The sequence below is a fragment of the Aphis gossypii genome, chromosome 1 (genome assembly GCF_020184175.1).
Source record: "Aphis gossypii isolate Hap1 chromosome 1, ASM2018417v2, whole genome shotgun sequence".
Classification (NCBI taxonomy): domain Eukaryota; kingdom Metazoa; phylum Arthropoda; class Insecta; order Hemiptera; family Aphididae; genus Aphis; species Aphis gossypii.
This window is the reverse complement of record NC_065530.1, coordinates 48,873,874-49,105,401: the sequence shown is the minus strand read 5'-3', so window position 1 is coordinate 49,105,401 and position 231,528 is coordinate 48,873,874. Positions and strand designations below refer to the sequence as shown.

At 24.7% G+C, this 231,528-nt stretch overlaps 4 protein-coding genes and 1 long non-coding RNA gene across 7 annotated transcripts; 2 read left to right on the top strand and 3 right to left on the bottom strand.

Moving 5' to 3' along the window:
- Window positions 1-4,628: 4,628 nt before the first annotated feature.
- LOC114126830 (uncharacterized) lies at window positions 4,629-9,293 on the bottom strand. The gene is made up of 2 exons (XM_027990858.2): window positions 9,104-9,293; window positions 4,629-7,021 (listed from the first exon to the last, which is right to left on the bottom strand). The coding sequence occupies exons 1-2, from the start codon at window positions 9,186-9,188 to the stop codon at window positions 5,037-5,039; spliced, it is 2,070 nt and encodes a 689-aa protein (XP_027846659.2). The 5' UTR covers window positions 9,189-9,293; the 3' UTR covers window positions 4,629-5,036.
- A 2,593-nt stretch (window positions 9,294-11,886) lies between these two features.
- On the top strand, window positions 11,887-14,597 carry LOC114126824 (elongation factor G, mitochondrial). The gene is made up of 2 exons (XM_027990851.2): window positions 11,887-12,067; window positions 12,144-14,597. Exon 2 carries the CDS (start codon window positions 12,170-12,172, stop codon window positions 14,405-14,407), a length of 2,238 nt encoding a protein of 745 aa, XP_027846652.2. The 5' UTR covers window positions 11,887-12,067; window positions 12,144-12,169; the 3' UTR covers window positions 14,408-14,597.
- LOC114126821 (protein lifeguard 4-like) lies at window positions 14,504-19,341 on the bottom strand. 2 transcript variants are annotated; one of them, XM_027990843.2, is made up of 9 exons: window positions 19,076-19,341; window positions 18,220-18,322; window positions 18,021-18,131; window positions 15,728-15,817; window positions 15,547-15,655; window positions 15,355-15,460; window positions 15,058-15,212; window positions 14,821-14,953; window positions 14,504-14,737 (listed from the first exon to the last, which is right to left on the bottom strand). In XM_027990843.2, exons 3-9 carry the CDS (start codon window positions 18,040-18,042, stop codon window positions 14,621-14,623), a joined length of 732 nt encoding a protein of 243 aa, XP_027846644.1. In that variant the 5' UTR covers window positions 18,043-18,131; window positions 18,220-18,322; window positions 19,076-19,341; the 3' UTR covers window positions 14,504-14,620. The 2 variants fall into 2 exon arrangements, with proteins under 2 accessions (XP_027846644.1, XP_027846643.1); XM_027990842.2 differs by lacking the exon at window positions 18,220-18,322.
- Window positions 19,342-19,745: 404 nt separating this feature from the next.
- On the top strand, window positions 19,746-23,777 carry LOC126555724 (uncharacterized). The gene is made up of 3 exons (XR_007606933.1): window positions 19,746-22,188; window positions 23,125-23,324; window positions 23,446-23,777. It is a non-coding gene; the product is annotated as an uncharacterized LOC126555724 (long non-coding RNA).
- Window positions 23,778-30,446: 6,669 nt separating this feature from the next.
- LOC114126804 (uncharacterized) lies at window positions 30,447-228,954 on the bottom strand. Of its 2 annotated transcripts, XM_050199229.1 has the most exons (24): window positions 228,533-228,954; window positions 183,256-183,326; window positions 162,389-163,260; window positions 143,903-144,010; window positions 135,332-135,420; window positions 125,830-125,946; window positions 100,194-100,291; window positions 51,769-51,836; window positions 50,908-51,076; window positions 50,700-50,839; window positions 49,624-49,825; window positions 49,394-49,552; window positions 48,723-49,004; window positions 45,853-46,104; window positions 44,792-44,967; window positions 44,543-44,695; window positions 43,371-43,671; window positions 41,458-41,658; window positions 41,208-41,358; window positions 40,364-40,592; window positions 37,381-37,510; window positions 37,009-37,144; window positions 36,176-36,379; window positions 30,447-31,982 (listed from the first exon to the last, which is right to left on the bottom strand). In XM_050199229.1, exons 3-24 carry the CDS (start codon window positions 163,036-163,038, stop codon window positions 31,402-31,404), a joined length of 4,596 nt encoding a protein of 1,531 aa, XP_050055186.1. In that variant the 5' UTR covers window positions 163,039-163,260; window positions 183,256-183,326; window positions 228,533-228,954; the 3' UTR covers window positions 30,447-31,401. The 2 variants fall into 2 exon arrangements, with proteins under 2 accessions (XP_050055186.1, XP_027846622.2); XM_027990821.2 differs by lacking the exon at window positions 183,256-183,326.
- Window positions 228,955-231,528: the final 2,574 nt, after the last annotated feature.

Here is a 231,528-nt window from a genome sequence, read left to right as displayed (position 1 = left end):
CGTCGGCGAACTCAAAGGAAACGTAATCTGGTCGTGCCAATGGCGTCTTACGAACGCCGTACGAACTATTTAAAATATATACATAATTGATCAAATAACTATATATTCGGTACAAAATAGGAAACTGCGCTGCACGTGTATAACGAGTCCTATTGTGCCACGAGATCGGTGGTCTGTAAACATTACGAAAACCTATAAATTTGAGTACATTAATGAAGTAACAATAGAGAAAGAGATTATGCAGATATTTAGTGAAACATCAAAAGGATGTAATCCTTCTAAAATGCGCGTGTGTTTCTGCAGCAGCGCCGTGTTTTGTAAAGGTACGCGTCCGTCTTTAACATGTATACACTATTCATACATAATATTATATTGCCTACCTATATATTATATTTTAGCGTACACGCGCGTATATTAATGTTATATAGTGATATAATGGCAAAATAATTATCAACTACCATTATGATATAGGTAGGTAGGTATCATATTTAATAATTACGATATCGGTGTAATCTCATATGTAATTTATAGCGTGTGTTCAAATTTTAATTAACTATTTAAAATTAATGATGATTAATTCTAGATGATTATTATTATTATTATTAGAGATATGGCTGTACGTTTGCACGTAATAGGACAATAGTCATATTTTTATGCCGAACAACTTGTATATTATAATAAGTAATTAACGTAAATATTAAACTAAAAAATATAATATATGTACTATCGATAATGTTTTCAAGGATCACCAATTCCTCGTTTTAAAATTGAATATTATATATTTATCATGGCAGAAAATAATACATATTATGGATAAATTGTATAATGTATTAACTATAGGTATTAACTATAATATAAATTTTAAACTTAAATCAACTTCATAATGTTTTAATAATTTTATCAACATCTTAATTCTTAAGTAAATATATTTACTTACTAGATATCTATGCACACATAATAAGTCTGCTCCAAAACATAATAATATACCTTCTTCATTTTACCTTTACATTTATATCCCCGATCAAAAACAACTTTTAGTATTGTTAGTTTTATTATAACCAAATATTGAACATTAATCTTTTGTCTTGAGTAGGACTTTCTTCAAAGTTCAAACAAATGGTTTTAGGCTAAATACGTTTTCGACAACTTTGTGTTTGTAGGTATTTACTTAAGCAATTGAACAGTAACTTATAAACAAGCTATTAAGTCATATCAAAATGCTTATGATTTGATAATACTGTAATAATTTATTTTTGATAAAACTATAACAAATATTAGTATCTGAAAATCGAGAATCACTAGTTTTAGCATAAGTTACTACCAAAATTACCGTGATGTATATTAGGTGTCGATCGTGTACCCATCGTTATTGATTTAGTAAATATTATGTGTGTTAAATTTAAATTCGATAATAAATCATTGCATAAAAAAAATGAGATTCTGATTACAGATCACCTGTCGGCTTATATTTCATAAGATATTGCATCATAAATTAATATTGTCATTAATTATTTATATTTATATTAGCAATACGGCAAGTTCAACCAATTTTGTTAAAAATAAATCGCATATTATATTATTATAATATTAGTTCATATACAATATTACATTATTATTATAATTAATTCACAAATTAATACAGATATAGGTACCGTATAGACCGGTGTAAATATTATAGGTTCATGGTTTAAAACGTTTAAATGGCTTAAAATTTCTCTCAATATTTTGAAAATTTTGTTGTACTTATATATGATAAAAAATGATGATTTAATTAATAGTAAAATGTTTCTTAAAGACGATTAATATATTTTATTGAATGCTATTAAAATATTAACTTTATTTACGCCGTATTTAATATATTATCATTTTTTTCCAGGGTGAATAATTCGGAATTTGGATACAACTAGTATAGGTACACAAATATCAATAGTAAAACAATACTTTGGTCAACATTATATTAGTTATTTATCTTGACCGTAATGCCGTGGTGACAATAATATTGAAGCCTGTATGTAATGTAAAACTAAAACTCTGATATTAATATTCACAAAATTACACCATAACTGAAATATCAAACGTACACAATATATTGTATAAATATGATATAATTAAGTGTGTGTGATGATATCGACATACCACAAGGTTTTTTTTTTTTAAATAATTTAACTATTAGCAATTTTCGATTATTAAGAGTATAAAAATATTGAAAATCAAGGTAATATTTTATATTTTTACTCAATTGCATACATTACTCACAACTCACAAATAACCAATTAAATACAGTATGGTATATCATTTAAATACAATAATTAAATTCAAATTGTCCCGACAATATTTTATACCATCGAAATTACTACATTTTAATGATGATTCAAATTTGCATAGTCTAATAATATTATACATATTAGGTACCTACATTGTTTCATAAATAACTTGTATATTTTAGTTTATAATTAATGAACGATAATGCATAGATATAGTATTTTTTGTTTTACAAATTATATAATAATAATTAATCCATTTTCTATTTTGTTGGTGTGTTTTGTCGTGACAATGATATTATAATAAAAAAATCATTTTTTTTTTTTTTTTATCGAAAAAGGTGTAGTGTGCTTTATGAAATTTAAAGTTTTATAGTGATGGATATTGGATGATAATTCTCTTAAACGAAATACATATTAATATATACAACCACTACTATATAACTAAATTTGACAATTCCTTAACAATAAATTCACGAGTAAACCTGCAAATGTTCTTCATTCGTTCTTCGCATTTTTTATGGTTAATGTAAAATGTAAATATAAAAACTGAAAATTCGTAGTGTAATAAATTCGGAGTTGTTCGCATAATATACAATGGTGTAGCACAATCCAAAAAAAAGGATGCAATATGTAAAGACGAAATCTGTTTGATTCAAAGATTTAATTTTATAGATTTCAACAATATCAAAATAATGATACAAATAACTATGTTTTAGGCTTGACATATATTTTCGGAAAACGTTAAAACAATCGTTGATTCTAAGTTAAATGCCGATGTTAGATATTATGTTTTCTGATAAAATCTAAAGCCAAACCAAACGTTTCTAATATGTCAAATAGGTGTATCTATATTAAAAAAAAATCAAGAATCGCTATGGAATTTTACGTGCCTAGTAGTAGGTATCTAATTCGAATAAATGATTGTCTGAGAAATTTTTAATAATATTTTTCATTTTGATAGCATTTAAAACTCTTCTAATAGTTTTCAATTAAATAAAGAATTCATTTATATTAATCCGTATATTTTTGCTACACAACAATTTAAAATTTCTACTTTTAATAGGTCCGAAAATTCTATTCAATATTTACTAATAATTATAATACTAGGTCCGTTCATGCACAATTGTATACGTATATTATTCTCGAGAATTTTTAATCCGATTTGTGGCTTCTGCTGCGACATTAATAATTTATATAATTTTAATAGCATCGAAGGTTTTAATCAGTATATTTTTCATGCTAAAATAATGTTCAATAAAATCTTTGATGAATTAATTATTCGGTTTAGTATTTCCTTAATTTTTTTCCAATACTACCTATATATAAATTTTAATATTATGTTTAAATTTTACATGTGTTTTAGTAAAGTTTGTTCCACTCAATGTGATCATATAGGTTCAGGTCATTTTGACTCTATTAAACGGTTGATTCCATAAAACACATTATTTTTTTTTTAATGATTTTATATTTATAATATGTTTTAAAAAAAAATTAAGATAAATTGAAGAAACTATAAATTTTCGATTGTACCTACATGATAATCTACTAATTTTATTTTCATAATATTAGCCAGGAATTAAAATCCATATTATTCATATAATATACATAATATAATTTTTAATTATTTAAAATTAAACACATAATGATTTATGTACATTGCATAATAACTTACTATAATCAGTTTTAAATATTATAAACATGATGAGAATGTTTATAAAAGTAATTCGATTATTCGATATTTAAAGATTTTAATAAAAGGTCACCTAATTTAACATTTCTAACCTAAGATATATGGCTTGAGATTTTCATTTTTGATTTTAATAAGCTTTTGAATATATAAATTAGCGATAACACATTAAGTGGAGCTTACTGTATTTAATTTTTTATTATTGTTTATTTCTATAGTGGTTTTTATTAAGCAGAAGTAAAAGCTAATAGGTACTTATTGTTCTACGCCTTGGAATTTGTTAATCAATTAAAATGTATTCGTACGAATCATCCCGTTCGTATAGAGACATTTATACACGCAGTGCGGTACATAATAATATACGAGTATTACGTATATATACTCACGTCATCTCTATTCTTTTTATAAAATAAAATAATAATATTTTATATTGTTAATATTACCTTATGCAATATATTTAAATAGTGTATAAAATATGTTGTATTTAAAATGGTCCGCTTCAATTGTTCGTTCGTTTTTCTTTTCTTCTAATATACTGCTGAACGTTTTCTGCTCGAATTTATCTGTGATAGCGAGATACTGGAGTTTACTATATCCCACCACTGCCCCCAAAAATATTACGGATTATTCAAAGACGTCCATACAGGTTAGGTTAGGTTAATAATTTCAACAAACACTTTATAACTAAATACTTTCTATATCTAAAATTTAAAAATAAAATTTACAATACATTTTAATAGTTATAATAATATTCGAAAAAGTCTAACACTATTAATGTTCTTTGTGTTACTTAGGACAAACGCAATCCCATCGTAAATATACGGCCCATTCAGGCAAATAATTTTAACACCATTTAAATAATTGATTTTATATAAATTCCAGCATAAGAATATTATTTATTGATCGGTATCTATAATAATACCATTTACAAATAATTATGAATTAGTTTTATCAAGTTAATTTTACATAATTTTGCATATTTTGAGCTAATGAAGTGAATTCGTACTTCATATATACGTTTTTCGATGCATTAAACTCTATATACGTTCTACACTTATAATATTATAGTAATATATTATAGGCAACTACCCATTGACATCGACGGAAATGCTTTCCGAACAGCAGTGGAACAGATCACCGTTGGGACATGGGTGCAAACCCATTTGAACAGTGTTCGACGGACAACCACGACCACTCATCTCCTTCGGTTGACATCTCGACCATAAACAGTTATCTTCAAAAAAGCCACCACGGACATCGATATTATCAATTTCACGACGAGCACAACATTCATACTTAAGCCCTCCCAACTCGCACGCTGTCCGCTCCCTTTCGGTTCTATTGTAGCTGTCACAGACCCTGACCTCCCAGCTGTTCAGTTGACACTCTGTCCACCAACAGTCATCTTCAGGCTGCATCACGTTCTCGTTCACTTTATCGTTCACGTTCACGTTCAAGTTCTCGTTCACTTTATCGTTCACGTTCACGTTCAAGTTCTCTTGGCCCGTCGTGCAACAGTAATATTCTGAACCTCCATTACAATCTTTAACGTTTTTCTGCGTTCGGTTGTATTGGCTGCATCCAACCACTAACCACGTATTGGGCTGGCACCCTGTCCACCAACAGTCATTGGCAGGCTGTGTTACGATCTCGTTCACTTTCTCGTTCACGTTCACGTTCAAGTTCTCTTGGCCCGTCGTACAACAGTAATACTCCGAACCACCGTCACAATTTTTGATGTTTTGTTGCGTTCGGTTGTACTGACTGCATCCAACCACTAACCACGTGTTGGGCTGGCACCCTGTCCACCAACAGTCATTAGCAGGCTGCATCACGTTCTCATTCACTTTCTCGTTCACGTTCACGTTCAAGTTCTCTTGGCCCGTCGTGCAACAGTAATACTCTGAACCACCATAACAATCTTTAACGTTTTTCTGCGTTCGGTTGTATTGACTGCATCCAACCACTAACCACGTATTGGGCTGGCACCCTGTCCACCAACAGTCATTGGCAGGCTGCATCACGTTCTCGTTCACTTTATCGTTCACGTTCACGTTCAAGTTCTCTTGGCCCGTCGTACAACAGTAATACTCCGAACCACCGTCACAATTTTTGATGTTTTGCTGCGTTCGGTTGTATTGACTACATCCAACCACTAACCACGTGTAGGGCTGGCACCCTGTCCACCAACAGTCATTAGCAGGCTGCATCACGTTCTCATTCACTTTCTCGTTCACGTTCACGTTCAAGTTCTCTTGGCCTGTCGTACAACAGTAATACTCCGAACCACCGTCACAATTTTTGATGTTTTGCTGCGTTCGGTTGTATTGACTGCATCCAACCACTAACCACGTGTTGGGCTGGCACCCTGTCCACCAACAGTCATTAGCAGGCTGCATCACGTTCTCATTCACTTTATTGTTGACGTTCACGTTCATGTTCAAGTTCTCTTGTCCCGCCGTACAACAGTAATACTCCGAACCGCCGTTACAATTTTTGACGTTTTTCTGTATTCGGTTGTACTGATCACATCCGACCACGGGCCACGTGCTCAGCTGGCACCCTGTCCACCAACAATCATTGGCAGGCTGTGTCACAATCTCATTCACTTTATCGTTCACGTTCTCATGGCCTGTCGTACAACAGTAATACTCCGAACCACCGTTGCAATTTTTGATGTTTTGCTGCGTTCGGTTGTATTGATCGCAACCGACCACTTTCCAAGTGTTCAACTGGCATCCTGTCCACCAACATTCATTGGCAGGCTGCTTCATGTTCTCTTGGCCCGCCGTACAACAGTAATACTCCGAACCGCCATAACAATTTTTAACGTTTTTCTGTATTCGGTTATACTGATTGCATCCGACCACTTTCCAAGTGTTCAACTGGCATCCTGTCCACCAACAGTTATCGACTGGCGGCGTCACCTTGTCACGGTCAGACGTACAACAGTAATACTCCGAACCACCATCACAATATTTGATGTTTTGCTGCGTTCGATTGTACTGATCGCATCCGACCACTTTCCAAGTGTTCAACTGGCATCCTGTCCACCAACAATCTACTTTAACTGAAACATGGAAAACGAAAAATTTTCAAAATTAAAGATCTCACAACATCACAATAACTTTGGAAACATATTTTTAATGTTTATTTTTTTTATCAGCAAAAATGTTAACATCTTTTATTAATAATTGTGTTTATTCGGGTTTATTTTACCTTAATCTTAATGATATTAAAACTATTTGTAGACCTACATCAGAGTATTGTTAAACTTTGATTTATTTGACGTAATCATATCGTATATTAAATGCCTGGTAGGTAATTATCGGTAATAAACGACAAATGCATTTTACTTTAAAATTCCAAATATTAGTTTAAGTATTATTATATCATAAGTCAATTGTTAAATTAAATAAGTAAATAATAATGAAAATAAATCTTAAATGTCGAAAATTATATGTTATTGCTATTAAAAATTATTTTTTTTAATATATACCTAAGTAGATATGTATAAAAATTCAAAAGTATGCTTGTTGAAATAAACTTTATATTAATATTAATTTTTGCACTTTAAGTTTTGATTTATTGATGTTAATGCCTGAATTAAATAAGTAATAATATGTAAGATGTATTAAGTATTTGTCAATACCGTGGATACCTGTAATAAACCAAATTTTATCGTTAAAAATGTAATCGTAAGACGTTTCCCGGTTTCGTCTGTACGTACCTAACCTAACTATACGTAGTTTTGATGAGCGAAGTCACGATAATAATAATAATACTAATAATAATAGAATACAGATATCTCTCTTTGTACGTAAAAACCTATTACCTACTTATTTTAAGTATAATAAAAGTTTAATTTACGACTATGGATGTTATGAAAAGATTATGGAGAAAAACTATAGGTTCCATATAATTTGTGTAAAACGTTAAGCGTCAGTTACATCTTGATCTCGATTTCGATACATTACAGTACATCATTATATTACAGTTAATAATTTTTAATTTGATAAATATATTAAATATGGAATTTATTAGATCAAGCAAAGGGGAGTTCAAAATGTATTGGGAGCGATATTCTTATATAATGAAACATGAAGGACGCAAGCGATTAACGTGGAGGTGTACAAAAAAATGTTCATTGAAATACCACAGAACAATGTACATGGACTTAGAGAAATGTAACCCTCAGATTAGGTTAAAAAAATCGCGGAAAAAAGTTTAGTGAAAAATTTACCGAAATACTTTTTCTTGTATAGTTAGTTCTACAGTTGTATTTTGTATTTGTTTTAGAATTTTATTTTTTTTCACAGTTCACAAGTTGGCACAAAAAAAATGATTTATTCTTATTATTATTTACTCATTAAATTTAAGAATTGTCTTATAAATTATAAATTACTTTAATTAATATTTGGAATTTTAAAGTAAAATGACGTATTTGACGTTTTTATACTTTGACGTTTTTTTTTCTATTTTTTCTAGATTCGAAATACCTATATAATATATATATCTATAGCTATTAATTTATTGTATGATAATTAATTGTCTTATATGCCCATTGGTAATTGCAAACAAATATTGTATGTATTGTAAATAGTGTAAATCGTAAACAATAATTAATTAATAAATATTAAATAATAAATAATAATACCTAATATAGTATAATAAATGTAAAACTTTATAGAATAATGAATATGGAAATTTGAATTATTACTTATAAGGATTATAAATGAATACGAAATGAAAAAACAAAATATATTCGGAAAAATATTTACGAATAGGTACTATGTGTTTTTCTTTACCTACTCGTAAATTACTATACACAATACATACTTGATATTATTAATATATTATTGTTATTTGTTGCACATTCACGCTGTAACAGCAGTAAGTTTTATTGGATAAAATGGTTTACAGAAGTCACTCAAGTATAGTCAAGTGACAAGTAAGTATAAGTATAGTTCCAATTTATTATAATACATAATTATACATACAATCAATCGATAGTTTCAATCGCGTGCGTGTACACTGTTATAATAATATGTAAACAACTAATAAGTATAATATTGTGTTTATTTAACTATTAATAATATTATTAAATTATATCCTATGTTTTAACAATAATAATATATTATTTTATACTCACTCGGGGCGACTGCGGCATATGTTAGTGACGCGATGATGTTCAGTAAAACGAAACATTGGAAATGTTTATAAGACGTGAAAAACATGATAATTAATTTTAACAATTGAATATTAATTGTGTGATTATTTTATATTAATACATCGTTTTACCGTTGCTTTGAACCTATCTACAGAATATAATATGGATAAAAATTTACCTGCAGTGTACTGGAAATACGACCTTGGGCGCGCCAACAAATCTTCTCATTCCACTGAATTCTTCAAGTAACATATCAGCTGGGTATTTTGCAAAATGGAAATCGTCTATCGTTTGATACGATAATATTCTAATCGTGTTGTGTCATAGGTATACTATATAGGTAGGAATCCGGTTATGGACACCGCGTGTGATGAGTCATCATTGACCTTAGACTTCATAATACGAAAGCGAAATATAATAATAATTGTTGTTATTTTAGTATAGAGGTTAGCCAAGTAGGTAAAATAATATTATTGTAATACGTACTATCAATCTGCTGTTGTTCGTTTAAATATCATCGTTAGTCGTAACGACTACACCAAGATTCAAGAGGCCTTCACTCCGAAATTCGTATCACATATTAAAAAGGAGTAAAGGACACACGACTAATGACTATAATTATTATTTTTTTTTTAATTATAAATAGAAAAAAAGTTATGATCGAAAAACTCAAAAACCACTACTGACTATTGTATTATATTACAGGCGTGAATGTAATTATAATATTATTGCGAAGAAATTCTAAAATACCTATACTAAAATATTCTTATACATTAATCCTTTATGTATAATAACTAAGAGATAAGATATAATAAATGAACGAAAATGATTTCGTATAAGCAGTGGCGGATCAAGGATTTTTTTATGAGGTTTAAGTATCGTATTCTGTATACTCCATAGTCCATCAAGTCCATCTTGAAGGCAAGAATCTTTTTAGTACTCAAAATCAATGTGTTTTAGTGCTTAATGTTCAAAAGGATAAGCACGAGTAGAAACATTAAAAACACATCTAAAACAAATTCTTTTATTGGAAAAAATTAAATTTCATCACGTACTATTTATAATATTATAATTTTATCATTCATATTAACAGAAGCAGTTTCATTTTTACAAATTTATATAGAATAATAAAAACAAAAGTACTAGGTAGCATAAGAAAAAATACTCAACTGTGTAACAATTAAATACTATATAAATTATATTGATGTATATAATCAGTTAATTAATTTATACGATAGAATTAAAATACAATATAAGTTAATATTACTGATGCAGAAATATCTGCATGTAGACCTTTTATGTTCTGATTTTAAAACAATTGCGAGTGTTTTGTTTTTGAATGGTTTAACATTTTCCTGATTGAAAATTGTTATAAAGTGTTAATCGTTAATGTAACAATAAATAAATAAATTATAATTAATTTATAATTTATGACATCAGTGATCACACATTTAATATTTCATAATAGTGTTACAATTAATTTTAGAATCAATTTTCTTTACGATTTCATCTGGTTATCAATTATTAAGAAAATAATACTTCTCAATTTTTTTTTTTTTTTTTGTTAGAGTGCTATAGCACTCCTCTCTGAATTCGCGTCTACGTATAAAGTATAAATATGTTTTTTTCTTAATTAATATCAGTAAATATATTAGCTACATTTGTACGCTTCGTGAACATGTTATAGGTGAACATAAAGGGATAAGGAAAAGAGGAAAAGTAAATAGTTAGAAATTCTATGATGCGTTTGCAATTTATCACTTAGTTTAATATTTTGATCTCTGAGTAATTTCAGCCTATACGAATTGTTATATAGCTACAGTTTTACCATTTACAATCAACCCGGATTGAAGATAATGTTGAAAAAAAATAAGAAAACTATTAATACATTTAATCAAAACAACAATTAATTATAATTATGTTATTATACAATGTTAGATTGTGAGGCATAATAATACAAAATATATAGGTAATTAAGTGACTAGTGTAGTGGCCAGTGGATTATGTTTATGTTATTAGTAAGAGTCCGATTTATAATATTATTTTTAAATCCTTTAAACGTGATGTTTTTATGTTATTAAAAATGGCATTGTATTCTCTAAGTATTCTTTTAAAATAACCAAATTTATAATGATTTATGTCTTTGAGTATACACTATAATAAAAATTAATTATGATCGCTGACATGTGACTCACATAAATAAAGATATAATTTACTATTATAGTTACTATTTTGTTAATATCAGACATTATTGATAGGTAGATAGTTATAAGAATCGGAGAGCTAAATAATTTAAATAATTCGTAAAAACCCAATCAACAATGTAAATTCAGTTTTTGACAAGGTAAGTGGGAACATTTTAAACTTACCTCTATACCTTACAACCTTTTGCTTATTGAAAAGAAGCAAAATTCATTTTTTTAGCTATCATTACATCATAAAATATATTCTTAAACAAATAATACCGTTGAGGTTACTGGTTTATATTATTATATAGTATATAATTTACCACCCGGTATTCTGGCCATTGAATTAACACCAAATCACTAAAAAGTCGAGACTCAGGAGTTAGAATATAGTTACGCTCTCTTCATGATTTATGCCATTTTATGGGTTGCAATAAAACACATTTTTATATGACTAGATAGCACCACATGAATGGTATTTGATAGTAAATTGCTAAATTCTAATGGTGATAAAAAATATGGCTGTTATCTCGAGGCCGAACTGTACCCATCCCGACTGCAGATGACCATGATTCTACCATGCGGTACTTACATTGTAAGAGCAATGATGAATAATCTGTGATAACAAGAAACCGAAAAATAATGATAACAGCACTTTAAAATTTCTCAATATTGCATTAAATATTAATTACTATTGCAATTTGCAAATTACATTAATCAAAACCTCCTGGCTCGATTCCGGGCAACATAGTCTGGAAAAGTAAGTATTATGTTCAATTATGTTAATAATAACAGATTGATGTCTAATATATGTATATTATTATTAATGTTTATAGGTTAAACGCTAACAAAAAAAAATATAATGTATTTTGGACTTAATTTTGGTAGACAAGCTATTTTAAAAAAAGCAAATGTGTGGATACGATGCATGTGCAATGTTGCAAAAAACAATGATATCAAACAATTGGAATACATCCGAAACATTGGCATTTCAGCACATATAGATTCTGGAAAAACTACTTTGACTGAAAGGATTTTGTATTATACAGGTAAAATAGCTAAAATGCACGAAGTTAAAGGTAAAGACAATGTAGGAGCAACTATGGATTCAATGGAATTAGAAAGGCAGAGAGGCATAACAATACAATCTGCAGCTACTTATACAATTTGGAAAAATTACAATATTAACATAATCGATACACCAGGTCATGTTGATTTTACTGTTGAAGTAGAAAGAGCACTGAGAGTTTTAGATGGTGCAGTTTTAGTGCTATGTGCAGTAGGGGGTGTACAAAGTCAAACGTTAACAGTTAATAGACAAATGAAACGATATAATGTTCCTTGTATAGCATTTATTAACAAATTAGATAGACTTGGTGCTAATCCATACAAAGTTTTAGCTAATTTAAAAAGTAAGCTTGGACACAACGCTGCATTTTTACAGCTACCAATTGAACACGAAAACAACATTAAAGGAATTATCGACTTGATTCATATGAGGTCAATTTATTTTAATGGTGATTTTGGAGATGACATAGAATATGGTGATATTCCAGAAGATATGAAAAAAGTAGCCAAAGAAAAACGTCAGGAATTGATAGAACATGTGTCCAATGTGGATGAACAATTAGGAGAAATGTTTCTTGAAGAAAAAACTCCTACTGAACAAGAATTAATTGATGCGATTCGGCGTTGCTGTATTAAGAGAACATTTACACCTGTTCTCCTCGGAACAGCGTTGAAAAACAAAGGTGTTCAACCCCTGTTGGATGCTGTTTTATCTTATTTACCAAATCCCGGAGAAGTAGAAAATGTGGCATTACGACAGACTGATGATATTAATAACCCTGAAAAAGTAATATTAGATCCTAGAAGAGATGGAACTCATCCATTCATTGCCTTAGCATTTAAATTAGAAGCTGGAAGATTTGGTCAGTTGACGTACATGAGATGTTACCAAGGTAAATTATCTAAAGGAGATACCATTTACAATTTTAGAACATCTAAAAAAGTACGGTTATCAAGATTGGTACGTTTGCACGCAGATCAAATGGAAGAAGTCAATGAAGTATATGCTGGTGATATTTTTGCTCTATTTGGTGTAGATTGTGCTAGTGGTGATACTTTTATTGTTGATAAAAAACTCAACATTTCATTGGAATCTATTTTTGTACCAGATCCAGTTGTGTCTATGGCTATTTCACCAGTCAATACAAAAGATAGGGACAATTTCAGTAAAGCTGTAGCTCGATTTACTAAAGAAGATCCAACTTTTAAGTTTCAGTATGATGCAGATAACAAAGAAACTATAGTTTCTGGTATGGGCGAATTGCATTTAGAAATTTATGGTCAAAGAATGCTAAAAGAGTACAACTGTCCAGTAACGTTAGGTAAACCAAAAGTTGCATTCCGAGAAACTTTGGTATCTCCTTTTGAATTTGATTATTTCCATAAGAAGCAACACGGTGGTCAAGGACAATATGCCAGAGTAATAGGTATTTTAGAGCCATTACCACCAAATGAAAACACAAATTTAGATTTTATTGATGAAACATCTGGACCTAACGTACCTAAGCAGTTCATTCCTGGAATAATAAAAGGTTTTAAAATGATGGCTGAGAAAGGATTATACTCAGGTCATAGAATATCAGGAGTACGCATGAGGTTATTAGATGGAGCTCATCATACTGTGGATTCCAGTGAGTTGGCATTTATACTAGCTACACAAGGTGCTATTAAACAAGCATACGAGGAAGCAGCTTGGCAAGTGTTAGAACCGATTATGGAAGTTGAAGCAGTTGTACCTATAGAATTTCAAGGATCTGTAATGGGCCAATTTAATAAACGCAATGGTATCATTAGTGGAAGTGAAGGAACTTCTGATTGGGTTACAATTTATGCAGAGGTTCCATTAAACTGCATGTTTGGATTCGCAGGAGAATTAAGATCATTAACTCAAGGTAAAGGAGAATTCAGTATGGAATATGTTAGATACTCGCCAACAACACCTGAAACTCAAGAAAAAGTAGTAATGAATTATTTAGAAAGTACAGGCCAACTACAAGCTTTCCTCAATTCAAAAAAGAATACCAAGTCATAAGAAAAAAATACCATTAATTAGCTACATTGACTGAATTTTTTTTTTCTAGTACACCATCTTGTTAACATTTGTAATATATTTGTTTCAAAATAATAATTTTATTTATAAATTATTATTTTATTTATATGCATTATAAATTAAAATATATGTATTATTATGTAAAAAATAATTATATAACAATATAAAAATATATGTCTTTTAATTTTAAATATTTTATAGCCTGAAGTTGTAAACTTTATGAAGTGCATAAGGAACTAAATTGATTATATCAAAATATATACTGATGGTACCAAAAACATAATCTTCAGGATGTAATTTCCACATCAATTTCTGCAAACAAATGTTAAATACATTAACTTAACTTAACTTCATTAATATATTTTTATAAAAAGTTTTTTGTAATATATTTTTACCTGAGCATCATGCACAAGGAACATTGAAAATAATAATGAACTGATACTAGACAATATGAGTTCATATGTAGTACTGCCTAGTATTATTTGTACTAATACACCGGACGAAAATATAGTGATAATTAGCAAAACACTAAAAATACAAAACCAAATTATTAAATAAATAAATGTAAGGGCTTTGATTTAATGTTAAAACATCGTTGTAATAACATTTGCTAACAAGCTTAAAAGACTCACCAATATTCAGTCAAAGATAATCCCACTCTCTTAGTCTTACTTAAATATAATGTTGTTGCTATTATTGAAACTAAGGTGAGTAACAATGTTTGAAGCAGTATAAATAAATCAAATGACGTGACTACAATTCCTACGGTACAAGCTTCTATAACAGTCTAGATGTAAGGTTTTAAAGTTAATGGAATTCTAAAATTACAGTGTATATAATATTACAGTATAACTTTATTTCTATCATACTCAATAATAATATTAAAGATTAGCTCTAAGGGGTTTATTTTTTATTGCTTGTATACTTACAAAAATTATTAAAATTATAAGATTAGCAGGATAATGCTTGCGTTTCATATGTAAAAAAATAAGTACAGCCACATTAAAAATTAATGTAATAGATAACATGTATTCACTGAAACATACAAATTTAATATTGTTGATTATGGATTAACAAGCATACATTAAGGCATTTAATTATATTTTTATCTTTTTTCTTACAAGTTATAAATGAAAAACCGTATTTTTGGTGTAAATAAACAGAAAAATCCCATAAAGTTGAATGCAAACAATTGAAGTATCAGAAGTGTATATACTTTTCTTAAAAATACTAAAACAAAAATTATAGCATGAATACAATTTTATTGAAATAGGTTGAGAATGTAAATATTGAATTACCTACCTTGGCATACTTTTACATGTTGTTTCTCTGTATTTTCTATACTTAATAAATGATATGAAGTATTTATTTTGTCTTCATTGTTGTTTGTACCTACAAAAAAAAAAAAGATACAAATAATCAAGTAATTTCAACAAAAATAAATAAAGTAAGAAAACACTTATAATAAGTACATTGAATACTATGTACTCGAATCTGGTAGTTAATTTTAAAATATTTTAACTATTATTAAGTATCAATTCAATAAATATTTGGATTACCTACTGAAGACACAATTAGTTGACTTCAAAGATAGTATTTAGATATATTAATTATTAGCGTTTGTTATTTCCCTTATTATACAAATTTAAATTAAAGGTTAAATTCTATTATTATTCATATTATTCATTAATAATTGTAATTGCTAGGGGCTACCCTTAAAACCATACAAATATGCTATAAAAATAGCCAAAAATGTCTTTGGAAAATGCATTTTACCACAAAAATGAAAAATACCATAATATTATATTATACTTTTTTTATACGATCTAAACGAAAACAACTTTAATATCATGAAAACAATTTATCTTTAGATAGTATTTTCAATAGGCCAAATTTGTATTGTACATTGAACAAATATGTATTAAAACTAACAAAATGACTTAATAATGCTAAAAAAGGTAAAAAGGTTGAAAAATGCAAATAAATGTAAAAATGAGTTTCAGCTTTGAAGTATCTGTTACATGAAACAAATTGTGTGCATGGAAATTGTCTAAGATCAACCAAAAAAATGATGCACTTTACATTGAAATCCGACCCCAGAAATTACCAATCAGCACTTTTTAATTAAGAAATTACATAGTAATAGTACAGTAAATTAAAAAATAAAATGTATACAATTATCTATCATACATTTTACTAATACTAATGTTATTTTTATGAAAAAACCACACAACAGAATTTATGATTATGTCTTATTTAAACAAAATAATTACTGAAATGATTTATTTTTAATAAATTAGAAGGCAACATTTTTTCAGATAACATAACAATTAGTTGTTCAATATACCCAACTTGGGGTTTGTAATAAACTAATAAATTTTCAAAATTAGCTTTTTAAGCAAGTTATTGTATGATAAATTATACATATTGTTCAGTGGCAGGCCGAAAGGCTCAATTTTGACACAGCAGAGTCAATTTTTTAAAAAGATGATGGCAGTGGCACCAAAGTCTATGCTAAGGTTTGGCCATATTTTACTTACATCATAACTTTGTTATAAATAAATAATGGGTACCTAGTAGAATATATTGTGGGATGAAGGTGGTGGTAAAGAATTAAATATGAAATTGTGTCATTTAAAAATTAAGTTCACTACTTCACAATAGATATTGTTTAAATCATTTAACCAATAACAAGATGTTATACAGTGTTCCATGTAGATTTACCCATTACTATAATTCCTTAAATAATGTAGATATCATAATTCAGTATATTTATTTATTTATTTTTTTTTTTTCATAAGACTCAAAGAGACAAGGATTATATTAAGTATTTTATATTTTAATTTAATTTAATTTTTTAGTAAAAAAATTGAAAATAGCTTTTTTATAGTTTATTTTTCTGAAACTGTTGATATATCAACATTTTATTTTCATTAACATCGATATATTTTCTATATTTTTTAAGTACATTAAAAGTATTTGTTGGTCACACAAACTTGAGGCTACTAATTTTTTACTAGGTTCTTGTTAATATGGTACTAAATATTTCACTATTTTTCTCAAAACTAGAAAAATTATTAAAAATCATGAAATAGATGACAATAAAATGTTGAAATGTCAACATTTTTATAAAAATTAACTCTATAAATGGTTTAACTTTTAATTTTTTTACTAAAACATTAAATTAGGTAAATTAAAATATGAAATATGTGTAGTCATTATCCCCATGAGTCTTACAAAAAAACAGAATTATGATATGTCCATTATTTCAGGAATTATTTCAAAATGGGCAAATACGCATGTGACAATTTATTAAGACACCGCATCCATGTATGTTGTTTCCATTTTACAAATATACATGGCAAATTTGTATTTAATAGATCAAATTTTGTGTAATAATGTTTAATAATAAAGTGAATAAATACCTATTATTAAATTTAAAAATAAGAATATTATCTGTATATTTTTAATATAGGCTTGTTTATTGAAACTGTTGAAAACATATCTGCTATGTTGTAAGTTTGTAAGACAGAAACAACATGGGTATGATTTCATCTTACTTCTAGGATGTAACTTAGTTATCAATAATAATTACCCAAATAATTAACATCATCCATAATCACAGTTGTATGTACACACCACAATGTATGGAAATATGATATTATAATTGAATACTGTCTAGGAAATTCATTTGTCAAATATTCATCTTGAAAATTAGATAAAAAAAAAAATTACAATTTAGTATAGGTACATGTTATAATGACTAACGGATCAAGTATTTACAACTACTTTACCTTTGTTAACAATAAGATAAAATCATTACAAGTTGTATCAAAATTGAAAAAATTATGTGTATTCATGATTATCTTGTATTTTTTACTTAAATAAGTTAATGGTCTAAAAATCAAGTTTTACGTATTTAGAAGATATATGTACAATAACACTGACCTCAGAACATTATAATATTAAATAACAGCATAAAAACTAAAACATTCTAATATTCATGATGATAAGCTAGCTATTACCTAGCAATATATTTCCAATGAGGATCAAGATATTCAAGATAAGTAGTTAATTGATGACATAATATAACTATAATGTTGTGTAATGGAATTAAAACAAACATTATAATGACATTTTAAATTAAAATTATAAATAATAAATAAAAAAAAAAAATTGAAAATCATGGAAAAGATTTATATTAAAAAAAATAGATAAAGGTACAGTTTCTGTAATGACCAAATTTACTGAAACCACAGTAGAACCTCAATTATCTGGAGTAATTATGGGGAGGGGACACATGGATAAATGAAAACTACAGTTAATTTATTCACTCATTAATTATTTATTTAACAATATTATAAATGTGTACATTGTCATGTTATATAGTTATATCAAGACTTAAAATATAATGTAATTAATCTTTGTTTTTTGCTGTTTATTATTTACTATTTATAATTATATATTATGTATTTATTTTTGCTTACTTAATTTATTATTTTTAAATACATGACATCAGTGAAGTTAACATTTTCCTAAGTGTCTATTTCTTTACTTTCGGCACATACAAAGTTTCAGATGAGAGAGTACAAATAATCGAGATTCTACTGTATTTAAAATTTCTGATGATGGGTATTAATTACCACTTACCAGTTAGAGAAAATCGTACACTACTTTAATTTATATTAAATAGTAAATAAAAAGGCTTATATGGCATCATAACTATAAAATCATTGGAAAATATATACTAAACAACTCAAACAGTAACGGCTACATATACGACGTATGATATATGTGATGAATGATAATGTTTATTGAATAATGATCTATAAAACTAATTAATTATTGGTAACTATAAGTACTAAATAAATAATTTTAAGACTGTATTAAAGCAGTAAAGGCAGTAAAGTATGAATTATATTGTTATTATTTATATAGATAACACAAAATAGATTAAATGATAATACTATCTTTAATCGTGGTAAATCCGTAAATAAACATATCACTAATGGATCATCATCGTGGTGGTGTAGGTCGAGTGATCGAGAATTCAATGTTATTTCTCCTTATTACCACTCCACTATCTTATAAAAGTTCGAATGATTAAAACGCCATCTAGTAGTAATATTTTTATTACAGGATATTAGTATATTAATAACTTTATTATATTATTATAACTATATAATAATATATAATTGGAATTTAGTATAATAACTAGGTACTTGGAAATACTTGGAAGTACTTGGAAGTACTTGGAAGTCCGTGGAAGTACGTGGAAGTACGTGGAAGTACACGGAAGTCTATAGAAATACTCGAGATTCCATGGAAGTATACCACTTCGAACAATCATATCCGTTGTTATTATTTTAGTGAATTTTGTAGTGATATTTAACTAGAATATTTTGTTATTTCAGATTATTTGTTATAATTTCACTTATTAGAACTTTATGATACCCTCCATCACTTTTTATTACAGTTATAAACCTATGACTGCAACCATTGTGTTTATTTATATTTACAGGAGTGGAGAACATTTTCAATTATTAATTTCATACCTGATATTGAAAATGTAACAGAAAAAAAGAATCGGTTTTATGTAAGTATCCTTTGTATACTGTAGAATTTCACACGAGGACAGATTGGACAGATAGTAAGAAATAAAAATGATGTAACTTTAAATCATTGTTTTAACGTAAAAGTAAGTAACCACTTATTCATGAAAAAGTTAAAATTATTTTATACATAGTTATTATCTGGCATTGATTAATATTTTTTATAGTATACAAACTTTTGCTTTTACTTTTTAATACTTTCAAACATTATACAAATACCTAATATAACTTCAATATTTCGTTAGTAATGCAAGCGCCTTTGTCGAGTATGATGATGCCAATGTTCACATTTAACCATTTTATTTAGAGGGTAACACATAGAACAAACTATATTTAGAAAATCTAATAAAAAGCGAAAAACTGTAAACAGTTACTTAAATATGTTTAACATTAAAACCACTGTAAGCTACCATTTTTAAGGAGTTGTAGTTAGGCAAATTTTTGAAATTTAATTTAAAAAGTATAGAAATGTTTGAATGAATTAACAAGTTTACTTTGCACATTTCAATTTCAAAAAATTTCAAAATTTCAAACTTTTCAATTTTAGCATGTCCTTGATGAAAATAAAAATTTAACATTTTATGAATTTGTCAATTTTTAATATTAAATATAATACAGATATTAGAAATATTAAATAATATTTAGGTACTTCGACCTATGCAAATTAATAAAATTGTATACCAATTCAAATATCATTATTATATTTAAAATTTTTTAAAACTGTTTAGCTTTTATCAGTTGCTTTCGTTGTTTTCATCAAAACTTAATAAGGTTCACATGATTTATAGGATTTGCTTTTTATTAACCAATTGCAGATAATTGGTAACCAATTATCAAGTATTTACAGTGATTGGTTTTGAAGTTACAAAAATAAAAAAAAATAATTTTGTTGAAAATTGGTTTTACGTGAAAATTCCGGTTTTCCCGTTACTTTTTTTGTGGTTTTTCCCGATTTTTTCGAAAACTACTGAAAAATTCTTACTTTTAACCTCTATAATTTATCAAGAACATTAAATTTTTCATCGGAAACCATCCCTAAAGCACTATTTCGACAAGTTATCGTGTCCACAAAAAAAGTCTTAGATAGGACAATTATTTATTGCTTGTAGAAAAAAAAATCAAAATTTCGTTATTTGAACACACAATTTTAGTTTTTTTAAAAATATTTCAAGATTGAGTATTATATAATAAAATTCGTGTTTAATAATACAAAGATAAATATTTTAAGTTGTACCAAATTATTCGTTATCGGAATCTTCTACCAAATGACATCGTCATTTGATGCAGGATCAGAGCTTGGTTGAGAAACTAATACTTCTTTTTTCTCGTGTTCAATATTTTTTTTTCTAAAAATAAAATATATTTATTATTTTATAAATATCACATAAATTCTATTTTATACTAACTTTAATAGGAAAATAAGACATTCTTTTACTATTAACTATTACAGTTTACACGACTCAACATTTTTTATATGTTTTGTTTTACTGTTTTTATTAAATTCAGTCAATAACAAACGCTAATGTCTAATAGCTTAAAGTAACTCTATCAACCTAAACAAATAAATAAAAATTAAAAATGGTAAATGAAATATACTTCAATAATAAAAAAAAGTAATCTAATTGTGTACCCATTTTAATTTATCTCCATCTTCAATTTTTACATACTTGCTTCCAATTCCATGTTTCTTAACATGCCATGCCATTTTCTTAAGAGAATCGGATATTTCAAAATATTTCAAGCATTTCCATCTACAAATATTACAAAATTATACTTCAAATTTTTTGCTAAAAATAAAAAGAATTGCTTACGTTTTATAATTGACTTCTTTGTATAAGTGTTCACGAAAAAGTTCTATATTAATAGTTTTAAAATCATCGCATTTAGGACATACAAAGGGTAGACCATTTAAAGATATTGCTCCTAGTTTATCATTCTTATTAAAAAATCTATTAACGTTTTCTGTTTATGAGGTTGAATTGAAGAGCTTTTAGTCGCTAATTTTGGACTCTTATTGATGTACCACGAGATTTATTATTCATTTTCAATGGTGTTGATTCAATAAGAATTACTCGACAAGTAGGAGACACGAGTGTAGCGTCAATACTTTCTAAAGCTTGCGGTTCTAGAAGTTATCTGCACCTTTTTAAGGTTTGTGCAATTCTTCTTTATCAGTAATCAAATAAATAAAAAATTTAAAATTTAACTCATTATTAATGGTTATTAATTATTATAACTTAAAAATATAAGCATGTAGCTTAAAAATTTTTAATTTGGTTTAAGAATAAATATTTTTTAGTAGTAAAATTAATCTGAAGTGTATACAAAACATTTCAAAAACTCTTGAGCACTGTACTGCTACTGGAGGATATTCCAATATATAATGTTCTATAAATATACCTACTAGCATTATCGTCCTTGTTTTCAAATTGATACATAGGACATTTAAACATATTTGATATTTTATGGGCCATTAAAATATGTGATGTTATCTCTTTTTCTGTATATCTCAAACCAGTAGAGCATATATATTGCATACCCATTGAGGCACATTAGATGGATCTATAATGTACAAGTTAATTGACAAATATATATTTTTTCTTTTTAATTAAGTTAATTTTAGGCTAGTAATACACATTAATAATATACCTTTGCTTCTACCTCTGTCAATACTATTATCTACTGACATCGTTTGTCTGTTAATAATTATATTGGATTGTACTGAATTGGATATTTCTGATAGATGGGCATTTTTCATGTGTGTTTTCATATTAACTCGATTAAAGTCAATATTATTACAGTACTGGCATTTATATAAATTTTCACTATGGTGCATTAAATGTAATTCTATTTGATTTCGTTCTATAATTTCGTATGTAATATATAGTGGTAAACAATATAAACATCTATAAATATAAAAGGATATTGAATATGCAATAATTTGTTATTTTAAGAACAGTCATAATATTTAAAAGTATAATTCTTTTCAACATTTATAGGTAATATGAACATTTTGAATACATGCTTTTCTAGAGGTTTATAACATTTAAAAATTAACTATAAATTAATTACATGTGACATTTGTAGGTAGAATGAAAAACTGATGTATGTTTCTTTAACCTTTCCTCTGTCAAACCTGTATAAGTTCAAAGAAGTATTGAGCATTTATATCGCATATTTTTTGGTATGCACTGTGGAAATATCTCGGTAATAAAATTGTCATCTGGGCCTACTATACAACGATTTTCTTATTAAGTTTATCTCTTTTTATCTGTGCAATAATATAGGTAATTCAAAATTGTTGATTCATGAAAAATATAGAATTACATTATAATACATCTAAAAATTAAATTTCTTAGTTTAGATTCTAAAAAAAAATATTATTTTAAAAATGTATTTTAATTTTAGGTGACTAAGTTCTGGAGTAGAGTGTCCAAAATGTAAAATATATAACCTATAGACATTGGAAGTTTAATTCAGTTAATCGTATTAGTACATATACCAACTAGTACAAAATCTCTGAAACAAACAAAAAAGGCTATACCAATAAAGGGTGGAAGAAAAATATTTTGACTTGGAATAAACAATAAATCAAATTATCAATGGCACTTGAATTTAATTATTATATTTTATTAAAATTTTTATTTTTCGTTTAATATTGTAATATACTCATTATATTATATGACTCATCATAGATAGATTAATTTATGCAACTTACTAGGAAAAAGACATTATATAAAATGGACAATGCTTAATTAAACATATTTAATATGAATAAAACTAAAAGTTATATGTTATATAATTTTAATCATTTATATATATTCTGCAAACATATATATATATATATATTATTTTCTAAGAAGTGGTGTATTTAAACAAAATGAAATTTAAAAAAAAATTTTAATTATTCATATGGTTTGAAAAAAATGTATTTCCATTACAAAAACTATGGACATCTATTGTTTGCAATTGTCAACTGAATAGTTTTGAAATAAATATAATACTTTTGGAATCAATTTTTACAGTCTTAATTCAGTCTTAAGCATTAGTATTACAAAAAATGAACGTGTCTCGGGACACGCATTTGGAACGAAGTCCCTTTCGCACGCAGGTTTGGCATATCATCAATCATTAACATATCAGGCTCTCATTGGTGATAAGTTTTTTTAAAAAGAAGGAGGTTTCATCATACATCTTGTATAATAATAATAATAATAATTATGTATAGTAAGGTTATTTTGTACCTACATTGAAAACCACTGTTCATAGAATAATAGTTTCAAAGCATAAAAATAGTATAATATATTGTAAAAGAATAGTAGTGACAACATTTTTATTCAAAATTTGAACTTCAATAGGTACTGTTAAAATATTTTATACTTATCGATTTGACACAACCAGGTTTGCATTTGAAAACAGTGTTTAAATCCATTTTGGTCTAAAAAACGGTATAGAAAATTACATACTATATACCTATGTCAGCTTGATGAGTAGAGGTTACATTATTTCAACGATTAAAGCACATATTAAAAAAATTACTTCATTTATTACAATATTATATTTTTTTTAAAGGTCAAGTACAAATGCCATTAGATTTTTTTATTCTTTATCTTATTTAAATGTTGTAGTCAAATATTAAGTTAATCATTACGCTAATAATCAAAACTAGTTATATTTTAAATTAAATATTAATTTATTCACCGTAGTAATTTTATATATTCTAAATCTTTTAGGTTTCTAAATTGTTACGTTTATAAAAATATTGGGATTATATATTTTTGATTTTTTTAGTTTATTCGTAAAAAACTCGATATTTTATAGAAGGAATAAGTACATCTGAAACAATGAAAATTAATTCTTTTCATAATATAATTAGTTTTATTGGTTTATATATAACAATATGATAGGTATATTTAAAGTCAGCCATCTAATCGTTTTATATATTTGTGTATGCACTATAATAAGCAAAATAATTGATAAAATACATAATATTGTATAACAATTATTAATTAATAGTTTGTATTGCATAAAAAAAACTGAAAAGTGTATTTTTTTTTTATTAAAATGTTGTTCTTTTTTGCTTATCATCGCGGACAAACGTCACAACTTAATACTCCGACTCCCAATCATCAATTGTAGTTTTGAGTTTGTGAGTAGACCGTACCAAATGTAAGTAGATGTTTCAATTGCGATTTTCATTGGGTGGTATTCATCAACAATCTTATAGAGGCGTGGCAGTAGCATAACATTGTGGACGACATGTTTTGTGTCGTGGCATGCAGCGAGTTAAGATGTTTTTTTTTTAAGAGAAGGGTACCTATACATTTTTTCTATGTCCAGTCTTCATTTAATTCATTTAACAAATAAAAATATATAATATTGCATTTACCTGCGTGCATTTCTAGTTATATTATTAGTTACATATTAAATGATTATATTATCCTCACCACTGATAACATTAAATAATAATATAAAATAATATTATGTGTTTTTATATGACAAATTTAATTATAGTTATCATTTATTACAATAATAATAAAAAACAATATTATGTTTCAATTGAATTGAATTAGAAACAGTCACTAAAAATATTGATACCAATGATACCACCTACACATTTATAGTGTAATTTTTTCTGTGTATAATATATCTCAATGTTTTGAAAATTGCATTGTGTATACAAAACATAGTAATATACCTGTAGATATGTAAAAGTATTGAATCTCCATTAAAAATGTTATTGGATTATAGCAAAATAATTAAAATTGAAATACTTCCAAATTTAGATTTAAAATATTTATAAAAAAAGTATAGTTAGTAAGATAATGCATGTCATCGATGGGGTGTTTTAGATTGGGGTTTGAAACAGAGTGACGTTTGGTATGGTGAGTGGTGACAGTAAAAAATGTTGGAGCTGGTTTTTCGGAGTTTACATCGATTGGTCGTTTGGTAAATTGGTCGAAGTATATTTTCGTCACGAAACGAGAATATATTAAATCTATTCAATGAGTGCGGTTTTAACCTATCAAAAGTTTGACTAGTTTAAGGTTTTGTCCCGTATTTTATCGTAAAAATATATAGGTACAAATTGACAATACTCGTTATTATACATTTTGCGATAATAAGTTGAATAACAGCGTGTACAAATTTACACTCGGCATTTTTATGCAGTATGACGTATATAATACCATTATATTAGGTATATTACAATAGTAAATATTATCGGAATCCGATAATAAGATGTCATTTATTTGGAAAAATAATATTTCCTATATAGTCTGTACTGTGTGTACGAGAGCACTGTCTTTCAGTCAACTTTGATAGACGGCGTAGTTTAGTGCTAATTATACAGTTAATATAAAAATAATAACTAACACGACTAGATTTTATCAAAATGAAAAAGAAAAAAATATGCTAGTGCATGATGGTTTTTGTATCGTTTTGAAAGTTAAAATAATGAAAAAACTACGAGTGTATGGAAATGTGTTGAAAATGTAAAATAAAAATGTAAAGTCAGAATACATTCAGATGAATATTTCATTTTAAGAGATTTAACCGAAATATCACATGTTAATTGGCTGGGAAATCTTAACCGTATCAAGGGTTGGGGGTAATACGATACTTAAAGCTGAATACATATACTATATACTATATACTATATAACTAGTATTTTTCTCAAGTCACAATGTAAAAAAATTGTATATAATAAGTTCAAGCGGGGTATTTACCCTATTAACCCTACCGCCACTACTGATTCGCCACTGACCTGACGATCAATTTTACCACGACTAAATTCATACGGCCAATAATTGACTGTACAGCGGTTGTTCAATTAAACAGAAAAAACGAATTATTGGTCTATGTACGCGATGGTTGCTAAAAATGTTTTTATAAATTAAATTACTACAGTCAAACATTTTTAAGAGAGAGACTGTCTAGTGATAAAATATAACTTCATTTAAACCTTTTCTTGTTATACTATTTATAGCGCAAATAAATGGAAACAAAAACGATATTATATATTTTTAAAGATCAACGCTTTTAATAATTCATGAATAATATTTTTCTTGACTGATGCGGTGCTTTTAAAAAGTTTGATGTTTTGTTTATTTTTTTTTTATCACTGTCAAACGTATATATAATCGTAATAACTTATTCATATTTTTAAAATGACTTTTTATATATTAATGATTTTACGTGACTTTTATATTTTACAGTATCTGACCTCACTTTAAATAATAATTTACTGTTTAATAAAGTTAGGTAATATAATTTATTAATAATTTTTATCTATTTATTTAAGTTTAATAATCAGCTGAATTGTTATTATTATTTGATATGAATTTGTTTAATTATTTTAAATAATGGTGTACATGGTTTGGGAACCTTATTTTAATTTTAGTTATTTAGGGAAGGATTTATATTCATTATCGATAGGTATGTTTTTCCATAGTTGGGAGTTTGAGCATAAGAAAGTTTTGGACAATGTCTTGTTAAGTATTTTTAAAGACATATTTGGCTATTATAAGTCTAGAATACAAATTAATACTTTTTGTTTTTTATATTATAGGACATCGAAAGATGTCTATCAATAATATTATATATTATTTTAATCTTTCTCGTGTTTATGTTGACTGTTGAACTGAAAAATGATTTGTATTATTTGCATATTATATTTTTTGTAGTTAAGTAAGTATGGATAACAGTTTATTTAATTTTAAATGAATATATTTCTAATACAAAATAAATAAAGATTTTCAATTTTTTTTACTGCAGTAAGAAAATCTTTAAGAAACCTTATATTAAATTTTCAAGTTCTCAAGATTTTAAACCAAAATTGTTTTATCGAAATTTCAAAAAAGAAATACTTAGAAAAATTTCTTTTGTCTATAAATAGCTCAAAAAAACTAGATTATTTTAAAAATGTAATCGTGTATAGATAGCGTTAGTATAAACATTTGGTGATAATTTAAGTATTTACAGTGATTCATTTTTGTGTTACAAAAATATAAATTTTGATTTTGTCGAAAACTGGTGTTGAGTAAAAATTACTGTTTTCTGTCATTATTTTATGGGTTTTCCCGACGCTTTTGAAAACCGAAGGAAACTTCTTACTTTTGACTTTTATAATGCACCAAGGATAGGTATTTAATTTACCACTGGAAACCACATCCAAAACTTTAAATTAAAGCATATTATTTTGACAAATCATGGTGTACCTACAGTGTCTTACACAGATAAAATTAACACAAATAAAAATTATTATTGAATTATTTATATGCATGAGAAATGTATGATTTTTTTTTTAAATGTTGAAAAAAATATTTAATGAGCCATATTTTTAAAAATGTATTACATGATCTCATGTAAGATGTTATTATATCTATATAAATTTATTAAAAATACATATATTAAGTATATTTATAAGTAGGTATTTAAACTTCAAATTTTTACAATATATGTCAAGAACACAAAAATTAGAAACTATATAAGTATTTTTTTGTAACAGTTTAAAAATCTTTATTTTCCTTATCAATAGTTCAAGTATAATTAAAAAATCTAATAAATATACGAACACAATAATTTACGAAGAAGTTCAAATTTGAACAACATTACGTAAAGAAGAATAAAGATGTTAATTATTTTGATGTAAATCAAAAACATTAATTTTGAGAACTTAAGAAAACTTTTACATATAATAAATAATTAATAATTTTATTATACGCAATGATATTTTTGATACTTATGAACAGTTTGAATCTATTTTTACTGTTTTATTGTATTTACAAAAATATGTTATTTAACATTTGGTTAATAAGTTTAATATGGCATGAATACATATTATAACAATTATTAATCATATACTTATAGTATAATAAATGCAATATTTTGGAAAAATTTTATCAACCTATTGTCATACTAAAATGTAAATAAATGACCAATAGCTTTATCAAAAATATATTATGAAATATACTTAGTGAAATAGGTTGATTGTTCTGCTCAGAACCGTTTATCGTATACAACGTTACATAATTGAATTCAAATTTATCTCATCAATAATAGTGGTGCACTCTACAACTAATCTATGTACCTGGTACACAATAGTACAATAGTACAGCCGAGTGGTTATCCATTTGTCTATTTTTTAACCTTATTAATACATTTATTTTTTATAAATATTGATGGTAAAATATGTATAAAAATTATGCATTTATGTTTTATTTCTACTAATTCAATTTCTATTAATGATTTCTTTACCATATTTATATCATTGAGACCTAATATCGGTTTCCAATGTAATATTCATTTGAATAAATGTTATTATTATTGATAACCGTTATACTAGCTTCTTAATTTAGTGAATAATTATGCACTTTAAAATGTAAATTTAACTGCATACAATTTTTAAGTTAAGTTAAATTGATAAAAAATATATTTTTAGAAATAAAATGTACGATTTTAAATGGCTTCAAAACCATATTTTTATTTATATGTAAAAAATAACTATGTTCATTTATTTAGTATAGAAATATATATTATACATTTAATAGAATCTTATATTATTAATAATTTGACATATAATTCCAAGGCTTTTTTGGTTTCTTCACCAATTATGTAAAGTGATCATGTAATTTTTATAAAATAAGTTTTTCAATTTTTCAGTGGGTTGATTTTATAATATGTACTTAGTATACAATTTATATAATATATTATACAAAATTTAACAAATGTTGTACTGTGACTAGTCAATTATAATTATTATATTGAATACCATTTGGTTGGTCAGTTATCATAGATTTGTTTATTTTATTAATATTTAAATATTTAACACATTTTATAAATTGTTTTTGTTTGGTTAATATTACAATTTATTATTTATATTGTTTTTATAATTATAATATATTTATTATAATGTTATTCATATTTATCAGCGCATATCATTTAGCCGTTAAATCACCAAAAACCATTTTTGGTACTTAAGGTGTTAACACATGTTTCAAATGCATAATGTTTTATCCAAAATGAATGGTACCTATAAAAGAATCATTTTTTAATAATATTTTCTATGTTAGTCAAACTAATTCTATTACCTTATTTATTCAAATGTCATTTGGATAAAATTAACTGCTTTGGGATTATAACATTATTATATTCATATTTTAATATGGATACTGAATAGGTATTAAACTGAAAAAAATTGTTTCGCTATTTTCCCATAACAATATGTTTCGGTTTCAGATTTTAGCAAAGTAAATTATTGTAATCGTGTATAGTTGCAGCTTTGTTCTTTTTTATATTTGCAACAGAATAATATCGACTAAACACATTATTTTCTGACACTTCACTTGAGTATTCAAATTATACATAAACATTTTTTCATTGTTTCTTAAAAAAAATGGTACACAAAATAAATATGTTTTGTTTGTTTATTAAATACAATTGAATTTGTACAAATATGGTATTATTATTATTATTTTTTTCATATTTATACGTATTACAAATACAGGTGATTTAAAAATTTATTGTCTTTTTGAAAAAATAATTGAAAATTGAGTTCACCAATAATAACGTTCAATATCTCACATTAGTGTTGTCCATTTTATAAGTATTTTTATTTTGGTTCCTGTTGTGGAATAATAAAATTGTGGTACATTTAAGTAATTACGGTTGAAGTATGGGTGCACAAAAAATACACTTCTGTTTAAAAACTATGAAAAGTCCACAAACAATTGTGTTTCATAATATACGACCCATGGTGTAATAATAATAATAATAATAATAATAATAATAGTAATACATAAATCACAATAATATTATATATGTACGTGTATTATACTGCAGCTTGTAAATGGTATATTACAAAGTACGAATGGCAATATTAAATTTTATAACATTTTGTTTCGAAAAATCATCGTATTTATGGCATTACGATGATTCTTATTAAAAATAAAAAAAAGAATACACATAATAATAATATCTTTACCTGTACACAAAACATTACAATCTTATGATAATCAAAATAATAGTAATAGTAATAATGTATTCAAACAATGAACGTATTAATAATGTAATGATAATATAATATTGTGTACAAATATTATTTAAATTAATATATAATTTGTAACATGAAAAAAAAAAATATAAATAATTACTATTTAATGTATAACTAATAATCATATGTAAATAAATGTATAAATTCGTGGTAAACGGTAACCAAAAACGTGTTCACCGTTCAGCGTGAGTGTGATTTGGTGGGGGGGGGGGGTATGTTCGGATATAGTTTGAATTGGCGTTTAAAGTTTCTTCAATGCCTTTGAACACAGTCTTGTGGACTTAGAGTTAGGCCAGGTCTTTGGTTTTCTTTTAATGGTTGTGATCAGCATCACCATTGCCATCCGAATCGACCAAATTCGAGTTTGTAACGTTATTCCGGTTCAGCAGATAGTCCAAGTCTTGCGATATTCGGTCCAGAACGTCATCGTCGTTACTATCACCACCAGAGACATCGGGAAGCTCGGGCGTAGTCGACGACGATTTATCAGTCACCCCGGACATGAACAGCATATGGGGCTGCCGACAAGGTTCCACATCCACACTGCACACGACGATTGTCGGCGACTCATCTGCGGCGGTGGCGTGCTGTTTAACCAGGCCGACTTCAACGCACACGTGCGTGGCCAACATGTCGGGCGGTGGTTGTACAACGCACCTTATAGAAGTGTCGCTGCCGGCCGGTAGTGGTGCTATCGAAGTCGGCTGTGAGGCATCCACGATGTCCACAGGTTGCCAATCGTCTACCATGACTGCAGAATCGGTAACCGTCGTCTCCAATAATGGTGATCTGCTGTTGTTCCGGTATGAACAACAACTCTTGTCTCCACTGCCACAGTAACCACCACAACCACTGTCGGTGTCGTGACCATCGGATGACTTTTCATGGCACCCTGCATTGTAAAACGTAAAATATGATCGATGCAGTCAAATACAAATGTATATATAGGTAAAGTGTAAATTAATATGAGTTAATGTTTTAATAATGTATACCGCCGTTAAGTATACCTTAATACAATTTTGTTTATTTAATCATATTATTATATTAAATTAACCAGAAAATTGCAAGAAAATAGAACATAAAAAGACTTAAAATTGATATCTGAAATTATAATTGGTTTCCAAAACTTGTGAAATATATATTATGTGAATGATCTAAAATAATATTTTTTACAAATTTGTGTATTGATCATATAAACATTTTAACGGATTTTCAGCAGTATCCTATATCTACTCAGATTAAGTTGAACTCCAAATAATTAAGAAAAACAAAAATCCTGGTGGAGATAAATGAAAAATACGCTTTATAATATGAACTATTATGTTTAATATACGAGAAAAGAACATAGAAAAAATTGATCCTAAAAGTCTAAAGTAAGGCAATGTTAGATTTACATACCCTATATATTGTTCAATTTATAAATTTAACAAGTGATTAAAAGTATTACATTTTATTTAAACCTAATAGTTATATACATATAAGTAATATCCTTATTATACCAATGTTTCTAGTTTCTGATAATTTAATTATTTTCATTCCCCCCAAAAAATACTTACAACAAGCAATTGTAAATTAAATGAAAAGAAGACTCAAACCAAGGTACATTGCTCATTTTCTAAATAGTTTAGGGCATGGTAGTCACTAGAAAGAGCTCGAAAAAAGAAAAACAGAAAGGTACCTAGTTTAAATAAATCATTTTTTAATAGTTAAATTTGTTATAATATACACATTTTTGGATTGGCAGAAAAAAAATCGATCCATGAATGAAATTTTAATATAACCATTTAAAAATAAGTTACATTAATCATTATTTGAATTGCAATGGATGACATAAGAATAAATACTAGAGCTCTAAATATTTTTTTATTGAAAGTATTTAGAATTATTTAATAAAATAATATAATAATAATAAAAGACATAAAAACTGATGAAAAAAATATTTCAAAAAAATTATTTTGTTCTTGTAAAGAGGAATATGGAAACAAATTGTACAAAGAAGTATTAAATTATATTATCTAAAGACTGTAGTAAAGGCATATACAGAACCAACAAATCAGCGCATAAACGGTATAGCTCCATCATAACTTTAAGCATCAATATGATTTAGTGGCACAATGACTATCAATATTTTGTTATCTTTCAAAGTTATAAACTTATATATATATATATGCATAAGTGTTAGATGATATAACTTGTATTTAATATAGTATACTATATAGAATAAATACGTTTTCCACAAAAAAATAATATGTGATATTTCTCAAAGATTACGTTAACAAAATATATTGTAATATAAAACATTTTAATATTCTCTCTATGTTAAAAACCTAAATAAGTTTGAAATTTTAAAAAATATTTTATGATAAATTATTAAATCAAATTAAATACATATAAGAAAATTATGGCTTCAGGTATATAAGTTTATCTTTATTGTTAAGACATTTTCATTCACTAAATATGTTTCATGCATTAAATATTATACAACGAGATAAAGTTCCTGTTATTTTATTATTCACGATTATACATTTTTTATAATATTATATAGGTACCTATACTAATAATAATAATATAATAATAACAAGTATAATTTTATTTTAACATTAAAAATGATTGAAAGTCAAAACAAAACAGACTTAAAAAGGCCTTTTATTTTTGTTTTAAATATTAACACCACAATAATATAGCTGAGGATAGTTTATTTTACTTAATTTAAAAAATAATTTTATAAGAAATTTTATAGTATTTTTTTTAACTATATTCATATTATTATTATGTACCAGATTATTTGAATACAATTATATTATGAATAATTTAAAAAATTTTAAGTTTGTATTTAATTTAATTTATCATATTGTATAATATATTATAATATATTATACTATAGAAAATGTTTGGGATAATGTATGTACTATGCAGTTCATTCGTCAAATTATGATATATTTCGAATAACATTTTACAGTAGATACTACCATCTATAGTTGAATAGTTTTTAAATTAAAAAAAATAATAACTTAATAGTGATTCATTAGAGTAAATAATTTTTGATCTTATTTGATTCGTTGCAGTAATTTAAAAGACATCGAAAAAAATTTAATAATAATTTTAATTACTCAACATTTTTTAAAAAATGTATTAATTAGGTAAGCTTGGAGAGTAAAAATATACCTATAATATTAATTAACACTATTATATAAAATATTTAAAATTATAAATATAATATAAAAATAATGAATTTATCATTGTTATTTAAATAAAATATTACGTATTATAATTAAGATTATTTTATGTATAGAAATTATTTTAATTCATCATATTAATCATTTTGTTTTGTTTTAAAAACATTAAATAATATTATTTTTTTTTTAAAAAGCTACATTCAAACCAAGATCCAGAAATAAATATAATAATATGTATTTTGCATAAAATCAAATGTTTGAAATATTTCATTTAATTTATTGTAGTTTGTTTTTACTTCTACTATTATTTTGGATTTCAGCATTAGAGTATCTATAATGTAAAAAGATAAATGAAGAAAACTAACCAGACAAATCGAATTAATTCAAACAATAATTCAATTTTTGGAACTTATTTTTTTTCACATGGTATGAGAAGATGATTTTGAATATGATTTATTACATAACGAAAAAATATACTCTAAACTACTATTTGTCAGTACCGCGCGATCAGCCGTACATAACGTATACGTTTTGTCGCTCCGTATAATTCTGAAATATTTTGTTAACTGAGTACAAATTAATTTAATTTGATATGTAATATTATAAAAGCCAGTATTAAAATGATGGTTGTTTTAAAATAAACCTAATAATATTTTTGGTTTAAACTGTCTTTTACAGGAGAACTCAGATAGTACTAATAAATGGTCACTACAAAAATGACCGGTTACAATAGATTTTAAAAAGAAATATCTCAGGTTTCATACACTATAGTTGTTTTTTAGCTATCACCAAAAATAAAAAAAAAAATTATTTTTATTTTGTAATTGTTTTGAAGTTTAATCGTAAATGGAGCCATTTAATAACGCCAGTCGACTACATTGGACAGTACTCTTAAAATATCAAATAACTCTGAAATACATTTCCAACCAAAAAAAAAAAAAAAATCACTAAATTATCTTTTTTATAATAGTCTAAAAAGTAAAAGATTTTGTAAGTATACGATTAAATTTCATAAGTTACAGATCTTGTAGAAACTAAAACCTTTTAATTTAAGTCAATCATAAAAATTTTAAAATTCAAACAAAATATCCAGAAGTCTTCAGATTAATTATTTATTATTTAAAAAATGGGGATGGCCAATTTTAGACGTATCAAATGTAAGAAGACAAATTCTACTACATTGTTAAAATAGAAAGAAAGTAGGTAAGAAACTTCAACCCAACAGCTGATACAACTTAAATCTAAGCAGCTTTAGAAGGAATCGGGTTTTAGTTGAGTCAAATTACAAAAATCTTACATAAATCTATTAAAATATAGGAACCTACATAATATACCTAAATATACCCTTAAAATATTCTTTGTTGCTTTAAAACAGTCAGAATTTAAATTTCTTCAGTTAAATTAGGTTTAATGCTTTAACCTCTAAACCATTACTAATTCTTCTTTAGAATACCAACATCTTTCATAATCATATAACTGATCTCTTACTTACATAAAATGAATAACTAAAATAAAAATAAACCACAATAATACTTATAAATTCACAACGAATTACTATTACTGAATGGTTCTTCCCTCATTTCTACAAGCCACTGATACATAATTATTATCTTTTGTGCTAGTTTTTTTGTATATAAAAATATTTTTTAATTATTTATAAATGAAAAAATAACAATAAAAGTAAAATTTACTGCTTACGTTTGATTTAATTTTGTTTTGTTTTTTTTTTTACTTAGGAGCTGATATAAAACGTTAAATGTAATTACGTCAATAAGATTTTATATTTTTAATTTAAAACAGTATTTGAGACATTTAAGGTAATTATATTCAATTTATTATTTCTTCGTATTGGCAGATAGTAAATATAATTATTTATAATCTTTTATACATGTTGCATTGATTATTTTACCTGTTATTAAGTCATGACGAAATGTCACAGACTTTTTTGGCTCAGTATTATTATCAAGTTTTTTTAACGAGCTAGTAAGGTTGCTGACAATCGATACTGGTTTTTCTTGTGTGATAAAATACTCTTGCGGATTATCTGTTATTTCCAGTATATCACTCTTTATTGATTGTTTTATCTCATAATCTATAGTGTTCTTAGAAAAATCTGAAATTTAAAAATATTTATTATACGAAAAAATCCAATATTAGTGTTATTAATTATTTATTATAGTAGAAATTAATGTTACAATGAGCTGTTTATTTAATTGCTTACATTTTATTTTTATCGTGTTATCTATGAAATTTATTAGATTTATTTAGATTTATTAAATGAATGGCGTTTGTTTGTTTTTTTTTTATTTATTAATCGCAGTAACTTGTTTGCACCATAGTTGATATTTTATGTAATAACAATATACATTAATTTGAATCTATCGTTTGTGTCGTTTAACAATATTATATTTGAATTTATTACAATACACGATATAATGAGGTGATTTTAAAGTTATAATATTATGCACATTGAAAGTTTTTGATCTATTTTATTCAAAGATATTTTATTAAAATTGTCAAGTATTAAATGGAAAACGGTTTAATATAAACATTCATGCTCTCTGTAATAAAACAATTCATGAAGTATTTATACAAATTGACCATAAGTTTTCACGCCACGAGTTGAACTATCAATAGATTATTTAATGAATCATGTATCGGTAAATAAGTCTTATTGCTAGTAGTTTAAATAACGCTTATTTTTCTCTCTAATCTGTATTGGTAATCACTATTTGTACTTACGATTTAATGGACTTCCGGCAGAATCCGAATGGTTATCATCGAATGATTGTTGTTGTGATGATTTTGATCTGTAAACGGTCCTCAAATCAAATGGATCTTCCGAGTGCAACACGTAGCAATACAATACAACGAACCCCTATATTACGGAACACACGGGTAATTTAGAATTGATTATAAAATGAATATATATTAAGTATAATAAATAATTTTTTTTAATGCTTAATTTCACTTTATTCATTGGTTAAAGAAAAACAAATAATTCATATTAAATTTAAATATTTTGCAATACAAGACAAACAGACAACGCTATTTGCCTCTGAATGTAAGCAGGCTTATACAGAACGATTAATTTCTTAGTTGGAGTTCACTTACTTGTATGGCACATGATGAACTGAAAAAATATTTGGTGAAATCTCCCATGTAGATTATGTGTAGGATACTGGAAACGGTCGTTACGATTACGGTTAACAGGATAGCTACTGATCTGATTATAAGTCCCATTCTAAGTGTAAAAAAATATTACGCGTTATATTGTTAAATAGACGTGCTTCAAAGTGAAATGTATTTTGTAAAAATAAGGGATTTCTCAGTCTATATACTCTAAACGTGATTAAATATGTTTTGAAAGGCTATAGAAGAATATATTAAAAACTTCCTTCTTTGAGAATAACATGGTGATATTATGCAGCGTGTGTCTCATGTTACATTCATAAAGTTTTGTTTAAAATTTTTTCTAAGAATCTATGAAGGAAAAGCTCGTCTGTATCACTGACATTTAAGCATCAAACGATTTTTTTTATACATATATCTAAGTAAAATAGTTTGTATAAAACCAATTTTATGACTAAATGTTTCAAATATTAACTTGAATTTTATGAGATTAGAATATAATACGTTTATGTAAATTAATTCGAAATATTTCAACTTTAAGATATTATTTATAAGTTATAAAATACATAAACAATTATTGCTAGTATTTTAAATCATATTATAGATATGCTTGGGTAGGAAGACATTTTTTTTGTAACTAGTTGTAACTCATTATAGCTGTAGATTATAGTCATAATATTAAATTAAGATACATTACACAAATTTTAAGTATATATAATTATTAAATACCTGACCTCGATGTTTTTATTTAAATTATTAATTTAATGTTATTTTAGTAGTGAAAATTCAACAGCATTGGTATTTTACCATGACTGGCGAACTTCCGGTTCTCGTTATACTCAGATACGACTTGCGTTTTGTTTATAAAATCAAAATTTTTTTATTGTTATAATGAATTTTAATTTTTTTGCTATACAATTATAAAAATTAATCAAATTAAATAAAATGTATTTATAAATATTTTGGCTCTTGGTATCATAGTATTTATCTACGTGGCTCCAAAACATATTTGTGTTGGCCATCTTTGTATTAATTGAATTTTCAAAGAAGGTATTTTTAATTGTATTGTTATTTTACATTTTTTGCGTAGGTGATATTTAATAACTTAACTCTTACATTTTCATTTTTACGTTTTCTTTGAACTTTTATTTTCATATTATATTTTCTTAAAAACTGGATTCAAAATTGCTTTATTGTGGATATTTTAAATTAATAAAAAGTTGTAAGGATTTTATAAATTTATCGTACAAAAATCTCAGAATATTTTTCAAAAAACTTAAAGTATGATCAATAAATTACTTTTGTCAAAAATATACTATGTGTTTTTTTTAAATGCCATTGAAAATGAAAATATTATAAAATCAATAATAGTACTAAATTAATCTAAATTATTTTTTGTTAGTACCTATATACAGTTATATTATTATTTCTTTTTTATTAGTCAATCTTCATAAAAAATCCAAAAAAATCAAGAATACTAATTTTTAAATTTATTATTTTGTTATTGCAACGAAATATTTAAATATATCTATTTATTTTTATAACATAGATAAAATAAAATATAAACGAAAGAGTATAATATGGGTTTTAAATTATTATTAAATAATTTAATAATAAAATATAACACTGAAAGGATTAAGTTTAGTGTCTTTAAAGAAAAAAAAACATTAGTATAGTTTTATTATTTTATTGTTTTAATGATTCTATTAATTTTATTATGTACCTATCAACGAATTTTATAATTATTTTTAATTGTTTTTTAAATATTTAACTAATGCAATTAAATTAATACTTAAGTTTACACAACTCTCTTGAGAAAATTGTAATTATATAGCCGTAATTGTTGTTATATAATTCGTATTGAATATATTGTACTATTTGTTTTGAAATACCATAAATGATGTACTTAGATGACAAAGTTACTGAAGCGTAATATCTTGGAGCAGTATATCTCTGTATAAATATACAGGCATTGCTTCAATAAATTCGTTAATTATAAAATGAATTATTTTAACAATAATTTAAATGTTAATAAGAAAATGTTAAGAATGTTAAATTAACATTATGTACTTAATAAAAAGTTAAAAACGTAAATAGTCACTTCGATAATATATTTTTTTTAAAATTATATCAAATTTCTATATTAACATACTTTAAATGTTATAAAAAAAAATGTTTCTTTTTAAATCAATAATAATATAATTTATGGTGAAAGTGTGTACATTGTTTTTAATAAAATATCATCGTATATATTTTAGATATTTTTTTATATTTTTAATTTTAAGTTTTAAAATTTTCTAAAACGTACGCTTTGTTACCACAAATGCAGATTAATCTTTAATGTATAGACTTTTTCAAATTTAAGTTAGAAATTTTTGTTAGTTTATCTATCTAAATTTTAAGAAAATAATGATTTATTTACTTAATATGTTAGAGATATTAACACGCAATAATAATTATATTTTTTATTGAATTTAATGTCTGATAATTGAGCAAGTTGTGTAAGTAATTTTTTTTTTAGTTTAAAACAGTTATTAATATAAAATATAATAAAACAAATTAAATACAAAATTGTTATTATTCACAGTATGATATACGTACAAACATATTTTTACTGTTATTATAATTATTTTTAATTATTTAATTTATAAATTTTTACATTGTTTTAATGTATTTATTTTTTTGCTTTTATTAATATTTTTTTTTACCTTCTAATTTTGAGTGGAATTAACAATTACCTATTATAAGTTATCGAATACAAATAATTTTGAAATGACTCATCAGTATTTGTAGGTATGTTAAGATTAATGGTTACAATAATGCGTACCATACTTATTAAATCTGACTTGTGATAATCTTGACTTTAGTCGTTAAGTGAAAGAAAATGTGTTACGCAGAAAAGGGAAACTTGATAAATAAAATTACTGACAAATGTGCAAGAAAGTACTAGGTAGGAAGGTCTCACCTTTTTTTCATGCTGGTTGGTGTGTTCCGTTGAAGTTTCTGCTTTATAAATTTCAACTTGGGTACGGTGATTGTTAATACTGATAAGTACATAATCATGAGCAGTACGAAGATTATTAAATAAATGTAGATAAATGCAGAGTTTTCCCATGACCACCATGGCCGAATAGGCTTAGCGCCAATAATATTCAGACTTAACATAATACTGAGCACAAATAATACGGGTGCAGCTGAAAAACATTAAAAAGAACATCATAAGTGTATAAGTCGAAGATTGATGATTTTAAAATAAGTATTTGAAGAATAAACCTTCACGAATAATGTTTACTTATTTTATCAAACAATACAATGATAATAGTATGTACCTAACATATAGATGACTAAAACTCAAATTTTATTTGAAAATTAAAATAATATAATTCGTTATACTATCTCCACGGAGAGGAATTTAAAATCAAAATAAACTAAATTTCACCTATACCTTCTTACCTGTAATCATTTTGTAATATATTTTAATTATATTTTATAGAAATATGTATATATTTCTTAAGTAAAATAATTTATTTCTATAAATGTAGGACATAATATTGTATACCTATATAAAAAATAGAAAACTTACAAAATTGTTAAAGGGTCAACCAATTTAAATTTATTTATTTTTCGTTTCAGAGAAAACATAAATAACGAAAAAAAATTATGAAACATGATGACGGTTATTGATAAAACGTCAGCTGAATGGATAACGCAGTATTTTAATTATTTAAGATTATAGGATTTATCACCGAATGGATAACATGAAAAATAAAAAACATCTCGCGTGTTACTGATAGATAAATTATCCTTACTTGTCGCTACACCAATAATTGGAAGTTTAATATTGGAAAACTGCGGGAAGCTAATTATCTCTGTGTAGACGATGAGCAACTGACTCAAGTGCGACGTTATCTCTACTAGGGTCACTATTTGCAAGTACAGCGAAAAAAATCCATAGTCGTTCTGAAAATGGTAAGTTGTTGTCATTAAATATGTTTTAAATAGAACGTCTTGAAAATAAAAACAATAATTATAATTGTAATTATAACGACGATCATTTACATTTTTCGTTGCGTACAGAAACATGCACATCTGGATTATAATTGCGAAACACAGCTGTATCTTTAAGTACACAATGCACGTCGGGTGTTTAACCCATTGAGTGACCAGCAGCATTAGAGACATCGCTGATTGCACCAGGCAACAAGCACACCCGAACACAATAATCACATCTTGTTTTGAAGTACTTTGACCTCCTTCGTCCTAAGTATGAGAACAAATAAATAAAAAACAACAAACATTATTCAATTAAATTCTAAACCATTTTGAATTAAACTTCGATGCACGGATGTTTGTTTTGACAGGACTATAGGTATAGTGTAATATATGTTATGTTTAAAATTGTAAAAGTTGTACATAATATTATTTTTAATATAATGTTACATTGATCGCGAATTTATCGAGAAATAATTTTTAATAATATCCTAGCTATAGGTGCTCGCTTAATTTTATTGTTGTAATATTCTAATATAATTAGACCTATGCATTTGTGCATTTTAAAAACAAAAAACACTTATTAATTAAGTAAATTAAGAGAAAAAATAATAAAAATAATTTCTTCCACCAATGTTTTACGTTTTAGGTTTTAAGTGTTGTGAAGTGTAACAATAGCAGTAAAGTAAGTTGGTATGGTAAAATAATTATTTTTGCACTTTATTTTTATTTAAACAGAATTATTAAATTTGTCTGTATATTTTTTCCGTAACAAAAGTACGAGAGTTCAAGAGAATTTTTATGTATTTTGCATAAATACATAAATAACTATTCATAAATATTTGTTTATTGTTTTATAAGGTTTGATTTAAAGAATATAGTGTAATAGCACATTATTTTGTATTTGATGCATTTAATCTATAGATTTAAGAAAGTATAATTTTAATTTGACTAGAAAATAACGTGCCATATAACAGGTATCTTGTAAACGGAAATAGTAAAATTGTATCGTGTTTTTTCTATTTTGTGATTAAAAATGTACGATTATTTTTAAAATATAATTACAGAAATTTAAGTTAATATTAATATAACAGCATTATTGTAACTTTATAAATAAAATAAATGTAAAAATAATTAATAAATTACAATAATATTTGATTAAATTTTCAAAAAAATAAATAAAATAAAATAATTAAGAGTTGGTAGATGCTTAACTGTACTATACATATTTGTATTCCAAATAATTAACTGCATATAATTAAAAACTCAATAATTATTCGGTAGGCGATCCCTGTCTAGTCCAGCGTTAGTGCTATTTTACGACTTCAGTGTTTTGAGGCAATTTTATATGAAATCCGATGACTGTTGTCGTAGTTTATATTTTCTAATGGTATTATAAATTCTTTTTATTTATAAAATAATTTACGCCCACGGAGGAGCATGAATACAATAACTATAGTGTAACTTAAAACGAATAATACACATAATGTGAGATAAAAACATAAGATAAATGTTAGTTATTAAAACCTTAATATAATTAGAAAACATTGTATAATTTTCACTTTTTAAAATATTATTGTCTATAAATAAATCAACAAATCCTTACAAGTGTTAACGATTTAATATTTTAGGACTACCCAAAAAAATGATTTTATTTGAGGTTCGATATAGAAACAACAGAAATTACCAGTATTGACTAGTTGTATAATATGTAAAAATAATAATAATACACTTTGAAATAAATTTGTATTATCAATGCAGCTATTCAAAAAACTATACACGCAGAAAATATAACAATGAAATTGAATTTTGATTTCAGGGTTTAAATTAACTGATTGGAATTTAAGGCCGTGTGTTGGTCACCTGTGATTAAGTATTAATATTATATTATATTTATTATTAAGTATTAATTGTTCACATTTATTTATAGAACTAATAAATAATTATATTAGTTTAATGATAACCAATAACCATATACTGACCAGGGGCACCACTCTAGCGAGTACGGTGAACAGACCGGCTGATGGGCAGTGGCAACGGGTAACGTTAGACGATGGTGACCCGACTACCCGACAGGACGACATGTCCCACTGGTGATCGGTTAGTCTGGCTGTGGTCACGCATGTTACATTCCAAGTGCCGTTTATCAACCACGGTAACGTAAGGTCAAACTCCAACTCGGTTACAATAGTCGGTAAGTGTTTGCGTATCCGTTGTCCGTCTTGCGCCACGGTAACCGACACCAGTGGCGTCATAACGTTGTACTCGATCTCTCCATCTTTGCTAAAAACCAATACACACATTTCATAACATATTTGAATTTTATATTATATGGTATGTGGTTTTTAGTACGCCATAACGTACTTATAATCATCTAAATCGAGTATTTTTTTTCCTATACCCACTATATTTTTTATTATCGACCTTTCATGTAGGAATATACTGTAATACAGTTGGATACACAACATGTAGATCGTCGAAATAATAAATTCTAAATTTCATGTACCTGTTTATTATCACCACAGAATAAAAAATGTTAAAACTTAACAGCTAGAGACTGTGATTTTAAGTCTCTTTCAACAAACTGTTGAGTTGACTATTCGTTGATTTATTATTTTTGTTCATTCTGCAGTTTAAAATGCAATAAACAGAAACGGTTTTATTTTTCAACTCGTATCACAAATGCTAATCATCGAACGTGACTTATGGTGGGTACGAAATCAAAGTATTATTATAGATGACATATACATTATACATATAATATATAAGTCAAAGGTACAAAAACAGTTAACGTCGATATAGATTTTTTGATTCTGGGTTTTTTTTTTTTTAAATAATTTAATAATATAATAATATTAAGTTAAAAGCAAGAACACAGTACTACGAATTTAGTTTCAAAAAAAAAAAAATAAATAAATAAATAAAATGATATATACGAAAAATGAATTGAATTATGCGTACTCTGCATAAATGTAATACATTTGAAAATAAAGTGAAAACTTCCAAAGGAAAGGTTTTTTAAGTCACTACGTTTTAAGTCACGTAACATCTGCACACAACATTTAAAAATATACTAATTTCATTAGTTTGGTTTGAAAAATATTATACGTAGTTATTGTACTAAAACGCAGAAAATAATATAATTTTCGTTTACCTCTTGCTAATGTAATATTTTCTCGGAAAAAACTCAGATAAATTTTTGAATGTCGTGACTCCTACATTGAACGATTTGTTAATCCATTTGTCAATTTGAACGTCGCACATGGAAACGATTACTTTTGGTTGTTGTGAGGACCTAATGATTTGTCTGCAAAATACATAAATCGTACTTGGAATAAAGAGGCTGTGTCAAATGATTTTTTTTTTAAAAAAAAAATAATAAAATAAAATTAGCCTTATGTACTTGTCATAAAATCTGTGCGTTATATTTCTACTATGATTTTTCACTACTTCCGAGGCCGACGCCACATATATATTTTCGATCTGGTTGGTGTACTGTTTAGTTTCTTTGTTGCTGAACAAGTAAAACGCTTTCAACAACGTCCACGTTTCGATCATGTCCAGAAGTTGAACAATTTTCTGCCAAATAATAAAAAAATAAAAATACATTATTTAATATATGAATTCCAACTATATATAAGTACTTAATATAAGAAAAATCATTGCTACTACTTTATATTTTGTTCAGTGTAAGGAAAAACGTCGAATCATATAATATGCTTTTAAAATTAAGATTAAAAAAAAAAATGAATGAATGATGATATTCCACATAGTTGTATTAATCGTCACTAATGACACATTAGTTGCTAGAGGTAACCACATGAAAAATCTTATTATGAAAAATAAAAAATTATATACATACTTTGCGTATCTGATTTTTTATTGGTTGTTATGGCTATGTAATTATATTGTTAAAGGAGTTGGAGCAGTTGAAAAAATATATAAAATAATAAAACAACAAAAGTATGAAGCTTGTGTTTGACGGATTTTAATTTAAAAAACAGATTTTTATTTTTATTTTAGTCTTCAAGGTTTCGATCGAGGCAATTTTTGATAATAGAAAAATTTACCTGAGTCTTCAAATAAAGGAAATTTGTGTTTTTTTAATTACTATCATTTTAATGATTTATTTGATTATATAGTTTCTATGATTAGACACTGTAATACGAAATTGACTGGGTAATATAATAGTATTATGTATAATTTCTTAGCTAAACACTATTCATTTTTGTATTTGTTAATATTTTATTGCAATGGCCAGTAAAACGTAACATTTTTCAGAAAAAAAATATATATCTGTCTCAAAAACATATTATATACCTATATTAATATTAGGTTCAAAAAAAAAAAAAAATAAATAAATATATTAGTAGTAATATCGTGTACGATTTAAAATATAATAAAATAATATGTTCAGTATAATGATCCACAGAAATCAGAGAGCTAAAATACGCAAACACTTACCTTTTCATTAACCACCGAATCGTTTTCCAGCAGCATCCTTAGTATATTGTCAAAGCTATCAGAAGTTTGGTCTAGGTCAGCCAAATCGAAGGATTTTTGTAGGTACGACGTGACAGACACAAGGAAATCGATGACAGGCTCACCTTCGCCCGGATACCATTTAGCGGTGGTGTGAAGTTCGCTGTACAGCGAACTCAAAGTTTTCGCGGCCGTTACGTTGACCTTATCATAACCCAATGTTTTCTTACGAAACTGAAAATTAATCGTGCACAACTCCGTTTGAAATTTGCATAATATTTTATGTACATATTGTAAATAGCGCATAGTAGTGCAGTATATCGTAGGCGTTTATACAATATATTTCTGAATATAATATTGACAGTGTGCATTTTCAATATAGTGTATATGTATTGTGATTGAACAGAAAAAATAATACATAACGTGTGTTGTTGAAAGGTTTCCCGGAAATGTGGTATGCAACGTCTGTGGCGTCGTGAGTATCGCGCGAGCGTCTAGCGCACGTTTTTATTTATTTGTTTGTTTTTGTTTTTATTTTTATTTTTTTTTTTTTTGGTCAGTTTTACTATAAAAAACAGAGGTGATGTAAAACGTATAATGTTCATCTATCGAAAAGTTTTTTAATTAAACCGAAAATCCCAGAAACTTGGTCTTTGCTGAGCAACCGTTATATACATCTACCTACATAATGCTATATTTGTACGCAAATCCACATATGAGATACAATTCAACGCCATCTTACGACTAAATATGTTAGTGTCTTATTATATGGAGATTAGAAAATTAGATAGTGGGTGTTTTCGAATGGATTTTAATATATATGATATTTTTTTTTGAATGAATAGTGATAATACAAAAGCCCCTATTTTAATTAGATAATTCTAACCAGGGTCTTCATCTGAAGAGGAGAAAAGTATGGAAAATGCTCCACTCTAATAAATTTAAAAAAGTTGTAATTCTTTGTTCGATGATCAAAAAATAAAATAGGTTAATTTGTATTTTGTACTAAAAAGTCAGAAATCAGATAATATTATCTTTTAGATACATTTACGGTTAATTAAAATGTTGAAAAATACTGGTTCTTTGGCTGAAGACAATCGTTATTACGTGAAACATTTCCGTGGTATACCTGGAAAAATTCTAAAAATAAATTTACATAGATTTAATAATTCAAAAATTTATTAGTGTTGATAAAATCGAACAATGATTGCCAACTACCATTATGAAATCGTTGGGAAACATTTATTTGTATTTATTTTACGTATCATTGTTACTATAAACTACTATTATTATGGTATTATAAAATTAGAATGATAAAATAGATTATTTGTTCAATTGATGATAAGCAACAATTGGTTCATTTTTGAATCTTGTTTTACTACTTTTAATGTTATTAATTGATTGGAAAAACTAAAACGTTTCATCTCCTAAGTTTGTCATCATTACTAATTTTGGTCACTTGTACATGTTTTGTTCAAAAAAATATTTTATTGATAATCTATCATCCATAAATATATAGGTTACGATAGTTTTTTGAATATTATGAAGTCGGCAATTGTTGACATGTATAATATGTTATATGGCTGGGGGTCATTCTGTTACATTTGTGTGACACGGAGAATGTTACCAGTTGAGACCATGCTCAGCTTTTTCTAATGGGTGGGGGGGGGGTGAGGAGATGAACTATATTTTGTTTTGTTGATTGGACATAGACATGAAATGTTTAAATGCATAAGTAAAAAGTTCATGGGGGGGATATGACACCCTCATCTCCTCCGTGAGCACGCCCCTGGTTGAGACGGTGATTGTTATTATAGCAACCGATTGCTATAACAAGACATATACATATATCGATGTATCTAAATGTAGTGTAGATATTCTTTGATTTTTTCAGTTGCTTCACGCATTCAAAAGCTGAAATGATGAGATTTTTTTCACGAAATTCAATAATGAAATGACTGGTAGACACGGCGTTATGAATAGGCAAAGTAGGTACACCATTTTCCAAAGGTTAATAATATTATTATTATTATATTGCATTAGGTTATTGTTATTAGAATATTTTTAGGTTAGTAGTACATTATGTGAATATCTCCTTACAAAACGTTAATATAAATATATTAATATCCTTCGACGTTGCATACAAATTTTAGGTAACAAAAGAATTGCACTCGTCGGCAAAATGACAAAATAGCTCAGCCGCTTTAGCCAGTGATAACATAAATTGATACATTTTAATGGTATTTAAAGGCCAATTTTGTTTTTGCAAATATAATGAATTATACTTATAAACTTAACGGTAGGCTTAAGTTACCACCTATATACATGCTCACATACTGCGATCTTCTATCACTACAATAACATTTATTTTATAGTGATAGCATATGAGGAACATAATATCACATATAATATTCATGTTATCATTATTATGACATTGTAGGTTATGTAAATATTATAAATATTATACAACACTCATGCGTTCCGCGCTAGCAATATCTACTTTGTTAGTTACACGCATAATAAAATACACAGACACTTATTTAATATACCATATTTGGATGGTTATTTTATCGTACCTATTAGGCATAATTAGGTACAATTATTATTATTAATTATTATTATTATTATTATTTTATTATTATTATTATTATTATTAGGTACAATTGGTGAGCCATCATAAAATTCAAGAAAATATATTAACCTTTTGAATGTACTGTTTTAACAATTCTCTACAAAAATTTTTATCACAAAATTTAAATTAAAAACTTTCTTGTATTTTCTAAGAGATTGTCTGGTTCTCGGTAGACCGTTTAATAACATACCATTGGCACGGATTGTATTTAAATACTTACGATCATTGTGATTTTGCTTAGGTCATCTGGCGCGCACCCCGAATAGTCGGCTTTCTGCCATTCGGTTCGGTTGGCGGCGGTTAGCACGCACGTACGTGACGCGTAACTGGTTGACCTATTTTTCGGACATTCCGATGACGCCGATTTCCCGGCACCGGTCAACGGCCACACTCCATCCGCATCGCAATGTGCCATCACGTTCGTGTTAAGGACGTCTACGTACACAGTGGCGTTACGGCTGCCAGCCCGGTTAGAAGCTTCGCATCTGTACTCGGCTGACGACTGTAAAATGTGCACACGTACGCGATATTAGACAATTGTATAATAATAATATCTTATATAGTCTTTTGGGTTTGACAAGAATTAGTTTGTGTTTATGAATGAAAAGATTGAAGAGGTGTGCATAGTGTATTTGACCGCGAATTTCAATATTTGTTATACGTAGAGAGGAATCTAGAATTTCAACATAATATCGTTGTGGACATATATTGATATACTCGCGTTTATGTATATAAATGGAATGTGTATACAGAACTAAAGAATAATTTTTATTAGAACGTCTCAAGATACAAATTTTACTATAGATCTGAACAGAATTATTTGGATAGACCGTCCCATGACAAGATGCTTACGAATATGAATATTAGTGTTTTTTAATCATATACTCTTACCGTTATGTTCTTCACGTACAGCACGCTACCTCCACGATGTAAGTCTTCCCAGTATACGTTCTTGTCGATTTTTACCAAACGCATATCACTATCTAGCCACGTATTCCCAAATTTCGTAAATTCGTTTTTTAAAAAACACATAATCGTCACGTTGTCACCCTGTGGGTAACGATCAGTTGGTATTAAAATTTAATTTATAGAACTAAATATCAAAGTATGTATTAAATTACCGGCTTAACCGTTACGGACGGTTTCATTATGACTTCTGGTAGAGGGATTACGGTTAGTGCGACTGATTGACATTGTTGGTAAGAATGGTCTGACACCTGGCATGTAAATTTCCCAGAGTCCAAGATGTCAGCGTGTTCGATTACTAACATTGAAGACTTATAATCGGGTTTATCCATCTTTTTGACTTTTGTCCAAATGTTTCTTATATACAAAAAAAAAATCGTATTTATTCAAAGTAATATTTGGTTAAGTTGATCGTTAATATTTTTGGGTTAATTAAAATCTTTTTACAGTGTTAAGTTAATTCCAAATTGTTTTATTTTTCTTTAAGATTTGAGATAAATATATTTAAGAATCAATAATTTTTTTTTTGATAGAATTTTATTAAATTCTTTTAATTTTTATTATTTTGGTAACTGAAATTTCTAAACAAACTATACTGAAGCTGATATTTTATTAATTATTAATTTATTTGTATTGTAGTAGATCTCGAAACACTACACTTTTTTGGATTGAATTAAAGTCATGTTTTAAATTTACTTTCATTATTTAGTATAATATATTATAAAAACAATTCAAATAATTTTAAATACTTAACCCAGTAACGAAATAATAAAAAAAGCTGCAAAGTAAAAAGTAATTTAAACCATGAGTACCTAATTTTTTTTTTTTTTTTACACAGAAATACTCAACTAATCTACTAAACCTTTATATATTTAGGTGTAGTAACACTACGTAAATATCAAATTATTTTACAATTAATTTTCATGTTCATTATGAAGGTATTTTTAACTAACAAATACAATGTATTTTTTATATCTTTTTCTAAGCAAAATATGTTAAGTCAATTTTATTATTTATATTAGAGGAATTTTGGTTTATTTTGGTATCTATTATTTATTTTAAATAAGCCATTATATTATAAATTTATAAATTATATGAACTATGGAGCTATCTTAAATTAATGTTCCTGTAATTAATTTAAATCTAATCGGTTTTATATGATTAAATATTTTTCTTAAATTATATAATATGAAAAAAAAAAAAAAATTAAAAATCCAATTATAAATTATACCTGGTTGATATTAACGTATTAATTGGGATTCCATCTTTAAACCATTTGAACTGCATATCTGACGGTCCTTGAGCTATGCATGATATAATGAAAGGTTCTCCTTCGGGTATGGAATCTCGATTTTTATTCACGTCCATTTTCTACAATAGTCAATGAGAGTACAACTCATAAATTAATTGAAAAAAAAATATAATAATTGTTCACATACATTTAACCACAACGATGGTTCTTGCTGAAATGATAGCGCCGTTTTTACCAATGGTATAGTCCCAGATCCGAGAGAACCATTTGATATCATATGGTTTAGTAAGTCTTGTACAATTTTCTGATCCGATTTACGTGAATAAAATTCAAAATGTACATCTCCAGTTTTGGGTCTATATATATATTCCACGGTAATATAATATAATATAATATTAGTTATTTGATTTAGTGCCATAATAATTCTAAATTTGGTGATAGTACTTGGTACTATATATGCATAAAAGGTGACATAATAGGTGTCGTGAAAAAAATGTTATTTAATTTAAGTACATAGTTTTCACTTTAAAAAAAGTTAAGAATCTAAAAAATCAGATTAAGTTAAACAACAACAGTTTGAACATTATATAAAATACATCCAATGTGTTGTAATAGTAAGAATACAAAAGTCTTGAATTACAATTGAGTTATTATATTTGTATTTTGTATAAATAAACATAAAAAAAAACATTTATGATTTAATTAGGTAATACACTATGTTTTATTATATTTAATTTTATCTATTATAGGAGTTTAAAACATTCAAAACATATATTATGTATGAAACTATGAACTGACATTATGATATTATTAAATAAATATTTATATACTGCATAGTCACGATAACTGAATATTGAATAAAATTAAGAATGAGAATACATAACAAAAATAGAAAAATTGAATTAATATTAATATATTATTTAAAATATATTTTATAGAACTTATTAGTTTATTTAAATTATTCAGAAATTCAAGTTATCATGCCTCAATTGCATGATTTTACCGTACAATGTTTGTTAAGTATTATAATATAATTTTTTATACGTACAAAATCGATGTAATTCTTAAATCGTATGGTTCATGTGAGTTCGCTGGTAATTTCAAGTGTTTTCTGAACTATAAATAAAAAAAAAATATATCATGAAAAATATAAAAATGAATAAACAATTTCAAAATTATTTGTTAATGATTATTTAATTTTCTTATTTTGAGTCTATGTAGGTGTACTCTGATCCTAACTTATGTACGGTATTTGGATAGATTAATAACGTGTTCTCCGGCTGGAATGAGATGTATATTTACATCTTATTTGTAATTGGTTGCATGTGTTCCTGAGAATGGTGACAATAATTACGCGCATTCTGTTTACTATTGAAAGGGGCAGGTGAAATTCTCATCTCTGTCAATTTGTCCACAAATCAAGTAACACTGACACTGACTTGCCCGTAAACAGAGATACAGTCAAACTAAAATTCACAAAGGGGTGTGTTTTAGATTTGTTTGTTTATTTCTAGGCGAAGTCGGGTGATTTAAATAGTATTATATAAGTACGTGTCGTAGATTAAACTATTGAGATTATTACGGTGTCTCACAGCAGCTTAAAAAATTATTTATGTATTAGGACATCGCGCTGAAAAAAATAATGTTGTGTTCGCCTTTCTTAAAAATCTCAGACACCCGAATTACATTTTGCAGAGACGATTTATGTAAATACTCTGAATGTTTAATTTTATAATCTGTATTAAAACAATAATGAAAATATAAGTGGGACGCTGTTAAAAAGGAGGTTTAACGTAAAAGGCGGGAAAATCCGTTAAATGTACATCGTATTATATATCTATAGTATTGCACACTGCACAGCTTGTATACATAATAATCATAATATTCAAAAATAAAATCTAAGCTATATATCGACTGCAAGAGATTAACATACTTGGAATTAGGGAGCCATATGATGATATCTATCGGACACATATAATACAGAACGATATTAAAGCGATAATCGTTTGTTTTAACCTATTTAACGATGTATCATCGGATGTAACTATTTTTCACAAACTTCTACTGTATAAATCATTCTTTTGTTATGAAACACGTTTGGTCATAAATTTGAAGTATAGAAAAAGAAAGCGTTATTATTGTTATTATATTTTTTTTCTGAAAACTATTCAAAACGAACAATATATTATACATTATATTTTATTCTTATTTTGTTGGTTCGGAAATAAAACATTTAACTGTTTATGGTCTTTTTTTTAGTATATTATATACATATGTTTTGTTTATTTTGTTTTATTTTTGTCTTATTGTTTGTTTAACCTTAACAATTTTAGCTTAGAATGTTGGTTTTCAGTAAAAAAGACTATAGATTTTTTGTTGTAACTGACGAATATTAATGTTGTTTTTTATATGTAAACAAAAATTTGCATTTTTTGAAAAACATAATATTATATAAATCTATTTTTGAACATGGATTTTACATAATTAAATTGGTTAAATTTATGTTTACAAACGTACAAGTGAGATATAACTAAGAGTGGTAAAATTCACTTTTTCAAATTATTTTTATTGTTAAATAATAAAATGAAAAAAAAAATGATTTTCTTTCTTGTAAATTAATCGCAATATAGAATGTATAAATTAGAGGGAAAATATTATCTGGACCCTGAACGAAGTCCGTATTGTGTAAATGTGGATTAAATTAGATTTTGGTTCAACCCATTTCTTCAACATATCTGACTAGATTACACAGAAAGTATCCACTATCCCAGTAACACTTTTTATAAAATCACTGATCCGTCGACAATAAGTGCTTACGACTGCTAGAAATTTCGAATCAAATGCCTGAATCGCTTAAATGCCATATCGTATCATCCTTTTACTACCTTTCTATTTCCTTTAAATTATCCATTTCCTGTTTCCTTTAAATAGGTTATACATGATAATATATATCCCAATATCAACTGGTTTTTTTTCCTTTCCGTTATCTTAAAGACAATTTTGTTTTTTTTTTTTTACAAGAGGCTATCCTTTTTTCGTTCGAGAGTTTTATAAAATAAAAATCATGGCATTATGTAAGCTTTAGAATTAGAAAACTTAAAACTATATAGGACATTCTATACAACAAATAAACCAATAATTTAGAGAGGTGGTAAATTATTAAAGTTCGTCGGCTATGTGGTCACTGAGTCAATTGATTTTTGTCAGGAGTTTTTCATACTGAAGAGATACTTTCATACTTAAGTACCGGTAAACCGTTACCATTTATGTAATACTGATGCGAAGGACAGGTTATACGGAGTATTGATATTGTACGTCATATCGATATAAAATAATACTCTATTAATAATTATCTGGAATAAATGATATATTTTTGTATCTGCGCAGACTATCAAATTATAAAATAATTATAATAATTTGGCAAATTTCTTGATAGCTGAATCAGTTGATCAAACGAAAAATATAATGTCAAACGATTCTGGTTTAATGGATTAAATTAACAATATAGTATATCATTATATGATAAGTCTTTAAATCGGTATTAAATAAAATTATGATAGTTTATTGAATACAGTCAATATAACAGTAAAGTTTAAAGTATAACAGTTATTTTCACGAAAAATATCGTAATGAGATGTGTGTCAAGTTTATTTTGTCCTTTATAGAATAATATTTCAGGATAAAATTGATGTTTGCAAAATGAAATAATAATTATATTATAATTATTATTAATTAATTAATTATTATGATATTTAATTGTTGAGCAGGAAAAGAGTAAAATGTACATAAAATGTTTTTTTTTTTCAATTTATAGGTGGATATTGTACGTTATGAAGGTATTAATAAGAAATAATATAAATATGAAGTTTAATCTTAAATCTTAAACAAACAATAATTGAATTTCGTATAATAAATACTAATAAAATACTAACACAATAATATATTTTATTATAAATTTATAACATACGATGAATACGCTTTTAAATTCGTGGAAAAAGTATATATATAATTCTCGATTAACCACGGAACGTATCAATACATATGTTCAAAATTTAATAATTACTCCAACAAATAAAATCATAAAATAATATTTTTTTTTTAGGATCTAGCCGTAACGTAAAATTGGTTTCGTTACTATAATTTTCCAATTACTTTTTTAAATATGATATGATATTAATAACTATAAAAATAATATTTTAATGAATCTATTTAATATTTTCGAACGTATAATTTATTAGATTATGAAGACATAATGGACATCTTTATACTATTCATTGATTTTTCTTATAGTATTTAAATATTAAAATAAGATTACAACTATTCTTTTTAGTTATTATTTACTCGTATATATGATTAATAATTCAATTTAATAGTTAGAAATTTCTTTTTACTGAAGTTGGTAGTTTTGGTTATTATAATATATTATTACATAATCGTGTTTACACGTATAAAAAGTTTTGTTCATGCATCGTCACTAGGGATTGAGGATAAGTTAGAAACAACAATAACACATTTAGGAGTCTAAGTCTTATTTACAAGTAAGTATTTTATTAACATAATAACGTCACCATTATTCTATTATATGTATTTTTTTATGTCTGTTTAAAAAATTTATTTATTCTCCAATAATTGTGAAACGAATGGTATAAGTATTTATTTCTATATCAGTCTTAGAACTAAGGAATATTTATTTGGATAAAAATCAGTTTATTTCAAAATTACGTTTATATTTATTATATATTCCCTATATATATTTATTCAAATTTTTATAAATGCGTTTATGTGTAGTATTTGCAGAGAACTAAAAATATAGTACAAAATAAATAAAATAAAATAAGTACACGTAATAAATATATTATATATAAAATAATTGAAAGAACTTGAAAATAAAATCTAATAAATAGGCTAAAGGCAATAGTTTAGAAAAATAACACGTTCCATACATAAAAAAAAAAACTAAATAAACATTAAAACAACATTGAAAATCGTGTTACAAAAAAATATTTTAACGATTTATTTTTCTAAATAAGATAAAAAGATAAATATTTTTATTTCAATTATTTATTTATTAATAAATGCAGAACACTGACATTAACTTATCACGATGTAGTAAAAAAAAAAACTTCAACTTCCTGCTTGACAATTCACAATAAAAAGGTTGCTTCTCAATTGAAAAATAAGGTTTGCATCACCCCAGGACACTTTTTATATGATAAAATAAATCAAAATATTTACAAATAGAGTGATAAAGTATAGTTGAAAATTCTAAAAACCAAAATCTGAATACATTCATCACCCTGCATAAGTATAAAAACTTATAATAATAATTTTTATTGCAACTATGATATTATTATTTTATACAGTGTTGTTTATTTTATAATATGTTCAGCGCAAATGGCTGGTTTGTGTCGTACATTATAATTGTATACGCCTGCGGATTGAGTAAATGTTCTTAATTCATATTATATAATATGTAGAATATTACGTATGTACCTACAGGCAGCTTAATGTATAACCACTATACCCCCTACCAACGTTTTCAATGAAATTTCCACGCGGTTTAGATTTTATACAAATATAATAGTGCCTATAATAATAATATAATACGCGGTTACAACAAGGGTGCCATCTAGTCATTATTATTTATAGAGTTATGCTTGGCGACGCACACACGCACGGCTGTACCGAAATTGCCTACTTGGAACGCCGGCTAATTGACTGCTCATGTCATTACGGTCAACTCGTCAATGTGCATAAACTTAATGGTACCTGGGTTATAACTTATTACAAGACATGTAATGATCATTATCATTTTACAATGTGAAACAGTACGCGATATATGTAGTTAACACGAAACAGGCTATAATGCGTACGGTACTTACAACATTATTAGTATGTTATAATAATAATATTATACAACAACATTATGCGCCACAAAAGGTTTTAATTTTGAGAGGAAAATACATATCGTGATGTACTTGGTCATAAATGATGATATATTCATTATTTTTTCAAATTTTTCTGGAAAATAATATATTATGTAGGTAAATTACTCCAAAATCTATACATTATTAATAATCATACTGACTACATAGGTTCTATTTTCGTAGAATATATTGGAAATATCGGTACAGTCGTTAATTATAAATATAATCAATACAGCAGTAAATTCATATTAAATTATTAAAACGATAATAACAGTGCACTTGTATTTACATAATATTCATTCAAGAAAAAAATTACAGTACCTATTGTTAAATAAAAATTCAATGTGCAATGATTTGATTTGATTTTTTTTTGCCTTTTTTAATTCCCCAGGACGCCGCCAGATATGAAGCAAATTTAATTTTTAATTGTTCATGTTAAAATTTTTCAAGTTTTATCAAATCTAAAATCTAAATATATTGTCCAGATTTGTCCCTTTTAAGATTGGTACTTTCATATTGCTACGAAAGTTTTGCCCGGAGAACACAGAGAATAATTATGGAGTATAATTAAATTATCGATGGAAATTATAAAAGCATTTTCAAATGTTGATAGTAGATGTCCCACGGGTTTTGAAGTTTTAATTTCTTGGTCTAAAATCCAGTCATTTTGAGTTGTTTTACAAGAAAATCGCCGAGTAACAAAACTTAAGTACTATTTACATTATTCCAAATTAGATTTGATATTTAAGAACATAGTATTTTAATAATAATATGTTCACAATTAGTGAAAATAAATTAATATTTCATAATACACAGTTAATTGTACGTGTATTGCGTATACTGTTTGAGTACTAATGAATGCTGCTTGCTTTATACATAATATAATATATAAATATATACATTCAAACATGCATACTTACATACCTAAAATGTTTATACATAAATATAATTAATGTATTTTAACATTTAGAAATAATAAACGTTACCGTTAAGGAAAGTACGACTAGATTTAAAAGAAGTTCTTATACAATCCTTATATTTTACTTAACGATTTATTATTAGTACTTCATATAATCATACATTTTCTTGAAAAATAGTGATGATATTATTTTACATAAAATATGAAGTTGTAAAATATGATGCATGACAAACACAATTTTCCTAACAATCACGAAATTAAAACTATGTTCTATCATAATATTGTCCATACAACGCTTATATTTTTTACACATTAACATGATATTATTCTCTAAATTATTTAGAATAATTATATATTTTAATGTATATAAATATAATATATATATATAATTATATTTATAAATTATCTTAACTTCACCGAAAAAAGTTTTTGTAGAAGTGTACATAAAGTAATAATAACAATCATGACATATTATTTTGTGTCTTGGCGAATTTTCTCTCGGTTTGGTAACATGACGGCGTACCACATAAATATGGTCGTGCAAAATAAATTGTACATGACTCGTTTGTCGTTATAAAAAGAATGGAAAGACAGAAGCATTAACAAACAACGCGCCATTTGGTCGAAATAATTGAATTGACAGGTGCGGACACAGAAAGAAGAAAACGAAGAATACTATTAACAATAATACACTTTAAACGCATTATTCCAGACCAATTTAAATATTCAACATGCCTGAAAATATAATATAGGTATAGCGGGAAGACTAATTCACAAAAATTTGCGGGGAGATAATAAATAAAACGGACTTACGGTAATCTACAGTGACATATATTAAGTAGCAATTCTCAATCACACAATGTACCTATTATAATACGTACTCAGTATCGACGTCTATGTATTATTATGTTTTACGTAACAACAATATAATTACGGTTTGATATAGGCTACACGTATACACATTATAATATTATATACGAGTATATTACACATAGATAGCCGTGGAGACCAATAAATTAATGAATACGAACGCGATATTTCATAATAGTTATAGGTAACCACACACAGTTGAACGACAATTTGTAGAAGTTGACATTATTATAATAATAATATATATTATATAAAGCAACAGCATTCATTATTGACATTCCTACGGTCGCATAATTGTCGCTGAGAAAATTAATCTATGTTGAAACAATATACACAAACATATACACACGCGCGCATATATAATATACATATATATATATATAAAAACGAAAATTTCGCCTGGTAATAATTATACTATAGATTGCGTGAATGCCATTTTAATAATAATACCTTATGCATATGGCGTTGCGCGTCTCAGATACGACAATAGACGGAGCACACCCGAGTATAGTAGAATTAAATCCATTGCGTTTGACGAGTGAAATTTTAAAGTAACGTCACGTAGTTTACAGTAATTACCCCATAGGCTCTCGGTGAGGCCATTGCAAGGGAACTCACTTAATGTCACATTATCACAGTATTTTGTCAGCAGAACAGACAAGCCATCATAATATTCTATCCACTTAAAATAAGTTTTACAGTTAACAATAGGTATATTATTTTAAATTATTAAACGAGCCGGTACGCTGATTTTTCTGTAATGTCCGGTTGGCGGCGTGGTATTTTTAATGACATAATAACATTGGAATTATAAATCTGAAAATCAAAACAATTATCGTCCTCATCGTCTTGACGAATAAATAATTATTGATCTGGTACGGTATTTAAAGTCTCCCTAAAAAATAAATCAAATATTTATTATACTTATGATAATGCAGTTATGAAGTGCACGTGCGTCGTGCACATATTAATGTCACAAAAATTTAACGATTCTAGTTGTCATTCATTTTATATTCTGAATTGAGCGATGAAAGTATTAACTCTACAATAATGTGATTTTTTGAGTATATGTACATCATAAGACTATAAAAACTTATCAAAATAGGTTAAATAATGTTTCTATTTAAAACATCAGGGTTGGTTTTCAGTGACAAATTGAATATCATTGGTGCAAAAGTAAGAAGTTTTAAAAAAAATTGGGAAAAACCACAAAAAATAGACGAAAAAGCAGGAATTTTCACGCAAAACCAGTTTTCGACATAATCTTTTTTTTTTTTTTATATATAGTTGTAACTCAAAAACGAATTACATACTATAAATACTTAAAATTTTCACAAACATAAAAAACATAGCGTTATCTATTTATGGTTAAATTTTCAAAATATTCTGGATTCTTTGGGCTATTTATAGAAAACCAAAATTTGGGTGCCCAAAAGATCTTGAAAATTTAATACAAGGTTTCTTATAAGTTATTCTTTTTTTAGTTAAAAACAAATGAAAAATCGTTATTCACAATTTTTTTTATAAGGGTTTAAAGTTAAAATTTTTATGAAATATATCAAAATCGCGAAAATTTGCATGTAATTTTGTAGTTGAAAATTCATACAGTATTTACATTTAAAGTAACATAAAATGTCCATTAGCTGTAATTACAATTTTTTATTAATACTACATGCCAGTCTGTGAATTACAAATTAATTTCAGTTTGATGAATCAAAAATTTGAGAATAATTTATTTTTTTTATATCATTTCAACTGTTGCAATATAATGTATACATTATACTATATTATACTACCTATATACATAATTTTTTAATTTACTTAAACTTGGATCATATTTATAAGATAAAGTAGTATTGTATAAAGATCCATTTAGGAGCTAGTTCACTAAGAAACGGTCGGAAACAATCTTTGAACCAATTTTCATTTAGAATATGTTAGAATCTCATTTAAATAAAAAAAATATTCATTCCACAAACCATTAAATGTTAGTTGGTAACCCGAGGATTAACATATTTTTAGTCCACGTTAATTCAATACACATTTTTATGAAAGCCATAAATATATTAAATTTGTATTCCGACCTTAATTTTTCCGTAAAAAGCAAGTGACCAAATGTATACAAAAATATTGGTTTATATATTTTATTTATTATTAAATTGTGGGTGTTATCATTGTTTTTTTTCAATGGTGATAACATGAAAAATAATATTAAAAATTATAATATTATTTTTATTATTATATTATTACTAATAATATTTGTACTTGATAATTTATGATAAGCAAAATTGAGCCAAGAATTATCAAAATAGTATCTATTCCGCTTAAAACATACATTTGTTGTTTGAATTGGCGTTTTCTGTACATAATTTAATTTTGGGGGTATTCATAGGCTGACAAATCGTTTCTGTTCAGAATCGTTTTTCGTATACAACGACACACCCATTATATTGACCTACTCTATATCCGAGGTCTACTGTACAGTTGATCGTTACCCACATTTTTAAATTTAAATTTCCATATTGTTATATCGTTTTTTAACATCGGCCATCATCGATATATATTATATATTTTTCTTAATTATTATTATGCTTTTAAGTTTTATAACGAAAATGTAATAGGTACCGAAAAGAAAATTAAAGTTTTCACGGAAAGGTCTAGGTTATGTGATAGTATCGTACTTTGAGATTTTTCAAAATTTATTGATCTATAAATGTTTTGCATGGTTTTAAATATATATTTTTTATCGTTTCAAATCATATATTCAGAGATATTATTATATTATCGTAAAAGTGAGTTGAGTTTTTGTACACATAGTAGCAATATGTATTCCTCTATATATTTATGTATAAGTACGTGCGAATACTTAAAGAAACGGACGGACGTGAGAGATCGAAAAGCGTCCAGCGGAAAAGACCATAACACGGGTGCGTCATAAATCGAGGATGTAGGATTTTATTTTCCTGGCACGCGTTGACAACATTTTAGTAGAGGCATAAAGCGCTGAAGAGTGCGGCTATGTACGTAGAAAGAAATTAGAATCGACGAAAGGATCGAATATTGTTATTATTATTGGTGATGTTAAAATCAAAAGCCGGTCTGGAGTGGTCGCTGCCATTTTAGTTTACGATAATGTTCAACGGGTCCATATTAACATAATAATATAATATGTATATTCAGTGTGATGTACACATAAAAATTATATTATTTAAAGGGCAACACGTTTGTTTAATCTCTAGATTTTTTAGTATAATTTTTTAGAAACTAAATTAAAATTTTTATCGTAACCATTTACACCAAATACCTTATATTTTTCAAAATACAAAACAAGTTCATGATAACCCTACAACTATTATTTTATGTTCCAAAATAGAATAGATGCTCCATTACTATAATTAGTGAATAAAATAAAATTAAATGATACATCATCGTACACGAAAAACGATTTTGATCGGAGACTGTTCGTTTACTATAATAGTATAATAGGCCTATATTTCTATTGATATTTTGATATAATATATATTTTAAACTGTTATCAGTAGTTTATTTTTAATATTTTTATACGGTAGGTTATACTAATTTTTACAAAAAATAAACCATATATAGTATATAATAATAATTATACTATTATTTTACAAGATATATCGTTAATATCTAGTTTCTTGAAATAAATAGCTTAAAAATAAATATATATACATATCCAATTTCATCAAACATTGTAATTATATTGTTTATATTATAAATGTCTATTTAAAAAAATTAATAATTATATATATATAAAAAAAAACAGTGATTAAAAATGTAATATTAAGTTCGTCACTAAACGAAGACCTATCCATTATTATAGTGATATACTCGTAATGACAAAATATACTAAAAACTTACTATATAGAACTACAGAAGAGTGAGTTACCTGGTATGTTAATTACAAATTCGTATTACAATATAATGAAAAAAAAAAAAAATACAGATAATCTTACAATTACAGAAATGTTAGTCGTGCAATGGAATAATAATTATAATACATCGTTGGCCATATTTTATAAATTCCTTCCGAAGACCACTAAAACGATATCTATTTATTTATGCGGACCGATAGGATTCCGCACGCTGCGCTACGTCGTGGCTGTTTTTAAACATTAATTTTCTGCTCACGTCCAAAAAACGTACAACGACCGTAGTGGTAAATATTATATTATTATAATATTTGCTATACATATATTTATAAGCATTATAACATATTATATGGACCTGCGACGGCAGCACATTTTCTCGCCACCGTTGAAATTATTAACGACGTTGGACAAAAGAGAATCCGGCGGCGGGCGTAGGTACGAGCGAGTTTGTTTGTTTCATTACGTAAGCATTGTCGACGACGACAATATTTTGCCAAGACGATATAATTAAAAATAAATACGTTGTAAACATTAAAACGCGACGGACGTTGTTTATTCGGGAACACGCGGTGGTTCGCGATGGTCGCTAATTTTCCCGACGAGTGGAAGCATAAATAACCGCAACAAAATCGGATGCGCACGTAAACGTAGCAAAACATGTTTGTTCAAAGACGATACAGACAGACGCTGTATAATAATATGTTCATTATAACAGTAAATAGAACGTTAATAGCATATTATATTATTTATAAATAAATAACAAACCGAAAGTTCAATGCAATATTGAAAACTAAACGCTACGAATGCGTACGATGTAGTTGTACAGGTACCATGTTTTTGGTTAATATTATACTGCCTACACGACAGTCGTGTCGGTTCAGTAATTCTCCAACGTGATATTGTATACTTGTTTACTTATCTCTAATTAATGGATAATATTAGAAAAACCTAAGGAATTATAAGAAAAACCTCGTGATTTTTATAGGTAGATATAGGATCTCGCAAAGACAAACCTATTGTATTCAACGTGGTTTTAAGACAAGTGTTTTAAATATTCCTATATTTTATAATTATATAGTTGCCATTACACAAACTAAACTTGTACATTATTATGGATACATTTGATATTGGTTTTGGGTATTTATAAAATTTAAATTAGCGACCATAGTTTGTACTTTTGAAATCAACACATATTAATATTAATCATTTCACATCAACGTGTAAAAAATGTTAATTACTGTTTATATCACAAGCACCGCAATGCATAAAAATTAAATTTTTTCTTAGCCCTCGTTGAATTCTATATATTTTACATTCATGCAAAATTATGTCTTTAAAACACCGATTATTGTTTATAAAGACTTCTAAAGTTTCCGAAAATTAATATACTTATTACTGCATACTATGAATGTGTAATTTAAAACTACCCATGCACGTTCAAAAAGTTAACCGAAATTGAAATAATTTATTACGTCAATAGTTTTAACTCATTGGGCTCAATTTGAAGTATACATTTCAAAACAACGAACATAATCGTAATTTTCTACTCTTAATACAAGGTGTTTAACTTTCTTCGGTGATTTTATTCTATATAGTAGCGGAACACTTTAAAGAAAACAATATAAACAACAAATGCACTGTGTATAGTCCATATTTAAGTAAAATTATCTTCAAATGGACACGAATTTTATTTTAATAAATTTACTTTACATTTTTTATATCAATACTTAAATTAATAAGTACAACATTTCACATAAACCATAACATTAACAATAATACATTGATTTATGCAATTAAAAATATAAAATACTATTATTGATTATAATAGTGCATAGTTATTTCAATCCCTATATATATTCTTATTTTTATAGTTTTGAACTATCGGCACTGTATAATTTTTAAATTACTTTAATTTATCATCAAAATAAACAAATAAGATATTTTATATAAATTTAAAACAGCGCCAATTAATGAATACGTAGGTACATTTTAATAAACTTTAAAAATCATTTAAACATTAAAAATTAAAATTACATAAAAAAAACATTTAAAATATTAAAGCACGCATACAATTGGTTTAAAATAAAATAAAAACTTAGGTACTGAAAATTAAGATATTTCATATTATATTATGTACATTAGTTCATTTTATTATTGCAATGTAATTGCTATTCGCTGTACCAAAAGCATCATATAATTCTAAGTTATTTATTTTTATTTATTGCAAAATCGATTTAATAATAATAACAGTTTAACCAAACCTACGTCTGAAGTTAGTGAGAATCAAATAGACTTATTATTTGCTAACAATTTGATAAAATTGAAATGTATAGGTTAGGTTAGGTTTTCAATAAATTTATATTCAAAGTATCCTTTGTATGTGCGAGATATATTTTTAAAATATAAATCTAATATTGACGAACGAACGCATTATTATGTACTCATATTATGTAAATTATATAATGCATTATATATTTATATATATATATATATAAGTTACTTGTAAATATTTGCAATTGATTGTTAAATAATAATTATTTAGTAGGTGCTTACTACTTTGTTTGTATGAAAATGGCACTAAACACAATTAAATAATTTTTTTTAATTAATTAATGAATTCAAATTCCTATCAAAATTTTTTGTTGTAATAGAAAGATGTATTACAAGACGCTGCTTTTGAATTTCCATAGCTACGTAGGTATTTATTAAGGACATTACAAATTAATCTTTTTTAATCAGTTTATTCATCGTTCTGTAATTAAATTTACCATTTTTTCTTCATGTTTCGGCTCAAAAAACGATTATAATTTATAATTGTAGATAAGAATATTTATTATAATTATTTGAATCATCCAAGCGAAAAAAACAAATGCAATGTACGATATAATAACAGCTGGTGTGTTATTTAAATAATACTCGAAGGAATATGAAATGTCTAAAAGCTATTATAATACACATTGTGTAATATCTATAAATGTGTATAAATATTAAATATATTATAATGATATTATATAATCCTAAAGCTAGGGTAGTGTATAAGAAAACCACCACATTTTGGGTAGTTTTATCGGTTTTGCGGACATTAACTCATAACCGTACTCGTTTGGCTCCCGGTACTTTATTTTGTATATTCATATGCACCTACATTTTATATATGTAGGTCCTTATAATGGCACATGTATACCTTTTCAATATAATAATAATACACATGTACGTATAAATAATACAGTAAGTTGATTCGTCCCCCATCTCATAGTCAAGACCGATTAATACCAATTATTGCACATGAAACAATATACAATATTATATGTTCACAAAATGACAGCTACGCTGATAAACCATTTTTTATCATTATTTTTAAATTGTAAATTTAGAGTTTGGTATGGATATAAAAATGGAAATTACAAACTAAATATTGTATTATTATTAATTAGTCAATCAGTCAAATAAGTCACAGTACCTACTAGCGATAATTGTTGTAAAAACTTTATTTTGTATTTTTTTCTCGCTAATCTCTTGGGGTTGTTTGTATATTAACACATTCAAGTACGACAGTATACAATTTTATTTATAATATTTTGGTTGAGGAAATAACTAATATAATATTGTGATCTCGTTATCAATTCTTGTTTTAGTACTTTTGTCAAAACCCTAACGCTAGTAATACGATTGAACCTTAGGGTTTTACTAGTTTTCACTATCATAGAAATGTAATACGTAAAGCTAACCATAATCGGATACACACGTCATGTCTGCTGTTTATTTTTATGTCAATTAAATAACCACTAAGACCCTCTGAAATCGATTACAGCCACTTATCCGGGGCGCATCTCATGTACCATCAACTTATAAAACATAAAAGCAACTTTTGCTGTGCATTACCGAGGGGTACCGTATTTTTATCTTTCCATACTATAATGTATTAAACCTAAAATAGTATTTTATTTTTTTTTCAAAATATTGATAACAGTCCGACAGAGTAGTTTATTATTGTTTGATTATAGTCATTGGTCGTACCATCACCGACCAACCATTTATGTGCACGTCGTATGTATGAACGATTTCTTTAGGTTTTTGATAACTTCAAAATGGTCTTATTGAATATTTGTTTTTTTATTTAACACTTAATTATTAATTTTTAGTTTTTTTAAAACAACGTTCAGTGTCATTAAGAAAAATATTCTACCAAAACATTTGATACAAAAAAAAAAAAAAAAATGAATTCTAATAATATTTTACTTAAAACTTTATAAACACTTATAACACTTGTAATAAGAAACTGTTAAACATTCTTATTTTAGCACAGAGAAATTATAAATATATGATGTGATTTGAAATTTTTTTAAATAAATCCATAAAATCATATTTTTCTTTAAAAATGTTGGTGTTAATAGAAGTATTTTGTACATTTAGTTCTTCTCCGTCGGCTTCTTTATATTTGTATATTGTATATAAAGTGAAACAAATAAAATTCATTAATTCAGAATCTATTATTAAAAAAAAAAAAACATTTTCCAAAACGTAAAATAGATTTTGAAATAATAAGTTTTGTTTGATAAATGAATCATTCAATATATATAATATATATATACATATATATATATATTGATGTATGGTAATAGGTATGGAGAGAATTCGATTAACTCAGCGAAATGTTCATTTGGAGCTATTGAGTGTAGCCCGTGACCACATGATCATATTATCTCCAAGTAGTTTTTGGCAGCGCACGCACGACCGACTCGTTCAAAACCCGCTAAATATAAACGGGTGGTTTGATGCCACCGCATTATTTGGCGATATTTCCGTGTCGGTAAATGAATCGAAACGAGCTTTAATACAATGTACAATAATAATATATAACCTAACTAACTGGCAGATGACATCAATGTTAATCGGTCATGTTGATCGAATCCGAAATCATCAAGTGTGTAACATAGGTAGCTTATACCATAATATATATATAGGTATTTTATTTGTTATGATTAGCTGTCTTTTCATTAAATCTTCTCAGTGACAAAATATCACAAATTTTAGTGTTTATATCGATTATCGGATAATTTCAATGGGGAGCGAAATCCATTATTTTAAAATAGTTTATGAGGTTAATAAAATACATAATATGCTTATGCAATAAAACGTGTAGTTTATTTTTGTAGGTACTTCAGTTTTTCTACGAAAATCATATTTTTCTCACATTATAAAACTTTTGAGGTAGGTTCTTCTGCTATTATACTTCAGAATAGAGTTCTTAGAAATTACACTTTTGATCGTATTTGAATTTTATTTTACAGTACGTGTGTTACAGCCGACCGATACACACGTGTATTATCGTCTGTCGCTTATCGCATTTATTAGCTCCCGATAGCAGTAACCAGAACTTCATCACAATCAATGAGGTATGTTGTATAACTACGGTCCCCCCTTCGGTAGTTTTTAATAACACCCTCGTTGGATCCTCGTCCATCATGATAGTCGATACTGTCAACAACCCACCCCACACTACATCCCACACCCATCAACCAAATACAAATAAAACCTTTGCAGAAACCACAGCAAACTCATATTTTCCAAAAAAAGATCAAGCAATAGTCTTCAACACGATTCAAGATGTGCCACAAATTGAGTATATCAAAGCATTCAGCCAACTAACCCCCCCTAATAATATAAAATTCGCATCACGCATTTCAAACAATAGGTTCTGCATATACTTCGCAAGCAAAAACATAGTCGACCAAATAATCACAAAACAACCGTATATCACAATAAACAACACTGAAATATCTTATCGCCGTCTCATTAACCCAGCTAAACGCATAATTATATCTAATGTCCAACCGGTCATACCACACGACATAATCGCAAAAGCAATTAACAATCTCTCAATTAAAATGGTAACACCAATTACATTTATGAAGGCCGGATTCGCTAATGACGAGTTCGGTCATATAGGAAGCTTCAGGCGTCAAATGTATATACACCCTGAGCACAGTGACAAAATTCCGGGCTCCATTCTATTACAATTTGACCAAACTGAATATCGCATATTCCTTTCTGACGACACCGTGACCTGCTATTCATGCAAACAAACAGGCCACACTTCGAATTATTGCAAAAATATAATGGAAAATAAAGCTGACTTAGTACACTTTAATAACACAAACACCACTCCAATTAAAAACGACACGGACCCCAATAAACTGATAGCACAAAATGCCGTTGGCGACAACACTGAAACAGATATAAGCATCGGAAAAAATCCCAAGGATACAAATACCATCACACACACCACACAAGACCATACCGTTCAAGAAAAAAGACCCGCACCATCAACCTCGAATAGTAGCTACCTTGAGAACACCCCTACTTCAACCCCAAATGACCCCACACCATCATCAATAGAAACTACAAATATACGGATAAACACTGGTACACTCGCAAACAAATTAAAAGAATCTGTCAAAACCCCCCAACCTCAGCCCAAAAAACCAAAGCGTTCAAATTCAATCGAACAAATATTAATCAAACTGGATGAAGCATTACTACCAGCAAAACCCGCTTTTGAGAAAATACCACACCTTAAAATCGACTTCAACCAACTAAAACATATTATTGAAAACACACTCACTGTGCAAAACCCCACCAATATTTTAACGCCATTCAATTTATCAGCCATGGAGATGATCGAAATCTTGGAGACAGTCCGCCCCAAAATCAAAAGCCTATGCATTAAGAACAGACTCACAAGACTAGCCAACTTATTGCTCGAGTCGACTTCCCTTACCGAATCCACCTAACTCCTCCCAACACAACAATAATAATTTACAATTTTTTTTTTTTTTTTTTCTTTTTATACATTGCATTTTAAATAAAGTATCCTATTATGAAGAACCTGAATATAATACAATGGAATATAAATAGTTTCATTAAAAAACGCCCCGATCTACAATTAATAATACAAAAATATTCACCCATGTGTATCAGCCTCCAAGAAACTAATCTTAAAAACAATTTCATACCCAATATCAAAAACTACAATATATTTTACACCAATCGACAAAACTGTATTCGGGCTAGCGGTGGAGTCGCCTCTCTAATACACATTGACTATCCCTGCGAACAGATTCCAATCCATTCTAATCTAGAAGTCATCGCGGTCCAGATAACACTAGAATCAAAAATCTCAATATGTAACATATACATCCCAAACCAAACATCTTTTAACACATCTGATATAGACAACATCATCAAGCAACTCCCCAAACCATTTATTCTACTAGGAGACTTTAACAGCCATAGCGAATACTGGGGCTCAGATATAACAGACGCCCGAGGCAAATCAATTGAAAAAATCCTAGATAATGACTCGATTACATTACTCAACAACGGCGAACCTACCAGACTTAATCCGTCAAACGGTCATTTTTCTAATATTGACCTATCCTTCTCAAGTGTGTCGCTAGCCCAAAGAATATCTTGGTCAATTCTACATGAAATATATGACAGTGACCACTTACCTATTCTAATGACACTCCTGTCCACCAAAACACTGCCACCCCCTTCCTCGTACAGATGGAAGTTAAAAAATCCGGACTGGTTTTTTTTTAATACCCTAGTTGATTCCTTTATGCAAGAAAATCCTCAATCCGACACCAGCACAGTAGAGGACGATATCACTTTCATCTCAGAGTCCATTATCAGAGCTGCGGAAATCGCCATAGGAAAAACATCCAACTCAATTAAAAGAAACCTAGTCCCATGGTGGAATGACCAAATAAGAGAGTCAATAAAACAAAAAAACAAGGCACTCAAAACTTTCCAAAGCTCAAAAAACATGTCTGACCTCATAAAACTTAAAAAACTCAGAGCGAAAACTCGATACCTAGTCAAAAGAAGTAAGACCGACACTTGGAAAACTTTCACTTCCAGTCTAGGAACTAAAGCTGACCCAGCTCTGATATGGCTTAGAGTTAGATCACTCCGTGGCTTCTCCAAGAACCACAACATTCACATCATGAAAGACACAAAATTGTGCACCGATCCCGACGAAATATCTAATCTCTTAGGAGACTCCTTCTACCATAATAGTTCGGATGAAAACTACAATACAACTTTCTTTGAAAATAACGTACATATGAGGAACCAAAATTTTATCTCTAACATCAACCCACACCTTAATGAACAGACAAAACTCAACTCCCCAATTCAGTTAGCTGATATGTACAGAGCCTTATCAAAATGTAATAGTCGAGCCCCAGGACCAGATGGGATACCTTATAAATTTATCCTCAACCTCCCTATGACCGCCTTAAATTCAATTGTTCAAGTGTACAACAAAATATGGTCATCTGGTCATATATCACAAAACTGGAAGCACTCCATAATTATTCCAATTCTCAAACCAGAAAAAAACAAATTTGAAACTAAATCATACAGACCTATATCTCTCTTGAATACCATGGCAAAGATATTGGAAAAAATTATAGATTCCAGACTTAGATGGTTTCTTGAAAAAAACAATTTCTTGGATCCTCGCCAGAACGGTTTCCGAAGACATAGAAGTGCCACTAACACATTACATGACATTCAAGAGGAAATACATTCAACACTCGAAGCAAAACAAATGATGGGCCTCATATCCCTTGACATATCCAAAGCGTACGATACTACATGGCGCCCTCGTATCGTAAAAATATTGTCAAACATTATCTGTAAAGGTAATTTATTTAACTTTATTCAAAATTTTCTTACCGACAGAACATTCCAGGTGAAGTGCAACGAAAAACTGTCGAAAATATACGTCCAAAACAATGGCGTACCTCAAGGATCTACACTATCGGTATCGCTATTCCTATTAGCGATTAATGATATACCATTAGTTATACAACCTCCTGTTAAGTGCACACTATTTGCCGACGACTTCAATATATTCTGCAGAGGCATCAATACAAATAGAACTATAAAATACCTACAGAATGCTATAACTGCACTTCAAGACTGGTCACTTGTTTCAGGTTTCTCTTTTTCAGCCGAAAAATCACAATGTACCGTCTTTACTAATAAAAGAAATATTGGTAACACTACCATATATATGAACAATATCCCCTTACCAATAAAAAACTCCATAAAAATATTAGGCATACTGTTCGATTCAAGAAACACGTGGATACCGCATCTCAAGATTATCCGAAAGGACACACTTCTAAGAATGAATATACTAAAATGCCTCGCCCACAAGTCATGGGGAAGTCACTCATCTAGTCTATTACAAATATATAAAGCACTTATTCTATCCAAACTCGAATATAACTCTTATCTGTTCATAAAAGCTAAGGCAACAGCACTTAAAATGATTGATACCATACACAACACAGGGTTAAGACTAGTTACTGGGGCCTTTCGCTCCAGCCCGATTCCCAGCGTGCTTAATACAGCCGGAGTAGCCCCACTTGATATCAGGAGAGTCCACAGCTCCATATTACTGGCAACCAGACGCACCCAAAATAACCTTAACGTAATGAATCAAATCAATGACACCCTTAAAGACATCCCATTCTCCCACCTGGACGTAATCAAGAACGAAACCATACAGACGCCCCCTTGGTTATTTAACAACCCCATCAACAGAGAACTAAGTGAATATTCGAAGAACGACACCGCGCCTATAATTTACAAACAACATCTACATTCAATTATCTCCGAGTTTCACGATTTTACCAAAATATACACGGATGGCTCCAAAATGGAAAACGGTGTCGGAGCAGCTGTAGTAGTTCAAGACCACGTTTCCATGCTGAGACTACCTAATTTTTGCTCAATATACACAGCCGAAGCAATGGCAATTTCATTTGCCTTAGACCTCATAAAAACAAATTGCATACATAAAGCAGTCATTTTTAGCGATTCACTTAGTACCCTGAAGAGTATTGAAAACACCTCCAATCCAAATGAGATCTCCAGAAAAATCCAGAACCAGATATACAACCTCACACACGCCGGCTACTATATCACCTTAATATGGATACCCAGCCACAATCAAATTCCGGGAAATGAAAGAGCTGACGAAAAAGCACGCCAAGCAATAACCTCCACTGATGCCATTAGACTTAATTGCTTTACCCTAAACGACGCCAAATCCATAACCAGAATAATATCAAATAACATATGGCAACGGGCATGGAAACAAGGTACCTCAAAACTAAATGAAATTAAAAATACCATCCACACATGGCCCTCTCCACCAGACTTCTCAAGGAAAATAGAAACATCAATTAACAGAATTCGTATAGGACATACATCGCTAACTCACCAATATCTGATGAAGAAGGAAGACCCACCTATGTGTATCAGCTGCGGTTCACCTCTCACAATTAAACACATCATAACCGAATGCCTTTCATACGAAACGGATAGACGCGAAGCAGGCATTTCAAACATCCTGTCAGAAGCCCTCCACCCAGACAACATAAGAAACATCATACAATTTATCACTAAGTCCAACCTTATTAATAGTATTTAATGTATAACTTATTAACATGTAAATAATTTATTTTTGTTGTCAATGGCCATAGTTGCCGAGGCTTAATTCAATAAAAAAAAAAAAAAAAAAAAAAAAAAAAATTTTATTTTAAAAACAAGTTTTTTTACGTACAAAAGCATTATTCATTATTCTAAAAGCCTTTTTAAATAATAATAATAAAAAAAAAAAAAATGCATTAAAAACTATTATTGTTTATAATTATAAATTATTAACATTCAGTTCAGTGCTTTAATATGTATAAATCTTGTTTTTAAAATAATATTTAAATACGAATATACGATCTGCAAAAGTATAATTTCCAAGAACGCCAATAATATTATATAGTTAGCAATACAGGTCGCATAATATTAGTTACGCTTCTGCTGGGAAGGTCAGAACGGACCAAATCCCATTTTATGTTTGGGTAAAATTTTGTCACATTTATAATTGATTAAAGTAGGTATGATACGCATTATGTTAATGCATTTAAACTATTCAAACTAGGTACTATATAAATATTATTTTTCATTGTGTAACATATTCTTCATTTATGAAATCCAAATGTCGAATCTCAAAATATTATGGTGACTAAAATAGTAAAATATAAGATTTATAATATATTATTCTCTATGGTTAAATAATATCATTCAGTATAACTATAGGTATAAGGGTGTGTATTGAACATCAGAATAATTATTTATAAAATGCGAAAACGGATCAATTTGAAAAAAAAAATGTTTTTCAATACTATTGACAATTTGATTGTCTAATTGTAGTTTATACATATTTATAATAAATCATACATGATCTTAGATCTCTATAAAAATACCAAAATAGTTTTAGTTTTTAAAACTATATACTGACTGTATCAAATTTTTTGATTTTTTGAGTATTTATATTTACTAAACACAGAGATGCAAATAAATAAATACAATATTTAAAATATAAAATAACTACATATTTAACAGTTTAAAGATAAATAAAACAGGACCCAATTAATTTTTTTAGTAAATTTTTATTTAATTTTCTATTATGTTTTATTACGGTGCACTACTCAGCACAGTGTTTAGGGATAAGATTTAATCAGGTTTTCACAACTACAAAATTAATTTTAATTCAATCAGATTTATCAGAAACTATTTTAATGTCTGTATATATTCAAAAAACAATACCATGCTACTTTGTATTATATTTTTATTAATAATATTCGTTACATTTAACTGTTTTTTTTAAACAAATCAAAATAACCATCCTCCTGTTTGGCTTGTTCGATAAGAAATTTAAAAGGATTCAATTTAAAAAGTCCAGTAGAAAATTAGTTACATTTTCTATTTATAAAACATTCGCATATTGGAAATAATGCCGTTACGGTGCAACCAAAAGATTCATCGCTAAATCCATGTCTATTATTACTCATGCCGTCTTTTTAAATGGCAATCTTACCTACTTCAATGTCAAAAATAGTGTTACAAGTAGCTGTATATACATCACGTTTTCACAACGCTAGTAAATCGAATTGGAATTTTATGTTTACAGTGAAAATAGTAACAAAAATGTTCTCAACCAATAAATAAATAAGTAATAAGAATAGTACCGTTTTTTGTCAGTGTTGTTGTATTTTGTTTTTTTTTTTTTTTTTAAAAAAGTAATTTAGTTAGTAAGTATAGTTATTTATGTCGCGTGGTAAGTATGTTTTAAAAATATATTTGTTAAAATCATAATACCGTAATAATGGTATTAAAAGATTAAAAAAAATAATAATAACAATAGTAATACAAACGTTAATTCTATAGGATGTTAATTTTTTCACAAAACATTTTGTCAAACGCGGTAATTTCTGTATTTTAAATTAATACATTCATCGAAAGTATGAAGTTAATATTTTTCAAAGAGAAAAGAAAAATGTTAAATTATACAAATAAGTTTATTATATCGGTAAATTTCAGAGTAACTAACTAATAGAACCATAGGAATGGAACAATAAGCTGAACAATGCAGGAAGAATAGCAGGCAACGCCTTCGTCTTAAACCAATTTAAGATTCAATTACAATGACATGCTCACTACAATACCCTATCCTGCCGCTTTTATTATTGCTTATTATTGTTGTATGATATCATTGTCTCCAATATTTAGAATAAATAAAATGTATACACAACTTATTACAACATATTACACAGGTATGGACGCAGCTACGTAAAAAAGTACGGTCTATCGGTGCTATGTTGAAAGTGTATAAGATAATATATATGGAAATTGTGTATGCACTGCAGTGATATCATATAAAATTAATAGATATGTGATTCTCTGCAAGAATTTTAATCGTTAGAATTATATAAATAAAATACACTACATAATACTCGTTGCGTGTAATGTTTAAAATTGAAATGTTTAAATGGTAAATACCAATAATTTTACACGAAAACATTTTATAATTTGAATAATCATAAACATTATTTGAAGTTTTAATCATATAATAATAAGAAGTTAGCTCGGCCTGGCTTTAAAACATTTAGTTTTTAATTTTTAACTGGTGAAAAAAAATAAATTACAAATCAGTTATTTAACTTAATGTTTAAACGAAAAAAAAAAAATAAAAATATTGTACGTCTCAAAAAAAATTTTAATGAGATTTTTGATAGTTTCAAGTAAAATATAAACTTAAATCTGAAATAAAATAATAATATAATAAGGTCACTGACTATTTATCAATTTTTTTTATAGTTAAATGAATCCACATCATTTGTCTACTGTTTTTATTGACAGGTTCAATGAATGCTTTAATTAAACAATATGTTAAAATGCTAATCAAAAAAATTATATTATATGAACTAATAATCAATACTTTAAAAATTATAAAATTTGTTTTATAACTAATAAATAATTGTCAAATAAAATTGGGGAACTTTATCTGCTGTATAGTTTTCGTTGAGTGTAATTTATCATTGAGTTCACTGTAGATGTTAAATTTGAATCAAATGATATAAAATTAAATACAAAAACAATGCTAAGCAAAGAACAAATTTCATCCTCTAATATGGTTAAGTATTTATTATTATAAACGCATTTATATTTATCTATATTTGTTTATTTTACTATTAGTAATAATTACTTAACATTGAGTTAACTTTTTATATAACATTGCGTTTATTATATTACTAATTATTTTAATAGCCTATTATATTTATATTAAATATATTATTGTTGTTTATTTTTAAATTAACATTAATTGACTAAAGTAACAGAGTAAATAGTTTGCAAACAGAGTATGCAATAATTTAAAAATAAGTTAAATATTTTGAATATATTATTGTAAATAACCAATTTTTTTGTAATTTGAACTTGTAATGTCTTAAAAAAAATGAATTGATTATTAAACAAATAAAAGTGTTTAAAGTAAATAATAACATATTTAGTGGAGTAAAGTTTCAAGTCATAATTTTATTTATAAATAAGAAATATTAAATACCAACTAATTATATATAAGTATTTTATTAGAATTTACTATACATACATAATTTTCTATAAGTGATTTAATTGACTCAAGAGTCATCGAGGATATTTTCATCCATTTTATCTCAAGTCTTTAAATGTATTTAATCTATGACAAATTATTCAGTTTAAAACTAATTGACTATGTCAATATGAAATACATTCTATTAAAGTCTACTTTAGCTCGTTAGTAGTAGGTATTATAATTTATACATACATACATAATACATAATATATATATTATAATATAGAATTCAATTATCTGATAAGTATCTTATAAATTTAATTTCTTAGTATTAAACTATTTGTGATTCCACAATAATTAAAATAAAGATAAATTTATATATTACATACAGTTGTTCTGTATCTTGTATACAGTACCTAATTATATAAATAAAGATATTAAAAAAATTATAATACATTTAACAAATAAAGTCAACAATAATAATAATATTATTATTATTTTATATATACATTTATCAAAGATAAAGATATAATCAACGAAGTTTATAAAACTTACAAAAAAAATAATATTTTTAGTTTTATCACCAATAGGAATAACAATCATTTGGTAGTTTCAAGATAAAATTCTACTTATAATTGACCATGCAAAAACACTGCTTGTCCAACATCTTTTAATGTTTAACCATAGGTTATGTTTAGGCTGATTGCATTTTGATACATTTTTGACGAACTTGATCAGCATTAATAATTGATTTTAAATTTCCTAACTTATTAATCGATCTAAATTCAACATTATTTTTTAAATACATATATATGATGATTATATATGTAAAAATTATTTTGATGATAATAATAATTGTTTTACAATTTTCTATCAGCGCGTTTTGTAGTAATTCATTGATTCCTCATTTTAAATTTAGAATCATACTTGGAGAATTTTCGATAAATATATATATTTAGCTATGTTACTAACAACAATCATTACCATCTTTTATTTATAAATATACCTAAATACTTGTATAAAGGAGCTGTTAGAAGAGATATCAATGGATAACATTGATTATTAAACTTCAGAAGATTTCAGTATTTTCCCCGAATAGCTGAATAGTTCAAACAAAATACAAATTCCTTATAACTTTGTATTATAATAAACTATTGAATAATAAAAATAATTTTCATAATTATACACAAATTAATGGATATATTTTATGATAATAATTTTAATATTACGACAATATTTATATCAAAAACAGTTGACTCATCAAATTGTTCTAGTTTGAATAAAGTAGCTCATTATTTAATAAAATAAATACTTACACCATTTTATTGTTTTATATTACATTATACATACACATATATATATATATATTTATATGTATATAAATACTTTTTTAGATGTTCTGTAAATGGTAATGTATGACCTCCATTAAAATGTTTTTTTGGTGTAATTTATAAATCATATAATAAAGCAAAAAAGTGGGTAATAAATGGGTTGGCTAAAACACTCTTACGATTTTTAGAAATAACAAATAAATACAAATTGTACAAATACTACGATATTTACTAAAAGTAAGCTGTTTTATAGAAATATATTCTTATAGAAAACTAATCCTATAATGCAAGTCATTAAAATTAAGTCACAAACTACCAAATTTCAAAAAAAAAAAAATTAATACTCGTATCTATGTATTAGAAAACATAATTAAAACTATTAGTATGAATAAAAAAAATATTTCACCAAATTAATATGTTTTTTTTAAATAATTTTCAAGCATTATAGTTGCTCGTGTAATATAAAAGTATTAATTAATATTATGAAATTTGTTTTTTCGTTTAATTTAATAACGTTTTATCAATTAATACTTACAAATATTATAACTAATTCACAGTTAAACATTTACAAAAAGATGCCAAATCAGCTGGGTAAATAGCTGATGGGTCACATATGAACTTTTATCTTTTCGTAAGGGAACTCAACACATATCTGAGGTACGCTGACCATAATTCATGGTGGTTTTTAAAACAAAGTAGTAAATAACAAACTGAATAGTGAGATAGACAAAACGTTATATTATCATTTACTTGTGCGTGTGTATATGTAATATATAATAATCTACCTAACATTTTTATGTTTTACCTGTTACAAGAATTGTATCTAGGAATTCGGATCTCAAAAAACAATCAAACGAATTGTCGGTTTAAAAATAAAATGTATCTTACATATCTGTAAAATGTAATCAAATTTGATGATATTGACTGATGTTTTTATTGGAATTGTCATTTATAAGTAACAACGTAATTTATTATTCTATTAAAATGTGATATCGTGGTATCATAATATAAAAAATATAGTTATGTACAATTAAATATAAAAAAAACATGATATATAATATATATTATAATATATTAGCATATCTATACTATACAGTGGTTAACACTAAAGTTATTGGTACATTCTGTAGACCATTTTCGCCTAGAGATATTGTTATCCCTTCGAGTGAATGACAGTGAAATGAATGACAGACTTTCATTGTAACTCAGTCGAAGTTTTTCAAGATATTTGGCATTTTATTCACAACGTCATAGGATCAATCATATATCGAAAACAGACGTCCAGATATAGGCATTGTTCGCAACTATCGGTGCGGCATAGTCATCAAGAAAACTATTCTAAATAAAATCTTACTTTTTTTTCTGTCTCATGACGAAACTGTTCCAATTGTCATTGATCAATAATTGGTAGCGTGTGTGAACTATCTATTATATAACATATTTGACTCCAAACGTTTTGAACTTCATCTAAAGGAAATACACTGTGATTTGAAAAAATTTTCCAGAATATTATGAAATTATAAAATGACACGAGCACGGTGGATTTATTTTTATTTTTTTGTCTAAAATTTAAAATAGCATAAAGATATAACATTATTCTTAAGTTCTAACTTCACATACACTTTTAGAAATATTATATTATTTTTAAACTTAATCAAAAAACTAGTTCAACTACCTAGTCAATTCGTTATTTGTGTTTTTTTTTTTTTTTGTTTACGAACACTGTAAAAACTATTCAGGACATTATAAAGTGGCATAGAACAGTCATCGATAAGTTTGAATACACACGCAGTATAGTATTTAATGGCACGGTGGTGTACTGGTGGGTAGACGATTGATTAATCATGCCTTTTGATATGAGGGAAAAACATAAATTATTATTATAGTATGTAAATAATAATACAATTAATAATGAAATAAAACATAAAAATATTTTTTTTAAATTTAGCACTGCGTATTTTACTCGTAAACTTACACTTAATTAAAAAAAAAAAAAATTGAAAATTAATGTCGTGTTCAACGAATGGCGACGAATGGTATTTGACGGTGACACGATGGTCGGAAACGAATGACGGTTTTGGGTTAGCGAGTGGACGATGATGAGGGTGGTAGTGAGATTGGGCGCATAGCTTTAGGTTTACGGACGTGTAATTCACTCGGGTTCAAACGCGTGTGTTGGAAAGACTACTGATTTATTCATCGAAATCGCGGACTCGGGTGCGATACCAAAAACGGCAGTAAAACAAACACTTGGTGGTGGCGTAAAGTCCACTTTTACAGTCGGATATCTCACTCGTATATGTGTATAACGTGTATGAGTATGAGTAAAATAATATCACTAGCAGAAATCTTTTTAAATATTACAAACAGTCCGTTCAGGATGCCCTAGTCGTATCTTCTCAGATTTTTGTAAGCCGTGAATGATACATTTGGCGTTGCTTGTGCAGTAAAAAAGCACAAACAGTAAAATACCCATCTGGTAGCGTCAGTGGATGAAACAATAACATTCCGTTAAAGTATATGCACGCACATAAACAACCATGGTAATTGGTATAGGGACCAATTTAAAATACAAATATTTATGGGTACTATACGTGAGTTTCATTTGTAGGTACGCTTTCTGGTTGTAAAAAAAAAATGTATTGTAAGTGCATACCGGAAATTCTTTTCTAATGTTACAGTTAAATCCACCACTAGCCCATGTATTTTGTTCCACTAAGCTGCCCATCGTATTATTCACTAAACTTCTCATTCTCTATTGTAAATTACAATTTGCACTATATACTTAAAATACATTCTAATAACGTATGAAAAAATCGACAGTGCCCATTTTTTAAATTTAAATTATTATTATTATTTTTTTTTTTTTAAAGGTTCATCATAGACGTATAACAGTATTTGAATAAGCTCCGTAACACATTTTATTACGTTAATGGAGAATGCGATAATGTTTAAATTTGATCAGTACGTGTATTATATCATCATTACAGTGAGTTCCGTTTAATGTGATCACTGGTTAATAGTTATAGAATCAACCGTTTATTCGATTTAAAAAAAAAAGGCCCAAACCAATCTTATGTTACTAAAGTTAAATTGACCTTTTATAAGAATCAATAAGTAACGAATAATTGAATCACTTTTATGAATGGTTCTTTTTATCGATTATTATTATTATGTTATTTTATTTTATTTTAATTTTTATTTGGTCTTTTAAACTAGGTATTTTAAGCTATAAAATCAATTTTAAATTTTAACTAATCTGTGTATCGTTAAATTATTAATGTACATCTAGTCATTCAGTTTGTTTTAATTCTCGTGTTCAAATTGTTTTTTAAATGTCGGAAAAACGAAAAGATATATTATAAAGAAAAGAAAAAAATTACTTATACATTTTGTAATCAGCAAAAAGTAGGTAAAAAGAAGCTGCATAAAGTCTATACATTTGTAGTCTACTTGAAATAGTTTAAACAACATTTAAAAAAAAATCATAAGCAAACTGTTAAAAGTGAAGAACAAAATTTTTATAAAATATTATGCATATGGAATTTAATTTTAAACTTATATGAATATCAAATTAAAAGACACTCAAGTTTAATCTGAAATTGATAGTTTCTTTTTCCTATTTTAAATGTAAATTGTTGTTATTTTAATTTTATTTTAAGTATAAAAAGTGGTACATATTATATAATATTTAAAGATAAAAATAGTTTGTGGAGTCAACCTATCAATATAATTAAAATTATCTAACAATGTGTATTATATGTTACGTTAAGCGGAACTCACTGTACAGCGTATAAATATCACTTACTGTGATTATAAAATATGTCTCACAATAAATGGACGCGGTTGATTTTGAAGAGTCATTTATGAAGTTATTATTTATTTTGTGAATATGACACGTGTCTCATTATTCATAATCGAGTTTTTTATTTTATAAAAAACTTTCTGGTTATCAAATCAATGTCGTTTTTTCAGATTTTTCAATAGCTTTTGATAAAGTTGATCATAATATACTTATTTCTTAACTTTATGCCATTGGCATTTGAGATGCTTTTCTGTCATGTATTTTTGTCAGGCATAATAGGAAGCAAATTGTTGAGTATAAAGATTTTTAAATCAATAAATTCCTTTTGGGGTATTTCAAGGTTTTTACTTTATTTTTATTGTTAATAAATGATTTAAATTTCTTAAACTCAAAAATTGATGTTTTTTTGACGATATGACATTTTTTGGACTAATTAAAAACTCTAATATGATACATATCAATTTAATAGGTAATCTTAATCAAAAATTAATTTTTAATCATTTTAGTTGATTGCCATTAAATTAATAAATTATCATTAAATAACAAAAATTGCAAAATGTTGACATCTCAAAACTCAATACACAATAAAGTGCAATGTTAATAATATAATTTGAACGATAATTTTGATCTGGTTGATGTATCGATTTTTTCTTTTAACAGACATTTCTTATAAAATACTTTATTATACACATAGAATCGATATTATTTTATTACTATTTCACTATTTTTATTTTATTACACTAAATCGTTATAGTATCAAAATATACATTGAGGATTTTTTTTTTTTTGGAAATAGTTATTACGATAATCTGTATTTATTTATAAACTTTATATTGAACTTTAAGCCTAGTAATAATTTTAAAAAATTCATAAATAGCCAGAATTAAATTATGGCCATTTATTTTATATTATAATATTATTATAAGTAATAGATAAGCTATACTTATTTTTAATTATATTCCACCAAAAGGTTTGTAAAAAACTTTATTTTATACATTTGGATTATTATCTATTTTATAGTTCATCCATAGTTTGGTTAACTTCTTATTGCAATCTTTTCATTAATAAAAATCATATTTTGTTACAGAAATGAAAATTTAATATTTAAATAATAAAAATTTTAAAAAATATCTACCTATAAGTATATAAATGGATAAAATCATTTGATAGTGACTAAAGCAGTATAAATAATTTAAATTTTAGTATTAATTTAACTTAACAAGAAGTTAATTCACATAGGTTAATGAAATGTTCAACTTTTAAATTAATAATATGTATTTACACGTAAGTATATCAAAAATAAATCAAATTCAAATAATATTAGTTTATTAGTCATATTGTATACTTTTTAAATACAATTAAAGTATATAAATTTAACAAACGTAAATTGGTGAATTTCACTACGATCATTAATTCAACCGTCCAAAAAGACAAACAAAAATAAATAGAGAAATGTATGAGTAATCAAATTATACATAATATTACAAAATAGCTAGTAGTATGGACTCTGTATAATATGGAAAAAATATAAGAGGAAATTATAATTCCAAAAAAGTTTTTCTTACACAATAGTTCAGTTCTTATACATTTGTAGGTACATTTGAAACGACTGTGTTCAAAAATTGACACAAAACGGTTGAAAAGTAAAAATTGTTCAAGTGAAAAATATTATTTTCAATTTTATATGTGGTTTTTGATCATAAATAATACCATAATTTATAAAATATACCAGAAACCTTCTTTATACGCATATTATGTATAGTACGTAGTATTACATTATGGTATACACTGTGAACGTAATTTATAGGACCAATGTAAAAAGAACTTTAGCCATGTCACATTTTTTCTCCTTTTACGTTTATCAATTTAAATAATTTAACTGCACACATGTCTTCAAAAAAAAAAAAAAAAATACGTTGAAAAAACCACTTGGATACGACAGATTTAAACAATGGTATTATTTCATATAGATTTTAGTTTTTGAATGGAACGGTGAATGTATTGTAAGATGATAGTTGATTTTTTTTAAAAAATTTTCTTTATATTTTCATTAATGATTACTAGAAGTTATATAAGTCACAATAAATTTGTCTATATACTTTCTCACGTTTAATAATTAATATCAGTATTCAGTTATTCATTTATTTTCAATTTTCAAAAATGTTATAAAATATTAATTAATAAATTTATAATTTTTATTAAATGGCTAAAAAAAATTGCATAATTAATTACATTCTTTGCACATTCATCATTTTTCTGGGTGTATTTGATCTATTCCCGGTATTATAACCTCCGACTTTTAGCACATTATTTTGAAACAATACAAAGGTTTCTTCGAATTTACTAATAGTTTCTTGTAGCAATTAATACAATCTAGTTGTCTGAAGGGAGTGATAGACATTAAAGGTGAAAATTAATTCCAAATAAATTTTAAACTAATCAGAAAAATTAAAAATAAATAAGTAAATAAAATATGGAAAATGAGAATATGAGTGCATATTCAGTTTATGTATTTAATTTAAAAATAAATGACCTAAGATACTTAAAATGTTTAGTAAATATTTAAATTCGATTTTTTTGACATTATATAATTTTAAAATATATTGGCTGTTTTCTCTAGCTATTTATAGATTATTGAAATTATACTCATTTTTTTCATTTTTTTTTTCAATAATTCAAATGTATAAATGAAAATATTTAAGATTAAATGTTGACAAAATCATAAAAAGTGTTAATTATTTTTTAAATGCTGAATATTTACGACATCGTTGAAAAGTCACATAAATCATAAAGCATTTATATTTTTTAACGGTTTCGACATAGTATAAAAAAAACTAAGTTTTTTTATTAAACACCTATTTTGTCAGAAATAATGATATTCATTGGTACCTTTTAATGGCTCCACCAAACATCAAAATGACTACTTGAAACAAAAATTCGTTTGTTTTTTTTGAAAAAATGTGTTTTTCAACGACAACACCAGACGACACATAGTAAATTAATGATTTTGGCGGGATACTCACTAGTTCATTCTCCACCATAGTTGGTGTCACTACCATACCTATATAGTTTACAAAGTGATAATTTTAAAGTCAAACACTTATTTTTTCAAAAAGTATGGACGATTTTTGGTGGATTTTTTCCTTACATAATTTAAATTAATTACAAGACAACATAATATAATATATAATTATATAATGGATGAAAAATTGATTATATACATTTTTCTGAAATGCTTATAAATAGTAGAAGGTAATCAGGATGGTCGCATATAATTCTAAATAACATTGTTATTATCTAACTTATGGGAAATACTATATAGTATATTATTACATATTCGGTAGGTATCTATAAAATAGTATTATAAACTATAAGTCCAACTGTAGATAAAACTATTAACTTTCAAACTGATACAGACAATGAGTGTGTTACATTTATTTAAATAATATTCGATTTATAAGGGTCTAGGTTGGTGAAAAAAAAACAAAAATTCATCTTACAAACATTTAGTATTATTTATTCTAATGTTGAATGTTTTAATTATTATCCATTATAGAGAGAAATGCAGATAAAATAAAACTTAAATAAACTGACACTTTGGTAAAATATAAATTTGTTTAATGCATTTCATTGGATTGTGGCCTAACGACTCTACACTGTCAAATAGTAGCAATTTATGCTAGAAACGGAGAAAAAAATACCAAAGAGACATATAACTTTTTTTCCCCTCCTTGAATAATTTTCGTACTGACGTCAGAGCTTATTTAAAGTTTTATCCATCTAACTCACACCACAAGCATATTTATTTGAATGGTACTATTATGTCGAATATGCTCGTATTTCGAGACTTTAAACAAATAAAATAAAAATAAAGTTTTTATTAACTCTATTCCTGCAATGAGGATCTGTCATTAAGCTACCTTGAAAATGGACCCTTTTGAAAACAAATGTCCAATAACATTTAAATGGGAACAAAAATGTATGCTGACTGATATTAAATGGAAAATAGAAGCAGCCTTTCAGTGGGTAGGCAGAAAAAAAAACAAAATCGACTATTCCGTTACAGTGGTTAATATGAATAAAGCTCGCAGGATGAATAACAAAAATTATTTTTTTATATGTATATAAAATGTGTATAAATGATCTTGTTTTTGAAAGGATATCATAAATGTCAATAACGAGTTGACCAAAAACAAATTGTATAAGCAGTATGCATATATATATTTACATATTTTATTTCATATAGAATAGAGAATGAATCAAATCGAAATGTTATATACAAATCTTTAAATATCTCCACTCACAAATAGTAATTCATTTAATTGAATATTTTTTATGCTGTTTGTATTGTATATTTAACATTTTTTGTTTCTCATACATTTTTACATAAAATATCAAATTATTCAAAGTAAGAAGGTAAAAATAAAATGAATATTTTCTGTACCTAATTGAATATGAAATATATTTTCAATTAACAGAATATTTTATATTTAAAAACATTAAATTTAAATTCGAACAAATAGTTGATTATAAATATTATAAATATATATTCATATAATTATTTAAAGTTTATATGAGTGGTAGGTAGTTACTCGTATTATAAATACACTTTCAAACTTTAAATTATCTGTAAAAATATTATATAATAATACATGTTATAATTTCATAAAATAAATAAATATTATTGGTAATTAACTTAATTCACTTAGAAGTCTCTTTTAGAGAGAGTGAGAGAGAGAGAGTTAGAGGGAGATTTATAGCAGTTTTTAAATAAAAAAAATTAAAATAGAATAGCCTTGCTTGTGAAATATAAGAGTGGTGAGTGTGTGTGGTTCGGCGCACTTTCAGTTTATCCTGTACTTAACTCATAAATAACAATGGTGTATTACCTACTCGAGTTGTGAAAAATTTCAAGTTTTAAGTGATGTAATGATTGGAGTAGTTTTATTATAATGATAGCAATTTTTATTTTTGTTTATCAGGATTTTATGTAACACATATTAGCAACTTAAAATAGATTCAACTTAATAATAAATTGCACTATTTTATTTAGTGTACATAGTTTTATTGCTCTTGTAAATTATTTAAACGTGCCTTAAGTAAGTAAAAAAAAAAATATATACTAAGATTTTTAAAATGTTTAAGATTTATTAAAAATATTTAAACTTTTAAGATGTACAATAAATAAAATACAATGTCTGAATAATTAAGTATAACCTTTTTACTTTGAAGTGCATTTAGTATACCAAAAATTATATATCAACAAACAAATGTGAGAATTTAAAATGATATAATAATAACATACTTATGTATAGTAAAAAAACATTTCATGGTCGAAACAAAATAAATCATTTAATAAAATGGTGGACTCTTTAAACATATTTTATTTATTTGGTAGAGATTTTAGCAAATAATTTTATATACACAATAAAAGGATATATTTCTAATGTTAATAAAAAGCTCCAGGTAATCTGTTTAACCTTTTGAAACGTTTTCAGTGCACTCGAGTGGTTTACGTTTCATTTTTAGCCTAAAGCAAATAGACTATCATATGTATGACTGTACGTCCTAATATCAACTGTGTATGTTCTAATTAAATTAAAGTAATACATTAAATTAATGTATACATTTGTATGCCATTTTTAAATCATCAAAAAAACATTTTATTTACGGAATTCTATTCAAATGCCGAGTTCTTACTTTAAGTTTCAATATTATTTTATTTAGCGTACACGTATATACTTATTATATAGCACAAATAATGTTAAATGTATTGTGTAGTTAGATAATAAATAATAACTTAACCCTTCTCATAATATTTTATTCACCACTCAAAAAGATTTATACGTACAAATGTATTCAAGCAGACCTGATAAACACATAGGAACTATAGTCAGCAAACTAGCATTTTGACTATAATTACTATAATATTTTATACATATCAATGTAATACGAATATATGACTAATCATTGTTCTATGATAATACAATAATCGGTCATAATATTATAATTTATAGGATATTTTTGCCATATTATATGATAAGAAATAATTATCAATGTATTTTTTTTAACGATGTGTATGTTCAATATATTATTTTTAAGATGCGTATAAAATAAATCCCTGGATACACTTTGGCTTAATATTTCTTATAAATTGCGCTTAGTTTTTCAATATCAATACAATTTTTTTAATACGTAAACCAGTTGATGTTATTTTGTACACATGTTTCAAGAAAAATACCAATAAAGTTTATTTTAACTGAAATAGCTGACATATTATGTATATTTTTTTAGAAACATTCAAAATAAATCGGTTAAACTATTTTGTTCTCTGCTCTTGACGTAAGGTATTTTAAATTTGATATTATATATTTTTTTTTATAGTATTTAAAACATGATGCTGTTAAATGTGTCCTTATTACTATATTACCAAATGATTTTATTACACAGTTTTCTTATACACAAATACATAAACAATTATCATTGCTATGCATCTTTATAATAATATAAAAATGATATATATTATATAACTAAATATTTATCAATCAACCACAGTCTTATAGAAAAGTATAGACATTTTAAAACTAACAACAAACTTTTTGATAGTATATTAAGAAAGTAATTCAACTTTAAATGTTTATTTAAATTTATCCCTGTATATAATCTAACACTATAGTTTAAATGAATCCAAAAACAATTTTAACAATGAAAGTCTTTACAAAGTTTAAAATTTATTTTTGTTAAAATAAAATGTAATCAAATATTATTCAACAATATGATAGCAATACAATAGTAGATTTGCACTTGAATATTTAATTTTATTAAGGTACCTAAATAGAAAAAAAACGATATTGTTGTAATATTGTAAAATTCAATTTTTTTTCTTGACAAAAACAGCAATGTTCTTTAAAATATTCACCATCAAAGTCTGTATTTATAGTACTTATAATTTAAGTTAGTACATAGTAATATATTTTTTTTTTATTTTTTACTTATATTATACTGTATTAATATAGTCGTTATTAATTTTATTTAATAGTTATATCATTAAAATCATTGATAACTTATTGATATATTGTATTTCTCAGTTTTGTAAACTATTCAATTTAAGTATTCAAATAAAAAATTTTAAAATCTAATTTTAAACTTTTTTATGATTTGTTAATTATATTATTTTTCTAAGCTAAAAAATTAGCATAACATTTCTGACAAAACAATTTTTTTTAATCAGTTTATTTATATTATTGTTACAATCTCATTAATTTCTAATCATTCTAAAAGTTTTCTTAATTCTAATTTTTGGAAAAAAATTCATGTTTTAAAATTATTTAAGAATGTATTTTACATTTTATTTCTTTGAAAGTATTCAAATGCGTATTCTAAATAAATGTCCACCTATGTAAATATTTGAATACAAATTAAAATTATTTCGTTCAAGACTGGTAATAGTGTAATTAATAATTTAAACAGTTAAAAATCCAAAGTTGTCGTGAATAACATTTAATCGATTGTCAATTATAAGAGTCAAATATCCTGCGAAGTAATGTAATATTTTTCAATAATTCGTTTACGGGAACGGAAGTATTTGCAAATACACACAGCAGATGTCAAGTGTATTTTAAGCTATTTCTGTAGTATTATTTTTCATGACATTAAAGTATGGAAAAAGGCGTTTACTATGTTATATTCACAATTAATTAGTCGTCGGTGGAAGAGACGAAGGTAGCAGTTTTAATATGGTGTTAAGTGACCTAGTGGTCATTGTAGGTCCTTCAAGTGCACATGCCAAGAAAAGTTATTCTGGCCAGACTCTGGTGTTTGTCTGTAATAAATCATTCCAGTTGTTGTGAAGTTGATTGTGTACAAAAGAAATTGCGACAAAAGCACTTGGTGGAAATTATTATTGTTCAACATTGTCCTTTTAGTTATATGCGGGATTTTTTTAACACTTTTCTTCAATTCACAATGAAAGTGAATCTAAATATTTTATTACTATACTGTATTATTAGAATGCGGAAAGAGAAAAAAACTAATTCATCTTGGAAACTAAAGTAATAATGAGCTAAGCGATGGACAATCATTTTACTTTGCTTAAGTCAACATAAGACAGAGTTTGATTTTTTATCAATTGAAAATAATATGTAATAATTAATAAAATAATATAAACTCGATTCTCATATTATATTATTTTAATATAATATGAATAATATGGCGGTGACACAAACAAATTTCATCATAATTTTACTATCAGTAAATTTTTAGAATTTTAAGAACTTTAATACACACTACACTCGAAATAAAGATAAGATTTATAACTTTATAAGTAGTTATGTTAAGGTCTTGTCAAAAATTAAATTTTCAATGAAAAAAAGGTAATATTAATAGAAAAAATGAATATATAATATATATTTTTTAATAAAACATACAATATAATTTAATGTTTTTTTTATGATTTTTTCCCCTTGACGTATACTACAATGAATATTATGAAATAAAATATTTATGTATTTTGTATGACGTATAAATTATAAATTAATTAGAACGTTGAATAATATCATGGTTATTTTCCATAAAACGAAATAAACTTTGATATAAAAATATGAGGATTATTACTAATAAAACTGTTATAGATTTGTTGTGATTTGATGCTATGTTCAAAACTATATTTCAGTGATACTTTATGTCATATTTCATTCATTATACATTTTTATTTTTATTATTTTTCAAAATAGAAGTATACAATATAATATAAAACCATTATACAAGTATTCGACACTATTGTATACAATAATTTTCAATGAATTCAAACATTAAGCTTGTCAAATTTCAATTTGACAAAAATCTCAAATTACAACTACATTTAAGAACATTTTGTCTTTTTTTTTTTATAATATACAGCATTGCTTATTAGGATGAGATAAAATAATTTTAACAGTGTCAATTCCAGCTCTTCCAATAAAATTGTCGACCCTATCACAAAATCCTAAGGTTATAATTGCCACATGACACTTATGTACGTCATAAGATTACAAATAAGTATAACTATGATAAACTATTTTCTGTAAAATTATAATATTGAAGTAAATTTGTATATTTCAATAAATTATTTTATAATATCAATACTATAAATACTTGAGTTAAAAATATATTTAAATTTTGATTCCTACAATATAATTTCAAAACTATACACGAATATAATTAATTATTGACTATGTTAATTACTATAGAACTTTCTTACGTCGTAAAAATTACACATTACTTAGGCATTTTGTGTTAATACCTATAGCTAATAATCCGATAATAAACAAATAATTTTGAACTAGGTGTAAGAAGTATCTATTTAATGTTGTTTTATGGATATCGAATAAAATTAAATATACTTACAAATTATAATTTTTGTAATGTCTTTTAAAAAGTAAATTAGCTGGTAGTTAAAATGATAAATTATGCATATAGTTGTTTGGTCATTAATTTTATTGATTTACCAATTTTTAAGTAAAATAAATAAGTATTGATGTTGTAGTTAGTAAAATTATTATAATTAGTGATATATATTGTTTTATACAATATTTTGTGAAAATTTTTCGTTTGAAACGTAAAAAAAAACGTTTCTTCTTAACTCAAGGTATCAAGGCGTAATTGGCCTTAGAAGTTTAATCCAAAACAGATTAAATAATTCTATTTATTTAATTTGGTAGATTTTTTAATAAATGCATTATTCTGTTAAGTGTATTGACATGGGATTATAATCATTTATACAAATCTTAATTGCATTTTTTTTACTTCATTTTAATGTAAAGCTTTCTAAAGTATTTCCATGGAATGTATTTTTAATGAGATCTATTATTTAATATAATTTCAAATTTTCAACATATTTTTATTCTAACATTATGCTTCCCATATAAGACGAAGTTATAACAATGTACAGTAATCTCATTTATTGTACTTAGTATTGTATAAATAACCCTTTTGTTTTTCCCATACAGCTAACCAAAACGATTTTATACATTTAACAATAACGATGTTAAGCGCATTTCGTGTATGCATTTTTGTTTAGTTTTTCAAATAATCCTTGTATTAAATTAATAATATTATAATTAAAATGTTGAGTGATAAGAAAACTGCCTTGAATGCATACATATTACATATTTATCACTAATTCCCATTAATTTATTATTATACCATTAATTTTTAAATTATTTAACAATTATATTTTATTAGCTAATTCAATATATTTTTCTTTATATGACAGTTAAAAATGCATATAAATATATATATATTGACGTTTAAAAATCATTATTAAGAAAACATACAAATATATATTATACTGCAGTACGACTAAAACGTTAGGTATTTATTTTAGTTATGTTTTCAAGATTCCAATCTTAAGACAATATTCTCAGTATTTATCTGCAAACGCTATTGTCAGGAAACACGGTATCACACCTATCGAATATGTTGTGGGTACTATGGAGAGGCGTAAAGATGGTAATAAACTAATAACAAACAACTGTTAGGAAAGTAGGAAGAATAGATAATGGGTTTTTTTCCCGGGTCTAACTTCGGGTCTTCTACGGCAAATGCATCTACAATCGATCCCGACATGACGCATAAACACCATACGTGCTTATTTTTATAAAACATCGGGTCACATCACTGTTTTTGGAAAATTCAGAAGAATTAAGACAACTTGAATACACAAGGATGTTAAACAACTTTTTTTGATAGAAAAAAAACAAAGAGCTTATAATTATTGTTCTGTATCACTGTGTCAAATACACAATATACAATAATACTGATGCTAATTTAACAGGTAAACAGAGAAAGACTTACTTTAGTTTTTTTTTTTACAGTGGTCGTGTTGATAAAATTTTCACTGCCAAATAGTTGAAAATTTAATACAAAAATCCTCAAATGTTGTCCTTTTAAAATATCGAAAATATTTTATATTCATGATCTTTTTTTTTTAATAAGTGTTGTTAAAAATACCTTCAAAATTACGAAAAATGAATTATTATATTAAAGTTGAAAAATAGTTTTTAATCTTTAGAAATTCTTACCCAAAGCTTTGAAAAATAACACAAGTTTTGTTACATTTTTGTGAAACTAGAAAAAAAACTAACATTTATATTTTATTAGCGTTTTAGCTTAAATTTTGATGAAATTATATATTAAAAAGTAAAATAACAATATTTATCTTTAAATGATTATTTTGTTATATTTTTAAAATATTTATATTGAGCAATAGAAAATATGGACAATGTGAATAGAATAATTAACTGAATACATTAACAATTTTAAAATACTTACACTTGTTTTATTCCATACATACGATAAATCCATCTTACATTGTATAAATATTATGTGAGAAGTTTTCGACAAAAGTTAGTTAAAACATTTATTATACAATAAATATTAAAACAATAACCTAAGAATTTAATAAAAAAATACTAGTTATATTTTAAATGCAATATAATATTATAAGATGTTCTTAGAAATATAAGCTGATTCGCCTGTTTCTTTAGTTATTTTTTCATTTACAGACATTTAACATTGAAATTGTATTTCATATAATATCATCCATTAAGTATAGTGATTATAATAAACTCAATGTCAAAGAACACTTGAAACCTGCTACCAAAAGAGCGACCTTTTTTTTTTGTACAAATATTTACTGTATTTATCTTCTATTCTATAAAATACGAAAATGTAGGCACAGAAATTATGGTAGCAGAACGATTAAAACTGTCAACGTACCACGAAGAAAAAGGTTGGGTTGTTCGTAGGAAAATGTTTCACTTGCCTTTTAATTATTTTATCTTGTAATGTACTCATATTTCAAATGATACACATTCATATACTCGCTTTATTATAATACGTTACTTCGAGGTAATATTAAAATAAACCTATTCAATTTACATTATATTGTATTAAAATGCATTTAAAGATAAATATGCAGCGAAATTAAAACAAAAAAAAACAAAGTTAATGCTATAAACAATAATGTTGTTTAATTTGTTAATTTATTAATACTTATAAGATACAAAAAATATTCAAGCTTTATAATCGTACAATGTTTTTTTTCATGTTCCGTATAATGAGTGGATAAACTAGTGTATCTGTTTGAGAATGTGTGTGTTTACGTACGTGTGTGTACATTCAAGTTAAAAATGGTATTCAGAAAAGAATAATCTTAACCCATTTATGTAGTTAATTACGATAAATACCCTTACTTAAATAGTATTCAATGTCTATTATACAAAATGGATAATCACAATATGAGTTTATTATACATTATTTATAATGCGTATTACATTTATTTTTCCTTCATTTCATATTTTATAATTTTTGGATTATTATTCAGTAAATATAACTGTAAGTAGAATAGAGTGGCTAATTAACTTTAAATTAAGTATTTATACTATATATTATTATATTCGTTTTACGAATATACTAATATATGAATAATATTAAAATCAAATTCTATATTAATATTATTAAAAGAAATGGGTATAAGAATACAATAATAACATATTATTCACCTTAACATCATTCCACTAAATGAAGAAGATTAATTTACTATTTTTATTTGCTATATCAATATTCCATTTTTTTTTTTTTTGTTTGTGTTAATTTAATTAAAAAACATAATATTTTAGTAAAAGAAAACTACATTTCTATTATTTTGTGGTAGGTATATACACTGTATACTTAATCATAGTATCAATCATAATAATATTACAGTTTAATTTTTTTTTTGCATATTTTTGGTGACATCCTTTTTTATATGAAAAAACAAATACTACTAAATAATCTTGTCATTTAAATTAAAAAATCCGTTTTTAAATCTAAAGATACACACATTTTTAATTTATTTTAATGTTTTTATTTTGTAAGAAATAACATTAAAAAAAAAAAAAGATTGAAAATAATTATTTAAATTCATCATTCGTCAATATAATTTCTGTTAAATAAAAATCACTTCTGAATAAAAAAATATGGTTAAGGTACTGTATAAAAAACGATTCAATCATTACAAAAATATAAGTGTTTTAGAAATCAGTAGCAAATTTAAGCGGATAATAAAATCTATAAAGTATGATGTTACACATTTCAAGAACATATTTATTAATATAGTTAAATATTGTTGTACTCGAGCATAGTTACAGTGGATATGGTAGAATTAGCCAAAGATCGATCAGAGGTTACAAAAATTTTTAGACCCATTAAGATATCTATTGGATCTAAATAACTTCGCCAACGTATATTGATTCAGAGTTAATATTGGTACAATATACAGTATTAGTTGCAAATCCCGGAAGACAAGACAACAGTTTAGCAACATTAATGTGGTTTAACTTGTTTTGAATCTTAAGTGTGAAAGATTCATTTTAGGTCATCAACAACAATAGATAGACTACGTGAAGTATTGACATAATAGTCTAATGGAGGAGCATTATGAAAATCAGATTTGTCATTATTAATATCAATCATTAATTCATTACAGAGCTTTGTTCCTATAAGTTTAAATCAAGTAAAATTAATATAGTAATTTCAATAAGTATATTTTTGTGAAATTTCATAAGCTCATTAGCCAGAAATCCTTTACAAAAACGATTATAACTGCAATAATAAATACAAATATGAAATAATAATATTTTTAATCACTTGACATGTGCTATATAAACGCTGTGAATTTAACGATGGCACGTTCAAAAAGCTGATGATATAACTATATTAGTAGCCGATTAACTTGTAATTAAAATTTAGTAAAAGGCAGATGTTGTCGATATTGATAACAATTATAACTTATGTAAAAATAGCAAAAGTTTGATGGACTATAAGACTGAATGAATGAATAAATAACTTAAATATCTAAAATTAAAGGTCGAGGTCCATTATTTAACATAATATTAAATACAAAAAAATAAAATAAAACTATAGTACGTCAAATTTGGTATTAATAAACACAAATAGTTACAATAATTTATTCAACATTTATCAATAGTTTATAAAGTTATTTAAAATATTCCACACAGTTTAGTACAAATATAAATAATAAAAACATACCTAACCTATTAAATGTTAACCTCAAATTTCAAAGCATAAAAAGACAAACAAATAATAATGTATTATTGGTTCATCCGCCTTAAACAAAAAATAATATGACGTGGAGTACTGATAATTTGAAACTTTTGTAGATTATTTCACTTTCATTGCTTTTAAGATAATTCAACCCATTCTATGTACAATGATACCCCCGGAGACATAATACGAGATATGGATTCGAAATGCCGGTTTATTGATATCGAAAACTAATTGGATAGAAATGCGCGATGGTTACCCAAGAGGTTTTTGCAATAATTCAACGAAACAGACAGGTATTGGACAAATTACCCCCTTCCCTAAAAGAAACCATTTCATTTGTCAGCTATAATTCAATTTTAACTTTCTTTTTAAATTCATTTTTTGTCAATGATATTTTTCAAGTTATATATGTTTCTGATACCGAAACCACTATAGAGCAATGCTTCAATAAAGCAATTTCATCGGTGTAGCAGTAATGATATACATACATAACCGAGCATTGACATGATAAATTACACATGTTTAGTTTAAAATAATATGATGTATTATTGTATTAATATCAAATAATACACACATATACCCAATATTAATATTAAATTAGAATTTTTTAAAGGATAATCGATCCAGGAGCATATTTTAGTAATAGTTTATTTTAGGGTCAATAAACTTTAATGATAATATAATTAACCAATGTTAAAGAAATATATGTATTATTCTAACTTTATCAAACTTTTATAAATCTTAATTTGTATTTTGAATTATTTTGTGGTAGCAGTTAAAAATTAATTTTTGTTTAGTTGACTAAATTGTCATTAGTACATTTATAAAAAAATATGTATATTTTAATTTAAAGACAAAATACAATGCAAACCAAGTGTTTTCTAATTAAAAATAAATGTATACTAAGATAGCACACTATAGTTTATTTTTAAAAGTAGGTTATTATAATAATATTAAGCTAGTAGAGTTAAAAATGGTAATATAAACCTGAGTGAATAAACAATAACTGTTTGCATTTATGATTAAATTTAATTTTACAAAATATGGTTATTACTTATAAGCTTTTATAATATACCGAGTACTAAATGTTTTATTTAAAGAAAATTAAAAAAAAATAAAATAATGTACAAAGTTATTCATAATGAGATTAAATAATAACTTACAATAATTAGTCATTAATTCCTTCATACATACTATTTAAAAATAGTAAATTATCACATGTTAAAACAAAACTTTTTCAACATTATTATTAAAGGTATATCGGCTCTCTTGTTTTTATATTATTACAAACAAATTTCCCAAAAAAGGGTTAGTTGGTTTATAAAATCATATTAATTATTTAAGAATTAGAATTGAAAACGAACCATGAGCTTTTGCCGAACAATCGATACTTGAAGAATAGGCTACTGTTAAGAAGGTTATAATTCAAGATCCGAAATAAATAGTGACTGGCTTAGAACAAACTGAGATTTTAAATAAATATGTTGGTATTCAGACCATTATTCTATCTATTAAGGTTTATGGAAAATGGAAATATCTTCAAACATATAAGCAATATATTTTGTATAAATAAACTAGGTATGTACACAAAAGACTTGACTGTTTTGTTTTGTATGGGTCAAGGATAATTTTAATACTATACTCCAAATTTTAAGTCTACTCGACCTTTTCGATATATCAGATAAATTATAAAAATGATGATTTTGCGGAAATGATGAAATAAATTGGTTCAATATTGTTTAGAACATTTTTTTATAACCGTACAACTTTAATTTTGAATTTTTTAGTTAATTGAAAAATTAAAGGTTTTATATTGATATTTAGAATAATGGGCAGTAATATCAATAAAAGCATATAATATATTACATTTAAATGAATATATCATGAATACATATTTTTCTCGAATTACTTAATTATTCCTTTCAACTTGTTTTTGTAAAACTATGCCAATCCACAAAAGCGCTGAATTTAATTGTTAAACTCTTACAATCCTAATTTTGACAGAAGTGTTACCACATTTTAAACTACTATATAACATTTAACGTATTATATCGTATTTTTATTTTTTATGCTATTAATAAAAAAAAAAAATTAAGCATTTTTGTGCATATAAATATTATATCATATCTACTTATTACCTACCTATTACTTATGAAATATAATAATATTAGATTTACATTACTAAAGTGATAACTGTATATATTCTAACTTGTATTTACGTATTAAAATTTAATTTTGTATCACTATACCTATCACCTATATAAAATAATATTATTTTATTTAGTTAATCTATAAAATAACGTAAACGAGAAATAAAAACAACATTTTAACTGTCCACGTTTTTCTAAAATACTACAGTCGTTTTGTTCCTAACAAAATGAAACGAATTTAAAGCTTACACCATCGCCACGAAGATGAATGGTTAGCAAACATAGTTTCCTAAAAGGTGTGCAGTTAATAATAAACAGGGTTTAATATGGTAGATTTATTGTGCACATACGTGGATTATTTTTGAGCATTATTGTATGAATCCATCAATACTTACGTCGTTTGAAATTAATTGGTTTTAAGAAAATAATTTTTTCTATGTAGAATTTTAAATCCTAAAATGTTATTTATATAATGTTATATGTAAATTATAATAGCAAATATAATTTAAGTACATTTAAAAATAGTTTAATCGGAAATTTAATTAACACGAAAGTAAGATTTTTTTTTTGAAATAAATCATTTTGAACATTTTAAAAATAATAAATGAAACGATTTGTCTATAAATGAAATTCAGATTGTTTTCATACCAATATTAAAGCACAGAAATCAAAAAATAAAATTAATTATGAAGTAAAAAGTAAAAAAAAACTCAAATAAACAGTAATAATAATATAGGAATATTGACAAATTGAAAAAATAATACTGGATTAAGATTATGTAAAAATCGATAGACAAAACGCATAATACATATTTTAAAACATATTATAAATTATAAATTATTATCACCATAATGAAAAACAATATTTGTGATAAGCACTGTAAGATCTCCGTCTAATAAATTGTCGATCATTAATCACGAAACTACAGCTAATGTATAACTATTATGTTTTGGCTGTAATGATAAGTGGTATGTATATTATAAATGAAATATAATTTACGTGATTTTTTTCAAGGCACTTAAAGACTTTATCGCAATTTTTTTGAAATATTTTCTGACAAGATGAATTTTATATTTAGTTTAAACGAATCTGATATGGACTTTCAATCGTTTTTTTATTATTATTTTTATACCCATCATGACTGCCTAAGGCTTGTCGGAGTAAAATGTCATCGGGTCAATCGAACCACCTAAAAAAAAAATATCTGTGACAATTCTCAGCAGTCAACATCGATACCCTTTATCATTTGCTATCATAAGCATTTTTATGGAAAAAAAAAACAAAATATAAAGTAAAAAAATACATTTATATTAAAAATAAATTGCTACCAAACATTAATTAACTAAGTCACTAAGTTGAATAAGTAGAATAATTAATTAATATATGTAATAAGACTTTGCTACGCTTGAAATTAAATTGTTTGATGTTTATATTATTATATTACAATTAATTACCTAAATAACTTAATTTTATCTTAATTTCATTGTTGAGTTGTAATATTAATATTAAGGATTCGTTTCTGTTTATTTGCTCAAACAATTACTAAGTAGATACATTGTAACACTCTTCCCTAAATAAAATTGATCATTACTAATAATAATGTGAAAGTAACATTTATTTTTCTATATTATAAGAATACCTACCTACTTATATAAATTATTCAATAAATATAATTTAGTTTAAAAAAATGTAGAGTAATGTTGAAACTGATATCTACAATTAATTAGGTAAGTATAATAGATAGTTATAACTTTTCGTGAAAAATTATTTCAAGTATTTAATAAATCAAAATAATTTTATTTAATAATATTTTTCACCATGAAAATAATCATTGTTTTCATTGACTGTCTTAGGAATAAATTTGACCTACTTGATAATGATATATTTTTAAGATTTTTCTATTCAAATTTAAATAAATTCTATTTTATATTCAATTTTAGTAAATATAACATTGTCGAAGGCAACAAAAACGACGGTATGCTTTCCAAATAACCAGCGTTGGTAATTAAGGAACGGCGTTCGCTTCAAGGCGTCCTCTCGCTTTTTCCGATTTAATTACATTTTGGTTCACAGCTTTAAAACAGATCCAAATTTCAAATGCTTAATGAACTTCTCTTTTGTTTTATAGAATCCTTAAGATTTACCGTCCTTTTTGCTCTTATTTTTTTTCTATATTATTGTTCATTGTACATAATGTACAATGTGCTGTGTGAGTAAAAACTGCAAATAAAGACCAAAATGCGTTTAATTTTTCACAGGAGCATGTTAGGTAGCCACAAAACATATTATTAACGATGTATTCGACTAAATGATTTCGGTTGAACTGAATTAAATTATTTGAACAATCATTATCGCTTAAGATTGTATGAAGTATTTATGAGTTAAATTAAAGTCTAGCCATATCTCGATTTTCTAGTAACACATTAATTTATTCTATTAATTTGCATATATTTAACAAATTAAATACCAAATTATCAATTTAATAGTATAAATACGTAATAAAAAAAGTACTTACATATTTTAGAATTTTTAGTTGTAAATATTCATTGATGTTTTCATCTAAAATAGCTGATATGTTCACTAATTTAATAGCAGCATGATATCTTACTGAATCTGAAATATTTATAAAAAAAAAAAAAACTATACATTATTAATATTATAATAGATAAATATTTAGAATATTACATTAAAAATTCAACAATACAGTAGAACGCCGGTTCATAGTGATAAAACCATTATAAGAAAAATTACTGAAATGGATATGTTAATTTTTAATTCAACAATAAATCATTTTATAATTAAAACGATTCTAAGTTGAGACACTAGCGATGGACCGAAAGACCACTATATTTCTAAAAATATTTTATTATTTATTTATATTGCTATTATTAATATTTCTTTACTCATAATATGGAGGGTTGAAATTATTTTAATTAAACATAAATCACGTAGTTTAGTTAATAAATATATATAAGTTATTAAAATAGTATTTTACATAATACAAATAACTGTTATTTTTAAAAGTCAATTCCCCCGGCGTGATAGCTCCTTGATATACATGTATATATGTAAATTAATGTAAATACTTTAAAAATTTGTTTATACCTATTTAGTTAATAATAATATATGAAATGAAAAGTTTTAAATTTCTACAAATATTTTTTTTTGAACTAAACAAAATAATTATAATTGTTATTTTTCGTTTAAATATTAATATTTAGTTTCGTAAAAATGTCATTTTTTAAGTATAAAGATCTATCATAATTTATAATATTGCTAAAACAAACTTAATTTAAGTAAAAATACTGTTCAAACCACCAACAAATGAAACTTATTTAGCAATAAAATATATTTTACTAGGTATGTATTTAATATTTTCTTATGAATTACTTATAATAGCCTCTGAAAATAATATATTAAAATAAAAAATAACATGAAAAAATTAAAATATTACGACATTCTGTATTTCTGGGTTTGTGTATTCAACTATTTTAAATGAAATCATTATATAAATTATAAAATAAGTAAAATTAAAAAATCAAAATATATTTAAGGTTGAATCTCATTTAAAATATATAAAAGCTAAACAGAGTAGAAAAATATTACTGATATTTTTTAGTCCATAGATTCTTGAAAATCCTCAAATAAATACCTACCTAATGCTGCTATACTTTGTCGTGCATTCAAGAGGTTTAAAATGTATTATAAAATAAAATATGCTAATACTGTTTTACCCAATCTTGTCTTATTAGTTAAGAAGTTTGACCAAATTGTAATTCATTTTGATGTTCAAAGCTGTCAATCGCTCACAATGCAATTGGAATCTATACATTTTGTTCAAATCTAAAATATACCTCATCTTGGGAAATCCTCAATATTTAAAATTGTTTTTTACTCTGTAATTTACTCATTGGTTTAACTTAATTTAAAAAAAACAACGTATTAGATAAATATTAGTTAGTAACATTATAAACATAGAACATTCTTATATTAATTATTTTGAAAATATTGCTGGGATAATACAAAATATATGGTGTATCACATAGTACATAGGTATTTAAATGTAATTTTAATATACAATTTTCATATCTCCGCGATAAACTATATATATATATATATATGTATTTTTTTTTTTTAAATAAGATAAGACAATTATGTTTATAAACTTTGAACTTAAGTGTTCTATAAAAATATGTATGATATTTTACTAATATTGTATTCAAAGAAGTATAATATTGTAATATACTTGTAGCCTGTATAAGAACAAAACATTTATTTATCAAGATATTTAGTTTATATTTTATAAAAAAACTGAATACATTTTTAATAAATGGTTTTTAAGATTTTATATTTTTTATCTGGTTGAAATAATATAGAAAATTTAATTTAAGAAAATACATATAAAACATGGTTAAGTACTTTAGGTCATAAGAACTATATAATAAGTCAGTTACAGAATAATTTTTAAATAAAAGGATATAGCTATAAAGTTAGAACAACTTCAAAGAAAGATTATATAAGTCCCTAGTCGATCAACTTCTCAGCAATATTAAAATACTTACAAACACAGATAACTTTAAACGTTTAATAAGAATTTTTTATAGTAAATCCTATCAATTAATATAAAGTACAGCTCAAAAATTATTGTTTTACAAAACATTCTTTCATTTATGCAACAATGTAGACATATAATATATATTATACAAAATAAGCTTTAAAATAAAACGTCATAATATATGTTCTATAAAACTGAATCACTATTTGATAATAGCTGTTTTTCCAGATACGTATATGCGTTGATAGTATTAATTAAATTAAAGAGGATTAAAAAAACATCTAACAACTTAGTAATACTACTTTAACAGTTAAATTACTTGGTTATTTTTCAAATTTTGATCTGATCCTTTTTAAATGTTCTTATTAAATACCTTATATATTTTAATTAAATTTATATTATGTATATTTTCTTCACATAATAATTATAAATGATACGCGTATTATGTTTGTTATATTATACACAGTGCTATTCATACTGAGGTACACCTACTTATAATTTGTATATTACACATAATTATTCAATTCGTTTACTACGAAAAGTTACCTATGTCTACCTTTATCGTTATGTACACTTCACGGTAGTTCGTTATAGGATGTGAGAGATTCTGGTATACCCGACAGTTATCTCGGGAAAATAAACAGCTATATAACGTCATACTCATTGTTTTTAGATGATAAACACGTATGCTTTTGGTGTACATATCTCTAAATATTCTCTAGTTGGTATATTCCACGGTATCACATAAAATGTAATTAAAACTAATGGAGAAACTTTCATGAACCTCTTAGCCATCTATGTCATGGCGATTATACAACGAGTGTACTGAAATCATCCTTAGTGGTACGACAGTGTATTATAATATTATGCTAAGAAAATAGCGATAAAAACTATACGCAAACTCACTAATTACAATAATGATGATCATACAATAAATCACTAGTTGAGTATTTTACTTAAATGGTTATCAATAATATTATTTATTTTACATGTTTTATTCCAACGCCAAAAATCAAACAAAAATGGAATATAAATTAACTATAGTTAAATGCTTAATATTACAATTTCTGAGTCTCATGTCGAATATTTTTTAAATAAGCTGAAAAGAATTATGTTTCTTAAAATTTTAGTTACTAAATAATATATTTAAGAAGGTACTTAACAGTTAAATGATATTGTATTGTTCATATTGTATGATATTTGTTAATTATTGCTTACATAGTAGCTATTGAGACTTGCATCGATAACAACAATAAATTAATGAGAACATAAGAAATATAATGGATTCTTTATATATAAATTAATATATAAGTGTTTCAAAAGTTATTATTAATAGCGGTATTTTCTTATACAATTGTCTTTTTTGTCTAGTACTAACCCATCATCCTTCTTAAGATTTGAGTTTATAGTTTGTAGTTAATGATTTTTTTTTATATTGGTTGTTGAATATAGTCATGTATATGATAGATCGATTAATTAGTCATAATCAATCATTTTAATTATTAGTGTTGACTTTTACCAAGATTCAGCAAAAAAAAAAAAAAGAAAGTTATTGAAGAAACTTATTTAGCAGTAATATTTTATTGTTGTTATTACATAGTTATAAATTTTATAATACAAACAATTGGAAAAAAAAAATCACAAACATAAATAAATAAATAAAGTTTTGTACTATCATTCCATTATAATACATACATTAAGTTGAACAAACTTTTTGTTTGTTCGATAGTTATTGACTTATATTGGTTAATTTATAATATGATAGGTAAGTAAAAACATTGGATATTACATAAAAATATTTATTTTATAATATTGTGGATTATATAGTAAATTAATCAAACTCCTAAAACGCCTATATGTATCACGATTTTCAACCTATTACAGAGTTTTTAATATTTCTGGATCGTTATCATTATTACGATATAAATTATTTATTATTATTATTATTATTATTTATGATAATATATCCTTTTTTTTTTTTAACTGTCTTGATAAAAATCATTGGTTTCGAAATTATATTTTTTGAAATGTACTGTTTTTTCAATTTTTATAGTTTTTTGAAATACATTTAATGTACATTTTAACAGCTTCTAATTGTATAGGAATTATTTTGATTAGAACTTAGAATTAGTAAATATCTCATTTATTGGAAATGGGTATTCGTGGAAAAGGGCAAGATAGGTACACATTTAGTGGAAACTTGGCAAGATAGGTACACTTTTAGTGGAAACTTGTATCGCCTCTTTGTTTAGTTACTGATTAATTATAATTTTAGGATCGATAAAATGAGTTATACGCGTGTTTTGCAGTGTTTGATGTACTTGTACACACCCTATACCCGTGAACTTTAATTGTCAAACACCTATATACGTATCTAAAACGACCACTATAAGCTTCAGAACTATGAACTATAATACAATTTTAAACGAACGGATTTGTTATTTTAAACTGGTTAATAATAAAATATTTATTGAAAGTAATAAACTCTCCTATCATTTTTTTTTCAAATTAGAATTAATCAGCCTCAAATCGAACTTGACTATAATATTTTCAGTTTATTATGTTTCTGTATTTTATTATTAGTGTACTTATTGCTTTGTGTAATTCATTTATCAATACTAATTATAAATTAACTACTGCACTGAACCATTTGATGTAGATTTAAATAAATTAATAAATTAATAGTAATATTATGTTATATTAATATACATGTGTATGTAATATGTATATTATAATATTGTTCCCATACTTCATAGAATCTTCTACATACAAGCCAATAACTCTAGATTTTTTGATAAAACCGTGAGCTTACTGATTATACTTTCGAGTAATTTGTGAATTAAAAAATAGTTTATGAACCAAAAAAGGTCTCGACGTCCCGTCGCTATTTTCGACTTAATTAATGCAAAAATAAAATCTCTTAAATGTGGTCTGACTTTGAAAGTAATACAACAAATCAGCTTTCTTCTTTGAAAATTACTTAATTAAATTTTTAATTAATCGATTTTTTACTGTTTTGGTAATAATAAGTATTGTGGAAGAGTACAATTAACTTATAAACATGATAAAAAAGGATCATCATCTTCGATATTGGATTCAATTTTAAATAACATTTAGTACGCTTTTAAAATATTTCTATTACTATTAATTAAATATATTTATTAATAATAAATTTACAATATGCAGATATTAAATAGTATGTATAACAAGTAGATTTGATAAATAAGTACACGCGTAAAAATGTATATATGAAAAAAGTTAGCCAACGTGGAAACATTCAGCTTATAAAATTTAAACAAATAAATAGTTTATTGATTTTTATTTAAACATATTTTCAATATTCCCGATGGAGACAAATAAAACTCTAATTTTTTTTTTTAACTTTTTGGACACTTATACATTACTGAAACTCACTGTATGTTATAAGGCTTAATGGACAAGAACTTTAAGGTTCCACGGTGGTCTCGTTCCACAAGTGCATATAGGCGATGCATTAATACTATTGTGACATACAACAAAGACGTATGCGTTGAATAAAAAATGTTTAACGAAATATATCAGACACAGAAATTATATTGAGTTTCATTCAGTTTTATACGATACAACATTCCATTCAAACATTCTAAATTATATCAATAAACATCTAATAATAATACTTTTGGAGAAGATTAATTCAAGTATTCATGTAATCATGTCATTAGAGAAGTCTTGCACTTTTCATGTTACTTTTTATTTAACCTTGGGTAAATTCGATACTCAGAAGCTACTATTTCTACATAATATTTACTTATATATAATTATACGATTTATATTACTTACATTTAGCCGTTACGAAAAGACTGATTATAGTTGTTGAACTTAAGAAACTACATTAATATCAAAATAAAAATTTATCCTTTATAAGAGGCATTTGAACATATTTTTAACGCTTATCTTTCAGTTCACGCTATTCAAATAAGTACTTACAATTTAAAATCATTATTCATATGTTTTTAATTTCTATCTAGCTTTGTAAAATTTTAAATATTGCTAGTATTACTATTATACCTATATATTTTCTACAAAAAAAAAAAAAAAAAAACAAAATAATCGAAAATTATGGTCTTAAAAAATGAGTCCATTATTAATAATTTATTATATCAAAACTATCGAAAAAATTATCAAAGTTTATCAGTTATCACATTTCATTTATGTTATCAGTAAAATTAATTTTACCCAAATCGTAATAAAATTCCGAGGAGGTGGAGTTAGAATGTGTTTAGGTGGATTGAATGTTAAAACTTTTGGCTGCAACACGATTGCGCACTTTTTCCTTTTTTGACCCAACTAATTACAGCACGATTGCGCACTAAATTTGTAACACGATCGCGCCCCGATAATTTTTTACCTGATAAAAACACAACACGATTGCGCACTAAATAATATGGATATAAACTTTATTATATAATTGATATACAACATTATAATGTAATGTACTAATATTATTATACAATAATATATTATATTGTTCTAGAATTTTCATTCACGCATTCAATAACTAATTATCAGATGAAATGAAAAGTTGTTTTCCCAATTACGAGGTCATAACTGACAACAATTTATGATCGTTTACTTATTTAAACATATTCTGTTTATTCTTTAAAATGTTGTGTTGAATTAATAATAGTTTATAAAATAAATATTATTATAGGCAATAAAATACTATTTATCTATACATATAATTTGGTGCTCAATATTGTGCTGTGATTTTATCAGGTAAAAACGGATCAGATCATAATTGTGTCATAACTAGTCAAAACAAAAAAAAAATAGTATGCAATTGTCTTATACCAAAAACTTTTACCTAATCCCAATACTAACGGATCACTGGTGTTTTGATCATTACTCGAACCTTTTGTCTAATTTAAAGTGTAATAAAATATGTCATATTCGGGTATGGCCATTTGTAGAGACTAAAGGCAGAGAAAATCCGCTAAGTGAAGTATTTGGCAACAGCTAAACCCAGATTCCATTCCAGAATAAAATAATAAAATAATTGTACATAAAAACAAACAAATATCAAGTACCGTATTCATGCATTATATACGAATAATCAATAGCAAAATTATTATTAATGCGTATATATTTTTATGTATTGTAATGTTTGTATAAATAAATCTTATGAAACTGAAAAATAAAACGAGCAAAATGAAATAAAAGTATATTAATAAAATAATAACGTTTGGGAAAAATCTGTAGAGAGGGTCAAGGGTGACAGGTAGAAAACATCTGGTGGTGGGTATAAGTCATCGACGGATAACTATTTGTAACTCAGGAAGGCTACATGTGAAGTCAATAGGTAGTTGTTGGTGATGACTAGTAGTGTTTATAATTATGATCAGGGTTTGGAACGTATAGCACTAAAAAGCACTAAAATATGCGCTTATATATGACACGATAAACCTAAAAATATGCACTAAAAATGAAAAAATATGCTCTAAAAATGAAAAAAAAAATACTTAAAAAGTCATTAAAAAAAGGATTCATTTCATATAAATACAAAAAACATTGTAATTTATTTATAATTATTAATTAATAAAATAAATTAAAATAATAAAGATAAAATCTTTACAAAATATAACTATACATCATAGTTTTTGATTTATTGAGTATAGAGTGTATTATTAAACTCAAAACAAATTTTTGTAATTAATCGTTCAACATTTTAATTATTACATTTTGAATAATAATATTATCCATCAATCGTTAAAAATCGTTAAATAAGCGTTAAATATACAAAAACCTCTAAAATATGCAAAAACCCCAAAATATGCAAAAAAATGCAAAATAAAATTTCATATTTGAATTCTCCGTACTGTAAAACGTATTTGTATATCACTCTGCTATGTTTTACATCACCTATGATGGATATGCAAATGCTATTAAGTCCCGAACCCTGATTATGGTCGTAGAAATATTATGTTATTTTGACGTTGGTTCTATTTCTCTTGACCATCCACATTTTATATATATATACCTACCTATACAAACAATAAATATAATTTATGAATATAAATGAAAACTATTTGTTTAAAAATCAAAATATTAAATTAATATTATAATAATTTTTTATTTATATTTAATTATATTAATTAACTGATTTTATGTAGAGTTTCAATAACATTATAATTATTTATCGTAATGATAGGTAGGTATATAGAAAATATTTTAAACAATACCTTAAAATTAAAAATTAAATTAAATCACAAACAATTGATGGGTATCTTGAAAATTTGCTTAACTCTTATTGAATTAATTTTAATGAATTTACCTATATAATTCCTTTAACTACGTTTTTGATAAGCAATGAAACACAAACATGATTGATTTTTCAAATTTCACAAAATAAGAATACACAAGTGTAAACATTTTCTAAGAACACTTTATCTAAACTATTTGTATATAATTATGCTTATTGCAAATCTGTATAAATCTATTTAAAACACTATTTCTAGATATAAGTGCAAAAATTAAACTCTGTGAACATGCTAAGTGTTAGTTTTCTGTAAGTACGAAATGTATCAAACTTAAATAATATATGTATTAGATGTTCTTAATTACAATTATATTGTGCACACTCATTTGGTATTCAAATGCACATGCGTTGCAGTTAAATGCAAGAACATCTGGGCATATTATATAATTTAACATAAGCTATTTGCGTATTATATTTAGTTCATATAAATGTATTATATTGAGTAAGTACTAACGTAATATAGGTAATGTAATAATATTAATATCAGCCTGACGATTTAAATAATTGTTTGTTTATAAAACCAAATATAAAAAACAATTATATAGTTTTACGACTAAGGCTTAAAAAAACATAAAACTACTATATATTGTGTTATTTATAAATATCTAAATTTAAAGAAAAATACTTGAAAGAAAAATGAGTATAGACATTGGAAATAATATATGATTTTTTATGTATAGTATAAAAAACTGAATCCTTTCTATGTTCATAAAAACAAGACATTTCTATTATAATATAAATGTAATAGTTTTCATTCACTAGCTAAAGAATTAATTTCTACTATGATCTTATTTGTTGTAAGTTTTAAAAAGTATCATATTTTAGATTTGTAGATTTGCTTAAGTAAAACTTACTCACTTACTCATTCCTCAAGAAAAGCATACTACCATTAATGCAATTAAATTTAAGTATTGTATAAAAACAATAAATACAGTAATTTTAATTATTATTTTTTTCAAATTATAATTCTCCCCCACTAATTTTAAAATTATAAATTAATAATAATTATAAACTAAAATTTATAAAAAAAATACGATATGTGTCTAGTATATTAGTATATAGATATTGGGACGTAAATATTATAAGATAATAATATACATAGACGTGTGCAGACTCAAGTCGCAGGGTATGTAGTTGATATAATATGATCTCCTAAAAATATAAATGACTCTGAATAAATGCCTACTTATTTATTTTCTTAAAAATATTTATTATTATCATTACTATTGTTACCGATTTTAGAACCTAAGTTTAAAATTAGAGATTTTACCATATTTTTTTTTTTTTGTTGAATACTAAAAACATATTATATTATTGTATGATATAATTTTATAATATATATTAATAATTTATAATTCATGTTAGGTTATTGAAAATCGTATAATTTTACCACATTACTTAATTGAACCACAATAAGAAATCATACATACAAAATAAATGTTAATATTTTTTCTTCTTGAAAACTGTTATTTTGGGATTTTGTTCATATTATTATGGCCTACACAGAGAATTCAAGCCCTAAGCACACGTCTATGATAACATAATAATATATACTATACTGGCTAAATAATCATCGAACAATTACTATAAACATCACTAAATAAAATTTTCAAAAGATTATTATTGTAAGCTTTTTATTTCACGTACTTAATTATACTCGTATACGATATATCTCATACTACTACAGTGTTTTAATGTACCTACAAGTTTTATTATATATCAACTTGTGTAATTCATCATACATTAGTTTTATATTATCGTGGATTCCCACCACACAGTTTTACAATTATTTTTGATTACTTTAAGAAATATACAATAATAACCTGCTACATATACGTATGGCAAAATTACACCAAAAAATTGTATTGCTACTAGGCCACGTCTGTAAAATAATATGAGTTATATTAATATTGTATTTTAAAATATTTTCATTTGTACTCGGTATGACTTTGTATCTTATCTGATATTGTTCACATAAAACTCCATTCAAATATCCTATTTGCTATTGATTTGTCACTAATATCCTTTACCAGAGATGAAAAAAATTGTATAGCTATTATCACTATGTGATATTAGTATTGATTTTTAATGTTAATTTAAATTGTCTAATAACAACATTATATTATTATGAAACACTATTATACTTATTGATAAAAATACAACACTTATTTAATGATTTTATCAAATTAAAGTTTAAGTTCAACATAATGATATTACCTATACAACTTAATTTGAAATAAAAACTGATATACCGTCTCAGCTCAAAATAATTTTAATATACAATGATTCATCTCTAAGTTTTAGTTTAATACATCCCTTACAGTAATCTATCAGAGCATCCAATATTGACTCATTTTCACATTTTATTTTCATATTCACCGTCAATATAATTTTGAATAGAGCCGAGGCACCTCGAGTATTATACGCTTTTGACCCATCCCCTCGTGACTATTCACACCCAGACGAATACATCTCATGACTATCTTCTACCGTAACCCTTATCTGTTATATACCTACCTACCACAATACACAGTACATTTTCGTAACACCTGATTTTTTCTTGTCGCCGTTTTTATACCTATACACTTCCCAGTTATAAATTATAATACATAATGTTATGTAGTCTCTCCAACCTTATCATATATACAGTACTACAACCCTATATTATTCATTTTTTTGTCAACTATGAATAATTTATAACACTGAGAAAATCCAAAAATAACTCAATTCGATATTCACCCACTCTTGATATGCTTTCTATAAAACTACCAAAAACGGACAAGACTGTAATTCTGTGGGTCTTTGAATTCGGTTCAATTTAATGCCCACTTATTTTCTACCAGATTTATTGTGTAAACGATATTTTATATTTTATTTTTATTTGAACATAATATATGTAGCAACCAGTATATATAAAAACAGTATTACACATTATTATGAAATTAAATTTACAAATTTACAATTGTTAGAAAATCTAAATTAACTTAGGTGTTGCAACCGTGTTTTTGGTCAAACTAGTCAGAGAATAGATTGCTATATTTTGATCTTTTTAAATAATCAATACATAAATAACGTTTTTGGTAAATTAACTTTACACTCCAAACAAGTTCCATTGCTTTTATACTAGATAAGCTTCTGTCGGGGTTTGAAAATTCAATTGGTTCATCATATTATACACATCTCTTCAGTTCTTGGGATCATACTTTCAATACGATAACAGAAATTCTAAATTTATGTACCAGCACAATTTTGTTTTCCACGAATACCATATTTGAGGAACATAATTTCGTGTACATAATATATTCTATATACTATATGTACTATAATAATAGCTATTGCTTTTTATTTAACCAAGACTCACAAGTTTTTTAGTTTATGTTTATATTTTTCATAATTATACCAAAAAAATAGATCTAAGAACATTTTTGTCAAATAGTTTTCCTTATTATAAATAAAAAAAAACAAATTATAAACTCTCATAGTAGAGTTTAATTCTGTTCTTTACAAATAAGTTATATTTTAAGTACCATAAAGGAAGTAAAATTTGTATTTACTTTTAAGGCACTAACAAAATATAATCTATAACCTTTCTATTTAAATATATTATATTCGTCAATAGACGTACCTATTCAATGCATAGCAAAAAAAAACAAAATCTAAAGAAATTTTTTTTTTTTTGTATGAAACGAGAATACTTATCAAAATAATTAGCGTTTAATTTTAAAAGAATTACTCCGTGTATACATAAATACACAAATTTATCTGAGCTTGACATAAGTTTAATTGATATAATTCGTGTTTTACTTACAATAATTAATGCATTATTATTTATCTTTATTGAAATGGTATGTCTCTATTGAGTATACGTACGTTAATTTAAATTTAACCAACCAGTTGAAGTATCTATTTCTTTAATTTAACAAAACTGGGAAAATCTTTAATTAAAATGATACTGTGGAAAAACTTGTTAATGAGTAGACTATAACTTTATATGTAATTTAATATAGTTTTCGTGCTGTATGTGGTACCAGCTGGGTCACGTCACATCCTCAATATTTTAAAATGTAAATTTAATGTTTAAATTAAATATTTTTCACAGGATTTGACTATAATAGATATGAAACGTAGTTGAACAATGTTTGCCATATTTATTGATTTTTTATGTTTAAGTAGTCAAACAATAAATTAAAGTCTTGTTAATTACGTAAATATGGTATAATATCTAATATTCTTGTAGCATATGGAGGTATACTTAAAATATTCGGTAATTAGAAGGATTAAGTCTTACGTTATTAACGAATACTGCAAGTTACACCCTATTAACAATCAAGTATACCTAAACAAGATAATACTGAATATAACTACATAGGTTAACAAAATGTGTTCATGAAACTAATAATTAAGGACTATAGTGATTTGAACGCCTAATAATGTATTGATTTAACACACGCCTCCCCTCTACGGCTGAACGTACAGTATTTCAGCACAATACTATTGAAGTATCGTGTTATTTAATATAATAATACATAATACGAGTATACTTTAAACCCTGAAGAAGGTTACTAATTTTAATATTGATTTTAAATACTATTATTTAACAAAAAATAATAGTTATACATATATTCATGCACTCCTCTAGATATGCATAACATTTTGTTAGGCGTATTTCGTTTCCTGTTATAGCATATATATATATATATATATATATATATTTAATATCCTGGGAATTTTATTGTAATAAAATTAATAGTATATTTGTGTTCTGTTATAATTATTTATGTTCGTTAAAATATTAAAACAATATGAATTTAATTAATTTGGGATTATCGTTATAAGATAGCACTATTTTAGAATTCTTTAAATTCTGAATTCTTAAAGTATTATAATGTAATCCAACATCACAAAGATTATTAATATAAATACAATATACTATTATATAACATCTATATATAGTTTCAGATCTTTAGTAAATTATAAATTTAAAGAACTATGTAGAATCTACCAAAGAAAATAAAACTTTAATATTTTTAAAAGAAAAACATATTTTTTTTTAATCCTATGATGTATCTGGTAGTATTCAATGAATAGTCAGTGATGACAATTTTGCAGATTTGTTTTTAAATTATTTAATAATCAATTAGAATTGTATAGTTTTAGAAAGTTGTGAAGATAAATTTATATTTTAACTTCAAAACGCATTTACAAATTATACTTATAATTAATCAAAACGAAACTATAAACTTCGTACGATAACCGACTATTCATGTACGTAATAAGTATATATTTACTATTATTAAATTTGTAAACAAATACTTAAAAAGTTGCAAATCAACACGAATTTTGCCATTATCAACAAGATTTTATTATTTAATACTACTATAGGTATATAGAGTTTAAAAAAAGGTAGAAAAATGGGTACTACTCTGAGTAGATTAAGTGTCTAATGGGTTACTATTATGAGTATTTGAATTCAATTATATATATATAATTGTATAAGAAAAACTATTTTGATTGGACACGTCAGCCTATATCAACAATTTTATTTTAAGATATGTTTTTTTTTTTTTTAATTAATTAGTAAAAAGTTACAAGTACACTGATAATAATATATATTATGTCAAGTGTGACACGTGAAGGCGCCGATGACTCGAGGGAGTTATGGTACATTTAAAAAAGTTGTAGTACGAAATTCCTCATACATGGAACTATGACAGTCTCATTCCTCTTCCCCGGAATTATTTCTTTACATTATAAACTATTATTAAACAAAAATTGATTGTTTCTTAGTGCAAACTAGCTCCTAAGTGTACCTTTACACAATATTACTTTATCATATAAATATGATCCACGTTTAAGTAAATTGAAAAATTATGTATAAAGGAAGTATAATTATTATTTATTATACGTTGATGATGCGACTGTTGATATGATAAGAAAAACAATTATTTTAAAATAATAAGATTCATCAAATTGAAATTAATTTGTAATTCACAGCCTGGTAAGTATTTCTTAATAGAAAATAATCACAGCTGATAGACATTTTAAGTTACGGTTCTTAGAATAATTATCATGAACTAAAAGTCTTTTACTCTGGTTATGTAAATATTATTAAATAAAATTGTGTTTTACTAAATTATCCGAAAAAAAAGATAATGCATACTTTAAACATATTATATTTAGATATGTCTAATAAGGTAAGTTTTAAAATTAAATAGGCATATAAAATAATATGTTGTGTTAGGTTTATAGTAAAGATATTTTTATTTCAAGTCTTACATATTATTATATTAATATGAATATTATCAGATAATTTGGAGGGGGGGGGGAGCAAACAAAACAATTTGTAAAATTATTTGGAGTTATTTATAATCAATTTATAAATTTGTGAAATATTGGGACAATTTTTTAATAGATCTGACAAAGTCAAGTGATCAACTTCATAGACATTCAGAAATCATTTCCATTTTTGACAATTAAAGGAATTGTATTACCTTCAATGGTGATGCTAGATAGAAAAAACACACATCGTTATAAAATAAAAATAATACATTTATTATTCCCTTTAGATTACCCCTTAAATTAGGTATCAAGATTGGTAGTAAATATTAATACTATGTATTCAACCTACCAACATTATAATAAAAAAAAAATAAACACTCTATATATATTATTATATTTTCGAATATAAGATTTTGCATATCAAAGAAAACGATACATACTATTTAAATTACGAGTAAAAAAGATGCCGGTAAAGTAAATTCCATTATGCCAAATGAAATTCTTAGTAGATTTTTGCAATCGTTATATTTATTGGAATTTCAGACGTGTGTTCCGTAGACAGACAGAAAATACACAAATTGAATTTTAATAATAAACCGTTGTGTAGTCCTGCATGGCTGCATTGTATATATTCCTACAGTGAAATAACTAAAATCTAAAACGAACTAACTTAAAAGTCATAAAAAAACTGCATTTAATTTGAAAATGTAATTTCAGTAGTAAACACCAAAATATATAATTATATAAATTCGGATAGTTTGATAAAATACGTTTTTTTTCTGATTGTTTACTACTGATTTATACAGATTCAATAATATACATTTCTATTTGTTGTAGAATAAATAAAATAATATTTTTATTATTATGTTGACAATTATAATGTTATGCATTCAGCTATGCGTCTCATTGGTGTGGCTTCGAGAACATCGCGTTATCGATTGCACGCGTGGTGGAATGTTCTTGATTACCCTGTGGTAAGTACATAATTTAGAGTCCTTTGATAGAGATGTGTGGTAATATGAACAGATAAGATAATGTAACAAGTTCAACATCTATTAATTTTCAAATACACATTTCAGTATAAACGAGTAGGTAATACCTAAGTAAGATTTTTAATTGTTTTTAATTTTTTTTTCAAATAACCATTCTATGAGCTGAATAATAAAATGTTTATAATAATATAGATCAGAGAATATTTATTTATTACTTAATCTGGTTTCTATGCTTATTTTATAATTATAATCGTATATTTTCGTAAATTGTATTTATATAACCCGAATAAAATAAAATTACAGAGCGTAAAAAATCCAGGTAAACGAGACTGTGTTTTTAGCTTCAATTATAATTATGATTGGTTAATCTACATTCTATAGATTAATTTGATAAAACCATTAACATTTATTTCATTTTGTACATTATAATAAATGATTAAGTTAAAATAGTTGGACATAATTGTAGTATGAACAATGATCATTTATACAAATACATAACAAAATCATATCCCATACCTACGTTTCATTATAGAATTATTTAATACTATTAGATGTTGGTTGTACTATATTTTCAGCACTAGGTACCTATAAACTAATAAAGTATAAAATAAAATTCAAGTAAAGTATATACATAATATAAATCAATAATTATACGGTGTAATCGATAAATTCCTTTCAATCTTAGGGCTATAATCATAAACTATGAACTTTTTCACATCGTAAAAGTTATAAATGGCCGTTAGTCGTCTTTATGTGTTAATCTAATAATAAAAAAAAAAATCGATCGATGTATACTTTTGTGGTCTATCAGCAAATTGTCAGGTTTTGTGATTAGAAAATAAAGCCAATTTTAAAAACGATGCCGTTATCGGAATGCTGTTAAACACGCTTATTATCCATGATAGTAAGAAAATGCCATATTAGTTATACAGTAATTATTTAATAAGAGGTTTAGAGGTCTTATTCATAGAATATTTCATAAAGTATTAGTTTTTAATTCATACAATTCATTGGCGGATTATTATAAAATAATAAAATGGGTGTATGAAATCACAGATAAAGTTATATCCATATTTATGTGAATGATTTATAGTACCACATTGGCTACTATATAGATAGTGCACCAGGTGTGTTGGTTTCAATTTTTCAATTGTTTGCACTATATTATTAGTATTGTTTCCGGTGGTAATAATAAGAGTAAAGTGAACCAGCCAGATTAAGATTTATTTTTATCAATATCGCGTCTTATTAATTGTAACTAATAAGTTGCAGTGTACTGCAATATGTCGTTGTTTATTTAATTAAGTCTGTAAATAAAACTTGTCGAAATCAAATTTTAACAATGTTATTAATCTACAAGTGCACAATGGAAAATTGTAAACAGAGAATTTTGGTTCAGATGCATATATTTGTTATAATTAAATTGAGGTCAGTTGAGGTTTTTGTGCAACCGTGTATGAATATTCAAAAAGATAAACAGTGAATAGATTTAAATATGAAAATGCTAAGTAGGACTTGGGTGTTATAATATGTATACGTATTACGTGTATTATATACAACTAGGTTATACTTGCATTTACACTATTTAAATCCACGCAATATATTCTATTATCAATAATAAAAAAAAATTACTATGTAACAAATGGTTAAACTTTATTTATGAAGTGTCCACACGCATATGAGAAAAACACGAATTATTTATTCGAACTGTGATACCATATTTATTGCAGACTCGCGTGAACATACGAGGGGGTAAATGACAGTGATTACGATGACCGTATATAAAATATGAATTATTAATTAATATTCGATAATAACGATATATTATAAATACCATTAAATGCAGCACGTGCTTTGTACAAAGTCGAACAGAATACCTATGCAATTGAATTGCCATCGAGGTTTACCAGTGAAGTATTTGTTTCAAGACTCTCGACTACGCAATGTGGCAAGTCAGATGTTTTGATATTTCCCGGAAAATAACAAAGTAAGTTTTTATATAACGTTAAATGAAAATACTTACGTTTATTAGTTTTAAACAACGAGACGTTGTTAAAAAATACTATTAACGTTGCTTTTTCTTACAGTAGGTACCTATTTTGATGTGTCGCAGAAAATGATACAATTGTTGTTTTCTTTATTATTATTATTATATTATTATTATTATTATTATTATCACCATTATTGTCGCAAAATTTAATAAGTAATACAACAACTATAGTTGGTCAAAATTAAATTAAATCATAATATGTTGATATTTTAACGATACACTCGAATACATTAAAAACCCAATGATAAAAAATATTGTATACTATTACAATTTAATATAAGCCTATAACAAATCAGTAATCAGTAATTCATTCAACTGTTACTGGTTAAAATCTATGTGTCAGTCAAAATATATATCAAAGACACTCATATTATAGTACACAGACTGTAATGTAATGGCATTACGGATAGTTATTACTTTTTTTTTACATTGACTATCATATTAGGTATAGAGTTTGTTATATTAAACGTATCAATTTAACTTAAGTGCCATTTTTGTACACATATGGCGATTATTGGGTAAGTGATATGGGGGATCATCTTCTGACCAATAATAACTAGTGTTTTGTTTAATTTAGTGACTGCAGATAACTGATAATAATCATATTTCTATACAGGTAATAGAGCATTGTATAAACATATTGTAGTCTACCTAAGTGAAATTTTTTCTTATTTGTTGGGTCTAATATCTTATTAGTTATACATGGAAACATTTTTACGATATTGCATAATCGGCGTAGCTGCAGAGTTTAAAAGTTAAAATTAAGTTATTTATTTAACAAAGTTACGGAAGAAGTTACTTTTTTTAAAAAGAAACTACTAACTGGACGAATTTAATTTTCGTCTATTGTATTATGTAATTACTTTAATCAGGTAGTTCATTTTATAGTTACGCTGAGTTGAGTTAGTTTGTTCTTATATATTGTATAATATTATAAAAATATTTAAAAAATAAATGTTGTAAAATTTATGATTTGTATACAGATATATATAAAAAAAAAAAACAATCGATAATATAGATATTATTTATGATGTTATAACATTGTGTATTTTTCATAATTTATGCTTGCGGTAATTAATGAGTCATACCGATGCATAGACGACATAATAATTATCTTACGAATAACATAACGAAAATAAATACAGAGACTTGACACATATTATGTAAATCCAAATGACGTCTATTTACCATGTCCACCCGAAAAGGGTAAAAGACTTGGTATACGCACGTCCTAATATATATTATTGTTTATATATATATATATATACGTACATCGTAACGAATGGATAAAGTTTCGGATTGTTTGGACACCAACGAGATACCAACAGCGCTATAGGTTATGGGAACGCGGAATTAAGGGTGACGCGCAAGGAGCAATTGATGGTGATAGGTTGGCAGGAAAGGAGTAATACGTTATATATATTTATGTGTGTGTTGAACAGGAGACCGTTTCATTAAGAAAAGCCCATGGCCTGATGCTGAGACTACTGGTCCGTTATGTCGGCGATTGTCCGGGAGGTTAAACACCGTGGCTAGCAATAGGAGTGTGGTAGGGACAGTGTGTTGTGGGAGGCAGAGGGATTGCCAAAACTTTTCGTATATTTGTAGTGCGTGCATACACGCGATTGTATGTCTCGTGTAATATGTGTTTGCAAACATGACAAATCCCCGTCTCTCGCCTATTCGACGTCGTTTCCTGCTCGGAGAAGCAAGTCCTAAACAAACGGATGTCTAATATAATGCTTATACACATATACATGTATAATATGTATACGGTGCCCTTACATTATTTATAAATGATTAACGGCGCAATTAATCGTTCACTAAAAGTTCTGAGCGATTGTGGCGGTAGGAATTATGTGATAATTATTGCAGTTGCCGGCGTATTATGAGATTATATACAGGGTGATTAACAAAGCTGGTTCATCTCTATTTTAAATTCTTAGTGATGTATTAGCTATACAGTGATGAGTGCTTGCGTGATTTATTTTTTATTTTCACCGAAAATATATTTTTAGCCGAAAAATAACTTCTACAATCGTCATTGTTGGTAATGATTACTCTGATACACAATTAGTTAGTACGTTAATAGAATTAAATGTAAACGTTCTCAAAAATGTTGTTAAAAATATTGTAAAATACCAAAAAAAAAAAAAAAATGAATTACTTAACAACTGGTATAGAATAATTCGCAACACCAGTTTTTATTGTAATCTATATAGAATAGTATGTAAGCATCAGTTATTTAATATTTTTAATAATATATTAAAATAAGTTACAGATTTTTAAAAGTATTTCATAAATTTTGGAAAAAAAAATATCATATCACTTTTTATTTAATAATTTAAACAAAAGTTTGTAAGTACCTAATTTGATTTAGGGCGAATTTCAAATTCTAAATTAAACCATGTTCAAAACTACAAATTATGCAATAATTACCTTTTAAATAATTAAATCAAAGATACGCAGATAATTTAAGAATATACTAATTGTATGTCTAGCTCAAAAATGAAATATGTAAAAGAATTAATAGTTCTCTATTTTTTGTTTAGGGAAGTCTTTAAAAAATAAATAAAAATAAAACTGTATATGAAAACACGCTTACATAAGAACTGATAAAATCACGAACTAAGATATACTTATATCTTAGTTTGTGGATAAAATAGTACAACAAATATTGCGTTCATTCGCAGTTGAATTTGATTTAACTTCCACTAATAGCGATTGACAACTAAACTACAACAAAGCCAGATAGTTACCGGACATTATATCAGTGAATATATCATCTTTGTGCCATGTTTTACCTATTATGGTTATTAGAATGGTCAACATGCACTATATCATTTTGAGCAGTGGTTAAACTTAATTAATCTGAGTGCAGTTTTTATTTATCTTCATTTTTTTATTATATTAAATAAAATTGATTTATCTAAAAAAAATAAAAATAAATAAATAATATTCACCAGAAAAAAAAAATAAAACATAATGGTTGAAAAAATTAAGTTTGAATAACACGGGCATATTATACTAATTTATTGACCTTAAAAGGAAGTAAATATTCAAAAAAAAAAAAAAATGCATATTATAATATTATTTATCAAAAACAAAATAAATAAATATCGTTAAAATGTTTAATGTTCAAATTATATATTTTTTGTAATAATAACCAACTATTTGTTTTAATAAATTAGCATGCAGATTAAATTGTACTTTATTTATTAATTTATTATATTTATTCTGTAATCGGTATTATAATAGTGTATATAATATAATAATAATATATTAATAGCAAATGGTCATTACTCGGATTACACTAGAGCTTGGGTAACTCTTAAGACTCAAATTAATATTGTATGAGTACTTTGTATCAAAAAAATGTTAATAATGTTTTTTTCAGATTCAAATAACACGGATAAAAAATTAAAATATAGTTAAAATATACCTACTGACTATGTAAACACTGGTTTCCTGTTATTTTTTGTATATAAAACAACATGAAGGTATTGAATGGTTGTAATTTAGAAATATTTAGACTATACTATTTTAATGAAGTTGAATCTGACGTCAAAAAGATGTTTACAAGAAATGCTTATAATAATTATACAATGAATAGATTTTCTTAAAATTCAACGCTCATTATCTCAAAGTATAATGTGCATATAATTTGATATCATTGCATCGTTATTTCATGTTATTTTGTGATAAATTCAAATTATCTAAATTTAAAAAAAAAATTTAACAATTATACCTATAGTTATAATGATTATTTAATATTAAAAATAATTGCCCTTTTAAATTGTTAATAATAATGGAATAGAATATAATATATCATTTATGAAATCAAAAATAACCGTTATAAATCGTATGATTTTATCGAAATTACCATATACCAAACCACAAACAATGGTTGTTATTTTTTGTGGGACTTGTAAATTGTATCAGCTTTTTCAATCAATATGCCGCATTATAATATTATCAATTTAGTCTATTAATTTTTACATTGCAAAAAACGGCTAAGTACTATATAAACAAGAAAAACTCTTAGAACGAAAAGGGATATATTATTATAAAATTAATGGTCATCGAGTAAAAAATAGAAGACAAATTATAGCCGAATGATTACTTTTTGATTATTTTAATTAATAAATACTGAACATATATAAGTAATAAGGTATTTTTAATTGAATATATTTAAATTAAATTACCATTATTTAAAATTAATTGAATTTTGGTTTACATTTTTATTTTTTTATTTTTTACTTTTAATTTGTTGTTATCTTAGTCTTTTTATAAATTATGTTTTAAATTCTTAGAAATTTAGCATTAAAAATTAATTATTATACTCAATTATTAACTTCAAAATTAAAATTAATAAATAATATTATTATGGTACTTTTGAAGTTTATAAATTAATTGTAATTTTTTGTGATATTATTTGTATGTATTTACGATCGAAATGGAAATACTATAAAGTATTATTTAACAATACCTTATTAATGGTCAATAAAAAACTGAACACTGTTAAGAAGCAAAGTAAAACAAAATAGAATTAAACAGCTATATACGCAAAATAAAATCGGAAAATAAACAAGTCAGTTCTGTAAAAAAAGTTGAACAAAAATATATTATGTAAAAAAATTATGAAACGCATTCATTTTCTGTATACAAAATTGTCTACTCAATGTTTTCATCGAGGTTAAGTACCTATAACTAATAACAAACACTATTTATCTAGTATCGTATACCAATCCCTTTATTGAGTAGAAGAAAATCAGGAAACAGACATTTTTATTACATATATAATATGTGTATGTGTGTTTACATGTGTACACAATAAAATATAACAATTGGACAAAAAAAAAAAAAAATGATATTATTGTTATACATTAAACATGACATAACGGAAAAATTGATAAAATCACTGGTTAGGTGTAACTTGTGATTCTTCGGTTGTATTTCAAAATTCAAATGTTGAAAGATATTATAAACAATATAACATAGTATATTTGTAGGTTATGCACAGTTGAATATACGAGTATTACGTAACATAAGTACAGAAACAATTTTAAAATTAATCTATTCAGTATTTTCTGAATACTTGACAAAATAATAAAAACAAACTTGTAACTTAATCTATACTATAAAAGTAAGTCCCAATTTTTTCTTACGCATATAAATCAACACCATTCAACGTATCATCACCAAATTGTTTACTGTTCAAAACAGACACTACTGACAGTTTGCTGGAGATTTTAGTACCTCTAAAACAAACATATCCCATATTTTGACATTTTCAGATTTTTACAGAAGTATATTATTTGCATCTGAACACGCTATTTGGTGTGAAAACGAAACTTATCTACGTGTTCATATTATAGTAACAGTATGTGTATCTTTATTTAATTTATTGCTTAAAGGGAACATAATAAGTTACACAAAATAAGTTTTTTGATTCTCATGTAAACATTGAATTTTGACTTACATGTATTATATACGAGTGTTATAATATATTAAAATTATTGTTCAAAACTTATAGCTAAGCAATTACCCACGAATTACCTCAGAATGTGTAGATAAAATCGACGATGAATCAATTATTATTGTGGACGTATGTGAGATGTGACAACGATTTGGTGCTTTGAACGGTCTTGCAGGGTTTGAAGTATAGATTAGTGCGTTCTAACTACGACTGACGTACTTAAACTTGATAGTCGAGTAGTTAAGATAGGTTGAAACGTATCCAATAATAATAATAATAACTAATAGAAAAGTAGTATAGTAAGCTAGTATAACGCGTTGATTGGTTGTACGATACGAAAACCCATAGAATGCCATGTCCAATGTTATCGTTTAATAATAATAATTATTTTTATTCATATAACGACCTCAAAATATTTTTATATAATATATTTCCTGAGTGTAAGAATAATGATATTAATGTGAAAAAAAATGTTTTTATTATCTATAAGTGTATTTATGAGAATTTATAAACACCTTATATTATTATTATTTTTCGTAGGTGTAAGGTATGTAAACTTTATAGCATTTTATGATCGAAATAACTACGACAAAAAACAGCCCAGCAATTTGCAAACAACTATCCACGGGGACGAAGCACGAGGGTGACAGCTCGTAGATAAATATATTCAAACTTTTCAATTTAAAGATTAACAAAAAAAAGTTTAGCACACACCATGTAATACAATTTACCAACTATATTTTATTGAGCATAAAGTTTGTCGAATAGTAAAGTCTAGGACATAGGTCTTACGAGTACTCTTCCCTCTAAGAGTGACCCTGAACATTTATATGGAATCAACTAGTAATGAATACAATAGATTTTGATAACGAGTGAACTCAACTTAAACGCACACTCTGTAAATGTTGTATCGTTATTTTTTTATGAAGTGTTCAGATGAAATAAAATTTCTGACAATAAACTCGATTTTGACCAAACTATATACCTATAATATACCCAAAATTAAAAGCAGTTGAGTTAGTTGGGTCTGTTTAGTTTTCTTGAAATTAAGTTGATAATAAATCCCTTTCACTAATTACTGAAATATTTTTAGTCACGTCTTACATTGTTATACAAAAAATACTAACCAACTAAATTTTATAAGTTTTAAAAATAAATTCGATATAACCGATATACTTAGATTAAAAGAAAAATTAGAAATTGGACTTTAAACTATTTTTAACGGTTATCAGATAATAGATACCACAAACATCTTTAAAAAGGTGCTATAGATAAATGGGTGAACCACATTTCGCCATAATAATATTAAATAATTATAAATTTAGGATAAGTAAATAAATACTTGTATTTTTTATAGACACAAAATTTGATAGTCTATTATATGTTTACTTAGAAAAAAATGTTTGATATTTTAAAAAATATTATTAGAACGCTTTCAACCCAAATATTGAAAGAACAGTGCTGCCTTTTTTGTCAAAAGTATCCAGCCAGCAAAAATGTAGAGGATGTATATTTTCTGGAAGTATAACACAATAAATAGGAATTGTCTCTGCTATAATTCGAAGTGTACTTTTTCACTAAATATGTCTTACTATAATAGATGTGTTAAATTTGAAAAAATTGTTACCTACACACGATTAATGATTTTGAGAGTTTATTATTAAACATTATTATATTATATTATTACTATTTATTATTATTAATTTTTTAGTTTATATATATTTTGGTTTCTACATTACATGAACTACTACATTACAAATAAATTGTAATTTACTCCTATAAATCCTATAAATCATCCTCAAAGTTGAAAATTTAAATTTTTCAAATAATATTATTTGACAACTGACGAATTATTTGTTTGAATTTTTAAAAGTATTTGATTTTTAAATACAAATATGTTCAAGACAGTATTTAAATACATTTACTCAAATACTTAAAAATACTTATAATTTATAAAATAATAAAAATAATAATAATATGTGGCACATTAAAATCTAGGAGGTTAAAAATTCAATGACTATTTTTAACGTAATATTTTAAACTCTACAGTCTAAGATTTGTTAAATTATTAACGAAATCAATTTTGTTTTCCAATAGTTCTATACCAAAAAAACTTTTGAAAATCTCAACAAATTATTATTATGGTGAATGCCAGCAATATAAAACGATAAATTAAATTAAAATATTTTTAAATTAATAAATTATTAGTTTGAATTAAATTAAAATCAATAACAATTTTTCTCCAATCAGATAACAGTTCTAATAACAACCAATACGAAGTATTGATCTTTTTTCATCTAATTTACATTTTCTAACTATAAAGTATATTTTTACAAGAAAAAGGTTTGACACATACTTATAATTATCTATTATATATAAGATATATGACACAATATTTTTATGATGATATTTTTTAGACATGAATTATTAAAAAATGTTAACTATGAAATAAAATATTTCAACAGATTAAATAAATTATTTATAACAATGTGATAACTTACCTATGGGCGTTGAGTGATTTTTGTATAGATTACAAGAACATGGACCATCAGTAGTTGTATCAATAATATCTCTGTTAATATTGCATTGCTGAATACAAATGCTAGATGAACCACATTCTATAAAAATAAATAAACAAAAATTATAATTATGATAAAAATATTGATAAGACAAATCATTTATTATATATTTATATACATCATATTATATAACATCAATGTACAATTTTATAAAAATGTATAATTAAAATGTGGCTTTAACTAATTTTATTACTTACATATATAAATAAATGCAAATAACTAAAAAATATGTGAAAATATCACTTGTAAAGTATTTGTGATTTGAAGAATAAACTTTATTTTAATTATACTTAGATAAGAGAAGGTTTTTATTTATGCATATCTCTAAAAAACATTTATTAGTTGAAGATGAGTTGGTTAATAATATTAAAATAGTTTTGTAATTAAAGAATCTATGGTAACATACTTAATATCATTAAAACACAGTTAATTATAGATTTTATAGAACTGTATTTAATATACAGTAACTTCCCGTTACAACGAATACCGATACAACGAAAAATCCCGTTTTAATGAAAGTTATAGAGATCCCCTACCGAAAAGCTACATACAAATGCTATTTTGTACAAAACAAAATGTTCGTTATAACGAAAACAAATTCGGTCCCTTGGAGTTCGTTGTAACGGGAACTTATTGTAATATCATTACGTATATTATTATGTATAGGTACAAATTATAAGGCCATCATTTTTACTAGTTTTTATTTAACGCCAAATTGATAAGTTTTATTTAGAATATGACCACTGCTGAATCAAAAATAGTTATTCTAAAGTAAACTAATTCAACACCGACTAAGTATATATTATATTCTACTGATAAACCAAAGTTTTAGATTTAATAATTAGTAGGGTATTAAATAGTAACTCTATGATTAAATTTCTAATATTAAACTGTAAGTATATAAATAATTATAATAATTAACAATGTATTTATTTAATGTAAAAATTACATACAAAAAAAGTTGAAACCCAAGTAAAAAAACGATGAAAAATAAAATTAATTGGGGTTAAAAAATATTAATACTTATATATTTTTTTGGAATGTAAATAAAGTGAAAAAAAGTTTATTAGTTTTTATAGTGAATCATAAAGGAGGTCATGGAAATGAATTCCTGGTACGGTAAACGTAAAAAAAAAACTATGAAATTCGTGGTATAGGTACCTATTTTCAACAAAATCACGATCATTTTTCAATAAATTGAATTGCGTTAGAAATGGGTTTCTGATCATTACTTTTTAAATTTAAAATACTTATCAATAATAATATAAAATAGTGACATTGATCAAAATTAATTATTAACAAAGCTAGAAAAGTATACAATTCAAAATATAACATGTTTATTTGGTCATGTAGACTTTTTAACATATCATATTATTTTATTGAACAATATAATATTAAGTAAAAATTTTAATAACTTTATACACTTTTAAATATAACTTTAATTTGTATCATAATATAATCCTTACTAGACATACTAATATCATAAATACAAAAATAACTCTGTTACTTTTTAGCGATTAAACCACTGAACCAATTTTGATGATAATGTATGTGAAGATTACTTGCACCCCCTGAATAAATATAGATAAATAAAAGTTACATTTGTTAAAAAAAAAAAAACACCAATTTCTAAATTGATGAAACTAAATAACTATACTGTAGTGTTGTTGAAAATTACTGTGAGGATAGAAATTTAAAATTTGGATATAATTAGCGCTATTATGAATAGTTTTTTTTTTATTGTGGAACACAAGTTAGTAGTTATGATGAGCTGACATAAATTAATTGTTAGTTCTTGAATGGTAAAGGTAAACTAAGGATTTAATTTCGAATAAGAAATCATGTTAAGTGATATACTATTTATTGAATATTTATTTATTTTTTTTAAAGTTTTATATTAGTGAATACTGTATAATATTAACTGTGATTATATCTTTTAGAGTAGTTGTAATACAATTTAAAATCAAAAAAATAATAGTGATAAATCTGTGTAATAATTAATATGGTTAAGAAGAGTATCTATCTAATAGTTAAAACAGGTTAATTCTTTTATAGAATAATAATAATTATATTATTATATTTTATATAATTTTATTTCAAAATCTATTTTTTTTTTTTAAATACAAATTAAAATAATACATTTTAAAATGAAAATTCTCAGAAAATATTCGGATTTGAAACATCAAATTAAAAATTTGAAAAAATATTTATACATTTTAAAGTAATAAGTATAAAATAATAGAAAAATCAATCTATAAATACAAATATTGTTTACGGTTTCAAGATTATTTCTGCAAATGAATTGGCAAATAAAATATAAATTATATTGTTATGATAAAATAAATGGCACTTAAAATTAAAATGAATGCAAATATGCATTTACACAACTACGTATATAGATATACTAATACATACAGCGTTTAACATGTATTATTATACGATTTGTCAGGAAAAAAAAATGATTATTGATGGATTATAAAATCAAAGAATAAAAAATTAAATTTCATACTAAACAACATTTTTGGTGAAACCAACGTTGATAAATCATCATTATATATCAATGACTTTGGGTACAAAAATAAGGTGGATAAAACTATATATTATGAGTTTTATTTAGAAGGATTTTGATTATAAACAATCTGGTATTTTCTAAACAAAAAAAATTAAATTAATTAATCTTACACTTCAAACCAAAAAAATAAAATTTTAATTATATATTAAGCTAACAAAAACCATGTAATTGTAGTAATACATTGGTATTATTTGTATTTTTAAGTTTTGATATTTCTATTCGTGCAAAGAATCACTAAATAAACTGTAGCTGTAATCAAATATATTTTTTTTATTTAATAATAAATAGTTATAGAGTAAGAATTTATATAAAATATATGTAATAAGTACTCAAAATACAGTAGAACACCCAAACTTGTAACTGTTAAACATATATTTAGTGTCTTCTTTGGTAAACACGTGTTTCTCGATAGTGACGCTACAGTGGTGTTTATAAAATAAATGAAATATATTATTAATAATACAGTACACTGTACACACATGTCATATTTGTATTTACTAATAATAGATAATCAATCTCCAAATATAATTTTTTATATTCCTTTATAGCATTATCACATATCTGTAAATCATAACACTATCAAGTTTCATTCAATATATTGTATTCATTTTAATTAAAATTTAGGAAAAATAGCCTAATGGTAAACAATAAAAATAATATTACAAATCAAATGTATCTTAAATTAACACCAATAAATAAATAAAAAAAATATTAAAAATATTAAGTAAGAACACTATTAAAAATAGCAAAACGATGATTTTACGTCACCAATTTCTTTTATTTTTTCTAATACACTATAGATATAAGCTTATTAACAGCGTAGTCAGTAATTTATTTATTGTAAAGGAGGAATAGGGAATATATTAAATTAACTGTTGGTAACTTGCTTAGAAAATTCAGATTGGCTTGAAATGATCTGTCAATTTACAAGGGTAATTTCGAAGATAACGAGAACATGAAAATAATTAAGAAGTAGATATAAGTAACCAATTTTTAATATACATTACAAATACCCGAAAAAATACAATCATTTATACTGTACAAACGGTAAATATGATTATCAAGATGTGAATCCCACAATACAAATACATAATATCTACTATAGAACGCTCTAAGGTATAGTACAAAGACTTAATAGGTGCTAATAATAATATATCCTGAGCACTAACTCGTCAAACAAAACAAAAACCTTTTAGTGACTTTCAATATATTACTTACGAATGAGTGGGTATTTATATTTTAATAAAAGATATTTCTTGAGTCAATAACCGTATATTGTATAATTACCTAAATACTAAACATTTAACTTAACCTATAATGAAAATATGTAAGCAGTTCTCAATATCATGGAAATCAGTTATATATTATAATATTACTTATATTTATAATATTATTATAAAAGGTTTTAGAATTACAAGCTTGTCTATTTAGCTAAATATCTATTTATCTGCATATAGATGAAAATATGCCAATATTTAACAATTTTTTATTAAATCAAATCATTTTTACATTTATTTAACTAGATTGAATTTTCGTCTGGAAATGCATATAATTCTTTAGTATTTAGTATCTTCGTTTTATGGATTTGCAAATTATCGAGTTTATGCAATTAAATAATCTTTCATGAGTATTAACAAAAACGATGAATACTAATTATTCAGTTATACACTTTTACGCCATAACATATAAAATATGAACATAAAGTGGCAATTAATTGGAATTTCATGAGTAGAGCCGCCTTACAACTTGAGTAACGCAATGTAGTGATACATAAATGTGTATATTGTATATCAAACTGATAATGATATTTAAATTAAAAATCTTTTGACATGGAAAATTAAGTTTTATCTTAAGGTCATTCAGACATGATAAATGTTCTTGAAGTTGTTGAATTAATTTCATTATTTTAAACAAAACTAATTTCATTTGTGCGAATATCTTAACAACTTAAATATAAACGCATAGTTGTTAAATATATCATACATATAGATTTAATATGTACACTTATATATTGTAGGTACATGTATACAAAATAAATTAAAACTAAGCAAAATTGCCTTTAAGCAATTTATCTTTTAAATACATTATTCATATTTTAAAACGTGTAGCCAAGTAAATTTATGTATTATGAGACAAAAAAATTGATATTTCATGGTGTTACATTTTTATATTCTTTGTACAATACATTTGGAAAGGAGATAACACATATTATTATTATATAAATATGTGAAACAAAATAAAAAAACATCTCGATTTAACCTGTTAAACTATGAATATGAATTTGAGACACATGATTTTGTGAACAAAAAACAAACTATCCAATTTCCAAGAGTTAACCCATAACAAATTACAATTATTATACGCATTTTATTGTTCCTAATCCGAGTCGTGTACATATATATACTTGTAACAGTGAATTGATAAATAGTTTGGATCTTAAAATCTGTTAGGAAAATTTGAAAAAAATAATTCAAACAATAATGAGTATGAATGGTTTTTAAAAAAATCCTAAACTTATGGAACACTTTTTCAGTATATTTTAAAGAATATAATCTACACCTGTGTGATCAATTGAGGTTTTACGTACGGGATCTAAATGATAATTTTTTTCTTTAAAACAAAAAGAAAAAGACATTTTAACAATATAAGTGTGTTGTTGATCTTTAAAACGATGTATTATAATATAAATTAAACACAATGAATAAACGATATTATGTCGATATATATATTGTGTATGTATTTAAATCAAAAACTTAACAGAAACTGAAGTAGAGACTATTTAAAAAACCAAAACTAACAATAAACAATGAAGTACTATATAAGTATTAATGGAAAATTTCTTCACCGTGGAAAGTGTAAATATTTGTATAATGTAACATATACCTACCATCAATTTCGATTGCCTGTATATAGATTACAAACCACTTTTGAAAAAAATATTATTAATGATTATTAATGAATTAATGATTTTATGGAATTGTTTTATTTTTACAATCTAAATAAAAAAAAAAAAAAAACATACTTTCTGTTAAAATAATTTAATAAAAATATTCATTTTTATAAAATAAATATGTATTTTATTATTTTCTGAGAGACAATTATTTTTAAATTAAATGTGTTTTACAATATTTCGAAATACATAATATACCATTATATAAATAAAGTATAAAAGTATAATTACATCATTTTTTAAATACAATTTTAAATTAAATTTTCTATTAACTACTTTAGTTTCATGTAAATCAATACTAAATGTTTTTTAGTATCCCCAGTATAAAAAACAATCCCTTAACATTTTCTGAAATTATTTCTACAGTATAATATATACATATTGTACCTACATAGAAGTTCTACGCCGTGTTTTTATGAAAAAAAAAACAAGTTTTGAGAAATTATACTGAGAATTCTACGTAGTTCTGGATAGATTTCTACTAAATTTAAAAACTTTGTCACACTCAAAATTACATAACCTTTAAGAAACTAAAACTAGACATAAAATTCAAACATATGAGACTTATTTGACATTATATGATATTGTATTAACTTCCAACTCCTACAATTTTCTCTGCAGTTCACTAATCCATACTTTTTACATAGATAGTTATTAAAATAAATCATATTATGTATTTAATTAACATTAACACATACAGTTTAAAATACAAACAGTAAAATTAACTTGCAATAACGTGCTATGATAATAAGCTTGAAATGCTAAAAAAAATAACCGATTAAAAATAAAAAAATAAAGAAATTCCTATAGTTTGTTTTTTTAAAAATTAAACGTATACTTTTAATAAGAGTTAAATATAAATTAGTTTCATGTATGTAATTATAACAAAAAAAAAAAATTAGTATTATCCAGTATAGCGATATTTAAAATAATTTTATCTATTTGACACAAACTTCTAAGAAAAATTATACTTAGATAATAACATTGTGTATCTTAATTATTTTTGTTTTGTTAAAAGTATACCACAGTATGTGAATGCACATGCTATATTTTATTAACTATCTTGAAGTTTGAATAATAATAATAAATTAGTAGATCATATTACTTAAAATAAAAAAAAAAATTAATATTTATAAAAACTTATATTGCACACATAAAGTATATTGTATTATATGTTTTTAATGTATAAAAAGTACTACAATTAATTGTAAGTAAAGGATTTATAAAGAAAATAAGGTATCATGAATTCAATTTAATACTTCCAAACTCTGGATGAAACTGACGGAAATACATCAAATATAGGAATTTAATTTATTAAAGTAAAACAGATTAAATATGTTTATTTAAAAAACTATTGTACCTACATTTTTTTTCTTAAATTGTAATTATTACGAAATCATATACTCAAAAATAAATAGGTCGTAAAATATTATGCATTTTAAATCACACAGGATTGCATACATTAACTATTTAAAAACGTCTCAAATATATGATATAATATTTGGAGTGTTATACAAAATGTAAAATTAGATTCCATTTTTTATTATATTAAAAATGAACTGTTATTTATGCAGTGCCAAAAAAAAAAAAATCATATTAAAACTAACTTATTTTTTTCGTATATTTTAAAATTAAAAATTACATATATTTTGACATTCTACATCACCATTCCCACCACATTTAACCCATCTCAACACAAACTAATATAATTAAGAATATATCAGAATAAAGGAAATTAACTACGCATAGTATGTTGTTATATATTTTGTATATCATACAACATATAAATAACCTTCGTTAGTATTTGGTTTTTTACGTGACATAAATAATATAATCTTACTCAAAAATTTTTGTACCCAGATAATAATCACAATACTTGGATTTATAAAAACTAAAATAAAATTTAAAAAAAATAGATATAGATTTAGATTTTATATATAGATTTTAAAATAATTAGATAAGCGCTTAATTATATCTACTACACTAATAACTTTCAAAATTTTTTTAGAAAAAAAGTAAAATTTTAATACCCACTCGAATACACAAACTATAATCTAACTATCTTAATTAAAACAAAATAATAATAAAAAATACTAATAAAATTAAATTATAAATATCTATTAATCGATGTTTTTATAAAAATTGAAAGTAAAATAATTGTAGTTTAACGAAAAAAATATTCACTTATAAATGTTATTATTACAATAAAGGTTTCGGGAAAGTTATATATGTGTCATTCAATGCACTTCTAGTGCATTTCGGTAGCTCTCTGTTATGACCTTAATTAACCTGGTTTTCAGAATATAGGGGCTTATCGTGGGTCTAACAACTACACATTGTAAAACAACAATGTTAAGAAACTAATACAAAAGTCTCAAGCAACAGACAAAATAGGATTAATGAATTGAATCAGAAACAGATTATGGGATTTTAAGATCGAAGTATGGAACATACTCTGTCTCTTCTGAACAGGCGAATGCCAAAATCTTGTATATATATTGGCAAACTATAACTTAACAATAGCAGCAGTGCTCCGGGAAATGACATGAACCGGAATTGAACGAGTTATTTTTGTTGGCTTAACCTTTTTCTATCATAAATTTAAAAAAAAAGTTAGAACAGGTTTTGCAGTACTTACTAAAAATGTCGTAAAAAACGTAATTAAATTCAATTCCATACCGGAACATATAAAAGTACAATAAAACTAAAAATGATACCTATTAATGTACAAAAAGTGAAAAGTATAAATACTTTGAAGTGAATTTAAACCAAAGTATAGATTGTAACATAAAAATTATGAATAGGATACAGAATACGGAAAGCAGAAAAAACATATTGTTTTAAGATAATTTAAATCGGAGTTATTTTCGAAGCGAATAAAAATAAAACTTTATACATAATAACCAAATTTAACCTTGATATAATATAGTGTAGAATAAAGAAGAAGCTGGAACACATATTTATATGTTTTGAAAATAAGAATTTGTGTATAAACGAAATATGTAGTTATATTTTTAAAATAGACAAAAACGAAGAATAAGAAATAATAATAACTAGCTATAAGAAAAAACATGAATTTCAAACGAATATAATTTTGTAGATTTTTTGTTACAACTATGAAGACTCTTGATGAGCTATAATATAAAATAATAAGAAAAAAATAACTTATTTAATAATACTAGAACATTTGGTACAACATAACAATATAACATCAGCAACAACAACAACAACAACAACAATGTTTGTATAAATATATAAATAATCTTAAAATAATACATTTAATTTTAATATTTATAATTTCAATTATATAGTTAATAGTGTTAATACATTTAGAAACTAATATTATGACAAAATAAATTAAGTTGCAATGTTATATTATGTCTATAAGTTTCCTAATTATTTTGCAATAGTAAATATTTAGCTTTAATGTTTTATACTTCGCTTAAAATGTTTCATATTTTGGCCTATATATTCTGTATTCTATTGTTCAAAAAAATCATGTATAATGAGAATGGAAAAAAACATAGTTTTTTAAAATCAGTATACAAAGTTTACTAAGTACATAAATTTTATTTTGCATTGGCTAAATCCATTTGGAAAAATGCAGTTATATTATTTTTGCTTAGGATAGCAAAAATATATATATATTATATTATTATAGCAATAATATTATCATAGTATTATATTGTTACCACTTTAACAAAAACAAAAAAAAATATGCAAACGCACACGAATTCTAAGCAGATGTCGTAACTATTATTTATAGTGCGTCACAACGTTCACGACGTTTTGAACATCTACGCATTATGCTTTTGCGTACAACATAACATTTATAATATTAAACAACATAATGATTGTGTAATATATATATTATATTTAATAGAATAATTCGTTTAACTTACCAGCAGTGACGTTGACCACGGGTACTTCACATTTTCCGCCCGTGAATCCGGCAGGACAATTGCATATCGCGATCGACCGACCGACATGTCTGAAAGAACACACACGTTATAAACGTTTTAGAGAATCCCATTAATTAAACTTCACGACTATTTGTTTAACAGCATAGGCCCTGTCAACGGTTTACGCAACTCGTTTATCACTATTATACATATACATACATTATATTTAAAGTGTGTGTGAGCATCAAAGCTTTTGCTTCCACAGAAAATACAATTCGTGAATTTTTTGAGAATTTTATTATTATAGTTATTAAATTATACATTTCAATCCTAAATTGTTAAATGTTTACCTTTCGAATCAGTCATTGCTTTTCACAACCGAAATATACAATTAAGTGAATTATGTATACAATTATTACATCATATAAAGCGATCAACTATAAATGTTGACATTATATTTATTTAATGAGTAATTTTGAAAATGAAAAAATTAAATGATTTTAAAAAAATATTACCAAAAATTTCATACTTTCTAAGAATATGCGTGTTTACTTGTAAAAATATCATATACTTTGTAAACTATAAAATAATATAGGTACTTCGATGATTGTAGACTCCGGATTCTAAGAATATTCACCATTTGTGATCACTCCACTGGGTATCGTCTGGCATTGCCGTTGAAAAACACTTAAAAAAAGATTTTTATATCAAGTGGCCGTGTCGGCGTTTGATGGCGCCATCAAAAAAGTATAGATGAATATTATTATTACCAATGAAATGGTTAGAACTATATAAAGCATACTTTTTTTTATCCATCAAAACCGTTAAAATAATAAATAACAACATTTAAACGCTCAATGATTTATGTGACTTGTCAACAGCGTCGTAAATACTAAGCTAAGCATTTAAAAAAGCCAAAGTTTTGGATAATTCCCCTCAACGACCGAATTCTGCTTCACTGAATGCTCAGAGCTCTGATTTCAGTCCACTATCGCAAATCACATTGTCCAAAAACATTTTAAACCATAAAATGTGGTTTAAATCCATCGTGCGCGTAGACCCTATTTAAAGTACGTTAAAAATTAAAAAAAAAAAAAAAACAACAACACACTACACTACCCACATGAATGTGTAACTACGGTTCGTATTTAATCGTTGGATTATAATTTACTATACCAATATAGTATTAAATTAATATGGATCAATAATGGGACGATATTATTGAACGATTAATTGTTATTTTAAATTTATTACTAAATTCGTATAATCAGTTCAATTTTAAACGACCAATCATATATACATTTTCATCAACCATTTAATATATTACATGCACTCATTATTGTACATAATATGTTTTTCATTATTAACTGTTTTGACAAAGATTTTAATATATTTTTTTCATTATAATTAAAATACCATAGGTACGTTTATCAATTGAAAAAATATTAAATCAAATAATAATAGCACGATATTTTATTGAACTCTCAGGATATTATACATTAACTGAAATTGGTTATGATATTCATAAAAAAAAACATAAATATAATAATATATATATTTCACTAGTGGTATACATACATATAATGGCCTATTGTATAGGATAAAAACAATTTATTTAAGTCTAATTATTGTCTAATGTCTATAGGAATAACATGATTTATAATATAATATATAATACATTTAACTAAACATGTTTTAATCGTTTTTTTGACAGTTTCCATCGTTAAATTTAAGCATGGAGACTTAAGATTTAAAAATTTAAAAATAAATTTACTAAAATGTTACCAATACCATATTTTACACGAGTTAAATTTTTTTTAATTAAATCAAATGTTTCAATCTCACTAATGAGGTTTGACTTTTCTAAAAACCGGAAAACTTTAAAAAACTTTTCTTATTAAGTAATATATATATATATTCATTTATAAATAGCAAATGTTAAACATTTTTACTGTTCAAAAATATGATTCCAGACACAAAATTCTCAGATAACACAAACTAATACAAAACCAATATAATCAACAGTCTGGGATTGAAAAAAAAATGTTTATTCATTTAAAACATTTTTTTTAATTTTAACGATTTCTAGTTTCAATATGTAAAGTATATACATAGGTACAATATAAAGTGACATTCTTATATTATCTTTACCGTGACTGTATATATTGTGATCTATAAAAATAAAATATATATTTCATAGAAAAAATTGCGATACAATTTTTTTGTGTTTGTTTTTTTTTTAACGTTTTTATACATTTCAAACCTTTTTATCACTCCATTTAGAATCTAAGACATTTTTAAATTGAATAATTTTATACTAAACTCAAATCGGAATCTAAAATATTGTAACCCAAATAAATAATAAATAAGAATTCATTAATTTACATTTGTTTTTAAAATATTTGTATATTAAAATTTATAATATAATGTGTATGTTATTATAAAATTGTATACATTATTTTTCTTTGTACCTATTCTAATATCAACGTATATTATACAATTCGATCGAATCCCATATTCGGCTATTACTTAATGCACTGACATATTGAACATATATTATAAATTGTGGCGCAACAATCAATTTTAACCATCAATGTTTTTAACTCTCACAAGTAAAATTATTAATTAATTTAGTTTTTTTTCATATGCCACTAGACACTGATATCGGTGCAGAAGTATAGAATTGATAATGTAGAGTTTTCAATTCCTATATCAATGCAACTATATCAATTAACTTATTCATCTAATTTTATTTATTTAATTATGCTATTTGTATTATTCATATTATATATAACTTTTAAAAATATCATGAACATATTAGTTATAATAATTTAATTCAATGAAACAAATACGGACAAAAGTGAAATCATAAAAAAACGGTTTAAAAAAGAAGTTTTTACTTCACATTTTATATTATAGGAAATTCATGTGAAAAAATGTCATTTCTATCTTATATAATATAGGTATAATGTATATATTTGTTTTGATACGTTATATTATAAGCAAACTAATTTGACTTTTTTATTATTCGTATTATTGTGCTCTATTCGAGAATAGATATCTAATGTTTTTTGTATGTGTGTGTGTGTGTGTGCACTTATTTTTATTTTCTGATACTGAAAAATGTTCTAAGTCTTTGATGCATAACCTTATATGAGATAAAATTAATCTAACGTAACCGATAGTATTTACTGTCGATAGTTTCACATATATTCTACCTTCTTTAAAAACTGATATTACATTTTTTGAATATTTTATTTTTTATAAAAATGCATCTTTTGAACCATATTCATGAATTATAATTTAAAATCGATAAAAAAAAAATAACAAAAATATATAAATTAATTAAAAACGATTAGGTAACAAAATGAACCAATGTCCGTGATTTTTTTTTAGAAATAATCGTCTTTATACATAATTGATTAAGTTAAAGTTAATATTTTAAGTAGGGCCCTTCACGTCATAAGTCATTTATTTAAGTTTCAGATTTTGGTCACGGATTGTATTCGAGTATTAAACTAACAACAAAATAAAAAATTTGAACAAACATTTGGGTAATAATAACTGTTATTATACAAATTAACGCGGAGGTTAAATATTTCATTTAAAAATTTCATTTATAATATTTTATATTTATGCGGATAGAGGGTCTATTCTATAAAATATATACTCATAAATTATATAACAAAATAGTTACACTAATCAAAAATTGATAGTTGCAAACAATTATAATATACGATTACACTAATAAAATATTAATAGCTTGATGAAACAATTCATAACGTAAAATACAATTTTTAACTTGCCAAGTAGATGGATTTAAGTTGATTTTATTGTTTAAAAAAGTTAGAGGTATATAATAATGAATAAATTATTATTTCGTGATTTTTGGAAAACGGGAAAATATTTAATATACCCTAAATCCGAAAAATATGGAAATGTTCTGAAAATTAATTGTATATAATTGCAAGTCAGTTTTTGAAATTTATATATAAATTATTTTATTACAGAGAACTTGTATTATTCATAACAGTAAAATACAAATTTAAAACCATTAAAACCAATTCGAAATCATTTTAAATTTATTTATAAAATATAGGAACATGGAATATTTTTTTAAATAGATTGGACAAAACTAGTAAGGTAACTTTGGTAAGGTTTTTAGCTTAAAATAATTAAATTACTTAAAATCAATTTAAAATTAATTTTCAAAATAAAAATCATAGTGTTATTATTTATTATCATATTATGAATAGATAAAATTGATGCTAGCATATTATTTTATTTTATGTATTGTATATTTAATAAACGTATATAATATCATGCTTAAAATCATCATAATTTTAATTTGTAATAATATAATTAATACATTACATTAATTTTAATATACTATGTTATACATAATTATATTTTAGTGCTCAAGGCTAATAAAATAGTAGCTAAATCAAATGATCAAAATTCCAGGACTAATTGTATTGTTATATATATATTAAAATAGGTAATATAATACAATTATCATAAATTCTTTGAAAAAAATATACGTTTTAAACATGAAAAGTATAACAAAATAATTCTAGGGTTAATGTTTAAAGTTAACGATTATTTTTTTGTAATATTATATAAAATTAACTGATTGAAAACATTATCTGCTTATCTACTAGTGAATAGTCGGTCCTAGCAACTATGTGATTAGTTTTTGTTACGTCTCACAAATTGTTGTGGAAATTAATCTCGAGATATGATTTACATGTGTCGCCTAGTGGTCGTACAAAAGCCGAAGGGAATAAGGTCGAAACGGGACAAAACCAGCTAGAAGAGAACAAACATAAATGCTTGCTCAGGTGAATATTTCCACCATCCTTCGTCATCATCATTTCCAGGTTATTGTAGGAAAAACGATAGGCAAGCACGATTATCGTAGAACCCAGTGGAAGGAAAACAAGATGATGTTATAAATGAGCGTTCATTTATAAAGCCGTCCATCGCGTTATGTCTGTCGTCATATTATATAAGGTAACCATAGTAGTATTAATCTGATAGGAAAATTTAAATTGTATTTTTCCAAATGTTTTCTATACCACTTGGTATACACAGGTAGACAAGGTGATTTCTGTATGTTATTCACATTGGTTTTGACACACCAGTAAAATTATATTAATATTATATTATTATGAACTAACAAATTATATTTGATGTTATTCAGGAACCAAAGACTTCTTATACGTATTACCAGTATATAAAAACAAAGAATTTCAGAAGTTAAATTCCGTTAAATAGGTGTTCGATAATTGAACACCAAACAAACAAAACAAATATAAAACTTTTTGGCATAAACAAGGATATAAATATTTTCAAACTTTTCCAAGCCACTTTAAGATTGAGTGTGGAAGAGGCAGGAATTATATATTTTTAACAACAATATGTGTGTTTTTAAGTTTTGTTGGAAACATATTTTGGACTATTGAAATTACTAAAAGTATTGTGTATTCAATCGATCAGAAAATTGGAATATTTGGAAATTTAGTTTGGTAAGAGTTATTAAGTTATAAATTATATCAAATGTATTAAATTTCATATTTTATAGAATCCAACAAAATATCATTTAAAAATAATATATTTTTTTCACATTTGTTGTTTGAGCAAATGTGTATACGGTCTTAAATAGATCATAGACGTACACATGTGCGTACTCTTATAGTTTCTACAGAGTCCGCATACCAATGTACATTACGAGACTGTGCTACAGCCAATTTAAAAAAATAAATATTGGTTCATGTATAACTTATCATATTAATAATGGTTAGTATTAGTATTGTATCCGTCTAAATTACTTTATTTTCCTTGTAGATATATGCGTGTCATAGTATTAGTATATTATTTATCACTATACATTTTTTATAATATTATGTATTATTTTTATGAATTATAGTATGAGTATTAAAAATTATTATATGAGCTTAACTTCAAATAGTATATCGATGTATTAGACGATGAATTATTATGTTATTATTGAAATAAGAATCATATTATGTGTATATAATCAATAATAATGTAAAATATTATCAATAAATATAAAGTATATACACGAAAATAAGTTCGCTCAATAATATATTTGAATTAAACAATCAAATTTCTTATTTTATCGATTTATTAAAAATATTAATTTCTTTTTCGGTGTTACTTTTATTTAATACGTAATGCGTACTGTATTTAAAAAAAAAATAAAATATATATTTGGAAAATGTCATATTAACGAATTAACGTATATTAATTTATTATAATAAAACATTCGTTATATTTTATATAATTTTCCTATAGTATATAATACCATGTTATAGTCAAAATATAAATTTCTAGTAAATTAAATAAGGAACTAAGAAAATATTACATGAACACAGGAAATGATATTAATTTTATGCTTATTCATGTCGAATATTAAAGATCATCTTAATCTTTTAGTTTTGAACCACCAGAATTCTTGATATAGTTTTAAAGAAAAAAAAAATAAACCCGTTGTATCTATATATAATTTAATCAAGATTAGTGCATTTTAAGAGACATCGTTTTAAAATAATTCGTGTTGTGGTCTACAATCATTTTATTATTTTTATTTTTACAAATTATAAACAGAATATTCAAATTAAAAATATCATCCTTACAAAATAAATATTTAAAATCTCTAAAAATATTGAACATGCAATTTTCACATAAAAAAAAAAGTTAACAAAAGATTAAATATACAAAATAAAATTATTTGACAGTCCGTAAATTTTGGTTTTTCTGATTTATCATTGTATATATAAAATATACTTCAAGAAAAATATATCTCGTTTTTATGAGAATCACTGGAAAATATTTTTTTTAAATTATAATTATGTCAAATCAATGTTATTCAACCGTGAAAACAATTTTTGTGCTATTAAATAATGTAGTAAAAGTGTTCATGAGTAAAAAAGCGATAACAAATATGAAAATGTATTAATAAAACAGCTTTATATTATTATTTTTTGACACTCATAAAATTATGCATTTTATAGTTTTGAATTACAATAAATATTTGAAATGAAATTTACAATTCAATGAACAAGCCACTCCAATACTTCCAATAAGTTGTTACGACTCTTCAGGATCAATAGCAATTAAAACTATAAGTTCATTATGAAGCAGTAAAAATAGCATACAACTATTGGAATTTATGGTAGCGAAAAGCTCAGTTATTATGTGTTATTGATGTGTTTTTGTAATTTATTTTCACTTTACTTTTTTTTGCATCAAATTTTAAATATTATACAAATATTTAAAACTTTTAGAAATTATGCGTATATGATTAAACACTGACAACTGTGTTTGTTTTTTTTTTTTTTTTTAATATAAAACAGCTTGATTTTTTTAACCATTTTTTTTTTCAATTTTGATAAAAATTATTTAATTAATTTGTAACACCTAGCTACATAAATCAAACAAAAGTAGTTCTTTTAATTAATCAAACTTAAGTGTTTGCTGCTAATAGAAAAAAAAAACTATTGAAAATATTAACAGTTGACAAGAATAAAAATAAAACAAAAATGAAAAATAAAGAAGAAAGTTTCTACTTTTAAACTTTCAAAACTCGGCCAAACACAAAGTTTTTAAAAAAGTGAATTGACTTATGGTATTGGAAAAAAAGATAACGTAGGTAGGCATCTAAATAAATATACAAGATTATGAACAAGTTAAAATGTTTTATATATATAATATATATATATATATATATATATGTATACATAAATTCGATGTTTCATAATCTAACTTTTACGTTAGAAAAAATTATAAATAATTCTAACATAATACATTTTATTATATAATTATATACCTATTAATTGTTATTATATAGTGTTCGTACAGCATATCGTCGAAGAATTTACTAGGTACTATTAAATCAAAAATTATACTCTAAATCTAAAGTGAGTTTTTGCGTATAAACTTTGATTAACTAAATTAGACAATAAAATATCGTTTGTGTTATTTATCTATTTTACTATTTGACTAAAAGTTAGGTATATTACACTCATTAGAAATACAAGTTAGTAACAGGATAGGTATGAATTAACAAAAATGAATGCTTAAGAAACAAATAATCATGGGGTTATAATAACTTACTTGTATCATATTAGAAAAACAATTAAATACAATAGTTTTTTAAATAATTCATTAAACATAATCTAGATAATAATATTTAGAAATTCAAACAATGTATTTTACATTCAGATGTGGTAAGTTTCATTAGTGGATGCCTTCTCACATCACGTATCACCTTTAAATACTTAATTATATTATAATCATACGTGTTTTAATTTAATTAGTGTATGTACTAACCACATAAACCTATTAATTTATTTTTGTACCTATAACCTAAAGATTGTTTATTTCAAATAAAGAAAAAAACATTTAGGTGATTGATAAAATTATTATAAAAGTAGTCATTATTAAGTAACTGGTATTCAATTTGTTTTTTTATTTTAAATGTAGGAACCTATTTTCGAGGACACTTTAATATTATAAGTAGTTAGTTTATTACTAGGTGAAATTTACCTGCAAACTCCACCATTCTCACAGGAATCTGTATTGTTCATCTTGCAAATCGGGCCATATCCACAATCCTCACCAGAAAATCCAGGAAAACATGAGCATTTATATTCTCTGAAATTGAAATTAAAACATTTAACAAACTGTTTATATATTTTATACTTAATAGTCTACATATTTTAATATTCAGTTTGGGAAATTATACTTCTTAATATTATATGAAACATAATACAATTTATTAATTTATTTGAATTTGGACTTAATTTATTTATGTTGAGGTTTTGTTTTAAATCATTAATATTGAAAATTTTAGAAGTTTCCTATTTGAATTTTCTAAAATTTAACGTTATCAGTGTGAATGAATAAAATATTAATCATACAATTTTGGCCATAGTTGGAAACTAAATTTTAAGTGATCATAAGTTTTATATTTTATTTGATGTAAACTTCAGTTTTGTACATAACAATATTATTATTTTGGTTATGAATTTTAAGTAAAAATGAACTTAATTTAATAATAATATATATCACCAATTTTTTTTTTCATAATCAAGCAAATATTGCATAAGACAATACATTTTACAACGTTAAAAAAGCAATACGAACTTCTGATAAACGGAAAATAAAATAAAAACATAAATTAATTAATATATTCATTATATAGAATATTCGTTTAAAACAAACCTAACTAAATTGTGGTCTAGACCACAAACATTCATACCACAATAAATTATAGTACATTATTACCTATACCACATTACTGTATTAAGACTTCAGTGATAAATCGATTGGTTGCACATTAACGCGAAATATACAATTTAAATAATATACAGTATAATAGTATATACCGAACTCCTATTGGTCATGCCATACTAAAATTGGAACATCTATCCGGTATGTAACTTATTTTTTACTATAAATTAAAAAAAAAAAATACACATATTAGTATTGATTATAACAATAAAAAAAAATACACCTCGAGTAAAACATTTACGATGTATAATTATTAAATAAAAAACCTATTTTATATAAATAATACATAGTACAACTAATGCTTTTAGAGTTTATTAATGTTTACAATCAAAATAAATTTCCTGTTAATATATTATATGTGTAGTAGGTGAATAATAGAAATCTATTATAGGCAATAATTATACAAGCATTCATAAGTACTCCATTTACTTGATTTGATAAATAATATATTATAATATTATATTATACCTATACTTGGTACATAATATTATATAGGTACTCGTCTATATATTAATGTGGACTATATTTATACGTTCTTCGATTGTTATAGAATTTTAGATCTGGTATATATACCACATATATACCACATATAATATGCCTTTACATTTCCTCATCCTATAAAATAGCCAGTTATCGAGAATATTTTAGAAATTAATTACTACGATGTTATATACGAGTATACCAGATTCCTTTTAATATGAATAATATAAATACATATTACTAATAATATAGATTATAAGTATTTTAAACGTAAATGTATACACAATAATATAATAAAATATGATTGTATGTATATAATAATAAATTCCTAGGAAATTAAACAACATCATTAATACGATTATTTATACTAAGTAAAATAATAGAAATAATTGTATATTATTATTTGTAACGATAACTAGGTAGTTTGAAGAAAAAAATAGAAATGTTGAAATAAATATTTGTTATACCTACAAGGACCATCCAGTAACCGAATTTCAACTTAAATATAAACATTAGTTTATACAATTTAATTATTTAGAGATATCATACAGTATCATTAACTACTTTTTAAGAAGGAATAATATTGTCATAAATGTATTAATACCAATATTATGAGTCTTAATGCGTCAGTAATATATTTGTATGGAATAGTAGAAAATACATTTGAAATAATAATGCATTATGCTTGTTTTTCTAATATATGTACATTTTCAATTAATGATGTCATTAACTATATTAAAATTAACAAAGTAGACAAAAAAAAAAAATATTGTTAAAAATTCATGAGACGAATTTAATGTTTGAAGGATTTGTAATCAGGCTAAACGCTTTAATGTAATCAATTCGAGGAATACCGTCGATTGTGTTAACAATAATGGCTTGTTTTTGTTTTTGTTTTGTTTTTGCAAAAAATAAGTTTATTGCAGTTTCGACAAAAGTGTTTTGTATGGTATTATTATTTATATGGCTAGTGTTATTGGTGTTTCGAATATGCTGATTTGGTGTGTTTTTGGATCATGATTAACTTGTTTACTGCGTTTTAAAAAGATGCCTGGATTTTTTTGTTGTGGTTGTTTTCGATACTAAGTTTGATGATGAGCGTCGTCAATAAGAATTCGTGGTTTTTTAGACAATATGTCACCCATTGTATTAATTTGGATTATAATATTATACCGATAATATTGTATAATAGAGTATCTATAAATATGAGATATACATTATTAAACTTCGATGCGACGATCCAACTATAATGTTACATAATACTGTACTGATATCGGGAAGCTATTCGGAGCGTGATAGTTAAACAAACGTGTGGTTTCAACGATATCCAAACACGTACTGACTCATATTTTATAATATACGATATAAAGATTTGGTTTAACTGACCAATAAAAGATGAATCATAAAGATGTTTTTAATGCCACCAATCGTTATCAGTTGGAGATCTTAAAGTAATATAATAGTGATAGTCAGGAACGCTAATAATCAGGCATTTTAATAGGAGTTGGGCGTTGCCCAATTTCACTGTACAATATTTGGAAAATTGTACAGTTTTCTCAGGCATTGTAGTGAATGATTATAACGCAATGAGTAATTATAATGAAAAAGCAACAAAAACAGTTTTTGTTTACAATAAATGATTTATAACTATTTTTTTTTTTTTATAAAACATTATTCCTAAAAAACAACGTATATTACAATTTTAATTAAACTATTGTTTTTTATAGTACTGAAATAATATAAGTAAAAACTGTTTATAATTGTTTCATTTATTTCGAAACATAGGCTATCGTGGCTTTTAGATATACACAGTTAGTATAGTATTCGTTTTGCAACAATACAATTGCATTTAGTTGTTATTGGTACTTTTTCGTTCATTCAACCTAAATGAACTAATTTTTGTATATTTAAAATCAGTTACTAGTGTAAAATTGTCGAATTTTACCTTCAGTAATTATTCTATAATTATTGTTTTTACTGAAAAAAATCAATTTTTATTTATTATTTGATAAAGATAGGTATAACTCATTATTATCATTATTTGACATAAGAACACATAAAACGGATCACAGATTTATTTTATTATAAAATCAGGTATTTTAATTTTAACACTCGCCAACTTGATTTCGTTATGTGAAGTTCTACTTTTCGTAAATTTGACAAATTTGAGGCCCTCACTCCATTTATTATTATTATTATTATTATTATCTGCTAACCACGTTAAGATCATATTTTATACACGCTAGTTAATTCAATCCAATAATTTTTTGGCGAATAATATGGCTTGCCAAGTACGACATTTATTTCTTCCCACATATTAAACAATTCTTCAAAATTCTTTATAATTAACTCTTTAATTCTTTACCATATCACTCTGCAATATACAGAGAGCTCCAAATGAAGTATAAATATAAAGTAATAAAAGATATTTATACGTTTGTGTTTTGATGATTTTAGTGAAACATATTTCATTAATTGATTTTGAATAAATGAAATAAATCAATAATATCCATTACGTTGAGTTTCCATGTCCATTAAATGTATATGACAACGAAAATTCATCTCTGAAGAAGTTATCAGTTTAACAACAAGACCTATTTACACAGTTTTACATTTTCTATAACAAATGACATAGATAAATGTATCATTAATATTAATATTTATATTCTAAATTAATTTTATTATATGTTTCATTCAGTTTGTATTCCTTTTAATTTCTACTTCCGTAACCAGTTTGTAAATGAAAATCATGAATTATTTTATAATATAATTTTTCATTATTATTATAATATTTAAATGTATTCAATTGACAATTAACTACTAATATAATTGATGTTTCAAAATTACTCACATTACACATTAATTTTAAATCATTTGTTTTTAATTTATTTTGTTTGCTTTTTAATCGTTTGACTCTTGTATTATTTGATTGTATTTTCCTCTTTTGAAAACATACATGCATTGCATTTTTTTCTTTCGAAATAATATTAAATTTTTCATAGAAATTTAAATTTATCGTTTTAAGTAATTAATTAGGTATTATAATACGTGTAAAATCCATTAAATTTTTTAATTTCAACTGATCGAAATTATATATTAGGTATATATTTATATCTTAAATTTGCATTGCCATCGACATACCCTCTGATAAAATTGTCAAGAGGCGATAAGTTATTTTTCTTTCTGTGCTGTATTATTATAGATATCGAAATCTAACACAATATAAAAATGCATTCATTATTTTTAGATATCAGCGTAAAGTAAATGTAATCTATAACCATTATTATAGTGCGTACATGCAATAATAATATGTTAGCACTTAATAATAGTCGGGACACTTATTTCTTTGCAAGAAGAACTAAAAATTTACATTGTCCACTGACAATTGGGTACTGAATACAATGTCCAGCTATTGTATTACAATGTTCGGACTGCAATGCAACCAAAGTAAAAATAGAGTCAACTTTACCCTGAAAATATAATGAGCATTGTGCAAAATGCCCAGGAATTGTACTACAATGCTCAAATTACTCACTTTGATCGTAACGTATGTATAATAATATTGAGTGATGCGCAGTGATTGAAGGCTGGTTCAGTTGGAAATCTATTTCGGAAAGGAGAAAAAAACATTAGACAGCTCAATTATCTACCGAAAGGGTGTGTTTGACAGATTGTTCGATGCGTGGTGTACTGGCGTAAACGGCTAGCCAAATTTGAAACGTTCGGCACCACGTTTACAAAAGACGTTCCAACTTCCGATTTTACAACCATTGAAATAAAACGCAACCCTCAAAATCTTAAGTTCCATTATATTATGTTTACGCGTGTGATTATTGTTCGTAGCGCTGTGCGTTGCTAACGAGGCAACTAAATTAATAATGTTGCCTCCTCGGCTAGGGAATCAAGCGGACAGAAAATAAAAGGCGGAATCTGCCGCGGTCCCAACGTTAATAACGCAATGAAAACAATAAAAATATACGGATTCTTGTTCGCCACCACTATTTCCGGTTGAACGAACAAATGACTAATAAAAAAAAAAAAATGAAAAAAAAAAATCACAAGAGCAATTAAACGGGGTGGGTTCTTTTTGTTATATTATCTATCCCGGAGCACACACATAATACAGTTCACAGATACGGAAAAAGAATATCTTGAAAACTTGACCTTTTTATTATACCTACGTAATATATACTTATGTTTCTGTTTGTATCGTACGTACCTATATACATTTGAAAACTCCGTAAAAATAAAGAGCAGCTTGGTCACGTGTAAAAAAAAAAAAAAAAGAAGACCGACGGAAAAGCTATTAGCCTTTGTGGACAGAGAGGGAAAACAATTTGTCGCCGTTAGAATTGTTCTAACGTAAAAACATCGTATCGTACATATCACTTAAATATATATATATATTATGTAAATATTATGCACACGCGTGTTTGCCAGTATAATGTCTGTTTGTCTGCTGTCCAAAACGCTATAGAAGCAATAGAATAGATTTTTGAACCGGACGGAAGACGACTATTACGTACATGCAAAATCGTGCCCCAGGGAGCTTTACGAAACGACCTTTGTAGAATATATACTGATAGATGGCCATGGTCCGCGAGAAGTTTACTGACGATATAGTACATGGTCACATTTGGACTCGAGCCATCACTATACACTTTAAGAGGCGCTGTCATTCTCGCGAGAATTTTACATATTATAATTAGCTATTATTGTGGTAATAATCTTGTAGCAAAAAAAAAAAATCGCAACTCGAACAGTGAATTAATCATACATTTTGCATACACATCAACTGTATACCTATAATTATAAGTATAATATATAATTTATTATATTAAATAATAAGATAATATATTATATTATCTTAGACATAATATTATGTTTTAGTTGAATATAATCTTATTATTTTTTTCGGCTTTACCCGTTTATATCTATGCTACAATATTCATAATGATCGACATTGAGTCACATAGCTTATTATATATAATTTATTGGTTTACGATAAGTATGTTTAAAATCAGTAATCACCTACATTAGAAAAATTTAAATAAAAATTATATATATATATAAACAGTTCGAGTAGTTTTGCATCAAACTTTAAGTGTGTTAACCTTTTTTCTATATCATCAGAGTTCAACTTTCCAAAGAATATGAGGAATTAATAGCTCAATGATTTATTCAATTTTTAGTAATTCATTTTTTATATGGATCCTCTATTATAATTCTTTGTATTTAAAAATACAACGACTTAATAACAGTTTTAAAATCAGGAAATCCATCCAATGGCATACACTGTATAGTTTTTAATTTAAATATTTGAATTGATTACAATAGAACTTACTGGAGGAACATAACACTTTTGTCAACTACATCAGTCGACTAACATTTTTTTCATTTTCCGGTGCTCAATGGTTACTACTGTCGTTGATTTTACTTCTTATGTATGAGAGTTATTCGATTTAAAGAAGCAAATTAACGTAACTTACATTGTTTTTTTTTTTTTTTTTTAAAAAGGTTGATTTGATTGATCTATTTTATGGACTAGATTGGAGTTAGTGATTACGATATTTTTTAAACGTTTAAAGCAAGTTAATTTGCAGCTCGTATTTGGTAAAACATTAAAACGATTTCAAATCTTACTCAGCATACATTAATATATCCATTTCGATTCTTTTTTTTAACATTTACATAAATACCGTTTATTTAGTAATTTAATTCTCGTATTATTTTGATTTTTCCTGAAAAAGAAGATTTGATTATGGTTTGGATGGATCCTTAATAAGCTTTCTGTATGTTAATTGACTTCATTTTCAAACTTATATTGATTTTATCACTAGTAAAGCCCTACGCGTGATTGGCTTTATTTGAAAACATTTATTGAACTTTGACTGTCATTAATGTCTTTCTGTAATTTAAACCAATATAGAACCATAATACAGAATTTTAAGTTGCTTTAAACAGTTTAAACTATATAGTCAACATGATTAAGTCCAAAACCGATTTTTGGGTTTAACTGTTTAAGTATTGCTTAACCACCTCATAATAGTTACAGGTATATTATTAGTAAAATACTTCGGTTTAATAGTATTCGTTTAAATAATGTAAGATTTCCGTTTCATTTGTTAATTGGTTAAGCAAACCTTTGCGCATTTAGATTGTTAGAATAATTCTGTATTTCTGTTATGTTTAATACCAGGAAATACTACTGAAATATTTTTAACTACTTGTAAGGTGGACTAGTTTTCAAAATAATCATAGTCAAATCATAACAGTCTTTTACAATCTATACTATTCAGCCCCAAGGTCTACTACAATCTTTATGTTATTATTTTAAATATATTTATAATAATATTATCAATTAAAATAATTTTAATTCAATACATTTTCATAGTTATACAATATTATTCTGAATAAATAGGCCGATGGTTTTCATCGCTAGCTATTTTGGGGGAAAAGTATTATTAAAAAAGTTTATCAAAAATTCATTGACACATAATTTTATTTGGAATCATACAAAATAGACATCCAGTTAAACTAAAAATCTAATGAACTATATACAAATTATTTTATTATAAAAGAAAAATATATGGGTATTCAATAATAGTTAACTAATATAACATTATTATAAATATGTTCGTGATTATCATGTAAATGATTGAAAACCTGATCCAATTTTTGTTTTTGTTTTTGTTTTTATTTATTTATATACATATATATATATATATATATACATATTATGAAATTAAATAACATAACATGTAATATTAGCCAGCACAATTTTAATTATAATTGCATAATAGAACGTGTATTTAACATTTATTATTACGTTTATATTTGCCTTTGGCACTATATTTACTGTAACTCAAAGTAGGTAATATTTTGTTTTTAATAATAGTTATTTACGTACAAAGAAATAATTTATTTTTATTTTTTAGAATGATATACTTTATTATAATTTATTCTATAAGTGTTTTATAAAAGAATAATTTAAGATTTTAGCCAACGTTTGTTGATTTTTATTTAAACATATTTATAAATGTTAAAAAAAAACTAATTATTTGATTGTTTTTTCTTCTTTGAACCACCACGAATCTCAAATCTAGAGTGTATTTAAAATATTAATTAGATTTAAATCTATATTATATTTAATTCAAAAATATAAATATTGTTATACTTACAATATACGAGTACCTACATGTATTATACACAGTTTTAATTTACAAAAATGTTAAATTAAATTCAACCAACGACTTAGGTATTTAATACGTCTATTAATTACAAATATTTATTTATGTACTAATATAACTAACTTATTAGTGTGGATTTATAACCAATCACATATTTATATAATAAAATTACAAAAATGTATACTGAATTGGTATTTTCTAACCAATTACTTTATATAAATTTAGCATAAACGCAATAAGTTTTAAATTTTTAATAACATTCTTCATATTTAAGATAAAAATATAAAACAAAGACAGATGTGTTAGTATTAAAATTATTTTTATTTAACTAGGTAACATAATGAATACCATAGTCAATATTAAAAAACAATCTTTAAACTATTTATAGTAAAAATAAAAATAATTTAAATGTAATATGTTTATATATTATTTTATTATTTTTATTTATTCTTCAAAAATAAACTCCACTTTATGATAAAATAGTTTCCAATAGGTAGTTGAAAATTTTTGTTTTTATTCATTTTTTATTTGAAAAAAAAATATCTTAATTGAAAAATTAAAGAATAAAAGAATATAGCAAGCAAAAAGTTATTCCATACTGTATTTACTGTACATTAATTGTTATTTTTCCATCATGACATCACGATGGAGATTGGGGTCAAATATACTTCATCAATTTATTTCATGAACAATAACTATAATTAATTATAATACTATTCCAAGGACCCTACAACTGTTCAAAGTAGTAGATACGTTCCACTAAGTTAGGTCAATGAGTCGATTAAGTATCTATAAATTTAATTTTGTATCATTCATTTTTAAATATGGTTCAATAATATCAATAAATAAGATTTAATACTTTTTCTCGATACAATATTGCTTATTTTTTGCATATTTGTTTAAAGTTATAATACAATATCATATACATTTTGAGGTGGAATTAAATAGTTATAAGCCTCTAGTATTTGGAAATAAATATGCAAATTAAATATGAAGATTGTGTTGAATGTATTTAAATATTGTGTCTTGAAACTCATTATTGATATTTAGTTGAATTTTTAAACTGTTATTTGTTTGTTTATTTAAATGTATATTATTTTGGATTATATATTTTAATAACATATACACAAAATTGTATATTTTGTTAATACATTACCTATAGCTAATTCAATTGAAATATTTATATTTATAAATAATTATCACAACGACAAATATTGTTTAAAATGTATTAATTTTTCTATTTAACATTAAATTATTGAACAGTAAAACACTTATGATTTTTGAACATGAATAAAATTAAAATAATAATATTTTCATAAAAATAATTCATAGAGTGTACAACTCACTGATACTCATACCATAAATACAAAAAAAAAAAAAAAACTGAATATGAAGTAATTAGCCAAGAATAAATATCAAAAAAATATTTAAAAATTAAATAAATTATTAAATATAATATTTCCTAAAAATTATTAAAAACATTTATGCAATAGTTATTTAATTTTATATAAAAGTAAATAAATAATATTTATAATTATTTGTATACATCTATAATATGTGATGTTTTAATTGTTGTTAGATATGTGAATTTATAAATAGATAAGTATATACTTAAATTTGAAAATTAATTATAAGTACAAAGATTGAAACACTTTCACTGTTTCTAAACGATACATCACACTATCGGGCTAAAAAATACACAGAAATCATTGTAAAAACAATAAATTCATGCTTCCGCTTAGAATTTCAAATTATAAATGTTACAATAATAATAATGTTTATAAACTCGGTATATTTTATATTAAACTATTGACTTTATTTTTATTGTAATGTTTTGTGTAATAATAATTGTAACTAATCAAAATATATTGATACAATTATATATCGTCTATAACATAATACTGAATTTATTTCGAACAAATAAAAATTTAATTTTTTTTTAAATTTAATTCTTTATAATTCAGTAAAAACATAATGACGTTTTAAAAACTGTTATCAAAATGTCTTGAAAATATTTTCTCATACAGTAATAACCATTTCGCAAAAAAAAAAAAAATCATTTTGAACCTACAGTAAGTTGTAAATCTCTTTTTTCATATTATTATGTATATGTTAAGAATAATTGTCTCTACTTAAAATATTATAATAACATAATATGATTGAGAAAATATGTAGAAGCAATAAACATTCCATTGGCTTTTTTTTTTTAGTAACGTTCGTGACGTTTATACCTATAATAGTAACCGATTCTAAATATTTACCATGTTATAAGAAAATTATTTAATAATATTTTATTATTTAAAATATTTAAAAATATAATGTGAGTATTATACATGACATACTCATAAAACCACAAAACTAAAAAATATCATGAATTTATCATTATTATAAAAATATCCTTACCTAGTAATTCTATACAGACACTATTGTAATGACAAGTTGATTATAGGTCACTATAATATAACTTTAAGGTAAGCTATTTTCGATGACCGCACAAGCGTAAGTGGCCCTAACGGCAATATATAATATATATATATATATAAATTAAGTGGTTTTTCCTCTTAGAACTCTCGAATTTAATCATTACAATAATTCATTATTCATCACTTCGATAAAATATTATAGTAGGCGTGCCTTGCAAAAATGTATACAATAATATTATTATTATTAGATCCTTAGAAATATGTATTTCTATAAAATAATGCTCGATATTTTAAATTTCTATTACAATACATAATTATACATATTATTACTATTATTATTATTGGAGACAATACATGGTACCTACGGTGGCTATAGCTGAAACATAAAAACAATAGAAAGGCCTAACGATTTATTTAAATTAATTAATTACTAGGTAAAATTTAAACAATGAACCATAACCTGAGGTTCAACATTTTAAGCAATACCTAAACCTTTACAGTGTTTTATCACATACAACTTTTCTGGGGACGAGAGAAAAAAAAGTAATACAAACACACAAAATAACATTTAACTAGTGTCAAGTTCGTACCACACTAGATGTTTGTTGTTTACACTCTCCTTTTGGTTCCATTGCCATGTAAACTTCTCATTTGATCACCATTATTATTAAATAAATCTCTCGCATATAATTTTTACCTGTATATAAGCCGATAATAGAATATACAAACGAGTCACGGATAACAAAAGTTTTACCACCTATAGTATATTTAATAATATGTTCATTTAAAAAGGTGATAATTAAAAAAAATACTGCGAAAATTATGATTTGGTAATTACAATTCAATTTTCTTCAATGTATATAAAATATGTTTCATGTAATAATTATTGTACTCGTACACAATGTTAATTACCTCATCACAGCACCTATTAAATAAAAGCAAAAAAAAACTTATTAAATTCCCGTAGGTTTTGCGAAAATTTCCACCTTTGAAGTTTAGACGGGTCATTTATATACAACAGATCACCCACAGATAACGGATGACTTTTGATTCATCTCGTTAACCAACAAAAGAAGCTAGTTGAAATAGGTCCTACTCATGCATTGTCCAATTATAGTACCTGCGGCACTTGGTACCCAAAAAACGAATAAGAATCTAAAATTACCATTCCATTTAGACAGTTTTAGATAAACATCAATAATACTATCCAATGTTACTTACATACAGATAGACAATTAAAAATGTACTCGCCGAATATGTATAATATATATAAGTATAAAAGTATGTAGATATTGAATGCTTATACTTTAAATAGATATTTAAAAAAAGTATTATAAAATTATTCAATGAAATACGATACCTACAATATATTTCTCAGTTTTCATCATAATAAAATAACAAAACGATTAAACGAATGTTAGTTAAAGGATTCATCCAGACAGTAGTTATATAATCTACATAAGTATAACCTAAATAAATAAAATAAATAAAATAAAATAAAATAAATTATTAAAATTATTTTTACTTTTTTAAAATGATTTTAAACTATGGCATATTTTGATAAATAAATATTAGTTGTATCTAAAAAATAGATAAATACCTAGTTTAAATACAAATATTACTATTTTGCTAAAATAAATATAATGCGTTTAATGATATTTTATAGAATTATATAATAGCATCATATTGAAATACATGATTCGTAATTTCTTGTTAGAAAAAACCAATATTTAAAAAAAAAATACTCATACAAAATATTATAAAACTGAAATTTTATAGCAAACATGTTATATTAGTTTTTTAGTGGACCACAAAAAAATGCATGATTCAGAACATTCAAACTAATGCATAATATAATATTATAACCTACCAAAGCATTATATTATATTTTTCTGAACTCAAAATATTATAAAATAATTTGTATATTTTCTTTTTAATATAGTTTAATGATTTTTTTTTTTAAGCAAATACCTATTGAAAATAATCTATAATGGCAGTAGAATTCATATTACCAACATTGAGAATGTTATTCAGTTGGATGTGTATAATTTAAGCTAAACAGTAAATCATTTCATAAACGAGTAGAAATAGTGTGTTAGATCCTATTCGTATATGAGTCTATACAAATAGTCAAATAATTGTCAAATTACACGAATAGTCAAGTAGATCATTTCCACTATTTGTATATTTTATGCATATATCGTATATTTTTTTGATTCGTGTCACTTAACAGAAAATTTGGGAAAATGTGGAAAATAACGAATACCAAGTACCTACCAAATACTCGTACAAGTACTCTGTTCCATTAGGTATTTGGCAAATATTTGTGAAATACATGAGTTGTAAGAAATATGCTAAAGAATATGTTAAATTTCAATATTATATTATCTATTTATAACTTGATAAGTAATTTATTGTATTATTAATAATACAATATTTTGAAATAATTTTATTTTAAAAAAAAACTATTATTTATTTTATTTTATTTATCATAAGTAAATACATGCTTAGTACGTTATGAATAGGTTTATATTAAAAATATCATACTGTGAACAGACAATAATGATATAATATGTAACAAGGAAAAATAAACAAATAATATTTTTAGAATAATTACGACAAACAGAAACTCATTAAAATATAAATAATCATTATTTTTCATTTAAAAATATTTAATTTTGTCACATATTTAATTTAGAATTCCTCGAAAAAAATAACGATTATTTAATAAAAAAAATAACGATATCATTTTGAAAAAAAAAATATTTCTAATTATTCAATTATTATCATTATTATTTATTATTATTATACAATTTATAATTATAATATTTTTAGTGTTCCAAAAAAATTAAGAAAAGATACGTTTATAGTCAGAATCTATTAGTTTATAGGTGGGACTTTTGAAAAGTAATTGCAAAATTTGTTAATTAAATTTTATAACCACAGAATATACTTAAAACAATAATTGAAAAATATTATTTTCAAATGCCATGTCAACATTAGTTGAGTTAAATTAAAATAAAATAGAAATATACATGTCCTTATTTTTGCCTGTGTTTTTTTTTCAAATAATTAGATAATAACCTTCTTATCTTTATCCATATTATACTTAAAAAAAAATATTAAATAATATATAAATGCTTAATGTTCACTTATGTAGGAAAAACTAAAATGTTGACTTATAAATTTTTCTACGCCATAAAATATAATATAATTTTTTAATTTTTATAATTTTTATAACAAAAACATAATATTTATAGTTATTTAATAGTATAACTATTGAATTGTATAATAATATTTCTAAATATATAGATTACCTACTCATTATCAGTGGAACTTAATTAGATAATAATAGTAAAACAATTAATGTGACATTATACAAAAAAATAGTTCTTAAATATATACGTATGTAATATGTGTTCTAATAATATTTATTTTTAAATCAGTAAAACGCCAATTTATATACTTGACTTGTATTAAAAGAGCGTTGTTTATAAGGAGAAAAAAACGATTCGTTGAGAAAAACAAGTATTATATAATAATATGACTGTCAAGGATAATAATATATAGTTTTGCATACGCTCGTCTTCGATATTATACAGAACAAACTTTTAACGAGAATTGAAGGTGTAACGAACGTCAGTAGACATCGATTCTATTTGAATACGTTTTACACGCCGTATGGAGACTATGGAGTGCATAATATATATATATATATATATATATATAATATATTCTACATATTGACGACAACGACGGACGACTATTTTAAAAGGTTTGCTAGGACCAGGTACTGTGAGAGTGTAGTGTGTAGCCGACCATTCGATGTAACACCTTTTATCCTACTACCAATAACTGACGAGCGATGACATACGTGCGATAAAGATATTTTAAATTCTCTCTAGTTTATATAACGTCTAACGTATACTTGTACGGAAAAACTAAAGAATAATTTATCATCTAGACATATCATTTTTATGCGAATACTCTGGGTGGTAATTTTATCCCCTGCAAATATATATATACGCGATCATTGTACGGTCAATTAGTGCACAGTTAAATAGACTTAAATTAAAAAGTGTAAAGTAAGTTTAAAGTTAGTTTATTATTACTAAACACAATGATACATTTAAACTATTATCATAAAAATGGAGTGTCTGAGAAACAATTATCAAATTTTACATATTTTTACTATTCTAGTTTATACCGATAATAACTGATTAAAGATAATATAAACATTTTAAAAATAATAAAGGACAATTTTTTATTTTTGCTTAAATTCGATATTTAACCAAATCGATTTTGAATATGCAATTCAACTCGAGAAATAATAACCGTATAGATACTTTACATTTTCATTAAATGATTAAAACAATAATTTCTGTTTACAATAAAATTTTCAAAATATTTCGAATATTTTTGAGTTGTTTATAGACATGATATATCTTCATTTTTTTTTTTTTAGTTTTTTTTTTTTTTAATATAAATATAAATTATAAATACGCATTGTAGAAATGATTGAATATTTAATGCAAAGCTCTTCATAAGTTGTTAATTTTTCAATTAAAAAATATCGAAAATCTAGTTAAATGTTTTTTGTAGATAAGCCTTTCAAATAGAATTGTGATAACATTTATAAAAATCACAAAAATTAACAAATTATTTTGAAGGTAGAAATTCATAAATTGTATAATTGTAAATTGTAAATTTTATACAAGGTTCTTTATAAGTATTTAAACTAATTTATATAAAAAAAAATTACCAGAAAGCATTTCAATTTCAAATACTTACAACACGCGATATTTACCCGTAAATTAATTATTTTTGCCGTATTTAAAAAAAAAAAAAATAAAAATAAAAATATAAGTAACAAACATAAACAGTATATACTTGAAATTTCCATAAATGTTTAAAATATCATCTCATATTTATGAAAACATTTTCAAAATATTTTGAATATTTTGAGCTATTTATATATAATATGTATATATGACATATTTTTAATCATTATTTGTTTTTTCCTATAAATATCAATAAAAATTATTCACATGAGTAAAAATTCTTGAAAATTTAATACAATATCTCACAAGTGTATTTTATATTTATACAAAAATATTAAAAATACAAAAGCACTTTTTTATATGCATTAGAAATTAGAACTTTGACAAAATCGCAAAAACATGGAAATTGTTTTTTAGTTAATAAAATTAATAAAAAATTGTCTTTCATATTATCTATTTTTTTTTTTTTTAATACAAGATTCCTTACAATTAATAAGTATATTGAAGGCAAAAAATCTAAAAAAGTAAAGGTTATTATTTTTTATAAAAAATTTCAAAAGTTCAAATTTAGACGTAATTACTTATTTAAATGAAAAAAATATAACGATATTAATTATTCATTTGTGAGAAATTATACTTTTAAATATATTATATTATAAATACACTTTATTATACGCTATACAATGTTTATTTATTTTAAGATATTATTATCTATTTATAATATGAACTATTTTTACTATATCATAGTTTTTACAGAAAGATGTTGTTACATTTTTAGTTATATATGTTGTATAATAAGGAATATAAATATACATAAGTGTATAATGTATATATTCCTATATAATAATAATAAATAGAACGGTATTTTTGGAAAAAAATTTATCAATCTACCATAAAATTAAAAGTGAAATAAACATTATTGTGGGATATAGTATGACGTGATAAAGGCTGAAATACCGTCTCCGCTCAGGATCATTTTCGTTCACTATGATAACCAATAGGTGTATTATTGAATTCAAATTTAATACACCCATAATAGTGACCTACTCAAAACCTATTGTATAGCAAAGCAGAGCATTTTTATCGTTATAAATATTATTATTATTAGTTATTCTCTATAAAATAAATATTATTTTATTATGTTTAAATATACATACATCACTAGTCACAGCCAGTGTATATAACTTAATGTTTTAGGTTACCTTAATGCGAGTTGTAAAGTCGATTGAATAATTTAGTTTTGACATATAAGTGTTGTAGTTATACACAAAGTGCATATTGAACTCTATAATCATCAATAAAAGCTCCACAAGTTCGTGCTACATTGAGATGTACGAGTATTGGTTGTTTCTTAAAAAATACTATTATGCAAAATTTAAAAGTAGTTCATAATATTATTATGGTATTATCGAAATTTACACACTATTAAGAATGTTTTGAGAAAAAATTGCTCAGTAAATATGGTGTAGTCAATACGATGTTTTAATTATACATAATAGGTGTTATTTATTTTAAATTAAGTGTACATTTCTCTGCATTACAAGGTTAAACTGATAATCAAGTTGTTCTTATTTTTGTATAAAATAATAAATAATATAATATACGAAATAATAATATATATATAGGTATATAATATATTATATATATAATAACATTAACTGGGTAATACGATATTAACCAAGAACTTTTGGATAATTTGTGAGATAAAATCATTTTAAATTATTAACAATATTAAATATATTTAAAAATATAAGATACAATATTATTTAGTAAAAACCATAAAATACATAATATTATTGATATACTTTTATTTTTTTATTTTTAATAACCTAACCTACTAATGATACGATATTATTAAACTTTATATTATATTTTAAATTATTTCTTAAAATATTATTTTAATTATAGAATCAAAATGTTAATGTGTTATCCTTTATTGTTAGGTACGTGGAATGTTTCCATAACATTTTGAATTATACAAACTGCTAGATAATTTACATTTATATCTATTGGTGCCACTTTTCCCCTTTTATACCTTTTGTATTCTTGACCAGAACCGTATGATATTAAATTCCCAATTTCCCCCAATGACTTTTCTACATGTACCTAACCTCATCAAGTGGTATTAAAGATAACAGGCAAATACCAAATTGATTTCTGGAGTATAACTGTAACAAAGTACCTAATTTATTGCCAAGTTTATAATGCTGTCCATCCTCAATAGTTACAACTGCAGTATTATAATGTTTCTTGGGTCTACTACTTGTCCTTTGTCGACATTCGGTAAAAAGACTCTCACACTGTCTCCAATTTTAGCTGGAGGGCATATATGGACAGACCTAAATATTATACTCTGGCAGTCTTACGCTTTATTATTGTTTAGAATACTAACAAAACTCTATAGCCTACTTAATATAATATTATAACTTTTAACATTATTCATTACTGGTCAACTCCTTAACTGGTTAAGGTTAAAATTGTCAGTTCGATGTCGATATTTAATGTTTATAAACGAAAAATTACAAATTAGCCGAAACGGATAGCTAATGTCGACATTATCCAAATGTTAACGGTAACATATTATATTATACTACATAACATTACAACTATATTTTTGGTATATAAAAATTAAATCACTACAGCTAGTCAGCGTTGTAGTAGAGGTTACAAACAACCAATCGATTTTGCTCGCCACACAATACCTCGACGAGCGTGCATTTAAGTGGTAACAAAAAAAAAAAAAAAAACAAATGATCCAGAGCGAAAACCTCATCCGTTGCTATTGTTATTACACCGATTCGAAGGAGCGCCTTCGTAAGATTTTATCATATATCGACAGATAATACGAAAATCAATAGTACTCACGTGAGGTCGGCGTTACCCAGACAGTTGCCCGAGTACGAACAATGGTACAGACTGCACACGTCGCTGCGCTCGTTGCCGACGGGCCTCATCTCGTACGTGATGTTGAAACCGTAAACGTCCATGAGGTCGTCGTGGACGCGTATGTGGTTACCCTGCAACCGGTCCAGCTGGAACCGGATGACCAGGTACGGTAACGTGGACAGCATGGACTGGCCGTACTGCGTGATGTGCGACTTGTTGAACACCTCGCGCACGGTGACGAAGCCGAAGTCGACGGGGTACTGCGAGTACTCGGTGATGGTCAGCCCGTCGGTGACGTACAGCTGCGTGAAGTACACCTCGATCATCATGGCGTCCGCGGCGGCGGCGTCCGCCTGGATCACCCATTCGCACTCGATGGGCACCGGAAACGGCCCGGGGAATCTCGGCGTGGTGATCACGCCCTTGGTGCCGACCAGCGGCTGATAGGGCGGCGTGCCGCACCGGTGCACCGCGACGCCGTCGTCGCCGCCGTCCACCGCCTCGTTGCCGGCCGCCGCCGTCGAAGCGGCCGCCAAGAGCACCGCGGCCAGCGCGACGGCCAGCAGGGGCGCGCATGCGCACGGACGCGACCGGGCCACGGCCGTTTCGTGTTCGCCGTGGGACGCCATCACGCCGCCATCTCGGCAGTGGCCGGCTTCACCGCGCCGGCGAGCCGGTTTTGTCGGCGATCCGCTCGCGAAGACGATCCGTCCGCCGACGGCGATGATGGCCACGGCCGACGTCCCACTCGTTTTCGACGAAAATGACGTACGCTCAATACGACCGTGTCCCGAGCCGCCGCAGTCGTTGTCGTCGTCGCAGCAGCCGCCTTTGCGGCCATTTCCCGCTTCCTGTCAACAAAAACGTCGATATTATAGTAGGTCGGTATCGTAAATTCGGTGGCGCGATCGAAACTACTCTGTCGTAAAAACGTCCTTAAACGCAGAAATTAAATCGTTTCTATAATCGTAAATAATTGAAGAAAAAAAAAACATAGCGATTTTGATATTTTTTCAGACCAGTGGATAACATTGAACCGTACATAATATTATGTTAGGTTAAGTATAATAATTAAAAAGAAAAAAAGCACCAATGAAATTGATATGGCATCGAATTTATAATAATATGCATAGGTTACAAGAGACAACATTATAGACACTGTAACTCCAACTCGGTTATAAAAAAAAAAAAAAAAATAGGACAACTATTATTAAAGACCAAACAAAGTTTTAATAATTTATATGAATTAACGATAACATTTGGTTAAAAACAAACGTGAATAATAATGCACGAGATGTAGTAGTATTATTTTATTATTCATCGGTTGATTTAAGTGTACTATAATAAAAAATAAATCTGTACAATTATTTGATATTATTTCCGATGTTCGGAAAAACATTGAAATATATTAACGTTTAAAAAAAATTATCAATAAGTTTACTTATTATATTAATTATCACTTGCTATAGATAGCCTTACGAAAATTTCAAATAAAAAATTATACTAATAATAACAGTGGGTGTCGTGTAAATGCAAATAATTTGGTTACGTCAAGAAACCGATCAGAAAAACTATCATTACATCCAGCCAAAAAAAGAAATCATATCCATGCTAAAAATAAAAATATAATAATAATAATAATTGTTTTACAAATAGGTACTCATAAATTCATTTAAAACAACAAAACTGTATACTTTAAAATTAAATTTTAAAGCTTTAGTTTCATTAAAAAAATATATTAATTTGGACGTACCTACCAGTTGGTTTATGGTCTAAATATACCACTAAATTAAATGGTATATAGTAACAAATAACAATGATATTAAGCATATTATAATATAGATACGGCAGGCCTATTACACTAATACGATTATAGACTGACAAAATGAAAGAGAAATGATGGTTTATTTGCACATGCACTGACGATTCTGAGCGTTAAATAAACTTACATTTAAGTAAGAGTGTAAAGAGATGCAATAATTTTACAGTTGTATTTATATTTTTATACAATGACGTAACCGTAAGTTTTATATCATTGAATGACACAAAGGTATTGGATCTATGTCATATTGGTCAGTTAATGTTAACGAGTAACGACACGTGGAAATATTTTTATTTTATTGTGCAATTTCACATAAAATAGAAATAATAATAAAAAAAAAAAAAAAAAAAAAATTGAAAAATCGTATCTTATAATATCTAAATATAATAAAGTTGCAACTATAAAAGTTTGGAAATCATTGCAGCTACTAGTCGATATAACAATATAAAGGTACTATGAAAAGAGTGGGGCGTTCCGAATAAGCTCAATATTTGCGTCAGCATAGATTTATGAAAGATTATTTTCCTCCTTAAAATAAACTCAAAATACATTGATGGATGAAGCGAATGCTGCTTGTGTTGCATAATAGATTTAAATCTAATAAAATACACAACTGTTATAAAAATATAATATACTCGTGTAGGGACGACCATGTTAGTTTGGCATGGTTATATAAATAACGACCAGTATTGAGAGTTATTCAAATGCCGTTTTAAATAATAATCAGGGTTGAAGAATCGATGATTTTGCATGATATTATCGACGAATACAATTTTAAATTCGAAATAAGTGAGATGTAAATTTGATTCTCAAGGTATTATTGGTCTATAAGTACAAAATCTGATTTTGCATATTTTTCCATATTTTAAATCTTAATGCGTATACATTTTATACAAATGATTTTTTTTTATGTTTTTATAGTGTAATCTGATGAAATATGATAGATTTAACAATTATTTTATACTTAAAAACTTGAAATAACCTAATATGGTATGGATCATTGTTATCAGACATCCATATTTGTAACAATTTTATGGAGAAGAATTATGTATAATTTTTTAATAGGCTAAAAACAGTGAAGACGTCAGAATTTAGTTTTTAAGTTATTAACATTTAATATTTTATTTTTTTACGATAATAATATATTTAAAAAGTTGTCTCCTTAATCTAATCTTAATATAGTTTAGGAACAAAACTGAACACGTCTTAATTCTATATTTTTTTTTCCACTTTTTATTCGATTTTCTACTTAAGTCTTCTACTCTAGCTTGGCGTATTTAAATCAAAAGAATTTTTCTATTTTCCGTAAAAAATAACATTATATCAAAATAAAAAAATAGAATCAAATTTTTAAGGAGTTTAAAATATGTGAATCCTAGGTTTCCCATTGGCCAGTGGCCACGATATCAAATATTTTATCTTTGCTGATTATGTTCACATTGTTCTTGTTCTATGTTACATCTGTATTGACTTTTAATGTTTGAAGTTACTTAATAATAATAATATATTATGTTATTTTATTTTTATTTTTTGAAAAACGTATGTAATATCCTTAAGAATATAGATTGACATACCATTTCCGCTTATAAAATAGTTTTTTTGTGTGTTATGATTTACATTGAATTTAAATTTGTCGTTTTTCAACTCAATGACCAGGTCCACTTAAAATTTAATTTACACTAGAGCTATTTCCATGGTATTTTTTGATTAAATCCATTATGCATAACTTTTCGTACTTGGAATGGATGGAATTATTACTTGTTAGTGTATAGATTCCTATATTTGAATCTCTCTCTATATATAAGTCAAGTGTTTTGTACAAGTAGTATTATTGATTTCTAGTACAATAAGATCACATCAAAAAACGGTGACGAAAAAAGGTAACGCTTTGCTGTACAGTAGGTATCGAACACATAGAGTAGGTCACTATATAATTGATGTGTTAAATTTGAATGCAATGATAGGTATCATTGTATACTAAAAAACGATTCTGAATGGAAATGGTTTGTCAGCCTAAGATATATTTTCCAGTTTGTGGTGAAAATGTGGCTTACGTTTTGATGACCTGAATGCTTTATAATTAAATCTTGTGCAGAAAATGCCAATTTAAACAAATGGTATATAAAAAAGTTTCTATGAATAGTGATTTTTAACTATAACAAAAATTTAATGTTATTTGATTTTAATAAATGGTTATTTTAAGCATGAATTTTTGATTTCTTAAATATTTTAACTTTAGATATAATTTTTTTTTTTTTGATTGGCCAACGCTCAACTTTTTTTACAATAATTATTGTAAGCAAAATTTATAGAAAAACTTATATTAAATTTTCAATTTTTAGCAAAATTTTTATACATTTTTAACTACAAAATTATTTGCAAATATTCATGATTTTGATAAATTTTGTCAATACTTGAATTACAAAAGCTGATCAAAAAATACTGTGACTTTGTATTTTTATATTTTTGCTAATTGTTATAAGCCTAGCCCACAAAGAAGTTTTTATTAAATTTCAAAATTGTTGACTTAGCTAACATTTTTTTATTGACATTTATATATATAAAAAAAAACTAAGCTATAGCGAATATTTCAAACGCCTAAAATAGCTTTAAAATAAGCAAAATAATTTGAAAATTTAATTATGTAAAGAAAATTCAAATATAAATAATTGGTAAAATTTTCAAGTATCTACAAATCATACTTTTTGAAAAATAACAAATATTTAGATTTTAGATTCATTTGAAATCAATATCGTTACACAATTTCGTAAAAATTAAAAATTCAGACTCAAAGTATCTTTTTATAACGATGATTCGAATTTTCGCTATAGTGATTTGAAAGAAATTTTATTTAAAACGAAGTGTTGAATTTTTCAACCTTGTATAAATAATTCTATGAATTTTCAATTTTCATCTACATAATTACTTGCAAATATTCGATATTTTGAAATATTTCATAAAAATTTTAAAGTTTTTTTGTTTAATCAACATTTTAATCAAAATTTCCAAAAAAAAAAAAAAATACTCAAGAAAAATTAAACATTTTAACTGTCTATAAATAGAACAAAAAAGCTATTATTTAATATTTTGAAAATTATACCCTGTATAGGAAACGCTAATATAAACATTTAGTGATCATAAGTATGTAAAATAATTTGTTTTTTTAGTTACAACTACATAGAAAAATCGAAAGTTGGTTTTGCTTGAAAATTCCTGTTTTTTCGTCACTTTTTTGTTGTTTTCTGGATTTTGTTGATAAATAATGGAAACTTCTTATTTTTGATCTATATAATGCACCGAGGATATTCAATTTGCCATCGAAAATCACCCCTAAAGTTTTAAACTGAACAATTATTACGACAATTTATGTTGTACACAGACACACAATATAATAAAATGAAACACACACATCATTGTAAAATCAATACATTCCTCACTCCGTTCAGAATTTAGTATTAATTAACACATAGATCATAGATACTATATAATTAGAGTTATGCAACGTTATCGAGATAGCTATGATGAAGGTAAACAATATTTAGAGTATCCAGCAGATTTTGACACAACGGATTTATTATAGGTACTGATTTTTTTAAGAACAATCGACAATTTTAATAATAAATGATGTCATGCGATTTTTCCTGTGTACTACTCGTATATTATAGGTTTATTTTGAAAAAAAAAAAAATTAACTGTATTGTTTATAATTAACGAAAACAACATCAGCTGTGGTATGGATATAGGCTCACTCCACATCAGAAATTAATAACTATAATTATCATGCATACAATGATTCAAATACCATTATGTTACAATCGTGAAATGAACTTATATATACAAAAGCATGAATCAAATTCCATCATATTATAATCCGAAAAGGTATGGTCAATACAAATCAGAGAATTAAAAATATCAGCATGCTAAAGCCAGTGTAATCACCAAGTCTCAGCACGGAAGAAATGTCTAAATCAATAAGCACCAATTGAGAAAAAGATCGCCTAGCATACCAAAACCTATTAAAAATTCTAGTAAATTACTATAGTCACCAGTATAAGCTACCATTTTTTTTTTTAATAGGAACATATTTAATGGGGTCCATCATAAAAATTCGTCAGACAATTTGGAGTATGGTTTAGCTAACGGCTAGACTGCAGATAGGGATACGGAAGACACTTGAAACAAGCAATAAACTCATTTGTAAAGTTCTAGTTATTAGTTATAAGGTCATAACACCACTCACTACTCATTGGAATTTCGAATATAATTATATATATATTTTTTTTTTTAAATATTAATGTAATAAATATATAACATAATTACTAGTTGGTTAAAAGTGTTTATTTTTACGTTGATATATAATTCAAACCGTTGTTTTAGTAATATTATATTATACAAGTATGTGTTTTCTAGGCGACTTTAAGAACTACATATTTGCAGAAGCTTGTGCCGGAATAAGCATTTTTTTTTTCATTGTTTGCATTTGGTCCATATCGGGCAGCCGAAAAATTCTTTTACCTGTGACCCATACGAATAAGTCTATCCTCATGATTCGCAGTTTCACACGAACTACACGCTCGTATAACAATAACTCTTTTCAACGATTGTGACAGTCCGGTCGATTGTTACAGCGCAGCGCAAACGTTTACCGACAATAAATTATAAATTATAATATCATTCGTTGTGTTATTATTATTAGGTATTTTTGTGGCACAGGTCAGACGCATAACATAAATATATGGCGGTTTATAGTGCGTTTTTAGAAAAAAATAGATCGAACTTATTAACCTCTCACCCTAATAAATAATTAATTTACCCAAATTAATTTATTATATTGCAAACGAGTAATATTATTAAAGCTGAATTTGAATATCTACTGACAATATTAATGATAAATATCATATTGTTTTTCAAAACAGATAATTATCACTTCGATTATTTAATGTTTATAAAATTGTTTATTTATAATTATGGTGATACTAATAATTAATAGTAAATTACCAAAAACTTCCAATACCTCAATCCTAAGTTAATTTCTGATATTCACACACAAAATTTATCAAAGCTCAAAATTATTAAATAAATGAAAATAACACTTTTATAAATTCATAAAAATCATACGTTAACACTTAATATTGCGATTGCCGACAAACTCTCACTTTCAACGATGTTATGTTTTTCACATTGCGCTAACTCAAGTTATTCGTCTCATTGGTCAAGTTTTATAAACATTGTTATAATGGTACTACTATAATATCTAAGAATCATGAACACTTTATTTATGAATACATAATTGTCTATTGTGATCTCAGCTTATAATAGCATCATTGACCTAATAAATTATTAAACTAAAATTATTATATTTACAATAATTATATATATGTATAGTATACATACATTGTATACAGTATACACACTAATTGTATAGTTATCAAACAACACTTATTATTTCAAAATCTATGTTTATTAATATTTTTTTTACTTAATATTCAATCAAAATAAAACAAAATTTTAAAAAATATGTGTATTTTTAATATTTTTTTTCATTTTATTATTTTAAGTTTTTTATCCTTTAGAATGACAATGTACATTTTAAATTTCGTACTTTAGAGCAGAATATTTTTCAGAATATTTTAATACACGATAATCGAAATTCGAACGTGTAGTTTATAGGCCAATAGTGTTTGAAGTTTTAAAGTTTTGTTAAGCAGAGTGGAGTGGTAAGGGGTATTCTACAAAATGTTATTTACTACTCCACTAACTTATAATTTAAATACTAATAACTCAAAAACTACTAGTCTGAATTTTGATTTTAATGAACTAAAATATCTTAAAAAATATTGTGTGTTCGGAAAATATAGTTAAAAATATATGTTGTCTTTCAAAAAATTAAAAAACTTAAACTATTATAACGATAAAAAATATTAAAACATATTTTTTTTAAATGTTTCATTTCGGCTCATGGCTCAAAAAAAAATATTTTCAAAAACATGAATAGATTTTGAAATAACAAGTGCTGTTTGGTAAAAAAATCACTGTTTAATATACAATGTTTAATAGAAAATTACGCCGTAGTTCATATCATATAGCATGAGACGAATAAATTATCGCTATCAAACATTAGCGTTTTGTTTATCATCTAATATAAATTTACCTAACTTCTTAAGAATATGCAAACATACATCAAGTACATTATACTGTACTTAAAAAAAAAAAAATGCATAAAAATAATTATGCTAAAATGATTTTTATTTTTAATGTAAATTTGATGAAACGAACTTATATTATAACAACGACAGCAATAAATTAAATTTCGTAGAAAAAGTTGTAATAAAGTCCGAGCTTTAAAAATATTATTCGGTTCAATAGTACGCATTTCGGATTAATGATGAAATATTATATACAACGACTTAACGATTTATAACCGAGCGATTATCTTAGGTTTCATCAATTATTCATAATATTAAATCACTGAAGAGGTACTTGTTCTGAAAAATATTCATTTTTAACAAACACGCAACCACTATAGACACTATTTATTTGTATTAAGTTACTATACAACAGACTTCAAACTTTTTATCCCAATAGAACCGCCACGTACATAGTAACCCGTGAGCGATGACAATACTATAGGTTCGCGAAACAAACCTGGAAATTGAGAAAGATAAAGAAACCCGAATCGTCTGCTGAAGAAACTTTACAGTGAAAAGCCGATTGCACAATTCACCACCATATTGAAAGCGACAAAAATCTATTCACGTATTTGTTCTGTTCATGATTCGACTATATCATATACAATAACCAACAATCAATACTTTATAATACTATATAGGTATATACTGGCACAAGATTAGAACATATCTGAAATACAGTGTAAAAATAAAAAAGTATTTCTTACACTCAAAAAAAATAAATAAATAATAATAACTACCTAATTTGATATTTTGATATTTAATTTGAGGATTTAAAATTACGTTTCAAAATGTTTTACTTCTCCAGTATTTTAAATTTGCCTATCACTACATAATTTAACAAATAAATATTTTATTTTCACCCGCAAAATTTAAAAAAAAAAATGTATTTTAGAAAAAAAGAAATAAAGTATAATATGCTTAAAGATTATTTACTATTATTAAATTGTCATAAAATATAATTACTTTTTTTTTATATGAGCACTTTTATTTGAAATATCAAAATACTACTTAAATACAGTAAATCCAGTAGTAACCATTTTTTGAATTAAAAGAATTATTGTTGATCTTGTTTATCAAAACAATAACATTGACCTATTATATAATGAAAAAGAGATCGTTTAATTTAAAATTATGACATTTTTTTTATATATTTTTATAAGTATGCTGTATAAATAACAGAAATATTTAAACATAATTATATTATTATATATGCTTTAGTAGTTTAAAATTAGAAACTAATTAAGTATTTATTAAAGTATAGTTAATTCATCTATAAATACTGAAATTCAAAAAAGGAAATAGTAGATGGAGATCCAACTAAAAATATACAAATTAACGTGGAACCAAACAGGAATCGATAAATTATGAAATATTTAGTTTGTGAGTAACATATTATTAATATTAGGTTTTTAACTATGCGGACACCACACAATTATTTAAAAGTAGGTATTATAATGACAAAAATTACTGGTCAATTTTTTAAAAAAAAAAAATTACTAGATGTTTTTATATACCTACATATATAGCTTGAATAGTTTTAAAGAAATTATACTTTAACTTTATGCTAAATATATTATGGATAGAGGGCTTTTCTCCAAAGAATTACTTTTTAGACATTAATATTTTATCCCACTCGTTAAATATTTTAAAAAACACCTGAACACCCAGGTATGCTTAGTAATATTATAAGGGCATTATAGGAGAATATATTATTACTACAGCACTTAAATTTAAAATCCTTTTTTTTAAATATATATCTATATTGATTAAATTTATCAGTTAAGACATAATATAAACATAAAATTAAAGTAATACTTAAAAAAAATTCAATTCAATTAAGTTCAATGCATAGTTTAAAAAAAACACATTGAAATTATTAGAATGTTATATAATATTGATAATTAAAAAAGAAAAAGAAAAATAACTAACCGCTTTTCTGTATAGTATCTATTGATTGTTTCTTGCCATTGAGTAAGTCACTGTTATATGTATAATAATTTTTAATACAATGGTAAATAATCATTGAATACTAAATACAAGTTTTAACGAAAATGACTAGACAGTCTATATTAATATAAGTAATAATTTCAATAAAACATGTATGTTGATATTTTAATAATTTATTTTATACAAAATTATTGCAATACGGTGGTTCGTTAAATTAATTTTAGATGAAAATATTACTTAAAAAGTATAATAAACGTTGAAATTTTCATGGAGATAGGTACCCAAGAATAATATTATATTTAAATTAGGTATATCTTAATAACTAAAATCGTTAATTTTCGTTTAAATAAATAATTTAATTTAAATTTGAACTCAAAAAATTATTCATAAAAAAAAAATAATATTTACATATGTTTTTTTTATATTTTTTGGTTATGTTAAGAACAATATTTTCTATTCTAATATTATATTTATAAGAGACCATGTATTATATTTTATTGATATTTAAAAAGAAAATTGTTTTTAATTGTTTTGCTTTCATCCGATTATTTTTAAAAATATTACACATTTTTACTACCACCAGATCTATTCTTAAAGAAAAACAATTCAGTGTAAAATGTACATAAGTTATATACATATAATATTATATAATATAATATTGATCAGAATCTAAAATTGATTTATAAATATTCTTGGTTATTTCAAAATTAGCTTTTTCATTTGGAGTCACTTTATATTTTTACTTTTGCCCCTCCTCCTACACCTGAAAAGTGTAGTTGAATTTTATTTTCTACTAGAAACCGATTGAAGTATTTTTTATACTGTAAAAAGTAGCTTTAAATGCAAAATAAAAAATGCCACTGCATTGTAAAACATACACATTCATTGCTTACACTCAGAATATAAAATTACTAGATTGACTGAAATGTATGAAAATATATTACAATTAATTTTGCATTTGAATAAATGTAGGATTTCATAAAATTTTCAATACAAATATGATTGCTAAAACGGATTTACCTACCCAAAAACGTAATGCCATAATAGTATATAATATTATTTGAAACTTTTCACGCGTTACAAATAATGTAGAAATTATATCGTATTAGACGCCTGCTGGACAATAGTTTTTGCTGCATATTGTAACGAAAAATCTAGTACATTTTTAACACACATTTATGAAACTGCATGTCCTGAGCAGATAAAGGAATTTCTACGGTTTCTCTCAGCCTTTGACTTACCGCAACGACACGTGTTAGTTGTCCAAACTGTTTGTAGGTGTATTTTCACCCCGATATCGCATCTGACAGACAAATTGAAATCACCTAGAAACCACATGGTGTGAACCCTTGCCGATGGAAAAACGGCAGTTTGGGAGCAGAAAATATCGTTTGTGAAAACGTGTCACTGAATGCGGAAGGGGAATGAAAAAAAAAAACTAGAAACCGTAAATCATATTTTTCTACGGTCGGTTCTATCCGGTTTCCGTGTTTCACTTTCCTCATATTACAATGGCCATTCAAAAGGATGAATCGACCAGTGTGCGCCAAAAGTGGTTTCCACTCGAGTGACGGTAGTTTAAATAGATTTTTTCAAAAGCTTTATTTCAAGCATAGTGGAAATCATAACGCTCGTGGTTCATCGGAGACACCGTACTTGGACGATTCGACACAGAAGTATTTATGCTATTTTGACTTGATCCACAGCCATATATACGTGTATAAGTATATTATACAAGAACATCACTAATAAATGTACGTTTTTATCTCCAAAGTTGTTGTTATTTATTCGTTTGAACTGAAGAATGTCTATAAATACCATGAATGCTACAGATACGCCTATACAAAAATAGTATGTATACATGTATATAATTTTATATATATACTAGTAAGCTATATTTTTATTAAATGCTACATTCAAACGAGTTTAATTCTTTAAACATTTTCAAAATATACACTCATCAATGAAAAACGTATAAATAGTTACACAATTTATGTTAGAAATCGAGCTATATCATTAATAATATTTTTTAAAAATAACAAAGCAAGTATATTTATAAACCATTTGGAATTTAAGTAAATAAACTTATAGAGCAGGGATAGACTAATGTATGTAATTTTCATTGATAGTTCCAAGATGGGTGACCACCTGAGAATTTAATCAACACACATGTCATATCCTAATCTAAGTAATCTAAACATAATTATTGAGATAAATTGTATCTATATGTATCTCTCCTAACATAAAAAAAAAAACAATTATATAAATGTTCTAAATGCAATATTTTTCTTTTAGTAGTTATTTAGGAATAGTACACAATATTTAAGTTTAAAAATAGTTAAGATACAATATAATATGTTATTTTGTACGTATTGGCTTTATTGAGATAATGTATATATTATATATTGTTGAAAACAAGAAACCATGGAAAATACTATGGTTTAATTGTCATATAGTACGCCATTCTTAAAAATGTAAACAATCAAATTTCTCTTGAAACTAAAATAAATAGCCAAATCAATGATGTTTGCTAAACATCTGTTAAATTAAGTAAAGCACATTGATAAACAACTAATATTATTTGAAATTTGAGAAAGTTATAACGTCAATTAACAAATTAATTTTGTTATTATGATAAATTAAAATCACTTATTATATAAGAGAAAACATAATTTATAAATTTTAGTAATAACATACTAATAGTATAATAATATATTTATGACAAATATTTGAAAATAGTTTCAAAAAAACTTTGTTATTCTGTTATCTTTGATGTTTGTACAACAAACTTAGTTTTAATAAATTTATTTTAATGTCACAATAATAGGTGCAAATAGTATTTTGTAAAAACAAAATCTATATTTACTTTTAGTTTTTACTAATATAAGTTAAAATAAAATGTTGATTTGCCCATTATAACTTTGTAGAAACAATATTGTAATGTAATAATAATAATATAATAACATTACTGCGTATTATAAAATCATCGAAATTAAGAATGTATAGCCTGATTAATGAAAATATTATGTCATTGATAGTGAAATTAATGTGCAAACTGGAATACTGTTGTTTTACGTGAATCAATTGTAGTGGTTCAGGCTCTTTTTTGCTTTATTAATTTTCTACTATGTAAATGTTTATAACATTGTATTATTGATGAATTAAATGAAGATTCAATGAATTGAATATGTAATTTAATTATAATTGGCTATTGGATAAAATATACAATAAGGTATAATAAGATGTAATAATAATAAATACAATTTATATTATAAGTGGAAACATATTATAGTACATAATATAAAATATAAATATATATATATTATAAGGATAAATATATAGATAGAAGTCAAAGAATTCGATAAATTAGAACTTTATTTTATTATTTAACTTTAATATTAAAATTAAAATTTAATTATATTGGAATTAAAAGGTCGATATAATTGCATAAATATTACAGATAACACATACTTAATTAATATGTAATATTATTAAATCAACGATAAACGAAATAGCTTTATAATTTTTATAAAAGCAAAACCTTTTAGAATAAGTAGAAATTATAGCAATTAAAACTACCAACTAAAATTAATGTTTGTAAAATAATGATTTATGATTTTCGAATTTTATGAGCTATACCACTACTTAATAAAGAAATCATTTTTACTACTTCGTGTTTTGCTACTTAATAAGAACGGAAACTTACCAAATGTAATGCTGTATTAAAGGTACTCTATTGTAAACGATTATTAGTAATGTACACGTGTAAAAATTGTTCAATCGATACTATTATAGATATCGCCAATAAATGCAGTAAGTTATAACCATGAATACAATCAAAGTAACACTGATAAGTAAAAGAAAATAATACTGAATAATCGGGGTCTATTAAAATGTTAAGCCTCGTTAACTTCAAAATATGTAACATCAATTTTAATTATGGATTCAAAAGAGCCTTAAATAATTTAAAAAATTATTGAGATTGAGAGTTGTAATTATTTTAGATTTTGATGATAGCTACCTAGTATCTAATTACAGTTTTTAATTTTAAATACAATTGAAATGTATATAATTATTCAATATATCTATAAATTAAATTATGTAATTATTCTTTTATTTTATTGACAATAGAATATAAGTAATTGATACTTAGGTTTATAAAAGATATTCATTTAATATTTATTTTTCTATAAGATTATTTCACTGTCAAAATCAACAATAATATATTGTACTTAAATTTTTGTGCTTCTATATACAATATACATATATGTACCTACATAAAAACTATGTATATAATATGATAATATGTATTTATATAATATATGTTATTTATTATCTAGATTTATGGATAAGTGAAAAAAGTATAAACTGTATATTGAGTTAAATTTATTATTTTTAAAAAAATTTTAGTTTTAAGGGATATATTTTAACGAATGTAAGTGAAATTTTTAAGAAAAACGACGGAATGTGCATAAATAACAGCCCAGAATAAATCAACAAGTCACAATATAAAGAAAATCGGTGGTTTGGAAAAAAAACTATATCGACCTTATCTGACTTGTCAAGTAAAAAATAAAAATGTTCAACTAAATACCCCCGGGAAATCGTCGGTAGTCTGTGACAATTGAACTTACTTTTTCCACTGGTTTACAATAAATCCGCAAGTATATTTAGAATAAGGTTATATATATATTATTCTACTCATAAAGTTTTTGTTGCTTCGAATACCAATAAAAGTTGAAACTTGATTTGCATCGCCTGGAATAAATACACCGTAACAACTAACAAGTTTAAGACGATCATCAATACTAAATATTGAACTTACGACTTATATATGTATGCATCAAAAATAAATCATCTGTCGAAAAACTAAACACATTTTTCCAAAGTATGTATATACTTTTGACATACCAAACTTCAATCATATTACTATTTAAAAATAATACAACATTCACATTTTAACTATCGTCACACATAATTTCATAATGAATGGTTGGCCCATATTTGAAATTTAAACCGTAGTACTTGCACTTAATTCGCTTAAATAATTAAATATGTTTATTAGCATCGTATAACCAGAAAAATATTGAACATATTTACAATTTACAATAAATAATGAATAGCTTAATAATTCTAAGTTTAAGAAATTAATGATAAATGACAAATATATAATAAAATTATAACAGTAACAACCTGAATCTATACTATCAGATTACATTGCATATCTCGAGGTATAGGATTTTGTTTGAAAATACCAAATAGCAATAAGATATAAAAAATAAATACAAAATAGGTTTTTAAGAATCAACATTATTTACTATAATAACAGTTTAAATATGAATGTCATTTTATGTCATTTTTTATAGCAAACTTATTATAACTTAATATCATGATGACTGGATTAAAATTTATCAGATATAGGATGTTTTTCAAAATAGATATAATAAGCTATTTATTAATTAGAATGTAAATACTAACGACTTTGTATATATTAATTATATTTTTTAGTATTATAAAGGAAACAAAAAGTATATAAATTGGCACATAAAACACTGTGGCCACTAACTACCTATATATTGTATTACTACATATCATACAACTATAAAAGTGACGTGTGACGTATAAACGTCTTCGTTAATTTACTATAATTTATAGAATTCAAAAATTAATTTTTCTAAACATAATAACAAATGGTAGAAGAGTAAATATATATCATATAATTACAACGAAGATAAACAATGTATAAAAAAAAAATATATATATATATATATATATATATTAATAATGTATGAACAATAAAAAATATCTGAAGATAATTAAATTAATAATTCACCAAAATAATCCAAGGATTAAAAATCGAATTATATTTAAGCGTCATAAACTAATAAAATCCATATTTTTCTAAAACAAACAAAATTGTACTGATAAATATGTATATATATATAAAATTAATTAAATAAACAATGTAAATAATTGTTGATAGTTAACCATTTTAATTTTACGCTTTACAATACACAATATTTAATGTATGTTCATCGTAAATATTTTCCAAAATACAGTTAGTATTTACATAACTAATTTATTTAAAATAAACCGTGATTATAAAACGAATAAGTACAAAGAGCGATATTATATGAAAAGCAAGAACTTGAATTTAATTTGAAAAAATATGAAATATTTTTTATCTTCTTCATTAAAGAAATCATTAAGCATAATGAAAAATTGAATTATTCATTTTTAATTTTTATTTTACACTTAGTTTCAAATTACCGGGTAAGTTTAAATTAACTTTTATAGATTCATTTAAATACGTTAAAAATATCATTGTAACAATTAATGATATACAAGTATCTACCTATGTACAAATATTCTTAAATATTCTTTATTATGTTTTCATTATTCATAAACTAAAATTACTTTGTTTAATAATACACTTTATAATATATAGCTCTACATATTATTGTTTTTAATTAATAATTAAATTTAATCGCTACTACTATTATCAAACATTAAGCGAGAGAAGATTTAACAGTCATAGATCTTATGGTGATAAATGAAATAATATTAAATGTCTGTTAGATTTCACTTTTGATTTAAAAACTTTTATTGCCTCAATTTTCTAAATGTATCCATAGATAAGTCACATTATAAAACTTCTATATTGGAAAGTTTACAAAAATTCGAAATACCGTTAGTGTATACATTTACATAACTTAACATTAAAACAGAGGTAGTACATTTGAAACTGCCAGTTTTCGTTATCTAGAACTAAATATTTATAGAACATTTTTGCTCAACATCGATACTATTAAATAGTCAAAAAATTATACAATGGGTACAAGAAATAATTTGGTAAAGCGAACTTAAAATGTTGAATCTTTTTTTAATATATATATTTTTTTCTGTTATTAATTTCATAATTGCTATTCATAATACAATATTTTAATACTTATAATTTATAAGTGTTAGTGTGATCCTATTGCATATTTTGGTATTATTTTAACACGGCGTGGAAAACATGCCGATTGATATATTGCATTCGTGGGAATACGTGGCTGTTCTTATCCCTTTGTGGATTTACCGAATAAAACGTGAGAACGCATAGAAAATATACATTGATGGACGAAACATAACACAAACATGGACACAGTAAAATATGAACTGATACAAGAATATCATCATTACTAATTGAACTAAATACTTTGAAAACACCAATCCATAAGTGTGTGTATTTTAATATTATTTTCACTTACATATAAAAAGTAATTTATTTAAATAAATAATAACACGCATTTTAACGATGGAAATATTCGCTTATTATTATTTTTTTTGTTTTTGGCAACTGTGTTTGATTATGATATACATCCTAATAAAAAATAATATGATCTTCGATGACCTTTTGAGAACACTAAATAATTACTTTTCCATTTTTTCAGACAATAATCACTTATATGTAATATTACATATGTATGATGTAAAATTATATCAGTCCTACGAATAATACAGGTTAGGTACATTTGTATACGATGTCAGTCTTATGAAACCAAATAGAACATAACAGTTTTAATCAAACATTTTATGATCTTTGCCAAATGTTAGTTCAGTAATAATCAAATTGACGAAGAAACCGAAATATCTAGAACTACATATTTATAAGTAGGTATATGATCAATGATCATATGGCAGTAAGTAAGTTTAATCACTGAATGGTGCTGAATAAGATATTTACCATCACTGCTGATAGCTGATCGCCTAATAAATATATTCTAGAGTTAAATACTCATTCACAAACGCTTAATTCACGTAACTTGTAGTCTTTAGCAAGAAGTCTTTATACATTGTATAGTCGATAATGTAATACAATTTATAATCTTTAACTGATTTACAATTATAGGTTTCTACATAGTATACGACAAAATCACACTTTATATTATTTATAATGGTATAAACCATGAAAACGACCCAGAACATTGCCTATACTCGTCCATGTAAATCATTTTTTACATTATCAGAAAGTATCTCGATAATTCAAAAATAACATATTTTTCGTTAATAATCAAGTTTATAAGAGATAGGGTGACCCAATATTTGAGTATTTTAAAATAGTCTAAGAGGAAATCACACCCGAATGTGTTTTGTCCATTTTACAACAGTAAATTTGGTTTAATTTGAGAAAGTAACCACTCAGTTAAAAGATAAATAAACGAAAGATGGTAGTGGACTCAGATTATAATCGTAGTACGAGTACCAGAAAAAAGTTTTGAATTTATTGAATACTTAGTAAGAAAGAAACCCGAACGTAAAATGTAATGTGATAAACTAACACGATGTAGGTATTTACTTGACGGTAACATAATTCAAGAAAACTACAAAATTATGCCGTATTACGGTACTATAGGACCGGGCATGAGTGAGGATAAAATAGGGACATTAAATAAAACAAAACAAGTACGACGTGAAAAAAGTGTATTAATCTTAAAGAAAAACTCCGTAAAACGAGAGCTATTTTCTTATCTACTATACATACCTATCACTTATACTTTTTATTTTATTGTACTATGTAGATTATGTACTATATACTGTTAATACTAGACCAATCTATAACACCAATCGTTACCAGATATCGTTTCCGTAGTTATCACATTGTAATATGGACAAGTCAAAATTAGTGCGGTAACTACGATACCTTGATCGATCGTACGTACGGCGTGCAATAAACAAAAAAACCCCATGTGTGACAAATTCAATATTATACGATGTCTCCACTCACGATAAATGATTAAAAACCCGAATATCCATAGAATGCGGCGTTGGATCCAAACACAAAACCGCCGCAACACACACGACGGAAACACAATACGACGTGTGGTGAACGACACAATATAGAAACCACTAACAAACAAACATAATGTGAAGAATAAAACGAAACGCGAACGGTCAGGAACGTACTTCAACGATAAAAATACGAGTGTGTTAAAGTAGGCGAAGGCCGTACTTCGGGAAAACGTCGTGACACGTGTTATACTACGCCAAATACAGAGCACTCGGACTGGATGGCATATCGCGCGCGTTGTTCGTATCGTAATGAACTTTGTAGGTATCCGAAACCGAGATAATATTAAGTACACAAATTGACTTCTTCTTTAATGAACATATTAATTTATTACACACTTTAGGTAAATTTGTTGTCATTACAAACTAAAAACCTTTTGCTAATAAATGCACGACGTTGCATATTTTATATACCTACGCCCGTTATAAATTAAATTATAGCATTAAAAATGGTACTTCTGTATACTTCAAAGATTCAAAATGAATCATTATAAATATTTTACCTAAGTTAAAAGTGTAAGTTATTATTTTTCACAACTAAACACGACTATTTTATCAAAACATATTATTTAATAGAAATTTATTACCAAAAAAAAAAAAAATAATAATATTATTAAATCATGCAACATTAGTTTGAAATGAAAGCTTACACATAAAATTATATTGTAAATACTTTAAACTTGTTTTTTTTTTTTTTTTAAAGAAAAAATAAATTTATACATAGACATTGGGCGTCCACACGAACCTGCTTAGTGGGCGTATTATACTTTTGAGGAAACAGACGATAATAGTAATAATAATAATAATAATAATAATAATAATACCTAATAAAAACGTAAGATTGCTGTGTTTATACTACCAAGGCACCAAAGATTGTTACCAGTATCGTTAAAAATGTTCAAGATTTTTTGTTAGAATGTGTTATAATTAGAAAACAAAACTGTTATTAAATTGAATTAAAATTTTTACACTCAATCGAAAATTAAATAATATTTATTTTATCCTATAAACCGAATACCTTTGGTTGGCGAGAATGAGAAACCTACCAGACTTTAGGAGATAAATCAGCCGGTGACCTTCACAAGATGAATTTACAGAAGATCGCGTAGCACTATACGTCAACCATAGCTGCATGATAATAACACATACCAAATACACAAAGTTGCTTCTCTTAGAAAGAGAAATGTTTCTGACTCAAATAAGCATTTCAAAATATTGTATTTAAAATGTTGTTTGGGTATAGTGAATTATTAATATGTATATAATATATATAAATAATGTTTATATATTGGATAAATATATACTTATTTAGTCGATGATATAGTACATAACATAATGAACATAATGTATATAATGATTTTTAAAAAGGTAAAAGCCAAAAAACAGAAATCATTTCACTAATAAAAATACTAATCACCATAGGATGTACGCTTTTTAGGTTTCTATAATACAAATTAACGAACAAAAATGTTTTGACCACAAAATTTCTGCACATTCTAAACAGTTCGAATAGTGCAGACATATTATAGTCATTGACCTCAAAGATTTTTGGTTTTAAGCCAAACGCTATGTGTTGGAGTAAAATAATTGTATTAAAAGTTTTCCCTTAAAATTCGAAATACACTATAAATTACAAAAAGTGGTTTTTCTTTTATTTATAATTTTCAAGGCAAGCATGCGTATATATTATAAATATATATACACACACACATATATATATATCATTTTATTTCTACATACAATGTTTACCAACACATCTCAATATAAATAGCATTTTTAAATTAAATATGATAAATTAATAAAACAAATAAAGTCATGCAATTTCAAAAATAATTAATAAAATGTATGTATATATATATATGTATAATATAAATTATAGATATTTATTCAATATGCTAAATATTATGAGTTACACTTTTATTTTAACAAAATATGGATGTATGTAGGTGTATCAAGTATTATATTATTGTACTTCGTAAGTGTTTGAAAAGAAACATTTACCAATGCTTTTACAAAGTATTTTATGTAACTAAATTAAATAAATAAGTATTTACTTTTTTCAGGTTTCTTCAACAATTCTCAATTTGTATTTTAATTATATACTTATAATCTGAATACGAGCAATCTGAAAAAATTAAATTACGTACAATGTTAGTGATATGATATAGATTATTGGTCTTATAAATAAAAATTAACATAATACAAATAAATTCATAATATTCTGAGTTTGTATAATAATTTATAAAAATATATGAGGGAAAAGGTGTATTGTATAATATATGGGATTGTCGTTGTTGAAGGAATGTAATATAGTCAAGATATGAGAGAGATTGTTGTTTCAAATTAATATTAATACCATATTATAATAGTAAAATTTTTGTTTTTTGAAATTAAAATATATTAAACTATGTTATATTAATAAATAAATTACGTTAAAAACTCGACAAAATAAAAAATAATATAAACCCATGGAAAAATTCTGAACTCAATAGCAAAGAAGAAACCATAATAAACCGCCTCAGAATTGGATACACACACCTAACGCACAGCTACTTTATGAGTAAAGACGAATTTCCACTATGTGACTCATGCAGCGTTCTTTTAACCATCAACCACATCATCACCGAATGTAAACAATATAACCAGTATCGTAACCAATCCCACATATCCAAACAAATCTGTCAAGCACTTGGACCAAACCCACAGGACGACAAAAATGTAATATTATTCTTAAAAAAAAATAGAATTGTATAATTTAATCTAATACTAAAAAAAAAAAAAAGATGTAAATATGAACAAAGTAACTTAACAAAAATTCTTATACTAATGGCCTAGTTATCGATGTATTTTAGATCAATTTTTAAATACGTTTTAAAAATCACGAATTTGAAACACATATTATAATAATACATATTTATCTTAAAATTATATTTTATGTTAAAATGCATATTTTAAAAATTAAACCTAAACGCAAACTGTGTTATTTATATTAATACGAGTACAATATTTAATTTATAAAGTAAGATAACAAACATTATACATCAATATTATAAGTTGTAATACTTATATTAAATAACAATTTTTAATATTAAAACATTAAAATACCGAGGTTTATTTTTAATGATATATGTATATTATTTGGAAAAACATGCAGTCTATAATATATTATATCTATCTTCAATAATAATTATAAACTATAATATTCTGGATTTAAACCATATATTTTTTTCAATAAAAATAATAATAGAGCAAAAAAATATTCTTTATTGGAGATCATTAGTAAATTATTTTTTTGCATATTCAACAAAAATGGTAGGAAATGTAGTGGGTAATTAGCAAAGACTACAAACCACTGAATCAATTATACTTTTTAAGTTACAACAACATTGTATTTATATATATATATTTTTTTTAATATAGTAAATTCAATCAAATATAATACATCAAGAATAAATTTACTTCTATATCCAAGACTAACTTTGTGTTAGGGATGAAAAGTTATCAATCAAATTAAATATTTCTAAAAAAAAAAAATTTAAATAAAGGAAAAAAACTTTTTTAAAAATGAATAGTACTCGTATATATACATTGAATCGGTGGTATAAAAACAAGAATATTAGATAACAGTAATCACGAATAACTTTAATTTATCCTATTTATATATATTAATAATATTATTTTTCTAGTTAAGATAATATCTAGTTAACAACATATTACCTTAATGACTTCATAGAATGCAGATTTTAACTAAGATATTTATATTTTTAAAAATATTTACTTATAAACTATTTTTTAATGTTTCAAAAATATTTTGAAGAATACCATATTCAGACTTAGTACCTGGATCACTAGCCACTAGCAAAGGAATAAGTGAAGTCATAAAATAATCAAGGATTTTAACCTGGATATATTAGACCCTTCCAGTAGCATATAATATTAGTATTGATTAATTCTAGTCATGATCATTGGTGAGATGATGCGTTTTCGCGAAGATTTGAAATAAAAGACTGATTGATTGATTTTTTTGCAGTACAAAAAAGAATGACATAAAAAGTTATAGTATCATAACTTTAAATTAAAATTGTGACGACTTGGGATCGTTTCTAAAATTATCTCTGTTTAAGTTTTTAAATAATATAACTGAATTCAAAAGTGGTAAATCATTTAAAATATCTTTTTTAAAAACTCACCATGAATACGTTTTATTACAGTTCATAAATTAGGCTTTAGGCTTTGTATTTTATGGTATTGAATTTCTGTGAATTTATTTTTTTATACACTAGGTAAAATGACCTTTTTTTTATAAATATCTTAAAATGCTTGTTTATGGTACATAATATTATATAAGCTTTACATTCACTGATATTCCTCTTATACAATAGTTTTGTTTATGTCATATTGCCTTTGATAAGTTTTAGTATCCTAAATTTAAATAATAAAATTTAATGTTTCATCAAACATAATGTATCTCTGTTTAAATTTTAAATAATATAGCTAAATTAAAAAAATGATGAAATATTTAACAAGTCTTTTCAAAAAACTTTATTTTATTATCACTTTACATAATATAGTAAAAATGTATAATCTGTAGAACTAAAATAGAAAAAAATAATTTAAAATAATTACAAATTTATACTAAGCAAGCGTTGTTTAAAAGTACTAACTGTACAATAAGAGTGTTCTATTACACAATATTATAAGAAGTACTATGATAATAATTTATACACATAACGTAAATTAGAATATTTCTTACATAAATTTCTATTTATTTATTTTATTCTATATCTTAATGAATAATGTACCTAAACCAATCTATTTACTCTGTATAATATTGGTATAGATAATTAAAGCAATTTCAAATTTAAACAAATAGATAATGTTAATACATTATATCATAGATTATATAAGATAGATTATATTGTATTTAAAAATATATAGTTTACAGTTAAGTTAATTGTAGATAGCTCAACAAAAAAACTAATAACAATTCATATTTGTAAATATAAATGTAAGATAGTTTACCATAATTATATGATAAATAAAATATTAGATGTTTTGTCAATAGTAGGTACATTGAATTACTTTATGTAGACAGATACTAAATATTGTAAATTATTTTCCTTAACTTAATTCTTATAGTTTATACCAAAACGCATTTTGATTTTTGTATAAAGGAACATATTTTAAACATACATCATATCAAATGGTTTTATCAAAGCAAAACTCTTGTTCTATTATGCAACATAGCTCTTCGAACTTCAGTTTAACTTCCATCATAGCTTTTACTTGAGTAATTGATGCATAACTGTATAGCAGCTTTATCTTTACTCTGTTTATATATTATACAAAAAAAAAAAAATGATGTTTTTTCCATACATTTAAATTTTTAGGCATATTAACTCTTTTTTATAATCATAAAAGCTTTTCTTTATCAACTTCATATTTTCAACTCCAGATATTATTATTAAGCCAAATAATAGTATTAAATATAAAAAATATAAAATATAAAAATAATCAAAATTAAACTTATTAATTGATAGATTATTTTGTAATGTATAAATAATATAAAATAATCAACGTTAAAATATTTTAGCTAAGAAAGAAATAATAAAACAATAAACAAATTCAATATAGTTGAACGCTACAAAGAAATTAAAAAATGTCTTTCACAATAAATCTGCTTAAGCTGAAAGAGAGAATTCAAGTTTTCAAAATTTTACTTGCTTGTGTGAGTAAATAACACAGTTTGGTTTCACACTGCTATGTCATTTAAATAAACAAAGGAACAAAACAGGACTAAATTTGCTCAATGTAAAGCTACTGTAAGTAGTACCTATTGTTCTCTATGCACTTAAATTAAAACAAGATAACACATACTACACATATAAAATAATGTAAGTGCATCTTAAGAATTTAATAGACTAAGTTTTGATAATAACAACTTTCTAAAAGAGATTAATGATCGAAAATAAAATTGCATGTGAACATGTGTGTTAGGAATGATGAAAAACGAAACATTTTACAATTAACATTTTCACAAATAATTTAATTTTACTTGATTCATATTATAGAAATTTTAAATTTCATTCAAAATATTTCTGAACAATATTTATATTATATTGGTGGTCTATAAATCACGAATCTTTGTTTTAAATAAACAAACAATTTCGTAGTAATTTGTACTTCAAACGATCAAACAAAATTAATTGGAAATTTTGTTAACTATATTTTCTATTCCAGTTAAATCATTTTCATCAACTTGTATGAAATTTTCATGTCGTAGGTATTATAATAAATATTTTAAAAATTATATCATGAAAATTCTAAATTAAATATTTTATGAAAATGTCTTTTCTTTGCAGTTATTACTATATGGAAAAAAAATATCTAATTTGTCAAACACTAATGTTTATAGTACATATTCCCGTTTTTCTACCGTTCATTGTTAGTAAGTTGTTCGCTTTTATTCAAAAAATAAATGAATGAAAGAATTTTCTACTCTTGACCATTCAATTTTGAGTACAAACTAACTATATCTAATTTTATATTAGAAACCACATTTTTTTTTGAGATTAAAACATTCTTTTTCTATACATTTCCATATTATTATTATAAAAAATGAAAAAAAAATTATCGTTATAAAACTAATTTATTCATTGTGTGCTCAAATTCAAAAGTTGTTTTATTTATCTAACACAGATAATTATTTTTTGGATAACCATATTAGGGGTATTCGATATTAATCGTCTCTGTATCTTTGTCTAACTTACACAAGAAATTTAAAAATTTTAATGTGTCCTTTTTCAAATGTACTAATTGATCTTGTGAATCAGTAATGATTTTGAAAAAAAAATTGAAATTTTCATCAATAGGTTTATCAATATCAATGTAAAATCAATACATTAATTGATTTGTTTATATTCTAAATTAAAAATATTAAAACTTTTTAATATAAATTATTTATCTAGGTTAATTATAATTAAAACTTAAATTTAAATATTATTTTTTTTTCAATACTTAATAACTATATAATATTTTCAATATATTTTAAATAAAGACATATTTTATTAATTTATAACTCTAATTTTATAATTTAAATACGAGTAGGTATAGCAATAAGTATAAGTTTTTAATTTTTATATTATAAATTTTAGTTGTACTTATTTTATTTTATGTTTTAAATTGAACTTTATAAATTTTATCTGTGCTTATGTATTTATAAGTCCAGTTATAAACAATAATAATTTGTATATCTAGTTATACAAGCTTTTATTTTAGGTAGATACTTTTGAAGTATTTTAGTATTTACTATCAGTAAATTTTGAATTTACTAAAATATATTTGATAATTTACACTTATAGCTTCCTAATGTATCAGCCAATTCTCAAAATACTAACAAAAATGAGGTTAAGTTTGACTAGTTTCAAAACAATTAGTTTCAATGAGTAAATAACTATCAAATAAAGGATCGGGTCTAAATGAGCAGTTAGGGACTACTAAACTTCCTTACAACTAGAGCGCTGCACTTTTCCTAATATATACCAATAGTCATCTTAGTTTGGGCACATGAACTGAATACTATATTCACTTCAATGGTTCAAAGAAGTTATTATCCTTTTGACCTTATCGAATATCGAGTTTTTGACAATATAATAATATAATAATTTGGTGAATTACTGAAACAGAACCTTCAAGATTTTATTTGTTTTGGTGGTAAATATATATACCGCTGACCTATAATGGGTTAAATTGACGTTTGGCTTATTACATTTAATACGATTTTGATTTTAATTATATAAGTCAAAAATCAAAAATTGTACAAATGTGAAATTAATTAATAATATCAACAAACATTATTTATTTATTTATTTTACGATTTATTATAATATTTTAACTTATTAATAAAATATGTATTTTATGATTTTTATTAGTATTACAAATAAGCATTATATTATGTTTAGAAATCATTTAAAAATTGATACAATCCTGGATTGTAGTAATTTGTAAGCAAACATATTTTAATACTGACTTATATTTATATTTTTTCTACGAGTACCAGTCTATATTCTATAATGTACTACGGACACCAACTCGATACCTAAAGGGCCTACTTATTATTTGAAAAAGTTATAAACAGATCGTACCAACATGGTATCTACGGAACCACACTGGATTAGTTGTGAATTGTCCATTTATCGTAATTTAGTTCGCCGAATAATAAGTCACATGTGAATCATATGATATTATGATTTATTATTACACACATTATATACTTTGAATAAATTTAATTGATTTTACTCTTTCATGTTTAATGTATTAGCACTTTCATGTTTAACCTATGTTCCAAATTACAATATATGCACTAATGCACCTAACTATTAATCATAGAGATTTATTTATTATCAAAACAGTGTCACCTTCGTCCATCGATTACTGAATGCAGGATATGACTCTGTGCAATGCAACTTTTTTGCAGTTAGGCATAAATGTAAAAATAAGTCTCTGAGTCATTGGCTGGTTATAATAATTATTATTTTATCTTCATATATTCATTTTAATTCTGAACAGAATTTTGTTCATTTTTTACATGTTTTTTTTATTGTTTATTTCTGATAATATTATAAAAACGATTGGAATCTTATAATTTTGACTTCTTGAAGTATTAAACGCATAAAATTCATCATAAATAATTATTAGCAATGTACAAAATTATGGTTTTTTGGATATTAAAATTATAAATTAATAATTAATAACTAAAATTATGAATATTTTCAAAACCAAAAAAATAAAAAATAAAAATAAAACACGCATCATCGAGTGCTTCGAAAAATCTAAATTTGTATAATACATTAATCACTCACCCTGTATCATATTTAATATATACCTATCGTATATTTGTACTTGTGACAAAAAATGATAATTTAATAAAAAATAAAACTAAATTGTTATAATATACATATTACATATTGTTATTTACATATAGTAATGATAAGTACGTTATACGTATAATACTACAATTAGTTTTAGAATATTTTTAAACATAAATAACAAATATTATAAAATGCTCTTAGTTAATTGGATATAGCAGTGATTGTTTGTATGTATAAAAATGAATTAACCTCTCTTAATCTTATTCAATCTTCGACTTTAATAATACATAATGTAGTTGAACACTTGACTAAGTCGAACATTATAGTAACAAATGTTTTTCGATTAAAACTTCCATTTTAACAACACACGAAACCACGCCCGATTCAGAACGTCGATTGTCGGTTTCTATTTCAAGAGCTTATATTTTATTATCTATAAGAAATACTCGACATCACGTCTTCTAAATATCTTTCAAAAATGTCTTTTAACGTTTTTTCACTGTTATTGGAAATTTTATTTGAAAATCATTCATAACATGTTTTTATTCTGTCATAGATATCATGCTTTTGAATATTGAACCAAAATTCTAATCCACGGTAAATCATTTTATTCTAGAGTTGAGTCCATCAGAATATAACTATTTACTTATAATATTCACTTTCGATCATAAGTATCCATGTCATATTATAACTGATAATACTGATCATTATTCACTTAAAATCAACTATATCGAAATAGATACCTATTAACTAATGACGAATTTAAGCTCAATAAGATTTATGAAATTTAAATTAATAATAATTATTACGTTATTCTAATCTATTATAAGTGTATTAATTAAACACCATATTTTATTGGATATTATAAATAAATACAATGTGATGCATTCACAAATTTCTACACTTATTATTGTATCAATATTTTTTCCTTGGGGCTTAATGGTATTACCAAATAACATTTTTGAACAACATCATACGTATATTTTTAATTTCTATAGTCCATAAGAAGACATTTTAATTTTAATATTAATACTTAAAAATAAAATTTCGAATTAGGAGTTTCTTAAGATTATGAAAGTAAAGTGACACACTATTTTATGACTTAAAAATTTAAAATTTATAATTAGTTAACTACTTATTTAAAATTAAATATGTACACATCAAAATATTGTAAAATGTATTATACTGATTTTAAATATGAAACTAAAAATAAATGTTGTCATTTAAAAAACTAATTAATATCTCAACATAATGTAGAAATATCCCTTTTTTATGATATCGTTTTTCCATAACATTAAATTATGTAAAAATAATAAATGTAGACAGTGAATTGAATCACCTTATTTATTTTTGTATTTATAATATTATTAGTTCAACTTAAGAATCAATAATGTATTTAAATATTTAACTAATATCTGACAATTAATACCAAGAAATCATTGATAGGCTTGCTAAAATTGAAAATGACTATGGATAACCATTATTTAAAATACACCTATTTTAATACAACATTATTTTTAATTTTCAATAGGTGTTTAATTAAAATGCTATAAATTATTTTAAATTATGTATGTATGAATTTAAACTGAAATAGCTGTAGAAAAAATCTGTTATTAACATTTAAGCAAATCTTTAAAGTTATGTAATAATCAAAAACAATATTTCATTATTAGATTTATTTTCTATTAGCAAAAATAAATGTTATTACAAATATTTATATATATATATATAACAAAAAAACATCAACAAGATAAAAGTTATAAGTAGGTATTGAATAATAACACAATGAATACAAAATGATAAATTATAACGATTACCGTTACTGCATCAATGGTTCACAGAAGATAATATAAAATTTATTAGGTAATATTTTACATAAAAGAAACGCTTTTTTTTCACAAAAGAAAAATCCTCAAGTGCCATGATTTAACTTCTTTCGGATACATATGTATACGGCCTATGGAGATTATGACACTCGTGTTAATGTATGTTAATATTATATCAACATATCCAAATTTAAATTCAGAGTAAAACAAGTTATTTTGAGTTTTTAAATAAAATATGCATATATTATATTTATATAGGTACATATTTTTATGAAATTATAAATTTGAATACAGTTAATTTATTTTTATATAAAACCTTTTAAACTATGAGTTTGAAAATAGTGATGGTAGTGTTTAAAATATCATGAAAACTTTCACACACATAGTTTTAATCCTAACAGTTAAAAAATGTTATAATATTGTGTACCAAAATTAAATATTCAATATAAGTACCTACATTACATACTACCCAGAAGATATAAGAGTTGTAGAGTTTTTAACTTCTAATATCATACATTATTAGTATATTTTTAAATAAATATAATTTTAAGTAATAGGTTAAATCAACATGATCACCATTCAACTTTTAGATTTTTCAATGCTGATATCAAGACATTTAATTAATTGACTATTAAGATACATATTTACCTACTGCGGAATAACAATAAATACTATTATTTACTGTTTTAAATTAAAATACTGCAAAAAATAAAAAATAAAATAAAACCATGCAAGTTGTTCTATTGTATACATCAAGTATCGAGGGTAACTGATCAGATAAGATTATTTAAATAAAAAGAATAATTTAATTAATAGTAGACTTTAATTATTATAACCAAATCCGTTAAAGGATAAATAGTTACAATAGGTAGGTACATTTAAATATTCAATGTTAAAATTTGAACTTCGATTGCCTGTATAAAACAAATACTAAATATTATTATGGTAAGCTATAAGGTAAATGGTAGCTTAACTTTTACGGGATTTTATTATACATTTTTAATGATTCAAAATACTCACAAACAAATTTTATTTGAAAAATCGAAAATCACATTATACCTATAATTTATATATATCGAAAATAATCTAAAACAAATCAGAAAATTTTAAATAATATATTTAAATAGCATAATTTAAAAAATTATACTCAGTTTATAAAATGCTAACATTAAAATTTTAAATCTCTAAAGTTATTTAATTTTTAGTCACGAGAAAAATAAACAAACAATATAGTTTTGCGTAAAAATGACCGTTTTCCTTATTTATTTATTATTTTTAAAAATACAATAAATCTTCTACACTTGAATAATAAAGTATTAATTTAAGATTAAATTTTCTATCACAGACTAACCTAAAAATAAGAGTATTTTTACTGCTTCAATAGGTGATGTTAAAATAAATATAAAATAATAAGACAAGTTATTTGGAGAATTTATTTAATATTGCACTCACCATATTATTATGTTAACTTAAATGACATAACATGAACATTACATTTAATAAACAAACATTAGACCACTTATTAGCTTCTTTTAATTAACAAGATACGATAGTGATAAAATAATAGTTTTTCATTAATTTGTTTATTGACTTTTATTCTAGTAGGTCACACGTTCAGTGTACACACGATGATACGTTAAAACAATGTTTTAAACATATTACAGTTCATATTTTTACTTTCTTAAAATTTCACAAACACCAGGTGTTTGTGTCCAAAGACTAAACCGTTGAAAATTGCTTATTAAAAATTAATAACTTTATATTATATATATTTTTTTTTCAGAGGGGTTGGGTAAAAGCCATATTATTAACCATTGTCTATTGCTACAATATAATATTATAGACATGTAGATAAATTACATTATATTATATTAACGTTTATTAACGTTTATTTTGCATAGTATTTTCTTTTGAAGTTATGTTTTTTAATCTAACATCTAATAATACACCTAATATTATTATAGCCACATCTTCATTCCAACGTAATGAAACGTTAGAAATAAAATACATAATATTCCAAAACCAGTTTTTCAAAAACAGGTACCTTAAATGTTTTTTTAGCACTATTCCAATTGATTAGATTTAAAAGTTAACCACAATATTCAAATTATAAAAACTAAACCATCAAAAAAATAGTAGTGACAATATAATTACATTTTTAATCGAACACTAAAATAATTTTAAAAAAAAGTTTGTGCTGGAAATAAGAAGATGCTTACAAATATTTTTTCAATATTATAATTATTATTATAGACTATACTACATCATTTATTTAAAAAATGTATATATTACTGTTGTACTAGAAACAATTTATTTAAAATAATTGGATTATTAATTTTCCGCCTATTAATAGTATACAAATTGTTTTGATGTTAAAATTAACAAAATTAAAAAAAAAATAAAAGTTTGAATAAATTTGTAGTATTGTGATATTTTAAGTTTCTGCCATTATTAATACGTGATAATTGGTTTAATCATCTAAAAGTATGATATTTTGCATTATTTATAACAAATATCAATCCAATTAAATTAAAAATCTTAAGTCATGCAAAAACAATTAAATTACCATGATATCTATTTTATTTTATAATCGCATGTTAATTTATTATAATAATTTTTTTCACGAATACTCTATATACATAACAAAGTGTTGATTATAATATCTAAATACCTCATAAATCAAGCAAACGTACTTAAAAAGTATGGTTTTAATACATTTGAGTTTTACTACATTAATTAATTATAAAAATATTTTAGGTCCATTATAAGTTTTAAATACAAGTACGTTTAATAAAATTAAAAAGAGAGCTAAAAAACTATTTTTCAGAATTATTCACGATCACGTGTGGGAATAGGAATCGTAAATTTTTTTTCGATAAGTGTCTGATGCATAGGACAATTAATGTTGACAATAAGTTAAAGGGTTATTACTTACTATTAGTAGTAGTATTTATTAGTATTTTAGATTAACTTAAATTTTACTTTAAAAGTTTTGTAACCTTGAATTTATTTAATTTATTTAACATAAAAAAAAAAATATTCTGCTCAATAATATGATTAATAATTTTTAAATAGGTATGTCAGTGCTGTATATCCAAACTCATTCATTACATTTTTGATGATTCGTAAGTATGTAACATATATATATTTAAAAAAAAAAAGATTAAAGTCATTTATAAAATTAATTAAATTAAACTCTATCAAATAAAAAATGCAATATTTGAAAAGAACTAAATTTTAAGATAAATATAAACAATTACTGCCTTATAGGAGCTCCTATAGAATAGTAACATTAAATTTTAAAGCAATTCTAAAAAAAAAATAATATTTTTTCAACAAATAAATTAAAAATTTAGTATTTAGTTATACTTTTTTTATAAATATCAATAGTTTGCATGATAGATTTAAAAATAGCATTAAATAAGAAATTTTGATTTATTTTAAACGTATAAGAATTAAAAATCATAAACATATTATACGTCATGTACCTATATATAAATATATATCAATACTTACCATTTTTGGTTAAATTTAATATGTATATATTAATATCTAGGAATATTTTATACATAAGTATTAACTAAAAACGCAATAATATGGTCATATAAAATAGTTTATGTACATTATAATATAGAAATTATCCATTTATAAATAAAACGCCATAGATTATTAACAACGAATATTGAATATAAAATGTAAATAACCTTCATTTTTCAAATCATAAATTCTTATAATAGTTACCTTATTATAATAACGTCAGTTTATTTATAAATAATCTAAAATTATAAAAAATGTATAATGTTTATTATAAGTAGAAAACATTGATCAATTAAAAAAGAAAAATGTATTGATATGATATTGCATGATAATACAAGGGAAATTCCTTCCCATTTGTTGAATACCTAACCGTTTATGTAAAATATTCATGACATTTTTTTTTAAATTACCAAGTTAAATTATTAGATTATTGTAAAATATGATATTAAATTATTATGCAACTAAATTGTTTACTATTTTCATACTAATACTAATGAGACGTTTACAATAAATATACTTAGTAATATTAAATATACAAATATCATTATAATATAATTTTATAAAGTTTATATAGTTATATTTTTGATTAGTAATGGATCAAATAAATTCTAAGAAACACGAGTGTATCACCGAAAATTCATCTCAATTTTTTCAGTGTGCATTGTAATTTATAGTAGGTGCGTGTTTTTATAAGTATTAGATTTCAATTATTTTTGTCTTATATTTGGATTTTTTTTTTATTTTTCAAAATCAAATATTTGTTGATACAAATTTTATAAAAATATAAATTGATTGTTTTTACCTGAATCTTTACAACTTACATAATAATATAATTATCATATGTATCATATAAATATTTTTTACAGGTAGAATAATCAATTAATGTAATTACTTATTTGAAATATAATAATAATATAATATTTCAATTTACGTATTATTTTATATAAAGTGAATATTTTATTAAATCAAAAAAAGATATAGGTAATTATCTAAAACAGTAAAAACTATGATAACAAATCCATTTTAACATTCAACCCTAACTGGAATTAACGGCATTAAAACTACTTCAAATATAGCACTATGTGAAAATTAAATATTTGCAAAAATACTACATAGGTATACAAAATACAAGTAACAATTTCCAATATACACACTCTAGACCATATTACCTATATGCTTGTAAAGAAATTGAATTTTTTATCGAACACAATTTTAATTGTAGAAACTCAACTTATATATAATTTATAACCAAGATATTTAGGAATAATTGTATTAACTAGCTAGAATTATACAATATGATTCATTTTGAATCTATTATAGTAAAATTCAATCAAACTTTTTTTTCAAATCAATTTATTTAAAAAAAAATACATCATTATAAGTACGATCTTAATATCATATACGTAGATAATTATTTATTAGTTTATAACCTTAGATAATAATTATAACGGGTAACATACTTGAACAATAAGTATATCGTATATATTATAAAAAAAGAAAATTTTAATTTTTTTTTTTTTTAAGCTTCAGTAGGGTAAGTATGATAATATATACCTTTAGGTACCAGTTAACTAAAAATAACAGCATTTTTAGCTTATAAACATTTCTTAAATATAACTTGTACAACTATCTTAAACACTTAGCTTTACCCATGAATAAACATCCGTTGGAACACATAGTGTATTTCTGATATCTTTAGTTTCAAACTATACTTCAGTACCTAGGTGTACCTACTTTGTACTTGCTTCATACTAAACACATTTGAAATACTTCTAACTTTATACAAAATGTTAAGTGTATATAAAAATATCATAATTTAACGTAATCTATGTTACAATAAGCAGCAGAAATAAAAATATATTTAATTGATTATTGTATCCACTTTTACTTAAATTCCTCATACTCTATAATTTTTTTGAATATTAAATACTAGAAAGGATGTAATAAAAAATAAAATAAAATGTTAAGTTTTATAATCAAGAAATACACCATTATATAGCTTATAGATAACATTTAGCAATTATATTCAAATAATTATACAAATAAATACAATTATTGCTGTTATAGACATATCAATTGGATTTTAGAGTATGATATGAGAAGATTGAAACTATTAAATCGGCTATGGCTACAGCTAATTCAAAAATATTGAATAATTGTATTGAATGTTGGTGATATTATGTTGCATTTATTCATTTTTTTTTTACCAGTTAATTGTCTTGAAATTCTTAGAAATTTAAAAATTATTTGTTTATATGAAATTATGAAATTACAAACTATTGTGATGACAGCAATAATAACAATATATTATCCAAACATATTATGATTAAACTCAATAATGTTAAATTATAATGGGCTTTATTCAGTGTTATTAATCCTATCTGGGATAATGTAACATTCCAGTTCTACACAAAATATAATTTAGTACACTTAAAAATAATGAAAATTAATTATTTTAAAAGTTATGACTTTTAACGTTACAATTTATTTAATTTTATAAACAACTACATAATTTAAATTAAAAGTTAAAGAAATCTAAAAAAAAATATGTTTTTTAAAAGACATTACAAGAATAAGTTTAAAACGGTTTCGTAATAATATAGAAAAAACGGTAATAACAAACCATAAATTAATTCCGAGCTGAAATCTACTTTACAAGTTTAAGAAAAACAATACTCTTCTAGAACTTTAAGTGTTATTAACTCAGAAGTGTTAATTAACTCAAGTATTTGAAAAGTTTTAGAGTACATGCCAAAAGTATATAATATTATAACTCAACCTTAAATTACTCATATAATACAAATCAAATGATATAATATATTAGGTATTATACCAGGCATGGCCAAACTTTTTTTGGTCACGATCTACTAAAATATACTTCATCTTTGAGGATCGACTTCCATAGAAATTTTATTTTATTATTGAATAATTATAATTATAAAGAAACATATAGGACAGGTGACCCTAAAAATAAATTCTAACATGATCGACTTTGAAATTGTCAGTGATCGACTGTTTTTCCGCCCTTAGGTTTTACAATATTTTCATTTTAGCATATATTGAATAACATCAACTAAAATGCTTATTTTTAATTAAAATAAATAAATTAATATAATATATATATTATATATATAATAAGTATCCGAATTTGACGGTATAATATTAAAAAATCTACTCTATACTTTATACCAACTTAACATAACATTTAGGTATTCTATTGAGTTCATAGTATTAACATTTGACTGTATAACAAGAAGCAATGGAAGTGCACGTGAAACTCTTTGTTATTCTTAATAATATAATACTACACAATATAAACACCAGTATATATAGCATAAACAATACACAACAAACTGAAAAAACTTTAATATGCAGCTTATGAGCATTCAAATGCTATATTAAAAAGTCCTCCCTCCAGAATTACCATATGTAATGTTAAGAAAGTAATTTGTCTGAATACATTAGAAAACAAAATTAACTCATTATATGTTTATATATATATATAAACAATATATAATACACTAACATTGATAATTTATTATTGAGTGATGATACTAATTAAATCAACATTTTTTACAGATATACAGATAGTAAAATTCTAAAATTATAAGGACAAAAATCTCAATAGACATATTATGTTAAAAATTACTAAAACAGGAGTTTTGATAATTATGGTTTGGTATATTTTTTAGTAAGGTACATAATTTTGCTTGGATATTAATAAAACACAAAATATATTCTAAATAGATTTCAGCATAATAGCTTGGATAACATTATCATAATATACTACACTTTTCACGATGCTTTAAATACTATGTTTTAATTTTTTTTTTTTTCAAAAAATTAAAATTTAATAATACAATCATATTTAAAATGTAAATATACATAGAATAAATAGAATAAATAGTATGCCGTGTAATCATATTTTTTAGTATATAACAGTAGATGAGAATGCAAAATAGTATTATACGTGAAGTTTTTCACCACAAACTAATACCATTCAATATTATGCTTATTATAAAAAAAATCAAACTAATATTACTTATAAAAACTAAAACTAAAAATAAATATAGTGTCAAAAACAAACTACCAATTTATTAATGATTTATATAGGTAATATTATAGAAATATAGAATATGTTTTAAGTTAACCAAGTGTAAAATAACACTAATAATTTAGATTAGACTTATGTAAACATAACACTGTCCTAAGTATAGAGTTTAGATGTATAATGTACAAATTCTATGTGTAACTGCATAACAAAATACATACAACTTTAAGTATATAATAAATGAACAAAAAAAAAAAAAAAATCAATTACACCAAATACACCTATTTTTTAAATAATTTATCTTAGAATTTAGTTTTAGATAAAATATTTAAACCTTATCCAAAATTCCGAATCAATGAAAAATATATCAAATAAAGTTTTGCTTGAACTACTTATTTTTCATCCACCCTAATTACGTAACAACAACTTAATTTACATGCTAACGACTGCAAAGTCATTTAATCTTGTGGCAATGCAGAACAAAAACGATAATAGTCTCAAGAGTAAACTAATAGTTCTTCATTCACAAATGGAAATATGTTGATTAATCTATGTGTATTATGTAAGCATTATATAATCTTATATTATACTTTATTTATAGTTATAAATTTAAGAACAAATATGCAAAATTGGCTACCAAAGTTATATTTTATTTTATTTTCTACTACAATCATGTCTTTGTTTGCTGATGGTGTATCTGAAATTTGTAAAAAAAAAAGATATACATATAATAGTTTTTATCAGTTTCATTTATTAATATATTTGTTGTCATTATAATTGTGTAAATAAAACTTAACGCTAAATACAGTTATTTTTTTAATTCCTTACAATTAAAAAGTCATAATATTAATAATACAATGTTTTTACCGATGAAAGATGAGTTATCAAATTTAATGACACTATTGTCAACAGTGGGTTTGTAGTTTTCTAAAATATATCATCACTCTTTTCAGATTCACAAATACTAAAATACTCATGAATAAATTCAAATAAGAACAAGTCACACAAATAAGGGTGATTTTATGTATTTATGAATGAAACAATTTAATTTAAATTTATAAATACGTAAGTACTACTGGTTAAAAACAAATTAAATCTGTTAGTTTAATTACAAAATTAATATTATAAAATAAAAAATATGTAAAAGTCTCCTTAATCATTTATAAGATTTGAGATTACCTAAAGAATACCTAACATAATAAGTTAGGTAAATAATAATTTTTAATGTATATTTTAACATGAAGTAAGATAATTTCAGGGAAAATCCGTCAACGATTAAGGTCGTGTACAATATTTTATATTATGATTCAATTTTTGCGAAATAAACCAATTTCGACATTATATTAAATATTATAAATGAAAGAAAATTGTATATGAAAATAAAATCTAGGTAAAAAGTAAAAAAAGAAGTTTTAAAGCAAATGTAAATATAATGTAAAAATAATATAAAAAGCTTGTCAAAAAACATATGACTGGTGACATAGATATAAATCAGTACCTACTGTTATAGAACTTCTTACAAATTTAACATTTTTATGAAAACACAAATGTACCATATTTTATTAAAAATTAACTTTCATAACAATGGAAACTAATTACGATACATTATTTAATCTTTAATGTATAAACATTATATGTTAAAAGTAATTTAATAATGTCTAGAACTTAGTTTTCATTAATATTCAATGTTTTTGATTACAATTATTACAACAAACATGAATGAATTTAATTTAAACCAACTAACTTGTCCACCATCATGTAATAATGTATACTAGTAAACAGAAAACAAAAACACTAATAATAGTATTAACGATGTAAATCCAAAATTATGATTAGATTCGCAATAAAAATTAATAGCAACTTGAAATTATAAAATAAAAACAGCGAACGAGTTATGGATGCGTGATTCTAAATTTACAGAAACATTATTAATAACGATACTATAAAGTCTGTTTAATTAAATTTTATCGTAAATATCAGAAATTCTATCTTCGCGTTAAGTTTAAAGCAATTATTACTGACAATCTGTAATTTAATCAAACGCCATAAATTGAAATAAATATACTTTATTTAATAATACACATTATACTAGTATTTTTTATGTTATCATTTAACATGTTAACATTCGACTAACAAAAAGTTTAATGAAACAAAAAACTGGAAATCCACTATACCGTATACCTAGTAAATTTAGAGTTTAGATACTCATCATTGAAAATTCAATTCAATATACATATTACATTTTAATTCGATGATAAATCCTTATATACAGAATACTAATTCTGAGCAGAGACATTAGCTTCTTTTAATTAAATATATTTATAATGATACATATTGTTATTGAAGTAATTTATTTCATATATTACATTTTTTTTTTTTTTTTTTTTATTACATTAAAAGTTTAACGTGTATTGTTTTTAGAATTTCATTGCAAAAACTATAAGTAGCTCTAATTATTCCAAGTATTTTGAAAATTACATTATTATAGGTATAGACTATAAAAATAGTTAAATCGTAACTGGGTGGTTAATAAGATACATATTCCTAAACATATCAATACAACTGGTCTAATATATCAAAGACTGAATCTGGTTGTTGAGTAAGTTACTTTCCTAATATTCAATGTAAGAGTTTTGGGAATCTATAGATACCAATAAAGGTAAGAACTTGTTCATTATGAATTACCGTTGTAATAACAATCAATTCCGTGGTCTAACAATACCTAACAAAACATAATAACTACTGTCATTATAGTAGCATCGGAGAAGTGGCAAACAAATATGTGTAAACACTAAACTTTGAGACATTTCAGCATTGAACGAAATTCAGCTCTTACTTGTACCAGTTACTGAAAAAGCTTACTTTCCACCTTTACCAAATAATTTATGTATTATAATTTAGAAATAATATATTTTTATAGAAAAAATAAAAATTTCAAAAAATAAAATATTTAATATCTTAATATTTTGAGTTAAAAAATTAATAAAACTCGTCTAAATTACAAAAATTTGGAAATTATTTTTTATTTAATAATTTTTTTTATATTAAATTTAAATTTAAAACATCCATTGCATTGGACTACTTAAAAAAATCTACCTACATTTGGAATCTATCATATTACGGGAAAAGTTATTCAGTTTTTATGTTTTGTTAAATTTTCAATTCCGAAAAAATTGGAGCTAATGTCTAGAAAAAAAAACTTTCTTATGTACTTTCACTATGTTTAGATTAATAAGATTAATGAAAGTATATCCTTATGAGGAATTTTGTATTATATGCTTAAACTTTTGCTAGCATATAAATAATTATGATTCATACAAAAAAAAAACTTAAATAATTAAAAATGCGTCTAAAGTGTATAAATTAAATATTTCAAATATTTAATTGTATATACGTACCTATTATAATTTATATAATATAAAATGGTAATTTAAGTTAATTGTAAAATTTTCAAATTCCTAAAATAAATATATATATATATATTATATATATTATAATAATATGTCAAGCATAGTTTCAAGATATTATCCTTTATATGTTTAAATAACTAATTTTATTAAAATTTGAACATCAAACGTACCTACATAAAAAAAAATATGACGTGACTACCTAAACTTTTTTAATTTTTATAAGAAAAAATTATAAGGGTCTTTGTATGAAATGTTGAATGTTTTTGATTTACATGCAAACATTTTATCAACATAAATATAACAAAAATTATATCGCCTAAGATTAAATAAATACATTAAAAAAAAAACAAAATAAATTACACATTGCAAAAATAATATATTTATGGCCTCACTTGGAATCTAAAATCCTAACATTTTAGTTATTAAAATAAAATCTATTATAGTTTTTTTATTTACTTAATTATTTGACATGTTTTGAAGAAATATATTGAACAATAAACTTATTCATATTTAAACTTTAAGTGTAAATTTGAATAATTAAGTTTAAAAAAAACACTTATCATCTCTGTATACAATTTTTTTTCTGTCGTTGCTTTGAAATGTAATGCTACTCAACTGTAACATGACGTTAATACGCCAATAATATTAACATAGATATAGTATTATATTTAAATTTAAATTTAAATTATAATGTTGCTAATTTTCAATAATAAGTATGTTAAAATGTATTTTTTAAAAATTAAAGAAGTCATTTTGAAATAGTATATTGTGTTATAAATTAAACCTCTGTAATGAATTTTCTTATAAAAAAAAACAACTCTGAAAGTAGGTAGATAGTTTGTCAGGCTCTATTTTAAGGATATTTTATAATTTAATTATCATAAATCTGATTATCTATTTATTTTTATTTTAGTAATACTGTAAATTAAACTAATTTATTGAAAAAAAAAATGTATGACTATTATCATTATAATTTAATATTATTTACTGATGTGATAATTTATAAGATAATGATAATATCAACTTTGGGTAGAACGGTATAAAGAGGTTCAAATAATTTTAAAAAAAATACTAGAATATGCGATTGTAAAATAGTTTTAACTCGATATATTATACTTATTGAATTAAAGCATACTTTAAAAAGTTTAAAGGAAAGATTGTTATATTTTCTCTAAATATCGAATTATTGTACATTATTTTATGTTTTGGCTTTAAATGTATTAAGCATAAAATATATTTTTAATTTTCAATATTTTTAAATTACTAAAATTAATACGTATGTCAAATAAAACATTGTATTAAATACAATATATCAAGCTATAATACAGCGAAAAAATTGTTATCAACATTTATCACAAAAAATTTAAAAGCAAAAAAATGCCTATAAAGAGCAAATAAAAAAAATAACTTATTTTGAAAGTTCTTGTGTCTATCTCATTCTAACATAAAAAATTAGTGAATGATAATTTTCTGTGGATATTTATTTTTATATAAGTACAAACCTAAACCAATATTTAAAAAAAAATTGTGTTAAATAATTATTCCCTCAGTAAGATTTTTGCGATGATTTTAAGAAGGTATTTAGTTATCTAACCAATCTCTAATGAGTTTGGTATTTTATGCATAAAAAAAACTATCGAAGTTAAATGTTAAAATGTTTTTACTTACCCTAAAGTTCAAAGTGATAACAGTCATTACAACAAATTGGACCCATCATTGTAAAGCAAATAGATGAATTGCTCCACTCAGAAACAAAAATTATTGTAAAAATATTAAAATATTAATTTTTACCTATCATAAATTGACGTGTGTGCTTATAACAATAAGACATTTGAGTGAAGCACCACTAACTCGCATGTCCATTTGGCACTATCTCTATGTATATTTAAATCTACAAAAATAATACATGAAAAACCTTTTAAGTTTTATTTATGCATATATAAAATACATATGAAGTATTATATAAAATAATATTATGTAGTAGTTATTATGTATAATGCATAGTATTTATTGTAATATAAAACATAATATAAACTGCATATTCCCATTAAATGTATACTTTAGGCAATATTCACTTTTTTAAAATAATTACATTTTCAATTTTGCAATTATTAGTTAATTAAAAATAAGTGAATATATTATCATGTTGCATAAATGTTTCTAACAAATACAAATATAATTAGTTTAATAAAATAAAAATGTTATAAGCACCAAAATAATTTTGTTTTATCAATCGCACGGTCTTTATAGTGTAGTTCATATCACCACAATTGATGAAAAAAATAGCTACTCATATAAAAAAAAAAAATGTTACACATTGGATAAAAAAAAATATAGGAAATGGAAAGTTTTGCACTATTAAATTTGAAAGCAGTTAAGATTTTGATCTCGAAAAAATGTTTTTGACGCATAAACGATCGAATAACTTAAAAGGTCATCCATCCTTATAGCCTTCAAAGAAAATGTGAACCTAGTTTAAAACTATAAATCGTTAGGATATTATTTTTCTTGGACTAAACTTTTTAACATAAAATAATGTCCTAAAATATAAAACTCCTTAGGGTATCATATTATTGACTGTTTACTTAAACAAAATATTTTATTAATTTATTAATCTACCAATAACACTTAATACTCATTAATATTTCAAATAAAAACATGTTTATTGTACTATATAATTATTATAAAAATAATAATAACTATAAGAAATTATCAAAAATAAAAACATTGAAAATATATGCACTAAAATTATATAGTATTTGTAATTTATCTCGTATTTCAAAAATTTTCTCTGAATATATTTCAAAAAAGTTAAAAAGCGAAACTCAACAATTCTACCACAAAAATGCATTTAATATTAGTATTTTTAAGCTTTTAATCTAGGTTTTTAACCTCCTTCTTTGGCTATACATTTTTATTTTTTCATTATTTTTATTTTTACCTTTGTATCTAAAGTTTTTCGGAAGCGTTACTATCAAATGCTTGGTGGCTGATTCCTTAAGTCGTAATTTAAAGTGTAATGGCGTGAATCACCATTATAGTATTTATATTCTACTATAATATACGAGTACATAATACACACATATATAGATACGCATATGATCAAGAGACACGTGTACCATATTATTACATTTTGAGTTCTGTACTTCTGTATTATAACGTAGTTCCTCCAAACCGTCTATAACTAACTACCTATTTTTGGTTATTTCAATAAATGTATAGTAATAATCTTTTAACTTTCTTCTTAATACGTGTTTTGAACTAATCTAGTATTATTTTTAACTCTGTGTGAATGCTATTTGTCAATCATCGATCAAAAAAAAGAAATTACATTATTTAGGTTTTAGTTTAAAATAAATTAATTGTTTAAAGACAACTGAGGTTTTTATCAAATTAAACATTAAAATAATTTTACATCCCACCATATATTGATTTGGTTTTTAAATTTGTCAGTATATAACGCATTGTATCAGATACAATGTATTACAAAAATACGATCACGTAAAGAAGCTATAGATTGAATTATTCAATTTTCTATTTTTATATCAGCTTCTCAATTTTTAAATAATCATTTTCTTTAAGAAACTATGAACACTTTTTAATTATTAATTATTATTTATATTTTTATTAAAAATATTAAAATTTTTATGAAATGACCAAATTAAAAAATCAATAAATCTATCAAGCTTTAAATAATCTCTGAATGAAACAATATCTAAGCAAACTTGATAACGATATCGTTATCGGACAGATGGACACATACATATAAGGTAAAATTAAGGAAAAATCAGAAAACTATAAGTAAATGGTGTAAGTGGAAAAAATTATATTAAAAGGTTCAAAAATTATGACTACTTGTAGCATTTAAAAAAGGTCATTATAATATGGTTTACAAAAATAAAATGTTAAATACGATTATTAATAGAAATTATAAAACAAATTATCATCTATACAACTGTACAAGTAAAATTTTAAATCTAAGGTATAACTAGTTAATAAATATAATGCCCAGGTTATGAAATATATTTAATAAATTTACAAACAGGTGAAAGCTACTTATATTTTAATAAAATAAAATGATACTTAATGAAGGTGATACAAAATTGTATGTATCTACTGCAAGTCATAAGAGTTTTGATAATCATATTAGGTATCAAATTAAAAATAATGCTAATACTATCATTATCAAATATGATTTTTACTTTCAAGTTTTTATGAATAAAATTAGCATACTTTTTATTCTTGGCTTATAAACCAAATCAAAGAAATAACACCTCAGGGTAAAATTAGAATAAAATTATGTAGTGTTGTTAATTGCTAGTACTTATTGGTTTTTTTTTCGTACTATAAAATCTTTAACATTCCCCATAAAGTATAAAGTAATAAAAAACCTATGTGCAATAATAAATTTAAAAAAAAAAAGTAACAATATTTTATTTATTTAGTTTCACATAAGTTATGCATTGTCCGATTGATTAATAGCAGCTAAGATATTTTGTAAATATATTATTTCTAGGTGCATTAAATTTAATCTAACATTAACCCATAATATTAATTGCTTGACGTTTAATAAACTATAGAAAATGTAGTGAAATGTAATAATTAATTATAAAGTCATTAAAAAAAAATCGTGTAAAATAATAAACTAGGTTTTAATACGACTTAAACAACGTATTAGTATATGTAATTAAAAATATTTTCAATTAGTGTGACAAATTAATAAAGTACCGATTATTTTCATCTGTTTAAAATATAAATTCCAGATTGAACTATCATTTAAATGAATGACTTTAAGTGCTTTAATACAAATATTATTTACTTATCGTCATTATCATCATTATAATCTATGTATATAAAAACGAGTCACTGATATGGATATATATTATAAATATTTTCAAATATTATACCCATGGAAACTGTTTCAACTCAAAACAGACAGATGAGCTTCAGTTATTTTATATTTGTTTTTTTCTAATCTAATGTAGTATGGAAATCTGTGACTCATTTTAATAAAAGTTATATCAATATATTGTTTGGGTCCCGTAGGCTATTTTTTGTCCCGGAGTTCAATTACATGAAAGGTTGCGTACATACGAATGTTGTCAGTAAACTACGAAAATTGAAATTGTTGTTTATATCATTTCCATTAATTAATACGATATTGAACACATAGAAAAATACAATTTTTTTCCTGTAACAACACTATACATTAATAATAATGAATAATAATAATAAACTATATATTAATAATAATTTTGTTAATTAAAATCGACTAAAAAAATTAAATTAAAATACATAACAAACGTTATATTATATAAAATAAAATACTAGAATTTGGATAAAAATAAAAACAATACAATCTATTTAGTTAAAACTAAAAAGTATTAAGCTAATATTGTGAAAACAAATTAAAATGTTTGATAAGTGATAGGTAATAATATTACCGGTAAAATGTACTATCATAATTCTTTGTTAAAAGTAGTATGACCAGGTGTTTGTTGAAAAGTACCTATATGCATCCTTCAGCTATGGATACATTTTATCATAATATGAATATTTCAAAATAATTGTATACAAACAGAGATGATACGCTTGAGGGCCTTTCAACACAAAACAATGTGTTTATATAAGAAGATAAATAATTCACGATAAAAATATTTTGCTAAAATGTGTAACAAGAGGACGTTGTACCTGCATATGTTGTTTCTTTTTTTACTTACATATAATATAGATACCAACAATTTACTTTCGACAGTTAAAATATTGTGTTGTTGGCTTGAAAAATAGGGTCAATTATTAGCAAACTTAGAGGTAAAAACATTATTAGTGTTCTTTCGTTTCACTCATAAGGCATTTTAATTCGTCAGTAAGTTATGAGTATGCAAAGTATTCAAGCTTGAAAATACTCATAGGTTACTGTCTTAAAAATTAAAATAGCATTAAAAACAAACGAGAGAACACAGAAAAGGTTTTTAATTTTAAGTTTGTTAATGGGTCAATTCACTCAAATATTAAATTTAACCACACAAAATAGGAACTGCTACATACATTTTAGTATGTTATACGGTAATAAGATAGAAACATGGTGGTACGAAGTCTTCTTAAGTCCCATTTAACAAATTTTCATTAATATATACATATTAACATATATTTTAATATATATAACACTAATAAAATAATAAAATAGCTATTTTTAGTTTTCTGGAATTATTTTGATTCATAAAATTTTTCCCAAATACTCAAAACCGATTACTGATTTTTTACAAGGTTTTTAACTTATCATTCTTTGATTATCAAATAAAAACAAAAGATATGTTGAAGCAGAGCATCTAGTTATCATTAGCACCAATAAACAAAATCGGTTGGCTCTTTAAAATACGTATTTATAATAATATATTATTTTAGCCAGACAATGTTAAGAGTTAATTTAAAAACAAATTACCATCCAGGTGGATTCAGATAATACAAATATTGTATTATTATATTTTCAACTGAGAATTTTGTTATATTTTGATAATATGGTATACATTATTTAGAAAAAAATTAATTTTATGTAGTCTGTATTATATAACACATTTAAATCAGTTTTATTTTAGAAAATAACAAAAACAAAAATTTTAAATATTTTAGATTGTAGGTATCTACCATTTTCTACAAAGTTCTGATATAAATATAAAATGTATTTATAATATTTTTTTACTGCCAGTGTCTTCTTCAAATTTTTGTATTCCATTTCGTTTTTCATTAGGTAAACTTATTTCGAATACTTATTAAGTTTAATATCTTAAGATTAGTTCAGTGGTTTATATAAAATAATAGTTAATAAAAATAGTGATACAGATAGGTAATGAATCTAAAATAATATACTTATCTATCGTAATAGAACATAAATAAATGTTAATCATTCTTGAAAAATGAAAATGTATGAGTACATCTAACCAATTCGATCGTTCATAAATCGCAATACGCATCTATCAATAATAATAATTATTACATTCCTAAAACGTCAACCAGCCAACTACTCTCCAATATATTACAGAATTACACATTTAATTGTGTTTTATATGAAACTAAAACAAATGTCAATGGTAACTATGAAGACATTAATGGCCATTTTTAATTAACACATCATCAATCCAACATAGTTTATCAACAACTTTTCGAAACAATTCAAAAAAATATAGTATCTCATAATGCAGAATATCAAGATATTATTTACCACTTTTATAGTGGTTGAAAATATGACTATTATTCACAATAATTATTGTAGTATAGTTACTTTATTTCTAAATGATAAATGATCACTTTATAAAATTATAAGGTTTTGAACAAATTCAACTTTAATAAAAATATATTCTTCTTAGATCTTGATAGAAATACAATAGTATCTATCAATAAAATATATCTATGATGTTATATAATATAAGATAAAATAAATAAATAAAAATGTAAACTTAATTAATGATATTTAAAGTTTTAATAATCATCATGATAAAATATTTTTTTTGTTTTTATTATAATAATTTCAATATTTCTATATATATCCAAAAAATATATAGTTAATATGAAAGAAAATTAAATAAATAATCAATGTAACATAATAATTTTATTATTAATTAAACTACTTAAAATTTAATAATACCAATAGGAAAATAAAAAAACGACATAGTTTTCATTTACTTTATTCTGATGTTAAGCTATTAATAATATATATATATATATATGTACATAATATACATATGGTAAAACAGATTTCATAAAAATAGTATAATTCATAAACATATATTTGATTAAAACGAGTAATACAAAAGTTTTATAATATGACTATATTATATAGATTGAAAGATGGTCACAGATGGTATATTTTGAAATGGAGTTGGTAATTTATACCAACATATACTTCTATTTGTGTACTATAATGTACCTTACATAACCAAGAGTAGTTGAAAATTTGTACAAAATTCTAGTATTGAATAAGAAATATATAAGTTAACATTTGAAAACAATGTTAACATACACATTTTAATTTATTTAACGATATTAAAAAATATTAATAAATATAATTTTATGACTAATTAACATGCATTTTCCATAGAAACTGAATATTAAAGGAACAAAAGTTCATAGTCAAATTTACTATCAGATAACAATATAGAGAGACAAGGGTTATTTTGTAACCAATGCCCTAAAGACCTTTCAAGTTAATTGCATCAATATAACCTTGTGTATAAATTTGAAACAAAATTCAGTTATTTGCAAAATAAATTTGTCTATATCGGATCAAAACTTAATTTTGATATTTATTATATAGACTACGTCATAATTTCCAAAGTAAACTCCATTCAAATAAAAATATAAATAATATTTTCTGACAGTTCCATCTATATTTTTTAAGTTTTCGGTACTAATAACAGATTATGAAAAGTATAACATTTTATACATTTTATTAACATTCTATCGATCGTATAAACTTTATATATACATAAGTACATCATAACATTAATATTAATCATTAGTCGCATGTCTCATAATGTCTTAATAATTTAAAAAAAAACAGTTCGTATTGTTAGAACTTTGATTAGACTATACATTTAAATGTATTAATACGAAGATATGAACGATAAATGTATACTCTACTTCTAAGAGAAAAAAAAATTAATATATATAAATTATATAAATAGACAGACATGGAAATACACGCGTAATAGCTCTGACTAGAATGACGGATGATATCCAGACATTTATCATGTTTCATACAAATACACGCAGTTAGAAAAAATTGCCTGACAAGGGTCACAATATTTTATATTATTTCAATAAGGATACACTTTTTAATATATAAATGGCAACTATTTTACTTTGGTCTTCTATATATTTTTGAGTTTTCTGTTTAGAAAATTTAAGTGAGATATTTTTCTAGAAAATATGGTACATATTATATTAAATATTAAGCTAAAAAAGGATTTTCAAAAAGTATCAAAACATAAAATTCTAAAAAAAAAGAAAGTATGGAATTTTAAAATTATTTTACGGATATTTTAGGCTTTTTTTTTATTTAGTTATTGTACCTGGTATCAGAATATTCAGAATTATATACAATTTGGCAACTTTCCGATACATGCTTTATAAAATAAATATTCGAATAAGCTTAATAAATTACATCAGGATGTTTTTTTCAAAAAATTGTACAAAATATAATATAATAATTTATAGATAATTATTATAATTTTTAGATTATGAGCAGAACGAGGAATGTATTGCTATTGAATTTACAATGTTAAATGTTTTTTTTTTTTTTTTAAGACAGTAAGAATGCTTCGATTTTTAACTTAAGTCATTTTTCTGGTAAAAAAGTAAATCCAATTGGAACACAAAAATAAATAAATATTTGAATTTTTATACAAAACCGACTTTTTTGAAAATCGATATTGTTTTTTGATGTAACTCTATTAATAACAATCTTAGATTCATGAAATTCTCATCGGATCTTTGTATTGACATTATCTATATACGATGATAATTTTAAAATTATTGTGGAAATTCAAAAAATAAAAATGTGAGCATAAATCTAAAATACCAAAATAATTTTTTAAGAACTTTTGAAGTTAGAATTTCGACAAAATTCATTAAAATCACGAACATTTTTTCAATCTAAAATCAAAATCACGTAACTTTTTTGGAGTTAGAAATTCATAAAAAATGTTCTGTTTGTATCTAAGATTTGAAAATTTAATACAAGATTCCCAAGAGATTTTTTTTATATTTATTGAACAAAAAAATAATGTCAGTTAATTAAATTTAAAAATTTAATTTGAATAAAAGTTGAAATTGAAAATTATGATCATTAGTCATTACAATTATTATGTCTTGTATGATAGTTATCATATATTTTTATAATTTTTTCTGCATGGTATTTCTATTAAACAGCCATCGATTTATCTGTTATTTACATGTTATCTGTAATAGTATAAGGATCTTCTAACGAATCTATACATTTCCACTAGGTTCAGAGCCATTATGCCACCCTTCAACAAAATTTTTGGTTCGGGGATAAATTTATATACTAACCTATAATAGTATATATTATATATTTATATCTGTTAATCACATTGTAAATTGTATTAATTATCTACTATTTAAAAAAAAAAAAAATAAAAGTATTTAAATATTTTAAAACAATAAACATAAAACTCGGAAATGTGTGAATTACCTAATTATGTAATTAGTACAATAAAAAAACTAAAAACCTAAAAATGTACGTTCGACAAACAATTATCTTGGTGATCAATTATTTTATTAGCGATTAATTCACAGGATATCGATTTTTTTTATGTGTTATAACATTTTCAACATATTTTGACTTAAGTAAAATAAGCTATTTATAGATATTTTAATTTTAATTTTTTTTATATAAACTCAAATAAAAAGTTTTTCTTGAAGTTCAAAAGCTTGAAAGTGTAAAACAAGATTTCTCACAATTTGTTATAATAGGAATTAAAAACTATTGAAGATACTTAGCTATGTTTTTTTTTTATGAGCATTTTAATATAAATTTTGTAGGCTGACAATCCATTTCTACCTAATACCATATTCTTATACAATGATAATTGATAGTAGATCATTGAATTTAAATGTAATACCTTCCATTAAAATAACCTATAATATAGAAGAGCAATACTCACTTGAAAACTCTTTTTAAAATATTTTTTATATTTTTTATTATAATTGTGACTTTTAGAGAGTTCCTTATAACACAAATATACTATGCATTTTATTAAAAAAAAAGTATTATTAACACTTATTTCAAAAAAAAAAAATAACTTCATTCTAAACATCAAATACGAAGAAAATCTGTTTGTATTGGGAACTATTGAAATATGATTAATATTGACTTAATATAAAATAAAATTGCATACAATATTTATAAATATTATTCGTATTTTTTTTTATACAAAATATTTTATCTTAATAAGTCTTTACTATAATAATATTTATAATTTAGTTCACAAATAAAATTGTGATGATGCATAGATGATAATTTAAAAATTGCCCAGTAAATAATTTGTTCAAATATTATAATCAAACATTTTTAAATGAAGACTTATTTAACATTTGTTTTCATTTTTTGTTCTTTGATATATACTGTGTTTGTTTTAGTAAATTCCCTCAGGCCTACTGGCTACTATATACAAATATTAATTTATCCGCCTCCTATCTTAACATTAAAACTTACACAACTATATGAATACTAAATGCAAACTACAAATTCAAATTTTAAAATATTTACATAAATTACCTTTATAAGTTGACCATCTCAAATTTTTAAGTGCGAACTAAAAATACTTTAAACTATACTATTATACTTATAATTATTTAGTCTTTTGCAAAAAAATGGTTTTACATAAGTAAAAGTTAATCAAAGATATGGACAAAACATACACATCGAGACACCATGTGAGTGTAATATTTAGATGGTATATAATAAATACAAGTAATACTGGATAAAATAACTAATAATAAAAATTAAAGGTTGTCTACAATAAATTAACATTTAATATATTTTTTTGTATTATGCGACCATATATTGGTATTTCTCTTTATTTTTATTGTACACAAAATATAAACTGTACAATAATATAGGTTTTTTCAACAACAAAAAATATCACATTTATTATATAATTTAAATTTACTAATAAAAATGTCCATTAACACTTAGCCAGTGATAAGTGGATTTTTCACTGATTAGGTTTAACGGAAACTTAACCGGACATTGTAAGAACATCCTTAATTAGACGCTAGATATCCGTATATATGAAAATAAATATACTAGTTAACCGATATATTATTTTTAATTTACTTTAATTTATTTATTTACCTACTGAATTTCATTAATGAATATATTTATTATTTTAATGGTATTGTATACTTTTCAATATTATTTCCACAATCTTGATTGTATTAAACTAAATTAATTAAAATTAATATTCTTATAAGAACATTAAATTTACAAGTTCAAATATTAGTATGCTAATATGTTTATGAATTATTTAATATTTATAAAGGATATATAATTTTAATAGTTTACTATTTAAAATTAAAAATATATATCACAAGCTCATCTATATTAATTATAACTATTTACCAATGTATATTCACATTATATTTTTTATGTACTATCATGTACACGTGTTTCTTATAATCAACTTTATAATGAATACCTACATATTAGTGATAACCATTTAATAACATTTATTGGTAACATTAATCAAACAATTTTTAAATAATAAATATTTTTTTCGTAGATTTAATAGATTTAACATTTAATATTCATAGATTTTTTAAATTTATCTTTTATTAATCAACTATATAATATATTTAAAAGCTAAATAAATAATGTTAGTTCATATTTATTAGTGAATTATTTTTCTAAAACAGTTTAGTATGAGTGAGCCAGGAAATGCAGACTATCAATTGTCAATTATAACTTAAAATTATTAATTTTTCTACATCATTTGTAATCAAATATACGGAATTAGATCAATGCAATGCATTGTTTTTGAAAATAAAAAAAATTAAGCAAGTTTAAAAGCAATATATACGGCAAATGCTCATTTACCAAAAAGCTACGAGTTTCAAAAAACACATAATTTTATGTCAATAGCTAAAAAATAATATTTTAAAAATTAAGTATTTAGGTGATTATAATATACATATAAAAAATCACAGTATAAAAGTTGAAACAAGTTTGTTTATATAATAAACGTAATAATGTCAAAAGCAGGAAGTATTAGCCACTTTGAAATTGTAAATATTAAAAACATATTATTCTCATTTTTTAAAAAATAAAATTATACCGTAATTGAAACGATAATAATGATGATTTTAATAAAATTTAAGAAATAATTATATATAAAAAAAAAAATTAAATTTATTTTGATCAATATAATATGATACTAATACAGATTAACTAGTAACTAATATAATACAATATATGTATAATTACTATGGATTAATTTAGTATATAAGGACTATTACAACTCAAAAATACATATCAACTCTGATCAACCTAATTCTGCATTTAACCATTCATATTTCTACTACATAATCCAAAAGTCTTAGGGACAAATCAATACAGGTACTGTCTGTCTAAATAAGATATTTTAATCTAGTGTTTTACTGTGATATATAATATTTAAGAAATATCATTCTTAGATTACATTTGTTAATAAAGAAACACTATTAAAAAAAAATAAATAATAATTTAAGTAGATTTTTTATATTATGTTATTTATTGTATTATTTGGAGTATTCGTGAAACAATTTATAATATGTTATATATACATGTATATTTTATAGAGTTTTTCTACTAATTTAGCAAAATTCTATGAAAAAAAAAAAATAATTTTAACAATATCTATAATAGTAGATATAGTTATTTTTATTTTTGTTTGAATAAATATATCAAACGTCTATATAATTTGTAAATTATCAAAAAAAAAAATTGTGAGAATAGGAATTGTAATATAGATTACCGTGGGAAAATTTAACAGAACACAATGTAGTCCAAATTCCATTGAAATATTTTTATTTTTAAGCTATCAGCAAACATTTTTCAAAGCTTGTATTTTATTAATTTTAAATAAAACAATATTAATGTGAAAGAATTACATGAATTACTTGACTACGTCACTTAAAACTATGAATGTTCGATATTTATCCATAAAAGATTTCGTTTAAAAATGAGTTTATTTTTCAACGTTACAACTTTTTCAAATATTTTTTTTAACTACCATATGTGGCACTTCTGCCTGAAATGTTTGTATAAGTTTGACACGCATGCCGTATGTACTGATACATTACATCAATTAAGACAAATAAAGTAATATAATATAATGTATAATTGACAATTGATGAATGCCTATTTCTCCAAAAATATTCAACCTGTGGAAGAAATAAGTTGATTTTTACATATCGTAGCGTATAATATGTACATATTAAATATGATTATATGAACCAATAATATATATTGGTGATTAGATATAAATTACGTTTAATGTATTAATGTTTGAACAGAAAAAAATCTATAATTAATAATGATTTACGACATCTGCACAACGGGTAGTATCGATAGTAATGAAAATTGCCATAATTTTATCATTTAATAAATGTATAGCATAGGATAGTATCGATGAATTAGCATTTTCTTAGATAGATAAAATTATTAACTATTGTTTTCAACTGATATGAAAATAATTAAATATTACTCAGAATAATAAAATATAATATAGTTTATATTATAACAATAGAAATTTATAATATATATAATATTTATTTTATTATAAAAAGTATAATTAATAAGACATACTTAATATTAAATAATTAAAGTTTATTTTATTGTGATATATGGTTAAAAAATTGAAAAATATATAATTACTTTTTAATTTTATTAATCATTAGTTTTCTTTAAATGATTAGAGTATAATTTCTTATGATTAATATCAAATTAGATATTCATACATTTCATTGCGTTTTTGTATACTTAGTGATAATAATATTTTATTTTTTATTTTTAATATTTTACTTTACCCTTTAAAGTATTTTCAAAATAATTACATAAATATTAATTAAAATGCGAATAAAAATATATTTATTAGAAACATATTTTAAAGCGTTTGTATAATTGAAATTTGGAATATTATAGTGTATATTCCTAACGTATTAAAATATGTTGTAGTATAAACACTAATGCTGATTTAATATCAAAAAAAAAAAAAAATAGAGTGAAACAGAGGTACAATTTAATAAATATAATATCAAACATATCATATTGTTATGAGTAGATTATTAATAGGAAACTAAACACAAACATGTGTCAAAAATAGTAAAATGGCCAAGTGATTGATGATAGGTAAGACAGTACATACAATCAGAATTCTATGCAGTCTATGTCTTATGTAGTTTTATAATATTACCTTATCCATTTTCGTTAACCTAATACATCGTGTAACTGTATATATAAAATAGAAACATGTAAGGTACGAAGAACAATAAAATATTTTTGTTTGAACTTTATTGATGTAAAGTTACTTGTTGTGGACAATAAATGAGGAGTTGTTACGTATGTTGTAATTATTTAAAAAAAAAAAAGGAATAATTTGTTATCTCTTGTCTCTATCTAATATTTATTTCAAAATTGTTAAGAATTTTTATCAAATCAGTATTTTGCTTCCACTTAAATATATTATATACAACCATAATTAATTTATTGGTTCACACAGTTTGAATGTTACCAACAGAAATAATGCAATAGCAATCTATGATTTAAATGTATATGTTTGCTATATTATACTGAACAATTGTGATTATAATTATAAATGCTTTCAATGCGTAATTAATGCTGGTTAACCATAGTTAAGCCGTTAAAAACTATAAGTAACAAGTTCCTTTTTTGATTAATCATAAAGTTATAATTTAACTAGTTTAAAAATAATAATAATAATAATAATAAAGTAATTAACTTTTGATAACAATTAATAATTTCAACTTAACTTTTACCATACATAAAGTTAAATTGAAAAATAGATTTAAACATTTTTCAAAATAATTATGTGTTTCTAAATAAACTTTACTTAATAGTATTTAAATAATAAATAAATAATATATTAATTATAACTATAAGTACTATATTGCATCTATTACGTAATTGTTTTTGTTTTATCATTAATATTTACTAGTACAAACTAAGATACCTTAACAGTTACAGCATAATAAAGTAAACACTATATTAATTACAAGTATATTATATGATGATATGGTGATTATAAACTGATATAAGCTGATAATGAAACGAATTTAGAATAATATATTAGATATTAATTAATGTATGATTTGTGGTATTTAAGCAGATAAGATTATATGAAGACAAGTTCCTTGAAAATAACTAAGTATATAGAATCTTTGGTAATAGGAGAATTAAAAACAGAAAAAAGAAACATAATTTATGAATTGATTTGTGAGTTTAGATTAAAAATAAATTGTGACAAAGTAACCGAGATATGTTCACTAAGAAATTTATGATTACTGGTAGCTTCTGCAAAGATTTTGGTTTTGGATTGATAAGGAAAACGCAGCACCCTGCTTGAAGCGGCTTTCCAAAAAGTTTATAGTTTATAGTTTAGTAGACCTAAAAACTTAATTGGTGGTGTGGCCTTTTGAGCAAAGGTCATATATGACTGGATGGTTACTAACTTTGGTGCACACGTTCGTATAATGCATTTCGTCGCATTTTACCCATCGAGCAGCATAATTACAATACATTTTTGTGTGACCAAGAGACACATAATTACTTTATAAACGCATTTATACATTATAAGATGTTATACAACATCAGCTTCATCAAGTCCTCGCGTAAAGCAATAGTTTAGTTCTGGTGGTTGTCAGCTAATTAGATAGAGAATCTACAGCTTAACAAAACTATAGTAAACGCTGTACAAATTCAATAAATAGTCCTTATAATTTGAAAATTATATATTTGTTTAACATTTATGTAATAAATGTAATAAAGATGATTTCAAACTTTTTTATGATAATATTTCAATATGGAATTTAGTTAGTTAAATGTTTAATGGAGCCTCTATTAAAATAGCCTTAAGTTCATAGTTTGATATTTATTGTTCTCTAATGTATATATATATATATATATTATATTATATCAATGAGTTAAAAAAAAAATAAGTTAAAAGTTAAAAAAAAACTTCAGTTAGTACAACATATTATGAGAGCGAGTAATTAAAAAAAATTATGTTTAACTTATCTAAATTTGTAAATAGTTTTCTAAAAATGTATAATCTACATATTTCCTCAAATCAATTTGTATTATTTTTAAAATCTGTTTATTTGTTTGGTTAATTGTTTATTTAACGTAATAATAGTTTTCTTAGTATAAATTAACTTAAACTAATTTAAAAAAAAAATGATCAACTTGCTTTGTACTATCAATAATAAGTATCAATATTTGGAATTCTAAAATAACAAAAACAATATATTTTAATGAGTATATTATATTATTATTTTTAATAGTACAAACATATATTAATGAGATGCCATAAAATTATTCAATAAAACTATTCTTTTTATTCTAGTAACCATTTTCCACAGAAGAAACACTAAAAACAAAAATCTATAACATATTTTGGGGTAAATAATATAAGTTTTAAATTACTCTACAGTCATCAATATAGATGATTTCATATTGATTTTGAAAATGATGATATAAGATTTTGTTATCTTTGACCATCGAACACGTAACGTAAGAAAATAATGCTACTGAATCTAGAGTTCTGAAATGGTGAACTTTAAATTAATAATATTACTACCTACCTATTGAGAATTCATCGGCAATCGTCTCCTATTTATTTATTTATTTATTTTCCTTTTATTTACTATACGTAGAAAATTACAAATGAAAAAATAATTTTATATTAATTATAAATAAGAACTTAAAGATTATTTTTTCTTATTTAGTCTAAACAATTTTTTTATAAATAAATAATATTTGATTAAAACGTTTGATTATTTAAAATAAAACAAATCAAATTTTTTTAAGAAAAATGTTTTCACCGTCAAAATACTAAAATGAAGTATGTTTTTTTCATTACAAATTAAAATCAATTATTCAATTTCAACGGTAAATCGATGTAATAAAGCTAAATTACTGTTAACAAGCTTAAGTTTCTATTTAATGGGCCGATGACATAACCCTTTTTTTAAATTGTTTTTCATATTTGATAATCTTTGCGTATTTTTTTAATCTAGTTTTTTGCTATATTAAAGTACATAAAAAAAAAAAAAGAATAAGTGAGATAATTGTTGAACAAATTAGTCACACATAGCATAATATATCCATCTAGTTAACGTATAAACTTATTTAGCAGGTAGTTTAAATGTGGTTTTATAAATTGTCTACAACGATTTAAAAATATAATTATGAATAATACCTATATAAATGAACCCTGTTTATGTAGGTCTTATTTAATGTTCTAAGTTACTTCACACTAACTTAACATCAACAATTATTCAAATCATTATTTCTAAATTTTTCTGATTACTGTAACTAAGGTAATTATAATACCTATCTTACTATTTTTTTTTTTTTTTTAATTAAATTTTAAATGAATATTTAAAATATAGTAAATTTAATAATATTTATATTATTAATTCAATAAGATATAAAACAATTGAATGAAAAAAAGGTGAGGAAATGGTTAATGATCTGCTGTATAATTGATATTTAATGGTCACTGGTATAATAGATAAGTTAAATTTTAATTCAATAATATGATATCATTGTAAATAAAAAAAAAGATGTTAGATGAGGACGGTTTGTTAGCCTATAACATTACAATAAGTATAATTCACGAAAATACTGCATTTAAAAATATCATTGTATATATTATAATATAATTTATATATAAGAGTTATACGTTCCCGAGTATTTGTTAATATTTGATATTCAAATGCTTATATAAATTTATTTTGTCTTTGTATTTAAAATGTGTTTATATATCTATTACATTTACTTATGTGGAATCTTTTAATAAATTGTTAAGCTGTTTAACTGAGTGAGATAAAATGTAATTGTTATTTTTAATATAAATCTAAAAAAAATATAACAATAATTTTAAATCAAAAATCAAAAATCAAAAATCAAAAAAAAATCGATGTGATTTGAAAATTGTAATTTTTAGTATGTATGGAAAATCGTTAAAATTTCAAGTTCTTATGGTTATTTATTTTTGAGTAGATAACAACGAAAAAAAAAATGAGTAAATATTAGATAACTCGAAATCTAGATTTGCGTAAAATTCTTCATCTTCCTTAATATTTTAACAATACAGTGGGAATTTTTATTTTTATGGAATAAACTAGACCCAATTTTCTATCAGAAATCTCACTTAAAGTTTAAAATCGAAATATTTTTTCCAACTACTTATACAAACACAAAATAAAAAACTACACATTATTGTAAAATCTATATATTCATCACTCTTCCCAGAATTTAAAATTACTATATTGTACTCATTTACTAGCTTTAATTTAAGTAGATAATCTGATGCCATATTTATTTTAGAAGTAAACACCAAATACATTGATTTCATTTCGGTGTGTTTTTCTATTTAATCTTTTGCCTTTATAATTTTTGTCTCATCATTGATGAATAATAATTATTAATAATTAATAAGAATTTAAACCTCAATCTCCACTGAAATATTCTGAAATAATATCCATACAAAAATAAAGAAAAATCATTGAAACATAATATAAAGAGATAGATTGTCTATACATTATTGTTCCTTAATATACAAATATCTAATACAACTAGTGTAAAAATATTTTTTAAATTTCAAAAAATTGTTATTTAAATGTTTGTATAATATTATACAATATTCTTTAATATAAATTATAATAAATGATATATTTTAGAAGTGTTTTAAACAAAATTATTAGATGTATATAAATGTGAATTGTTCTAAGACAAATAAATTATTTTTTTTCTTTTTATAATAAATAAAAAATACAACAAAAGTTCCTACCTATTAAAATGTAGGATGAAACATTTATCATACTGAATAAAAGATAATGACAAAGTTAATTTAATATTATTACACATTTCTAATATTTATATTATACAAGAAGTGTATATTATATTCAAATATATACAATAAATTATAAGTATATGTTATACTATATACGTGTATTAAGTAATATAATTTAATTAATAGTTATAATATCAGAAACCAATAGTCCAAGAATAATAATTAATAATAAAAAAAAATAAATAAATAAACAATAGATATATTTTGTTTAATTAGTTATACGTGTGCAAATAAATAAGTACTCCTATATTTATTTTGTCCATAATATTTTTTTTTTTACAGCATAATACACGAAAAAATATAAAACGAACAATTATATATACAGACTTAATATAAAATGTTCATATGTATAAAGTAAACAGGTATTGTTTTGAAAATTGTAGATCCTTGGTAAATAAAGCATAAATTTTTTATACTAAATATAATAATGGTGTTTTCTTGGTTTTTTATTATTATTACTTGTACTTTATATAAATCAACAAGCTGTTACATATAGTTACAATAAGAAGCTTACATAATAGAGAAAATGTATGGTTCAGATCAGTTTTTGTTTTTCATAAGTGCTTAGACCAATTTAGTTTTTTGTCAATTGATAAGCCTGGGTATTTGACTATATCTGGAGAAAGTACTTGTTTATTGTTTAAGAAGATTGAAGGATATTTACCTTGTCTTAGTGTGAATATTGTGTGGATCGATTTCGATTCATTTATTTTTATGTGCCAAAGGGAGTACCGAGGAGACAGTAGATTTAGATGGTTTTACACAAATGAAGAAGCTATTATTGTGTTAGGATGAGAAGCATAAATGATTTTGTTATCTACGTATTTGAAAACTATGGTTTTGGGGTGGGTAAGTTGGTCATCCGAGTATAAATTATAATGTGTGGGAAAAGGATAGCTCCCTGTGGTATACCGCGAGTATCGGTGAGATGGAGGAGAGTTCTGATCCGGATCTGACCGCGAAATATCGTTCATTTTCGAACAGTTTAAGAAAAAGGTAGTATGAAAGGAGTAGATGATTTTTCAATTTGTTAAGTAGGCCAGGTTGACACATCTTGTCAAAGACCTGTAAGACGTCTAGAAATACAGATGAAATGTACATTTTTTTTCGAGTGAGTATGAGATCGTGTCTGCAAGTCTGTGAATTTGGTGGATGGTTGAATGTTTCTCGCGAAAATTGAATTGTGAGTTTGGGATAACATTTTTATTTTTAATAACTGAATAAATACTTTTAAGGTTAATTTTTCACATAGTTTAGAAAAGAAAGGTAGCAAGCTGATTGGTCTGCATGAGGAATTGAGGAGGGAATATCAGGAGGTTTGTTAGGTTTGGAAACAGTATATTATAAATTATTACTGAGAATTTCCATTATATTGAAACATAATAATGTCTTAGAATGGAGTTTGTGAATGTATGTAATGTGGATTATAATTTTGGGTGAAAATTTAAGGAGCGAATGTAAGTTCCTACACAAGAAATATCAAATAAAAATTATCTCAAAGTATATTACGTAAGTTATAACATGAAAAAATGAATCTATAATAAATAATAATATGTTAATTCCTACAAAAATAAAAATTATGATTACAAATTTCCTTCCCACTTTATTCAGACTTAAGACTGACAACTTGGTTATATGATTTCAATTTTTTTTTTTTTTTTTTGTAATAATCTAATCCAGTTTTTAATTTAATCTATTCAATCTATATATACATAATTTATAAAATACTATATACTAATTATTAGAACAATAATTCAAATTAAATTGTATGTAGTTTATTCAGAACTTTTTTTTTAAGTAGCAATTTGTTTTTTGAAATTAGTATAATTGTCTTTATTTTCATTTTCTTTTGCTTATTTTTTTGTGTATATTGCAATTTGATGTTCTTATTTTATATTCAGAACAAAATGATAAATGTATTGATTTTACAATGATTTGTGAAGTTTTTTTTTTGTTTTTGTTTCTGTGTACACCATAAATTGTCAAAATAATGCTTCAATTAAAACTTCAGGGAGGGTTTCAATGGAAAAGTGAATATCTTTTGTGCATTATACAGGTCAAAAGTAAAAATATTCTAGTATATTCATTATTTAATTTTGAGGTATTTAGGTCAACAAAACATAAACCACCTTTTTCACTTCAAACTGCAGGAAAATATATCCTAGGCTGACAAATTACCTGAATTCAGAATCGTTTTTTAGTATACAATGATACCTATTATTGCATTCAAATTTAATACATCAATTTTAGTGATCTAGGTACTCTATGTCTGAAGTCCACTAAATACTGTAAAACAGAGCGTTACCCATTTGACTACCATTTTTTTTAATAATAAGAATGTAAAAATATTTAAAAATAATTCTTAATTTTGATTTTATTATAATATAAAGTAAAAGAAAAAAATGAAAACTTCAAACGATTTGGGTATTATTTTGATATCATATGTACATATAATAGTAATACTATATTAATAATACATAAATTAAATAGGAATGTCTAAAATAGTTTTTCATGTTAGGATAATTCCTTTTTAAAATAAAAAGTTATGTGTTGAATCTATGGAATGATTATCATGGAGTAAGTGCTAGAATTTATTTTTATATATTCTTAGAACTTACCATAAAGGGTGTCTGAAATAAAATATTTAAAATACCAGATACAGATTTTACCATAGAATATGTATACTAGTTGAGATTATTAAAATTGCATGATTACGCACAATCTTTGTTGAAAATATTGTATTTATAGTATATAAAATCAATAAACGACTTAATGAAATACCAACAATGTAAGTTTTTATAATGTCAGCTATATTTTACAAATTGTTGATAAAAACAAAAAATACCTTTGTAAAATTATTATTTTTAAATTCAGATTTTTAGGTTATATCTTCAATAATTAAAGAAACCTTTACCATACTAAAGCAATGATGGCCAAGTAAAGAATATTACATTTTGAATTTAATATTTCTATTTATACATACATTTTTCAAAAATTTTTAACGCTAAAATTTAATATTATTTTAATAAAAAATTCACAATAATATATGATTTTTCTCTATATTTTTTATAATTTACTGAATTTACACCAACACATGTTTATCCATACCTCTTTTGAGATATTTTTAAGTCTGTATGAAATGAAAATGATTCTGTATTGTAAAAAACCGAAGCTGTTTGGAAATTTACCTGTTCGTAAAACCTTTTTTGACGATATTGCCATTTGGAAATTGATCTTTTTGTAAAACGAATAGGCTACATCCAATATTTTTTGCAAAAATTAATTCACTCTACTTTATTAGTTACAATAGTTACAAATAAAACTAATATAAAAATTAATTACTTTATTTACAATAAAAATGTACCATACAGTGTACTGAGAAATACATAATATAATAGGCTTACTTCTTAACTCAGATTTGTAATGATTTATCATTGAATTTAAGTTTAACATTTACATTACAATGATTTGCTCCTCGATGATGAAGTTCACTTGACACCCTTCATTTTTTAATATATACAGTAAACAGTAAATTATTGAAAGTATTCAAAAAAAAAAAAAACCGTGTTGATAAATTTTATTTATACAGGGGTTTAAACCAAGTTTGGGTAGACTAGAAGTTAAGTAAAGTATATGAAAAAACCGGTTGTTTGTATAGGACGTAAATACGTAATATAAATTCAAAAATACTCCGGATATAGTGTGTACAGCAGTTAAAATGATAATACATGAAGTGGAAAATCATTTACAATTTGAGAATCTATTAACATATTTTATTCATTATATTAGGTATATTTCGTATATTACCATACATAAAGTCCCACGATACTTGGTTAATTAATGTGGTAATGGCCGAGTTTTATCATACGGGTAATTGAACAAATTAGATCATGTGACATATTTTAGTCAACAATAAAGTTTAACGACTATACATCATAAATATTTTAAAATATATTTTTATACATGAAAGATTATAATATACGTATGAGCTACTAATACTATATATTTTTTGCAAATGTATCACTTTAATTAAAAAATAAATAATAATTATTATTCATAACTTCTAACCTTTACCTGCACCTTTACCTCGCGACATTGTCCACAAATATCAAAATAAATTAGACCTCGTATTAAAATATTTAATGAAACAATCAATCAGTATTCTGATCAGTGTGTAAAGATATACCTGTGTTTTGACTAATGGTAAATACACAGTCATCAAAAAATGTTTTGCGTATTCCGGTATTTGGGAATTGCGTCATTTATAGTCTTAAGTAACTTTTTTTGCTATCCTTAGTGAACTTTATTTTTAATCAGAGCAAATTTTTATTATGACATTTTTTTGTTTATGTTTATATGTACTCATCTAATATAAATATAACAAAGAAAAGTAGGTGTATGTTCCAACTAATTATTTTTTTGGTTCATATTTATATAAATCGCTGTAATCAATCATTATCAATATAATAAGTATTTAGTGAGTGATAATCGATGATAATTTTATTTAAAAAAAAAAAACTTATCGACTTCTTTAAAAAGTCCTATTTTGAAAATTGTAATACATTGACACAACCGTCTACTATTTATAATGTTTATATCATTTCCACATCGACTCTTACGGCCACTACTGGGTGCCAGTAATTTACTAGTACTGTAGGTAGTATCGATACCACTGAGTCTTAAATAATATATAATAAGGGTAGAAACCGTCTATTAGTTTTAGACTGAATTTATATTTCACTTAATTCATATTACTTATAAGTCAAATGCAATTCATGATACTGATGTATTAATATAATGATTCATTTTTCTCATTCAAAAAAAAAAAAAAAAAATTCTATTAAGGTGAACATAGGATAATATGACTATACGAGATTAAATGAAACAACTATATTCTTCCAAGTCAGTTATTATTATATTTATAAAACGTTGTTGGAATACTTTATAGAGGTAGGTTAAAAGATATTTTATGAACAATTAGGGATAACTGATAATATGACATAATACCAGTGTTTTTCTATTTTCATCTAGAGTTATTTAAAAGACATTTCTAACCTGTTAAGGTAAGAATAACAAATAAAGTTTTAATGAATTAAGTAGAGTCTAACTTTTATAAAATGTTGTACACTGCTATATAATTAATTTTGCTATCTTATTATTAAAAATAAATGAATTATTAAAATGTGGAATCGGAGATAAGTAATCTATATAAAGTATAATGAGACAATAGTCATAATAAGTAGGTATTATATTACTTCAAAAATTATAATTATGTTTTTAATTTAATTTTAATTCATGATTGTTTTATCATTGTGTATTATTTTATATGATATTAGAAATAGAGTAAAAAAAAGTAATAGAAATATGTATCAGGAATTTTGTGCTTCAGTCTAATTTTCAAAAAATATAGAATCATTTATTTACACTTAATATCTAAATTAAGTTTTATTTAAAAATTCAACATATTAGGTACAAGGAATTATGTTATATTTATAGGAGTCCCATTTTACCCTTAAGCACTCTACAACACATTATCACTAAGCCCTAGTCTGCAGTCAAATAGGTAGTTAAAAAATGAAACAGGTAGATACATATTGTGATAATTATTAGGTTATATCGTCATCCATTAAGTGACGATGGCGTAAATTGGCAATTAATTCATTCTCATAATATAGATTTATTGCAATTATTAGTAAAGATGATTGCACAATTATGATTTCTATCATACAATAATAATACCTTGTTAATTAATTCTTATAAACTATTGTTTATATTAAAGATGATAATCTTTATACCTAATTATTACAAAAGTATAACCTGTATAATAGTCTTGATCGTTATCACGAATCAAGACATAGCGAACGTAAACAAATCCCGTACTTAAGAACGAAAAATATTTCAAAACCACAATACAGTCGTCAAAGGCTTACATGCATGCTCTTAATATATAATTTAAATTAAAATAATAATGACAATATTTACGTTTGTTTTCAAGCTATCATTAAGTCGTTGCACTGCACGTTCGTTAACCAGAAGGCGTCATGAAAAAAAAAAAAAAGACCGTACGCAAACGAGACGTGAGACAAGACTTTACAACACGTGGTACACACTCACAACACACCGTCGGGTGACTGAAACTTAAAAATAAACAATCCGAAGGCGGCACAATTATTTGCAACCGTGTTACCTATTCAATATTAATATATTATAAATAAGTATTTCATAATATATCTTATTATTTCTCTACTCGTTAACGACAACGAGGTTCTAAAGTATTTTTTTTTTTTTTTAAGGGAGAAGACGACCAAAATAAAAATACACCGGTAAAAACGTGTTTTTAAAACATCGATGGTAACTACGTAAGTGCCACTAATACGACTCGGACGGAAGACACGATGCACACGCGACGACCGGACGAAGCCAACTGAAACGCTGCCGCCGTCGACCCGCGCCCGTCGGCCACCAACACTGATGCTGCCGCCGCCACCGCCTAAGGAGAACCTCCTTGCACCGCGCGCCGGGTGTCCGGTTTATCGGCTGCGGCGACGGCATGCCAACAACGCGGTGATCCCCACATACCCCATCGTCGTTGACCGAACCAAGGATAGCCGGGGTTGTTCGTCGTCGACGCAGTTGTTGTGGAACCGATCGACAGGAGGATATCTCCACAGCGTTTGAGAAACAAAAAAAACACTGAGCACCGACTGACATCGTTTCTAAAACTTGGGGAAAAATATACCGAAACAAAGAGATGCGTTCCGAGCACCGATATTCAGGTTAGACTCGTCTGAAAAACACGAATCTTTTACTGTGCAAGATTATTTTTTTCAAATACGGGGTGTTTTGTAAAAATTCTTTTTTTTTTTTTTTAATTCAGATTTATATTTTATTCGAGATAATCGCGTAAACGAAATCAATTAGTTCTGATATTAAGACATTCGAAAATCATTAAATTTAAAATAAGATCAAGAAATAAAAACTGTTTACAATAATTTTATGTATCAAAAATAATAGAACCATTAGTAATGTCCGTGTGTTTTTAATAATATTTTATGACACATTATAGTAGGTATGCATTATAATTAAGTATCATATATTTTAATATAATATGTGTAAATTACGTATCCATTACCTGATAAGTATTTATTTAAGAAAATACGTTCTTAAGAACTGATAATTCGTACATATTATTATGTTTATTAAAATAGCATTAACTATTAAGTTATATAGATTGCGCATTAGAATATTAAATTTCTGTGACTCTATGAGATTTAAAAAAAACTTTCTCGTAATACATGATTCGTAGAATAACAAATAAATAAATATTATGAAATATGTATACTAACTGTTTAGTGTTTATGCATGATACCCGTTTTAATATAATATACATTTATTTTTATATTACATTGCAGGACTAATATTGATACCAATAGAACTCTGGTGATATTTATAGTTTTATTTACATGTTTTTTTTTTAAACGCTTCAATTTTAAAGCAAAATAAATAAACTACAAATCAATAACTATACATACAAGGACTAAAATACTACTGAATAAAGACTTTGTATATAAACATTTAAAGTTTAATTATTTTCTAGATTGGTTATTTTTTTTATTTCAGCACATACCTACATTAAAATACTTTATATCCACAATGTATTTACCTTTTTGGCTTTTTCAATTTCAACAAAATATTTTAAATTTATACATGCAATATTTTAACCAAATTACCAACAAAGAAACAAATTAAAATTTCAAAGGGAAAAATTTATTTTCCCGAAACAGTTTTTGATAAATACTCTGAAATGAATGGTAAAAAATTGGAGATTATAGGTGTAAGAAATATGTGAAATTTAATTTTGATCATGTTGTTGGCATTTTTAGATTATCTGTGTATTGAATCTGAAATAATATTTTAGAGCAGTTAATTGTTTATTAAACATTGAGCTTTTATAACTTTTATCAATGAAAATTATTAATAATTACAAATTATTAATAACAATACTAAAATTATACGATTAATATTGTTATCTTAATAAGTAATTCAAATGATTAGTAATTAAAAGTTGCCTGATTTCTTAAAAAGATTCATAATTAAATAGATTTTTTAAAATAATTTATTGTATAATATTTTATAAAGGTTTCTATATATTTCTGTAATAAAATGATGTCCTTACTAAATAAATTGTAATTATTTATTGTATCTATTGTTTATCTTATTTTAGTTCATGATAAAAGTAAGACTATGATAAAAAAAATCAAAAAGCACCACTAGAAGAAACGTATTTTGTTCAAAATATAACACAAATTTTGACGAACCACTGATTAAGAGGATGTTGTCCCCTCATGCTTTGTCTTTGTCTTACTAGCGTACGTCATAGAAAACGTGTGTTCAGCAGAACACATTTTTTGATTTTAGCTTTAATATTAGAGTAAATTTACTTATTATCAAATTTAAAGGTAACAATATTATCTAGGAAATGGCATATGCTTTTATTAATATTATCATTTTAAAGTTCTAATATTTTACATAGCTATAACTCACTTTAAAATTATAATACACAGAAAAGCATATTATGACATTTCCTATAACGTCCTCTTAAAGTAAGAACATTATATTAACTTAATTAACGAAGTTAATGATAAAGTCAAAAGTACAAGCAGTAATAATTATTTAGATTATTATTTAAGACGATATTCTTAGAATGATTTAGGGAACTTCTGAAAATGATGGCGACTAAATAGAATGTCTTAAAAAAATCAGAATAAGCATTAAAGATAGTACCTACTGTAAAATAAAGACAGTATCGAAAAAAATAATAGAAACGCCAATTTAGAATACCTAACTAATAAAAGATAAGCTGTAAAATCTAGGTGCCATTATCTGATTGTAAAGTAAAATGTCGTAGCTCTAAAATAGATGACAACTTAAGAGAAAATTTATTTAGTATAAATTGGTCCATGAACCGTTATGAGTTG

Bases quoted from the DNA above. Each gene is read 5' to 3' on its own strand.
- LOC114126830 (XM_027990858.2), bottom strand. From the start codon at position 9,188: ATGTTTTTCACGTCTTATAAACATTTCCAATGTTTCGTTTTACTGAAC. The intron at 7,022-9,103 runs GTGAGTATAAAA...TCCATGTTTCAG, and splicing joins ATATGCCGCAGTCGCCCCGA to TTAAAGTAGATTGTTGGTGG.
- LOC114126824 (XM_027990851.2), top strand. From the start codon at position 12,170: ATGTATTTTGGACTTAATTTTGGTAGACAAGCTATTTTAAAAAAAGCA.
- LOC114126821 (XM_027990843.2), bottom strand. From the start codon at position 18,042: ATGGATGATGTTAATTATTTGG. The intron at 15,461-15,546 runs GTAAGAAAAAAG...TGTATGTTTCAG, and splicing joins CGGTTTTTCATTTATAACTT to TGAATACATGTTATCTATTA. The intron at 15,213-15,354 runs GTAAGTATACAA...CCTTACATCTAG, and splicing joins TTATAATTTTAATAATTTTT to ACTGTTATAGAAGCTTGTAC.
- LOC114126804 (XM_050199229.1), bottom strand. From the start codon at position 163,038: ATGGCGTCCCACGGCGAACACGAAACGGCCGTGGCCCGGTCGCGTCCG. The intron at 44,696-44,791 runs GTACATAAGGCT...TGTATTTTGCAG, and splicing joins ACGCACAGATTTTATGACAA to ACAAATCATTAGGTCCTCAC. The intron at 31,983-36,175 runs GTAAAATAATCA...TTTACAATGCAG, and splicing joins TCGTCATGACTTAATAACAG to GGTGCCATGAAAAGTCATCC.